Source organism: Ranitomeya variabilis, chromosome 2 (assembly GCF_051348905.1).
Source record: "Ranitomeya variabilis isolate aRanVar5 chromosome 2, aRanVar5.hap1, whole genome shotgun sequence".
Classification (NCBI taxonomy): Eukaryota; Metazoa; Chordata; class Amphibia; order Anura; family Dendrobatidae; genus Ranitomeya; species Ranitomeya variabilis.
In genome coordinates, this window is record NC_135233.1 from 170,966,916 (window position 1) to 171,210,708 (window position 243,793).

General features: G+C 45.4%; 5 protein-coding genes and 1 long non-coding RNA gene across 7 annotated transcripts; 2 read left to right on the forward strand and 4 right to left on the reverse strand.

The window, feature by feature from the left end:
• Positions 1–10,439: 10,439 nt before the first annotated feature.
• TFB2M (transcription factor B2, mitochondrial) lies at positions 10,440–42,047 on the reverse strand. Its single transcript, XM_077283168.1, has 9 exons — positions 41,911–42,047; positions 31,412–31,803; positions 21,893–21,981; positions 20,011–20,164; positions 17,915–18,063; positions 16,541–16,630; positions 15,845–15,907; positions 11,259–11,410; positions 10,440–10,736 (listed from the first exon to the last, which is right to left on the reverse strand). Exons 2-9 carry the CDS (start codon positions 31,755–31,757, stop codon positions 10,550–10,552), a joined length of 1,230 nt encoding a protein of 409 aa, XP_077139283.1. The 5' UTR covers positions 31,758–31,803; positions 41,911–42,047; the 3' UTR covers positions 10,440–10,549.
• A 47,920-nt stretch (positions 42,048–89,967) lies between these two features.
• LOC143804767 (protein Mis18-alpha-like) lies at positions 89,968–173,348 on the reverse strand. 2 transcript variants are annotated; one of them, XM_077283166.1, is made up of 5 exons: positions 173,207–173,348; positions 160,689–160,755; positions 126,070–126,192; positions 119,458–119,548; positions 89,968–91,260 (listed from the first exon to the last, which is right to left on the reverse strand). In XM_077283166.1, exons 1-5 carry the CDS (start codon positions 173,346–173,348, stop codon positions 91,177–91,179), a joined length of 507 nt encoding a protein of 168 aa, XP_077139281.1. In that variant the 3' UTR covers positions 89,968–91,176. The 2 variants fall into 2 exon arrangements, with proteins under 2 accessions (XP_077139281.1, XP_077139279.1); XM_077283164.1 differs by having other exon boundaries at positions 119,324–119,548.
• LOC143804765 (uncharacterized) lies at positions 144,022–147,865 on the reverse strand. Its single transcript, XM_077283162.1, has 2 exons — positions 146,440–147,865; positions 144,022–146,345 (listed from the first exon to the last, which is right to left on the reverse strand). The coding sequence occupies exons 1-2, from the start codon at positions 147,311–147,313 to the stop codon at positions 144,325–144,327; spliced, it is 2,895 nt and encodes a 964-aa protein (XP_077139277.1). The 5' UTR covers positions 147,314–147,865; the 3' UTR covers positions 144,022–144,324.
• Positions 150,461–152,514, reverse strand: LOC143809205 (uncharacterized). The gene is made up of 2 exons (XR_013222145.1): positions 151,548–152,514; positions 150,461–151,413 (listed from the first exon to the last, which is right to left on the reverse strand). It is a non-coding gene; the product is annotated as an uncharacterized LOC143809205 (long non-coding RNA).
• A 148-nt stretch (positions 173,349–173,496) lies between the features above and the next one.
• On the forward strand, positions 173,497–243,000 carry LOC143804768 (protein Mis18-alpha-like). Its single transcript, XM_077283167.1, has 6 exons — positions 173,497–173,735; positions 203,200–203,263; positions 224,240–224,362; positions 224,818–224,914; positions 236,229–236,324; positions 242,161–243,000. The coding sequence occupies exons 1-5, from the start codon at positions 173,531–173,533 to the stop codon at positions 236,316–236,318; spliced, it is 579 nt and encodes a 192-aa protein (XP_077139282.1). The 5' UTR covers positions 173,497–173,530; the 3' UTR covers positions 236,319–236,324; positions 242,161–243,000.
• Positions 204,868–207,876, forward strand: LOC143804766 (uncharacterized). The gene is made up of 2 exons (XM_077283163.1): positions 204,868–205,609; positions 205,696–207,876. The coding sequence occupies exons 1-2, from the start codon at positions 205,487–205,489 to the stop codon at positions 206,923–206,925; spliced, it is 1,353 nt and encodes a 450-aa protein (XP_077139278.1). The 5' UTR covers positions 204,868–205,486; the 3' UTR covers positions 206,926–207,876.
• Positions 243,001–243,793: the final 793 nt, after the last annotated feature.

Sequence of the window (243,793 nt, forward strand, 5' to 3'; positions counted from 1 at the left end):
TTAGTAACCCGATGTTTACCCTGGTTACCAGCGTAAACGTAAAAAAACAAACAGTACATACTTACATTCCGGTGTCTGTCCCCCGGCGTTCTGCTTCTCTCCACTGTGTAAGCGCCATAGCCGGAAAGCACAGCGGTGACGTCAGACGTCACCGCTGTGCTCGCTTTCCGGCTGGCAGGCGCTCACAGTGCAGAGAAGCTGAGACGCCGGAGGACAGACACCGGAATGTAAGTATGTACTGTTTGTTTTTTTTTACGTTTACGCTGGTAACCAGGGTAAACATCGGGTTACTAAGCGCGGCCCTGCGCTTAGTTACCCGATGTTTACCCTGGTTACAAGCGAACACATCGCTGGATCGCTGTCACACACAACGATCCAGCGATGTCAGCGGGTGATCAAGCGACGAAAGAAAGTTCCATACGATCTGCTACGACGTACGATTCTCAGCAGGATCCCTGATCGCTGCTGCGTGTCAGACACTGCGATATTGTAACGATATCGCTAGAACGTCACGAATCGTACCGTCGTAGCGATCAAAATTGCACTGAGTGACAGTACCCTAAGATGTACTTCTGAAAGTCATAGACAGATTGGAGACACAAGATGATATCATAGCCATTAGCAGGTATAGTGGATATACACACAGGTTAATTGGATCAGCTGCAGGGCAATGGGAATAGAAAAAGGGTAAACATAAGGTAATAAATACGTGTATTAAGTGAACAATGACAGTTACTAAGAGGAACATGGAGATTTAGGAGTTCTAATGGAGTTTGGTGTAAAGAACCTCAGTCATTACATTGAATCATAGTTTTGTGCGTGAATGAGAATATGTTTTTCTCTGCAGTATGATGTTATCATGTATGCCGCAATGAGCTTTGCCTGTATCATGTATAAAAAGCCCCTGTTGCTGTTGTTCGGGGCCATTACATCGCCAACCTGCTGCCGTATCACAACATGGCCATTCCATCGCCTTTCTGCCGCTGTGCCACACCATGGCCAGGCTAGGGCCAGACCATTGCCAGATGTCCCAGTGTTATTTTGTCTGTCTCAACTTCTGTTCGTGCTCACATGCTTTATTTTTCTGACTATCCATGTGCTGTACTGCTGTGAAATCTCCGAATAAACCTCAGTCTTGGCTTGATAAAAGGAGTTGTCTACATATTTTTCCCGGCTCTTCCAGCTCTCAGTAAGGACTTTCTTACACTAACACCAGCCACTTTCATAGTTCCTCATAGTAAAATAGTAGCAGCCCCACTTCACATCTTGTATAGAAGGGCAGCAGACAATAAGCCTCGGCCAAATGGTAGGCCACATTTAATAGAAATGGGGATAAATAAAATATTCAGTAGTATGCCAATATACCCCTTCATAACACAAATGTGGGATAAGTTAGGGGAAGCTCCCGACTACCTGGATGATCAAGTTTTCCAGGTACTTGAGGTTGTTAATGAGACTAATACAATACAGAGACAATAAATCAGTTACTAACCAACATACCATAGTACTAGATTACCTGACAGCAAAAGGAGGAATGTGTCAAATAATTGGTCCCACCCGTTTCAATTATATTGCCCCTGCTCAACCTTCCATAGTATATCATAGACCCCAGATAACCACTGATGAAGGGGGAAGTAGGTGTCCACACTGAGGGTGGATGGGAAAAGTAGGTAGGAAGCCCCCTATGGGTACTGGACCCATGAAACAGTAGCTCCTTTGTGGACACCAAATGACCTTGTGGCAAAAGGTTATACCATTTACAAAAGGAGGAAATTGATATAGGAGAGTGAAAGTTTTTTCTCTTTCTTCTAGATTTTTTTTTTCTATTAGCCAGCCTTAAGAGTCTCATATTCAAGGATTTTGTACTTCTCTAATATGCAAATGTTTTTAAGATTCTGTAAAAACATGTTTTTGGTACTTGGTAAATAAAGTCATCATGACCTGGGTAACCGTGGGAGTGGTCGCTACATGAGTTACATTGCTGTACATGGTTTGAGAGACAGCATTATTTTGTGAATAAATAGAAAATTGACTTACTCACAAGTGTGCATTCTTTTCTCCGAGCGCTCGTTATTTGAAGGCCTAATCTCTTAATTCGGCCTCACTGGTGATCCGGCAATCTGACTTTGGGTCAGTACAAGAACAGCTACATCAATGTCAACAGTGGTTGCTGGCGCGCACTGTTATACTTTGCCCGGGCAACGCAGTGTGCTCTCGCTCCGTGGGCTGGAAGACAGCTGTTATGCCAGAGGCGAGATGTCACACTGGGTAAAAGATTGGGCTCCCCTCTTCCCTGGAACTTAATACTAGGGAAGAGGGGAGAGGAGACCCCTAGGCAGATCTAACATGACCCCGTCTGCCCTAAATGTCCCTATATAAGTTCTGCACCTATCGCCGAGCAGGAACTTAATCCCTGCCTGATCCCTAGTAATAGGCCCTACATAAAGAGAGGAGGGGTTAGGAACTAGTCAGCACCCACTGAAAACTAAAGACAGAGAAGGAAGACGGATGGGGGGGATAAAACGGCTTGAGAAGACAACCGAGAAGTCACACCAGCAAACCTCCAAGGTTCCTAAAGAAAAAACACTAGCTGACTGCTAGAACTTTCAACAAGAGTGAGGCAAGTATGCGCCAACACCCACACAATACTGCAGCAATTGAGTGTTTTACCCTTCGCCACGACAGCACCCACTTTGAGAGAGGGACCCGCCCATAGGAACAGGAAACCTACAGAGATAAAAGGGCGGCCCCCCTCTCCTCCTCAGTTGGTTTCCTGTTCCTATCGGAACTCTCTGGATTACCTACAGACGGAGGTGGTTGGAGCGCCTCCACTTTTTCTTACCCGAGCCGGTACATCCGCCTGCGTGGTTCTCTCGGTGACAGCAGGGGCTGCGGCATCGGAAGCAGCGGCGGGGGAGCCACTGCATGCAGCCTCCCCCCTCGTCTGGGCACTATCCGGCAGGTTCCGGGCATGGAAGGCCCGGCCTATGGAGGGAGCCTGTGTGTACGGGGCGCCGATTCCAGAAAGCAGCGGCGCCGGCTCTGGTGCGCGGGTAAGTCTGCGCTGCTTCATTGAACCGGAAGTGTTAGTGCACTTCCGGTTCGCGGGGGGCGCGGCACGCTGCCTGGGACCGCGCGATTCAAAAGCGCCGGGGCACAGGGCTAGTTGCTCAATATGTCGTCCCCGGCAGATACTGAGCTTCCACTTGCTGTGGAACGTGATAGCGCTGACAAAAGTGTTCATTCCATGGATGGATCTGACACTCACAGAAGTAAATCAAGAAGTACGGATGCAGTACTCAGACCCCACACAGTGTCTCCATCTCCTAATCCGGTATAATGATGAATAGAATAGCTTCACTGGGTGAGTGTTATAATCCTCTTCCTATAAGCTGATCCCTTCCTTCTCTGATTTTCCCCTAGGCTAAAAGGACTAGTAAATCCAAGCATAAAGAATGTGCTCTATGCAGGCAGCCCTTACCTGACACATATTCTAAAAGGCTGTGTCAATCCTGTATCAGCCAGACCTTACAGGATGAGGCAGCTGTTACAGCCACAGATATTAGAGCCTTAATACGGCAAGAAATACAGTCTCTGGGGTCAGAATCCTTGAAAAAGCAGGGCACTAAGCACCTATCTCCAATCTCTAGCTCAGAGTCTGAAGAGGGCCTAATTCGATCCTCCAACACCTCAGGATCATCTCCTAGTTCCTCTGAGGATGAAGGTGGAGCGTGTTTTCCAGTTGAGAGCATTGACAACCTTATAAAGTCTGTAAGGAACACTATGGGGTGTCCAGACACTAGGGGAGTTAAAACTGCACAGGACATTATGTTTGCAGGCCTGGGTCATAAAAAGAGGCGAGCTTTTCCTGTAGTTTCTGCCGTTAAAGACCTTGTAAAGAAAGAATGGGACAAACAGGGGAAGGGGTTTCTCCCATCCTCTTCTAAAAGACGCTACCCCTTCAGCGATGAGGAATTGGCAGTGTGGTCTAAAGTCCCGAAGGTGGATGCAGCGGTGGCGTCAACCTCGAAACCGGCATCTCTACCTGTGGAAGATGCAGGGATTCTATTAGATCCCTTAGACCGCAAAACAGAAGCTCTTCTAAAAAGGTCCTGGGAGACAAACACTGGAGCTTTTAAACCGGCCATATCAGGCACGTGTACAGCCAGGTCCCTATTAGTCTGGGTTGACCAGCTTGAACAACAGGTGAAAGGCAAGATCACAAGGGATAAGATTCTTCAATCCTTGCCTCTGATTAAAAGTGCCGCAGCATTTCTAGCTGACGCTTCAGCGGACTCCCTCCGTTTAGCAGCCAGGTCAGCAGGTCTGGTTAATGCAGCTCGTCGTGCCCTTTGGCTCAAAGGATGGAAGGGAGACGCACAATCAAAAACCAGATTATGTTCAATCCCATGCCAGGGTGAGTTCTTGTTTGGGAAGGTTCTGGATGACCTACTTAACAAGGCAGGAGAAAGAAGGAAGGGCTTTCCTAAACAGTTTCTTCCTTCTTATAGGAGAGCGTTTAGAAGACGGCCATTTAACAGGAGGAGGCCGTATGAGGCCCAAAAAGATCGGTGGGAAACAAAAGAAACCAGACCGAAAGGTGCCTTATATAGTAATCCCGAAACATCTAAGCGGGGGAGATACCATCAGTGATGAATACCCAGTAGGTGGCAGACTAAAATTCTTTTATCATCAATGGGAAAATATAACCTCAAATCAATGGATCCTTCAGCTAATAAAATCTGGATTAAGATTAGATTTCTTTAAATTACCACAAGACAACTTTGTAGTAACATCTCTAAAAGCGCCAGAACAGGAAGCGCTTCAGTTAGAAATTCTGAGCCTTTTGGCAAAGAATGTTCTCATCGAAGTACCAATAAACCAGGAAGGGAGGGGGTTTTATTCCTCTTTATTTCTGGTTCCAAAACCTGATGGTACTTTTCGTACTATAATTAATCTAAAAAGACTAAATGCCTTTTTGGTTGAACGCACCTTTAAGATGGAATCTATAAGATCTACTATAAAACTCTTGTTCCCTAGGTGCTTTATGGCAGGTCTGGATTTGAAGGATGCGTACTATCATCTTCCAATTCATATAGAACACCAACAATATCTCAGAGTTGCAGTAGTTCTACAAGGCCGGATCCGTCACTTCCAATTTACGGCCATGCCATTCGGCCTATCTATGGCTCCTCGGATCTTCACGAAACTTATGCTAGAGGTGATGGCCTATCTACGTCATCAAGACACATTAATTGTACCCTATTTAGATGATTTCTTAATAATTGGTAATTCAGCATCTCAATGTGAAAAACGCTTGTCTAATACCGTTTCATCATTGCAGGCCTTAGGTTGGATTATAAACTTCAAAAAATCCAGACTTCTTCCAGAAACTCGTCAGTCCTTCCTAGGACTAGTCTTGGACTCTGTAAGTCAAAAATGTCTTTTACCAGAATCCAAAAAGTTAGTCATAGTTTCAAAGGTCGCTACGGCAAGATCAAATCCTCATATGTCCCTCAGAGAGGCCATGTCTCTCTTGGGCTCTCTCTCCTCCTGCATTCCTGCGGTTCAATGGGCCCAATACCATACCAGAACCCTACAACACCAGGTGCTTCATGCTCAGTCTCATTTCCAGGATCATCTAAATTCAAAAATCACCTTATCTGAAGACGTACTTCATTCACTTCGTTGGTGGTTAAATAAAGTCCATTTGTCCAGAGGAGTCTCATGGGCATTTAGGTCCCCTAAAATACTTACTACTGACGCAAGCCCAGAGGGCTGGGGAGCCCATCTGGATCAAAATATAGCCCAGGGTTGCTGGACTCCTTTAGAGACTCAGCAGTCTTCCAATTGGAAGGAACTAAGTGCAGTATATTATGCTTTAAATTCTTTCCTTCCTCAGCTTCGAGGTTCTCATGTCAAGATCCGGTCGGACAACACAACTGTCGTTGCGTATTTAAATCGGCAAGGCGGAACGCGATCGGGAAGTCTCATGTGTTCAGCGGCAGACATCTTCGATCTAGCAGAACCCAATTTTCTATCTCTCACGGCTGTCCACATCAGAGGTATAGAGAACTCAAGGGCCGACTTTCTAAGTCGCCACACGCTCCGCCAGGGAGAATGGACCCTCAATCCTCGCATATTCAAAAACATAGTGGACATGTGGGGTCTTCCGCAGATAGATTTATTTGCGACCAGGAGCAACAGGCAAGTACCAATGTTTGCATCCCTGAATGTGGCAGATCGTCCAGATCTAGTAGACTCGCTCCAGTATCCATGGAATTACGATCTAGCCTACGCCTTCCCACCAATGATGCTAATTCCTTTGGTGGTCAAGAAAATAAGAGAAGAAAAATCAAAGGTGATTCTGATAGCTCCATTTTGGCCAAAGAGGCCTTGGTTCTCCTGTCTTCGAGCGATGTCAGTTTGCGATCCGTGGATTCTGCCAGTGACTACAGACCTACTCTTTCAGGGTCCATTCTACCATCCACAAGTAAAGGGCCTCCACCTCACGGCGTGGAACTTGAGAGGCAGATACTAACTTTAAGAGGGTTTTCTCAAGAACTAATCAATACATTACTGTTGAGCAGAAAAAAATCTACAACTCTAATCTATAGCAGAGTATGGAGAAAATTCCTCAACTTCTATACAGAACCCTTCTCTAAGGTTCCTATTAAAGCCATCCTTGAATTTTTACAGAAAGGTCGTGAGATGGGGTTATCAGTTAATACTCTGAGAGTTCAAGTGTCTGCCCTGGGAGCCCTCTATAGTGCTAACATTGCTAGTAATAGATGGGTAACTAGATTTATTAGGGCATGCGAAAGGTGTACACCGGTTCATGTTCCACGCCTGCCACCCTGGGACCTGAATCTAGTCCTAGACTCCTTATCTGGTCCTCCCTTTGAACCTTTATATTCTATCCCTCTTAAAAACATCACATACAAGGTAGCTTTACTGATAGCCTTAACTTCTGCCAGAAGAGTGGGTGACATCCAGGCCCTCTCTATAGACCCTCCATTCCTAATAACATATCAGGATAGGATAGTCCTCAAACCTGATCCTTCATACCTCCCTAAGGTAGCTACAAAATACCATAGAGCCCAAGAGATTTTTCTACCTTCCTTTTATGATAATCCAGCAAATTCAGAAGAGGAAAAACTACATATGCTTGATGTTAAAAGAGCAGTCCTGGGCTACATAGACAGAACCCGCTCTTGCAGACAGAGTAGGGCTCTGTTTGTGTCTTTTCAGGGTCATCGAAAAGGCCATGGAGTCACGAAAGCTACCTTGTCCCGGTGGATCAGAGAGGCTATCCATCTTGCATACTTGTCAAAAGGCGAAAGTCCTCCAGAGGGAGTAAAGGCGCATTCAGCTCGAGCCGTATCATCCTCGTGGGCGGAAAATAAAGACATTCCCATCGAGCTCATATGTAAGGCCGCAACCTGGTCGTCGCCTTCAACTTTCTATAGACACTATAGGCTTGATCTGTCTTCCGCTTCTGACTTGGCATTCGGGAGAGCCGTCCTTAGTACGGTAATCCCACCCAGGTGAAGGGTCTCTGAAAGTCTCTCAAAGTGGGTGCTGTCGTGGCGAAGGGTAAAAAGCCGGATTACTCACCGGTAATGCCCTTTTAATGAGCCACGACAGCACCCTGTCACTTCCCACCCTTGTAGATATGTATAGTTATTAATACAAAATATTCTCATGGGTGATTATAGATATAATAAAATGTACTAATAATTAAGAATGTATACTAATTTAACAATGGCGGTTCCTCTTGTACTCTGAAAAACAACTGAGGAGGAGAGGGGGGCCGCCCTTTTATCTCTGTAGGTTTCCTGTTCCTATGGGCGGGTCCCTCTCTCAAAGTGGGTGCTGTCGTGGCTCATTAAAAGGGCATTACCGGTGAGTAATCCGGCTTATTTAAACCTTCAGCACAGGTGTGTGATTAGCATTAGAAGGTGGAGGTAACTATTGGGTCCTAGAGGGAGAATAACAGTCCATAACAGAGATGCAAAAACCAAGAAGGTGCTTCAGCTAAATGCAAAGACCATCTACAGTTACCGTATATACTCGTGTATAAGCAGAGTTTTTCAGCAATTTTTGTGCTGAAAACACCCCCCTCGGGTTATACACGAGTCAATTGTCTCAGAAGCCAGCGGCGGAACGGTGGGTGACAGAGGCAGGGAACCGGCGGCTGAGGCTAAAGCCTGTGCCGCTGCTGTAATAGCGCACAACACCAGCCGCAGGCTTCCAGCACATATCCTACTCACTTACCGGCGCGCCCTTGCTGGCACTGCATCTCCTTCGTCCCGGGTCCAGCAGCTCTTCCTGTGCCGAGCGATCACGTGGCCCCGCTCATTAACCCCTTCAAGACGCAGCCCTTTTTTGTATTTGCGTTTTCGTTTTTCGCTCCCCTCCTTCCTAGAGCCATAACTTTTTGATTTTTCCGTCAATATGGCCATGTGAGAACTTATTTTTTGCAGGACAAGTTGTACTTTTGAACGACACCATTGGTTTTACCATGTCTTGTACTAGAAAACGGGAATAAAATTCAAAGTGTGGTGAAATTACAAAAAAAAAGTGCAATCCCACACTTGCTAGGTTCACTAAATGCTAAAACTGACCTGCCATTATGATTCTCCATGTCATTACGAGTTCATAGACACCAAATATATCTAGGTTATTTTTTATCTAAGTGGTGAAAAAAAAATCCAAACTGCTAAAAAAAAAAAATAAAAAAAAAAAATTGCGCCATTTTCCGAGACCAGTAGCGTTTCCAATTTTCGGGATCTCGGGTCGGGCGAGGGCTTATTTTTTGCGTGCCGAGCTGACGTTTTTAATCACATAACTTTTGTGCAGATACGTTCTTTTGATCGGCCGTTTTTGCATTTTAATGCAATGTCGCGACCAAAAAAAAACGTTATTCTGGCGTTTTGAATTTTTTTTATCGTTACGCCATTTAGCGATCAGGTTAATCCTTTTTTTTGATAGATTGGACGATTATGAACGCGCAGATACCAAATGTGTATGTTTGATTTTTTTTATTGTTTTATTTTGAACGGGGCGAAAGGGGGGGCGATTTAATTTTTTTTGTTTTTTTAATTTTTTTTGTTTTTTTTTTTACTTTTGCCATGCTTCAATAGCCTCCATGGGAGGCTAGAAGCTGGCACAACTGGATCGGCTCAGCTACATAGGAGCAATCATCAGATGGCTCCTATGCAGCTGAGTTGCAGGCTTGCCATGAGCACCGACCACCGGGTGGCGTTCACAGCAAGCCGGCATCAACAACCATAGAGGTCTCAAGGAGACCTCAGGTTGTCATACCGACGCATCGCTGACCCCCGATTACATGACGGGGGTCGTCAATGCGCGCATTTCCGGCCTAATGGCCGGAAGCGGTAGATAAATGCCACTGTCAGCGTTTGACAGCGGCATTTAACTAGTTAATAGCGGCGGGTGGATCGCGATTCCACCTGCCGCTATTGCGCACACATGTCAGCTGTACAAAACAGCTGACATGTCGCGACTTTGATGTGGGCTCAGCGCCAGAGCCCACATAAAAGAGGGAGACACGACATGCGCCGTACTAGTACGGCGCATGTCGTGAAGGGGTTAAGGTAATGCATATGCACTTCACTCCCATAGGCGTGGAAGTGCATATTCATTACCTTAATGGGCAGGGCCACGTGATCGCTCGGCTGGAAGACAGAGCTACTGGCGCCGGAACGAGATGCATCAGGGCATGCAGGAAGGTGAGTAGGTTTGTTTGTTTTGTTTTTTTTTAATATGAAAGGCATACAATGACCGGGATCGGGGAGCCAGGCATACAAGGCCCAGGACCGGGGAGCCATGCATGCAGCGATCGGGACCGAGGAGCCATGCATACAACGATCGGGACCGAGGAGCATACCAGGATGGGGATGAGGACAATGCATATCCGGCTTAAACTCGAGTCAATAAGCTTACCCAGTATTTCGTGGCAAAGTTAGGTGCCTCGGCTTATACGGTAATGTGTTATAGAAGGCACAAGCAATTTCATCTCTCCCACATTTGTATGAACATTTATTGGGACTTTTTTATTTCATATTTGCTCTCTGTTTAGGTAGCATAAACCTGGTGACAGATTCCCTTTAACAGACCTTCTCTTAGAGAAGACTTGTAGAAGAGAGAAAAACCTGAAGTCATTGGCTTGAAAATGAAACCCAAGACTGTTGTAGGGAATATAATGATTTGCTGCGTCTGCTCCATAATACAGATGGTTCCAGGAGACACTCCTTCCTTAACGGTCCAAAAAAGGGCTTGCACCCAAGTAAATCAATAGTTACTATCCGAGCTGTTCACACACAATGCCTTAAACGTTAAAAAAAAAAAATGTAATACAATGGTCAACTCTTTTTCCCCAATTATCTAGAAATAAGCACTGCAAATAAATGCTGCATGTTCAAAATAAACAGATTTTAATGTCCCTACAGCATGTCAATCTATAATCCATTAATGCTTCTGAATTCATATAAAAGACATTGAGAAAGTCTTGATGTGTGACAATTCAGTAGCTTGTAGCTTCTATATCTTCACATATTTCATCTAAGACAAAACTCCGATTGAACTCTTCTGAGCGGGACATGATCTCAAAAAGTAGTTTGTATTCTTCTGGGTAGATGCAGCCGGTAGCAATGTCCAAAGGCAATGCTAAACTTTGTAATAAATCTTTACCGTTACCTGGGGATAGGTTACTGGAAGAAAGCAAACAAACAAAAAAAAAGTTACAAAACTGACAACACCAAAAAGACGGTCAAATTCTAGAGTTTTGATATTTTAAAGTCCTTTGATTAACAAGTGAAGGTTGAGGCTTCAGTCTGGTTCCATGAAAAAAAGGTATTCAATTGTCAGTCCAAAGTAGCCAGAGTGTATGTATGCGTTATACATACTTCCAGGCAGACCCCATCCAGTAGGAGAAGCCGCGCCCTCTATTCACCCACTAGTTAGCGGCATTGCAAGTCGGAATGCAGCAGTGCTCCATACAAGTGTATGGAAGCGAGGACGCGCCCACTAGTCGGGCTCTGGCCGGGAGTATGTATAACAAATACATACCCTCTGCTCCTGGCTCAGTAACCGGCAAGGCTTGCAGCGCGTGCACTGGGGGGATTCATAAGTCTGCAGTCACACAGAGTGACTTCAGACTTATCGATTTGGACTGGACAACCTCTTTAAATATAAACATAAAATAAAAGCTGACTCTTTGTATAAACACTTACTCAAGTTTTTCTATCAGCTTTGACTTGCGTCTTGTCAGAAACTGCTTTATCATGAAAACAAATATACCACCATCTGTAGGTGTAAAATTCTCAGAAAACAGGTTTCTCTTCGGTGTTATTTTAACTAAACATAAATTTTCACCTTTGACATCCTATAAACACAAAGAAGAAAAAAAATGTAATGTGATTCTTCACCGACTACCTCTAAACTCAAGCGCACATGTAGAATTAGGATGAAGAGATTATTCATTTTCAATATGCCTATTTATACTTTTATAATTTATAAAGTACACACAAAAAAAAAATACATTAATGAGCGTTGCCTCACCCCAATTACAAGGAATTGGCCACCAGGTTTTTTCTACCTCACCTGAGAGAAGCATAATGTATACCCAGATTCTAATGATGAGTCACTTAATGGGCTGCTTGTTGTCATTTTGATAAAATCACTGGTTTCCTCTACTACAGATCTAGCAGTTCTCTGAACGCTGAGCTCTGTATATCCCCGCTCACACCATTGATTGGCAGCTTTCTGTATGCACAGTACATGAGCTGCCAATCAGTGGTGGGAGAGGAGTAAAACAGCTACATACTCACATTCCGATGTCTGTCACGTCCCCCGCCGTCAGCTTCCCTGCACTGACTGTCAGCGCCGGCCGTAAAGCAGAGCACAGCGGTGACGTCACCGCTGTGCTCTGCTTTACGGCCGGCGCTGACACAGTCAGTGCGGGAAGCTGACGGCGGGGGACGTGACAGACATCGGAATGTGAGAATGTAGTGTTTTTTTTTTTTTTACTTTTACAATGGTAACCAGGGTAAATATCGGGTTACTAAGCGCGGCCCTGCACTTAGTAACCCGATGTTTTCCCTGGTTACCCGGGTGCTGCAGGGGGACTTCGGCATCGTTGAAGACAGTTTCAACGATGCCGAAGTCGTTCCCCTGATCGTTGGTCGCTGGAGAGAGCTGTCTGTGTGACAGCTCCCCAGCGACCACACAACGACTTACCAACGATCACGGCCAGGTCGTATCACTGGTCGTGATCGTTGATAAGTCGTTTAGTGTAACGGTACCTTAAGTAAGTAGCCCAGTAAGTGACATCACTGCATCGGGATCTCTCCTATATCATTATCTCAGATTAGGGGACAAAAACCTGGCAACAAATTTCCTAACATCCAAATAAGCTAATAACGGTACACAAAGACCTCTTTTTTCAATTGTAAAAGGTTACTCATAGATAAGCCCATTTTTTAAAGTGTTGGGGGCATTGAATCAATTTTCTAAAGTAGGCAAGGCCACAGTCAGCCCAACAAACTCATTTTAAAGACTACGTACTCCATTTTGAAGATTTTTTTTAAATAACTTTCTTCCTAAATGCAAAGCTAAGCAACGTAGTATTAATTAAAACAAAGCGTGACTTGGTGGTATATCTTATACTTAATTTTGATTTAAAAAAAAAAAATATTAACTAAGCAAGCACCCTATATTTTCATGCACTATTGGTATTTATTTACTCCAAGGTATGTGCTTATTATGTTTTTATCTTGGGTTCTCTCTATGGAAAGGTAGAATCGTGATAGGAAACACAACAGTATCTCAAGCCTGGGACCTCCAGGGTGAACATACCCTGAAAGTTTGGGATCTCATAAGCTTATAAAAGACCTAGCACATCCCATGAGCTCACCAAGTGGAGGTAAGTGGGCACAACCTTGATCCAATCAAAAGCAGAGTTTGGGTTTTGATAATTTGTCAGTCGTGGCTTAGTGAGATTCTGTTTGTCTCTTAAAAGGAGTACCACACTCCGCTAAGGTCGGAGCCATTTCCGTGACACAAATTTTGTACTTCTTATAACAAAGAAACTCCTAATCAACATCGTTATGGTTTATGCATATTCTCATTGTTCTCTTCATATTTAAGATTTAGTACTTGTTATCCTTTTTATATTCTGCTATTGTATATACCATATTGGTTTTTTTCCTCCATTTTGTAACATCTTTGCATATTGCACAACACTGCCTACCTTTCCGGATTAAATATATAAAATGGAATAGTTACATTCCTCTTGCTCTGATAACAGCACCCTTGAAGCCATATGCTACTTGTAATGGGTGTCCAATCGGCATGTATAAGTAAAATATATATACCGTATATACTCAAGTATAAGCCGAGATTTTCAGCCCATTTTTTTTAGGCTGAAAGTGCACCTCTCGGCTTATACTCGAGTCATTGTCCCAGGGGTGTCGGTGGGGGAGCGGCGGCTGTGATATACTCACCTGCTCCTGACGTGGTCCCTGCATCCCCGATGGTCTCCGGGCGCTGACAGCTTTTTCCAGCGTTGAGCGGTCACATGGTACCGCTCATTACAGTAATGAATATGGATGCGACTCCACTCCCATAGGGGTGGAGCTACATATTCATTACTGTAATGAGCAGCACCGGTGACCGCTCAACACTGGAAGAAGTTGCCGGCACCAGAGAAGACCATCAGGGAAGCTGTCAGGAACCGCGCCGGGAGCAGGTGAATATAATGGGGAGGGTGAGCAGCATTGCGCGATATTCATCTGTCCTCCTTCCACCGCAGGGCTCCATCTTCCTCGTCCTCTGCTGTGACACTCAAGTCAGAGGGCGCGATGATGTGGTTAGTGCGCGCCCTATGCCTGAACGTCAGTGCAGAGGACGTGGACGAGCCAGCGGCGCCCGGCAGTGGAACGAGGACAGGTGAATATCGCAAGTGCCGGGGGCCTGAGCGAAAAGAGGTGAGAATGTAATTTTTTTTTTTTTTTTTAATCGCAGCAACAGCGTATGGGGCAAATAGCTCTATGGAGCATCCTATGGGGCCATAATCAGCATTTGTGCAGCATTATATGGGGCAAATATCTCTATGGAGCATCTTATGGGGCTATTATTAACCTTTGTGCAGCATTATATGGGGCATATTTTAATATGGAGCCCATCAAACTTTATGGAGTATTATATGGGGTATATTTTGTATGGAGCATCTTATGGGGCCCATCATGAACTGTATGGAGCATTATATGGGGCTCCTGATTCAATATGGATATTCAAAAATATTTAACCTACTGATATCTCAATAAATTTTACTTTTATTGGTATCTATTTTTATTTTTGAAATTTACCAGCAGCTGCTGCATTTTCCACCCTAGGCTTATACTCGAGTCATTAAGTGTCATACACACACACATACATATTTATGTATTTTTTTCTTTTTCTTCATGGTCCATATACCTTACGCTCACCATTGAGTTCCTCAATAACTGGCCTAGTAGTGGAAGCAGCCGCGGCCTCGTCCATCACTCAGTCAATTGAATAATTGTCCTGACGATTGTAGGCAGCGAAGTTGCGTCCCCTGACAAGTTGGTAGCAGTAGTGGGATCTGCGTGATCTCTCTGGTGCATCCCTGACATGGGGTTACCAGTGTGAGACATGTAAAGTCTAACAGTCTGCTCGCCTGGTCTAACGGCAGAGGAAAGTGTGATTATAACTGACACAGCAAAGCTGAACATTATCGCATCACCTCAGAAGCAGATAAGGCGAGCAGACTGTTAGTCATTCCATGTCTCACACTTGTAACAAGCCCTTTCATCTAAAATGAGCTCTGGAGGTAGATTCTCATGCAGATCTGTCTGGAGGTCCATATATCTTGACAACTCATTTACATATTTTTTTAAAAAAATCATCGCAGATATCAAAATATCCTTAACTCAACTTCCTATTACTTGCATGGCCATGATGGCTTAGGAGGGTTGATCCAACAAGAGAAAGATCCAAAACTACATATGAGGGGTCTGAACATGAATAAATGAAAGACTGAATATTATAGATTTAAATGTAGTGCAATTTTACTAACTAAACAAACATTAACAAATATTTTTTCAATGACCAAGCTGTCCATTTAATAGAATGCCAAAAAGGTTGCCCAAGAGTGTAGCAGAAATGTATTCCATCTTATTGCTGGGGTAAATATAAGATCATAGCTCAGTCAGATAGCAAATTTGCTACATTCATTAAAGGGGACTCATCACCAGGTTTTCCCCATGTAAAGTAGGGCCAGCACCTCTAAGCCCTCTGTTACAGTATACTAGAATGTGGTATAAACATATCCAATCTGCTCTGCACAGCACAAAAAATAGCTTTTTTTTATACTTAGATGGTGCGGTTTGGTCTGATGAGCGTCTCTGGTCATGTCTTCTCTTCTTACGATAGCCATCCTCATTTCCTACTTCGTGTGGATGATGTGTCCTACGTCATTCATACAATGTCCCCCATCGTGCTCCTGCGCAGGAGTTCTTCTGCCAAGGGCAGGGCAAAGTACTGTAGTAAGCCGGCACAAGCTGTAACCTATGGGTCATTGGCATTACCCTCCACATGCGCACTACACCGATCATAAGAAAAGTGGAGGCGTCAGAGCAAGACCAGAGACGCCCATTGGACTGAATCCAATCTTTTACTTTTTTTTTTTTTGTTCTTCCATCTAATTTTACATGGAGCATGGGAAACACAAAAAACCACACAATCTTGCACATGAGGCATTAATATGTATAGCATTACTAAGCTTTTTAACACTTACCCCTGACTTGGACATCTGATGACTTCCAAATCTGGAAGGTGTCAAAAATGTGGACGCAGGTTCCTGGTGAGGAATTAGAAAAGGAAAAAAAAAACAACAACATTATCTAGAGACTACGAAACGATACACTTTATTGATCCAGGGGGAAATGACGGTATTACAGCAGCAATACAAACAGCAGTACATAAAATATTAGGACACACATCTTGCACAAGTATACCAACATTGCATAACAAATAAATGTGGGTGGTTCAGGTACATAAGTCACTGTTAATTGACAATAGCACACCAGCAATCAGTCATTATTGTCTACTACCCTTAGGAAATTATTATACATCCCCATAGCAGTAGGTACAAACAATTTCCTGAATTTCTCCTTCTTACACCTTCTTGACTAGTGACACACTTGTATGTAAGACAAACAACAATGGAGCACTTTGTGTAGCTGTTGTCATCTGTGGACAGGAGGAGATAATCTCCCCCTACTCCTGTGTGGAAAGGCTGTGCAATATCCATTGCAATTCTCAGGCCCACTGGTACCCGTGGGCCTGAGAATCAGCAGCTTATCTATAGCAGTTAGTTCACATGAAAGGGGCAATAATTTATATAGTGACAACATACTTGGCCGAACTTTCCAACTGTACCTTTGCATTGTGCACCAGTGTCAGAAAACGGTTGACTAGTTGGGTTACTCACCTTGTGCAGCAGTTCTATATCACAGCCAGCTTGACACAGCACGCTCAATGCATGATATTTCATAAAGTCCCCAGGTCTAGAAACCAGTTTCTAGAAAAGAGAAGAAAACTCTGGAGTAAGGGCCCCTTCACACTGGTCGATTCTGCTACGATTACGACGCATTTGCGTCATATTCGACATCGCAGTACGAGCTCGTAGCCAGCGGTCACACTCTACGATGTTAACGCTTTTTCTGACGTAGTTGCGATGTGAACGTCACGCGTCGCAATCGTACGCTACCCTTCACACCGCCATAGTCCTACGACTCCGAGCGTGACGTATTACCAGCATGGGCGTGCTAAAACGTCACGCCCAATCAGGAGACAGGTATGCGGAAGCCCAACCCACGTAGTCGCATTACGAGCTCGTATGACCGCCGTCACATACTACGATTTCGACCGCCACAGCGGGACATTTACGACGAAAGAAAGTTCTGCTCTTTCTTTCACATCGTACGATGCTGGGCTGCGTCGCAAATCGTAACGCCATGTCACACTTTGCAACCTCGGAACGAGGACGGATAAACGTCACAAATCGAACGCTCGTTCAGACTTTGATTGCACAGTGTGAAGGGGCCCTAACGCATATTCAGAGCTCCTCAAAATATCACTGACTAAAACTAACTTAAAAAGAGGATGACATCTGGTGAGATTTTAGCTTGTGATTATCTTGTACACAAACTTTTTTTGAATCAGATACATTTTTTATTAACAAAATTCTAGTTTAACAGACAAAATCAGTTTTGTCTAAATAGACACGTTTACATATTTCAAAATACCACCTTGCCCCCCCCTTATTATATACATGAACAGAAATGAACAGTAATATACATTAATATAGCATTCTTTTGGGTTCAGCCCCTCTCCATCCAAGGTTTCCACAATGTTTCAGAAGTTTTTTTCCCCCCTTTTCTTTTTTCATAAATAGTCTTCTCCATGTTAACAATATGAACAGACTGTCTATAAAATTCTCGCAACGTCAGCGGTTCTACATTTATCCAATGTCTGGAGATTAGTTTCTGGCTATAGCCAACTTATGGCAATTGGGCACCCGAACCTCCTCCACATATTTGTGCACAAACTTTACCACCCATCTGGTTTGCTGTCTGGACAACTCTTATTGCCCTTTGGTCTAAAAATTTCTGTGTCAAATTATGATTTTTTGGTTTCACAGGTTACATTTTAGTTGCCATTTGCAGTCCTGTAGCATGTATGCATGATGGGTCATGTTTGTAGCACAATTAGCCCATTTATGTATACTACACTGCCCCTGGAAAATCTTCAGTATCCCATAGGAAGAGTCAAAGATACAGCAAATATTCATGTAATGACATACCCAATATTGCTTTTCTGTCATAAATACATTTAATTCTATTCTTCCATATCTGTAAACTGAAAGTCGCTGATAGAGAGAGTAAATTTGCCGCCAAAGTAAGATTCGTTCTTTTTTATGGCCAAGCATCAACAAAACTTTTAAAGGAACATCTGGAGAGAAAAAAAAAACATTAATATGTAATCTCAAGCAGCCTTGCACGATAGACAGATGATTGGTATTGGAGCACTCTTTTTGTGTAAAATAATTGAGATTTCAAAAATACTTTTGCTGGATTTTTTCCATGAAAACAACATGTAGCACAATCCAATATCTTTAATATTATGGAGATTTTCTCCTTAAGCATTTATTTTTAGACCACCATTAATTCCATGGTACTGTACATGTGAAAAAAAGATTACATATAAAATAGATATACAACCCCATGCAAATATTATGGAATCGCCGGCCTTGGCGGATGTTCATTGAGTTGTTTAATTTTGTAGAAAAAAAGCAGATCACAGACATGGCACAAAACTAACGTAATTTCAAATGGCAACTTTCTGGCTTTAAGAAATACTAAAAGAAATCAAAAACAAAAATGTTGTAGTCAGTAATGGTTACTTTTTTAGAACAAGCAGAGGGAAAAAAATTATGGAATCACTCATTTATGTGGGGAAAAAAATTATGGAATCACCTTCTAAATTTTCATTCCCAAAACTAACACCTGCATCAAATTAAATCTGCTCGTTATTCTGCATCTAAAAAGGAGTGATCACACCTTGGAGAGCTGTTGCACCAAGTGGACTGACATGAATCATGGCACCAACACGAGAGATGTCAATTGAAACAAAGGAGAGGATTATCAAACTCTTAAAAGAGGGTAAATCATCACGCAATGTTGCAAAAGATGTTGGTTGTTCACAGTCAGCTGTGTCTAAGATCTGGACCAAATACAAACAACATGGGAAGGTTGTTAAAGACAAACATACTGGTAGACCAAGAAAGACATCAAAGCGTCAAGATCGGAACTTAAAACAATATGTCTCCAAAACAGGAAATGGAAACTGGAGTCAACGTCTGTGACCGAGCTGTAAGAAACCGCCTACAGGAAATGGGATTTACATACAGAAAAGCTAAACGAAAGCCATCATTAACACCAAAACAGACAAAAACAAGGTTACAATGGGCTAAGGAAAAGCAATCGTGGACTGTGGATGAAAGTCATATTCAGTGATGAATCACGAATCTGCATTGGGCAGGGTGATAATGCTGGAACTTTTGTTTGGTGCCGTTCCAATGAGATTTATAAAGATGACTGCCTGAAGAGAACATGCAAATTTCCACAGTCATTGATGACATGGGGCTGCATGTCAGGTAAAGACACTGGGGAGATGGCAGTCATTACATCTTCAAAAAATGCACAAGTTTATGTTGATATTTTGGACACTTATCCCATCAATTGAAAGGATGTTTGGGGATGATGAAATCATTTTTCAAGCTAATAATGCATCCTGCCATAGAGCAAAAACTGTGCAAACATTCCTTGAAAATAGATACATAAGGTCAATGTCATGGCCTGCAAATAGTCCGGATCTCAATCCAATAGAAAATCTTTGGTGGAAGCTGAAGAAAATGGTCCATGACAAGGCTCCAACCTGCAAAGCTGATCTGGCAACACAATAAGAGAAAGTTGGAGCCAGATTGATGAAGAGTACTGTTTGACACTCATGAAGTCCATGCCTCAGAGACTGCAAGCTGTTATAAAAGTCAGAGGTGGTGCAACAACATACTAGTGATGTTTTGGAGTGGTTTTTTTTGTTTGTTTTTCATGATTCCATAATTTTTCCTCAGAATTGAGTGATTCCATAATTTTTCCCCTATGCTTGTTCTAAAAAAGTAACCATTACTGACTACTACATTTTTGTTCTTGATTTCTTTTAGTGTTTCTTAAAACCAGAAAGTTGCCATTTGAAATGACTTTAGTTTTGTGCCATGTCTGTGATCTGCTTTTTTTCTACAAAATTAAACAACTGAATGAACATCCTCCAAGGCTGGTGATTCCACAATTTTTGCCAGGGGTTGTATAAATGATAATAAACTAACAATGGCAGACTGACCTGAAGCCCATGGCACCTCAGTGAAGTTCAAGTTTTTCATGAGAGTACTGGAATACATAGAAGGAGGCTGAACAAGTCCTTCAGACCAGGGGTCGATCCTGAAGAAGTCACAGTGAACCACTTTTAGTTGTCCATTTGCATTCCTCTGTATTCTCTAAACCATACAAGAAAAAAGAGAGACAAATTTATTAACTATCATATAAATATATCATCAAATAAGTTCAGAAATAGTGCAGATGATTCATTTTTCCAATGAATTCCACTTTATATGTGCAGCATATTTTTCCTTTTTTGTTGCATGCTATATATATTATGAAGAATGTGATAAGTCACGTAATAAAAATAACTCACAAATATACTTGTAATATTTTGTAGATTGAAAGGAACCCTGTCATGTCAAAAAATGCTAATCTTGTCATAGAGTTAATCTGCTAATTGTCCGTTGCACTGAAAGAACGGCTGTCGAGAGGAAATTCATTTTACACCTCCCAACAAGCTCTGGCTTTCAGTCACCGCTAAGTACATAGTGAGCATAGGCTGTAACCACACCCTAGCACTGACTGACAGCAGCCTCAGTATGGATGCACTGCTGAGCTGGCTGTCAGTCAGTGCTGGGCGTGGTTACAGCTGCCACTCACTATGTACTGAGTGGTGACTGAAGCTGCTCCTATGACAAAACCAAAGGCTGCTGGGAGGAATAGTTCATTTTCATCCTGTAGTCCTGCTTTCAGTGTGGAGGACACACATCATTAGAACACTAATATAGGAACTTTGTCAGCACAGAATGACTGTACAAACCTAGTCTCGAAAGCTTGCAATTTGTTACTATCTTTTCAGTTAGCCATTAAAAGGTATCAACTAGGGTTGAGCGAAACGGGTCGTTCATTTTCATAAGTCGCCGACTTTTGGCCAAGTCGGCGTCTCATGAAACCCGATCCGATCCCAGTGTGGGTCGGCCACGTGGAACGCGAACTTGGCGCCAAAGTCGCGTTTCGAATGACGCCTTCCCCGCCATTTTTTTGAGCCAATTAATTGTGGGCAGCGTGATGACATAGGTTCGAGAGAGAGAGAGAGAGAGAGAGAGAGAGAGAGAGAGAGAGAGAGAGAGAGAGAGAGAGAGAGAGAGAGAGAGAGAGAGAGAGAGAGAGAGAGAGGGGAGGGGGAGGGGGAGGGGGAGGGGGAGGGGGAGGGGGAGGGGGAGGGGGGGGAGAGAGGGGGAGAGAGGGGGGAGAGGGAGGGAGGGAGGGGGAGAGAGGGGGAGAGAGGGGGAGAGGGGGAGAGAGGGGGGGAGAGGGAGGGAGGGAGAGGGAGGGAGAGAGAGAGGGAGAGAGAGAGAGAGGGAGGGAGAGAGGGAGAGAGGGAGAGAGGGAGAGAGGGAGAGAGGGAGAGAGGGAGAGAGGGAGAGAGGGAGAGAGAGAGAGAGAGAGAGAGAGAGAGAGAGAGAGAGTCCGGAACCCGACTTTACAGTAGAATCGGCCGATTCCACACAATCCGACATCCGAGAAGGTCGGGTTTCACAAAACCCACCTCGATCCTAAAAAAGCTAAGGTCGCTCAACCCTAGTATCAACCACTGAGGACTCTCAATTCTAAATATTTTTCAAACCTAGTACAGGCGTTCGGTGCATCATGGCGAGGCCAATCATTTATTTATACCTTCCCACCTGCTTATTTTACCTTTATCTCCCCCCACACCTTCTTTGAATGACAGCTCTGGCTTCATACAGAGATAGATGCAAAATAAGCAGGTGTGAAGGTCTGAATTTGGTCCGCCACGTCATTTTATGAGGCCCACAAGGTCAGTACACAGAATGACCGGTTCTCCAATCTACATGTACGGTTGCCTTATTTTCTTTTATACAAGATTTTTTTTTTTTTAATACCTCTAAAGATGGGAGAAACTCAGAGCTACTTTCCAAAGCAAACACTTTGTGGCCAGCATCCAACAAGGCCTGAGTGAGAAATCCAGGACCTACAATAAAAAAACACTACATATAATCTGTCTGCAAACTTCTTACACAATATTTCCGGCAACTCCCTTGTCCCCATTTATAGTTAACACTCACAAGGCCACTCTCGACGGCCAATTGGGTCCAAAGAACAGTCCAGCGCCATCATTTGTTTCGGATATTACAATTCACTAGTAAAGAACTCTCAGTCAAAAGTGAACAGTTGTTGCTCTTTCATTCTTGCTGTTACCTGAGAATTCTGCTTCTTTATATTGTCAAATGGCTCCAGAAATCGGAAACCAATATAAAATCTTCATATTCATTGGATTAAGATGCATTTAGACCCAGACAAGGACTAAAGCAATGAGAATGCTCACAAATAATTTGAGAATTATATATACTCACACTATCGTTCAAAAGTTTAGGGTCACTTAGAAATTTCCTTATTTTTGAAAGAAAAGCAGTTTTTTCCAATGAAGCTAACATTATATGATTCAGAAATACACTCTATGAATTGTTAATGTGGTAAATGACTATTCTAGCCTAAAACGTCTGGTTTGTAATGCAATATCTTCATAGGTGTATAGAGGCCCATTTCCAATAACCATCACTCCAGTGTTCTTATGATGCTTTGTGTTTGCTAACTGTGTAAGAAGGCTAATGGATGGTTAGAATACCTTTGAAAACCCTTGTGCAAGTATGTGATCACGCTTCAAAAGTTTGGCAATTTCAAGACTGCTGCATCCCTCTGCAAGACATCCCACAATTTTGGACTTTTCAGAGCCCGTCAAACCTCTCTTCTGACTCATTTTGCCAAAGTAAAGGAAGTTGCCTAATAATTACGCACACCTTATATAGAGTTTTGATGTCATTAGACACCACCCCTCCTCATTACAGAGATGCACATCACCTGAATTACTTAATTGGTAGTTGGCTCTCAAGCCTGAACAGCTTGGAGTAGGACAACATGTATAAAAAGTATCATGTGATCAAAATACAACTTGCCCAATAATTCTGCACACAGTGTATCATCAAAAAGTTCCTTTATTTCAGTTCATCAATACAAAAAGTGAAACTCATTATATAGTCATTACAAACAGAGTGATCTATTTTAAGTGTTTATTTCTGCTAATGTTGATGATTATGGCTTACAGCCAATGAAAACCCAAAAGTCATTATCTCTGTAAATTAGAATAATTAACAAAAACACCTGCTAAGGCGTCCTAAGAATTTAAAAAAGTCCCTTAGTCTGTTTCAGTAGGCTCCACAATCTTGGGGAAGACTGCTGACATTAAGCCACAAAAGGTGATTGCTAAAGAAGCTGACTGTTCACAGAGCGCTGTATCCAAGCATATTAATGGAAAGTTGAGTGGAAGGAAAAAGTGTGGGAGAAAAAGGTGCACAAGCAACAGGGATAACGGCATCCTTGAAAGGTTTGTTAAGAAAAGGCCATTCAAATTTTTTTGGGGAGATTCACAAGGAGTGGACTGCTGCTGGAGTCATTGCTGACTCCACTTATGACCAACTAGATGGTGGCCCGATTCGAACGCATCGGATATTCTAGAATATATATTATATTATATATATATATATATATATATATATATATATATATATATATATATATATATATATATATATATATATATATATATATATATATATATATATATATATATATATATATATATATATATATATATATATATATATACACATACATATATACACACACACACAACGCCAGAAGCGTCTTACCTGGGCCAAGGAGAAAAAGAACTGGACTGTTGCTCAGTGGTCCAAGGTGGAGTTTTCAGATGAAAGTAAATTTTTCACTTAATTTGGAAATCAAGGTCCCAGAGTCGGGAGGAAAATATCGGATTACGTACCGGTAATGCTCTTTTATAGAGCCCACGACAGCACCCACTGAGAGAGGGGATCCGCCCCTGGGAACAGGAAACCTACAGAGAGATAAAAGGGGCGGCCCCCCCTCACTCCTCAGTTGTTTTACAGAGAATAAGGAGGAACCGCCGCCAGGCTTATTAGTTCAACAGGTTCAGTTATATATACATATTTACAACTTCATAGCCTCTTACTCTATTATATACATCTCCCTACAAGACACCACGTGCAACTAAATAAAGAAAAGGGAGGGAATCGAATGGGTGCTGTCGTGGGCTCTATAAAAGAGCATTACCGGTACGTAATCCGATATTTTCTATTCGCCACGACAGCACCCACTGAGAGATTTACAGAGATTATAGATTGGGTGGGTTAACTGAGTCAAGAACCGAAACCCCAAAGGTTAGATCAGAAGCAGCAGATAGGTCTAGTCTATAGTGCTTATAGAAGGTATTAGGCGAAGACCAAGTTGCAGCCTTACATATAAGGTGTATTGGCACGTTCGCTCTTTCTGCCCAGGAAGTCGACACGGCCCTAGTGGAGTGTGCTCCGATATGCAGAGGAGGATCTCTTCCCTTAGATTTGTACGCCAAGATTATAGCATCCCGGATCCAGCGCGACAGTGTGCACTTTGTGACTCTGGATCCTTTGTTTTTCCCCTGGAAAGACACAAAGAGAGACCTACTCTCCCTCCAATCCCTAGTTCTTTCTATATAGGTTAGAATAGCTCTTTTAACGTCTAGGGTATGAAGCCTAGCTTCTTCTGGAGTCGAGTGGTTCTCATAAAAGGTAGGTAACAAGATCTCCTGAGACCTATGAAAACTAGTGGCTACCTTAGGGAGATAACATGGATCTGTTTTTAAAACTATTCTGTCAGAAGTCACTGATAGGAATGGAGGATCTACTGATAAGGCATGGAGATCACTCACCCTTCTGGCAGATACTAATGCCACTAGCAATATCGTTTTTAATGAGATATGCTTCAGAGAGGCTGTCTGAAGAGGCTCAAAAGGGCTTTGTGTCAATGCATCCAGGACTAACGTCAGATCCCACTGAGGAATCTGTGGTACTCTAATAGGTTTTGATCTCTCGCAAGCAGAAATAAACCTAGATATCCATCTATTGCCTGCAATATCAGAATTAAATAGAGCTCCTAGAGCCGAAATTTGGACCTTTAATGTGCTAACCGAGAGTCCCAAGTCCAGACCCTTCTGTAGAAATTCTAATATTGAGAATATAGGAACTTCCGAAGAGAGTTGTGCAGTATGGAATTCAAGAAATTTCTTCCAAATCCTAACATAAATTCTGGTAGTGGAAGGCTTTCTACTCCTCATGAGGGTATTTATTAGCCCCCTAGAGAACCCTCTAAGCTCTAGTAATTGCCTCTCAAATTCCAGACAGTCAAGTTCATTCCTTTCACTTGAGGATGTAGGAACGGCCCCTGAGATAGAAGGTCTTTGGTCTGAGGCAGAATCCAGGGGTCTGAAATTGACATCGCTCTGAGCCACGAAAACCATGGCCTCTTGGGCCAGAATGGGGCTATCAGAAGGACTCTTGCTCCTTCTTCCCTTATCTTTCTTATGACCACTGGCAGTAGATTCCATGGAGGGAATGCATAGGCTAGGTCGAATGCCCATGTTATATGGAGGGCATCGAATATGTCCGGATTGTCCTCTCTGCATAGAGAAGCGAACATCCTCACCTGACGGTTTGCTCGTGTGGAGAACAAGTCTATCTGGGGTACACCCCATTTGGCTGTTATTAACTTGAACACTTTCCTGTTGAGCATCCATTCCCCCTGATGCAGAGTGTGGCGGCTGAGGAAGTCTGCACGAACATTGTCTATGCCTCTGATATGAACTGCCGACAAGGATAGTAGGTGACCTTCGGCTAGCTCCATGATGTCTGAAGCAACTCCCATAAGATTTTCTGACCGAGTACCTCCTTGACGGTTCAGATAGGCCACTGCGGTTGTGTTGTCGGAGAAGACCCTTGTGTGAGAGCCTCTCAGCTGAGGGAGAAAGTGGAGCAGGGAATAAAATATAGCCTTCAACTCTTTTACATTAGAGGAATTCTCAAGCTCTGCATAAGACCAGAGACCCTGGGCTACCTGATCCTGAAAGTGTGCTCCCCAGCCATCGGGACTAGCGTCCGTGGTAACGTTAGTGGATGAAGTGATAACCCATAAAACTCCCTTAGATAGATTGTCCCAATCTAACCACCATGCAAGGGAGTGTATTACATCTGACGTTAGAACGACTGTGTCATCCAGCTTTCCTTCCCTCCTAATGTCCTCTTGTAATACAAATTTCTGTAGCTGTCTAGTGTGGAATTGCGCCCATTGGACAGCGGGAAGACAGGAAGTCAGGGAACCTAATAAAGACATGGCATTCCTCAATGACATACTACGCTTACTGATGGCTATACTCACTTTATGTATTATGGTGGTCTTTTTCTCATCAGGAAGCCTACATATCTGGTCAACTGAGTCCAATAGGAGCCCCAGAAATTTCTGACATGTCACAGGCTGGAGCCTGGATTTTTCCCAGTTTATAATCCAACCCAGTTTTTTCAAAGAAAATACTACTTCCCCCAACCTCCTCTCACACTGTAGGGAATCTCTACCTACAATCAACAGGTCATCTAGATACGGAATTACTAGTGTGTCCCTTACTCGTAGGAAGGACATTACCTCTGATAGTAATTTGGTAAAAACCCTTGGAGCCATGGATAAACCAAATGGCATAGCCCGGTATTGTAGGTGACAGACCTGCCCCTCTATAACCACTGCTACCCGGAGAAATTTTTGGTGTAACTGGTGTATGGGGAGATGGTAGTAAGCATCCTTAAGATCCAATACTACCATGTAACAATTTGGAAACAAATTTTTAATAGCTGAACGAATAGATTCCATTTTAAATGTTCTGGGTTTTATAAAGGAATTTAATTTTCTCAAATTGATTATGGTTCTGAAAGAGCCGTCCGGCTTAGAAATTAGAAATAAGGGGGAGTAGAAGCCCTTCCCTATCTGGGATGGTGGTACTTTTATTAATACGTGTTTGGATATGAGGGATTTAATTTCCGTTTCAAGGGCCTCCTGCTGAGGCCTAGATTTTAAGGATGTAAGAAGGAAGGAATCCGGAGGTGTTTGGATGAAATCTAAAGCGAGGCCTGAAGAAACTAAATTGATGGCCCACGGATTGACCGTTATTTCCTTCCATTGCTCTGCAAAGTGTAGAAGTCTAGCTCCCACTGGCAGAACCGGGTCAACGGAATTTATCCGCTGGCTTAAAGGGACGTTTATTGAATAGATTTCCTTTTTGTTTGAATTCTTTATTATTATTCCATCGGTCTTTAAAGCCTCCCTTCTTGCCGAATGGTGGCTTCCTGAACGCCCTTCTGTAAGAAGGAATAAAGGGATTAGGGAACCCCTTCTTCCTTTCACCCGCCTTAGTGAGTATTTCGTCTAATACTGTTCCGAAGAGGTACTCACCCTGACAGGGTATGGCACACAATTTAGACCTGGACTGGGCATCTCCTTTCCAGTTTTTTAGCCATAAGGCTCTACGAGCCGTGTTAGTAAGACTGGCCGTTCTGGCCGCTAGACGGAGTGAGTCAATAGAGGCATCAGAAATAAATGCCGCAGCCCCCTTAATTAAAGGAATAGCGGAGCGCAATTTTTCCCTGGATACTCCGGTTTTAATGTTTTGGTCCAGCTGGTCAAGCCAAACTAGCATAGACCTGCTAGTAGAAGTGGCTGCAATTGCAGGTTTAAAGGCCGTTACGCAGGCTTCCCATGACTTTTTAAGTATTGTGTCAGATTTCCTGTCCATAGGATCTGATAAGGAACCTGCATCTTCAACTGGCAGGGAAGAACGGCGGGAGGTGGATGCCACCGCCGCATCCACTTTAGGTACTTTGGACCAAGTGGTCAAGTCCTCATCATCAAAGGGGTACCGCCTTTTACACGAGACTGGCACAAACCCCTTTTGTCCTTTACTCCATTCCCGTTTAACCAGGTCCTTGATGGCCTGATTCACTGGAAACACATGGCCTTTTTTCTGTGAAAGACCAGCAAACATAGCGTCCTGAGGTGTCTGAGGTTCCTTAGACTCTGCTACCCCCATAGTACCTCTCACTGACTTAATCAGATTATTTACACTGTCTGTGGGGAAACAGACGTAATCCTCCTCATCCGAGGAGCCTGATTTCTGAGAAACGTCTGAGCTGACCTCCCCACTTTCTGCTGACGTGTCTGCTGCAGGTGAAGGCGCCTTCCTGGTTCTTTTCTCAACATTCACCGCCGGACTACCTCGCAAGGACTGAAGCTCTTCCCTGATCATGAGACGAATCTCCTTCATCCTGACCGAACTCTCCTGCTGCAAGGTGTAATCTATGCAACTCTGACATAATTTTTTAATATAGGAGTCCGGCAGGGGCTCAATACACATCGCACACTGCTTGTGCCTAGATTTCTCCGTCCGCTTACCCTATAAGATAGAAGTAGGAGAACTACCATTAGCCCCCATAAAGCCAGCTACACATTTACCCAGGAGTAAGGTTAAATACCGTCTGCCGGGTTGTACGATCAGCTTTCGGTGCAGAGCGGCCTGACTTTTTCACAGATTTCTCAGCGGAGTCACTTCTCTTTGAGTGTCCACTGCCTTTCTCTTTGGCATCACCACTAGGCAGGATTAAATCCTCCAGTGGGCGCTCGATATCCTCCTGGGACGACATGTTGCGCAACCAGGAGAGCTCTAAACTGCCTTATATAGCACCGCCTGTGCTTCACAGCTGAGAAAGCACTCCCCCTTTTTTTTTTTTTTTTTTTTTGTACCTGACCATAGAGGAGATTAGCGATTAGTCCAGGTGTGTGGCCCACAGTCTCCTTCTCCAGCCGCAGATGCTTGTAGTAATTACCGGCAACCGCAATGGCGCCTATAGCCGAGCCCAGGCTGACCTCGCGACCTCGGAAGTTCCACTAAGCATTTCCGGGACGCCGATGCTACTGCGCATGCGCCGGCGTCCCTGCTACATGCTGGAAGACGCCGCACCTGCAGCCACGTCAGACATTCAGTATCTCCGCTCCGGAGCACCAGGAGGGGAACCAACCACCGGGGAGACGCCAGCACCACCGCAGCTCCATATTTCTTAGGAGTATATCCTCTTACCTGCCCAGGACCCCGGGCCGGACGAGGTAGGTGCCGCTCCGCATCATTGGTGGCCCATACAACAGTGTCCCAGCAGGGAGACTGTTGACAGCATCAGCAGACGAGGGGTCCACAGGATCATCCCCCGTCTCTGTTCTACCCGCTCTGGAGCCCCTGCCGCTCAGCAGAGTCGTACAGGCGGCAGTCCAGGCGGGTTTTTCCTCTTCATACTCCATAGAGTCTTCTCTGTGGGTTCCCGTCTAGGAACAGGAAACCAACTGAGGAGCGAGGGGGGGCCGCCCCTTTTATCTCTCTGTAGGTTTCCTGTTCCCAGGGGCGGATCCCCTCTCTCAGTGGGTGCTGTCGTGGCGAATAGAAAAGTGGGGGGGCCACACAATCCAAGCGACTTGAGGTCATACATACATTTGAGTAGGACAACATTTCGGATTTTAAAATAATTTTTTAAGCTGGTGTTATAAAGTATTCTAATTTACTGAGATAATATCTTTTGGGTTTTCATTAGCAGTAAGCCATAATCATCATCATTAACTGACAAACACGTGAAATACAACACTCTGTATTGACTATATATGAGTTTCACTTTTTGTATTGAAGAACTGAAATAAATGAACTTTTTGATGATATTCTAATTAGTGAGAAGCTCCTGTAAGGCTACGTTCACACTTGCGTTGCGTCGGGCGCAGGTTCGGCGACGCATAGCGGCACATGCGTCATGCGCCCCTATATTTAACATGGGGGCGCATGGACATGCGTTGTCTTGCGTTTTGTGACACGCGTCATTTTTGGCGCAAGCGTCAGGGCTCACGGGATGCTGCATGTTGCATTTTTTTTGCGCCGAAAATCAGGCCAAACTTGGTTGCATGCGTCACAAAAAGCTGCGTTTTGCATGCGTTGTGTCGCCGACGCTGCGCCGCACAACGCAAATGTGAACGTAGCCTTACTTATGAAATCGATGAAAAGCAAAGCAATACAGTGTGGATACAAGATAGAGACAACTATACACCCATGGGAATTGTGAAATATATCTTTTATTTAATGGAATCAATATTATCAAACAAATTTATTAAAATTTACATAGATATTAAAACCGCAGGGTAAAAAACTCAAATCCTAGCTAAGTCCCCATAAAAATGCGAAAAAAATTGCTTGCAAGTTATTGCTGCAGTATGATAATACACGTGGAATAAAAAATATAAATGGTTAAAAAATGTGAATTAATGATATATAAAAGTGGCCAAGTGCATCAAAGTTATAAATTTATAAATGAATCACCCCTGACGAAGGAGAGGAATTTTCCGAAACGTACGTAGGGTGTGCAGGAAGAGCCTATTGTCCCCCCAGGTATTTATGCATGTGACATTGCTGCAGATATATATTTTTTCAAGCACTTTTTTTGCACATTATGGTATCAGGTTGGGCCTTATACTGCTCTTAGCTTAAGCTGATTAAGCAACCAACACCTGAGTGTGAGGCACTGTTTGCACTTTAATATGCTCCTTATAGGTTGTTTGGAGCTGGTCTATTGAGTGATTCATTTATAAATTTATAACTTTGATGCACTTGGCCACTTTTATATATCATTAATTCACATTTTTTAACCATTTATATTTTTTATTCCACGTGTATTATCATACTGCAGCAATAACTTGCAAGCAATTTTTTTCGCATTTTTATGGGGACTTAGCTAGGATTTGAGTTTTTTACCCTGCGGTTTTAATATCTATGTATATTTTAATAAATTTGTTTCATAATATTGATTCCATTAAATAAAAGATATATTTCACAATTCCCATGGGTGTATAGTTGTCTCTATCTTGTATCCACACTGTATTGCTTTGCTTTTCATCTATTGCTGGCAGTGGTTTCCACTGTAATCCTGCACAGTGCACCTGGTGGTCACTTCTTGGTATTTTAAGGATTTCCTCTATGTTATGGTATGTGATAATAAGAAGATAAAAGGGTCACCAGAGTCTACACTGTGTTATCAGTTAATTTACTTATGAAATCGTAGCTCTGTACAGCCTCTCCCAAAATACCTCCAAAAGACCATGTAATATGAGTAAAAACAAAAGAACAGTGTGATATACCGAAGGGCAGACGGCTGGCTTTAGGGGGTGACAGTGAGTAGGATAGGAGATCGATGTTCACTGTTTTCCTAAGCACTTTCCGTTATGGGGTTAGGGTCCCAGACGCTGCATGACAGATTCCACAGTGACACTGTGGTCTCCTTAGTTGCATACAATAAAAATTAAAGCAAAATAACAATGAGTGAATACAGGAAAATGAATGCCCAGAGATATGCACTCATACATCCTGGATGCCATTTACAGAGCACCAATACAAGCCCCTACTATGGAAACCTTAGCGGCAGAGGCGATACCTGGGTTACACTCCATAATGACTGGCGCCGTTCTGCTTGATCCACAAGGTGCAAAGCTTTCCACAATGGAGCGGATAAGACCGGGGTCTGTTATGAATCTTCTGAGGTGTTTACATGACTCTGCGAGCTTCAGTTCAGTGCTGTGCTCAGGGTTTGACCGCTGCAGCTTTTTTGCTTTTGGTGCAGCAGCAGACATCCTGGAGGAAGGACCCTGGTGTAAGCTGCCATTATAACTGGCCTCTGAGTTCGCGTGAGTCCGTCTCGGGCAGACAAGCACAGATGTCCCAGCTTGAGGCGCACAGCGGACGACGCATAACCCAATCCGAGATGCCGACATGGAATACATGATTTCAGCTTGTATGTGGTCTCAAAAGCAAACTGGTGCTCACTGCCTGCAGAGAGAAAGAAGCATTCATCACCATTTTTAGACTTAATAGAATACACTAAATGAATCGAATGATTTTTCTATGTGCCATGGTTGGGATGCAGGGTATTTGGGGCTTCTATACCTTTCTATTCATTTATTCTAGTGCTGTATATGTGGGGTCTCCAAACAAGTGACGGAGGTGGAACAGTGAGAAAAAGCAGCTTTCCCTCCACATACATTTATCACATTGTGACCCGGATATGTGCTCTGGGGTCCGGCTGCTGGGACACTAGCCAGTAGCTGACAGTCTGTCATTTGTAGGGCTCTGTTCACACGTATTTTTACTTACACAAAGATTCAGGCTTGCTTTTTCCAATTCTAGGAAGTTACAAGAGGAATTAATGTGCAAAGCGTGTCCATGCATAACCTACACAAACAGATGATGTGGAACCCCTGCTGATTCTTATGGGGTCGTCTGGGTCATGTTGTGTGCGATGCGCTTTTTATCTCCTTTCTAAAAGCAGACACGTAATGGAGCCCAAACCCCAATAATGGACAACGGAGCCCTTCTATTTGTATCAGTTAGAAAACTGATTCGTTTTCACATTTATAGGAATTATTTATTAACCCTTCAGGTGCTTCACGAGAACTAAAGCATTGCGGAAGGAAAAAATGAACATAGTACTTTTTTCACAAATAATTTACTTTAGACCCAAACTATTTTATTTTTACAAGGGTATCAGGAGAAAATGGACCACAAAATTTGTTATGCAATTTTTCCTTAGTACGCAGATACCCCGCATGTGGGGGAAAGCCACTGTTTGGGTGCATGGCAGGGCTCAGAAGGGAGGGAGCACAGTTTGACTTTAACGCAAAATTGGCTGGAATCATTGGTGGGCGCCATGTCAGCAGGTTTTTGTCACCTAATCTGAGAGCAGCATCATGCCGTGACAGAGACCCTTATTCCAGCATTTTGTGACTTACTGTGCTGCTTGCTGTAGTTGTGATAAAGTCACTGTTTTATCAGCATAAGATTATCACTAGAGGACTAGTAATCCTGCTGCCATGTAGTCCTCCATATTCATGAGCTCTGTATAACTGCACCCCCACCACATATTAGCAGTTTTCTGCCTATGCACAGTGTACCCAAAGCCACCACTCAGTGGTGTGGGCAGGGTTATACAGAGCTCAGCATTTAGAGAGCTGGTACATCTGAAGCAGATTTTTATAAAAACTTCAGCAAGGAGCCAAGTAACCGATACATCGCTGGAATTAGGGTCTCTGAACCTACATTATGCTGTTCTCAGATGGGGTAGAAAAAACCTGGAAATGGATTTCCTTCAAGGCTAGGGATACAAGGTGACAGAAAACGCAGGGACACATTGAAACAGTGGATATAAAGATTTCCTGTGATGTTGCATTGCAATCTGCAACAGTCGCAAATGTTTCCAAATGTGTTGGATTTTTACTCAATACACTTGCCATAAACTGTTCTGCAAGTAACACGCAACATGTGACCTGTCTGCAACTCAATTGTTTTATCTGCAGGGAAATCACAAATCTAAAATAGTCACAAGACAGTAAGTCACAGACAAGTCGCACAGATGTTTTGTAGTGTGACTGAGAAAAGTCACATGTTGCTGTATAAGGCTGCTTTCACACTAGCGTCGGCAAGGGGCCGTCGCTATGCGTCGGTCTGACGCGCGTTGTGAAAGAAATGCCCGACATGGGCAGCGGAAGCAGTCTTACGACACTTCCGCTGCCCCGTTGTAAGGTCCGGGGAGGAGGGGGCAGAGTTTCGTCCAACGGTCCGCCAAAACACGACGCAAACGTCGCACGACGGTTGCGACGTGTGGCCATACGTCGCAATGCGTCGCTAATGTTAGTCTATGGGGAAAAAACGCATCCTGCAGACAACTTTGCAGGATGCGTTTTTTTCTCCTAAACGACGCATTACGACGTACAGCCAACAACGCTAGTGTGAAAGTAGCCTAACACACAACGGGGTTGTCAACTGCTTTGACAGGTGTGTGTGTGTGTGTGTGTGTGTGTGTGTGTGTGTGTGTGTGTGTGTGTGTGTGTATATATATACAGAATAGACCAAAAGTCTGGACACACCTCATGAATTAGCACATGTGGAATTATATACTTAACAAAAAAGTGTGAAACAACTGAAACTATGTCTTATATTCTAGGTTCTTCAAAGTAGCCACCTTTTGCTTTGATGACTGCTGTGCACACTCTTGGCATTCTCTTGATGAGCTTCAAGAGGTAGTCACCGAGAATGGTTTTCACTTCACAGGTGCGCCCTGTCAGGTTTAATAAGTGAGATTTATTGCCTTATAAATGGGGTTGGGACCATCAGTTGTGTTGAGCAGAAGTCTGGTGGATACACAGCTGACAGTCCTACTGAATAGACTGTTATAATTTGTATTACGGCAAGAAAAAAGCAGCTAAGTAAAGAAAAACAAGTGGCTATCATTACTTTAAGAAATGAAGGTCAGTCAGTCCAAAAAAATTGGGAAAACTTTGAAAGAGTCCCCAAGTGCAGTGGCGAAAACCATCAAGCGCTACAAAGAAACTGGCTCACATGAGGACTGCCCCAGGAAAGGAAGACCAAGAGTCACCTCTGCTTCTGAGGATAAGTTTATCCGAGTCACCAGCAGCTCAGATTAGAGACCAGGTCAATGCCACACAGAGTTCTAGCAGCAGACACATCTCTACAACAACTGTTAAGAGGAGACTTTGTGCAGCAGGCCTTCATGGTAAAATAGCTGCTAGGAAACCACTGCTAAGGACAGGCAACAAGCAGAAGAGACTTGTTTGGGCTAAAGAACACAAGGAATGACCAGTGGAAATCTGTGCTTTGGTCTGATGAGTTCAAATTTGAGATCTTTGGTTCCAACCACCGTGTCATTGTGCGACGCAGAAAAGGTGAACGGATGGACTCTACATGCCTGGTTCCCACCGTGAAGCATGGAGGAGGAGGTGTGATGGTGTGGCGGTGCTTTGCTGGTGACACTGTTGGGGATTTATTCAAAATTGAAGGCGTACTGAACCAGCATGGCTACCACAGCATCTTGCAGCGGCATGCTATTCCATCCGGTTTGCATTTAGTTGGACCATCATTTATTTTTCAACAGGACAATGACCCCAAGCACACCTCCAGGCTGTGTAATGGCTATTTGACCAAGAAGGAGAGTGATGGGGTGGTACGCCAGATGACCTGGCCTCCACAGTCACCAGACCTGAACCCAATCGAGATGGTTTGGGGTGAGCTAGACCGCAGAGTGAAGGCAAAAGGGCCAACAAGTGCTAAGCATCTCTGGGAACTCCTTCAAGATTGTTGGAAGACCATTCCCGGTCACTACCTCTTGAAGCTCATCAAGAGAATGCCAAGAGTGTGCAAAACCGTCATCAAAGCAAAAAGTATGTATATATATATATTGTGATATGTGATGCAGTAACCCCTGTAACAGGTAGGGGGCGCTGCATGGTCTCCCCGGGATCTGCACGGAGTTGTATTGAGGCCGTGAGAATTGACCTGCAGTGATGTCAGGATCACGTGACCAGTCCATGTGATCCATTACTGTGGGTGTGGTTACAGGTACATAACGTGACCAGAGTGTGGGTCACATGTTCCTGTGTGGTTCCAGTGTTTGGACCTGAAGGGTCCAAGTGCAAAATCCCTGAGGGAGTTCCTGAGGGCTCGGTGTGTTCCTGTGTTGGAAGCCTGAGAGGAGGCTTCCTGGAAAGCACCTGCTGGCGTGGGAGGTCCTAGTAGGAGGACCGGATCCCGGAGCAGTGCACAGTGGAACTGAGGAAGCTGGAGTCCTTCGGTGAGGTCTGGACTGACTACTGTATGCCGGGCAGGCAAGTTGGGGATCCCTGTTAGGCAGCTTACCCAGAAGAGTGTTAACGGAGTGTGGGGAAGCTGGAGTCCTTCGGTGAGGTCTGGACTAACTAGTGTGTGCCGGCCAGGCAAGTTGGTGATCCCTGTAAGGCAGCTTACCCGGAGGTGTGGACTGGCGAGGAGTCAGCAGGTGGAGCCGGAGCTCCCGTCAGGTATCGTACAGGCCGGTAGTGCTTGTGAAGTTCTATGAACTGTGTGGTCTCCCTTGGGAACTGGTTAAGGGAGGACCAGCGTGTTAGTGTCCGTGAGGCAAAGCCGTACACTGAAGTGTTAGAAGCTGCAAGTAAATATCACCAGTTGGTGCCTGTTGTGTTTCATGTTATGAACTGTGCGTAACCCGGTTTATGAGGCTTAATAAACCGCATGGACTGCTTTGTTTTATAAACCCGTGCCCGTGTGCTTGAATATCGCGGCCAAGTGAGTGTCCCCCAACACTCTCAGTAAGAGAAACCTTACAATTGGTGGAGAATTTTGGCAACAATCCCGCTAGCACACGTGGAGTTAATTGCTGTGGCAGAGCCACGAAGGTGACAAGCGTCTAGCGGTAACTCGGCGGGGTTACGAAGGTGACAAGCGTCTGCTGTGACTCGGCGGGGTCACGAAGGTGACAAGCGGCAGCGGTGGAGCCGTGCAGAGCCGTGTGGAGAGTAGCCGTGGTTGCAGCGAGAGGTTCCACAGCAGGCGGAGCTGTAGTGGCTTGTGGTTGGCAGCACCTGGAGGTGTCGGTTGTGTGTGACTGCAGCGGGAGCTGTGGCGGTACCAGCAGGAGCTGGTGAAAGTGACAGAGAAAAAAAAAAAAAAAAAAATTTCTCTTTTTGTGCAGACTCTTAAAGGGCCAGTACAAGCCCAGAGACATTGGGGTGTACTGTGTGAACTGGGGCCTGAGTGCCGTGGGGGAGTCCACGGGGTGTATCCCAGGGAGGGGATTATCCCTAATAGTGAGCGGTGGCTCAAACGGGGATGGTTGCCCAAAAGGGGGCGGAGACCCAAAAAGGGACGGTAACCCGAATAGGGGTAATGGCCCAAAAAGTGGTGGAATCCCGAAGGGGGGCTGAATCTCGAACCGGGGTGGTATCAAAAAGCAGAGCACTTGCCCAGAAAGGGGGCGGAGCCAAAAAAGGGGCGGCAATCAGTGAGGTGTCACGACTGTGTCCTTTTTGGCTGGATGGAAAGTGTGTGCAAGGGTTGATAGACCCGGGGAGAGAAGCGTCTGCTGAGAACCCGTCCAGGAGATTCTGTGTCACCTGGCGACACTGGATATCTCCAGGTAGCCACTATCTACATTGTCGCAGCGGAGGTTTCCACATACCATGAGGTGGTTGTAGACCCGATCTTGCCGTATCCTATGGTAATAGGACAAGATTTGGTAGCACTGTGGGAAAAGGCTGAAGTGTTTGTGGATATAATGTGGATGTCAGTTAGTAATGTTGAGAAGGCAGGCCTGACCAGAGGGAAAGGTGCGACTGTCCAACTAACTGACCTGACGTCACCTGAAGTGTGCCACAATACGACTGATAGTGGTCTGCTGGATAAAACACGTGGAGCTGACACCCAGACAGAGAGTGACTTGCAGGGTCATCAGACTGTGGGGTGTGACACAGATTCTGGGGGTGACTGTGACAAGTCATGGCCAGTAACAGACGCATATGCCCTGGTGACAGGTGGAGGACGGGGTCCAGGACCTGTGGTAACGGGTGGAGGACGGGGTCCAGGACCTGTGGTAACGGGTGGAGGACGGGGTCCAGGACCTGTGGTAACGGGTGGAGGACGGGGTCCAGGACCTGTGGTAACGGGTGGAGGACGGGGTCCAGGACCTGTGGTAACGGGTGGAGGACGGGGTCCAGGACCTGTGGTAACGGGTGGAGGACGGGGTCCAGGACCTGTGGTAACGGGTGGAGGACGGGGTCCAGGACCTGTGGTAACGGGTGGAGGACGGGGTCCAGGACCTGTGGTAACGGGTGGAGGACGGGGTCCAGGACCTGTGGTAACGGGTGGAGGACGGGGTCCAGGACCTGTGGTAACGGGTGGAGGACGGGGTCCAGGACCTGTGGTAACGGGTGGAGGACGGGGTCCAGGACCTGTGGTAACGGGTGGAGGACGGGGTCCAGGACCTGTGGTAATGGGTGGAGGACGGGGTCCAGGACCTGTGCTGACGGGTGGAGGACGGGGTCCAGGACCTGTGCTGACGATCGGTGGCAAAACAGAGGCCACCAAGGAGATGGTGCCGGAAGTGAATACCTCCTCAAGTGATGGGTGTTTCACCAATCCGGAGGATGGGAGAAGCGAGATGGAATTGGTTATAGAGACGGTGAACGACCATGTCGAACAAGAAAGGGTCCTGAAACAAGCGGCTGAGCGCAGAGTGGATGAGCTGGAGAAGGAAGTCTCGGAGCTCAGAGGCCACCTGTTCAGGTGGCAAAGTGTGTATCAGACCCTAAAGGAAGACATTGTAGTGCTTAGAGAAGCACTAAAAGGCCCTCTACAAGGAAAAGAGGTGGTGGTCGCAGACTTCTCGTGCCAGTACCAGAGTGGTAATGAGAGTAAAGCTGAAGAGGAGTTGGCGCTAAAAGCAGAACAAGATGGTCACCCGGTTGTGACAGGTGTCTTGATGGAAAGGTCCATGGCAAGGCAGGAGCCATCTGTTCTTGAAGGAAGTGAGACTCCGCTCTTCAAGTGCGTGATAGATGTACCCATAGAGGCGCAAGATGCATGTACCCGCGAGGGTGTGCATGAGGCCTTTAAAAAGGCAGTGGAAGCGTGTAGTGTGCACTGGGCACTGGAGACGAAACAGTTGGTGGTACTGTCTACTAAGGAAGTCACAGTGAAGAGGGTGGCTGTCCTGAGGGACATGCACCTACGGTGCCTCTGCACGAAACAGAGGGTCCTGTTGGGGAATCGTGAGGCCACTCGTTGTTTGGAGCAAGCCAGGAAAGCTCAAAGTCGTCTGGGTTTGGTGGAGGACACAGTCCAAGTGCCCAGAGCTCTGGTAGCGAAGCTCACTGGCCGATTTGGAAAAGCGATGCAGGAGATGGTGGATGTGTCAGGTGTGAAGAGACTGAGGATTCTGGCTGAAGACAAGGCCCAGGTGGGTGAAGATGGAATGGTGTCATTCCTGGTTGTCGGGTCCAAGGAGAGTCTAGCGAATATCCGGATGCTCCTGAGGTATCGCGTGGCCTACCTGAGAGAAATTGAGCAGCTGAGACTGTACAGACGGCAGGTCAATAAACAGCTGCAGAACACAAGGTGGCAGCCGCCTTCTTCCCAACGAAAAGGAAACAAAAAGGACATGTACAGTAGTAGACGTAGTGATGGAGGGTCAGACTCTGATCAGTTGCTAGTCTCGACTGTAAGTGGGACTAATGTCCGTACCAACCGTGGGTGGCGACCCTGGAGAGAAAGGTCGAGTAAAAAGACAAACTTGACTAAAGGTTTGGGGTCACGGACAGACTGTAACTTAAGGGCCAAACCTCAAGGCCTACATGTTGACCGCTGGGGGCGGGGTAAACTCAACAACTGGATGGGTCTGTGTGATGCTCAAAACCGACTGAGACGGTTCTCTCGACAGGAAGGGCAAGGCAACGTGCATGACATATCCCGTGATCCCACGTGTATGACAGGTGTTCAACCCTACAGGTGTGAACAGAGGGGGAGGATATGTGATATATGTGATGCAGTAACCCCTGTAACAGGTAGGGGGCGCTGCATGGTCTCCCCGGGATCTGCACGGAGTTGTATTGAGGCCGTGAGAATTGACCTGCAGTGATGTCAGGATCACGTGACCAGTCCATGTGATCCATTACTGTGGGTGTGGTTACAGGTACATAACGTGACCAGAGTGTGGGTCACATGTTCCTGTGTGGTTCCAGTGTTTGGACCTGAAGGGTCCAAGTGCAAAATCCCTGAGGGAGTTCCTGAGGGCTCGGTGTGTTCCTGTGTTGGAAGCCTGAGAGGAGGCTTCCTGGAAAGCACCTGTTGGCGTGGGAGGTCCTAGTAGGAGGACCGGATCCCGGAGCAGTGCACAGTGGAACTGAGGAAGCTGGAGTCCTTCGGTGAGGTCTGGACTGACTACTGTATGCCGGGCAGGCAAGTTGGGGATCCCTGTTAGGCAGCTTACCCAGAAGAGTGTTAACGGAGTGTGGGGAAGCTGGAGTCCTTCGGTGAGGTCTGGACTAACTAGTGTGTGCCGGCCAGGCAAGTTGGTGATCCCTGTAAGGCAGCTTACCCGGAGGTGTGGACTGGCGAGGAGTCAGCAGGTGGAGCCGGAGCTCCCGTCAGGTATCGTACAGGCCGGTAGTGCTTGTGAAGTTCTATGAACTGTGTGGTCTCCCTTGGGAACTGGTTAAGGGAGGACCAGCGTGTTAGTGTCCATGAGGCAAAGCCGTACACTGAAGTGTTAGAAGCTGCAAGTAAATATCACCAGTTGGTGCCTGTTGTGTTTCATGTTATGAACTGTGCGTAACCCGGTTTATGAGGCTTAATAAACCGCATGGACTGCTTTGTTTTATAAACCCGTGCCCGTGTGCTTGAATATCGCGGCCAAGTGAGTGTCCCCCAACACTCTCAGTAAGAGAAACTATATATATATATATATATATATATATATATATATATATATATATATATATATATAATCAAAAAAAGGGAAACAGCACAAAAAATAACTGAAGAAAAAGCGGACTTTAATGTCTGAACGGCCTGTTTGGATTTTATATACTGTATATACATACACAGTATATAAAATCCATCCCATACCTTTACAGTGATGTTTGCCAACATTGTTATGTCATAAGTGCGCTTCAGCCAATCAGGACAGCTGAGGGAAGTGTGAGCGCTGCTTCCCATTAACAGCTGCCAATTGCCTGCAGTGCACCCGATTGCCTGCAGTGCACCCGATTGCCTGCAGTGCTCCCGATTGCCTGCAGTGCTCCCGATTGCCTGCAGTGCTCCCGATTGCCTGCAGTGCTCCCGATTGCCTGCAGTGCTCCCGATGCATAATGTAACGCAAGCACTGAGACCAAGTACTGTATCAACATTGCTGGTGGCAAGTGTTAGTTCGATTTAATTTGTTTGTTTTTTTTATTTTAACAAGTGACTATACCATAGTATCCAAAGGGTGGTCCGAGTAGTTGTCAACACAGGGGTAAATGCCCAAACACGTGTGAATATAGTAGTGGGATTCTGGACAGAGACCCCCATCAAACACTGGAGTACAAGGCAAAATATTTAGGCGGAGCTGGGGGTCCAATTGGCTCCTCAGTGGATTTTATAATAGTACAACAATAGGTAAAGTGCCCTGTATTTCAGCAGCAGCCCATATGAAAACACACAGAAGTAATTTGCGGTTTATTGGGGGCAGTAACTTCTGTGTTCTCCCCCTTTCTAGGATACGTGTTTGGTGCAGTTTTGAAGCGGTGGGTTTCTTCTGTGGGAGACCTTCTGATGCTGCGGATTTCTACACTGATCATGTAGATTAGGCTGCTTGAGTGTTTTGGGTTTGATTTTACATGTGTTTTTCATTGTAGCTTTTGGAATGTCATCTTTGTGCTCGCCGCCTCACGTTTCTTAATTTTGGCACTTGCTTTAATAGAGTCATGTGCAGATTACACATTTTTAGTGTGTTTCAACTGCAGATTTTAATCATCTCATTCATGTCTGGAAAAAAATCCAGAAATAAAACAAGTTTACCGCCAGAGGAACTGACACAGCGGATTTCAATAACGCATTGCAGACACATAGTGTGCACGGGATTCCTACAACTCCCATCCACTGTGCTAGAACTGCAAGGTTGCGCTTGTTTTATGTTAAATAACAAAACTATGCAATGTTACTACACATCCTGTGTGAACTCAGCCTAAAGCACAGCACACATGCGTTTTCTTCACGGCCCCTTTGCTCGAACTGTTCGGCCGTGGTGAGCCTGGATTTCTGCACCGTGTCATTATAGTGTATGGCCCACATAGGACAGAAGCCCAGTGTGAACGCAGCCTGAAATCCAGCTCATTTTCTGCACACAACATTAAAATGGAGAAAGCCATGATGGCTGTCCGCAGTGATCGTCAGCTGATGGCTAGGTCTCCTCACAGGGCACGTACTCCGCCATGGCGCCCCACAGCTCTGCTATATCTACACACACGTGTCCCGGAGAGGTGCCGGCACATGGTGGTCCGGTCACCCAGCAGGACACCACCCAGCAGGACACCACCCCGCAGCCCCTCTTACCTGGCTGCCATGGGAGCGCGCAGTGTCCGGGGGCCGCTCAGCGCCCACATGCGGGTGACCTTGTCCCGGGAGCGGCGGACACCAGCATGGCCCGAGCGCAGACAGGCCGGGGCCGCCCCTTCCGGGGAAGATGCTGCTGTAAACAGCGCGCTGCACACGGCCGGGAAGTCTCGTCACTAGAGCAGTCTGCAAAATGGCGGCCATGCGTATTGGTTGCCCTTGGAGACGTATAAATCTTTATCCCAGTAGGGCAATGGCTGACTGAGTCCGCTCCTGATTCTGTGTTTCACCACAGTCTCGGCTCTCCATCAGTAGGACAGAGGCGCCTCCATACCAGAAACAGCGGGCAACACTTTACAAAAAGTGTAGGAAATTGGAATAATCTGTGAAAATAAAGGTCACATTCACACACTCCGTTATTACAGACACAGAGGATTCACGTCCAAAAGGTCACATAGGTGATCCAAGTGGGCATCATTGATTATTCTGGGATCCGGTATGTGTCTGGTATTAGGATAGAAGAAAAAGCGTCACAAACGGACCCCAGAATAATCAATGGGACCTCAGCTTTTCACCAGTTACCCAGAGGATCCATTCCATGATGTCCCTAAAAATGGAATACCTGAACACAAGCGAGAAAGTAACCGAACCATAGAAGTCGGTGGCGTACCGCAAATGGTGGCAGGCCACGCGACTGCTATGGGGCCCGGTGGGCAGAGGGGGCCCTCATCCGGCCCTGTCTCTACTGCTCACCGGGCCCCAGCGGCAGGCTTCTGCCAGTGCAGTAACTGAACCTGTGTTCTAGACGCAGGTTCAGTTAAACTCTATTGCCATGTGGGCCCGCACAGCAATAGTTAAAAGCCACCAGCCAATCAGAGGCTGGCATCTGACGTCAGCGTGCACGTCGCCGGCGTATGACGTCATTGTCATTCACCGGTGAGTGCGCGCTCGAACTGCATGGAGAGATCATCGCCGCAGGAGCGCAGCCAGGTAAGAAAGTTTTATTTTTATTATACAGGATTGGAGACACAGGGGAAGAATGGATACACGGGGGAAGAATGGAGACACGGGGGAAGAATGGAGACACGGGGGAAGAATGGGGGAAGAATGGAGAAACGGGGGAAGAATGGAGACACGGTGTCAGGATGGGAGACAGGGCAGGATTGGAGACACGGGGAAAGAAATGGAGAATCGGGGGAAGGAATGGAAAAACGGGGGAAGGAATGGAGAAACGGAAGGAATGGAGACACGGGGGAAGAATGGAGAAACGGGGAAGAATGGGAAAAGGGGCAGGATTGGAGACACGAGGGAAGAATGGAGACACGAGGGAAGAATGGAGACACGGGAGAAGAATGGAGACACGGGGGAAGAATGGAGACACGGGGGAAGAATGGGGGAAGAATGGAGAAACGGGGGAAGAATGGAGAAACGGGGGAAGAATGGAGACACGGGGGAAGAATGGAGACACGGGGGAAGAATGGAGACACGGGGGAAGAATGGAGACACGGGGGAAGAATGGAGACACGGGGGAAGAATGGAGACACGGTGTCAGGATGGGAGACGGGGCAGGATTGGAGAAACGGGGGAAGGATTGGAGAAACGGGGGAAGGAATGGAGAAACGGGGGAAGGAATGGAGAAACGGGGGAAGGAATGGAGAAACGGGAAGAATGGAGACACGGGGGAAGAATGGAGACACGGGGAAGAATGGGAGACGGGGCAGGATTGGAGACACGGGGGAAGAATGGAGACACGGGGGAAGAATGGAGACACGGGGAAGAATGGAGACACGGGGAAGGATGGGAGACGGGGCAGGATTGGAGAAACGGGGGAAGAATGGAGAAACGGGGGAAGAATGGAGACACGGGGAAGAATGGAGACACGGGGAAGAATGGAGACACAGGTGGCAGGATGGGAGACGGGGCAGGATTGGAGACACGGGGGAAGAATGGAGACACGGGGCAGGATGGGAGACACGGGGCAGGATGGGAGACACGGGGCAGGATGGGAGACACGGGGCAGGATGGGAGACACGGGGCAGGATGGGAGACACAGGTGGCAGGATGGGAGACAGGTGGCAGGATGGGAGACACACAGGGGCTGGCGGGCACTTTTCAGCCTGGGGGGCAATCAAAAGGCAGTGGCCCTCGACTTGCGGTGGTCCTCCTCCCTGCTTATCTCTGACCATTGCATTAAATCAGCAGAGATAACAGGCTTTAAAAACAGGCTGGTACATAGATATGAGAACAGAACAGAGCTTGCTGCATAGATATGGGAGCAGAACCAAGCTAACGCCAGAGATATGTGAGCAGAACAGAGCTTACTCTGGAGATATGGGAACAGAATGGAGCTTACTACAGAGATATAGGAAAAGAACCGAGCTTACTAAAGAGCTATGAGAGCAGAATCGAGCTTACTACAGAGATATGGGAGCAGAACAGAGCTTACTCTGCAGATATAGGCGTAGAACCAAGCTTAATAATGAGCTATGAGAGCAGAACTGAGCTTACTGCAGAGATATAGGAGCAGAACTGAGCTTACTGCAGAGATATAGGAGCAGAACCAAGCTTACTACAGAGATATGGGAGCAGAGCTTACTGCAGAGATATGGGAGCAGAACCGAGCTTACAACAGAGATATAGGAGCAGAACCGAGCTTACAACAGAGATATAGGAGCAGAACCGAGCTTACTACAGAGATAAGGGAGCAGAACTGAGCTTAATGGGAACCTGCCACCCCCAAAATGGAAGTTGAGCTAAGCCCACCGGCATCAGGGGTTTATCTACAGCATTCTGGAATACTGTAGATAAGCCCCCGATGTATCCTAAAAGATGAGAAAAAGAGGTTAGATTATACTCACCCAGGGGCAGTCCCGCTGCGGTCCGGTCTGAAGTGCGTCGCTGTCTGGTACGGGGCCTCCCATCTTCATAGAATGACGTCCTCTTCTTGTCTTCACGCCGCAGCTCCGGCGCAGGCGTACTTTATCTGTCTTGTTGAGGGCAGAGCAAAGTACTGCAGTGTGCAGGCGCCGGGAAAGGTCAGAGAGGCCTGGCACGTGCGCACTGCAGTACTTTGATCTGCCCTCAATAAGGCAGACAAAGTACGCCTGCGCCGGAGCTGTGGCGTGAAGACAAGAAGAGGACGTGAACATAAGAAGATAGGAGACCTCGGACCGGACCGCGACGCTCACCGCAGCGGGACCACCCCTGGGTGAGTATAATCTAACCTCTTTTTCTCATCTTTCAGGTTACGACGGGGGCTTATCTACAGCATTACAGAATGCTGTAGATAAGCCCCTGATGCTGGTGGGCTTAGCTCAACTTCCATTTTGGGGGTGACAGGTACCCTTTAATAGGTCTATTACATGTAACCAAGTCTGCTACATAGAAACTGGAGCAGAACTGAGATTATGGCATATATACCGTACCATATTCTAGATTACTACATTGATACAGTACCAAAACCAAGCTTACTGCTTAAATATGGTGCCATAATGAAGCTTACTTACAAACATACATACAATACGGCTACGCAGTGCCTACTACTATCACCACTACACAGCAAATACACAATATTATAATATCACCAATAACTCTAGATGAAACTACATTCTATACAAAGACCAATGATACCACCATACACCTTTAACTATAATGACTGAATTACAATAAGCTGCTATTAAATAAAAAAAAAAATGCTACCTAAAAAGAGCAATATTACAACCTTACAGTAACCGAATATTGGTAGATACCAGTTCCGCACAACAAGTGATTACAGTACAGCTATATATAGTAACTTACACATGAAATTCTTTCTGATTCGGGTCATTCACTTTTCTATCAGGTCCAGACCGACATGACAACTTCTCCAGCCAGGACTCATCTGCACAGATTACAACAAAGGTGCATTTGACTTCTCACATTTCCAGCGCCGTCGCCATCTATTCCCAACCTACAAAAACTCCCCACTCTGTGTGCACCTGCAGTGTCGACCACTGACCCCAATATTTAATCAACTGTATAATTATTAGTATGACTCCAACCCCCAAAAAATTAAATTGTCCCACAGAAAGTAGTAATGCCCTTACTGTGAAAAGACCTGTATGGTCCTTTGAAGGATATAATGTCCCAAGTGTCCCCTTCCAGCAACAAATACCCTTGAGTGCTCACTTAAAGTAAAAATGTCCTCTGAGCACCCAAACAGCTCTGTATATACAGAATGATGGTCCTACAGCCCCCAATACCCCTTTATTATACAATGAGGTCCCCAACACTCCCCATATATAGTAAAATGGCTACATAGCCCCCTATATACAATATGATGTCCCCACTGCCTCCTATATCTATAATATAACGCTGGGAGCGTCACTCTGTCCGAAGCCTCTATAGACTGCGCAAGCGCAAGCGCCGGCGCAGTCTGGACCGCACAGAGCGACGCTCCCAGGAGATCGCGGTATGTGTAAGCGCTGAACGCACACCGCGATCTCCACCGGACAAGCAGGGACGAGCCAGGAGGCGGAGGGTGAGTATACTTACCTGACCCGTTCCACCGACGCGCTTCCGGGCCGTGACTGTCCCCCTGCTCCCGGAATCGGCGCCTGCGCAGTCCGCGCTTTCCGGCGCCATTTTCTTGAAGACACATTGCAGTGTCTTCAAGAAAATGGCGCCGGAAAGCGCGGACTGCGCAGGCGCCGACTCCGGGAGCAGGACCAAGAAAATGGCCGCACCCAGCACAGCCGCCGCGCCCAGCACAGCCACGCACAGCCGCCCACAGCCACGCACAGGCGCCCACAGCCACGCACAGCCGCCGCACCCAGCACAGCTGCCCACAGCCACGCACAGCCACCCATAGCCACGCACAGCCGCCGCACCCAGCACAGCCGACCACAGCCACGCACAGCCGCCGCACCCAGCACAGCCACGCACAGCCGCCGCACCCAGCACAGCCGACCACAGCCGCCGCACCCAGCACAGCCGCCCACAGCCACGCACAGCCGCCCACAGCCACGCACAGCCGCACCCAGCACAGCCGACCACAGCCACGCACAGCCGCCCACAGCCACGTACAGCCACCCATAGCCACACACAGCCGCCGCACCCAGCACAGCCGCCGCACCCAGCACAGCCGCCGCACCCAGCACAGCCGCCCACAGCCACGCACAGCCACCCACAGCCGCCGCACCCAGCACAGCCGCCGCACCCAGCACAGCCGCCCACAGCCACGCACAGCCCACAGCCACGCACAGCCACCCACAGCCGCCGCACCCAGCACAGCCGCCGCACCCAGCACATCCGCCGCACCCAGCACAGCCATGCACAGCCGCCACAGCCGCCTACAGCCACGCACAGCCTCCCACAGCCACGCACAGCCGCCCACAGCCACGGACAGCCGCCGCACCCAGCACAGCCGCCGCACCCAGCACAGCCGCCCACAGCCACGCACAGCCGCCGCACCCAGCACAGCCGACCACAGCCACGCACAGCCGCCGCACCCAGCACAGCCGCCCACAGCCACGCACAGCCGCCGCACCCAGCACAGCCGCCCACAGCCACGCACAGCCGCCGCACCCAGCACAGCCGCCGCACCCAGCACAGCCACCCACAGCCGCCGCACCCAGCACAGCCGCCGCACCCAGCACATCCGCCGCACCCAGCACAGCCATGCACAGCCGCCTACAGCCACGCACAGCCGCCTACAGCCACGCACAGCCGCCTACAGCCACGCACAGCCTCGCACAGCCGCCCACAGCCACGGACAGCCGCCGCACCCAGCACAGCCGCCCACAGCCACGCACAGCCACCCATAGCCACGCACAGCCGCCGCACCCAGCACAGCCGACCACAGCCGCCGCACCCAGCACAGCCGCCCACAGCCACGCACAGCCCACAGCCATGCACAGCCGCCGCACCCAGCACAGCCACCCACAGCCGCCGCACCCAGCACAGCCGCCGCACCCAGCACAGCCATGCACAGCCGCCTACAGCCACGCACAGCCGCCTACAGCCACGCACAGCCGCCTACAGCCACGCACAGCCTCGCACAGCCGCCCACAGCCACGGACAGCCGCCGCACCCAGCACAGCCGCCCACAGCCACGCACAGCCACCCATAGCCACGCACAGCCGCCGCACCCAGCACAGCCGACCACAGCCGCCGCACCCAGCACAGCCGCCGCACCCAGCACAGCCGACCACAGCCGCCGCACCCAGCACAGCCGCCCACAGCCACGCACAGCCGCCCACAGCCACGCACAGCCGCACCCAGCACAGCCGACCACAGCCACGCACAGCCGCCGCACCCAGCACAGCCGCCCACAGCCACGTACAGCCACCCATAGCCACGCACAGCCGCCGCACCCAGCACAGCCGCCCACAGCCACGCACAGCCCACAGCCACGCACAGCCGCCGCACCCAGCACAGCCACCCACAGCCGCCGCACCCAGCACAGCCGCCGCACCCAGCACATCCGCCGCACCCAGCACAGCCATGCACAGCCGCCACAGCCACGCACAGCCGCCTACAGCCACGCACAGCCTCCCACAGCCACGCACAGCCGCCCACAGCCACGGACAGCCGCCGCACCCAGCACAGCCGCCGCACCCAGCACAGCCGCCCACAGCCACGCACAGCCGCCGCACCCAGCACAGCCACGCACAGCCGCCCACAGCCGCCGCACCCAGCACAGCCGCCCACAGCCACGCACAACCGCTGCACCCAGCACAGCCACCCACAGCCGCCGCACCCAGCACAGCCGCCGCACCCAGCACATCCGCCGCACCCAGCACAGCCGCCGCACCCAGCACAGCCACGCACAGCCGCCACAGCCATGCACAGCCTCCGCACCCAGCACAGCCACGCACAGCCGCCTACAGCCACGGACAGCCGCCGCACCCAGCACAGCCACCGCACCCAGCACAGCCGCCGCACCCAGCACAGCCGCCCACAGCCACGCACAGCCGCCGCACCCAGCACAGCCTCCCACAGCCACGCACAGCCGCCTACAGCCACGCACAGCCGCTGCACCCAGCACAGCCGCTGCACCCAGCACAGCCACCGCACCCAGCACAGCCGTCCACAGCTGCCGCACCCAGCACAGCCGCCCGCACCCAGCACAGCCACGTCACATACAGCCGCCCGCACTCAGCACAGCCACATACAGCCGCCCGCACTCAGCACAGCCGCCCGCACTCAGCACAGCCGCCCGCACTGATGGGGGCGCAGGATGGAGCAGCACGTGATAGGATGGGGGCGCAGGATGGGAGCACATGACAGGATGGGGATGAGGATGGAGCAGCACATGACACGGTGGAGCAGCACATGACAGGATGGGGGCGCAGGATGGAGCAGCACATGACACGGTGGAGCAGCACATGACAGGATGGGGATGCAGGATGGAGCAGCACATGACACGGTGGAGCAGCACATGACAGGATGGGGGCGCAGGATGGAGCAGCACATGACACGGTGGAGCAGCACATGACAGGATGGGGGCGCAGGATGGAGCAGCATATGACAGGATAGGAGCAGCACATACCAGGATGGAGACCATATTCCAATATAAATGCTCGCCACCCGGGCGTAGAACGGGTTCAATAGCTAGTTTAATATAATCAGCTATTATTTTAAAAACACACAAATGAACCTATTTCTAATAGCAGCAGCTATATAGCCACCTTCTGGCTGAAATGCCATGTGCATAGCAAATTCATACTTTTCAAAGAAATGCTAAAAATGGACACACAGGGCATTATCCAGATAAAGGAGCCATATTTTGACACCTGATTTAGTTGTGAGAAGCACATTTCGTACAAACACTTAGTAAGGTGTCTAGCTGCTGGTGCTCTGTTGGTTGGAAAATCTAACGTAGTTATCAGGGAAAAGACATGAAGGTATCTAGTACTATATATGAGGCTTTACAGTTTTCTATATATACTATAGCTCCCCACAAATAGCATGTCTCCAAAACCCCTTACAGTATATATAGTATGATGGTCCCCTACAGCTCTCTAATTGCGATATTATGTACCTCACAGCTTCCTATATATAGTATGATGATCCCGCATTCCCTCTATATATAGTATCATGTCCCTACAGCCCCCTATATAGAATATGGTGGCGCCACAGCCCTCATATGATGGTCCTCAGTTTCTTTTATTTATATATATATATATATATGAATTACCATATATACTCGAGTATAAGCCGAGATTTTCAGCCCAAATTTTTGGGCTGAAAGTGCCCCTCTCGGCTTATACTCGAGTCACGGTCGGCGGTGGGGTCGGCGGGTGAGGGGGAGAGAGGTCTGTCGCATACTCACCTAGTCCCGGCGCTCCTGGCGCTCCCCCTGCCTGTCCCACGGTCTTCGGTGCCGCAGCTCGTCCCCTGTTCAGCGGTCACATGGTACTGCTCATTAGAGAAATGAATATGGACCCCACTCCCATACCCCAGTGTGTATATATATATATATATATATATATATATATATATATATATATATATATATATATATACACTCACCGGCCACTTTATTAGGTACACCATGCTAGTAACGGGTTGGACCCCCTTTTGCCTTCAGAACTGCCTCAATTCTTCGTGGCATAGATTCAACAAGGTGCTGGAAGCATTCCTCAGAGATTTTGGTCCATATTGACATGATGGCATCACACAGTTGCCGCAGATTTGTCGGCTGCACATCCCAAAGATGCTCCATACAAGGCAGGATGGATCCATGCTTTCATGTTGTTTACGCCAAATTCTGACCCTACCATCCGAATGTCGCAGCAGAAATCGAGACTCATCAGACCAAGCAACGTTTTTCCAATCTTCTACTGTCCAATTTCGATGAGCTTGTACAAATTGTAGCCTCAGTTTCCTGTTCTTAGCTGAAAGGAGTGGTACCCGGTGTGGTCTTCTGCTGCTGTAGCCCATCTGCCTCAAAGTTCGACGCACTGTGCGTTCAGAGATGCTCTTAGGCCTACCTTGGTTGTAACGGGTGTCGATTTGAGTCACTGTTGCCTTTCTATCAGCTCGAACCAGTCTGCCCATTCTCCTCTGACCTCTGGCATCAACAAGGCATTTCCGCCCACAGAACTGCCGCTCACTGGATTTTTTTTCTTTTTCGGACCATTCTCTGTAAACCCTAGAGATGGTTGTGCGTGAAAATCCCAGTAGATCAGCAGTTTCTGAAATACTCAGACCAGCCCTTCTGGCACCAACAACCATGCCACGTTCAAAAGCACTCAAATCACCTTTCTTCCCCATACTGATGCTCGGTTTGAACTGCAGGAGATTGTCTTGACCATGTCTACATGCCTAAATGCACTGAGTTGCCGCCATGTGATTGGCTGATTAGAAATTAAGTGTTAACAAGAAGTTGGACAGGTGTACCTAATAAAGTGGCCAGTGAGTGTATATACACTGTATATATGTTTTTACAAACATTTGAGCACATAAATCCATTAGATGTCGGTTTTGCAAGCCTGCGAGAAAATATCGCAGTACGGATGCCATACGGAGGATGCCATGCGCAAAATACGCTGCCACACCCTGCCTACGGATGACATACGGATCACTATTTTGGGAACATTTCTGCGTATTACGGCCGTAGAAAACGGACCGTATTTACATACGCTGAGTGTGACGCCGACCTAACACTTGTCATTTCGACCTCACATCTGTCATTTTCCAATCAATCCACTATTTTCCCTCACTCCTCTCATTTTGCACTCACACCTTTTCATTTTCACCTCACACCTAATTTTCCCCCAGTATATACATGTTTGTCATCTCCCTTATATGTAGTATACACCTGTATGTCATCTCCCCTGTAAATAGTATATACCTGCTGTGTCATCTCCTCCTGTATATTGTATATACCTATGTGTCATCTCCTCCTTTATATAGTATAAATCTGTATGTCATCTCTTCTGTATATACTATATAGCTGAATCTCATCTCCTATATATAGTATATACCTATATGTCATCTCCTGTATATAGTATATACCTGCAGTATGTCATCTCCTCCTCTATATACCTATGTGTCATCTTCTCCTATATATTGTAAATACCTGTATGTCATCTCCTGTATATAGTATATACCTGTATGTCATCTCCCCTGTATATAGTATATACCTGCTGTATGTCATCTCCTCCTCTAGATACCTATGTGTCATCTCCTCTTTTATATAGTATATACCTGTATGTCATCTCCTCCTGTATATAGTATATACGTGTGTCATCTCCTCCTGTATATAGTATATACCTGTAAGTCATCTCCTCCTGTATATACACTGTGTTCCAAGTTATTATGCAAATTGGATTTAAGTGTCAAAACGATTTAATTGTTTTGTTTTTCAAATAAACTCATGGATGGCATTGTGTCTCAGGGGTCAAGGGATCACTGAAATCAATCTTAAACACATGTGATAATTAGTTTTCCAGGTGATTCTAATTAAAGGAAAACTACTTAAAAATGATTTTCCACATTATTAAGCAGGGAAAGAAAAAGGATCTCTCTGCTACCGAAAAGCATCAAACAGTGCAATGCCTTGGTCAAGGGATGAAAACATTAGATATTTCTTGAAAATTTAAGAGTGATCATCTTACTGTTAAGAGATTTGTGGCTGAATCTGAGCACAGTCGTGTTCGTGCTGATAAAGGCAGAATGAGGAAGGTTTCTGCCAGGCAAGTTCATCGGAAAAGAGAGCAGCTGCTCAAAAGCCATTACAAATTAGCAAACAGATATTTGAAGCCGCTGATGCCTCAGGAGTCCCTCAGAACCTCAAGGTGTAGGATACTTCAAAGGCTTGCTTTGGTTCATAAACCTACTATTCTGCCACCCCTAAACAGTGTTCACAAGCAGAAATGGTTGTATTGGGCCCAGACATACATGAAGACTAATTTTCAAACAGTCTTGTTTACTGATGAGTCTCGAGCAACCCTGGATGGTCCAGATGGATGGAGTAGTGGATGATTGGTGGATGGCCACCATGTCCCAACAAGGCTGCAACGTCAGCAAGGATGTGGAGGAGTCATGTTTTGGGACAGAATCATGGGGAAACAGCTGGTAGGGCCCTTTACAGTTCCTGAAGATGTGAAAATGATCTCTGCAAAGTATATAGAGTTTCTGACTAACAACTTTCTTCCATGGTATAAAAAGCAGAAACATGCCTTGAGGAGCAAAATCGTCTTCATGCATGACAATGCACCATCTCATGCTGCAAAGAATACCTCTGAGTCATTGGCTGCTATGGGTATAAAAGGAGATAAACTCATGGTGTGGCCACCATCTTCCCGTGTCCTCAACCCTATAGAGAACCTTTGGAGTATCATCAAGCAAAAGATCTATGAGGGTGGGAGGCTGTTCACATCAACACAGCAGCTCTGGGAGGCTGTTCTGACTTCATGCAAAGAAATACAAGCAGAAACTATCCAAAAACTCACAAGTTCAATGGATGCAAGAATTGTGAAGGTGATATCAAAGAAAGGTTCCTATGTTAACATGTAACTTGGCCTGTTAGGATGTTTTGGAGTTAAATAGCTTTTTTGTTCAGTGAATGTGACCTCTTAATGCTGCAAATTCCACAAATGAGCATTTTCAGTTCTTTAAAACATATCAAATGTATAGAAATTCTACTGTGCCTAATAATTTGGAACAGTGCATTTTGAGGTTTTATTCATTTTGGAGATTATACTGTTATCATTGGGAGGTTTCTTCAATAAAATTCGATGTATACTCTAAAGAGTGATGACTTTTATTAGACTGACTGTCATTTCGACTGACCATTGAGGAAAATCTGAGAAAAATATCATTTGCATAATAATTTGGAACATAGTGTAGTATATACCTGTGTGTCATCTGCTCCTGTATATAGTATATACCTGTGTCATCTCCTCCTGTATATAGTATGTACCTGTTTGTCATCTCCTCCTGTATATAGTATATACCTGTATGTCATCTCCTCCTGTATATAGTATATACCTGTGTCATCTCCCCTGTATATAGTATATATGTGTGTCATCTCCTCCTGTATATAGTATATACCTGTGTGTCATCTCCTCCTGTATATAGTATATACCTGTGTCATCTCTCCCGTGTATAATATATATCTGTGTTTCATCTCCCCTGTATATAGTATATATCTGTATGTCATCTCCTCCTGTATATAGTATATACCTGTGTGTCATCTCTCCTGTATATAATATATATCTGTGTGTCATCTCCCCTGTATATAGTATATATCTGTATGCCATCTCCTCCTGTATTAGACCGCGTTCACACGTTATTTGGTCAATATTTTTACCTCAGTATTTGTAAGCTAAATTGGCAGCCTGATAAATCCCCAGCCAACAGGAAGCTCTCCCCCCTGGCAGTATATATTAGCTCACACATACACATAATAGACAGGTCATGTGACTGACAGCTGCCGTATTTCCTATATGGTACATTTGTTGCTCTTGTAGTTTGTCTGCTTATTAATCAGATTTTTTATTTTTGAAGGATAATACCAGACTTGTGTGTGTTTTAGGGCGAGTTTCATGTGTCAAGTTGTGTGTGTTGAGTTGCGTGTGGCGACATGCATGTAGGGACTTTTGTGAGATGAGTTTTGTGTGGCGACTTGCGTGTAGCAACTTTTTGTATGTCGAGTTGCATGTGACAGGTTAGTGTAGCAAGTTTTGCGCATGGCGAGTTTTGTGTGGTGCGTTTTGAGTATGTTCAAGTTTTGTGTGAGGCAACTTTTGCATGTGTTGCAACTTTTGTGCATGTGGCAATTTTTCCGCGTGTGCAAGTTTTGCATGTGGTGAGTTTTGCGTGAGCCTAGTTTTGCATGTGGCGAGTTTTGCACGTGTGGTTAGTTTTGCACGTGTGGCGAGTTTTGCATGTGGCGAGGTTTGCATGTGACGAGTTTTGAGCGGCGACTTTTGTGTTTCGACTTTTATGTGCTGAGGTTGGTTTATGTGTGGTGAAATGTGTGCTGAGGGTGATATATATGTTCGAGCATGTGGTAGTGTGTGGCGCATTTTGTGTGTGTGTTCATATCCTCGTGTGTGGTGAGCATCCCATGTCGGGGCCCCACCTTAGCAACTGTACGGTATATACTCTTTGGCGCCATCGCTCTCATTCTTTGTCCCCCTTGTTCACATCTGGCAGCTGTCAATTTGCCTCCAACACTTTTCCTTTCACTTTTTCCCCATTAAGTAGATAGGGGCAAAATTGTTTGGTGAATTAGAACACGCGGGGTTAAAATTTCGCCTCACAACATAGCCTATGATGCTCTCGGGGTCAAGACGTGTGACTGTGCAAAATTTTGTGGCTGTAGCTGCGACGGTGCAGATGCCAATCCCGGACACACACACACACACACACACACACACACACACACACACACACACACACACACACACACACACACACACACACACACACACACTCACTCAGCTTTATATATTAGATATAGTGCGATGGCACCAGTTCCCACCATATATAATATAATAGCCCCAGTTTATATATATATATATATATATATATATATATATATATATATATATATTTTTTTTTTAGGATGACCCCCAGTTCTCCACATGTATGTAGTAAGATGGCCCCAGTTCCCCTATATATATATACTAGCTGTACTACCCGGCTTCGCCCGGGTTAATGACTGCTGTTAGCAAAATAGAATGTGTTAACAAAAATTTATTCTGCACACAAAAACCACAAAACAAATAGATAGAAATGTAATTATTAAAAGGCAAAAACTAAGCAAATAGAAGCATTTCACAACATATATTAGCTTTGTTATACTGAGAATGTCTTTGTTGCCTATATTAACCAATCAGAGCTCAGGTTAATTAACTGTAGCAAAATAGAAGCTGAGCTGTGATTGGTTGCTATTGGCAGCCTGATAAATCCCCAGCCAACAGGAAGCCCTCCCCCCTGGCAGTATATATTAGCTCACACATACACATAATAGACAGGTCATGTGACTGACAGCTGCCGTATTTCCTATATGGTACATTTGTTGCTCTTGTAGTTTGCTTATTAATCAGATTTTTATTTTTGAAGGACAATACCAGACTTGTGTGTGTTTTAGGGCGAGTTTTATGTGTCAAGTTGTGTGTGTTGAGTTGCGTGTGGCGACATGCATGTAGCGACTTTTGTGAGATGAGTTTTGTGTGGCGACATGCGTGTAGCAACATTTTGTGTGTTGAGTTGCATGTGACAGGTTAGTGTAGCAAGTTGTGTGCAGCAAGATTTGTGCATGGCGAGTTTTGCGCGTGGCGAGTTTTATGTGTGGTGCATTTTGAGTATGTGCAAGTTTTGTGTGAGGCAACTTTTGCATGTGGTGCAACTTTTGTACATGTGGCAATTTTTCTGTGTGTGCAAGTTTTGCATGAGGTGAGTTTTCCATGAGGTGAGTTTTGCACATGTGGCGAGTTTTGCGTGAGCCTAGTTTTGCATATGGCGAGTTTTGCATGTAGCGAGTTTTGAGTGGTGACTTTTGTGTTTCGACTTTTATGTGGCGAGGTTGGTGTGTGTGTGTGGTGAAATGTGTGCTGAGGGTGGTATATGTGTTCAAGCACGTGGTAGTGTGTGGCGCATTTTGTGTTTGTGTTCATATCCCCGTGTGTGGTGAGTATCCCATGTCGGGGCCCCACCTTAGCAACTGTACGGTATATACTCTTTGTCGCCATCGCTCTCATTCTTTAAGTCCTCATTGTTCACATCTGGCAGCTGTCAATTTTCCTCCAACACTTTTCCCTTCACTTTTTCCCCATTATGTAGATAGGAGCAAAATTGTTTGGTGAATTGGAACGCGCGGGGTTAAAATTTCACCTCACAACATAGCCTATGACGCTCTCGGGGTCCAGACGTGTGACTGTGCAAAATTTTGTGGCTGTAGCTGCGACGGTACAGATGCCAATCCCGGACATACACACATACATACATACACACATTCAGCTTTATATATTAGATATACCTGTATGTAATCTCCTGTATATAGTATATACCTGTGTGTCATCTCACCTATATATAGTATATATCTGTGTGTCATCTCCTGTATATAGTATATACCTGTATGTCATCTCCTCCTATACATAGCATATACCTGTGTCATCTCCTCCTGTATATACTATATACCTGTAGGTAATCTGCTCCTGTATATAGTATATACCTGTGTGTCATCTCCTCCTGTATATAGTATATACCTGTATGTCATCTCCTCCTGTATGTAGTATGTACCTGTATGTCATCTCCTCCTCTATATAGTATATACCTGTGTGTCATCTCTCCTGTATATAGTATATATCTGTGTGTCATCTCCTCCTGTATATAGTATATACCTGTGTGTCATCTCCCCTGTAAATAGTATATACCTGTGTGTCATCCCCTGTATATAGTATATAGCTGTATGCCATCTCCTCCTGTATTAGCCCTCGTTCACACGTTATTTGGTCAGTATTTTTACCTCAGTATTTGTAAGCTAAAATGGCAGCCTGATAAATCCCCAGCCAACAGTAAGCCCACCCCCTGGCAGTATATATTAGCTCACACATACACATAATAGACTGGTCATGTGACTGACAGCTGCCGGATTCCTATATGGTACATTTGTTGCTCTTGTAGTTTGTCTGCTTATTAATCAGATTTTTATTTTTGAAGGATACCAGACTTGTGTGTGTTTTAGGGCGAGTTTCGTGTGTCAAGTTGTGTGTGTTGAGTTGCGTGTGGCGACATGCATGTAGGGACTTTTGTGAGATGAGTTTTGTGTGGCGACATGCGTGTAGCAACTTTTTGTGTGTCGAGTTGCATGTGACAGGTTAGTGTAGCAAGTTGTGTGCAGCAAGTTTTGCGCATGGCGAGTTTTGCGCGTGGCGAGTTTTATGTGTGGTGCCTTTTGAGTATGTGCAAGTTTTGTGTGAGGCAACTTTTGCATGTGTTGCAACTTTTGTGCATGTGGCAATTTTTCTGCGTGTGGCAATTTTTCTGCGTGTGCAAGTTTTGCGTGTGGCGAGTTTTGCACGTGTGGCGAGTTTTGCATGTGGAGAGTTTTGCGCGTGGCGAGTTTTGAGCGGCGACTTTTGTGTTTCTACTTTTATGTGGCGAGGTTGGTGTATGTGTGGTGAAATGTGCACTGAGGGTGGTATATGTGTTCGAGCACGTGGTAGTGTGTGGCGCATTTTGTGTGTGTGTTCATATCCCCGTGGTGGTGTGATTATCCCATGTTGGGGCCCCACCTTAGCAACTGTACAGTATATACTCTTTGGTGCCATCGCTGTCATTCTTTAAGTCCCCCTTGTTCACATCTGGCAGCTGTTAATTTGCCTCCAACACTTTTCCTTTCATTTTTTCCCCATTATGTAGATAGGGGCAAAATTGTTTGGTGACTTGGAAAGCGCGGGGTTAAAATTTCACCTCACAATATAGCTTTGACGCTCTCAGGGTCCAGACGTGTGACTGTGCAAAATTTTGTGCCTGTAGCTGCGACGCCTCCAACACTTTTCCTTTCACTTTTTCCCCATTATGTAGATAGGGGCAAAATTGTTTGGTGAATTGGAAAGCGCGGGGTTAAAATTTCACCTCACAACATAGCCTATGACGCTCTCGGGGTCCAGACGTGTGACTGTGCAAAATTTTGTGGCTGTAGCTGCTACGGTTCAGATGCCAATCCCGGACATACATACATACATACATACATACACACACACACACATTCAGCTTTATATATTAGATATAGAGAGAGAGAGAGACGAAAAAAAAGGAAAGCAGCACAAAAACTGAAGAAAAAAAAAAAAAAGGACTTCATTGCCTGAACGGCGTGGCAACATTTCGGATGTAATATCCTTTCTCAAGCAGTGAACATATAAGTGAAGCAAACTTTTATAGGAAACACATACATTTCTCATTAAAAAATTCATTAAAAATAGTAATGAAAACTTCGAGTTGTACATTAGTGATCAGCAAAGTGCATAAGTGCATATTAAGTTAATCTGTTCAAATACAGTATTCATGTATAAAAAACATTATGTGCAACATGATTATAGATAAAAGTTTACCAAACAATCAATTAGACAAATTCAGGTGTCCCTCTCTTATGAAACATGATCAGAGCACGCTCACAATTGTATTTCTCAATGTGCGCCTAGTCCTCGGCGTCCTCATACATCTACTGCGCATGTCAGTCACGTCTATTCACAGGACCCACAGTTCTGCGGTCCGCGTCTGCGCAGAGTTGTTATGAGGACAGCAGCGCCATATTTGTTAAGGTGTTCTCCCATATTATTTATAGTACGGAGTATATATAAAATTGAATACAGAACATGTATGAGGACGCCGAGGACTAGGCGCACATTGAGAAATACAATTGTGAGTGTGCTCTAATCATGTTTAATAAGAGAGGGACACCTGAATTTGTCTAATTGATTGTTTGGTAAAATTTTATCTATAATCATGTTATATTAATGTTTATGCATGAATACTGTATTTGAACAGATTAACTTAATATGCACTTAGGCACTTTGCTGATCACTAATGTACAACTCTTGAAATTTTCATTACTATTTTTAATGAATTTATTAATGAGAAATGTATGTGTTTCCTATAAAAGTTTGCTTCACTTATATGTTCACTGCTTGAGAAAGGATATCACATCCGAAACGTTGCCACGCCATTCAGGCAATAAAGTCCTTTTTTTTTTCTTTTTTTTTTTTTCCATTTTTTGTGCTGTTTTCCTTTTTTTCTTCTCTACCACTGGAGACCATTGGACTACTGGTTGGGAAAGCGTTGCATGATACCTGCGGTAATGTTAGATGCTGTTCCAAATTTTTTCATTATATCTATTTTCTGTGGAAATTTGCATCGGATATATTTTTCTATTTTTTTCTATTTTTGCAGTTCTTTGCATTTTTCTGTGTGGACTATGGAAAATAATGTGTTTGAACCTGGCGTTTTTGCATATACTAGTGAAGATGGAGAAAGAATACTTGGGGGAGTGGAAGTGGATGCCACTTTCCTTAGTACACCATCACTGTATGATCTTAAAGTGAAATATGAAAATGTTTTAAGAAAGTCTACATCACAGTTACATTTGGTTACTCTTAGTGAGTATTATAAAGCCAAAAAAATTCCAAGGGGTCTCCGCTCTAATATCCGCCCAAATCTAATGATTCGTTTTTTTGTGCAAGATCTATATACCGTATATACTAGAGTATAAGCCGAGATTTTCAGCTCACTTTTTTTGGGCTGAAAGTGACCCTCTCGGCTTATACTCGAGTCATTGTCAGTGGAGGTGGTTGGGAGCGGCGCGGTGACATACTCACCTGCTCCCGGCGAGGTCCCTGGCAGCGTCTCACTGTCAGATGATTTCCGGGAGCCGGCAGCATCTACCTGTGTTCAGCGGTGACATACCGCTCATTAAAGTAATGAATATGTGTGCATATATATGGGGCCACAATATATGGAGCATTGTATGGGGCCACAATATATGGAGCATTGTATGGTGCCACAGTGTATGGAGCATCATATGGGGCCACAGTATATGGAGCATTGTATGGTGCCACAATATATGGAGCATTGTATGGTGCCACAATGTAAGGAGCATCGTATGGAGCCATAATGTATGGAGAATCTTATGGGACCATCAATCTTTATGCAGCATTATATGGGGCATATTTTAATATGGAGCATTATATGGGGCGTATTTTAATATGGAGCATTATATGGGGCGTATTTTGTATGGAGCATCTTATGAGGCCCATCATGAACTGTATGATGCATTATATGGAGCTCCTAATTCAATATGAATATTCAAAAACACTTAACCTACTGATGTCTCAATTAATTTTACTTTTATTGGTATCTATTTTTATTTTTGACATTTACCGGTAGCTGCTGCATTTTCCACCCTAGGCTTATACTCGAGTCAATAAGTTTTCCCAGTTGTTTGTGGCAAAATTGGGGGGGTCGGCTTATACTCGGGTCGGCATATACTCGAGTATATACGGTATATACACTGTGTTCCAAATTATTATGCAAATTGGATTTAAGTGTCGTACAGATTTAATTGTTTTGTTTTTCAAATAAACTCGTGGATGGTATTGTGTCTCAGGGCTCAATGGATCACTGAAATCAATCTGAAACACATGTGATAATTAGTTTTCCAGGTGATTCTAATTAAAGGAAAACTATTTAAAAATGATGTTCCACATTATTAAGCAGGTCACAGGTTTCAAGCAATATGGGAAATAAAAAGGATTTCTCTGTTGCTGAAAAGCATCAAATAGTGGAATGCCTTGGTCAAGGGATGAAAACATTAGATATTTCCCGAAAACTTAAGCGTGATCATCATACTGTTAAGAGATTTGTGGCTGAATCTGAGCACAGACGTGTTCGTGCTGATAAAGGCAGAATGAGGAAGGTTTCTGCCAGGCAAGTTCATCGGATTAAGAGAGCAGCTGTTAAAAAGCCATTACAAACCAGCAAACAGATATTTGAAGCTGCTGGTGCCTCTGGAGTCCCTCGAACTTCAAGGTGTAGGATCCTTCAAAGGCTTGCTGTGGTGCATAAACCTACTATTCGGCCATCCCTAAACCCTAAACAGTGTTCACAAGCAGAAACAGTTGCAGCGGGCCCAGACATACATGAAGACTAATTTTTAAACAGTCTTGTTTACTGATGAGTGTCGAGCAACTGTGGATGGTCCAGATGGATGGAGTAGTGGATGGTTGGTGGATGGCCACCATGTCCCAACAAGGCTGCAACGTCAGCAAGGAGTGGAGGAGTCATGTTTTTGGGCCGGAATCATGGGGAAACAGCTGGTAGGGCCCTTTAAGGTTCCTGAAGGTGTGAAAATGACCTCTGCAAAGTATATAAAGTTTCTGACAACTTTCTTCCATGGTATAAAAAGGAGAATTGTGCCTTCAGAAGCAAAATCATCTTCATGCATGACAATGCACCATCTCATGCTGCAAAGAATACCTCTGAGTCATTGGCTGCTATGGGCATAAAAGGAGATAAACTCATGGTGTGGCCACCATCTTCCCCTGACCTCAACCTTATAGAGAACCTTTGGAGTATCATCAAGCAAAAGATCTATGAGGGTGGGAGGCAGTTCACATCAAAACAGCAGCTCTGGGAGACTATTCTGACTTCATGCAAAGAAATACAAGCAGAAACTCTCCAAAAACTCACAAGTTCAATGGATGCAAGAACTGTGAAGGTGATATCAAAGAAGGGTTCCCATGTTACCATGTAACTTGGCCTGTTAGGATGTTTTGGAGTTAAATAGCTTTTTTGTTCAGTGAATGTGACCTCCTAATGCCGCAAATTCCACAAATGAGCATTTTCAGTTCTTTAAAACATATCAAATGTATAGAAATTCTACTGTGCGTAATAATTTGGAACAGTGCATTTTGAGTTTTTATTCATTTTGGAGATTATACTGTTATCATTGGGAGGTTTCTCCAATAAAATTCGATGTATATTCTAACGGGTGATGACTTTTATTAGACTGACTGTCATTTGCCCCGACCTTTTAGGAAAATCAGAGAAAAATGTAATTTGCATAACAATTTGGAACATAGTGTAATTGTCTAAGGGTCACTTCCGACTTTCTGTCTGTCCTTCTGTCTGTCTGTCGGCAACTTCCGTCACGGTTATTCATTCGCTGATTGGTCTCGCCAGCTGCCTGTCATGGCTGCCGCGACCAATCAGCGACGGCCACAGTCTGATTAGTCCCTCCCTACTCCCCTGCAGTCACTGCCCGGCGCCCGCTCCATACTCCCCGCAGTCACGGCTCACACAGGGTTAATGCCAGCGGTAACGGACCGCGTTATGCCGTGGGTAACTCACTCCGTTACTGCCGCTATTAACCCTGTGTGACCAAGTTTTACTATTGAGGCTGCCTATGCAGCCTCATTAGTAAAAACATCTAATGTGAAAAATAATTAAAAAAAATAACAAATCATTATATACTCACCTTCCGCCGCCTTTCCGACGCTCCGGTGACCGGTCCATGCAAGCGGCAGGTTCCGGTGCTACGTTTGGTGTGCGACAAGGACCTGCCATGACGTCACAGTCATGTGACCGCGACGTCATCACAGGCCCTGCGCGAGCAGGATCTGCCATGACGTCACGGTCATGTGACCGCGACGTCACCACAGGCCCTGCGCGAAGAAGCTGCGGTACCATGAGACATGCAGGGACAGCATCAGGAGCGCCAGGAGCAGGTGAGTATTTCATATTCACCTGTCCACGTTCCATCCGCCGGGCGCCGCTCCGTCTTCCCGTCCTCTTGCACTGACTGTGCAGGTCAGAGGGCGTGATGACGTATTAGTGTGCGCGCCGCCCTCTGCCTGAACAGTCAGTGTGGAGAGACGGGACGCTAAAGAGCAGCGGGCAGCGACGAGAGGTGAGTATGTGATTTTTTTTTTATTTTTTTTTTAGTGCAGCAGCAGCATTACATGTGGCACAATGCTGTATAGAGCGTCTATGGGTCAATAAAGAACTGCATGGAGCATTATATGGGGCATCTATGGGGCCATAACTGCATGGAGCATTATATGGGGCCATAACTGCATGGAGCATTATATGGGGCATCTATGGGGCCATAACTGCATGGAGCATTATATGGGGCATCTATGGGGCCATAACTGCATGGAGCATTATATGGAGCATCTATGGGGCCATAACTGTATGGAGCATTATATGGAGCATCTATGGGGCCATAATTGCATGGAGCATTATATGGAGCATCTATGGGGCCATAACTGCATGGAGCATTATATGGGGCATCTATGGGGCCATAACTGCATGGAGCATTATATGGAGCATCTATGGGGCCATAATTGCATGGAGCATTATATGGAGCATCTATGGGGCCATAACTGCATGGAGCATTATATGGGGCACCTATGGGGCCATAACTGCATGGAGCATTATATGGGGCATCTATGGGGCCATAATTGTATGGAGCATTATATGGGGCCATAACTGCATGGAGCATTATATGGGGCATCTATGGGGCCATAACTGCATGGAGCATTATATGGGGCCATAACTGCATGGAGCATTATATGGGGCATCTATGGGGCTATAACTGCATGGAGCATTATATGGGGCATCTATGGGGCCATAACTGCATGGAGCATTATATAGGGCATCTATGGGGCCATTGTTGTGAGTTCTGTTCTTGGGCTCCATCCTGTGGTTGCAAATGGTATTTTTGGGAGTTCTGCTCTTGGGCTCCCTCTTGAGGCCCTGTATAGATTATCGCCTTCTCAATAAGATCACGGTCAAATTCCAGTACCCTTTGCCTTTGCTCTCTGATTTGTTTGCTCGGATTAAAGGGGCTAGCTGGTTTACCAAGATTGACCTTCGAGGGGCGTATAATCTGGTCCGCATCAAACAGGGTGATGAATGGAAAACAGCATTTTATACACCCGAAGGCCATTTTGAATATCTTGTGATGCCTTTCGGGCTCTCTAATGCTCCATCTGTGTTTCAGTCCTTTATGCATGATATTTTTCGGGAGTATCTGGATAAATTTATGATTGTATATTTGGACGATATTTTGTTTTTTTCCGATTGGGAGTCTCATGTGAAGCAGGTCAGGATGGTATTTCAGATTCTTCGTGCTAATACACTGTTTGTGAAGGGGTCTAAGTGCCTTTTTGGAGTTCAGAAGATTTCTTTTCTGGGGATCATTTTTTCTCCCTCGGCTATTGAAATGGACCCTGTTAAGGTCCAGGCTATTTATGATTGGACGCAGCCCACATCTGTGAAGAGCCTTCAGAAGTTTTTGGGCTTTGCTAATTTTTATCGCCGCTTCATTGCTAATTTTTCTACTGTGATTAAACCTCTGACCGATTTGACCAAGAAAGGTGCAGATGTGGTGAATTGATCCTCTGCGGCTGTGGAGGCCTTTCAGGAGCTTAAGCGTCGTTTTACTTCTGCCCCTGTGTTGCGTCAGCCAGATGTCTCTCTCCCTTTTCAGGTTGAGGTTGACGCTTCTGAGATTGGGGCAGGAGCTGTTCTGTCTCAGAGAAGTTCTGATGGCTGTGTTGAAACCGTGTGCTTTCTTCTCCAGAAAGTTTTCGCCTGCTGAGCGTAATTATGATGTCGGCAATCAGGAGTTGTTGGCTATGAAGTGGGCATTCGAGGAGTGGCGACATTGGCTTGAGGGAGCCAAGCATCGGGTTGTGGTCTTGACCGATCATAAGAATCTGATTTACCTTGAATCGGCCAAGCGGTTGAATCCTAGACAGGCTCGGTGGTCTTTGTTTTTCTCCCGTTTTGATTTTGTGGTCTCGTATCTTCCGGGATCTAAGAATGTGAAGGCTGATGCCCTGTCTAGGAGTTTTTTGCCTGATTCTCCTGGAGTCCGTGAGCCGGCTGGTATTCTCAAGGAGGGGGTGATTCTTTCTGCTATCTCCCCTGATTTACAGCGGGTGCTTCAGGAGTTTCAGGCTGATAGACCCGACCGCTGTCCTGTGGGGAAATTGTTTGTTCCTGATAGATGGACTAGTAAGGTGATTTCTGAGATTCATTGTTCAGTGTTGGCTGGTCATCCTGGGATCTATGGTACCAGAGATTTGGTTGCCAGGTCCTTTTGGTGGCCTTCTTTGTCACGGGATGTGCGTTCCTTCGTGCAGTCCTGTGGGATCTGTGCCCGGGCTAAGCCCTGCTGTTCTCGTGCTAGTGGGTTGCTTTTGCCTTTGCCTATCCCTGAGAGGCCCTGGACGCATATTTCCATGGATTTTATTTCTGATCTTCCTGTTTCTCAGAAGATGTCTGTCATCTGGGTGGTTTGTGACCGGTTTTCTAAAATGGTCCATTTGGTACCTTTGCCTAAGTTGCCTTCCTCCTCTGATTTGGTTCCTTTGTTTTTCCAGCATGTGGTTCGTTTGCATGGTATTCCGGAGAATATTGTGTCTGACAGAGGTACCCAGTTTGTTTCTAGGTTTTGGCGGTCCTTTTGTGGTAGAATGGGCATTAATTTGTCTTTTTCTTCGGCGTTTCACCCTCAGACAAATGGACAGACGGAGCGAACCAATCAGACCTTGGAAACCTATTTGAGATGCTTTGTGTCGGCTGATCAGGATGATTGGGTTACCTTCTTGCCGTTGGCCGAGTTTGCCCTTAATAATCAGGCTAGTTCTGCTACCTTGGTTTTGCCTTTTTTTTGTAATTTTGGTTTTCATCCTCGCTTTTCTTCAGGGCAGGTTGAGCCTTCGGACTGTCCTGGGGTAGATTCTGTGGTGGACAGGTTGCAGCGGATTTGGACTCATGTGGTGGACAATTTGACATTGTCTCAGGAAAAGGCTCAACGTTTTGCTAACCGCCGTCGGTGCGTTGGTCCCCGGCTTCGGGTTGGGGATTTGGTCTGGTTGTCTTCTCGTCATGTTCCTATGAAGGTCTCTTCCCCTAAGTTCAAACCTCGTTTTATTGGTCCTTATAGGATTTCGGAAATTATCAATCCGGTGTCTTTTCGTTTGGCCCTTCCAGCTTCGTTTTCTGTTGTGAAATTGGATTTTGGGCTCCCCCGGTGGCCACTGGTGGAATTGAACTGGTGTGCATCATCCTCTCTGTTCACCTGTTTCCATCAGGATGTGGGAGTCGCTATTTAGCCTTGCTCCTCTGTCACTTCCATGCCGGTCAACATTGTAATCAGAAGCCTTTCTGTGCATGTTCCTGCTGCTAGACAACTCCCAGCTAAGTTGGACTTTAGTCCTTGTTTGTTTTTGCATTTTGTTCCAGTTCACAGCTGTAGTTTCGTTTCTGTGTCTGGAAAGCTCTTGTGATCTGAAATTGCCACTCTGATGTTATGAGTTAATACTAGAGTCTTAAAGTAATTTCAGGATGGTGTTTTGATAGGGTTTTCAGCTGACCATGAAAGTGCCCTTTCTGTCTTCCTGCTATCTAGTAAGCGGACCTCAATTTTGCTAAACCTATTTTCATACTACGTTTGTCATTTCATCTAAAATCACCGCCAATATTTGTGGGGGCCTCTGTCTGCCTTTCGGGGAAATTTCTCTAGAGGTGAGCCAGGACTATATTTTCCTCTGCCAGGATTAGTTAGTCCTCCGGCCGGCGCTGGGCGTCTAGGGATAAAACGCAGGCTACGCTACCCGGCTACTGTTAGTTGTGCGGCAGGTTTAGTTCATGGTCAGTTTAGTTTCCATCCTTCCAAGAGCTAGTTCTTATGTTTGCTGGGCTATGTTCTCTTGCCATTGAGAACCATAACAGTTTTCCATTCATAATGTGTTCCATAGGTCTTTGTTGAGGAGATATGTGGTGCCCGTGGTTCCCTCCGTTGACCCTCCTGCTCCGGTGTTGGTTGGGGGGGGGAGCTGGAGTATGTGGTGGAGAAGATTTTGGATTCTCGTCTTTCAAGGCGGAAACTTCAGTATCTGGTCAAGTGGAAGGGTTATGGCCAGGAGGATAACTCTTGGGTTTTTGCCTCCGATGTTCATGCTGCCGATTTGGTACGTTCTTTTCATTTGGCTTGTCCCGATCGGCCTGGGGGCTCTGGTGAGGGTTCGGTGACCCCTCCTCAAGGGGGGGGTACTGTTGTGAGTTCCGTTCTTGGGCTCCATCCTGTGGTTGTAAATGGTATGTTTGGAAGTTCTGCTCTTGGGCTCCCTCTGGTGGTTTCAAGTGGAACTTAGCAGCTGCTTTCACTAATCGGTTCCATGGCCTTGTTATTTAACTGGGCTTTGGGCTGTAGTGGATGCCAGCTGTCAATGTTCCTTCCTGTGGATTCAGTCCTTTCCTGGAAGTTCTCTGTTGGCCAGTCCATTTCAGCTTAAGATAAGTTCTGCTAGTTTTTGGGTGTTTCCCTGCCTATGACCTTTTGTTCAGTTTAAGTTATGTCTCTTTTGTCCAGCTTGTCATCATGAAATATTCCGGCTAGTTGGAAGCTCTGGGGTTGCAGATTTCCCCTCCACACCGTGAGTCGGTGTGGAGGTTATTTTTGTAAACTCTGCGTGGACATTTAGTTTTTATACTGACCGCACCGTAGCCTTTTCTTTCTCTGTCTATTTAGATAGTAGTGGCCTCCTTTGCTAAAATCTAGTTTCATTTCTGAGTTTGTCATTTCCCTCTTCACTCACCTTCAATATTTGTGGGGGGCTTTCTTTCCTTTGGGGGTTTCTCTGAGGCGAGATAGTTTTCCGTTTCCATCTTCAAGGGTAGCTAGTTCTTAGGCTGTGAAGAGGCGTCTAGGCAGAGATAGGAACGCTCCACAGCTATTTCTAGTGTTGGTGTTAGGAGTAGGGATTGCGGTCAGTAAAGTTACCACCTCCTCAGAGCTAGTACATTATTTGTTTTACCCACTAGGTCATTTCAGTGCTGCTCTGTAATCACTAGGTCATCATATAGGTGATTACTGTCTGTAGAGCTGCTAACTCCTCTGAGCTTGTCCATGATTGGTTTTACCCACCAGGTCATCTCAGTACCACTCCGTAACCACCAGGTCATAACAGGCCATAACTGCATGGAGCATTATATGGGGCATCTATGGGGCCATAACTGCATGGAGCATTATATGGGGCATCTATGGGGCCATAACTGCATGGAGCATTATATGAGGCATCTATGGGGCCATAACTGCATGGAGCATTATATGGAGCCAAAACTGCATGGAGCATTATATGGAGCATCTATGGGGCCATAACTGCATGGAGCATTATATGGGGCATCTATGGGGCCATAACTGCATGGAGCATTATATGGAGCATTATATGGGGCCATAACTGCATGGAGCATTATATGGGGCATCTATGGGGCCATAACTGCATGGAGCATTATATGGGGCATCTATGGGGCCATAACTTCATGGAGCATTATATGGGGCATCTATGGGGCCATAGCTGCATGGAGCATTATATGGGGCATCTCTGGGGCCATAACTGGATGGAGCATTATACTACGTGACTGGGCAATATACTACGTGACTGGGCAACATAGTACGTGGACATGCATATTCTAGAATACCCGATGCGATAGAATCAGGCCACCATCTAGTTTAGTATGATCTCTAATAAATATGAATTGGACATTATCCTTTCAAATATCGAATATCTACAGCAAGCAGGGGTGGATTAAGGGTAGCCAGGGCCCCGGGCTGTTCAGACACTGTGGGCCCCCCTGGTCATGTGACGGGGGTCATGATATACCTGAACCAGATTGTTCCAGAAAAATGGCCGGGCCCTACTCTACTGTAACCTATTAAATATTTGTTAAAATATGCAATACAATTTAGGTATATTTTGATTTATTTTTCAATTTTTAAAATGACCAATATCACATACAAGGAACAAATACCACCGCACCATGACCAGACAAAAAATTACAACCACAGTGATCGAATAATATCACATACAAGGAACAAATACCGCTACACCATGTCAAGACCACATATTACCACTACTTGGTGACCAAATAGAACATGCAAGGGACAAATACCACAACACCATTTCCAGACCACATATTACCACCACATAGTGACTGAATACTACAATACTGATCAGTAATAAAAAAAACAAAAACACAATACTATCACCATAAGTGCCAGTATTCACAGGAGATTTGTACTTAATATGCAGTGTCTGTGTAGAGGTAATACAGAGATCACTGGTGGTATTATACACAGGACCTCTGTATATAGTATACAGTGTATAGTGTCAGTGTATAAGTAACACTGACTCACCAGTGACGTCTCTAGGTGAAGTCCTTCATCTTTCATTCAGCACAGACCGCCATCATTTCTTCCAGCCAGGACTCGTTTCTGCAGGAAATAACACAGTTATCTCAAGCTCCGCTTGCAGAACACATTACGTAATTTTTCACAACTTCTACATTACACCACAGGAAGAAAAAAAGGCGATATAGTGTCACTCTGCACAGTAACAGGACCGCCCCCCCATTTAAAACAGTATACTCAAAAAATAAAATAAATACATCACTGCAGTAATAATATCCCTTAATTAGCCCCTATGGTAATAATATTCCCCATCCTGGCCCCGTTTATCTCATTCCTGGCTCCAGCCATATGTTCTCGCATCCTGCCCTCATGAGTATCCATTCTACCCCATATGATCTCCCCATCCTGCCCCATCTGTCTCCATCGTATCCATCCTGCCCCATGATCCAATCCTGCTCCATGTCTTTCATTCTGCCCCGTGTCTCCAATCATGCCCCGTATCTACATTCTGCCCATGCCTCCAGTCCTGCCCCCAGTGTGTCCAGCAATCTCCCCCAGTGTGTCCAGCATATTACCCCCAGTGTGTCCAGCAATCTGCCCCAGTATGTCCAGCATATTGCTCCAGTGTCCAGCAATCTGCCCCAGTGTGTCCAGCATTGCCCCCCAGTGTGTCTAGCCATCTTCCCCCAGTGTGCCAGCAATCTGCCCCAGTGTGTCCAGTATATTGCCCACAGACAGTGTCCAGCATTCTGGCCCACCCGGGCCCCCCGGATTGCCGTTAGCAAAAAAAAAAAGACGAGTTCTCCTCACCTGACCTGTGCGCTCCAGCGGCGAGCCCCCTCCAGCAGCGCGCACTCGCCAGTGACTGACAATGACGTCAGACGCCGGCGACGTGTGCGCTGCGCCTGCGGCCGACTTCAGCTGCCAGCCTCCAATGGGCTGGCGGCTGTTGTTAACTATTGACGTGCGAGTGCGCGCCCGCACGTCAATAGGTGAAACTGCCGCAGCGCCGGTAGGGGCCCGGTGAGCAGACGAGACGGGGCCCGATGCGGGCCCCCTCTCTGCCCACCGGGCCCATACACCAGTCAGGGCAGTAATGCCCAGATGGTGGCGGGCAATCTGAGCGGTAACCCAGGGCCCCCCCACACCACTGGGCCCTGGGCTACCACCCAGATTGACCCTATTATAATCCGCCCCTGACAGCAAGAGACCAAGAAATTGAACTCTGAGATATCTGTATTAGAATCTGAGATTAAGTGCCTTTTTGAAAGAAGATGAGTGGAATACATTTGGAATTAGAGGATGTGAAACGCAGGAAATGGAACCGTGATATGGATGACTATAGAGATGGAAATATTTATAACTGGCAGAAGGAAAATTCAGGAAACTGGAGGAAAAAAGGTCACTGGACAAGGAGAGACTGTCTTTGTATATGTAATGATAATTTTGTGTTACCTAATTGTGATTTCCCTAGGTCCAGACTCCTCAAAGGAAAAACTGAAAACAGCAGGAAAAGGGGATGAAAAAGACACCGGAGACAACAAAAAAGAGAAAAAAGGGAAAAACAAATCATCAGTGGAAAAACAAATGGCGACGAGAAGCAAGGAACAAGTCTAATAGTAAATATCTCCAAAAAACCTCTTAATGTAATCAAATGTTTCTTTTGAATAAGGGATTGTCTTTTGGGTTGAGTACACATGTGAATAGGTTTCAATTGAACATTGATCTACAACGCTTCTTTAGATCTATTAGACTAAAGGAGTAGTTTTGTCATAAACCAAGAGTAGAAAAAAATCCTAGTAGTGATTTGAATTTAAAACAATTAGCTCTAAAGAAAAAAAGGAATTTTATCCCACCTGAAAATCCTTCCGTGATAGAAGCATTTATTTCTGCTGTGAGTAATGATATGGAAAAATTGAAAAATGATTGTTCAAAAAAATTCTCACACCCCAATATGACAGTGGGTGAAATGGAGGCTCTATATGACTTGGCACATGATGATGACATATTTATAAAAAATGCTGACAAAGGTGGTGCAGTTGTCATTATGGACAAGAAAAATTATCTTGAAGAAATTCAGACAGTTGGCCAACCCGGAGGTGTACGAGAGGCTCTCTTATATCCCTAGCAATATCAAGCTTCGGATCATAAAATATATCTTGGACAATGCGATTGAAATGCAAATTATTGATCATGATCTATATGATTTTCTAACTGTTAAATTTCCAATCACTCCGATGATATATATTTTACCAAAAATACATAAATCTCTCGTACATACTCCGGGTAGACCAATTGTCTAAAGGTTATTTTCCCTCCCCTTTCTTTTTTTTGTTATGTCTACTTACAAGCTTTTCTTGGATTTTTCTATTTATTTGGTTGTTTTGTATTTAATTTTATATATACTACGTACTATAAATAATATGGGAGAACACCTTAACAAATATGGCGCTGCTGTCCTCATAACAACTCTGCGCAGACGCGGACCGCAGCACTGTGGGTCCTGTGAATAGACGTGACTGACATGCGCAGTAGATGTATGAGGACGCCGAGGACTAGGCGCACATTGAGAAATACAATTGTGAGCGTGCTCTGATCATGTTTCATAAGAGAGGGACACCTGAATTTGTCTAATTGATTGTTTGGTAAAATTTTATCTATAATCATGTTGCACATAATGTTTTTTATACATGAATACTGTATTTGAACAGATTAACTTAATATGCACTTATGCACTTTGCTGATCACTAATGCACAACTCAAAGTTTTCATTACTATTTTTAATGAATTTATTAATGAGAAATGTATGTGTTTCCTATAAAAGTTTGCTTCACTTATATGTTCACTGCTTGAGAAAGGATATCACATCCGAAACGTTGCCACGCCGTTCAGGGTATGTGCACACGTCAGGATTTCTTGCAGAAATTCTCCTGACAAAATCCGGACATTTCTGCCAGAAATCCGCATGCGTTTTTTTTGCGCGTTTTTAGTGCGTTTTTTTTTTTTGCGTATTTTATTTGGATTTTTTGCGTTTTTTTCCTGACACTCCAATTTCATGGGAAATCCGCAAAAAATCCGGAAAAATAATGAACATGTTGCTTCTTTTTCCAGAATGCGTTTTTTCTGCGGAAAAACATTTGCACAAAAAGTGCGGAATGCATTCTAAATGATAGGATGCATAATGTATGCGTTTTTTATGCGGTATTATAGCGTTTTAATTGGGGAAGTCCGCAAAAAAACCCGCAAAAAATTCTGAAGAAATCTTGACGTGAGGCAATAAAGTCCTTTTTTTTCATTTTTTGTGCTGTTTTTCTTTTTTCTTCTCTATCACTGGAGACCATTGGACTACTGGTTTGGAAAGCGTTGCATGATACCTGCGGGAATGTTAGATTTTTTCTATATATATATATATATATATATATATATATATATATATATATATATATATATATATATATATATATATACACATACACACACACACACACACACACACACACACACACACACACACACACACACACACACACACACACACACACATACATACATATATACATACAATGCCTACAAGTAGTATTCAACCCCCTGCAGATTTAGCAGGTTTAATAAGATGCAAATAAGTTAGAGCCTTCAAACTTCAAACAAGAGCAGGATTTATTAACAGATGCATAAATCTTACAAACCAAAAAGTTTTGTTGCTCAGTTAAATTTTTATAAATTTTAAACATAAAAGTGTGGGTCAATTATTATTCAACCCCTAGGTTTAATATTTTGTGGAATAACCTTTGTTTGCAATTACAGCTAATAATCGTCTTTTATAAGACCTGATCAGCCCGGCACAGGTCTCTGGAGTTATCTTGGCCCACTCCTCCATGCAGATCTTCTCCAAGTTATCTAGGTTCTTTGGGTGTCTCATGTGGACTTTAATCTTGAGCTCCTTCCACAAGTTTTCAATTGGGTTAAGGTCAGGAGACTGACTAGGCCTTGCAACACCTTGATTTTTTGCCTCTTGAACCAGGCCTTGGTTTTCTTGGCTGTGTGCTTTGGGTCGTTGTCTTGTTGGAAGATGAAATGACGACCCATCTTAAAGATCCTTGATGGAGGAGCGGAGGTTCTTGGCCAAAATCTCCAAGTAGGCCGTGCTATCCATCTTCCCATGGATGCGGACCAGATGGCCAGGCCCCTTGGCGGAGAAACAGCCCCACAGCATGATGCTGCCACCACCATGCTTGACTGTAGGGATGGTATTCTTGGGGTCGTATGCAGTGCCATCAAGTCTCCAAACGTCACGTGTGTGGTTGGCACCAAAGATCTCGATCTTGGTCTCATCAGACCAGAGAACCTTGAACCAGTCAGTCTCAGAGTCCTCCAAGTGATCATGAGCAAACTGTAGACGAGCCTTGACATGACGCTTTGAAAGTAAAGGTACCTTACGGGCTCGTCTGGAACGGAGACCATTGCGGTGGAGTACGTTACTTATGGTATTGACTGAAACCAATGTCCCCACTGCCATGAGATCTTCCCGGAGCTCCTTCCTTGTTGTCCTTGGGTTAGCCTTGACTCTTCGGACAAGCCTGGCCTCGGCACGGGAGGAAACTTTCAAAGGCTGTCCAGGCCGTGGAAGGCTAACAGTAGTTTCATAAGCCTTCCACTTCCAGATGATGCTCCCAACAGTGGAGACAGGTAGGCCCAACTGCTTGGAAAGGGTTTTGTACCCCTTGCCAGCCTTGTGACCCTCCACGATCTTGTCTCTGATGGCCTTGGAATGCTCCTTTGTCTTTCCCATGTTGACCATGTATGAGTGCTGTTCACAAGTTTGGGGAGGGTGTTGTGAAATTGGATTCTGGGCTCCCCCGGTGGCCACTTGTGGAATTTAACTTGTGTGCATCATCCCCTCTGTTCACCTGCTCCTATCAGGATGTGGGAGTCGCTATATAACCTTGCTCCTCTGTCAGTTTCATGCCGGTCAACAATGTAATCAGTAGCCTTTCTGTGCTTGTTCCTGCTACTAGACAACTCCCAGCTAAGTTGGACTTTTGTCCTTGTGTGTTTTTGCATTTTGTTCCTGTTCACAGCTGCTGTTTCGTTACTGTGTCTGGAAAGCTCTTGTGAGCGGAAATTGCCACTCTGGTGTTATGAGTTAATGCTAGAGTCTTAAAGTAATTTCTGGATGGTGTTTTGATAGGGTTTTCTGCTGACCATGAAAGTGCCCTTTCTGTCTTCATGCTATGTAGTAAGCGGACCTCGATTTTGCTAAACCTATTTTCATACTACGTTTGTCATTTCATCTTAAATCACCGCCAATATATGTGGGGGCCTCTGTCTGCCTTTTGGGAAAATTTCTCTAGAGGTGAGCCAGGACTGTCTTTTCCTCTGCTAGGATTAGGTAGTTCTCCGGCTGGCGCTGGGCATCTAGGGATAAAAAAACGTAGGCATGCTACCCGGCCACTTCTAGTTGTGCGGCAGGTTTAGTTCATGGTCAGTATAGTTTCCATCTTCCAAGAGCTAGTTCTCATATATGCTGGGCTATGTTCTCTCGCCATTGAGAATCATGACAGTTTGACCGGCCCAAAAAAGGGTTAAATTACTGGCTGAGAAAGGAGAGAAAAAAGAAGTCTGCTACAATTTTTTTTTCCCTCTAGTTCTGAGTGTGCTCTTAATTGAATCACTTGCTAGTCTGCCTATACTGCAGCCTTCCTCTCTTCCTCTCCTTCTAATCCTTGAATGGCTCTGTGTTCACCTGTTTCAAATGGATCTTCAGAGTGTAGCTACAGGTTTGAATAATCTCGCCACAAAGGTACAAAATTTGCAAGATTTTGTTGTTCATGCACCTATGTCTGAGCCTAGAATTCCTTTGCCTGAATTCTTCTCGGGGAATAGATCTCACTTTCAAAATTTTAAAAATAATTGCAAATTGTTTTTGTCCCTGAAGTCTCGCTCTGCCGGAGACCCTGCACAGCAGGTCAGGATTGTAATTTCCTTGCTCCGGGGCGACCCTCAAGACTGGGCTTTTGCATTGGCACCAGGGGATCCTGCGTTGCTCAATGTGGATGCGTTTTTTCTGGCCTTGGGGTTGCTTTATGAGGAACCTCATTTAGAGCTTCAGGCGGAAAAGGCCTTGATGTCCTTGTCTCAGGGGCAAGATGAAGCTGAAATATACTGCCAAAAATTCCGCAAATGGTCTGTGCTTACTCAGTGGAATGAGTGCGCCCTGGCGGCGATTTTCAGAGAAGGTCTCTCTGATGCCATTAAGGATGTTATGGTGGGGTTCCCTGTGCCTGCGAGTCTGAATGAGTCCATGACGATGGCTATTCAGATCGATAGGCGTCTGCGGGAGCGCAAACCTGTGCACCATTTGGCGGTGTCTACTGAGAAAACGCCAGAAAATATGCAATGTGATAGAATTCTGTCCAGAAGCGAGCGGCAGAATTTTAGACGAAAAAATGGGTTGTGCTTCTATTGTGGTGATTCAACTCATGTTATATCAGCATGCTTTAAGCGTACTAAGAAGCCTGACAAGTCTGTTTCAATTAGCACTTTACAGTCTAAGTTTATTCTATCTGTGACCCTGATTTGTTCTTTGTCATCTATTACCGCGGACGCCTATGTCGACTCTGGCGCTGCTTTGAGTCTTATGGATTGGTCCTTTGCCAAACGCTGTGGGTATGATTTGGAGCCATTGGAGGCTCCGATACCTCTGAAAGGGATTGACTCCACCCCATTGGCTAGTAATAAACCACAATACTGGACACAAGTGACTATGCGTGTTAATCCGGATCACCAGGAGGTTATTCGCTTTCTGGTGCTGTATAATCTACATGATGTTTTGGTGCTGGGATTGCCATGGCTGCAATCTCATAACCCAGTCCTCGACTGGAGAGCTATGTCTGTGTTAAGCTGGGGATGTAAAGGAACTCATGGGGACGTACCTTTGGTTTCCATTTCATCATCTATTCCCTCTGAGATTCCTGAATTCTTGTCTGACTTTCGTGACGTTTTTGAAGAACCCAAGGTTGGTTCACTACCTCCGCACCGGGAGTGCGATTGTGCCATAGACTTGATCCCGGGTAGTAAATACCCTAAGGGTCGTTTATTTAATCTGTCTGTGCCTGAACACGCTGCTATGCGAGAATATATAAAGGAGTCCTTGGAAAAGGGACATATTCGTCCTTCGTCATCTCCCTTAGGAGCCGGTTCTTTCTTTGTGTCTAAGAAAGACGGCTCTTTGAGGCCGTGTATTGATTATCGACTTTTGAATAAAATCACGGTTAAATATCAATATCCGTTACCACTGCTTACTGATTTGTTTGCTCGTATAAAGGGGGCCAAGTGGTTCTCTAAGATTGATCTCCGTGGGGCGTATAATTTGGTGCGAATCAAGCAGGGGGATGAGTGGAAAACCGCATTTAATACGCCCGAGGGCCATTTTGAGTATTTGGTGATGCCTTTTGGTCTTTCAAATGCCCCTTCAGTCTTCCAGTCCTTTATGCATGACATTTTCCGCGATTATTTGGATAAATTTATGATTGTGTATCTGGATGATATTCTGATTTTTTCGGATGACTGGGACTCTCATGTCCAGCAGGTCAGGAGGGTTTTTCAGGTTTTGCGGTCTAATTCCTTGTGTGTGAAGGGTTCTAAGTGTGTTTTTGGGGTTCAGAAGATTTCCTTCTTGGGATACATTTTTTCCCCCTCTTCCATCGAGATGGATCCTGTCAAGGTTCAGGCTATTGGTGATTGGACGCAACCCTCTTCTCTTAAGAGTCTTCAGAAATTTTTGGGCTTTGCTAACTTTTATCGTCGATTTATTGCTGGTTTTTCTGATGTTGTAAAACCATTGACTGATTTGACTAAGAAGGGTGCTGATGTTGCTGATTGGTCCCCTGATGCTGTGGAGGCCTTTCGGGAGCTCAAGCGCCGCTTTTCTTCCGCCCCAGTGTTGCGTCAGCCTGATGTTGCTCTTCCTTTTCAGGTTGAGGTCGACGCTTCTGAAATCGGAGCTGGGGCGGTGTTGTCGCAGAGAAGTTCCGACTGCTCCGTGATGAGACCTTGTGCTTTTTTTTCCCGTAAATTTTCGCCCGCCGAGCGGAATTATGATATTGGGAATCGGGAGCTTTTGGCCATGAAGTGGGCTTTTGAGGAGTGGCGTCACTGGCTTGAGGGGGCCAGACATCAGGTGGTGGTATTGACTGACCACAAAAATTTAATTTACCTTGAGTCTGCCAGGCGCCTGAATCCTAGACAAGCGCGCTGGTCGTTGTTTTTCTCTCGGTTTAATTTTGTGGTGTCTTACCTACCGGGTTCTAAGAATGTTAAGGCGGATGCCCTTTCTAGGAGTTTTGAGCCTGACTCCCCTGGTAATTCTGAGCCCACAGGTATCCTTAAAGATGGAGTGATATTGTCTGCCGTTTCTCCAGACCTGCGGCGGGCCTTGCAGGAGTTTCAGGCGGATAGACCTGATCGTTGCCCACCTGGTAGACTGTTTGTTCCTGATGATTGGACCAGTAGAGTCATCTCTGAGGTTCATTCTTCTGCGTTGGCAGGTCATCCTGGAATCTTTGGTACCAGGGATTTGGTGGCAAGGTCCTTCTGGTGGCCTTCCCTGTCACGAGATGTGCGAGGCTTTGTGCAGTCTTGTGACGTTTGTGCTCGGGCCAAGCCTTGTTGTTCTCGGGCTAGTGGATTGTTGTTACCCTTGCCTATCCCGAAGAGGCCTTGGACGCACATCTCGATGGATTTTATTTCGGATCTGCCTGTTTCTCAGAAGATGTCTGTCATCTGGGTGGTGTGTGACCGTTTCTCTAAGATGGTCCATCTGGTTCCCTTGCCTAAGTTGCCTTCTTCTTCCGAGTTGGTTCCTCTGTTTTTTCAAAATGTTGTTCGTTTGCATGGTATTCCGGAGAATATCGTTTCTGACAGAGGGACCCAATTCGTGTCTAGATTTTGGCGGGCATTCTGTGCTAGGATGGGCATAGATTTGTCTTTTTCGTCTGCTTTCCATCCTCAGACTAATGGCCAGACCGAGCGGACTAATCAGACCTTGGAGACATATTTGAGGTGTTTTGTGTCTGCGGATCAGGATGATTGGGTTGCTTTTTTGCCTTTGGCGGAGTTCGCCCTCAATAATCGGGCCAGCTCTGCCACCTTGGTGTCCCCGTTTTTCTGTAATTCGGGGTTTCATCCTCGATTTTCCTCCGGTCAAGTGGAATCTTCGGATTGTCCTGGAGTGGATGCTGTGGTGGAGAGGTTACATCAGATTTGGGGGCAGGTGGTGGACAATTTGAAGTTGTCCCAGGAGAAGACTCAGCTTTTTGCCAACCGCCGTCGTCGTGTTGGTCCTCGGCTTTGTGTTGGGGACTTGGTGTGGTTGTCTTCTCGTTTTGTCCCTACGAGGGTTTCTTCTCCTAAGTTTAAGCCTCGGTTCATCGGCCCGTACAAGATATTGGAGATTATTAACCCTGTGTCCTTCCGTTTGGACCTCCCTGCATCCTTTTCGATTCATAATGTTTTTCATCGGTCATTGTTGCGCAGGTATGAGGTACCAGCTGTGCCTTCCGTTGAGCCTCCTGCTCCGGTGTTGGTTGAGGGTGAGTTGGAGTACGTTGTGGAAAAGATCTTGGACTCTCGTGTTTCCAGACGGAAACTCCAGTATCTGGTCAAATGGAAGGGATACGGTCAGGAGGATAATTCTTGGGTCACTGCCTCTGATGTTCATGCCTCCGATCTTGTCCGTGCCTTTCATAGGGCTCATCCTGATCGCCCTGGTGGTTCTGGTGAGGGTTCGGTGCCCCCTCCTTGAGGGGGGGGTACTGTTGTGAAATTGGATTCTGGGCTCCCCCGGTGGCCACTTGTGGAATTTAACTTGTGTGCATCATCCCCTCTGTTCACCTGCTCCTATCAGGATGTGGGAGTCGCTATATAACCTTGCTCCTCTGTCAGTTTCATGCCGGTCAACAATGTAATCAGTAGCCTTTCTGTGCTTGTTCCTGCTACTAGACAACTCCCAGCTAAGTTGGACTTTTGTCCTTGTGTGTTTTTGCATTTTGTTCCTGTTCACAGCTGCTGTTTCGTTACTGTGTCTGGAAAGCTCTTGTGAGCGGAAATTGCCACTCTGGTGTTATGAGTTAATGCTAGAGTCTTAAAGTAATTTCTGGATGGTGTTTTGATAGGGTTTTCTGCTGACCATGAAAGTGCCCTTTCTGTCTTCATGCTATGTAGTAAGCGGACCTCGATTTTGCTAAACCTATTTTCATACTACGTTTGTCATTTCATCTTAAATCACCGCCAATATATGTGGGGGCCTCTGTCTGCCTTTTGGGAAAATTTCTCTAGAGGTGAGCCAGGACTGTCTTTTCCTCTGCTAGGATTAGGTAGTTCTCCGGCTGGCGCTGGGCATCTAGGGATAAAAAAACGTAGGCATGCTACCCGGCCACTTCTAGTTGTGCGGCAGGTTTAGTTCATGGTCAGTATAGTTTCCATCTTCCAAGAGCTAGTTCTCATATATGCTGGGCTATGTTCTCTCGCCATTGAGAATCATGACAGGAGGGTCTTAAATAGTCAGAAAAGGCTGGAAAAATAGTTAATTAATCGAAACATGTGAAGCTCATTGTTCTTTGTGCCTGAACTACTTCTTAATACTTTAGGGGAACCAAACAGAATTCTGGTGGGTTGAGGGGTTGAATAATAAATGACCCTCTGAAAAGACTTTTCACAATCTAAAAAAAAAATAAACACAGAAATAACATTCTTTTTTGCTGCAGTGCATTTCACACTTCCAGGCTGATCTACAGTCCAAATATCACAATGCCAAGTTAATTCCAAATGTGTAAACCTGCTAAATCTGCAGGGGGTTGAATACTACTTGTAGGCACTGTACATATACATACACATACACATGTGAAGGAAGAAATTAAGAAAGATTCTCCATTTTGTGCTTTTCGACTCCATTTTCTTGTTGCTTAAAGATAAATTCTGTTATTTAATTAGGTAAAAGGTTATAGCTGCCATGAAGTAACTTTATCTTGTTGTTCACAAGCCTGTTATTCAACTAGGCTATGGTTCATAACTGGTATAAAGACCTTGAGTCTTCTGACTCGAGCCAGATAATAGATTCGGAGGTGTATTGCTATACAAGACTGAGGCACCTGTTAGTATTTGTTTTTCTATGCCAAGAAGATATGACCATATATGTAGTTTCCGGTTTTTCTGTATTTTCATGGGTTAAGTTTTTCCTGCATTCTTATAGGTTAAGAACTGTGAGCGTGTTCTTATGCTGATTGGTTGAAGTGTAATTTCTATGATTATGAAAAGCGATACACAATAAAACGGGGGCCAGAGATCTGCTCGATCCCCCATACAGAGACATATGTCTCCGTCTGGTCATTTTCAGTTGCCGGCAACGCCCTGTAGATTAATTTGGAAATCACTGAGTTAACCGTGAAGGATCACTTTAGATCCTCCCTCAACACACATACATATATATATATTATATATATATATATATATATATATATATATATATATATATATATATATATATATATATATATATATATATATATATATATATATATATATATATACACATATACATATATACATATACATACATACACATATATATATATATACATACACATACAGTACCTTGCGAAAGTATTCCGCCCCCTGGAACTTTTCAACCTTTACCCACATATCATGCTTCAAACATAAAGATACCAAATGTAAATTTTTGGTGAATAATCAACAACAAGTGGAACACAATTGTGAAGTTGAACGAAATTTATTGGTTATTTTACATTTTTGTGGAAATTCATAAACTGAAAAGTGGGGCGTGTCTTCTGTCAAGTGAATATCGCATGGCTCACCCTCCCCCGTCATACTCACCCTCCTGGCGTGGTCCCTGCTTCTCCGATGTTCTCCGATGCACGCAGCTTGTTCCTGTGTTCAGTGTTATGAACTGGTGGTTTAGGAGCAACATGGGACGTGCTCTGGAGGAGGTGGTATCTGTACTGACCGCAGTTCCTGAGCTTAACACAACACTAGAAGTAGCCGTGGGATGTTCCTGTCACTCCCTAGACACCTCGCCACAGCCGGAGGACTAACTACCCCTAGAGATAGAAACAGGAAAGCTATCTTGCCTCAGAGAAAATTCCCAAAGGATAGGCAGCCCCCCACAAATATTGACTGAGTGGAGAGGGAAATGACATACGCAGAATGAAACCAGGATGTAGCAAAGGAGGCCAGTCTAGCTAGATAGATAGAACAGGACGTAATACTGTGCGGTCAGTATTAAAAACTAGAAAAATCCACCACAGAGTTTACAAAAATCTCCACACCTGACTAAAGGTGTGGAGGGTAAATCTGCTTCCCAGAGCTTCCAGCTTAACTGAATAAATCCATACTGACAAGCTGGACAAGAAAAAACATAGAAAGTGCAGAACAATTAAGTCCACAACAAGTGAACTGCAAAAGAACAAAGCAAGGACTTATCTTTGCTGAACAGGTCAGAATATCAGGGAAATCCAAGCAGAGATGTGAATCCAAGCAGGAACCATTGACAACTGGCACAGGCTGAAGGATAGAACCAGGTTAAATAGCCGAGCCAGAAAGACAATCAGTGGAAGCAGCTGCTGACTGCTAAATCCAAGGAGCAGCAGTACCACTTCAAACCACCGGAGGGAGCCCAAGAGCAGAATTCACAAAAGTGCCACTTACAACCACAGGAGGAAGCCCAAGAGCGGAATTCACAACAGTTCAGCAGTCACATGGTACCGCTTATTAAAGTAAAGAATATGCGCTCCACATCTATAGGAGTGGAGGCACGTCCATATTCATTACTTTAATGAGCGGTACCACGTGACCGTTGAACACAGGAAGAGCTGCTGGTGCCAGAGACTATCTGAGAAGCAGGGACATGCAGAAGCTGTGTCAGGAGGGGGTGAATATGATGTGATAGCCTCCACTCCTTGCGCTCCCCCTCCGACCCCTGGGACAATGACTCAAGTATAAGCCGAGAGGGCCACTTTCAGCCTTAAAAAATGGGCTAAAAATCTCGGCTTATACTAGAATATATACGAGATTATATATATGTATATATATATATATATATATATATATATATATATATATATATATATATATATATATATATACACTCACCGGCCACTTTATTAGGTACACCATGCTAGTAACGGGTTGGACCCCCTTTTGCCTTCAGAACTGCCTCAATTCTTCGTGGCATAGATTCAACAAGGTGCTGGAAGCATTCCTCAGAGATTTTGGTCCATATTGACATGATGGCATCACACAGTTGCCGCAGATTTGTCGGCTGCACATCCCAAAGATGCTCCATACAAGGCAGGATGGATCCATGCTTTCATGTTGTTTACGCCAAATTCTGACCCTACCATCCGAATGTCGCAGCAGAAATCGAGACTCATCAGACCAAGCAACGTTTTTCCAATCTTCTACTGTCCAATTTCGATGAGCTTGTACAAATTGTAGCCTCAGTTTCCTGTTCTTAGCTGAAAGGAGTGGTACCCGGTGTGGTCTTCTGCTGCTGTAGCCCATCTGCCTCAAAGTTCGACGCACTGTGCGTTCAGAGATGCTCTTAGGCCTACCTTGGTTGTAACGGGTGGCGATTTGAGTCACTGTTGCCTTTCTATCAGCTCGAACCAGTCTGCCCATTCTCCTCTGACCTCTGGCATCAACAAGGCATTTCCGCCCACAGAACTGCCGCTCACTGGATTTTTTTTCTTTTTCGGACCATTCTCTGTAAACCCTAGAGATGGTTGTGCGTGAAAATCCCAGTAGATCAGCAGTTTCTGAAATACTCAGACCAGCCCTTCTGGCACCAACAACCATGCCACGTTCAAAGGCACTCAAATCACCTTTCTTCCCCATACTGATGCTCGGTTTGAACTGCAGGAGATTGTCTTGACCATGTCTACATGCCTAAATGCACTGAGTTGCCGCCATGTGATTGGCTGATTAGAAATTAAGTGTTAACAAGAAGTTGGACAGGTGTACCTAATAAAGTGGCCGGTGAGTATATATATATATATATATATATATATATATATATATATATATATATATATATATATATATATATATATATATATATATATATATATATATATATATATATATATCTATCTAATATATAAAGCTGAATGTGTGTGTGTGTGTATGTATGTATGTATGTCCGGGATTGGCATCTGAACCGTAGCAGCTACAGCCACAAAATTTTGCACAGTCACACGTCTGGACCCCGAGAGCGTCATAGGCTATGTTGTGAGGTGAAATTTTAACCCCGCGCTTTCCAATTCACCAAACAATTTTGCCCCTATCTACATAATGGGGAAAAAGTGAAAGGAAAAGTGTTGGAGGCGTCGCAGCTACAGGCACAAAATTTTGCACAGTCACACGTCTGGACCCTGAGAGCGTCAAAGCTATATTGTGAGGTGAAATTTTAACCCCGCGCTTTCCAAGTCACCAAACAATTTTGCCCCTATCTACATAATGGGGAAAAAATGAAAGGAAAAGTGTTGGAGGCAAATTAACAGCTGCCAGATGTGAACAAGGGGGACTTAAAGAATGACAGCGATGGCACCAAAGAGTATATACTGTACAGTTGCTAAGGTGGGGCCCCAACATGGGATAATCACACCACCACGGGGATATGAACACACACACAAAATGCGCCACACACTACCACGTGCTCGAACACATATACCACCCTCAGTGCACATTTCACCACACATACACCAACCTCGCCACATAAAAGTAGAAACACAAAAGTCGCCGCTCAAAACTCGCCACGCGCAAAACTCTCCACATGCAAAACTCGCCACACGTGCAAAACTCGCCACACGCAAAACTTGCACACGCAGAAAAATTGCCACACGCAGAAAAATTGCCACATGCACAAAAGTTGCAACACATGCAAAAGTTGCCTCACACAAAACTTGCACATACTCAAAAGGCACCACACATAAAACTCGCCACGCGCAAAACTCGCCATGCGCAAAACTTGCTGCACACAACTTGCTACACTAACCTGTCACATGCAACTCGACACACAAAAAGTTGCTACACGCATGTCGCCACACAAAACTCATCTCACAAAAGTCCCTACATGCATGTCGCCACACGCAACTCAACACACACAACTTGACACACGAAACTCGCCCTAAAACACACACAAGTCTGGTATCCTTCAAAAATAAAAATCTGATTAATAAGCAGACAAACTACAAGAGCAACAAATGTACCATATAGGAATCCGGCAGCTGTCAGTCACATGACCAGTCTATTATGTGTATGTGTGAGCTAATATATACTGCCAGGGGGTGGGCTTACTGTTGGCTGGGGATTTATCAGGCTGCCATTTTAGCTTACAAATACTGAGGTAAAAATACTGACCAAATAACGTGTGAACGAGGGCTAATACAGGAGGAGATGGCATACAGCTATATACTATATACAGGGGATGACACACAGGTATATACTATTTACAGGGGAGATGACACACAGGTATATACTATATACAGGAGGAGATGACACACAGATATATACTATATACAGGAGAGATGACACACAGGTATATACTATATAGAGGAGGAGATGACATACAGGTACATACTACATACAGGAGGAGATGACATACAGGTATATACTATATACAGGAGGAGATGACACACAGGTATATACTATATACAGGAGCAGATTACCTACAGGTATATAGTATATACAGGAGGAGATGACACAGGTATATGCTATGTATAGGAGGAGATGACATACAGGTATATACTATATACAGGAGATGACACACAGATATATACTATATATAGGTGAGATGACACACAGGTATATACTATATACAGGAGATTACATACAGGTATATCTAATATATAAAGCTGAATGTGTGTATGTATGTATGTGTGTATGTCCGGGATTGGCATCTGTACCGTCGCAGCTACAGCCACAAAATTTTGCACAGTCACACGTCTGGACCCCGAGAGCGTCATAGGCTATGTTGTGAGGTGAAATTTTAACCCCGCGCGTTCCAATTCACCAAACAATTTTGCTCCTATCTACATAATGGGGAAAAAGTGAAGGGAAAAGTGTTGGAGGAAAATTGACAGCTGCCAGATGTGAACAATGAGGACTTAAAGAATGAGAGCGATGGCGACAAAGAGTATATACCGTACAGTTGCTAAGGTGGGGCCCCGACATGGGATACTCACCACACACGGGGATATGAACACAAACACAAAATGCGCCACACACTACCACGTGCTTGAACACATATACCACCCTCAGCACACATTTCACCACACACACACACCAACCTCGCCACATAAAAGTCGAAACACAAAAGTCACCACTCAAAACTCGCTACATGCAAAACTCGCCATATGCAAAACTAGGCTCACGCAAAACTCGCCACATGTGCAAAACTCACCTCATGGAAAACTCACCTCATGCAAAACTTGCACACACAGAAAAATTGCCACATGTACAAAAGTTGCACCACATGCAAAAGTTGCCTCACACAAAACTTGCACATACTCAAAATGCACCACACATAAAACTCGCCACGCGCAAAACTCGCCATGCACAAATCTTGCTGCACACAACTTGCTACACTAACCTGTCACATGCAACTCAACACACAAAATGTTGCTACACGCATGTCGCCACACAAAACTCATCTCACAAAAGTCGCTACATGCATGTCGCCACACGCAACTCAACACACACAACTTGACACATAAAACTCGCCCTAAAACACACACAAGTCTGGTATTGTCCTTCAAAAATAAAAATCTGATTAATAAGCAAACTACAAGAGCAACAAATGTACCATATAGGAAATACGGCAGCTGTCAGTCACATGACCTGTCTATTATGTGTATGTGTGAGCTAATATATACTGCCAGGGGGGAGGGCTTCCTGTTGGCTGGGGATTTATCAGGCTGCCAATAGCAACCAATCACAGCTCAGCTTCTATTTTGCTACAGTTAATTAACCTGAGCTCTGATTGGTTAATATAGGCAACAAAGACATTCTCAGTATAACAAAGCTAATATATGTTGTGAAATGCTTCTATTTGCTTAGTTTTTGCCTTTTAATAATTACATTTCTATCTATTTGTTTTGTGGTTTTTGTGTGCAGAATAAATTTTTGTTAACACATTCTATTTTGCTAACAGCAGTCATTAACCCGGGCGAAGCCGGGTAGTACAGCTAGTATATATATAAATATATATACACACATACATAGTGCCTTGCGAAAGTTTTCGGCCCCCTGGAACTTTGCAACCTTTTCCCACATATCATGCTTCGAACATAGAGATGCCAAATGTAAATTTTTGGAGAAGAATCAACAACAAGTGGAACACGATTGTGAAGTTGAACGAAATTTATTGGTTAATTAAAATTTTTGTGGAAATTCAAAAACTGAAAAGTGGGGTGTACAATATTATTCGGCCCCTTTAACTTAATACTTTGCTGCGCCACCTCGCTTGGGGAATGTCCCTATCAGTTTTGTACATTGAGAGACAAACTCTTTCCCATTCTTCCTTGGCACACAGCTCAAGCTCAGTGAGGTTTGATGGAGATTGTGAACAGCAGTTTTCAGCTCTTTCCACAGATTCTTGATTGGATTGAGGTCTGGACTTTGACTTGGCCATTCTAACACCTGGATATGTTTATTTGTGAACCATTCCATTGTAGATTTTGCTTTGTTTGGGATCATTGTCTTGTTGGAAGACAAATCTCCGTCCCAGTCTCGGATCTCTTCAAGAATGGTCCTGTATTTGGCTCCATCCATCTTCCCATCAATTTTAACCATCTTCCCTGTTTCCGCTGAAGAAAAGCAGGCCCAAACCATGATGTTGCCACCACCATGTTTGACAGTGGGGATGGTGTGTTCAGGGTGATGAGCGGTGTTGCCTTCACGCCAAACATATAATTAGGCATTGTTTCCAAAAAGTTTGATTTTGGTTTCATCTGACCATAGCACCTTCTTTATCGACCCCGGCGCCTGCGTTGTAAGTACAAAGGGCAGCGCAACTGCGCATGCCTGAAAAAAAGCTTAATGCGCAGGCGCCTGGGACGATAATGAAGCAAGAGGAGTCGGCGCTCGGCGCGCACAGGCCCAGAGTGACGGCTGGGAGGCGTCTGGCTTAGGAAGGAAAGACCTGCCTCCCTGGCGATTTCAGGGTATGAGGGGGCACATTTTATAAACGTTTATTTCAGCGTGTGCAGGGAGCATAACTAAAAGAGCCACCTTGTCAGAATGCAGCATTTGTGCTGACAAGGTGGCTCTTTTAGTTACAAACGCCTGAGGGGGGTGACAGGTTCCCTTTAAGTGGTTTTAGTCTCCATGTTGTTGAAGTTTACTATACTTTAAAATGTATTTTATAGTTGCATTGAGTGTGCAAATGCTTTTCTGCCATGCTTACTTTCTTATTTCTATTTGCGGGACTCATATTTTTGCTGATTGTAGCTCCTCTGTAGTGTAAGTCGCTGGGCCCACTATCTTCGTTTTTTGGTGCATGATATGTATGTACAGTGGGGCAAAAAAGTATTTAGTCAGTCAGCAATAGTGCAAGTTCCACCACTTAAAAAGATGAGAGGCGTCTGTAATTTACATCATAGGTAGACCTCAACTATGGGAAACAAACTGAGAAAAAAAAATCCAGAAAATCACATTGTCTGTTTTTTTATCATTTTATTTGCATTTTATGGTGGAAAATAAGTATTTGGTCAGAAACAAACAATCAAGATTTCTGGCTCTGACAGACCTGTAACTTCTTCTTTAAGAGTCTCCTCTTTCCTCCACTCATTACCTGTAGTAATGGCACCTGTTTAAACTTGTTATCAGTATAAAAAGACACCTATGCACACCCTCAAACAGTCTGACTCCAAACTCCACTATGGTGAAGACCAAAGAGCTGTCAAAGGACACCAGAAACAAAATTGTAGCCCTGCACCAGGCTGGGAAGACTGAATCTGCAATAGCCAACCAGCTGGGAGTGAAGAAATCAACAGTGGGAGCAATAATTAGAAAATGCAAGACATACAAGACCACTGATAATCTCCCTCGATCTGGGGCTCCATGCAAAATCCCACCCCGTGGGGTCAGAATGATCACAAGAACGGTGAGCAAAAATCCCAGAACCACGCGGGGGGACCTAGTGAATGAACTGCAGAGAGCTGGGACCAATGTAACAAGGCCTACCATAAGTAACACACTACGCCACCATGGACTCAGATCCTGCAGTGCCAGACGTGTCCCACTGCTTAAGCCAGTACATGTCCGGGCCCGTCTGAAGTTTGCTAGAGAGCATTTGGATGATCCAGAGGAGTTTTGGGAGAATGTCCTATGGTCTGATGAAACCAAACTGGAACTGTTTGGTAGAAACACAACTTGTCGTGTTTGGAGGAAAAAGAATACTGAGTTGCATCCATCAAGCACCATACCTACTGTAAAGCATGGTGGTGGAAACATCATGCTTTGGGGCTGTTTCTCTGCAAAGGGGCCAGGACGACTGATCCGGGTACATGAAAGAATGAATGGGGCCATGTATCGTGAGATTTTGAGTGCAAACCTCCTTCCATCAGCAAGGGCATTGAAGATGAAACGTGGCTGGGTCTTTCAACATGACAATGATCCAAAGCACACCGCCAGGGCAACGAAGGAGTGGCTTCGTAAGAAGCATTTCAAGGTCCTGGAGTGGCCTAGCCAGTCTCCAGATCTCAACCCTATAGAAAACCTTTGGAGGGAGTTGAAAGTCCGTGTTGCCAAGCGAAAAGCCAAAAACATCACTGCTCTAGAGGAGATCTGCATGGAGGAATGGGCCAACATACCAACAACAGTGTGTGGCAACCTTGTGAAGACTTACAGAAAACGTTTGACCTCTGTCATTGCCAACAAAGGATGTATTACAAAGTATTGAGATGAAATTTTGTTTCTGACCAAATACTTATTTTCCACCATAAAATGCAAATAAAATGATTAAAAAAACAGACAATGTGATTTTCTGGATTTTTTTTCTCAGTTTGTCTCCAATAGTTGAGGTCTACCTATGATGTAAATTACAGACGCCTCTCATCTTTTTAAGTGGTGGAACTTGCACTATTGCTGACTGACTAAATACTTTTTTGCCCCACTGTAATGCATACATGAAATGTCAAAAGTTTTCCTCAGTTGTATCTTTTCTGTATTCTAACATTTGAAAAATTTCAATAAAAAAGATTTTGAAAACAAAAAAAGCCAGAAAGTTTTTCATCAACTCTCAGAAAAAGAATAAATCATTTTTCAACATTTTTTTTTTATTTATAACAGTTAAAAAATAAATATTTACACTCAAAACCCATCATAACTTTAAAATATGTCTGCACCTAAATGTCTATCACTGTAATACAATGTAATGCAGTACAACATAAAAGCTTTAAGTAAACAGTTGTCACCACTTTTTAACTCTCCAAATAAACTAAGAGGAAGTTGCATGTCATTGAATATCAACACCATGGCCAAAGGTCATCCCTTGTTTATGTTATAAACTTAATGAAATGGGAAGATGCACCAAAATCTGTGTCTGCCAATGCAAATACCAGCCATTTTGTGGATTTTGCGCAGCACTAAAATGAGTGGGTGGGAATTTCCAGTAAAAACGTGACAAAAAAAAGCTCCTTTTTTGTGCAAAAAAAAAAAGCTACAAAAACGAAATGTTACCATACTGTAAGATTGCTAGACACTAGATAAAGTAAGATTTTCATAGGGCACAGAAAATATTTGCCCCTTATTGCAGAGATTGCAGAGAAAACCCCAAATATTAAGAGCTGTACAACTTGAAAGAGATGAGGATTACTGACCAAAAATATGCCAGTAAATAAAAAACCTTTTGTTCATGCCATGTGCAAAATGTATTCATGTTTAAGACACTGTGGGCTCGGCTTCATCAAGGTCGGTGGTTTTTATGTCGGTCTTGACAAAAAACACGCATGAGTCACACGTTTCAAATTCGTTAAGAGGAGCACAACTTTTAAGGAATCAGGCTTGTCTGAAAAAGTTTTGTGCTTTTCCACAAATCTTACTCTAGTCACGGATTGGAGTAAGATTTGTGGGTAAGGAACGCCACTGCTCATCAGTAATTTGATGAGCATGGGTTGCTTGAGACTACTTTAAGTCACAACATTTTAGTAGAGTCTCGAGTTGCACAAAATATTTTTGACTTTTTGACTGCTCAAAATGTTTTACATTAGAATTCTGAATTAAAAACTTTGATGGATGGGGGCTTATGAGTTTCACTTGCTTTTTCAGGGATAAGAAAAGTTGTAAAGCAGGACAGAAGTTATGGTATGTGACATTTTGCAGAACAATGTAAATGTTAAAATAATTACAAGGTGGCAAAAAAAAAGAACATACTGTAAATCTATATAACCAAATGTATCATATATAATGTAACACTGAAGAATATGGAAAAGGTTCTGGAACGTCTTCAATGTCCAATGTTTTCAAGAAATACTGGAAAAAAAACAAAAAACTTAATGGCTGTTCACAGAAAGTTCATTCACATGGTGCTCCAATTTTGATAACGATCTTGTACAGTCACCAAGCACCGTTCTGCACTAAAAGTGGGAAATGAGAAAAATATAGTCAGGTATCTGAATACAAAAGAAGCTCAGTATTTCAGCGAATCGGTCAACAGGTTTTATCCTCCCAAAGGACTTATGTGTATGTAACCTTTTCAAAGACAAGTCCAGCAATACCTTTACATGGCAGGTCCACTCCTCCGTTACAGAGAAATCAACATTTGAATCGATATGAAAAGGAAGCAGTAGATCGGAAGCCACTGTCACTTCTGCTCTATTTCCACCTCCTCCTGCTTGACTAAAAAAGTCCTTTACCCAAAGACACACAGAATAGAGGCTGTCAGTCAAGTATGACGAGGCAGTGTTGGGCAGGGAACAGAGCTGGAGTGCCAGATGCTTGAGATCTTTAGCATCATTTTCATATCAATTCAAATGCCGATTTCTCAGCATCAGAGAAGAGATTACGGTAGCTATGTAATGTTATTTTGGGACTTCTCTGTAAAAGAGCTGCACATAAATACATTGGGGGCAAAATCCTGTTTACAGGTTCCCTTTAAAAGGATTATCCTAGAATTAAAGGTAATATCTGGCCTTAGGGTTCCAAGTCTGCATTTACTTTATGTGACTGCTGTCACGATAATGGGAATATGCCATGTTTGAGTATCTATCTAACTTTACAAGACACAAGCTGCGGGCCATTTCGACCCCCCTCTTCTCACTCTGCCTGTTGTCTGTGTGTGTGTAATCCAAAACCCCTCATTTCCCCCTTCCAGAAGAATTTTTATTGTTTTTAGCCCAGAAGAATTTTTATTGTTTTTAGCTGCAGCAGACATCTCCCTAAAACTACTCATTCCCCCCTCCCAACCAATACCAGCCCGAACTGGCATAGCCACTTTCAAACTGCAGGCATTTCTTTGTTCTATTAATGGGATATATAGGGGCACCGATCCAGGCTAGAGTTATAAGAATTATATATTCCAGATGTCCATCGATAGATCTATCACTCACTGAAAGCGCTAGCAGCTAAACGCAACGAGGGCAAAGTGCAGATTTCTCAGTTAGTGGTTCAGGTAATCACTCCATATTTACACTTAAAAGAATTCCCATGATGTGGGGCACATTCTCATAATCGTGTATTTCATATACGAGATTCATACAGCGAGTTAGGTATAAAAATAGTTTTCATAATTCTGAGAAAAGAGGAGTGCATTTCATAACTCCACCCACTCAGTGATGTCACGACGAGAGGGCATATCTTAACCCTGGCGAGTTGTGAATCAGTCTTGGCCCAGGAAGGGAGCAAACACCAGCTCTGCAAGCTGTTCTGATGCACATTGATGTGTCTCCTGAGCACACGGCCACTATGAAGATGCAGTGATATAACTACCTGTAAGTGTTCTTTTCAATTTTAATCCTATTTTATTTGTAATGTACACATGATTTGTCTTCTTTATAATATTTTTTTATACCTTGTAAACACTGCCTACCTTTTTATGGAGTAAAATATAAAAATTACTAGCTTGTCTTTCCATGCTCTAAACCAGTGTTTCCAAAACTCCAGTCCTCACGGACCCTACGGGTCATGTTTTCAGGATTTCCTTAGTATTGCACTAGTAGTGGAAGTATCATCAAGGCATCAGGAATTGTATCACCTGTGCAACACTATGGAAATCCTGAAAACATGACCCGTGGGGTCCGTGAGGAGTGGAGTTTGGGAAATACTGCTCTAAACGAACTGTCGTGTCCTCTGAAGTGAATCTCGGCTTATGCACAGGCGAAATTCTCTGCCCTGTTGAGGGCAGATCGACGTACTGCAGTGCGCAGGCACCAGGAAAGCTCAGTGAGGCCCAGCACCTGCGCACTGCAGTACTTTACTTTGCCCTCAACAGGGCAAATCAGTATGCCTGCGCAGGAGCCGCGACATGAAGCAAGAAGGATGACAACATCGTATGAAGATGGGAGGTGCCGGACCCGGACCGCCCCTGGGTGAGTATAATCTAACTTGTTTTTCTTACCTTTTAGGCTACATCGGGGGCTTATCTACAGCATTACAGAATGCTGTACATAAGCCCCTATTGGAGGTGGCCGCAGCTTATATGCAAAAAATGAGGTGACAGATTCCCTTTAAGGTTAGTGTTCATAACACCATAAGAAAGAGACTGGGCAAAAAATGGCCTGCTTGGCAGAGTTCCAAGACTAAAACCACTGCTGAGCACTAAGAACATAAAGACTTGTCTCAGTTTTGCCAGAAAACATCTCGGTGATCCCCAAGACTTTTTGGAGAATACTATGTGGACTGATGAGACAAAAAGATGAACTTTCTGGAACGTCTATGTCCCATTACTAGAGTTTTGCGACTTTGATTGGGTTCCTGCTTATTTGTCAAACTATAGCGCTTGCCGAATAAGCAGCAGAGGGAACCCAGATACATGGAGCGCGCCGGCTGATCAGTTGTCATGTGCCACAGCTGCATGTGTCGAGGCTGTGTTACTGTCACAGCGCATGCTTGGACAGCCTGTGTGTTTTGTTCTCCATGCATGTGCTGTGACAGTGACACAGCCGCGACACATGCAGCTGCGGCGCCAGACAGCTGATTAGCCGGCGCGCTCCAGGTATCCGGGTTCCCTCTGCAGCTTATTCGGCAAGCGCTATAGCTTGCCAAATAAGCAGGGACCCAATCAAAATTGCTCAACTATACCCATTACATCTGGCATAGAAGTAACACAGCATTTCAGAAAAGGAACATTATACCAACAATAAAATATAGAGTTGGTAGTGTGATGGTCTGAGACAGCTGTGGTAAGTGGATCCATAAATTCTTCGGTCTACTAAAATATCCTGAAGGAGAATGTCCGGCCATCTGTTCGTGACCTCAAGCTGAAGAGCACTTGGGTTATGCAGCAGGACAATAATCCAAAACACGCAAAACCGCAAGTCCACCTCTGAGTGGCTTAAGAAAAGCAAAATTAAGACCTTGGAGTGGAGCACTGATGCTTGTGGTATGACCTTCAAAAGGCGGTTCATGCTCAGAAACCCAACAATACTGCAAAGATAAGTAGGCCAAAATTCCTCCAGAATGTCGTAAAAAGACTGTCAGCTCTATCAATTGCTTGGCTGCAGTTGTTGTTGCCAACGGTGGCTCAACCAGTAAAGGTTTAGGGGGCCATCACTTTCACACAGGGTTCTGTAGGTTTGGATTTCTTTTTCCCTTAATAATAAAGACCTTCATTTAAAAACGGCATTTTGTGTTTACCTGTGTTATCTTTGTTTAATATTTAAATTTGTTTGGTGATCTCAAACATTTAAGTATGACAAACATGCAAAAGAATAGGAAATCAGGAAGGAGGAAAACACTTTTACACAACGGTAAATATGTTTATGCCAATTTTTTTTTATTATTATTATTTTTAAACGGTAAGTACACATTTTGTACAGTCAACCTTATAAAAATGTCAGTAGTTGACCCCTTCAGGAAACAATTTAAAGAAAAAAAAAAAAAAAGCAAAAATAGATGCTTTATCATACTGCACAACAAAAACTGGAATACAATACTTTCAATTTAGAAGGTTTGAATTTTAAAAGTTGACCAGCAAATTCTCATTTTTCCAACAAAATTTACAAATGCATTATTTAATTTAATATTTATTTTTGGGATAAGGGGGCCATATCACATTTTAAGTGACATTGTGAGCTCTATATATGACAGAAAATACCCAAAAGTGACACCATTCTAAAAACTGCACCCCTGAAAGGGCTTAAAGCTGCATTTACAAAAGTTTATTAACCCTTCAGGTACTTCTTGAGAACTGAAACAATGTGGAATGAAAAATGTAACATTTAACCCCTTCACCCCCAAGGGTGGTTTGCACGTTATGGACCGGGCCAATTTTTACAATTCTGACCACTGTCCCTTTATGAGGTTATAACTCTGGAACGCTTCAACGGATCCTGGTGATTCTGACATTGTTTTCTCGTGACATATTGTACTTCATGACAGTGGTAAAATTTCTTTGATATTACCTGCGTTTATTTGTGAAAAAAATGGAAATTTGGTGAAAATTTTGAAAATTTTGCAATTTTCCAAATTTGAATTTTTATGCAATTAAATCACAGTGATATGTCACACAAAATACTTAATAAGTAACATTTCCCACATGTCTACTTTACATCAGCATCATTTTGGAACCAAAATTTTTTTTTGTTAGGGAGTTATAAGGGTTAAAAGTTGACCAGCAATTTCTCATTTTTACAACACCATTTTTTTTTAGGGACCACATCTCATTTGAAGTCATTTTGAGGGGTCTATATGATAGAAAATACCCAAGTGTGACACCATTCTAAAAACTGCACCCCTCAAGGTGCTCAAAACCACATTCAAAAAGTTTATTAACCCTTCAGGTGTTTCACAGGAATTTTTGGAATGTTTAAATAAAAATGAACATTTAACTTTTTTTCACACAAAATTTAATTCAGCTCCAATTTGTTTTATTTTACCAAGGGTAACAGGAGAAAATGGACCCCAAAAGATGTTATACAATTTGTCCTGAGTACGCTGATACCCCATATGTGGGGGTAAACCACTTTTTGGGCGCATGGGAGAGCTCGGAAGGGAAGGAGCGCCGTTTGACTTTTCACTGCAAAATTGACAGGAATTGAGATGGGACGCCATGTTGCGTTTGGAGAGCCACTGATGTGCCTAAACATTGAAACCCCCCACAAGTGACACCATTTTGGAAAGTAGACCCCCTAAGGAACTTATCTAGATGTGTGGTGAGCACTTTGACCCACCAAGTGCTTCACAGAAGTTTATAATGCAGGACCGTAAAAATAAAAAATCATATTTTTTCACAAAAATGATCTTTTCGCCCCCAATTTTTTATTTTCCCAAGGGTAAGAGAAGAAATTGGACCACAAAAGTTGTTGTGCAATTTGTCCTGAGTACGCTGATACCCCATATGTGGGGGTAAACCACTGTTTGGGCGCATGGGAGAGCTCGGAAGGGAAGGAGCGCCGTTTGACTTTTCACTGCAAAATTGACAGGAATTGAGATGGGACGCCATGTTGCGTTTGGAGAGCCACTGATGTGCCTAAACATTGAAACCCCCCCACAAGTGACACCATTTTGGAAAGTAGACCCCCTAAGGAACTTATCTAGATGTGTGGTGAGCACTTTGACCCACCAAGTGCTTCACAGAAGTTTATAATGCAGAGCCGTAAAAATAAAACACAAATTTTTTCCCACAAAAATTATATTTTAGCCCCCAGTTTTGTATTTTCCCGAGGGTAACAGGAGAAATTGGACCCAAAAAGTTGTTGTCCAATTTGTCCTGAGTACGCTGATACCCCATATGTGGGGGGGGAACCACCGTTTAAGCGCATGGGAGGGCTCGGAAGGGATGGAGCGCCATTTTGAATGCAGACTTAGATGGAATGGTCTGCAGGCGTCACATTGCGTTTGCAGAGCCCCTAATGTTCCTAAACAGTAGAAACCCCCCACAAGTGACCCAATATTGGAAACTAGACCCCCCAAGGAACTTATCTAGTTGTGTTGTGAGAACTTTGAACCCCCAAGTGTTTCACTACAGTTTATAACGCAAAGCCGTAAAAATAAAAAAATAAAAAATTTCCCCCCAAAATTATTTTTTAGCCCCCAGTTTTGTATTTTCCCAATGGTAACAGGAGAAATTGGACCCCAAAAGTTGTTGTCCAATTTGTCTTGAGTACGCTGATACCCCATATGTGGGGGGGAACCACCGTTTGGGCGCATGGGAGGGCTCGGAAGGGAAGGAGCGCCATTTGGAATGCAGACTTAGATGGAATGGTCTGCAGGCGTCACATTGCGTTTCCTGAGCCCCTAATGTACCTAAACAGTAGAAACCCCCCACAAGTGACACCATTTTGGAAAGTAGACCCCCTAAGGAACTCATCTAGATGTGTTGTGAGAGCTTTGAACCCCCTAGTGTTTCACTACAGTTTATAACGCAGAGCCATGCAAATAAAAAATATTTTTTTTCCACAAAAATTATTTTTTAGCCCCAGTTTTGTATTTTCCCAAGGGTAACAGGAGAAATTGGACCCCAAAAGTTGTTCTCCAATGTGTTCCGAGTACGCTGATACCCCATATGTTGGGGTAAACCCCTGTTTGGGCGCACGGGAGAGCTTGGAAGGGAAGGAGCACTGTTTTACTTTTTCAACGCAGAATTGGCTGGAATTGAAATGGGACGCCATGTCACGTTTGGAGAGCCCCTGATGTGCCTAAACAGTGGAAACCCCCCAATTATAACTGAAACCCTAATCCACACACACCCCTAATCCTAATCCCAACGGTAACCCTTAACCACACCTCTAACCCAGACACACCCCTAACCCTAATCCCAACCCTATTCCCAACCGTAAATGTAATCCAAACCCTAACCCTAACTTTAGCCCCAACCCTAACCCTAAATGTAGCCCTAGCCCTAACCATAGCCCTAACCCTAGCTCTAACCCTAACCCTAACCCTAACCCTAGCCCTAACCCTAACCCTAGCCCTAACCCTAACGGGAAAATGGAAATAAATACATTTTTTAAATTTTTTTAATTTTTCCCTAACTAAGGCTACGTTCACATTAGCGTTCTGCGCCGCAGCGTCGCCGCATGCGTCATGCGCCCCTATATTTAACATGGGGGCGCATGGACATGCGTTGCACTTGCGTTTTGCGACGCATGCGTCACTGCGGCGCACGCGTCATGGCGCAGAGGACGCAGCAAGTTGCATTTTTTGTGCGTACAAAATCAAGCAAAAAAAGGACGCATGCGTCGCAAAACGCAGCGTTGTGCATGCGTTGTGCATGCGGTGTTCCTGCGTTGTGTGTTGCGTCGCTGACGCTGCGGCGCACAACGCAAATGTGAACGTAGCCTAAGCGGGTGATGAAGGGGGGTTTGATTTACTTTTATAGCGGGTTATTTAGCGGATTTTTATGATTGGCAGCCGTCACACACTGAAAGACGCTTTTTATTGCAAAAAATATTTTTTGCGTTACCACATTTTGAGAGCTATAATTTTTCCATATTTGAGTCCACAGAGTCATGTGAGGTCTTGTTTTTTGCGGGACGAGTTGACGTTTTTATTGGTAACATGTTCGGGCACGGGAGATTTTATTATCGCTTTTTATTCCAATTTTTGTGAGGCAGAATGACCAAAAACCAGCTATTCATTAATTTCTTTTGGGGGAGGCGTTTATACCGTTCCGCGTTTGGTGAAATTGATAAAGCAGTTTTATTCTTCGGGTCAGTACGATTACAGCGATATCTCATTTGCATCATTTTTTTATGTTTTGGCGCTTTTATACGATAGAAAAAATAATTATTTTGGCATCGCTTTATTCTGAGGACTATAACTTTTTTATTTTTTCGCTGATGATGGTGTATGGTGCCTCGTTTTTTGCGGGACAAGATGACGTTTTCAGCGGTACCATGGTTATTTTTATCTGTCTTTTTGATCGCGTGTTATTCCACTTTTTGATTGGCGGTATGAGAATAAAGCGTTGTTTTTTGCCTCGGTTTTTTTTTTTTTTTTTTACGGTGTTCACTGAAGGGGTTAACTAGTTATGTAGTTTTATAGGTGGGGTCGTTACGGACGCGGCGATACTAAATATGTGTACTTTTATTGTTTGATGTTTTTTTTTTATTTAGATAGAGAAATGTATTTATGGGAATAATTTTTTTTATTTATTTATTTAGGAATTTTTTTTTTATTTTTTTTTTTACACATGTGGACATTTTTTTTTTACTTTGTCCCAGGGGGGACATCACAGATCATTGATCTGGCAGTGTGCACAGCACTCTGCCAGATCTGCTATCTGCTGTGCAGGGCTGCAGGCTTACCAAGTGTCTGCACTGAGCAGACACTCGGTAAGCCACCTCCTTCCCTGCAGGACCCGGATGCCGCGGCCATCTTGGATCCGGGACCTGCAGCGAGGAAGGAGGTAGGAGACCCTCGGAGCAACGCGATCACATCGCGTTGCTCCGGGGGTCTCAGGGAAGCACGCAGGGAGCCCCCTCCCTGCGCAATGCTTCCCTATACCGCCGGTACACCGCGATCATGTTTGATCGCGGTGTGCCGGGGGTTAATGTGCCGGGGGCGGTCCGTGACCGCTCCTGGCACATAGTGCCGGATGTCAGCTGCGATAGTCAGCTGACACCCGGCCGCGATCGGCCGCGCTCCCCCCGTGAGCGCGGCCGATCGTGCTGGACGTACTATTCCGTCCTTGGGAAGTAGGGCCCACCCCACATGGACGGAATAGTACGTCCAATGACAGAAAGGGGTTAATTTTTCACACAAACATTTTACTTTAGACCCAATTTTTTTTATTTTCACAAGGGTAACAGGAGAAAATGGACCTCAAATATTGTTGTGCAATTTCTCCTGAATGCGCAGATATTCCATTTCATGGTGAAAACCACTGTTTGGTTGCACGAAAGGACTTGGAAAGAAAGGAGTGACTGTTTGGAGCAGACTTTGATGGGATGATCTGCATGCACCATGCCGCGTATGGAGTGCCCCTGATGTACCTAAACAGTGACATATGACCACATTTTGGAAACTGTATCCTGTCAAGGAATTTATCTACAGCAGAGGTGGGCAATTAAAGGGAACCTGTCACCCCCAAAATCGAAGGTGAGCTAAGCCCACCGGCATCAGGGGCTTATCTTCAGCATTCTGGAATGCTGTAGATAAGCCCCCGATGTATCCTAAAAGATGAGAAAGAGAGGTTAGATTATACTCACCCAGGGCCAGCCCCGGTCCGGTTCTGGTCCGATGGGCGTCGCGGTCCGCTCCGGGGCCTCCCATCTTCTTACGATGACGTTCTCTTCTTGTCTTCACGCTGCGGCTCCGGCGCAGGCGTACTTTATCTGCCCTGTTGAGAGCAGAGCAAAGTACTGCAGTGCGCAGGCGCCGGGCCTCTCTGACCTTTCCCGATGCCTGCGCACTGCAGTACTTTGCTCTGCCCTCAACAGGACAGACAAAGTACGCCTGCGCCGGAGCGTGAAGACAAGAAGAGGACGTCATCCTAAGAAGATGGGAGGCCCCGGACAGCGAAGCCCATTGGATCGGACAGCAGCGGGACCCCCCCAGGTGAGTATAATCTAACCTCTTTTTCTCGTCTTTCAGGTTACATCGGGGGCTTATCTACAGCATTCCAGAATGGAGGGGTGACAGGTTCCCTTTAATTTTCCTGAGGGGCCACATAAAAAACCGTGACTGTTGTGGAGGGGCGAACCAATAGGCTGAAATGAATTTCACTCAATATTAATATTGATATCACTTAATATTGAGCAGAATTAAGTATGCCGACACCACCTATATATCATATGAACCCGAGTATAGCCCCTTCTGTGTATCGTAAGAGCCCCACACAGCCTCCCCCTATATGTGGCATGAGACCCACACAGCTTCCTCCTATATGCAGCATGAGCCCCACACAGCCTTCCCCTATATCCGGCATGAGCCCCACACAGCCTCCCTATATACTGGATGAGCCCCACACAGCTTCCCCCATATGCGGCATGAGCCCCACACAGCCTCCCTATATACTGCATGAGCCCCACACAGCCTCCCCCATATGCGGCATGAGCCCCACACAGCCTCCCACTATATGCAGCATGAGCCCCACACAGCCTCTCCCTATATGCGGCATTAGCCACACACAGCCTCCCCTATATGCGGCATGAGCCTCACAGAGCCTCCCCATATACTTCATGAGCCCCACACAGTCTCCTTATATACTGTATGAGGCCCCCATAGCCTCCCCATGTGCAGCATGACATCCCCATAGCCTCCTTATGTGATGCATGTCACCTCCATAGCATCGCCATGTGCAGCATGACACCCCCATAGCCTCCCCATGCCCACCCAAGCATCCCATAAATATGAAGGAAAAAAAAATTAGAAGAACACCACACTTACCTCGGACCCGTTCCCCAGTGCTCTGCTTCTGTTCCTTTCTCCGGTGTGCTGACTCTCCGCAGTTTCACATGCTGATTGGTGGAGAAAGTGGCCAGGGGCCCCTACTCCACCAATGCAGTCAGCGTAGATGGAGATAACGAGCGGCCACTGTTTTCAGCCCCTTGGCTGTCTCGGGCCGCACTTTGCCCAGGTTAGATCTAGAGGCATAGTTATAGTAATAATTAGAATGCTTTTGGCTTTCCAGATGTATGAATTTATAAATTGTATGAATTTATAATGTGGTGGTATATGCAAGTTGTGCGGAGTACATCAGATTATAAAAGTATTGTGTCATCAGGGTAAAAAGACATTTTATGAATTTTCATTAAGAATTGCTTCAAAGCATACCACATGTCCACAAAGGCCAGGTTTCTCAGGGCAGGTTTCACAATGGTAAATGTAGTCTTTTCGGAATCCCCTCTTCGAGCTTACACCACAGATCGCAATAAGGCTTGACTCACATTTATCCTGCACTCAGCGCTTGCACCAGGGTTTTAGTGTAAATCTCTGAAATGTGTGATACAGACAGAACCCCCAGCAGAATATTCCCTATAATGAGGCAGATGGAGATAGATACTGGACACCACCTGAATTATGAACCAGCGGTGTCAGTCTTTTTAGGTGTGCACAAAAGAGTGGTCCACCACAGTTGTGTGCACCTCTGAGGAGGACATCGCTGAACAGAAGGAGACGGAGTCCAGAGTAACTCTGTTGCCTCATTATTGTGAGTTGATCTGTTGGGGGTTTCATCTGAATAACTTCTTCAGAGATTTAGATGGAAACCCAAAACAAGTGCTCAGTGTAGATCGCAGGATCAATGTGATCCAAAACGTTGTGTAAAATGTTTCCAACAAAACCTTCAAATTAATGAACAAAAAAAAGCAAGTCTCCACTCAAGTCAGTCATCCTTCAGTGGAACTATAGGGGGCTTACACGTTACTTATAGTACAAAGGCATTGGAAAAGGGCTATGGATCCTAGTGCACGCCCCCCTCCCCCCCAAAAATGCAGCAAATTCTGCAAATGGAAAATACCCTCTCCCTTCTGAGCCCCAGTGTGCCCAAGCCACATTTAGCATCCACGTTTGCCATTTCTGTAGCTATGAGAGGCCGCTTAATTTACAGGAGAGTGTCTCCAGAAGCATAAGTATGGGTACTACATACTGGGCATTACAATGGCAGATTTACAATTTTCACTGCTGCTTGTTTCTGGCAAACATCTATGGAGTCAAAATAGTCACTGCTACTATACATAAATTCCCAAAGGAATATAATTTCCAAAATGGGGTCACTTGTGTGGGGTATACTGCTCTCCAGCACTTAGACGCCGGTGTTACGATTTACAAAATCATAAAATAGTTTGCGGACCTATCTACTATATAATTGTCTAAGGGTCACTTCCGTCTGTCTGTCCTTCTGTCTTTCTGTCACGGATATTCATTGGTCGCGGCCTCTGTCTGTCATGGAATCCAAGTCGCTGATTGGTCTCGGCAGCTGCCTGTCATGGCTGCCGCGACCAATCAGCGACGGGCACAGTCCGATTAGTCACTCCCCTACTCCCCTGCAGTCACTGCCCGGCGCCCGCTCCATAATCCCCTTCCCCTCCAGTCACCGCTCACACAGGGTTAATGGCAGCGGTAACGGGCCGCGGTGTAACGCACTCCATTACCGCTGCTATTAACCCTGTGTGTCCACAACTATTTACTATTGACGCTGCCTATGCCTATAGTAAAAATATGTCATGTTAAAAATAATAATAATAATAATTAAAAAAAACTGCTATACTCACCATTTCGCCGCCTTTCACGCTCCTAGCGACGCTACGGTGACCGCTGCATACAAGCGGCAGGTTCCGGTCCCAGGATGGTATGCCAGAAGGACCTTCCATGACGTCACGGTCATGTGACCGCGACGTGATCACAGGCCCTGCCAGAAGGACCTTCCATGACATCGCTGTCACAAGACCGTGACGTCATGGAAGGTCCTTCTGGCATACCATCCTGGGACCGGAAGCTGCCGCCTGCGGTCGTCACGGTCATGTGACCGCGACGTCATCACAGGTCCTGCGCGAGAAGGACCTGCCATGACGTCACGGTCATGTGACCGCGACGTCATCACACCCTGGGACTGGAAGCTGACGCCTGCACCGCGCACAGGGCCAGGACTTCAACGGGCCTTCAGAGGGTGAGTGTATGTTTATTTATTATTTTAACTCTGTATACTACGTGGCTCTGTGCTGTATACCCCTTCGCTGTGCAATATACTACGTGGCTAGGCAATACACTACATGGCTGGGCAATATACTACGTGGCTGGGCAATATACTACGTGGCTCTGTGCTGTATACTCCTTCGCTGTGCAATATACTACGTGGTGGGCAATATACTACGTGGCTGGGCAATATACTACGTGGCTGGGCAATATACTATGCGGCTGGCCAATATACTACGTGGCTCTGTGCTGTATACTACGTGGCTCTGTGCTGTATACTACGTCACTGGGCAACATACTACGTCACTGTGCAATATACTACGTCACTGGGCAATATACTACGTCACTGGGCAATATACTACGTGGCTGGGCAATATACTACGTCACTGGGCAATATACTACGTCACTGGGCAATATACTACGTGTTGTGAATTAGACTTTTTTGGCTCCCTCTTGTGGTCACTAGTGATATGACTCTGGGATTGTCTTTCCTCAGTTTGGCACCCATCTGGGTCGTTAGTCCAGGGGTGTTGCTATATAAACTCCCTGGATTCTCAGTCCAGTGCCTGGCATTGTTGTAATCAGTTTCTTTCTGTTTGCTCCTGTCTGCTGGTCCTGGATCTTGCAAAATTAAGCTAAGTCTTGCTTCCTTGTTTTTTGGTTATTTGCATTGCTATTATTTTTTGTCCAGCTTGTACTATAAATGTGATTCCTGATTCTGCTGGAAGCTCTAGGGGGCTGGTGTTCTCCCCCCGGGCCGTTAGACGGTTCGGGGGTTCTTGAATATCCAGAGTGGAAATTTTGATAGGGTTTTTGCTGACCGTATAAGTCATCTTACTATATTCTGCTATTAGTCAGTGGGCCTCTCTTTGCTAAATATCTAGTTCATTCTTACGTTTGTCTTTTCTCCTTACCTCACCGTTATTATTTGTTGGGGGCTTGTATCCAACTTTTGGGGTCTTTTCTCTGGAGGCAAGAAAGGTCTATCTTTTCCCTTCTAGGGTTAGTTAGTTCACCGGCTGGCGCGAGACGTCTAGAACCAACGTAGGCACGTTCCCCGGCTGCTGCTATTTGTGGTGCTAAGATTAGATATATGGTCAGCCCAGTTACCATTGCCCTATGAGCTGTTTTTTTGTGTTTGCAGACTTGGTATGTATTTTTGAGACCCTCTGCCATTGGGGTCATAACAACTACGTAACTGGGCAATATACTACGTCGCTGGGCAATATACTACGTGGGCTGTGCAATATACTACATGGGCTGTGCAATATACTACGTGAACATGCATATTCTAGAACACCCGTGATGCGTTAAAATTGGGCCACTATATATATATATATATATATATACACATTTATTGTACAGAGCAAAAGGTTGGATGCACCTTCTCATTTAAAGATTGTTCTGCATTTTCATGACTATGAAAATTGTAAATTCACACTGAAGGCATCAAAACTTAGAATTAACACATGTGGAATTATATACTTAACAAAAAGTGTGAAACAACTGAAAATATCTATCTATATAATCGTCTTAGGGGTACTTCCGTCTGTCTGTCTGTTACGGAAATCCCGCGTCGCTGATCCGCGACAGGCTTAGTCCGGCCGCGAATTGGCCCCTCCCTACTCTCCTCCAGTCAGTGCCCCCATCCCTACTCCCCTCCAGTGAGTGGCAGTGTGTCACCCCATCCAGGACCAACTTTTTACTATTGATGCTGCCTATGCAGCATCAATAGTAAAAAGATATAATGTTAAAAATAAATAAATATAATGTGCTATTCTCACCTTCCGCCGTCCACCGATGCTGCCAACAGCTTCCGTTCCCAGTGATGCATTGCGAAATTACCCAGATGACTTTGCGGTCTCGAAACGGAAGCTGGCGGCAGCATCGCACGCATCGGGACAGCTTCAGTGGACGCCGGAGGGTGAGTATATAACTATTTTTTATTTTATTTTTTTTAACAGGGATATGGTGCCCACACTGCTATATACTACGTGGGCTGTGTTATATATTAAGTGGGCCGTGTTATATACTGTGTGGGCTGTGTTATATACTACGTGGGCGGTGTTATATACTACGTGGGCTGTGCTATATACTGCCTGGCTGCTATATACTACGTGGGCAGTATTATATACTGCATGGGCTGTGTTATATACTACGTGGCCTGTTTTATATACTGCGTGGGCTGTGCTATATATTACGTGGGCTGTGTTATATACTACGTCGCTGCTATATACTATGTGCCTGCTATATACTACGTGGCTGTGCTATATACTACGTGGCTGTGCTATATACTACGTGGCTGTGCTATATACTACGTGGCTGTGCTATATACTACGTGGCTGTGCTATATACTACGTGGCTGTGCTATATACTACGTGGCTGTGCTATATACTACGTGGCTGTGCTATATACTACGTGGCTGTGCTATATACTACGTGGCTGTGCTATATACTACGTGGCTGTCTGTGTTATATACTACGTGCCTGTGCTAAGCGCGATGTACATACATATATATTCTAGAATGCCCGATGCGTTAGAATAGGGCCACCATCTAGTGTCTTATATTCTAAGTTCTTCAAAGTAGCCACCTTTTGCTTTGATGACTGCTTTGCACAAGGAAAAAAATGGCGTGGGCTCTGGCGCAATTTTTTTGCGTCAGAGGGGGAAAGCCGACGGTCAGGCGCCTTAAATTTGAAGCATGGGAAGGGTGTAATACCCATGGATCTACCCAGTCTATGAATATCAGCCCGCAGCTGTCTACGCAGCCTTTACTGGCTATTAAAATAAGGGGACCCCTCCAAAAAAAATGACGTGGGGTTCCCCTATATTTTATAGCTTGAAAGGCTACGCAGACAGCTGCTGGCTGATATTCATAGCCTAGAGAGGGGCCATGGATATTTGCCAACCCCCCCCTCCAGCTACAAATACCAGCCCCAGCCACCCCAGAAATGGTGCATCTGTGACATTAAGCCCGGTTAATAATGGAGTGGCGTCACTAAGACGCCTATCGATTACTAATCCTATAGTAATGAAATAGTTTAAAAAAAGAGACACAACCAGAAAAAAAGTGTTTTAATATTCTTAAATTCACCATACTTACAAACACGCCTAATTCCTGAGACTCCCTTGATCGCCTGCAAAAAATTAAAAATAATAAACCATATACTCCCTTTCCGCTGTAGTCCAATTAATAACGAATGTCCAACGATGATTTTCCCTATAGAACAGTGACATCGGGTGATGTGACTGCTCTATAGTGCCTCCAGTGACGCACTGACAAGAGACAATGGCTCCTGCAGTGCATCACTGAAGAGGTTACCTGAGTTCAGGCTCTCACTTTATGGCAAAACGGCGTGGGAATTTTCCCACACAGCAGTGCCGCAAGTGAGAGTATGAACTATACGCACAGCGGCGGAGGGATACAGTGCGGAAGGATACCTTCTGTCATTGTATCACCGGAGCCACTGGAGAGCGGTCGCATCAGCTGATGTGGCAGCTCTCCATGGGAGATCGTCGTGGGACACTCGTATTAATTGGATTACGGAGGATCAAGGAGTATATTGTTGGTTTATTATTTTAATATTTTTTACAGGTGATGAATGGCTTCGGGATCAAGGTGATTGGTGAGTATGTAATCTATGTTGTATGTACTGTATGTTGTATGTACTGTGTGTTGTTTGTACTGTAAGTACTGTATGTTGTATGTACTGTATGGTGTATGTACTGTAAGTTGTATGTACTATGTACTTACTGTATGTTGTATGTATGCACTGTATATGTGGGTTTTTTTTCGTTTTTTTTTTTTACATTCAACACATTAGCCGGATGATGGGACTACTAATGTCCCATCATTGGCTAATGTGTCAATCACTGTCACGGTAGCAGGCATAGAAGGATAGGACTTGTAGTCCCATCGGATGATGCCTGCACACATACACACACAGCACCGCAGACCCCAGGACAACCACGGACACCCCCGGCAGACACCCGCATACCAACGGGATTTGTATCCCCCGCCAAACCTCAGCCGGTGGGCGGCTCAGCATCAAGTCATGGCACTGCCGCCAACACTTGGGACCGAAGTTTGCGGCTGCATGTATTTTTATGCAGTCGCACGCTCCGGTTCCGAGTGCCGGGACTTGATGCACGAATTTCTTGCAGTGAACTCGCAAGTGTGACCCCAGCCTAAGAGTTCAAATCCCTACAAATAGTGTTCAAATGTAGGCTAGAAGTCCCAAAGAACACGGGTGACTACCGTTTATAATTTGAATGTCCTGGGTAAAAGGTAGTGACAGCATTGAAAACACTGTCAGAAAACATGGAGGAGCTTGTTAAGCATTTGATTCAAGTGCAGAGCAGATGGCTCTCATGATAGCAGCTGTCCTGGCCAAAAAAACAGCAGTTTCCGGCTGCCACAATTAAGTTATCCATGCAAGAAGAGTAGTACAGGAAGCCTTGCAGAAAATGTTTCTAGAGGACAACAAAGAGGCTTTCCTGACTGCCTTTGTGAGAGGGGCAGACAGGGAGAGCCTGCCCCCAGGGCATTAAGCATAGGTCTTAGCTCCATACATTACTGGTGAACCACAGAAAGCTTACTACAAGATGCCAAGGAGTATAGAAAGCTGAATGCGTAGAGCATGGCATGTATGGGCATATCCCAGTCAGGGCGCAGCCTCTGGCACTACCAAATGGACAATCTGCTCTGGTCCCAGATGTTTGACCTGTTACACATGGTGGAAAAATGGATACATCCTGAGACCCAATCTCGTCTCACTACCTTAATCAGAGCAAAGCCGAGTTGCGCTGGGAGATCCCCATAATGCAGATGAATTCATGAACCTCTAGGAAAGATAGATGGTTGTTGAGACTCCTTGAGCTATCAAGCCAACCAATAACAAGTTTTCCAAAAATGGCTAAACCTAATGATCTGTTGTGTCGTGAGACCAAAGTGAAGGCAAAAAAGCACCTCCACAACACCCAAGAGGGTATGCCTAGTGATGAGAGAGTATACTCGTTGCTCTGGTTTTCCCGAGCACGCTCGGGTGGTCTCCACATGCTTGGAGATTTCGTTTTTGCTGACGCAGCTGCATGATTTGCGGCTGCTAGACAGCTTGAATACATGTGGGAATTCCCTAGCAACCAGGCAACCCCCACATGTACTCAGACTGTCTAGCAGCCGTAAATCATGCAGCTGCGTGGACAAAAACTGAACCTCCGAGCACTAACAAATACTCGGAGACCACCCAAGCATGCTCGGGAAAACCCAAGCAACCAGTATACTCGCTCATCACTAGGTATAATCTGTCAGTTAGATGGACAATTTAACTCTGAGGATCAGGTACTTGTGTTAGTGCCCACAGTGGAGTGCAGGTTCCTTACCCAATGGCAGGTACCCTATAGGGTAGTGGAAAAGGTGTGAGAGGTTAACTATAAAGTACACTAACCAGGGAAAAGGAAGCCTTTTCCAATATATTATGGTACCCTGCTAACCCTGGAAGGATAGAGACCCGCCTGAAACCCTTTGCTTGTTGATGTGTTCAGAAGCCAACATTGTAGGTGGCAAAGTGGCAGAAACTTTTCTGCCTTCTTAAAAATCAGCAAGGCTGAAACTACATACCCAAAAATAGGGTCAGGGTCTTGAAGTTACTAGGAGACTCTCGTGTCATGAAGCATGAGCCTCACCTTTCGGTTAGCAGGAATTTGCTTGGTAAAGTACACATGACCGTATAGATTGTAAGCTAGCGAGCAGGCCTCCCTCCCCCACTCCTTCAACTGTTGAAGTGTTACATTGTTTGTACATGTGCCTGCTTAATTGTAAAAGATATTCATCATCCTGATTAAAACAATACCTGTGGTGAAGAAATCAGTTTTGCAGATTTTGTGTGATTAGGGTGGGACTGTGGGTGAGGGTACTGTCACACAGTGCAATTTTGATCGCTACAACGGCACGATTCGTGACGTTCCAGCGATGCATTTACGATATCGCTGTGTCTGACACGCTACTGCGATCCGGATCCCCGCTGAGAATCGTACGTCGTAGCAGATCGTTTGAAACTTTCTTTCGTCGTCTAGTGTCCCGCTGTGGCGGCATGATTGCATTGTGTGACACAGGTTGTATACGATGTGCGCACAGTAACCAACGGCTTCTACATCGCAAATACGTCATGAAATTATCGCTCCAGCGCCGTGTATTGCAACGTGTGACCGCAGTATACGACGCTGGAGCGATACTTATACGACGCTGCAACGTCACGAATCGTGCCGTCGTAGCGATGAAAATGGCACTGTGTGACGGTACCCTAAGTCTTCGGCTCTGCCACGGCCCCTCAGCTGCTCTTGTTGTCTTTATCGTTCTCCTGGTTTAAACTTCGCAGACCTAGCAGGGGGCGGAGTTTGTGCATATTGATATCCCGGCAGTTTTAAGGAAAATGACAACATGTGCACAGATTGAGATCTTGGCTCCTCATTGAGCCAAGATCTAAATCTGCACATGCGTCTCCACCAGCAACCAAATGTTACTGTAGGATCAAAATTCTCATTATACCCCTGGTTGGAATCCTCAAGAGTGTAGTTTCCAAAATGTGGTCACTTGTTGGGGCTTCTGCTATTTAGGCACCTTAGGGGCCCTGAAAATCCAACATGGTGTCCGCAATCTCTTGGCCAATTTTTGTTGCTGCTAAAGCATTAACCCCTCTAACATTTTAACAAAATGAAATGAAATAATGAAAAATTATGCAGACATAAATTAGACTTATGGGAAATGTTATTTATTAAGTATTTTGCACAGCATGACTAACTGGTTTAACCCCTTTACCCCCAAGGTGTTTTGCACGTTAATGACCAGGCCACTTTTTACAATATTGACCACTGTCACTTTGAGGCAATAACTCTGGAACGCTTCAACGGATAAAAAACAATTTTTCACAAGGGTAACAGGAAAAAAATGGACCTCAAAATGTGTTGTGCAATTTCTCCCAAGCATGCAGATATCCCCATATGTGGGAAAAGCCACTGTTTGGGCGCATATCAGAGCTCGGAAGGCTAGGAGCGCCATTTGACTTTTTGAATGCAAAATTTGCTGAAACAAATAGTGGAAGCCATTTTGCGTTTGGAGAGCCCCTGATGAAACTAAACAGTGGAAATCGCCTGCAAGTGACATTTTGGAAACTAGACTACCTCAGGAAACTTATCTAGAATTGTGGTGAGCATCTTGAACCCCCAGGTGCTTCACAGAAGTTTCTAACATTGAGCCGTGAAAAGAATAAAAAAAAATATACATATATTTTCCCCACAAAAACATTATTTTATCTCAATTTTTTTTTATTTTCACAAGGGTAACAGGAGAAATTGCACCATACAATTTGTTGTGCAATTTTTCCTGAGTACGCCGATAACCCATATGTGGGGGAATACTACCTTTGAGGCACAGTGCAAAGCTCAGAATGGAAGACACGCCATATTGGAGTTCAGCTTTTGCTGTAATGGTTTGAGGGTGCCATGTCACATTGGAAGATCCCCTGAGGTGCCAAAACACAAATACCCCATATGTGAACTTATTTTACAATGAATTCATCTAGGGGTGCACTGATCACATTGACATAACATTTTTTCCTGAGTGTGCCAATACCCTACATGTAAATTGGGAAATATTTTTCAAGCACGGTGGAAAGCTCAGAAGGGAAGGAGTGTGATACTATAGTGCAGATTTTACTGTTACGGTTTGCGGGTACCATGACCCACTGGGAGAGCTCATGAGTTGCCAGAACAGCAGAAATCCCCATAAGTGACCCCATTTTACAAACTACGCCTCTCAATGAATTCATCTATGGGTGCAGTGATCATACTAACATCACAGGTGGGTCACAGAATTGTATACCTTTGAGCAGTAAAGAAAAAATAACTACATTTTTAATCACCAAAATGTTGTTTTAGCCCCAGATTTTACATTTTCAAACAAGAAGTGGGTAAAAATGGCACCATAATTTGTCCCACAATTTCTACTGAACGTGGCAATACCCCATATGTGGCTGTACAGTAGTGCTTAGCCATAAGGAGAGACTTGGGAGGGAAAGAGCGCCATTTGATCCTTGAGCGCATATTTTCCTAGAATAGTTTGCAGACTCCATATTCCTAGCCTCTAAGTGCTAGAAGAGCACAATCCCTGCTTCAAGTGACCTCATTTTGGAAATGATGCCCTTTTGGGAATTTATCTACAGATGTAGTGACGACTTTGACCAATGGGTGTTTTCCAGAAACAAGCAGCAATGAATGTTGCCAAGTCAAAATTGCAAACTGCTGTTGTAGTCACCAGTATGTTATGTCCAACTCATGCTTATGGAGACACGCATCTTTAAGTCAAGCAAGCTCTCATTGCTTCAGAAATACCAAATGTGACGCTATATGTGGTTTAAGTACACTGTGGGGCTAGGAAGGGAGGGGGCATTTGGAGTTCGGAGAGCAGAATTTACTGAATTTCTTTTGACGGGTTATTGAGCCATTTCGCTTTTCCAGAGCCTTTGTGTTACTAGTAACATAGGCCCCTATAATTCCGTTAACAGGTAACATACCTGAGTGAGGACTTGCTTTTTGTGTGATTTGAGTTGGAGCTTTTATTGGTGTTAGCAGCTGGTTAATCAGCGTGATGTCCACAACGAGCAACAGAGAATGTTCATTTATTAAGAACTAAGAACATTCAGCATACAACATGAGAACAGGATCAATCTGGTTTCTGAGAGAGACATCTGCAGTGACTTTCAGTTTCAGTTCCACACACAAGAATGTGCTCACAGGGAAGGGGGAGGAGGAACATCCTGTCTGTAAATGAGGACTCCTTTTTTTTTTTTTTTAACTTTGTTGACATGTGAAAAATATGCATGCAGATATATAAATCACATCATATTAAACAAACAATAGTTGTTGCAATACATACAGATCAATATGCATTAGGCCAACACCCCCACTCAACAACTACTTATTCTGTCAGTCCCATAGTGGTTCTCAATTCTTGGAACCTAGGTCGTGGCAATGGCTTGGTCAAAATATCAGCTAACATTTTATCAGTTTCACAATAAACAAACTGAATTACGCCACGATCTATCAAATCACGTAGATGATGACATCTGACGTCGATGTGCTTAGTTCTAGCACTGATCTTTTCACTGCATGCAAGTTTAATGCATCCTTGATTGTCCTCATATATCACCGTTGGCTGAGTTAACGGTTTACCAAGATCTTCCATCAGTTGTCTTAGCCAAATGATCTCCTGACTTGCATAGGCTGCGGATACATACTCAGCTTCTGTAGATGACAAAGCAACAGACACTTGCTTTCTACTAGACCAGGAGATTGAACTTTCTCCAAGTTTAAATACGTATCCGCTTGTGGATTTACGATCTTGCGAATCACCAGCCCAATCTGAGTCAACATAGCCGGTGAGTTTTAGATCTCCTGCTGCAGATATTTTTAAATTTACACCTTGTGTTCCTTTTAAATATTGGAGAACTCTTAACCGCATTCCAGTCCTTTTGGCGCGGTTCCTCCACATATCTGCACAATATTCCAACTGCTGTTGTAATATCCGGTCGAGTCATAGTTGATATATATAGAAGTGCCCCCACTGCCTGTCGATATTTCTCATTGTTAGGCAACAGGTCACTTTCTTCCAGTTTCAGGTAGGATGATTCCATTGGCGTTGATACACCTTTGGCCTCTGTCATTCCGAACTGATCCAGAATTGAATTAATCTTTGCACTTTGATTTAAAAGAAAACTTCCATCTTCCTCTCTCTGGATGTGGATTCCTAGATAATATGTCACATTTCCTAGGTCTTTCGTTTCAAAATGCTGGTTCAAAATTTTAGTAATTTTCTCAATTTCAGCTTCTTCTTGATGAACTACAATTACATCGTCCACATATAAGAGAATATACATCCATTTTCCATCTGTATATCTTGTGTACAGGCATGGATCCGCTTGACCTCTTTTAAATCCTTCTTCTAACAAGACTTTGTTCATTTTAGTATTCCATGCTCTCGCCGATTGCTTAAGACCATAAAGAGATTTTTGTAGTTTGCAAACAAGATTCTGTTCACCTTCCTTTATATAGCCTTCAGGTTGAGTCATGTATAAGTCCTCCTCAATGTCACCATTTAAAAATGCAGTTTTGATATCCAAATGTCTGACAAACATCCTTTGTACTGCAGCTACCGCCAACAATGCTCTAAATGTTGTCTGCTTAGCGACCGGGGAAAACGTAGCATCATAGTCTTCGCCATATTTTTGAGAATATCCTTTTGCGACCAACCTCACTTTAAATCTGTGGACTTTACCTTCACAATCATATTTGGTTTTAAATACCCACTTGCACTTAATTGCCTTTTTACCTTGTGGTAACTCAGTGAGTTTCCAAGTTTGAAGTTGATGAAGCGAGTTAATTTCTTCATTCGCGGCATTGATCCACTTTGTTCTTTCATGGGCGGGTAGTTTCTGCATTTCATCCCATGACTGTGGCTCTGACTCAGGCAGTGTCTTCACAACGTAGGATAAACGTTTAGCTGGAATTCCTTTGTTTGATCTTGACGACTGTCTGATTTCAGGTTCACTTAGGCCTTTTGTTGTTCCTTCAGTGGTTGAAGAGTCCAGCCAGACTTCTACATTCTTTTCTTCATTGTCTTTTAATTGTGACTGAGATTGTTCTTGTTGCTTCATCTGGACTACTGGCATAATGTCATAAAACTTGGGGGACACGAAGTTTTCATCAAACACTACATCTTTACTTATTGTGACCTTGTTTGTCTCTGGGTGTAAAATTCTATAACCTTTCTGGGTTTCACTGTAGCCTACCAGGATGCCTTCCTTGGCATGAGATTCCCACTTAGTTCGTTTTTCTTTGGGAACATGTGCAATTGCTTTACTTCCGAAAATCCTTATGTGTTGTAGTTTTGGTTTTGTACCATTCCATTGCTCAAATGGAGTTTTCTCTGTCGCTTTACTTGGTAGTCTGTTCTGAAGATAACAAGCCGTCATAATAGCTTCGCCCCAATACTGTAGGCAAATTTGCATCAAATAACATACTCCTTGCGCTTTCACAGAGTGTCCGGTTTCTTCTTTCTGCTACACCATTTTGCTCATTGTTGTATGGTACAGTAGTTTGAAATATGATTCCATTTTTCTTTAAAATGCTCTGTGTTTCATTACTTGTATACTCAGTTCCATTATCTGCACGTAAAATTTTTGGCATTCTTCCAAACTTGTTATGTACTTCAGCTAGATATATTCCAAGTTTCTCTGGAACTTCATTTTTGCTGTGAAGTAAATAGACAACTGTACATCTTGAATTGTCATCAATAAATGTAAGAAAATATCTCTTCTTTCTAGGTGTCTGAGTACGCATTGGACCACAGATATCCGTGTGTACTAAATCTAGGGGTTGTTCTGTTCTTGTAGTACTTTTCTTAGGAAAGGCCTTTCTGGACATTTTCCCTTTGATACAGCTGGAACACCTCATTGTCTGATTACATGAATCAATTGTAATATTGTCAGCTAATTGTTCTTGAAATAACTTTCTTATTGCTTCTGGGTCTCTATGCGCAAGCCGCCTGTGCCATACATGAATACAGTTCTTGTGCAGTTCTTGCTTAGCTGTGCATGCACACTCTTTACATTTCAACTGATACAGTTCATCTCTGATTTTTCCTTTTGCTAATGTGTGACCCTCTTTTGAGATGATGCAGCTATCTTCCTTAAATGTAACTTCATTACCCTGTTTTGTGAGCTTTTTCACAGATAACAGATTACTTTCAAGACTAGGCACATATAGTACATCTTTTACATGAATCCTTCTACTTTGTGTTGCAGAGATGTTACAATCAATATAACCGTCTCCTATGCCTTCTGAGTTCATGCACTGTTGTGTATCCGCTTTTTGGGCTCCCCTGGTGGTTGCTGGTGGTACTGGTGACTTGTTTGCACTTTGCTGCTTCTGTTCACCTGCTTCCATCAGTGTTTGGGAGTTTCCTATTTAGCCTTGCTCTCCAGTCATTTCCTTGCCGGTCATCATTGTAACCAGAGCCTTCGGTTGCATGTTCCTGCTACTAGTCTGCTGATCAGCTAAGTGGACTTTGTCCTTTTGTTTTGTACCTTTTGTCCAGTTTGCAGTTTTTGTAATTCTCTGTAGCTGGAAGCTCTTGCGGGCTGAAATTGCCACTCCTGTGTCATGAGTTGACACAGGAGTCTTAAAGTAATTTCAGGATGGTTTTTGAAAGGGTTTTCAGTTGACCGTGAAGTCCTCTTTTGTATCCTTCTGCTATCTAGAAAGTGGACCTCTCTTTGCTAAATCTACTTTCATACTGTGTATGTCTTTTCCTCTTAATTCACCGTTATTACATGTGGGGGGCTGCTATCATCTTTTGGGGTATTTCCCTAGAGGTAAGCCAGGTCTGTTTCTTCCTCTACCAGGCGTAGTTAGTCCTCCGGCTGGCGCGTGGCATATAGGAAGCCGTAGGTATGCTCCCTGGCTACTGTTAGTTGTGTGGTAGATTTAGCTCACGGTCAACTCGAGTTTCCATCACCCGAGAGCTCGTTCGTTACTTATATGTTTCTTACGTTCCCTTGCCATTGGGAACCATGACAATGCACTGACCATTCGCCATTATCACTTTCTCTGACTTACTTTGGTTAAGTTTAGTAAAGAAGTCTCTGTCATTGGTCATGTGACTGGTTGCACCAGAATCTATACACCACGCATGCTTTGACTTAAATGCATTGACTGATGTGAATGCAGCTTCAGTATTCACTGAATCATTGCTTTCAGATACAGCACTCTTAACTCTCTGTTGACTGTTTTGCTTTTTCAGCTGATTCATTTTAGCTTTCCAGACTCTGCATTCAGCCTTTAAATGACCTGGCTTCTTGCATACAAAACATTCACGTGTCTCTTTAGGGTGGATTCTGCTGGTGGGCACATCATGTGTTTGTAAAGCAGTTTCCTTGTTACATGTTTTGCTGCTCACATTTTCAGCTTTTCTCTTATATTCATCTACAAGCTTTCCTCTGACGTACTCCAATGTAAGCTCATCATCTGGGCGTGCATCTAATGCTGTTACAAGCGTATCATAGCTTTCTGGGAGACCACTAAGTAATAGTGCTGCTACATGGAAGTCCTTCATATCTTCCCCAATGCCCCGCAGGCGCTCTACAGTCTCTAGAGTATTTCTAATGTAGTCCTGCATGTCCTGGTCATTGTGCAGCTTAGACTGGTACAGCCTTCTCATTAGATAGAGTTTATTACTTACATTTATTCTCTCATGTACTTTCTGCAGCTGCTCCCACATTTCCTTTGCAGATTCACACTTGCACACATGCACAATCTGATCATCCTCTATACTGAGTGATATGGTTCTCTGTGCTTTCTGATCCATTTCTAGCCATTCCTGTGGTACTGGGTCAGGCTTAGGGTCCTGAGTGTATTTCCACATACCTTCTCTTATCAGCAGCATCTTCACCTTGAATTTCCAGGATTGGTAGTTCTGGTTATTCGGGCTTGGCACTGTAAACTTTGTTGAGTTGCTGCTGGCGGCCATTTTACTTCTTCTCAGTTTGCTGTTGTCTTTCTATCTCTGTGCTCTGCAGGTTTGGGATTGCCTTGACTTCTGGGCCCATAACCTGTTAGCAGCGGGTTAATCAGCGTGATGTCCACAACGAGCAACAGAGAATGTTCATTTATTAAGAACTAAGAACATTCAGCATACAACATGAGAACAGGATCAATCTGGTTTCTGAGAGAGAGATCTGCAGTGACTTTCAGTTTCAGTTCCACACATAAGAATGTGCTCACAGGGAAGGGGAAGGAGGAACATCCTGTCTGTAAATGAGGACTCCTTTTTTTTTTTTTTTTTTTTAACTTTGTTGACATGTGAACAATATGCATGCAGATATATAAATCACATCATATTAAACAAACAATAGTTGTTGCAATACATACAGATCAATATGCATTAGGCCAACAATTGGGAACATTTTACATAATGTTTGGGATCACGTTTATCTGGCGCTCTACACTGAACACTTTGGGGTTTCCATCTAAATCTCTGAGTGACGTGACAGCTGAAATCCTGAGAGATCAATTCACTATAATGAGGCAGCAGAGTTACTCTGGATTCCGTCTGGCCTCTGTTCAGCGGTGTCTTTTTCAGAAGTGCACAAAACTGTGGCTGACAGCACTTTTATGCAATCCTAAAAAGATGGACACTGCCAGATCACAGGTGCTATGGCTTCCACAGTTCCTCCATCTGCCTCATTATAGGGAATCCTCAGATGGGGTTCCATCTTAATCACATATTTCAGGGATTAAAACGGAAACCCTGGTGTAAGCCCTCAATGCAGAGCACAGAATTGGGAGGCAGAATTAAGAAATCAACAGCAGGTGAAGAATTGTGTTTTTTTTTTTTTTTTTTTATTTAAACATTGTTCCTTGTGTGGTCTAAGTGATATGGTGACTTTATTCTTCGGGAAAGTGCAATTACAGCAATAAATTTTTTTTTATGTTTGGCTGCTGTCACACGCTAAAAAAAAATCACTTTGTTGCCACATTTTGAGAGCTATACTTTTACCATATTTCGGCCCACAGAGTCATTTGAGGGCTTGTTTTTGGCGGGATGAGTAGACGTTTTTATTGGTACCATCTTCAGACACATGACTTATCTTTTTTAATCGCTTTCTATTCCGATTTTTGGGAGGCAGAATGAACAAAAACCAGCAATTCGTTAATTGTTTTTTTGGAGTTCCTTTTATGTCGTCTCTCGTGTGGTAAAATTGATAAGGCAGCTTTATTCTTCAAGCCAGTACAATTACATTGATACCCCAAGTACCGTAATTTTCGGACCATGAGACGCAGCTATGTTTTATCGGAGAAAATAAAAAAAAAAAATTGAATCAAAAAGTGTGGTCAATTCTGTATTTCATATCTCCTACCCTGATATATATGGACCCCTCATCCCCATCCTGGTATGCATGGACCCCTCATCCCTATCCTGGCATGCGTTGCTCCCTCATCCTTATCCTGGTATGCATGGCCCCTCTCATCCCAATACTAGTGTGCATGGCCCCGAACTTCCCTATCCTGGTATGCAGGACCCCCCACCCCGTACAAGTATGCATGGCCCCTTCAGAAAAACATTTAAAAAAAATAAAAATTTATACTTGCCTTCCTTCCCTCCCTCGAAGCGTCTTGTTCCAGTGCCAGCATCCCTATGATAATGCAAACTGTCAGTGCTGCACTGACAAAGTTGCTGATCATGCTCTGAGCATGATCAAGCAACTTTGCTAGCTCTGGTGACCCGGGTTCACCATGGCAACGATCGGGACCCAGCGATGACTGATCCAAGGCAGAAGGGCTTTATTCCCTCTGCCTGCTCCTGAAATGCTGCAATTGAGTTCCATCGCAGCATTTAAGGTGTTTAAGTGCCCGGAGTCAGTTGTCAGAATCAGCTGAAACCCAGTGGCGATGGCGTGTGCACAAAATCACCGGGACGTTTCCATACGTCCCAGGGAAGTATGGATACATTTCGGGTGGTAAAGTGGTTAAAGATTGAACGTTTGAAAAGTGCGATTTTTCTTCATATTTGTTGCCAAAAATTGCAATATATTTTCACAAATAAACACAAGTCATATCGAACAAATTTAGTATCCAATCCCAGAATCACTCAGATATATTAAGGCACTCCAGTGTTATTACTCCATAAAGTGACACAGTTCAGATTTCTAAAATTTGGCCTGGTCATTAAAGTCAAAATAGCTTGGTTACTAAAAGGTTAAAATGGGGTCATGTCAGGTTTCTGTTGGAGTTTTCATTACAGAAGCTGCGAAGCTCCTAACATTACGCCAGCCTAAAGTCATAAAATACCTATTGCCATGAAGAAGGGTTCCCCATTTGAAGTGAAATTCCCTGCAGGTCTCCACGATTATTATAGCATCACTCATAGTTCCATTAATCGTATAATTGCTAGCTGCGCTACATTGTGAAGTTTCCACTTGTACCTTTTTCAGTTGTGTGTCCATATAGGATACAGTTGGATGGTTAGCTTGCTCTTGAGGCACTCTTTGTTTCGTTGTGTTATTAAAACTGTAACTGGAAGACAGACAATTGTTATTTTCGTAATTACCAATTAGTGCAATCAGATGATTTGATAACTGCCATAGAATGATTATTCTACAGTACATCGTTGGATGTCCCTTGAGTCAGCACGGTTAACCCATCCTTATACTTCTAGTGGTCTATGGGCAACAGGTACTCTTCCAATACAAATTTTAAAGAACTCTCATTTTACCTTTCAATTCAAACTCTAAGTCACTCTCACCCATGCCGAGTCCATTTCACGTTTAGAGCATAGATCATTTCAATGATGGAAAGACAACTACTTAGTCTACATAATTTCTGCTCAAACGCCTTTGTTTTACCACTGGAAACCCTTAAAGACAAATGTTCTCTCCCACTTCAAGAAACTTTTCATATACTCCAAAATTCATCACTTTAATGGAACCCTTCCCAGACCACTTCAAAATCCTAGCCCATCTTAATGTTAATTGATGTGTAAAAATGAATTCTCAATCAGTCATTTCATTACTTTGCTCAATATTTAACTCTCAGTACTCTCAAATAAAAATAGCGATATCAGAGAAATGGGAGAGTGATACGGCTCATGCAGTGTCAGAACAATTCCATTATTTCTTTGTCATTATTCATAGGCAGTCACTAGAGATGAGAATATCGATTTGCGGTACTCTCGTCCAGTGTCCAAGTTAGTAGTACCTGGCAGCTAGATGGGAAGCAGTTAAATCTATTATCTTCCAGTGTCCCTGGCATGGCCTTTGATTTGTCACGGCTGGCGCGATGTTATCTGTTTGTCAGTCACGTCATACAAATGAGGTTGTGCCAGTCCAAGCTAATCAAAAGCTGCACCAGGGATGTCAAAAGGTAAGAGGTTCATGGGCCTCTCGTCTATTCGCCAGGTACCAATGACTTGGCCAGAGTCCCGCAATTTGATCCGCTCAACGCTAGCACTCAAATGTCCCTGATATAAACTCTAGTTACAATGAATTTACTATGTTCCTAAGCTACTTTACAGAATATACTGAAACGTTTCAGAAATTGCAACTCTGTGGGTGACACTTGGCATATATGGTGAACTTGTCAGTTCGAAAAACAAACTAAGCTTTGGAGTTGAGTCCTTGACATGATTAATAATATGCTCAATATACCGCTCCAACTACTGTCAATTGTCATGCTTCTGAGTGACAAAGCCAAAGGAATTAATGAAACCCACTGATTTGATAAATTGTGCACTATGACAGTATAGATTCAGGTGCAAATCAGCTTCTCTCCTTTTTGACCATTAAAATAATAATTACCGTAACTTTATTATCTATGAATGGACTTAAGCAATTAAAACAGGACAGCAGAAAAAAAAACCCATAACCAGCTCATTCAATATGGTTCTGATAATCCAGGAGCATGGAAATAACTAAGCTTGTATGTCCATAGGAACAGAGAAAAGGAGGATTCCAGTTCCCAGTAAAAACCTGACTATTAGGGTAGGTGCACACCGTCAGTAAAAGCTGCAGGTTGGACGCTCACTATGCATATACAGACGCCCGTAGATCGCCCACGGAGACAGACATGCGTCGTGTCTTTCTGGACAGCAGCGTGTCTATTTATCTTGCGGAGCCAGATACCCTCATTAGTATTATGCACACACTCACACACCCCACCCTATGTAGGAGAATTAACTTAATTAACCTACGTATGCTGTAACAAAAGCCTTAAGTTCCTTACCGGTAACGGCATTTTTCGGAGGCCCATGACAGCACCACGAGAGAGGGGATCCGCCCTTCAGGAACAGGAAACCTGCAGATACAAAAGGGCGGCACCTCTCCCACGTATCAGTTGTATTTCAGAGCCTGAGAGGACTACCGCCGTTAATGGCACATATATATAAACTTTATATACAATATTCTATTTTAACTGTAAACCAGATATCACACGTGAAATTTTTTTTTTTTTATTTATCCTAGGAAGTGCAACCCCCACATCAATATGGAGGGAACTAAGGGTGCTGTCATGGGCCTCCGAAAAATGGTAAGTAACTTAAGTGTTTATTCGGACTCCCATGACAGCACCACAATAGGTTTACGGAGATGTAAGCTACCCTAGGAATGGACTATAGCCTGCAGCACCCTTAACCCAAAGGTGAGATCTGATACGTGGGAGAGGTGCTGCCCTTTTGTATCTGTAGGTTTCCTGTTCCTGAAGGGCAGATCCCCTCTCTCGTGGTGCGGTCATGGGAGTCCGAATAAAAAGCAACTGTCAGAAATCTGAGTGAAATGTATTAGGTTTATTTTTCAAAAAATAAATAATTGCGTGGGCTCCGACATAATTTTCATAACCAGCAGAGGAGAAAGCCAACGGCTGAGGGCAGATGTTAATATTCTGTGAAGGAGTCAATAGCCAAAGATTCCCAGGCTATTAATGTCAGCTCACAGCTGTTTGCTTAGCTTTTACTGGCTAGTTTACAGGGGAACCCCAGAAAAAAAATTGACATGAGGTCCCCCTATAAAGTCGAATCAGCAAAGGCTAGGTAGACAGCTGCGGGCTGATATTAATAGCCTGGGAAGGGGCCATGGATATTGGCATCCTCCCAGACTGAAAACATCAGCTCTCAGCCGCCCCAGAAATGGCGCATCTTATAGATGCGCCAATTCTGGCACTTAGCCTTGACCTTCACACTTGCCCTGTAGCGGTGGCAAGTAGGGTTCATATTTGTGGGGTTGATGTCACCTTTGCATCGTCAGGTGACATCAAGCCCACAGGTTAGTAATGGAGAGGCGTCTATAAGACACCTATCATTACTAATCCTATAGTTACATGGTAAATAAACACACAGCCAGAATAAAGTCCTTTATTTGACATAATCACAGACTCCTTTATTGAATCTAAATTTACCATAATTACTGAACGCCTAATCCCCGACGCCCTTGTCTCCTGCAAACAATCAAAAAATAATAAACCAACATATACTATCCAGTCTGACGTAGTCCATTTAATACCGAGTGTCCCACAGCAATCTCAAGTGTAGAACAGTCACATCGGGAGATGTGACTGCTCTGCCCGGCCTTTGGCGATACGCTGCGGGAGCGGTTAAATCCTGTCAGTGTATCACTGAGCTGCCACGAGAGTTCACTGGAGTTCATTAGCTCCAGTGCCCTCACTTAGAGCACTACCGCTGTGTGAGAACTTTTCAACACAGCGGTGCCGTACGTGAGAGCACAAGAGCTGATCAACTGATGAACTCCGGTGAACTCTCACGGAGTCTCAGTGATACACTGCGGGAGCGATTACCTCCTCTCAGAGTATCGCTGGCGGCCGGGTGAGACACTCAATATTAAATGGACTATGGCAGACAGGGAGTATATGTTGTTTATTATTTTTGATTGTTTGCAGGAGACGCAGGCATTCGGGATTAGGTGTTCGGTGAGTATGTTAATATGTATGTAATTAAGTAAATGTTTTCATTACAATTGAACACAGGCTGATGAGACTATTCTCCCATCATCGGCTCATGCGGTTTCTGTTATATGTGACAAAAGACGTAGCCTGATGGGAGTAGTAGTCCCATCCGACCACGCCTGGGGAAACACACACTCACACATTTTCCGCCCACACACACATCCTCCTTCTGACATCATTTCCCTTTGACGATTCGCAGCGTTTTTGGCTACAAATCTGCAGCAAATACGCAAACATTTTTACACCTGCATTTTTGCAGCGGATTTGACTGACTCAATGTAAGTCAATGGGTGCAGAATTGCTGCAGATCCGCAAAAAGAATGGACATGCTGCCGAAAATAAAACGCTGCCAATAAGGATAGAAATTTCCGGATCATGTGCACAATGCTTCAGGAATGTCATTAATTAACACTGCTCAAGTAATCCATTGCAGCAAGTTGCGGAGGCTGGATGATGGTATGAGGTTTGTTGGTGGTACAAGACACTGATTAGCAGGTCAGCACAAGTCCCTATAAACAAAGCAGTCATGCGTTCACATGGATGGGATTTTATGGCCACTGGTAGATTGCTCCCTCAAGAAGTAGAACAGCCATCAAGTCAGCATATAAATACAGCAAAAGTTTAAAATAGTTAAATTTAGTAAGTGTACTATTTGTTTTAGATGCATCAATCCTCATTAATATTTCAAGTAACCAACTATTTCCCAACTTGCCAAGCTGTATCTAGTCTGTTTTATATCATGGAATGTCAGCAAGGATAGAAGTTAATCCAAGTTTACAAAGTTTGTTCCAACTGACAAACTTAGCTCTCCTGCACCTGTCCATTAAAGGGGTTGTCCAATACCTATAATGCTCTTTACAAATGCATATCTTTACACCCCAACTATTTATTATTTTTTTTTAACTAACTTTACTATAAAATTTATGACTATTCTCCCTATTCGTGATGAGCGAATATACTCGTTACTCGAGATTTCTCGAGCACGCTCGGGTGTCCTCCGAGTATTTTTTTGTGCTCGGAGATTTAGTTTTCATCACCGCAGCTGAATGATTTACAGCTACTAGCCAGGCTGAGTACATGTGGGGGTTGCCTGGTTGCTAGGGAATCCCCACATGTAATCAAGCTAGCTAAGAGATGTAAATCATTCAGCTGAGGTGAGGAAAACTAAATCGCACTAAAACTAAAAGCATATAAAAAATACTCGGAGGTCACCCGAGCGTGCTCGAGAAATCTCGAGTAACGAGTATATTCGCTCATCACTACTCCCTATATGTGTCTTCCCCCACCCTCTCCTCTTTACTTCCTGTGATGTTTCATTTGAGGGGAGTCTCAAACGTCACATCACCGGAGGATGGCCTTGCATTCACTTTCCCATAGCCATTACCAAACCTGACACGGGACATGATCAGAAGGAGGTGATACGGTCACTTAACACAGCTACTGTCACAGTCATCCCCTGATGACACCCTGTTTCATAGGGGGTGTTAGAGAAGACACTGCAGCTTCGGTCCCTGCATCTTCAATGGCTGCTGTCAGAATGGCTGCTGTCAGAATGGCTGCTGTCAGAGTACCTGCTTCTGACAACGCTGTCTTTCCTCTAAATCAAATTGTCAATAGGGAGCAGTGATAGAATCAGGGTGAGTGACAGTAGTGCAGCACCACCACAGCATCTATCCCCCTGAAACAAATTATAAGAGGGTGGTGCTGGTGTCACTGCCTCCTGATATCAATTTGTTTCAGGAAAAGAGGCGGCGGTGTCAGAAGCAGGGACTAAGATGACAGCCACTTAAGATGCGGGTGGCAGAGGCAGAAGCTGCAGTCACTGCTCTATCATGAAGCAGGACGTCATCATGGGATGGTGGTGACAGGAGGAGTGGTAAGGGACCGCAACACAGCACGTGATGACATCCTGTGTTGGGGTTGGGTCAAGAGAGAAAAGCTTTGGGAGGACTGACTGGAGGCCATTGATATGTCTTGAGATGTCCTGTTTGAGACTACCCTTGAAAAAAAAAAAAGTCACAGGAATAATGGAAAAAACAAACACACGCAGGGATTAGCAGTATAGAGAGAATAGTAAAATTTTACAATAAAGCGAATTGCAAAGATGGTTAGGGCTTAACATTGGATATGAATAAAAGGATATTATAGGTATTGGACAATCCCTTTAGACATCCTAATTCAGCACCAAAACATATCGAGCATTTTCTTAAGATTTTTAGTCATGGCTGCTTAAGTAATATTCATGCAGAGGGCGCTAGTTAATTTACCTGTCCAATTTCTTAAACTTCCAGGAAAGCTGCAATTTGTGAGAAATTTCTCCCCATTTTCTGCTTGTCTCAACCTGGTTGGAGGGGGGGGGGGGGGGTATTACAGTCTGAAAAATGCAGTAATTTACCAACATCTGCCGATGACTGATAAATCATGGTGCGTTAATGGAAACAAAAAACACAAACCATGACACTGAAGACTCGTATAGCACGGGATGGGCCCAGGTAACGATGCAGAGGCTTCATAAAAGCAGTGGTCTTTTGTTATACTGTGAGGAATGCATTAAAAGAAGCTTGCTTGTAATTAATGGCTTTGTGATTTCTCCAGCTAATAAGCAAGAAATTGACTGAGCCCCCTGTAAACACAGGCACACAACAACGTAATGTGCATCACATGATGGGAAGGGGATTTTCTTATTATTTTCTCTGATAAGTGTTACATACATACAGCTCAAATTGGGTCCTAAATCTTTGCGGCTGTGGCTGCATATGCTGCAGAAACAATCCATTCAGATTAAACTGATTTTTAGTAACAGAAACTTTTACAAGCAGATCATTCTATATGTGATTTAAGTCCTCATCCACAATTCTGCTCAATTATGTCAAGGAAGAAAACCTAACTCTCGCAAAACATGGGGGTACAGAAAATCATCAACACTTCTGATGTGCTTATAGAATAGATCTGAAGGTAATAAACAGGGCATGTTGTGTGGGCCATTTCACAATGTCTCCACAATACCAGGTGTAAGGTACCCTCTGGAATTTTAGGAGGATCGACCCAATGCAATGCTCAAGTTATGGAAAAATAGGATACCTTACCAAGTCATCGCACGTTTATTCAAGCTGAACAATCCACGCTTGTAGTCCAGCTGTCTCGGCGTCGCTGCATATAGAACTCCAATACCTGCAGAACAGCCTTTACAGAACAGAGAGTGCACAGCACTGTGGAAGAAGAAAGACAAAAATCTATGATAAACTTTGCACTCCAATTAAATTAGATATATGATGTTATAGAAAGAAGAACTGGATCTTTTACGCCCTTTAACAAACAGCCATTCCTCACATGTATTCAGCCTGTCTAGCAGTTGTAAATCATGCAGCTGCGGCAACGAAAACTAAATCTCCGAGCACTCACAAATACTCTGAGACCACCCGAGCAACGAGCATACTCGCTCATCACTATTACCTTTTTTCCCCCCCTCTTTCTCACTATGGGACTATCATTTTTGCAGGCTGATCATTGTATAGCATGGAGATGCAGTAGCATCCCTATGCTATGCAAACTCTCAGCTCTGCACTGACAGAAAGTTGCTGATCATGCTCGGAGCATGATTAAGCAACTTTACTAGCTCTGGTGACCCCGATGTCATCATGACGACATCGGGTCACCATGGCAATGATCGGGACACCGCATCACGCCACGGGGTCTCCGATTCAAAGGCAGAGGGGCTGTCATCCCTCTGCCTGCTCCTGGAATGCTGTGATCGCCTTCAATTGTAGCATTTAATAATAATAATCTTTCTTTTTCTATAGCGCTAACATATTCCTCAGCGCTTTACAGTTTTCACACATTATCCTCACTGTCCCCGATGGGGCTCACAATCTAGATTCCCTATCAGTATGTCTTTGGAATATGGGAGGAAACCGGAGAACCTGGAGGAAACCCACGCAAACACGGGGAGAACATACAATTAAGTGGTTAAAGTGTCAGGAACTGTGCGGGACCGCTCCTGGCACTTAGTGCTGGGTGTCAGCTGTCAGAATCAGCTGACACCCAGCGGCAATCGAGCGCACAAGATCGCAATGCAGTAATAATACGTCCTGTGTCAATAAAGTCCAGAGTGCGTAGATGTAGCATTACTGCAAATGTTGGAAAGGGGTTAAGAACTTCCTTTGGGTAATTATAGGCAGCATAAACCAATGTTTAGTAGAACAAATAGCCCTCAATGCAAAACAGAAAAACAAAACAAGATGGTAGCACAAAGCACAGTCCTTTTTGAGAGGGGGGTGTGTTCCTCCTGCTATCCATTAGCAAAAGACACATGATTTAGTTTGATTCCAACACAACCACTTCTTGTGCGTTTCCTCTTCAGACACTGAACTCTTACTGCCTCTAGAGGCCAGCTACTTAAGCTCCAGACCACACCTTGGAGAGGAGATAAGGTGGACATCCTCCCACCCACTTTATAGATATCCACATAAAACCTAGCCCATTATACAAATTAGCTGTTAACCTCTGACAGCATCTAGTGTGATGGATGAAAATCTTTGTTTTTTATATCACTGACGCCACTAAGCGCAGTGAAATATAGCTTCCCTCCAGCACTTTACCAGTGACTGTCACAATACACACACACCACTACATGTGTTACTTTATGCCACAAAAAAAATTGAACTCAAGCCAAAATGACCCATTAAATGAGAACCAGGCTGAAAAACAAGCCAATTTTTCGGATAGCAAATAAATGTACCTAAAAAATTCGAGAAAAGTTTGAAGGGAAGACTAGACCTCCTTACATGTTTGAAAAAAAGAAGTCCGATGACGCAAAGCTGAGAAAAAAGACAGGGCAACTACTTCAGATACCATCAAAATGGTGTAGCGGCGAACTACCTTCCAAGGTAAAATGCAGAGTTAGATCTTCTGCAATGGTGAGCACACTACATGGTCGACACACGAAAGCTCTGATGAGGACCAAGAACAAAAACAAGGCTGAAGACAGACCCTTGAAGGCAAATATCTATGCCTTCTTGGCAGAAGAATAAAAAACTTTGCATAAGAGGCATAATGGGTGAAAGCTTATGACTTCATAACACTGGAAGCAAGAATGCTGGTAAATTTGATGCTGTAGCCAGTGCAGACTACCTCCCTAAAAAGATGCTTTTTCCTTTTCCCAGTAGACTCAAGTAAGGGCTGCCCATCAGAGAGACAAGGTCCTGCCAGTATCTTGTCTTGATGACTGAGGGTGCCAGAAGAATGGAGTTTGAAGGAAGGCTTGCTCTGTATCTCCTGCTTGTAACAGGAGCAGGGTCTCATGACTGACAAAAGACCAAACAATCCTTTTCCCTGGAACCAATAGAGCTAAGGGTCCTTTTCTATGGTAAAACCATGTTGTTCAAATTGAAGATTTGACTCTAACATAACAAAAAACAAAATGAGCAAATATATTCTAGCAAGTAAATAAGTAAAAAGTAATAATACATATAAATAACATAGGGTAGTATTTACTCATTCTGCAGGGTCACTATGAATATCTAGTGATGCTTTTCGGACTGTGGAATGCACAAGCTGTGTTCTAACACTTTGTGAATGACATCTTTTGTGATGTTCTGTTTCAGTATATCTTAGTCTATCTGAACAATATCCTAATCCTTTTCAGAGACTTGGACTCAAATTGCCTTCATATCCTTTCCATTCTAACGAGACCTTGATTAAAACCACCTATATGCCAGGGTGGAGAACTATCTATTTGAGTGGCAAGAATTGCCATTTCTCGGCTACATCATCTCTTCTGGACGTCTTCGTATGGACACAGAGAAAGCTTCCACCATATTGGATTGGCCACAGCCAATCAGTTTCAAGGCTCTCCAAAGATTCCTTGGCTTTGCCAATTATAACTGATAAAACTTTTTTTTTCTTTTAATAAACTAAGTGGTTGCTCCACTGACAGCCCTAACTCAGTAGGGCACCAATTCCTGAAATTGGTCAGTCAGCAGTTCAAGCATGCCAAGAAACTCAAGTTTTGTTTTTCCACTGCTCCAGCCCAGCACCTTTCTGATGTGGACAGACAGTTCTTTGTTGAAGTGGATGACTTTATAACTTGTGTATGAGCAGTTCTCTTGCAAAATTCTTTTAGAACAAGAAATCATCCCTCTGGATTCTACTCCAGCAGAGCTAAATTATGCCAATGGTGACTGGACACTTAGCCATAAAAATGGGGCCTTGTGGAATGACAATATCTTCTTGAAGGAGCCAAGTTCCCAATGAAGAGAAGAGACCAGAGAGGAGAGTGCAAAAGAAGCCAACCAGAAGAGGAAGGCTAAGTAGTGATAGTGAGACCTAAAGGAGAATGCTAGTGCTAGGAGACAGGTTGGGGGCCGGAGAGCCTAGACAAATGGGAAGGAAGTGGGTCTACAATACTCAAATTAAGGGGTTATACAAGGAAATAATATGAAGACTGCATAAAGGAGGGGGGGAGCTGAACCCTCCTGAAAACAGCAGTCGTTTCTGCCTTGAATGGACAGTAAATGTTCCCATATACATTGGACACAAAAAGCATCTGCATTCACCGATTTCCAGAATACTATGTGATGGGTATGGGGTCTCCAGACACCAGGTGATGTTGGTGAGGGAAGGATCAATCTTTTAACATTTAAACCACCTTATCTTTTTGTTTTCAAGGGATTCTGAATACTCATTTTTCATGTGCACCTTAAAGCAAACCGGTCATCATGATTTTGCCAAGTAAACTACATGCACTGTCAGGTTGGCGCCATTATACTGATTACAATAATACCTGGGTTGATGAGAAACATCTTGTGGTTGATTAATCTGTATTTGCAGTTTTCAGTTAAGATTCTCACGCTCCGGGGCAGTACTGTGGGTGGGGTTTTATGTGGTGCTCTGCTTAGGGTTTTCATCTGTATGGGCTTATGACAGGTCACTGAGTCTTCCGTGACCCGCACCCTATTTTACATACTGTATACATTATTGTTGGAATGCAGACCTACATCACGTCCTCCCGGGTTGCCGCGTGCCATTGAGACTGGTTCCCTGGGTCAGGACAGGATGTGGGACAATATCATGAATGGTCACACTCAAGCACCGAGGATCAGCTGCTACAACTTAATAAAATCCTTCTCACCTGATTGGTTGTCTCCTGTTTAAATATCTTACTTCCCCGTATCTTACAGTTCCCTGGTAAAAGCTGTGACGAAACGCGCGCTGGGCACCGTGCTTTGAGTGGGTATGTTTATCATTGACAGCATTTCTTCTTTGTACAGGCATTTTATTCTTATTTCCACTACCTCAGAGCATTTGTCACTTTATATTACACTATTTGGTGTTTATTATATTTCATTGACCTGTTTGTTATATGTATAATTTTTATTGTTTTTTCTTTTCTAAACAGCTATTTACAAGTTGTCTGATTCATTAACACATGTTCTTTAGGAGTATATATTTAATCATTCCTGTACTTCATTTACCATGTGTCTTATCATTTGATTTTCTATTATATGCTATTGTTTAATTGTTGTGAACGCTATCAAGGCAAATTTCAATATAGTATATCTGGACTTTATGCATTTCCTGAATGGTCTCCATATTTTCAAATCATTGTTATACAAACCATATAGAATTTCATTAATATATGCGTACAGACTATTCAGAAACATCCTGCTAATCACTAATTAAATACACTACCGTTCAAAAGTTTAGGGTCACTTAGAAATTTCCTTATTTTTGAAAGAAAAGCACAGTTTTTTCCAATGAAGCCAACATTAAGGCTATGTGCACACGTAGGAAGGGTCCTCTGCGGGTTCTCCCGCAGCAGATTTGATAAATCTGCGGGGCAAAACCGCTGCGGTTATCCCTGCAGATTTATCGCGGTTTGTCTTGCGGTTTCCGCTGCGGGTTTACTCCTGCACTTGTTTTACTATTGATGCTGCATATGCAGCATCAATAGTAATGTTAAAAATAACAAAAATGGTTATACTCACCCTCCGACGTCCCGATCTCCTCGGTGCTGCACGCGGAGGTCCGGTTCCAAAGATGCTATGCGAGAAGGACCTTTGTGACGTCACGGTCAGGTGACCGCGACGTCATCGCAGGTCCTGCTCGCATAGCAACCCTGCGACCGGACGGCCACGTGCAGCGCTGAGAGGTGAGTATATCATCATTTTTTATTTTAATTCTTTTTTTTTTTTACACAAATATGGTCCCCAGGGCCTGGAGGAAAGTCTCTCCTCCACCCCGGGTACCATCCGCACATGATCCGCTTACTTCCCGCATGGTGGGCATAGCCCCATGCGGGAAGTAAGCGGATCAATGCATTCCTATGTGTGCAGAATCGCCGCGATTCCGCACAAAGAAGTGACATGCTACGGATTGTAAACCGCTGCTTTCCCGCGCGGTTTTTTCCGCAGCATGTGCACAGCATTTTCGGTTTCCCATAGGTTTACATTGAACTGTAAACTCATGGGAAACTGCTGCAGACCCACAGCTGCAGAAACGCTGCGGATCTGCAACAAAATCCGCAACGTGTGCACATACCCTAAATGATTCAGAAATACACTCAAAAAAAACTCTGGCCAGAAAAAAAGAACTTTCATGTGAAACTCGACAGTCTATTCTTGTTCTTAGAAATGAAGGCTATTCCATGCGAGAAGTTGCCAAGAAACTGAAGATTTCCTACAGCAGTGTGTACTACTCCCTTCAGAGGAGAGCACAAACAGGCTCTAACCAGAGTAGAAAGAGAAGTGGGAGGCCCCGCTGCACAACTGAGCAACAAGACAAGTACATTAGAGTCTGTAGTTTGAGAAATCGACGCATCACAGGTCCTCAACTGGCAGCTTCATTAAATAGTACACGCAAAACGCCAGTGTCAACGTCTACAGTGAAGAGGCGACTCCGGGATGCTGGCCTTCAGGGCAGAGTGGCAAAGAAAAAGCCATATATATGAGACTGGCTAATAAAAGGAAAAGATTAATATGGGCAAAAGAACAGAGACATTGGACAGATGAAGATTGAAAAAAGTGTTATAGATAGACGAATCCAAGTCTGTGGAGTTTGGATCACACAGAACATTGGTGAGATGCAGAACAACTGAAAAGATGCTGGAATAGTGCCTAACGCCATCTGTCAAGCATGGTGGAGGTAATGTGATGGTTTGGGTTTGCTTTGGTGCTGGTAAAGTGGGAGATTTGTACAAGGTAAAAGGGATTTTGAATAAGGAAGACTATCACTCCATTTTGCAAAGCCATGCCATACCCTGTGGACAGCACTTGAGTGGGGCCAATTTCATCCAACAGGACAATGACCCAAAGCACAACTCCAAATTATGCAAGAACTATTTAGGGAAGAAGCAGGCAGCTGGTATTCTATCTGTAATGGAGTGGCCAGCGCAGTCACCAGATCTCAACCCCATTGAGCTGTTGTGGGAGCAGCGTGACCGTATGGTACGCAAAAAGTGCCCATCAAGCCAAACCAACTTGTGGGAGAGGCTTCTGGAAGCATGGGGTGAAATTTCTCCAGATTACCTCAGCAAATTAACTGCTAGAATGCCAAAGGTCTGCAATGCTGTAATTGCTGCAAAGGGAGCATTCTTTGACTAAAGCAAAGTTTGAAGGAGAAAATTATTATTTCAAATAAAAATCTTTTTTTCGAACCTTGTCAATCTCTGGACTAGATTTTCAATTCATTTGGCAACTCATTTGATTAATAAAAGTATGAGTTTTCATGGAAAAACACAATTGTCTGGGTGACCCTTTTGAAAGGTAGTGTATATGAGCAATTTTTGTCAAGATTGAATATATCGTATATACTCGAGTATAAGCCGAGATTTTCAGCCAATTTTTTGGGGCTGTAAGTCCCCCTCTCGGCTTATACTCGAGTCATACCCAGGGGTCGGCAGGCGAGGGGGAACGGGGGCTGTCTAATTATACTCACCTGCTCCTGGCGCGGTCCCTGCACGTACCTGGTTCTCCCGGTGCCTCAGCTTCTTCCTTTACTGAGCGGTCACATGGTACAGCTCATTACAGTAATGAATATGCAGCTTCACCTCCCATAGTCAAAAACACTTAACCTACTGATGTCTCAATTAATTTTACTTTTATTGGTATCTATTTTTACTTTTGAAATTTACCGGTAGCTGCTGCATTTCCCACCCTAGGCTTATAATCGAGTCATTAAGTTTTCCCAGTTTTTTGTGGCAAAATTAGGGGGGTCGGCTTATACTCGAGTATATACGGTAATTGTTATATTAAGTACATATGCATATAATTTGTAGTCTGAGAAAAAAAAAATTTTACATCCAGCAAAATGGCAGCAGTACTTGGGGTCACTTATGGGGGGGTTCTGCTGTTCTGGCACCTCATGGGCTCTACCAGTGAGTCATGGCACCTACAAACCATAACAGTAAAATCCGGCGCTCCTTGCCTTCTGAGCTTTGCACTGTGCCTGAAAAATATTTCCCAAATTACATTCAGGATATTGGAGAATCCAGGAAAAAAAAAAAATAGACCTCAGTTTGTTGTTAAAAAAAAAAAAAAATTATTAGTAGCCCTTAGAAAAATTAAAAGCTTGGGGCTAAAAACTTTTTTTTGTGAGGAAAATGTGATTTTATATTTTCACGGCTCAACATTATTGGGGGGGTTCAAGGTGCTCACCATGCATCTAAATACATTCCTTGGGGGGAGGTCTAGTTTCCACTGTTTAGGCACATCAGGGGTTCTCCAAACAGGACATGACATCCGCTAATAATAACAGGAAACTTTACACTCAAAAAGTCAAATGGCGCTCCTTCCCTTCCGAGCCCTGCCTTGCGCACAAACAGTTTTCTCCCTCATATTGGCTATTGGCGTACTCAGGAGAAATTGCACAAGAATTTGTATGGTGCAATTTCTCCTGTTGCCCTTATGAAAATGCAATATTTTGGGCTAAAACATTTGTGGAGAAAATTTGATTTCTTCTTTATGGCTCAACATTATAAACTTCTGTGAAGCACCTGGGGGTTCAATGTGCTCACCACACATCTAGATCAGATTTTGAGTTTCCAAAATGGAGTCACTTGTGGGGGATTTCCACTGTTTAGGCACATCAGAGGCTCTCCAAATGCGACATGGCGTCCACCAATTGTTCCAGGAAATTTTGCATTCAAATAGTCAAATGGTGCTCCTTCCCTTCTGAGCTCTGCTGGGCACACAACAATGGTTTTCTCCCTCATATGGGGTATTGGCATGCTGCAAAGAAATTACACAACATATTTTGGGGTCCAATTTCTTCCTATTACCCTTGTCAAAATAAACAAATTGAATCTAAAAAAAAAGTTTGTGTGAAAAAAAAGTTGAATGTTCATTTTTTCCACATTACAAAAACTCCTGTGAAGCACCTTAAAGGTTAATAAACTTCTTGATTGTGGTTTTGATAACCATGAGGGATGCAGTTTTTAGAATGGTGTCACTTTTGGGTGTTTTCTATCATATAGACACCTCAAAGCGACTTCAAATGTGATGTGGTCCCTAAAAAAAAATAAAAAAATGATTTTGTAAACTTTGTCAGTGGAAAAAATAAAAAACCCAGCAGGTCAACTTTTAACCCTTATATATTCCTAACAAAAAAAAAATTGGTTCCAAAATTGTGCTGATATAAAGTAGACACGTGGGGAGTGTTATTTATTAACTATTTTGTGCAATATGACTGTGATTTAAGGGCATGAAAATTCAAAGTTGGAAAATTGCAACATTTTCACCAAATTTCCTTTTTTTTCCCACAAATAAACACAAGATATACCAAAGACTATCATGAAGTACAATATTTCATGAAAAACGAATCTGAGAATCACGGTGATCCGTTGAAGCGTTCCAGAGTTACTACCTCATAAAGTGACAGTGGTCAGAATGGTAAAAATTCGCCTGGTCATTAAAGGGAACCTGTTAGCAGAATTGTGAACAGTAAGGCTACTTTCACACTAGCGTTAACTGCATTCCGTCACAATGCGTCGTTTTGCCGAAAAAACGCATCCTGCAAAAGTGTTTGCAGGATGCGTTTTTTCACCATTAACATGAAGCGACGCATTGTGACGGATTGCCACACGTCGCACCCGTCGTGCGACGGATGCGTCGTGCAGTGGCGGACCGTCGGGAGCAAAAAACGCTACATGTAACGTTTTTTTGCTCACAACGGTCCGCTTTTTCCGACCGCGCATGCGCGGCCGGAACTCCGCCCCCACCTCCCCGCACCTCACAATGGGGCAGCGGATGCGCTGGAAAAATGCATCCGCTGCCCCCGTTGTGCGGCGGAGACAACGCTAGCGTCGGGAACGTCGGCCCGACGCACAGCGACGGGCCGAGCCCGACGCTAGTGTGAAAGAAGCCTTACCTACACACAGTGTCAAGTCGACGCGGTTAAGGCTGCCGTCACACTAGCAGTATTTGGTCAGTATTTTCCATCAGTATTTGTAAGTTAAAACCAGGAGTGGGTGATAAATGCAGAAGTGGTGCATATGTTTCTATTATACTTTTCCTCTAATTGTTCCACTCATGGTTTTGGCTTACAAATACTGATGTAAAATACTGACCAAGTACTGCTAAGTGTGACGGCAGCCTAAAATTGATTAAAATGATACCTTGGTTGATGAAATCTGTCTTGTGGCTGTTGTTTAATCTTTATTTTCAGTTTTTAGTTAATGAAATGCTCGTGCCCTGGGGCGGGGCTTTGTGGGTGTCTTTATTAGTAATGAGCAAGTGTGCTCGTTACTCAAGATTTCCGAGCATGCTCGGGTGTTTGAGTGTTTTGAGAGTGCTCGTAGAATATGTTTGAGTCCCCGCAGCTGCATGATTTGCGACTGATAGGAAATCCCCACATGTATTCAGGAAGCCTAAGGGTATGTGTCCACGTTCAGGATTGCATCAGGATTTGGTCAGGATTTTCCATCAGTATTTGTAAGCCAAAACCAGGAGTGGGTGATAAATGCAAAAGTGGAGCATATGTTTCTGTTATACTTTTCCTCTAATTGTTCCACTCCTGGTTTTGGCTTACAAATACTGATGGAAAATCCTGACCAAATCCTGATGCAATCCTGAACGTGGACACATACCTTAACAAGCAGGCAATCCCTGCTTGTGCTCAGGTTGTCTAAGGCTGGTTTCACATTTCGGCGGCATACATCCGCATGCGTCGTGTTTTCCTGTCTTTAACATTGTGGATTAAGGTACATGCGTTTGTATGCTTTCAGCAACGTTTGACTATGCATGCATCGTTTCGGCTTGTGAGGCTGGGCGCGGCTAATGCAACATGTTGCAATTTTGGAGGCGGCAATCTGCAGCTGCCAAACGCATGCAGACATTTGCAGAAGGAATGCATCGAATCATTGCATTACAGTCTATGGGAACGCAGGCGTACGTAAGCACACGCGTTTGCTAGCGTTTTCGTACGCATGTGTTTTTCAAGAGTAATCATGTCTAGACACTGATTAGCCACCCCACACACAAAGATAGATAAAAAGATGTGGACACTGGCAGTCCACTACTCTACAGACTTGGAACCAGACAAGAACCTCTCCATCTGTGAAGAATCACAACTTTGGCTAATGTGAGTATAAAAGTGAATGCCCGTCTGTCCTTTTTTCTATATTTAGTATGTACTAATTTCTGTTTTTTTTCTTGCAGCATTCATAATTTCTTCTTCCTCGTCTTCTGAGGAGAGCCCTGGCCCTGAACGTGCTGGACAGGAAAGTGAAGTGAGTACATTCCCTACTAATTGGTAAGTATTCTCTGTCACATATACACGTGGTCATTTTATTTTTCTTTATCAGAACAGTTCTTCCACTGCAGCGGAGGCAGGTCAGGAGCAGTCAGCACAAGTTCGGGTGGCAAGATGGCATGTAAGTATACTTGACTGATTGTACAGTTTTTTTTTTCCTGACTGTACTATTCTTGCCTGTTTTTTTTATTTCTTCACTTTGCTTCTATCTTCCCTTTGTTGTCTTGACTACTATTTTTTTCCTTGACTTTACTTATTATTTCCTGTATCTCTTGTTTTCTTTCTTTTTCTTATCTTTGCATAATTAATATCTTTCTTTCTTTCTTTTCTAGGTTCCAGAATGGGATGAAGACTTCTTCGATAATGACCTCCTAATTTCCATGGTCGAGGAGCGAGTCCCGTTGTGGTGATCCGGCAGCTGTGGAGTGAGGAGGCCCGAGCGATGATGGATGGCTGGGACAAAGCCACTGGTCCACAAGGAATTTTGTAAGTATTTAAATGTTGTTTGATGCGGCATTGACCTTGGCCGGGATCACACAACTGTGTGGATGCGATAAACTCCTCTGAGTTTCTCGCATCACACACAGTTATGTGATCCCAGCCAAAAGTGCATTGTCTAACAATTTTTTCTTTTTTTCCACAGTGAACAAAGTCAGAACCGTTGGCGTTGGATGAAGGATCGCTTCAACAAGGACCTTCGTCAGGAGAGCCAGATTCGCAGTGGTGCTGCAGTAAGATTCAGAAAATATAAATATCAAAGCATGCTTGCATTTTTGAGACCGGTCCTTGCCCAGACAACGTAAGTATCTTTGTGGTGTATTGTATTGTGTTGTGTTGCATTCCCTAATCTGTATTTTTCTAGTCCACAGGAGTTGGTGCTTTTACTATTGTAAATCTATGGTACAAATATTTTTCTTTTCACAGAACCTGGAGCAGCACCCACGAACCTGGATCTGGAGCGGTCCTTCCTCGAACACCCACGGACCCGTCCCAGCCATCCACCAGAGAAGCAGCAAGTGGGCCGGCAACACAGACTGGAGACCAGGAAGCTGGTCCATCAAGTGCTCCCGTCCCAGGCCTCTGCCACTGGTTTTTCATGGTATTCTCGCCAGCGGCAGAAGGCCTTGGAAAGGACACTCATGCCCGAGTTCATTCACTTGAGCTTGGTCTTCCAGAATGGCCTCAAGGCGCTGGGAGACAGACTGGAAAGTGAATTCAACCATATTACTACTCTTTTCCAACATCTGAAAGCCAACCTCCAGAGACCAGCACATCATTTTTTTAATCAAATAGAACTGGGCATGTCAGAACACCTTACTCCTGAGCTCCAGCTCAGTGTCATGCAGGCCTGCAATGCTGCTTACATGCAGGCTATGCAGCAGACTCGGTACTTGCAGCAGTCAGTGGGGGCATTTCCACCTCTGCCTACAATGACACGCTTGACCTCAATACAGAGTTCTGCTGCATACCACTGCATGGCCACCACCATTCCAAGCTCTGCCGGACACCACTACAGCGCACCCACCATGCCGAGTGCTGCTGCACAGTCCACCTCCACGCCAAGTGCTGCTCCTGCTTGGACCTCCTCCACCACCACCGACATGCCCCAGCAACCGGACCCTGGCAGGCCATCCACCAGCACCATGCCGCCGCAGCAGCACCAGGATCCTGCTAAGCCGTCCACCAGCATCAGGCCGCAGCAGCACCAGGATTCTGCAACGCCGTCCACTCGCACCATGCTGCCAGAAGACACCACGCCAATGCTCCCCAGAAGACAGCAGCAAAGAACACAGGAAAAGAAGAGGAAAGAAACCCACAATGGACTCTCGCACTCCCTCCCCCTTCACCTCTCAATGTGTCTGTGATGTCCGGTTTGTCTCTCCCTTCCAGTGTGTCTGTCCCGTCCCATGCCTTCACTCCTATCCCTTACCCCACTACTTTCGTCGCCCTTTGTCATCTTTACCCAGTCAAACGTCATCTCTGCTCAACACACCCCAGTTCCGTCACGTTTCCCCAAGTCGCCGTAGTTAATGTAATTTTTTTTTTTAAAATAAATGTGATTGTTTTTGCCCTACTACTGTTTGGTTCTTTGTATTGCGCCACCAGTAACACACACCGTGCACTGACTAAACACACTCCGCCGTACACTTTGTGTTTTTGCCGCCTCATATCTCCAGGACTGACACAACTTGAACACTGCAGCTTTGCTTCTTGTGTCTGTCATGGAGCTAGGAGTTGTCAAAAACAAATATGACATGTTTTTTCTCTAGCATCTCTTTAGTCTGCGTAATCTATTGGACGCAGAATGAAGAGACGATGGAGGTAATACAAGGCATATCTATACTCACCTGGCCAGGTGTCAGAAATAATAATAATCTTTATTTATATAGCGCCAACATATTCCGCAGCGCTTTACAGTTTCAAACACAACAGTCATAAGTAACAACGTTAACAATACAATAATTAAAGCACAATAAGACGACCCTGCTCGTGAGAGCTTATATAATCTACCATGAGGTGGGGGAGACACAAAGTACAGATGTGTATTTACAATGATGTATTTACAAAGATGGTTCAGCCATCTTCAGGGGGATGGGGATAGTGAATATGGGTTACACACACACAAACATAAAATGACTTTGATTAGTGAAAGTGGTAGGCCGCTCGGAACAAATGTGTTTTGAGCGAGCGCCTAAAACTATGCAAATTGTGGATGGTCCTAATATCTTGGGGTAGAGCATTCAAGAGGATTGGCGCAGCACGGGAGAAGTCTTGGAGTCGGGAGTGGGACGTGCGGATTAGTGCAGAGGTTAGTCGAAAGTCATTTGCAGAGCGCAGCGGTTGGTTAGGCCGATAGACAGAAATGAGGGAGGAGATGTAAGGGGGTGCCGCACTGTGGAGAGCTTTGTGGGTGAGAACAAGTACTTTGAATTGTATCCTGTAATGCTAGCCCTCCCCCGCCGAAAAACAGGGAATAAAGGGGGGGTCTCATGGCAACACAGAGCTTGAATTAAATATCATTGAGATGTCTGGTATAATTCTGTGGGGCTTTAATTGCAAGTTCATATAAAGGTCAAGTCAAATGTCCATTTGGTCAGTATTTCTGGTTTAAGCTGGTTTTGGTCAGTGCCTTTTTAAACGGATCTCATTGGTTGAATTCTTGTTGCTGGGCTGTTTTGAATCTATAAAAAGCCCGTTTTCTGGCTGGTTACCTCAGTCGGAGGTTTTTAAGGAGAAAAGAAGATCGCACCCACCCTTCCACTTTTTATTTACCGTATATACTCGAGTATAAGCCAAGATTTTCAGCCCAAATTTTTGGGCTGAAAGTGCCCCTCTCGGCTTATACTCGAGTCACGGTCGGCGGCAGGGTCGGCGGGTGAGGGGGAGAGTGCGCTGAGGCATACTCACCTGCTTCCGGCGCTCCTGGCGCTGTCCCACGGTCTCCGGGTGCCGCAGCTCTTCCCCTGTTCAGCGGTCACGTGGGACCGCTCATTAAAGTAATGAATATGGACTCCACTCCCATAGGGGTGGAGCCGCATATTCATTTCTCTAATGAGCGGTAACGGTGACCGCTGATAGAGGAAGAGGCTGCGGCACCGAAGACCAGCTGTCAGGAGGAAGGAGCGGGACGCCGGGAGCAGGTAAGTATTACATATTCACCTGTCCGCGTTCCACACGCCGGGCGCCGCTCCGTCTTCCCGGCGTCTCTCCGCACTGACTGTGCAGGTCAGAGGGCGCGATGACGCATATAGTGTGCGCGCCGCCCTCTGCCTGATCAGTCAGTGCAGAGAGACGCCGGGACGGGACGCTGAGGAGCTGCAAGCAAGAGAGGTGAGTATGCCATTTTTTTTTTATTGCAGCAGCAGCAATGGCACAGCTTTCTATGGTACATCTATGGGGCAATAATGAATGGTGCAGAGCACTATATGGCACAGCTATGGGGCAATAATGAACGGTGCAGAGCACTATATGGCACAGCTATGGGGCAATAATGAACGGTGCAGAGCACTATATGGCACAGCTATGGGGCAATAATGAACGGTGCAGAGCACTATATGGCACAGCTATGGGGCAATAATGAACGGTGCAGAGCACTATATGGCACAGCTATGGGGCAATAATGAACGGTGCAGAGCACTATATGGCACAGCTTTCTATGGTACAGCTATGGGGCAATAATGAACGGTGCAGAGCACTATATGGCACAGCTTTCTATGGCACAGCTATGGGGCAATAATGAACGGTGCAGAGCACTATATGGCACAGCTTTCTATGGCACAGCTATGGGGCAATAATGAACGGTGCAGAGCACTATATGGCACAGCTTTCTATGGTACAGCTATGGGGCAATAATGAACGGTGCAGGGCACTATATGGCACAGCTATGGGGCCATAATGAATGGTATGGAGCATCTATTTTTATTTTTGAAATTCACCGGTAGCTGCTGCATTTTCCACCCTAGGCTTATACTCGAGTCAATAAGTTTTCCCAGTTTTTTGTGGCAAAATTAGGGGGGTCGGCTTATACTCAGGTCAGCTTATACTCGAGTATATACGGTATGTCCCATCGTGATGTTTTATTTGTGGGAAAATCGCCCATTTTATGGGCGGATTGGTTATTTGGTGTTTTTGGATATATGGACATTTATGAGTATATTATTTAAAGTGTTGTATGAACTGGATTAACCCTAAATAAACATCATGGCCATTTTTCTCCATTACAATTGTGTCGTGTTTTTATTTTAAATTTATGAACAGGTCTTGTGTTGCCATGCATGGGCAGCCAGTGTAACATCTGGCGTAGAGCGGACGCGTCCGAGTAATGATTACCCAGACGGACGACCCTGGCTGCTGCATTAAGGATGGACTGGAGAGAGGAAAGTCGAGTGAGGGGGAGGCCAATTAATAGAGCGTTACAGTAGTCCAGGCGGGAGTGGATCAGGGCGACAGTGAGAGTTTTTGTTGTTTCCATGGTGAGAAAAGGGCGGATTCTAGAGATGTTCTTTAGGTGTAAGCGGCAAGAGCCTAGCAAGAAATTGTATATGGGATGTGAAGGAGAGATCGAAGTGAAAAATAACACCCAGACAGCGCGCCTGCTGCTGGGGTGTTATTATGGTGCCACCCACGGAGAGGGAATTGTCAGATTTAGGGAGGTTAGTAGATGGAGGGAGCAGAAGAAGTTCAGTTTTGGAGAGGTTGAGTTTCAGATAGAGAGCAGACATGATGTTGGAGACTGCAGACAGACAAGTCAGTGGCGTTCTGTAGTACAGCGGGGGGTAAGGTCAGGGGATGATGTATATAGTTGTGTGTCATCAGCATAAAGATGGTACTGAAAACCAAAACTGCTGATGGTCTGTCCAATTGGGGCCGTGTAGAGAGAGAAGATAAGGGGACCAAGGACTGGGCCCTGAGGTACCTGACAGTGAGAGGAAGAGGAGACGAAGTGGAGCCAGAGAACAGAACACTGAAACAGCGGTCAGAAAGATAGGAGGAGAACCAGGAGAGAGCAGTATCCTTAATGCCTAGAGACTGGAGCCTAGAGAGTAGGAGAGGGTGGTCAACAGTGTCGAAAGCTGCAGAAAGGTCGAGAAGAACGAGCAGAGTGGTCACCGTTACATTTTGCTGTCAAAAGGTCATTGGTCACTTTGATGAGTGCAGTTTCTGTCGAATATAGGGGGCGGAAACCGGACTGTGAAGGGTCTAGGTGGGAGTGAGTGGAGAGGTAACGGGTAAGGCGGGAGTATATCAGGCGCTCCAAGAGTTTAGAGATGAAGGGGAAATTGGAGACTGGTCTGTAGTTGTTTGTGCAGGATGGGTCGAGGGTGGGTTTCTTTAGTAATAGAGTGTTTGAAGGATGAGGGGAAAAATGCCAGAGGGGAGGGAGAGATTAAAGATTGTAGTTAGGTGAGTTGTGACGACTGGAGAGAGAGAGACTGGAGGAGGTGTGAGGGAATTGGGTCGGTAGTGCATGAAGTCGGACGAGAAGAGGAGAGGAGCATGGAGACGACTTCTTCTGTGATGGAATCTAATGTGGAAAGTGAGCCAGGGAAAATGCAGGGAGGGATGGGAGTCACCGAACTTGGTGAATGTGAGTGGACTTAATGACAGATGTTATCTATTTTCTCTATAAAGTGGGAGGCCAGGTCATCAGCACAAATGTCTGTGATAGAGGCTTGTGCTTTTGGCCTGAGGAGGGAGTGAAAGGTGTCAAAAAGCCGGATTACTCACCGGTAATGCTCTTTTAATGAGTCCACGACAGCACCCCACATGAGAGAGAGGGATCCGCCCATAGGAACAGGAAACCTACAGAATAAAAGGAGGCGGTCCCCTCTCCTCCTCAGTTTAGTTTACAGAGTATAAAAAGGGAACCGCAAGAGCTTTAGTATTAATTCTTATTCAGCAAAATATCTTAAAAACTCTATACAACCATTATTTGTGAATTAAAGAAAGGGCTGTGCATAATCAGGGAGGGTTGTAAATGGGTGCTGTCGTGGACTCATTAAAAGAGCATTACCGGTGAGTAATCCGGCTTTTTACCCTTCGCCACGACAGCACCCCACATGAGAGACTTTCAGAGAGTCATTACTCGGGTGGGATAACTGTACTAAGCACAGCTCTACCAAATGTCAAATCAGACGATGAAGATAGATCAAGTCTATAATGGTTGTAAAAGGTAGAAGGTGTAGACCAAGTTGCGGCCTTACATATTAGATGGATCGGGACATCCGCTTGTTCCGCCCAGGAGGAAGCCATGGCTCGTGTTGAGTGCGCTTTAATACCCACTGGAGGAATCTCGCCTTTCGATGTATAGGCCAAGCAGATAGCATCTCTGATCCACCGAGATATGGTAGCTCTCGTGACCCCATGTCCTTTCTTGTGGCCCTGAAAGGAGATAAACAGAGCCCTACTCTCCCTCCATGTTTGACACCTTTCTATATAAGTCAGGATGGCTCTTCTGACATCTAAGGTGTGGAACTTATGTTGTTCAGGGGTTACAGGAGAATCAAAAAAGGAAGGGAGAAATATTTCCTGTGACCTGTGGTAGGTGGATGCTACCTTAGGGAGGTATGAGGGGTCTGGTTTTAGGACTATTCGGTCATGGAATGTCAGTAAGAATGGTGGGTCTACCGATAGTGCCTGGATGTCACTAACACGTCTGGCTGAGGTCAGGGCTACCAAGAGGGCTACCTTATATGTGAGGACATTTAGAGGTATAGAATCTAGAGGCTCAAATGGGGAGCTGGTTAAGGCTTCTAGCACTAGATTTAAATCCCACGGAGGTAGACGGGGAATATGTACTGGGTTACTCCGTTCACAAGACTTAATGAATCTGGAGACCCATCTATCAGCGGCTATATTATATCCATATAAGGCTCCTAACGCTGATATCTGGACTCTTAAGGTGTTCACTGATAGTCCTAATTCTCTACCTTTTTGTAGGAACTCTAGAATAGGTGTTATCGGAACCTGCTTAGTGAATGGTACTGTATGAAAGTCTAAGAATTTTTTCCATACCCTGCTATATATCAGGGTGGTAGATCTTTTCCTACTTAGTAGCAGGGTGTTTACTAGTTGTTCTGAGAAACCCCTTGAAGTTAATAATTGCCGCTCAAGTTCCACGCCGTCAAGTGAAGCCCTTTCACTTGCGGGTGGAAAAACGGCCCCTGGAACAGTAGTTCCTTGTCCAATGGAAGAATCCATGGATCGGATAGACACATGCTCTGGAGGCAGGAGAACCACGGTCTTTTTGGCCAGAAGGGTGCAATGAGGATTATCCTTGCTTGCTCCCTCCTGATCTTCCTGATCACTAGCGGAATCAGAGACATTGGAGGAAAGGCGTACGCCAGTTTGAAGTTCCAAGGATGGTGTAGAGAGTCCAGCATGTCTGGGTGATCCATGGAGTTCAGGGAAGCGAATCTTTCTACCTGTCTGTTGCCTCTTGTGGCAAATAGATCTATCTGAGGCACTCCCCATGCTTTTGTTATTAGTCTGAACACGGCTCTGTTTAAGGACCATTCTCCCTGGCGCAGCCTGTTTCGGCTGAGGTAGTCCGCTTTGGTATTCTCTATGCCTCTGATGTGTAGGGCTGTTAGGGACGCAAGATGAGCCTCTGCGAACTGGAAGATCTCTCCTGCGATGGTCATCAGACTTCCTGACCGTGTACCGCCCTGGCGGTTTACATAGGCCACTGTGGTGGAGTTGTCTGAGAAAACTCTTACATCTGCTCCTTGGATCTGTGGAAGAAAATAATTTAAGGCTTTCCCTACTGCTGTTAACTCTTTCCAATTTGATGAACATGATGATTCTGACTGATTCCAGGTATCCTGGACTATATCATCCTCCATATGTGCACCCCATCCCGTAGGGCTGGCGTCTGTAGTAATTATTCTGGATGGATCTATTATCCATGGTACACCCCCTGAAAGGTGTCCCATATCTAGCCACCAGGATAGAGATTCTATGACATCTCTAGAGAGAGTTAGTTTACTCTCTAGGTGTCCTACCCGTCCCTGGGCTGACAGTACTTTGAACTGTAATTGGCGGGTATGAAATTGAGCCCATGGTACAGCCGGGATACATGAGGACAATGATCCCAGTAAGGACATAGCCTTCCTTAGTGTCATGTAGGGGTTCTTTATCGCTTCTGACACCTTTGACTGTATAGTCCTTTTCTTTGAATGCGGGAGGAAGCTTTTTTGACTTACTGAGTCTAGCTGGATCCCTAGAAACATTTGAGTAGTGTCTGGATTCAGCCTGGACTTTTCGAAGTTGATAATCCAACCCAACTCCTGCAGGGATGAGATTGTGTTAGATAACCGCAATTTACATTGAGCTACAGAATTCCCTACTACTAGAAAGTCATCTAGGTAGGGTATTATTAAAGTGTCCCGTTGGCGTAGATGAGCCATTACCTCTAACATCACTTTTGTAAAAATGCGGGGGGCCATAGAAAGCCCAAATGGCATTGCCACATATTGGAAGTGACGAACCTGTCCCTCCAGGATGACCGCTACTCTTAGATACTGCTGGTGTTCGGCATGTATTGGAAGATGATAGTATGCATCTTTTAGGTCTATCCCGGCCATGACACACCTAGGGAACAAAAGCTTGATGGTAGAACTAATGGATTCCATTTTGAAAGTGTGGTTACGTAAAAAGGAATTTAGTTTTTTGAGGTTTATGATGGTTCTGAATGAACCATCCGGTTTATTGATCAAGAATAAAGGGGAATAGAACCCCCTCCCTTCTTGATCCCGGGGAACTTCTATCAATACTTTTTTAGATAGAAGCGATAGGATCTCTGATTCCAGAGCTTCTTGTTGTTGTTGACCTCTCGGAGATGTTACAATAAAAGAATCCCAAGGGATTCTATCAAATTCTAACTTTAATCCATTCCCAATAATGTCCAGAATCCAAGGACTAGATGTTATTAATTTCCATTTAGAAGAGAAATACTTCAATCTACCGCCCACTTCATAATTAACGGTACTTGTTGCGTTTTTGGTTATAGGATCCGGAAAACAGAGCACCTTTTTGTTTTGGATCCTTTGCCTCCCAGCGCTCCCTTTGCTCAGTAGGTTTATTCCTGGTGAAGGGGCGTCTCCTGAAAGCTCTCCTGTAAGAGGGAAGGTACTGGTTAGGGAAGCCTTTCTTCCGCTCTCCTGCTTTATTTAAGAGCTCGTCCAGAGCTTTCCCAAATAGGAACTCACCCTGGCAGGGGATCGCGCAAAGTTTTGCTTTGGCCTGTGCGTCCCCTTTCCAATTCTTCAACCAGAGTGCTCGCCGTGCTGTGTTTACTAGGCCGGCTGACCTGGCTGTTAGGCGTAGTGAATCTACCGACGCATCTGCTAGAAATGCTACTGCGTCTTTCATTAGAGGGATTTTCGACAGAATTGTATTCCTCGAAGCTCCACCTCTAATTTGTTCCTCCAGCTGCTCTGTCCATACTAGCAGTGACCTTGCAGTGCAGGTGCTAGCAATGGCTGGCCTGAATGCCCCCGTATTTGCCTCCCATGACCTCTTAAGTAAGGCTTCTGCCTTTCGGTCTAACGGATCCGTTAGAGTCCCTGAGTCCTCCACAGGCAAGACCGACTGTTTAGAAGTTGAAGCCACTGCCGCATCAACTTTTGGAATTTTTTGCCAGGAACTAAGTTCTTCGTCACTGAAGGGGTAGCGTCTTTTAGCAGAGGATGGCAAGAATCCTCTTGTATGTTGTTTTTCCCACTCTTTCTTAACCAGCTCCTTAATTGTGGGTATGGTGGGGAAGGACCTTCGTTTTCTTTGTCCTAATCCCGCGAACATGATGTCCTGCGCTGACTTCTTTCCCTTCTCATCTGGGCACCCCATCGTGCTCCTGACGGCTTTAATTAAACTGTCTACGCTACTATTTGGTAGACAAAGCCCTCCTTCATATTCTGATGAACTTTGCTGGGACTCCTCTTCATCAGAGGATTTTTGCACTACCTCTGACTCCGAGCTTACTGGAGATCGGGACCTGCTGGGCTGGCGGGTACTGGTGCTACTTGTATGGGCCAGACCTTGCATCTCTTCACGAATTATGGCTCTAACGTCAGACGGGGTCATTACGTTTTCTTGCCGTAATGTCAGTACGATGCACTCTGCACATAACCTCTTAGTATATGAGTCCGGGAGGGGTTGCAAGCATAAGGCACATTCTTTGTGTTTGGTTTTATGTGTCCTTTTCTTAGTCTAGAGGAAGGGGATATAGGAGGAACATATATCAGCATATGGGAAGAGACTCTTTTAAAACTCACCCAGTGAAGCTGACAGGTACCGGTTCTGGAGGCGGATTCTTGGCTGAAAGACCTTTCTGTCTGGTGGCAGATCGTTTTTCCTGGGATCGATCTCCACTTTTGGTGCTGCTCCTGGCGCTTGTCTCCTTACTGGGAGACTGCTCTGTTGCAGACAAGTGCGCTACATCGGCCGGTGAAGCCATACTTACACACACCGGCCGACGCTAGTGCTGCACTTTTAAATCTGGCGCCGAATCTCCTGCCTCCCCGGACCCAACCCGGAAGTGCTCCAGCGACTTCCGGGTTAGACGCGCCGCTCCTCCTTACCATGCGGCGGCTGCTGGATAAGAAGCCGGCCGCTGAGCGCGCGCGTCCTCATGGATCCGGGCGCCCAGCGGTACCGAACCCGGACCATGGCGATGATCAGACGAGGGGGGAGGCTGCAAACAGTGGCTCCCCCGCCGCTGCTTCTGGCACCGCAGCCCCTGCCGTTCCACCAGAGACTGACGCAGGCGGGTGCATGGCCCAGGAATCCTTTTTTGGACTGCAGGTACTTCGGGGTTCCCATAGAAACAGGAAACCTAAACTGAGGAGGAGAGGGGACCGCCTCCTTTTATTCTGTAGGTTTCCTGTTCCTATGGGCGGATCCCTCTCTCTCATGTGGGGTGCTGTCGTGGCGAAGGGTAAAAAGTTTCTTGGGGTTGTTGGATAGTGAGGAGATCAGGGTGGTGAAGTAGGTGTGTTTGGCAAGGTGAAGGGCAGAGTTATAGGTCCTTAACATAAATTTGAAGTGTATGAAGTCTTCTGGTGTGCATGTTTTCCTCCATAAGCGTTCAGCACACCTAGAGAATCGCTGGAGAAATCGGGTTTGCTATGTGAGCCAGGGCTGTTTCACTCTGTGTTTGGAGGTTCTGAGGGTCAGGGGAGCTACTTGGTCAAGGGTGCTTCTACGAGTGTCATTGAAGTGATGTATAGCCAGATCAGGACAGGAAAAAGAAGAGATTGGGGACAATGATGAGTGTAGGGAGTCTGAAAGTGTATGAGGGTTAATGGCTTGTAGATTTCTGACTGAATGGTAGGTAGGAGGGTGCTGGGGTGAGCAAGGATTTGTGAGTGTGAAGGAGAGAATGTCGTGGTCAGAGAGGGGAAGCCATGAGTTATCTAGGTAGGAGATTGAGCAGAGCCGGGCGAAAACCAGGTCCAGGGTGTTACCGTGTTTGTGTGTTTCAGAGATTGAGAGCTGTGAGAGGCCTAGAGAAGTGGTTAGTGATAGAAGCTGGGATGCAGATGTGGACGTGGGGCTGTTTATGGGGATGTTGAAGTCTCCCAGGATAAGGGTTGGTAGTTCTGAGGACATGAAGTGCGGCAGCCAGGCAGAGAAATGGTCCAGGAAGTGGGTGGGTGAGCCTGGGGGCCGGTATATGACTGCTACTCTGAGGGAGAGGGGACGAAAAAGCCTGATGGTGTGGACTTCAAAAGAAGGGAATGAGAGTGATGGAACTGGGGGGGGGGATGACCTGGAAAGTGCATTGTGGGGACAGAAGTATGCCGACTCCACCACCAGGTCTGTTTGTGGGTCTCGGGGAATGGGAGAATTGTAAGCCACCATGAGAAATGGCAGCAGGAGAGACAGTCTCAGAATCCTGAATCCAAGTTTCCGTGAGGGCCAACAGATTCAGAGAGTTTTTCAGAAAGTAATTGTGTAGGAAAGGAAGCTTGTTGCATGCAGACCGTGGATTCCAAAGGGCACAATTAAAAGAAGGAGATGAAGGAGTGCAACTAATATTAATAAGGTTAGTAAGGTTTCGATGTGAGGTAGAGTAGGGGTTGAGGTTGGTGGATGGTGGACCGGGGTTGGAGGAGATGTCCCCTGAAATCAGTAGGAGTAGGAAGATAAAGAGCAAGTAGTTTTTGGAATTGTATGAAGTCTTTTTGTGCAGTGTGTTTGGGCAAGATGGACTGAGGTTTTTCAGGAAGGTGAGAAGCGTATGGAAGCTGTACATGAGAGAGGGAAGGAGAGAGGAGCTGATGTGTATGAGTCGTGATGGAGGGGGGATTGGGCGGTGGATGTGGACTGCAAGGGAACATAGGAGGATAGGAATTAAGCACATGGATAGAAGGGAGAGCAGAGTGTGGGTAAGGCTACAATTTTTCTGCAAAACCTTCCGTTTTGCAGAAAAAACGCATCCTGCAAAAGTGCTTGCAGGATGCGTTTTTTCTCCATAGACTTTTATTACCAACGCATTGTGACGCATTGCCACACGTCGCAACCGTCGTGCGACGGTTGCGTCGGACCGTCCACCAAAAAACGTTGCATGTATTGTTTTTTGGTCCGTCGTCTGAAGCATTTCCGACCGCGCATGCGCGGCCGTAACTCCGCCCCCGCCTCCTCGCACCTCACAATGGGGCAGCGGATGCGTTGAAAAACAGCATCCGCTGCCCCCGTTGTGCGGCGCTTTCACTGCTGCAGTGCACGACGCTAGTGTGAAAGTAGCCTTACCTGACTCCTGCCCTGACTAACTGCCATGGAATAACTGCTGTATCATGACGCTTATCTTCGTGACGATTTGCTTCTGGGACGCTTGCGTGCACCCCTAAGGATGTTTCTAAATTTATAGTCCAGACTGCTGGGTCAGAAGAGATGGATTGTGGGAACTGGTTGAGGATAATTTGGCAGCTGGGGCCAGGACACCAGTTTTTTTTTTTGTTTTTTTCTTAGATGATCAAAGACATTCAGCCTGGCAACATCTAGTTAACACCTTCCACCAGATAAGATAACCCAGCATCCTGAATTAACTATTTCTGATACCGGGCCTGGTGAGTATAGATATGCCTTGTATTACCTCCACCGTCTCTTCATTCTGCGTCCAATAGATACTGCAGACATAAGACACGCTGGATCGAATCAGAAGTCACCTACCATAGCACTGACATCATAAGTGGATTTGAGTGGATTAAAGACAGAGGGCACTCGGTACAGGTATCAATACAGGTTTTTTAGTTACACCAACCATTACAGGAACATTTTAACATTACAGGTACATACACAAACACAACAGAACATTTTATTAAACCCTTTCATCTTGCCATGCCACACGTCCGATATCAGAAACAAAAGTAGGCAGCAAATTGATCCCTCATTTGGGCAACTTCTACTGTTGACTGCAGCGGGTGATGATGGTAATCTGGCAATGGGTTTGAAACAGGTTCATCAAGTTCAATGTTGGGTCGCTCTTTAGCCATTATGTAGAACCACACAGGCTTTGACAATCTCATCGACTGTCTCTATTTTTAGATTAATGGCTGTTCCAAGAATGCGCCATTTGGAGACAAGAATCCCAAAGGTACACTCAACAGTTCTTCGTGCCCTGGTCAGTCTGTAATTAAAAATTTTTTCGGTGTGGTTCAAGTTCCGACTGGAGTATGGTTTCACACATCTGAAAGGCCTCATCCCCAACCATAACAAATGGCCTTGGCGGGCCTTCAGTGTTGGAAAGAGGTCGTGGCAGGGGGAAATTAAAGTGTTTTCCATACAAGCGTTGGCCCATGTCCGAGTTTTTATAAGTCTGGGAGTCAGTGCCACGGCCAAAAGCTCCAATGTCCACGGCGACAAAACGACAGTCAGCATCTGCAATCGCCATGAGCACTACAGAAAAATATTTTTTGTAGTTGTAGTACTCAGATCCAGTTCTGGCTGGTTTGGTAATCCGAATGTGTTTTCCATCCACTGCTCCCAAACAGTTGGGGAAACACTCGCCAGAATTTTCTGGAAATTTCTAGCCACATTTCCATAGTGGGTGGGGGATAAATTCATCCCGGAGAACATTCCACAAACAACGGCAGGTGTGCGCAACTATTCCAGACAAGGTGGAAATTCCTAGCCGGTACTGAAAATGGAGCGATGATAGCGTCTCTCCGGTAGCCAGGAATCTGCCAAACAGAGAAAGAAAAAAATTACTAACAATAATATTTATGATGGGGTTTTGCAAAACACAAAGGCAAAAACAATTAATACATGGCAGAACAATAATTATGACAGGCATTTGTTTTGAAATATTACATACCTTAATGTGACAAGGAGGCGTTCCCTCAGCAGGAATCGCTGTACGGAGCTGGGTGTCCTGTCTCCTGATGGCTCCTTTGACACGACCAAGCAATTCCCTGAAAGAGTCTTGAGACATCCTGGTATATTCTACAAATTTCTGTGGGCGGGCATGGAGCTCGCTATATAGGGTGTGGTAGGCTCCACGGCTCTCCCAGACTTAGATAATGGCGTGTCTCCAAAAACGCAGACGCCATGTTCTTTGTCTTTCTCTGTTTCTTTGTTGCTCACAAGCAAACGCAAAGGCAAGAAACAGATTTATATCCAAATCCAGGTTGAAAACGGTCATTAGACCTACCGGTAATTGTATTTCCAGGAATCCATGACAGCACCATGGAGGAAGTCCTTCTTATCCATAGTGGGACAGGAAACCACGAGAGTTTAAAAGGACCGTCCCCTTACCACCCTTTAGTGATTTTCCAAAGTAACACATCTGGATGGATGCAAAAAAAAGAATTATATTTGAACACTAACAACTGTTATACAAATGTTACATCACATAAGTATGAAGTGCTCTTGCAACAGGGAGGGAACTAACAGTGCTGTCAGGATGGATTCCTGGAAATACAATTACTAGTAGGTCTAATTACCGTTTTCCAGGTCAGCACCATGGAGAAGTACCAAAGGGGATTTGGTCCTAGGGTGGGACTACTGCCTGAAGCACCTTCCTGCCAAATGCTAATTGAGAGGACACTACATCTAGTTTGTAATGTTTAGAGAAGGTACAGAGACTAGACCAGGATGCAGCCCTACAGATCTGTTCTGCCGAATCCCCCCCTTTCTCTGCCCATGAAGCAGCTATAGCTCTGGATGAATGAGCTTTAAGACTGTCATGTGGACTCTTTCCCTGTGCCTCATAGGCTAGGCTAATTGTGGATTTGATCCATCTCACAATGGTTGATTTTGATGCCTTTCTTCCCTTATTTGGACCCCTATAAAGGACAAACAGATTATCATCTTGTCTCCAGGCCCTAGTTGCCTCCAAGTATCTGAGTACTGTCTCCCTAACATCCAAGTTATGGTAGAAACTCTATTTCTGGTGTTTAGGGAGCTGACAAAATGAGGGAAGCACCATTTCCTGATTCATATTTGAATCTGAGACTTTAGGGAGAAAAGCTGGATCAAGCCTCAAGACCAGCCTATCATCGAACACCTGTAAATAGGGGTTTTGAATGGATAGGGCCTGAAGCTCCCCCAGCCTCTTGGCTGACGTGATAGCTACTAGGAAAGCAGTTTTAAATGAAAGATTACCAATTTCTATATCTTCCGCTAGATCATATAGTCGTCTACACAACTCGTTAAGGACCAAATTAAGATCCCAAGGTGGGACCGATTTTCTTACTAAGGGTCTTAACCTCTGAACTGCTCTGGAGAATCAGCCTATCCAAGGGTGGAAGGCCAGGGAGGAATCGTAGAATACACTGAGGGCTGCCACTTGGACCTTCAGAGTACTGAGTCTAAAACCTTTCCTGAATCCAGCCTGTAAAAAGTCAAGTATCTTGGGAATATCAGGTTGGTCAGTATAAACGGTCATGTCTTCAGAAACTGCAGAATTTTTTCCATATTTTCAAATAAATTGCGGAGGTCACCGGCTTCCTACTTGCTGGTAGGATAGAAATAACTCCCTCTGATAGACCCTTAGCTTTCAGGATCTGGCGCTCAGGATCCAGGCTGATAATTGGAAGATCTCTGGGTTTTAATGTAGAACCGGACCTTGAAGGAGTAAGGGTATGTGCACACGTCGATGGAACCTCTGCTGATTTTTCTGCACCTTATTTGTTTTAGAAATCCACAAGTAAAAAGCACTGCGTTTTACCTGCGGATTTTATGCGGTTTTTATGCGGATTCCACCTGCGGATTCCTATTTTGGAGCAGGTGTAAACCGCTGCGGAATCCGCACAAAGAATGAACATGCTGCGGAATAAACGCAGTGTTTCCATGCGTTTTTTTCCGGAGCATATGCCCTGCGGATTTTGTTTTCCATAGGTTTACATGGTACTGTAAACTCATGGAAAACAGCTGCAAATCCGCTGCGTCAAAACCGCTGCGGTTCCGCAGCAAAATCCACGAGTGCACATACCCTAGGAAACCCCGGCCCGAAGATTTCTGGGGATGGTCCACCAATTCAGGAATCTCCTGACTTGATGGGATAGTCGAAACTCTTTGTCCAGTGAGCTCTGCCTTCTGTCCCAGGAAGCGAGAATTGCCTGCTGTAATTGCCGAGAATGAAATTGGCTCCAGTTCATGCAGGAGATGCAGGCAGTCATTAACCCGAGGATCTTCACTGCATCCCTGATGAAGACCCGGCTTCTTGAGAACTGGCTAATCCTTTTTATTACATTGGTCAGTTTTTCTTCTGGTAAAAAAGACTATCACCCTCGAGTCTAGGATGACTCCCCGAAATTTTATTCTTGTCTTGGGCACTAGGTCTGACTTTGACCAGTTCACGACCCATCCCAGTTTCTGCAGCGTGGAGACCACTGATTGACAGTCGATTCTGAGCTGACTTACAGAATCTGCCAGACCGGTGGAAATCAGACAACTTTAGGAAGAAAGGACAGATCAAGACAGAGGACTCTAGAGTCATTGCTAATTATTAAATAAGGTTCTCTTATTGATAAAGCTTGTAATTCTCCAACACGCCTTGCTGTGGTTATAGCGACAAGGAAGGCTACTTTGTATGAGAGGAGTTGAGGAGTACAGGAAGACAGGGGTTCGAACACTGGGCGTGTGAGCCCCTTGAGAACTAGGTTTAGGTCCCAAGAAGTGACAACGGTCTGTTTTCTGGGATGCAATCTGAGAGCGGATATCATAAATCTCTTAATCCAAGGGTGGTTGGCTAAGTCCTGGTCGAATACGAAGTTTAGGCCGGAGACCTGAACCTTCAGAGTACTGGGTTTAAAGGGAACCTGTCACCCCAAAATGGAAGTTGAGCTAAGCCCACCGCCATAAGGGGCTTATCTACAGCATTCGTGGAAGGTGACAAGAGAAAAAACCTTCCGTAGGCAGGTGCAGCATAATCGCATGTTTACTGTGCCAATAATACATGTTCTTCATGTTATTAAGTTAGAAAAAAAAATCTACTTGAAAATGGTGCCTGCCGCACCTGTGCAGTGGCAGCTATCGGTGTATACAGCTGTGATCCGGTAGCTGCTACTGCACATGCACCGGCGGCTGCCATCTTGCTAGGGAAGAAAAAAAAATCCTCCTCCAATAAGGCACCGCCAGGTCAGCGAGGGATCAGTGACCTGTCAGCAGTCTATTATGAATACCTAATCACAGCACCACATAAAGACCCCCCACACACACACACACTGGATGCTCTCTGTCACGAGCATTTCATTAACTTAACTCCTTAAGCCCCGAGGGTGGTTTCCACGTTAATGACCGGGCCAATTTTTACAATTCTGACCACTGTCCCTTTATGAGATTATAACTCTGGAATCTGGAATCTTAGCGATTCTGACATTGTTTTCTCGTGACATATTTTACTTCATGATAGTGGTAAAATTTCTTCTATATATAACTTGCGTTTATTTGTGAAAAAAAACGGAAATTTGGCAAAAATTTTGAAAATTTCGCAATTTTCCAACTTTGAATTTTTATACCCTTAAATCACAGAGCTATGTCACGCAAAATACTTAATAAGGCTACGTTCACATTTGCGTTGTGCGCCGCAGCGTCGGCGCCGCAACGCACAACGCAAACAAAAACACAGCAAAACGCATGCACAACGCTGCGTTTTGCGCCGCATGCGTCCTTTTTTTAATTGATTTTGGACGCAGCAAAAATGCAACTTGCTGCGTCCAATGCGCCCGGACGCGTGCGCCGCAGGGACGCATGCGGCGCAAAACGCAAGTGCGATGCATGTCCATGCGCCCCCATGTTAAATATAGGGGCGCATGACGCATGCGGCGACGCTGCGGCGCCCGACGCTGCGGCGCCGACCGCAAATGTGAACGTAGAGTAAGTAACATTTCCCACATGTCTACTTTACATCAGCACAATTTTGGAACCAAAATTTTTTTTTGTTAGGGAGTTATAAGGGTTAAAGGTTGACCAGAAATTTCTCATTTTTACAACACCATTTTTTTTTTTTAGGGACCACATCTCATTTGAAGTCATTTTGAGGGGTCTATATGATAGAAAATACCCAAGTGTGAGACCATTCTAAAAACTGCACCTCTCAAGGTGCTCAAAACCACATTCAAGAAGTTTATTAACCCTTCAAGTGTTTTACAGGAATTTTTGGAATGTTTAAATAAAAATGAACATTTAACTTTTTTTCACACAAAATTTATTTCAGCTCCAATTTGTTTGTTTTTTTTACCAAGGGTAACAGGAGAAAATGAACCCCAAAAGTTGTTGTACAATCTGTCCTGAGTACGCTGATACCCCATATGTGGGGGTAAACCACTGTTTGGGCGCATGGCAGAGCTCGGAAGGAAAGGAGCGCCATTTTACTTTTCAATGCAAAATTTACTGGAATTGAGATGGGACGCCATGTTGCGTTTGGAGAGCCCTTGATGTGCCTAAACATTGAACCCCCCACAAGTGACACCATTTTGGAAAGTAGACCCCCTAAGGAACTTATCTAGATGTGTGGTGAGCACTTTGACCCACCAAGTGCTTCACAGAAGTTTATAATGCAGAGCCGTAAAAATAAAAAAAATCACATTTTTTCACAAAAATTATCTTTTCGCCCCCAATTTTTTATTTTCCCAAGGGTAAGAGAAGAAATTGGACCCCAAAAATTGTTGTGCAATTTGTCCTGAGTACACTGATACCCCATATGTGGGTGTAAAGCACTGTTTGGGCGCATGGCAGAGCTCGGAAGGGAAGGAGTGCCGTTTTACTTTTCAATGCAAAATTGACTGGAATTGAGATGGTACACCATGTCGCGTTTGGAGAGCCCCTGATGTGCCTAAACATTAAAACCCCCCCACAAGTACAAGTGACACCATTTTGGAAAGTAGACCCCCTAAGGAACTTATCTAGATGTGTTTTGAGAGCTTTGAACCCCCAAGTGCTTCACTACAGTTTATAACGCAGAGCCGTGAAAATATATATTTTTTTTTCACAAAAATGATTTTTTAGCCCCCAGTTTAGTATTTTTCCAAGGGTAACAGGAGAAATTGGATCCCAAAAGTTGTTGTCCAATTTGTCCTGAGTACGCTGATACCCCGTATGTGGGGGGAACCACTGTTTGGGCACATGTCAGAGCTCAGAAGGGAAGTAGCGCCATTTGGAATGCAGACTTAGATGGATTGGTCTGCAGGCGTCACGTTGCATTTGCAGAGCCCCTGATGTACCCAAACAGTAGAAAACCCCCACAAGTGACCCCATTTTGGAAACTAGACCCCCCAAGGAACTTATCTAGATGGGTTGTGAGAACTTTGAACCCCCAAGTGTTTCACTACAGTTTACAACGCAGAGCCGTGAAAATAAAAAATCTTTTTTTCCCACAAAAATGATTTTTAGCCCCCTAAATTTTTATTTTCCCAAGGATAACAAGAGAACTTGGACCCCAAAAGTTGTTGTCCAATTTGTCACGAGTATGCTTGTGAAGAAACCAGATTGTATCTTAATTTCCCAGACAACCATGTTTTTGCAAAAATCCAAAAGAACTGGCTTTTTATCTGTATATTGGCTTGTGAGTTTACCGTATATACTCGAGTATAAGCCGACCCGAGTATAAGCCGACCCGAGAATAAGCCGACCCGAGAATAAGCCGACCCGAGAATAAGCCGACCCGAGAATAAGCCGACCCGAGTATAAGCCGACCCGAGTATAAGCCGACCCGAGTATAAGCCGACCCCCCTAATTTTGCCACAAAAAAACTGGGAAAACTTAATGACTCGAGTATAAGCCTAGGGTGGAAAATGCAGCAGCTACCGGTAAATTTCAAAAGTAAAAATAGATACCAATAAAAGTAAAATTAATTGAGACATCAGTAGGTTAAGTGTTTTTGAATATCCATATTGAATCAGGAGCCCCATATAATGCTCCATAAAGTTTGATGGGCCCCACTAGATGCTCCATATTAAAATATGCCCCATATAATCCTGCATAAAGGGTAATAAGGGCCCCATAAGATGCTCCATAGAGATATTTGCCCATTATAATGATGCACAATCGTTATGGCCCCATAAGATGCTCCGTACAGTCACTGCCCCTTATAATGCTGCACAAGCGTTATGGCCCCATAAGATGCTCCGTACAGTCACTGCCCCTTATAGTGCTGCACAATCGTTATGGCCCATACAGATGCTCCGTACAGTCACTGCCCCTTATAGTGCTGCACAATCGTTATGGCCCCATACAGATGATCCGTACAGTCACTGCCCCATATGCTTTTGCTGCGATAAAAAAAAAAAAAAATCACATACTCACCTCTCTTCGCTCAGGACCCCCGGCACTTTCAATATTTACCTGCTCCTCGTACGGCTCCGTCTTCAGCACTGACGTTCAGCAGAGGGCACGCACTGACTACGTCACCGCGCCCTCTGACCTGAGTGTCACAGCCAGAGGACGCTGATGACGGAGCCGCACCGGAACGAGGAGCGGTAAATATCGTGCAGCGCTGTATACTCACCTACTGCTGGCGCGGTCCCTGCGCGTCCCTGCTTCTTCCAGCGCTGCATCTTCTTCCTGTATTGAGCAGTCACAGTTACCGCTCATTACCGAAATGAATATGCGGCTCCACGTCTATGGGAGGTGGAGCCGCATATTCATTACTGTAATGAGCGGGACCATGTGACCGCTCAGTACAGGAAGAATATGCAGCGCTGGAAAAAGCAGGGACGAGCAGGAACCGCGCCAGCAGTAGGTGAGTATAACTAGATAGCCCCCGCCCCCCCTCCCCTGCCGACCCCCCGGGTATGACTCGAGTATAAGCCGAGAGGGGGACTTTCAGCCCCAAAAAATGGGCTGAAAATCTCGGCTTATACTCGAGTATATACGGTAAGTGTTTATGTCTGGTGGGTCAAGAAGGCAGACTTGCCCACTGATATACTATCTAACATACTGTGTAAGTCTGTAATAGTGACTGTACATTGAGTGGGTTATTGATGTGTGCTTATATGCTAATAGTGCTACTTAATCCCATCACCATTGTTTACCTTATCTGGGTGTTGGACTGAAAGACTCTGGGTAATTCTAAAAATAGCTTACATGCCTTGGGTATAAATTAACTCAGAGATCACATCCTGAGAGTCTAAAGTAAGACAGAGCTACCAGCCAGAGATTCTGAAAACCACCCAACAGACAAGAGAAAGGACTGCAGCCAATTCATCATGGCACCCTCACGAGGGACACTGATCTAGGATTCTATAGGATTCAACCTAGGGGTTTTCGGCTCCGGTTGGAAGGACACAGATCCGATCCAGTGACCATCTCTGCACCATGGATATGTTTGGAGAAAGCCAGGGTTGGGACCCGCTGGTCGCCTGGTTCCATGGAGATGGTCAGATAAGCCAGTTTTTGCGTCTCCACATTTTGAGACCTATAATTTTTCCATATTTTGGTCCAGAGTCATGTGAGGTATTTGTTTTTTGCGGGACGAGTTGACGTTTTTATTGGTAACATTTTCGGACACGTGACAGTTTTTGATCGCTTTTTATTCTGATTTTTGTTAGGCAGAATGACCAAAAACCAGCTATTCATGAATTTCATTTGGGGGAGGCGTTTATACCGTTCCATGTTTGGTAAAATTGATAAAGCAGTTTTATTTTTCGGGTCAGTGCGATTACAGCGATATCTCATTTATATCTTTTTTTATGTTTTGGCGCTTTTATACGATAAAAGCTATTTTATAGAAAAAATAATTATTTTTGCATCGCTTTATTCTGAGGACTATAACTTTTTTATTTTTTTTGCTTATGATGCTGTATGGTGGCTCGTTTTTTGCGGGACAAGATGACGTTTTCAGCGGTACCATGGTTATTTATATCCGTCTTTTTGATCGCGTGTTATTCCACTTTTTGTTCGGCGGTATGATAATTAAGCGTTGTTTTTTGCCTCTTTTTTTTCTTCACTGAAGGGGTTAACTAGTGTGACAGTGTTATAGGTTGGGTCGTTACGGACACGGCGATACTAAATATGTGTACTTTTATTGTTTTTTTTATTATTTAGATAAAGAAATGTATTTATGGGAATAATTTTTTTTTTTTCCCCTTTATTTAGGATTTTTTTTTTTTTTTTTTTTTACACATGTGGATTTTTTTTTTTTTTTTTACTTTGTCCCAGGGGGGGGGGGGGAACATCACAGATCGCTGATCTGACAGTTTGCACAGCACTCTGTCAGATCAGCGATCTGACTAACAGCACTGCAGGCTTACCAGCGCCTGCTGTGGACCCGGAAGTAGTCCCCTGCAGGACCTGGATGCAGCCCCGTGGCCATTTTGGATCCGGGGCCTGCAGGGATAGGAGGTAAGAGACGCTCGGAGCAACGCAATCACATCGTGTTGCTCCGAGGGTCTCAGGGAAGCCCGCAGGGAGCCCCCTCCCTGCGCGATGTTTCCCTATACCGCCGGAACACTGCGATCATGTTTGATCGCAGTGTTCTGGGGGTTAATGTGCCGGGGGCGGTCCGTGACCGCTCCTGGCACATAGTGCCAGATGTCAGCTGCGATAGTCAGATGACACCCGGACGCAATCAGCCGAGCTCCCCCCGTGAGCGCGGCCGACCGCATATGACGTACTATCCCGTCGGTGGGAATTAAGGCCCACCCCACCTCGACGGGATAGTACATCATATGGGATTAAGGGGTTAAAAAAAAAAAAAAAAAGATTAAAGCAACAACAAGACGGATTTCATCAAGGTATCACTGTAATCAGTATAACGGCGCTGACCTGACACTGTAGGTTACTGTGCACAATCCTGCTGACAGGTTCCCTTTAATGTCCAAAACCACCTTTGGGGGTAAAGGGGTTAAAATTATTTCCACTTCTCGGTCACAATGGACAACCCCTTTAGGTTTTTTTTTCATTAACTAGGACAGCCCTTAAAACGTCCATTCAGGATATAATTTATTACAAGACAACCTTTTACAACTCTGCAGCCAGGAACAGATGGCAAAAGATCAGCACAAGGAATACATGCCTGTAAGAGTCCAGTTCGTACGGGGAAACTTCTCTGACTGTGTTAATTTCCACATTATTTGTAACACCTGCAAAAAAGGATTAAAAAAAAAAGAAAATGTAACTTTTACTGAAGGTATTTTTGCGTTATTTACAAAATCCTCAAACGAAAAAAAAATCCAGGCATCACCATAGCTCTTTACAACAGAGGCACTCTACCAACATTTCTGCTTCTTTAACCCCTTTCTGATATTAGACGTACTATCCCGTTGAGGTGGGGTGGGCCTGTATGTGTATGACCACCGACGGGATAGTACTTCATGCCCTTTAATGCGACACCGCGAATTAAGTCGTGGTGATCACATTAACCCCTTTCTGCCAGCTGACGGAATAGTACGTCAGCTGGCAGATCCCCTGCTTTGAGGTGGGCTCCGGCGGTGAACCCATCTCAAAGCCGCGACATGTCAGCTGTTTTGTACAGCTGACATGTGCGCGCAATGAGCGCAAGCGGAATCGCGATCCGCCCGCGCCCATTAACTAGTTAAATGCCGCCGTCAAGCGCTGACAGCGGCATTTAACTAGCGCGCGCGGCCGGAAGTGTTCGCACCGCTGACCCCGTCACATGATCGGGGGGTCAGCGGTGCATTGCCATAACAACCAGAGGTCTCCTTGAGACCTCTATGGATGTTGATGGCCGATTGCTTTGAGCGCCACCCTGTGGTCGGCGCTCAAAGTACACCACCATTTCTACTACATAGAGGTGATCTGTACTTCACCTCTATGTAGCAGAGGCGATCGTGTAGTGCATGCTTCTAGCCTCCTATGGAGGCTATTGAAGCATGCCAAAATTAAAAAAAAAAGTGTTTAAAAATATAAAAAAAGAAAAAAATATATAAAAGTTCAAATCACCCCCCTTTCGCCCCAATCAAAATAAAACAATAAAAAAAAAAAAAATCAAACCTACACATATTTGGTATTGCCGTGTTCAGAATCGCCCGATCTATCAATAAAAACAAAGGATTAACCTGATTGCTAAATGGCGTAGCGAGAAAAAAATCAAAACGCCAAAATTACGTTTTTTGGGTCGCCGCGACATTGTATTAAAATGTAATAACGGGCGATCAAAAAAACGTATCTGCACCAAAATGGTATCAATAAAAACGCCAGCTTGGCACGCAAAAAATAAGCCCTCACCCGACCCCAGATCACGAAAATTGGAGACGCTACGGGTATCGGAAAATCGCGCAATTTTTTTTTTTTTTTTAGCAAAGTTTGGAATTTTTTTTCACCACTTAGACAAAAAATTACCTAGACATGTTAGGTGTCTATGAACTTGTAATGACCTGGAGAATCATAATGGCAGGTCAGTTTTAGCATTTAGTGAACCTAGCAAAAAAGGCAAACAAAAAACAAGTGTGAGATTGCACTTTTTTTGCAATTTCATCACACTTGGAATTTTTTTCCCGTTTTTTGTTACACGGCATGGTAAACCCAATGGTATCGTTCAAAAGTACAACTTGTCCCGCAAAAAATAAGCCCTCACATGGCCATATTGACGGAAAAATAAAAAAAGTTATGGCTCTGGAAAGGAGGGGAGCAAAAACCGAAAAAGAAAAAAGCTCCGGGAGCAACGCCAGGCATCGGCCAAAACCCCCCGGATTGGCACTTTCGACGATCACATCGATCGCGCCAATCGCAGGGCACAGCGGCGGTATTACCGAGCTGTGCCCTGCCTGTAACTTCATGCCTGTAACTTCCTTCCCTGCCTGTAACTTCAGCAACCCTACCCCACAGCCTGCAGCTACTGATTGGCGCGATCAATGTGATCGTCGATCGCGCCAATCGCAGGGCACAGCGGCGGTGTTACCGCGCTGTGCCCTGCCTGTAACTTCAGCAACCCTACCCCACAGCCTGCAGCTACAGATTGGCGCGATCAATGTGATCGTCGATGGTGCCAATCACAGGGCACAGCAGCGGTGTGACCTCGCTGTGCCCTGATGGTGACCTGCCGGAGACCTGCCTATGATCGGAGCTGTGAGCTCCGTTCATAGGCTGTTGTCCAGCAACCTCGGCGTCACCAGGCCCTCCTCTGATTGGTGGGATCGATGTGATCATTCGATCCCACCAATGACAGGCCACAGCAGCGGAATGACCGCTCTGTGACCTGTCTCACTGCTCTGCAGGAATCCTCACACTTCTTGAGGATTCCTGCAGAAGAGTCACGCTGACAGATTCCCTCCTGTGCTGAGACTTGTAGTGTCACAGTAGCCTGTGACACCACAATTCTTGCTAAAGAAAAAAGAATGAAGACAGAAGAAAGAAGAAAGAAGAGAGACTACAAACGTAAGTGTTCATCCCCGATTCCGGCCCGATCTTTCTTCACCCCCCCATCCCTTTCCCCCTCCACCCCCACTTTGCGCCGCATCCGTCCGTGCCCAAAATTAGCAGCCGCTGAGCGTTAATTGGTGACGCAGTTCAACAATCACTCGCTCACTTTCCTTTTCCACATCCCCGTTCGCGCACCCAGCCGCCGGGTCTAAACCCGTGCCTTTCGTTTCTTATTTTTTTCCCCACATCCCCGTGGGCGCACCCAGCCGCTGCGTCTAAACCCGTGCCTTTCGTTTCCACATCCCCGTGCGCGCACCCAGCCGCTGCGTCTAAACCCGTGCCTTTCATTTTTTTTTCTACATCCCGTCCGCGCACCCAGCCGCTGCGTCTAAACCCTTGCCTTTGGTTCCTTTTTTTTTTTCCACATCCCCATGCACGCACCCAGCCGCTGCATCTAATCCCGTGCCTTTCGTTTCTTTTTTTATTTCCTCCACATCCCCATGCGCACACCCAGCCGCTGCCGAACTTTGATAAGTGACGCGGTTCACTTATCAGAGCTAGGGCCTGCTGTTTTAGACTTTTACTTTCACAGGTATTTTTTTCTCCCTATTTGCTTTTTTTTCCTTTAGCTTTTTCTTTTCAGAATAGTTTGCACCAAACACTATCCCCCCCCACACATACAGTTACCAATAAAGTACACCCAAGCACCATACTAAAAAAAAAATATATAATGTCCCGCTCGTCCCAGCAGCGCTATTCAGCGGAGGAGGCATATTCTTTCCTTGCCTCGGACACTGATAGCGAGCGAGAGGATCCCACATTCCTTTACTCTTCAGATTCTTCATCCTCTTCCTCCTCCTTGGGTCCTGCGGAACCGCCATGCAGACGCCCCAGGACAGAAGATGAGGCAGCGCCCACCATTCCTGAACCAGTATGCCCCTCTTCGGACCCCATATAGACCTCGCCCCCTGAAAATTACAAGCCACTGATTCCTGATTTTGTGGCAGAATCACGAATCAAGTTTGACACCACCGGCCTCACAGAAATAGACTTTTTTAAAGTCTTTTTCTCTGAGGATTTTGTTATCCTCATGCTGGAGCAAACTAATTTGTATGCTCGGCAATTTTTGGAGCAAAACCCTGGTTCATCATTTTCTAACTGGTCTCCTGTAGACCCAGTTGAAATGATGCAGTTTTGAGGCCTGGTCCTTCATATGGGGATCCTGAAGAAGCCATAAATTCTGCAATATTGGAGTGTTGATATTTTATATAACACTCCAGTGTTCCGAATGGTCATGGTCCGGACGCGTTTTGAGGCCATCCATAAGCTCCTGCATTACAACGATAATGCACAGTGTCCCGCACGAGATGACCCCAATTTTGACCATCTGTTCAAAGTTCGGCCAGTCATCGAACACTTCAGCAAAAAGTTTGCTGAAGTGTACGTGCCCCAAAGGTACGTCTGCGTGGATGAGTCCTTGGTTCATTTTAAGGGCAGCTCAGATTCCATCATTACCTGCCCAACAAGAGGGCCAGGTAAGGAATCAAACTCTACAAGCTGTGTGACAGTACCTCAGGGTACACCTACAGCTTTAGAGTGTACGAAGGGAAGGACAGCAGGATTGAACCGCCTGAGTGTCCTTCTATCCTGGGAGTGAGTGGGAAAATTGTGTGGGATTTGGTGCACCCACTGCTGGATAAAGGTTATCACCTCTACACCGATAACTATTCCAGCATCCCACTCTACAAATCCCTCTCTGCGCGAGGTACCGCAGTCTGCGGTACTGTCCGCAAAAATCAGAGAGGCCTCCCGAAGACGCTACTTGGGCAGATGCTCAGAAAAGGTGAGAGCAAAGCCCAATGTAGCGACCACCTGCTGGTGGTCAAGGACAAGAGGGATGTCCTTCTCTTGACCACCGTACACGGTGATGGCAGTGCCCTCAGCACTGTACGAGGTACCTCTACACAGGTCAGCAAACCGGACTGTGTACTGGGGTACAACAAAATCATGGGGGGCGTTGATCTCTCCGATCAACTCCTCCAACCGTACAGTGCTTTGAGAAAGGCCAAGGTGTGGTACAAAAAGCTGTCCGTGTACATCGTACAAATGGCAATGCACGATGTGCACGACACACTGATACGTCATACCTTCAAGTTCCAGGAGGTAGTGGTTAAGGCCCTGATGTTTGGCACGAGGGAAGGAGCGGGCCCCAGTACTTCCGGAACTGAGAGTGCTCGTATCGTAACAGGTCAGCATTTTCCGGGGGGTGATCCCGCCAACTGGAAGAAAAGGTAAGCCACAAAAAAGGTGCCGAGTGTGCTACAAAAGAGGAATACGCAAGGACACCATCTATCAATGCGACACCTGCCCCGACAAACCTGGCCTGTGTATGAAAGATTGCTTCAAATTGTACCACACCTCTATGAACTACTAATTTACTTTACAGGAACCAGTAGATTAGTTCCAAAGAGGGGGCACATCTAGGTAAGTTCCTTGGGGGTCTAGGTTCCAAAATGATGTCACTTGTGGGGTTTTTTTTTTTTTTTACTGTTTAGGCACATCAGGGGCTTTGCAAACGGAACATGACGCCCTCAGAACCAGTCCATCAAAGTCTGCATTCCAAATAGTCACTGCTTCCCTTCTGAGTCCCGACGTGCCCAAATGTTTTTTTCCCCACATATGGGGTACCAGCATACTCAGGACAAATTGGACAACAACTTTTGGGGTCCAATTTCCACTGTTACCCTTGGAAAAATAAAAAATTGGGGACTGAAAGATAATTTTTTGTGGGAAAAAAAAAAGATTTTTTTTTTTTCACGCCGGGCTTCATTAACTTTAGTGAAGCACTTGGGGGTTCAAAATTCTCACCACACACCTAGATAAGTTCATTAGGAGGTCAAGTTTGCAAAAATGGTGTTGTAAAATTGAGAAATTGCTGGTCAACTTTTAACCCTTATAACTCCATAACAAAAAAAAAATTGTTTCCAAAATTGTGATGATGTAAAGTAGACATGTGTGAAATGTTATTTATTAACTATTTTGTGTCACATAACACTCTGATTTAACCCCTTTACCCCCAAGGGTGGTTTGCACGTTAATGACCAGGCCAATTTTTACAATTCTGACCACTGTTCCTTTATGAGGTTATAACTCTGGAACGCTTCAACGGATCCCGGTGATTCTAACATTGTTTTCTCGTGACATATTGTACTTCATGATAGTGGTAAAACTTATTTGATATTACCTGCGTACATTTGTGAAGAAAATGGAAATTTGGCGAAAATTTTGAAAATTTTGCAATTTTCCAACTTTTAATTTTTATGCCCTTAAATCACAGAGATATGTTACACAAAACACTTAATAAGTAACATTTCCCACATGTCTACTTTACATCAGCACAATTTTGGAACCAAAATTTTTTTTTTGTTAGGGAGTTATAAGGTTTAAAAGTTGACCAGAAATTTCTCATTTTTACAACATTTTTTTTTTTTTTTTTTTTAGGGACCACATCACATTTGAAGTCATTTTGAGGAGTCTATATGATAGAATGGTGTCACACTTGGTTATTTTCTAAAAACTGCACCCCTCAAGGTGCTCAAAACCACATTCAAGAAGTTGGATATCGCTGGAACATCACGGATCGTGCCGTCGTAGCGACAAAAGTGCCACTGTGAGACGGTACCCTTAGAATGTTTAAAAAAAAAACAAAAAAACGAACATTTACCTTTTTTTTTCTTCACAAAAAATTTACTTCAGCTCCAATTTGTTTTATTTTACCAAGGGTAACAGGAGACATTGGACCCCAAAAGTTGTTGTACAATTTGTCATGAGTACGCTGATACCCCATATGTGGGGGTAAACCACTGTTTGGGCGCATGGCAGAGCTCGGAAGGGAAGGAGCGCCTTTTGACTTTTCAATGCAAAATTGACTGGAATTGAGATGCCATGTCACGTTTGGAGAGCCCTGATGTGCCTAAACAGTGGAAACCCCCAATTCTAAGTGAAACCCTAACCCAAACACACCCCTATCCCTAATCCCAACCACACCCCTAACCCCAACCTCAACACACCCCTAGCCCTAATCCCAACCGTAAATGTAATCCAAACCCTAGCCCCAACCCTAGCCCTAATGGGAAAATGGAAATAAATAAAAATGTTTATTTTTTTTATTTTTCCCTAACTAGGGGGTAATGATTTACTATTTATAGTGGATTATTATGATTGGCAGCCATCACACACTAAAAGACGCTTTTTATTGCAAAAAATATTTTTTGCGTAACCACATTTTGAGAGCTATAATTGTTCCATATTTTGGTCCACAGAGTCATGTGAGGTCTTGTTTTTTGCGGGACGAGTTGCCGTTTTTATTGGTAACATTTTCAGGCACGTGACATTTTTTGATCGCTTTTTATTCCGATTTTTGTGAAGCAGACTGACCAAAAACCAGCTATTCATGAATTACTTTTGGGGGGGGGGGGGGGGGGGGGGCGTTATACCGTTCCGCGTTTGGTAAAATGGATAAAGCAGTTTTATTCTTCGGGTCAGTACGATTACAGCGATACCTCATTTATATCATTTTTTTTATGTTTTGGCTCTTTCATACGATAAAAAATATTTTATAGAAAAAATAATTATTTTTGCATCGCTTTATTCTGAGGACTATAACTTTTGTATTTTTTCGCTGATGATGCTGTATGGAGGCTCGTTTTTTGTGGCACAAGATGACGTTTTCAGCGGTACCATGGTTATTTATATCCGTCCTTTTGATCGCGTGTTATTCCACTTTTTGTTTGGCGGTATGATAATAAAGCGTTGTTTTTTGCCTCTTTTTTTTTTTTACGGTATTCACTGAAGCGGTTAACTAGTGGGACAGTTTTATAGGTCGGGTCGTTACGGATGCAGCGATACTAAATATGTGTACTTTTATTGTTTGTTTGTTTTTTATTTAAAGAAATGTATTTAAGGGAACTTTATATATTTTTTTAAATTTTTTTTTACATATCTGAATATTTTTTTTTTTACACTATAACATTGCCCCCGGGGGGTGGTGGTGAGGGCATCGTGTTACACTTACATGTTACATGTCAGCGATCTGACATGCAGGGCTTCAGGCTTACCAGCGCTTGCTCTGAGCAGGCGCTGGTAAGCCACCTCCCTGCAGGACCCGGATGCAGCCCCCCGGCCATTTCGGATCCGGGGCCTGTAGGGAGGAGACGCTCGGTACAACGCGAGCACATTGCGTTGTATCGAGGGTCTCAGGGAAACCCGCAGGGAGCCCCCTCCCTGCGCGATGCTTCCCTATGCCCCCGGAACACTGCGATCATGTTTGAACTCAGTGTTTCGGGGGTTAATGTGCCGGGGCGGTCCGTGACTGCTCCTGGCACATAGTTCCGGATGTCAGCTGCGATAGTCAGCTGACACCCGGCCGCAATCAGCCGAGCTCCCCCCGTGACTTACTATCCCGTCAGTGGGCATACGGGCCCACCCCACCTCGACGGGATAGTATGTCACATGTCAGAATGTCAGAAAGGGGTTAACAGAATAAAAATTCAAAATTTGAAAATTGTGACATTTTCTAAATTTTCGCCAAATTTCTATTTTTTTTCACAAATAAACGCAAGTTGTATCGAAGAAATTTTACCACTAATATGAAGTACAATATGTCACAAGAATACAATGTCAGAATCGCCAAGATCCGTTCCAGAGTTATAACCTCATAAAGAGACAGTGGTCAGAATTGTAAAAACTGGCCCGGTCATTAACGTGCAAACCACCGTTGGGGGTAAAGGGGTTAAGGGTATGTTTCCACGGTCAGGAACAGGCAGCGCTTTGGACGCAGCACATGTCCACTACTTCCAAAGCACTGCTGGCTTTTGAGCGCAGGTGATTCCGCATGTGTTCACTGAACCGCGCGGAATCATCACGCCAAATACATTGGAAGGGAAATTTAGCTTGTGGAGACGCTCCGTCTCGAAAGACGCGCCGTATGTACACAGGAGGCATCCTTGCACACATAAGCCTATAGGTGTGAGTGAGACAACGCACATCACTGAGATATCATCCGAGTGATGTGCATTATACGCTGACCCCGGCAATGGAGGAAGTGGAGAAATTCATTTCTCCACCTCCTCCGCAGCTGTGCTCCGATCCTCTTTGTGCGAGAGGCTCGGAGCATAGACGCATGACACTCGGCTCCCACTCGCGGCAGAGCAGGAGCAGAGGGTCATTAGCATAAAGCATCCAATGCCATATGCTCATCTGACCTCGGCCTAAATGTGTGATTGGGAGAGTTAGGCTTCTTTCACACTAGCGTCGGCCCGACGTGCCGATGCGCGTTGTGAAAGTAATGGCCGACGTGGGCAGCGGAAGCAGTCTTACGATGCTTTCGCTGCCCCATTGTAATGTCCGGGGAGGAGGGGGCGGAGTTTCAGCTGCACGTGGGCGGTCGAAAATGGCGGACACGACGCGCAAAAAAAGTTACATGTAATGTTGTTTGTGCCGACGGTCGGCCAAAACACGACGCAACCGTCGCACGACGGATGCGACGTGTGGCCATACATCGCAATGCGTCGCTAATGTAAGTCTATGGGGAAAAAACACATCCTGCAGACAACTTTGCAGGATACGTTTTTTCTCCTAAACGACGCATTGCGACGTATTACAAACAACGCTAGTGTGAAAGTAGCCTTAAATGTCCAGCTACTGTTTTTTTTTTCTCTGCTGTGTGTTTTGTGGAAGGCAATTCCCCTTCTTAAGCTCTGGCGGGAGCTGAAGTGTGTTGTGTCCGAGAAGGCTGGAGATATGCTGGGGGGGACCTTTGTGTAGACTTCTTATTTTCATTTATGCCAGAAAGGCTGTTTTGTGTTACTATTTTGATTAGTGGTTTATGAAGCAATTAACCACCCAGAGTCTTTACTACCAAGTGTTCATGTGTCTACCTCGGGGAGCAGCTGAATGAGCCGACCTACCATAATATTATAATAAAATAAATAATATATACCGGTAATTAAGCAGACAACATAACTGTCAAGGTTGTACCCATCTATGACAACTGAGTTCTGCAGCACTCAGTAGATCTGCCTACAATCCAGAAATCGTTGAGGTAAGGCATCATCAATGATTCTTCCTTCAATGAGAGAGTTTTCATAACTATTATAATCTCACTAAAGCCTTAAGGGCCCATTGACAACTAAAAGGAAAGACCCAAACAAAGCTTGATTACTCATTTTATGCTGAGAACTCAGGAAATTTCATGTACATTAGAACATGATCATACCCATCTTTTAACTCCTAAACTACTATATAGCAATCTAGAACCAGTTTAATAGCCAATCTTATAGACTGCATTTAAATTACCTAACTCAGGAATCTGTACAGCCCCTTCAGGTTAGGTTGTAGCAAACCCAGTTCTTGATTAGGGCACTTGGAGAACTCTGCACATGAGCAGGCTAGGTGTTCACCTTAGACTGCTGGAAAGCAGAGCAGACCGGATGTGTCTTGGAGCTCAACAGAGACATTAGAGAGACTCCACCTGAGCTGAGCCTGCACAGGGCGGTATGCAGAGAACCGTACGCATCAGCATTTGCCCTGGATAAATGTTGTCCATGCATGTGTCGTGACTGTCACACAGCTGCGACATGTAGCTGCGGAGCCGAACAGCTGATTAACCAGCGCGATTCAGGAAGGCAGGTTCCCTCTGCAGCTTACTCGACAAGTGCTATAGCTTGCTGAATAAGCCCTGACCCGATTAAATTCGCTCATCTCTACTCACGACTCTCTCTGCTCCACTGGCTGGCCTTACTATTACTTCTTCTGCTACTCGTGTAACTGACTGTTGTTGTTCTTCCATCATATATGGGAAGGAGAGCCGGAGCCAAAGTGCTCTTTCTGCAGTCAGACCCCATTTAAAATGGGGAACCAGCTACAGCTCGTGGACGCCTCCTCCAAACCCCCAGCGTGCTCGTCATCAGGGGGCACGCCCTGCATATGCACAGCCAGGTACAACAAAGTAGGTGTAGACATGCTAGAAAACATGGGTCTCTGCTACCACTTTTTTTCCTTTTTCACTGGTGTGCGTCATCAGGGTGTAACTTCCTGATTGCGAAAACGTTATACAGGACATGCGGCCACCAGGCAACCATTAAGTAACAGTGGTGCTGCCACTTGCGCATGTCTGATGGAACAGGTTCCTTTGGACCCACCAGAGAGCTTCCAGGTCCCTGGCTGCAGAAGAATGTGCCCTGCCAGAAACCGACCGGCCCAGTTCTGGGAATAATCTCTTTCTTCTGTTTCTGTTTTAACAGGGTTCACTCCTCAAGGACAGGAAACCAACTGAAGTGGTGAAGAGGTGCCACTCTTGCATTTTGGGATAAAGGGGATAGTGGGCAATGTGGATGTATGAGCTATTGTCATATTGGCACAACAGATGGGACGAGGAGAGGGGGGGGCACTGGCACAACGGACGAGGAGAGGGGGCAATGCAGGATACGGGGGACACTGGCACAACAGACGGGGTGAGGAGAGGGGGCAATGCAGGGTACAGGGGACACTGGCACAACAGACAAGGGTGAGGAGAGGGGGCAGTGCAGGGTACGGGGGACACTGGCACAACAGACGGGGTGAGGAGAGGGGGCAATGCAGGGTACGGGGGACACTGGCACAACAGACAAGGGTGAGGAGAGGGGGCAGTGCAGGGTACGGGGGACACTGGCACAACAGACGGGTGAGGAGAGGGGGCAGTGCAGGGTACGGGGGACACTGGCACAACAGACGGGGCGAGGAGAGGGGGCAGTGCAGGGTACGGGGGACACTGGCACAACAGACGAGGAGAGGGGACAATGCAGGGTACGTGGGACACTGGCACAACAGACGGGGCGAGGAGAGGGGGCAATGCAGGGTACGGGGGACACTGGCACAACAGACGGGGCGAGGAGAGGGGGCAATGCAGGGTACGTGAGACACTGGCACAACAGACAGGGTGAGGACAGGGGGCAGTGCAGGGTACGGGGCACACTGGCACAACAGACGGGGCGAGAAGAGGGGACAGTGCAGGGTACGGGGGACACTGGCACAACAGACGGGGCGAGGAGAGGGGGCAATGCAGGGTACGGGGGACACTGGCACAACAGACAGGGTGAGGAGAGGGGGCAATGCAGGGTACGGGGGACACTGGCACAACAGACGGGGCGAGGAGAGGGGACAGTGCAGGGTACGGGGCACACTGGCACAACAGACGGGGCGAGGAGAGGGGACAGTGCAGGGTACGGGGGACACTGGCACAACAGACAGGGTGAGGAGAGGGGGCAATGCAGGGTACGGGGGACACTGGCACAACAGACGAGGAGAGGGGACAATGCAGGGTACGGGGGACACTGGCACAACAGACAGGGTGAGGAGAGGGGGCAGTGCAGGGTACGGGGGACACTGGCACAACAGACGAGGAGAGGGGACAATGCAGGGTACGTGGGACACTGGCACAACAGACGGGGTGAGGAGAGGGGGCAATGCAGGGTACGGGGGACACTGGCACAACAGACGAGGAGAGGGGACAATGCAGGGTACGGGGGACACTGGCACAACAGACGGGGCGAGGAGAGGGGACAGTGCAGGGTACGGGGGACACTGGCACAACAGACGAGGAGAGGGGACAATGCAGGGTACGGGGGACACTGGCACAACAGACGGGGCGAGGAGAGGGGACAGTGCAGGGTACGGGGGACACTGGCACAACAGACGGGGTGAGGAGAGGGGGCAATGCAGGGTACGTGGGACACTGGCACAACAGACGAGGAGAGGGGACAATGCAGGGTACGGGGGACACTGGCACAACAGACGGGGTGAGGAGAGGGGGCAATGCAGGGTACGTGGGACACTGGCACAACAGACGGGTGAGGAGAGGGGGCAATGCAGGGTACGGGGTACACTGGCACAACAGACGGGGTGAGGAGAGGGGGCAATGCAGGGTACGGGGGACACTGGCACAACAGACGGGGTGAGGAGAGGGAGCAGTGCAGGGTACGGGGGACACTGGCACAACAGACGGGGTGAGGAGAGGGAGCAGTGCAGGGTACGGGGGACACTGGCACAACAGACGGGGTGAGGAGAGGGAGCAGTGCAGGGTTATGAACACTGCCGGAGGGCTAAGCGCACTTGTACTTATGGCTACAGAGCCGCCTGTCAGTCAGGGCGCCGCCCGGTCACACACTCCATTACCGCTCAGCAGAATGAGGTTTTCTTCCTTGTTATCGTCCTGCTGGTCTCCCGAGTCACCAATAGGCGCTTTACAGCTCTGGCACATGAACAGCACATGGTCCTCCGCCTCGGCGCCGCTGGCTTGGCTCGGTGACTCTGCCATGTCTGCTGGTGCCGGATCTGCAGGACGCAAATTCAGAGACCGCGGACAATCTGCAGTTGGTTCAGTGAGAGATGACGTCACAGGAAGGGGCGGGGCCTATACCTCCGTGCGCTGCACAGCTGGTGTAGGAAGCAGAGCGGGGCTGGCTGCCGCCTCAGCCGTTGGGACGGAACGTTGCAGCCATGGCGCAGAGTTGGACGAGCGGCTGGGAAGTGGCCGGGACAAGCAGCTACCAAGTGGCCGGGACAAGCAGCTACCAAGTGGCCATGTTTCAGCCTGATAACAGCCTTAAGACATTGTACTTCTGTAAGCAGTGCCGCCTGCCGATAGGAGACTCGGGCGACTGTATGGATGTGTTTTGTGGCGGAAACTTCGTCTATCTGAAAGGTAGGAGCCTCCGCGCTGGGAGCAGCCGCTGAGCTCTCCGCGAGAACTGCCGTGGACACAATGGAAGACATTTTTTAGGCTACGTTCACATTAGCGGCGCCCGCCGCAGCGGCGGGCGCCGCAGCGGCGCCGCATGCATCATGTGCCCCTATATTTAACATGGGGGCGCATGGACATGCGGTGCACTTGCTTTTTGCGCCGCATGCGTCCCTGCGGCGCCCGCGTCGGGTCGCGGAGGACGCAGCAAGTTGCATTTTTGCTGCGTCCAAAATCAATGAAAAAAAGGACGCATGCGGCGCAAAAAGCTGCGTTGTGCATGTGTTCACATTTGCGCTGTGCGTTGCGGCGGCGACGCTGCGGCGCACACCGCAAATGTGAACGTAGCCTTACATTAGTTCTCATGGGTAGTAAGTTGCGTTCTCGCCAGAGGCGTAGCTAGGGTTTTGGTCCAGGGGGGGCGAAGCTTCTGAGTGGGCCCCTAACCAGGTAACCTTCATTACAATTCAGTGATGCGCCCTAATAGTGGAGGAGAACCTCAGCAGATGACCGCGCTGTTACTGAAGATAATCTCTATATAAAGACCAACATTGATATTACCGCCATATGGTCAGTGGTAAATACCAGTCTTACAGAACATATAAGAGATCACTGCACAGTTACAGATAATGACTTACCTCTGACGTTCTTTCTGATAGAATTGTTCATTTTTCCCGTCTTTTCCATCTGGCCCAGACCGACATGGCAACTTCTTCCAGCTACAACTCATCTGCAGAGAATACAACAAAGACACATTTCACTTCTCACATTCCAGCACCATCACCATCTATTCCCAACCTGCACAAACCCCTCATCCTGCTGATACCCCAATACAGAGCCGCTACTGCCGTATGTGTCCTTATTACTGCCCCTGATACCCCAATACTGAGCCGCTGCTGCCGTATGTGTCCCTATTACTGCACTGATACCCCAATACTGAGCCGCTGCTGCCATGTGTCCCTATTACTGCCCCTGATACCCCAATACTGAGCCGCTGCTGCCGTATGTGTCCCTATTACTGCCCCTGATACCCCAATACTGAGCTACTGCTGCCGTATGTGTCCCTATTACTGCACCTGATACCCGAATACTGAGCCGCTGCTGCTGTACGTGTCCCTATTACTGACCCTGATACCCCAATACTGAGCCACTGCTGCCATATGTGTCCCTATTACTGCACCTGCTGTGTGGTTCTCTGTGCCCTCTAAATTCTAAAGCACCCCTCTATAATATAGTAATGCCAGGTGCAAGTGCCCTAGAAAACAGAGCCCACATTTTGTCCCCTAGAAAGTAATAATGCCCTCTGTGTGACCCTTTGATAGTCACAGTAACCTGAGTTCCCCTGTAACAATAAGTGCCCACTTTACATTTAATAAAGTCCCGAGTCTTCCCCACTGTACAGCTCCCCTATACACAGTATGATGCCCCCTCACTGTATATACTGACCCGTTAATATCCCCCAAACTGGCTCCAACACTGTATGATGGCCCCGTCGCTGTAATCTCCACACTGAATGATGGCCCTCTAGATAGCCTCCATATAGCATAATACACCAGATAGTCCTCAATATGGTATAATACATTCCCCATAGGCCTCCATATAGTATCATGCACTCCCCATAGGCAGACCCTATAGTATAATGCCCTTCACATAGGAAGACTTTATAGTATAATGCAGCTCCCATAGGCAGCCTCTATAAGGAAGGCTGTAAATGTGTCCCCAATCCCCTCCGCAAGGCATAAAAATGACCTCTCATACTCACCAATGGCTCTCACCAAGGCATAGCTGGTCTTGACTTAAGATCGCCATCCTCCATTACTGCTTCATCTGGATGACACATTCTACGTCATCCACACAGTGTCACCCATTACGCTCCTGTGCAGGCACACTTCTCTGTGGGCTGCTGAAAGCAGAGCCAAGTACTGTAGTGCATGTGCGCCAGGAAAGGCCAAAGGGCGCTGATTACCTGGAAATAAAGCCGGCGCATGCGCACTACAATACTGTGCTCTGACTTCAGCAGGGCAAAGAGAAGTGCGCCTGCATGAGAGTGCGATAGAGGACACTGAATGCATGATGTAGGACGCATCTTCCACACGAAGAGGGACAGCGATCACAGGAAGAGGGTCGGATCAAGACTGTGACGCCCAGACTGCGCCATCCGTGAGTATAATAACAGCTCTTTTTTGTGCCTTGCATAGAGGATTGGGGACATAGTGTCCTAGAATGCTCTCTATGTGAGGGCGCACAGATGCTGGCCGGACCTTATATGGTGACAGGATCCCACATGTAAAAGCTGTCCTGCAAGATTCCAGCCGCTCGCAAACTTAAGAAAATAACCATTCTCCTTCTCATAAGCTAATCAGCAGTAAATAAATTATGTGCGAAGACACTTATCGATCACATGTCAGTGTTCAGTGTCTGTCCAGATTGCAGGATAAACAAGACATACAAGTTTAAAGGGAACCTGTCACCCCGTTTTTTAAAGATGAGATAAAAATAGCGTTAAATAGGGGCAGAGCTGTGCTTTACATTAGTGTCTTTTTTGTGCCTTTATTCCCCAGCTATGCTGCCGAAATACCTTTGTAAAGTCGCCATTTTGGGCTGTCACTCACGCTGGTCTGGTCAAATGGGCGTGGTGACAGCGCTGTTTCTTCCCCCAGACCTTGCTTATCTGTCCGTTGGTGGCGTAGTGGTGTGCGCATGTCCAGCTGACGAATCCACTGCACAGGTGAAGGAAAGGAGCGCGATCTGCGCTGTTCCCCTGGTGATCGGTGGGGGCGGCCATCTTCCTGAGGCCACGCGTGCGCAGATGGAGTGCTCGGCTTCCTGGGGCTTCAGGAAAATGGCCGCTGCGATCTCCATCTGCGCACGCGCGGCATCCCGCGGCCATTTTCCTGAAGCCCCGTGCAGCAGAGCACTCCCATCTGCGCACGCGCGGCCTCAGGAAGATGGCCGCCCCCACCGATCACCAGGGGAACAGCGCAGATCGCGCTCTTTTCCTTCACCTGCGCAGTGGATTCGGCAGCTGGACATGCGCAAACCACTACGCCACCAACGGACAGATAAGCAAGGTCTGGGGGAAGAAACAGCGCTGTCACCACGCCCATTTGACCAGACCAGCGTGAGTGACAGCCCAAAACGGCGACTTTACAAAGGTATTTCGGCAGCATAGCTGGGGAATAAAGGCACAAAAAAGACACTAATGTAACGCCCAGCTCTGCCCCTATTTAACGCTATTTTTATCTCATCTTTAAAAAACGGGGTGACAGGTTCCTTTTAAGAACCTTCATTGCTTTATATACTGTGCCTGTATGTATGTATTCAAGGCAACAGATCAGACATATCAAAAAGCAAATGACATGTGCCAAGATACTCATCATGCTGTGTGGAGAGTGTCCTCTGGTCCTGGGGGCTGCTCCTCAGGCTCCTCCAAGTCAGATGCTGCATGTGCATGATGTGTAGGCAGTGAGCTCAGCTCACAGTCAGAGGCAGAGTCCCCCTGCGTCCCCGGCGGCTGCTGGAGCTGGAGCTGATCACTTCTCTGCAGCACAGGAGCTTTGAGCAGAGCGCGCTCAGCCGGGATTGGGTGAGCGGTGAGTGACCTCCCTTCCCCCTCTCCTCCACAGACTGCAGAAGAGCGATCACATGACTCACTCCCTGCACTCTGATTGGAGGCCTTCTCTTCTCTCTGCTGACCCCTGTGAGTGTTTGTACCGTGCATGTTACTTTAGCTACATACACAGTACAAACGCAGGGGAAATGAAAGATAATCATTGACCGGACTAGGCAGGGGCCCCTAACGCCGGCCCTGACAGTAGCGTAGCTCCGGGTGGGCCCCCTCAGAGCACAGGGCCCGGGGCGACCGCCCCCTCTGCCCCCCTGGTAGCTACGCTACTGGTTCTCGCACTTGATATGCATGTGACTAGAAAGAGAATTCGGTGTTACCGCATCTAATGATAGTGAATGGGTAATTTACGCAGCGGAGACCGAGCTTCTCCACTACATAAATTGACATGCTGCAGTCTGGAAAGAGGCGCCGCATGTCCGTCTCCACAGGGAAGTCGGAGGCGTCTCCGTACGCATAGTGGAGATGGGATCATCCACTGTGCTGTAACATCTGGCCACTGAGGGTGAACGCGGGGTCCAAAACGCTGCGTTTACTGACCGTGGGAACATACCCTTATCCTGAAGCCTGCTTTCACCTTCATGACTGGGCCAAATTCTACAATTCTGACTATGTTGTAATAACTCGGGAACTCTTCAATGGATCCCACTATTTGTGAGATTTCTTTTTGTCATGACATATTATACTTCATCATAGTGGAACTTTTTCTTTGATATGACTTGTTTATTTCTGAAAACAACAAAAACAGAAATTAGTCAATATATCGATTTTCAAACTTCTATTTTTTTTGCCTTTAAATCAAAGTTCTATCACACAAAATAGTTAATAAATAACATTTCCCACATGTCTGCTTTACATCAGCACTTTTTTTTTGTTAGGAAGTTAGAAGTTGATCAGCGGTTTCTCATTTTTCCAACAAAATCGTTTTTTGTTTTGTTTATGGACCACGTCACATTTATAGTCACTTTGAGGGGCCTATATGACAAATATCAAACTGTGACACCATTCTAAAAACTGCACCCTTCAAGGTGCTCAAAACCACATTCAAGAAATTTCTTAACCATTCAGGTGCTTCACAGGAATTAATGAAATGTAGAAGGAAAAAATGAACATTTACCTTTTTTCACAGAAATTATACTTTAGAACTACTTCTTTTGCAAGTGTAACCAGAAAAAATTGACCCTAAAATTTGTTGTGCGATTTCTCTTGAGCATGCCAATACCCCATATGTGTGGAAACCACTGTTTGGGCAGACGGCAGAGCTCGGAAGGGAAGGAGTTCCGTCTGGCATTTAGAATGTAAAATTTGCTGGAATAATTATCAGACACCGTGTAACGTTTGCAAAACTCCTGATGTGCTGAAGCAGTGGAGACCGCCTGCAAGTGACCCCATTTTGGAAACTACCGTATTTTCCGGCGTATAAGACGACTTTTTAACCCCTGAAAATCTTCTTAAAAGTCGGGGGTCGTCTTATACGCCGGGTATCGCCTTGTACGCCGGGTGTATATGGTGGGTGGGGGGGGGGGGAGTGGTCCTGATGACGACGAGGGGGCGTCTCACAGGAAAGTGAGTATCCCCCATTACCTCATCATAGCGCTGCAGCGTGGGGTCTCTGTGCTGGGAGCGGCGGCTGCTGTGCTGTGGGGCGGCGGCTCCTCTTCTGCAGTGTGGGGCCTCTGGTGCTGTGGGGCGGCGGCGTATCTTCATGCAGTCGGGGCTCCTCCGGCATCTCCTTAAAGCTCGGAGGCCCCGCTGGCAGCTCCATCGGTACAATGCGGTGGCCTCCGGGAAAATGGCCGCTACTCAGATTCAGATCTCGTGTCCCGAGATCTCGGGACGAGATCTGAATCTGAGCATGCGCCTCCCCCAGCGGCCATTTTCCCGGAGGCCACCGCATCGCACCTATTGAGCTGCCTCCGGGAAAATGGCCGCTGCTCAGATTCAGATCTCGTCTCCTGAGATCTCGGGACGAGATCTGAATCTGAGCAGCGGCCATTTTCCCTGAGGCCACCGCATTGTACCGATGGAGCTGCCAGCGGGGCCTCCGGGCTTTAAGGAGATGCCGGAAGAGCCCCGACTGCATGAAGATACGCCGCCGCCCCACAGCACCAGAGGCCCCACACTGCAGGAGAGGAGCCGCCGCCCCACAGCACAGCAGCCGCCGCTCCCAGCACAGAGACCCCACGCTGCAGCGCTACGATGAGGTAATGGGGGATACTCACTTTCCTGTGAGACGCCCCCTCGTCGTCATCAAGACCACCCCCCCCCCCCCCCAAAAAAAAAAAGGCACATATTCACCGGCCCTATAAGACGACATAGGGTGTATAAGAAGACCCCCGACTTTTAAGAAGATTTTATATTTTAACTGGTAAAGTTGGGGGGTCGTCTTATACGCCCAGTCGTCTTATACGCCGGAAAATATGGTAGATCCCTTAGCAAACTTATCTAGATGTGTAGTGAGTAGAGTTGAGCAAATATGTTTGGAATCAGTCTCCAAATTTGAATTTGTCATATTTGTGCCATATTGGTACCCTATTTGTGCCGAATTTATGTTTGACAATCGATTCCGAACATATTCGGTCATTTCTACTCCCATTGACTCCAATGACGTTCGGCTGTGTTATGTGAATATTGCAAATTCAATGGGCGCCGCCAATCATAATCCTAAATAAAGAAAATAAATATTATTCCAATAAATTTTCTTTATGTAAATAAAAAAAATAAATAAAAGTACACATATTTGGTATACCCCGCGTCAGTAACGACCCGACCTATAAAACTGTCCCACTAGTTAATGTCTTCAGTGAACAGTGTAAAAAATTTTTTAAAAAAAGCAAAAAACAATGCTTTATCATCATACAGCTGAACAAAAAGTGGAATAACACGCAATCAAAAAGAATGAAATAAATATGGTACCGCTAAAACATCATCTTGTCCCGCAAAAAACGAGCTGCCATTAGCGAAAAGATAAGTTATAGCTCTCAGAATAAAGCGATGCAAAATAATTACCGTATTTTTTATGAAATATTTTTTATTGTATAAAAGCGCCAAAACATTAAAAAAAGATATAAATGAGGTATCGCCATAATCGTACTAATCCGAAGAATAAAACTGCTCTACTATTTTTACCACACGCGTAACGGTATAAACTCCCCACCCAAAAGAAATTCATGAATTGCTGGTTTTTGTTCATTCTGCCTCCCAAAAATCATAATAAAAAGCGATCAAAAATGTCATGGGCCGTGGGATACGGAGACCTGGGATTTTCCTCCGAGAGACGCTTTTTTTTGGCACGGAAGGTATTGGCGTTGAGGTGGATGGGTGGTTCCCCCTGACTCTCAGAGTTTGGATTGACCTGGTGAATTCGATTATCCCGTATGAAAGAACAATGTACCAAAATAGAGGATGTCCAGGTAAATTTGAGAAGATATGAGCTAGATGGAATTCCTCTTATCATACTCTATAGTCTACACTGACTAGACACTTACACAGGAAGGTGGGCTAGTGGTTTTTGGGGGCATCGCTTACAGAGCAGGTTTTCAGTCTGTTTTTCCTTTCGGCGACTTACTACTGATGGTTAAAGTTGTATAATACGTATAATTTAATGATTTAACATGCACAGTTTATTACCCCTGTAAACTTTGGATATGACGATATTCTGCAATCATTTGTATTAATAATAACTGCAAATGTGTGCAATGTCTGTTTTATTCTGGAACTAATAATCGTACCCACGTCCTCGTTGATACTAAAAGTAACAAAGCTCCTGGATTTGATGGGATTCATCCTGAATTTCTCAAAAATTGTGGACCTTTTGCGAAAAAATGGTTGCCAAAGTTCTTCTCAGATATCATGGAGAATGCTCAAGTCCCCAGTAAATTAAAACACGCCAAGATCATTGCATCGTTAAAACCTGGGAAGCCTGAAGATAATCCGTCAAGCTATAGACCCATTGCTTTATTGAGCTGCCTTTACAAGCTGTTAAAACGCTTAATCTATAACAAGATCAATTTTAAAGATTTTTGACTCCATACCTATAGAGCAAGCCGGCTTTAGACCTGCTCGAAACTGCAGTGACCAAGTTTTAGCCTTGACAACTTTAATTGAAGCTGAATTTCAAAAGAACAAGAAGGTTTCAGTGGCGTTCATCGATCTTTCTGCCGCATATGACACTGTGTGGAGGGAAGGACTTCTATATAAGTTTCTGAAGGTGATTCCATGTAAGAAAATTATGTACCTCTTGAATAATATGATTGCAAATCGAACCTTTCAACTTATCATGGGTGATTCAACCAGTTGTAAGAAAACCTTAAACAATGGTTTGGCCTAGGGATCAGTGCTGGCACCTCTCCTGTTTGCTTTGTACCTAGCTGACATTCCTGACACAATATCACGGAAATTTGGATACGCCGATGACTGGGCACTTGCTACAGTGAGCAAAACAATGGAGGAAGCGGAGGAGGCCCTAACAGAAGATCTTAGTGTAATGGGAACGTATTTTCGACAATGGAGGCTAAAGCCCAATCCATAAAAAACGGAAGTATGTTGCTTTCATTTACATAACGCAAGTGCTAAGACTGAACTCAAAGTATGTTTTGAAGGTCAACTTGTCAAACACAACTTCAATCCCAAGTATTTAGGCATAATCCTTGATAGAAGCCTAACCTTCAAATCTCACTTGGAAAAGACGGCACAGAAACTGAAAGCACGCAACAATATTATTCAGAAACTCTGCGGATCCTCCTGGGGTTCCTCCACACCTGTCTTTGAACGTCTACCCTTGCCTTGGTGTACTCTACCGCAGAATATTGTGCTCCAGTATGGCTGAATAGTTGTCATGTGAATGCAATCGACAATCAGTTGAACAACTCTATGCGCATAATTTCTGGTGCTATCAGACCTACGCCCATCCACTGGTTACCTGTCTTGACCCATATCGCACCTGCAAATCTGAGAAGACAAAAGCTCCTACTTAAAGAATACACCAAAGTATTGAATAATGAAAATCTCCCAATACATCAAAATATCCAAGATGTTCAAATACAGCGACTGAAATCAAGACATCCACCCATCCGAACCGCAATTACCCTGTATGATCATGATTTCAATTTAGAAGAGAAATGGCGTGAACTTTGGGTCAGTGCAGTAGACAGTGAGCCTCAAGCGTTTCCTCACTTTCAAAATCCACCACCAGGCTTCAATCTGCCAAGGAAAACCTGGGTCACTTTGAATCGTATCAGAACAAACTTTGGTGTCTGTGCAGATCTTATGCATAAGTGGGGAAAATCTGACTCTCCTGCCTGTGACTGTGGAGCTGACCATCAAACAATTCAGCACATTGTCCAGGAATGTCCCCTCAGAGCTTATACTGGTGACAAGAATGATTTCTATACTGGAAATTACAATGTTATTGCATACATAGAAAATCTCGATATCCGACTCTGATTTCTGCTCCTTTGTTCTTTTCAATCACTGTTTATCATTTATGTATTCTTATATGATGTTTAAATATATGTTCATACGATTAATAATAATACTAATAAACGAATTTAAAAAAAAAAATGTCATGTGCCCGAAAATTGTACCAATAAAAACAGCAACTCGTCCCGCAAAAAACAAGACCTCACATGACACTGTGGGCCAAAATATGGAAAAATTATAGTTCTCAAAATGTGGTGTGGCAAAAAACTATTTTTTGCAATAAAAAGCGTTTTTTTAGTGTGTGACAGCTGCCAAACATAAAAACCCACTATAAATAGTAAATCAAACCCCCCTTTATCACCCCCTTAGTTAGGTAAAAATAATAAAGTTAAAAAATGTATTTATTTCCATTTTCCTGTTGGGGTTAGGGTTTGGATTACATGTACGGTTGGGGTGGGTTAGGGGTGTGTTGGGGTTAAGATTAGGGTTAGGGGTGTGTTGGGGATTGGGGTTAGGGATGGGATTAGGGTTGTGGTCAGGGGTGTATTCAGGTTAAGGGTGTGGTTATGGATAGGGTTGGGGTTAGGGGTGTGTTGGGGTTAGGGTTGGAGTTAGAATTGGGGTGTTTCCACTGTTTAGGCACATCAGGGGCTCTCCAAACGCAATGTGGTGTCCGATCTCAATTCCAGCCAATTCTGAGTTGAAAAAGTAAAACGGTGCTCCTACCCTTCTGAGCTCTGCCGTGCGCCCAAACAGTGGTTTACCCTCACACATGAGGTATAAACGTACTCAGGACAAATTGCACAACAACTTTTGGGGTCCAATTTCTCTTGTTACCCTTAGGGTACCGTTACACGAAACGATTTACCAACGATCACGACCAGCGATATGACCTGGCTGTGCTCGTTGGTAAGTTGTGTGGTCGCTGGGGAGCTGTCACACAGACAGCTCTCCAGCGACCAACGATGCCGAAGTCCCCGGGTAACCAGGGTAAACATCGGGTTACTAAGCGCAGGGCCGCGCTTAGTAACCCGATGTTTACCCTGGTTACCATCGTAAATGTAAAAAAAAAAAAAATAGTACATACTTACATTCCGGTGTCCGTCAGGTCCCTCGCCGTCCGCTTCCCGCACTGACTGTGTAAGCGCCGGCCGGCCGTAAAGTAAAAGCAGAGCACAGCGGTGACGTCACCGCTGTGCCCTGCTTTCCGGCTGGCGCTCACAGTCAGTGCGGGAAGCTGACGGCGAGGGACCTGATGGACACCGGAATGTAAGTATGTACTGTTTGTTTGTTTTTTACATTTAGGATGGTAACCAGGGTAAACATCGGGTTACTAAGCGCGGCCCTGCGCTTAGTAACCCGATGTTTACCCTGGTTACAAGCGAACCCATCGCTGGATCGGTGTCACACACACCGATCCAGTGATGACAGCGGGAGATCCAGCGACGTTCCAAACGATCTGCTACGACGTACGATTCTCAGCAGGGTCCCTGATCGCTGCTGCGTGTCAGACACAGCGATATCGTATGGATATCGCTGGAACGTCACGGATCGTACCGTCGTAGCCACCAAAGTGCCACTGTGAGACGGTACCCATAGGAAAATAAGTTGGGGGCTGTGATGGTGGGATATGTTATGTGCTTATCATTTTGTGTATATTTATATTTTACTGATTATCATGGTGTTCTCTTGTAGGATGAGTTATTTGCCAATTGATGAATTGCTGTTTGCCATCTGATATCAGCCCCCACATTCCTGCACTGTTATCTCTCCACAGGGTCAGTGAATAAACCTGTTTGCTAATATGCTAATAACAAATTGAACTAGCTTGTTGAAACCATGACCCCCTGTAGTGCCTTAATCCACCAGGCACCTTTGTCAGGTGTGGGAGGCCTGAAAACCACCCCAACCTGTCTGACTACTCCTGGACATGAGAGGACAGGAGCTGGGGGGAATTCAGATCCTGTGTGGAACCATGATGTGAAGACAGCACGTCAGAGAAAGAATGAAGGGAATATGGACTCTTATCCTCTGTGCTGGATTGTTGGACTTTTATTCTGTAACTGAACTGCATTCGTGTTCTGGACTATTTTATCCTTTGTGTGGTGGATTATATGGACCTTTAGTATTTTTGCCTAAATAAAGGTCTTGGAATTGTTCACTATACTCTTGCTCTGTTGATTGTGTGGTATCGGTGTATGACCCTGTGACAACTGGTGGCAAGCAGCGGGATCAACAGAGCATCTTGTGCACTCCATCCCGCCTGAGGAAGAGCTACCACCACCCCCACCAGAGTGGACCACCGACCACGACACCAGAGATACCCCTCCTGGAGTGTACGGACTCCGGCCTCTGTCCATCAGAAATACAAAGCAATGGCATTGCCACCTGCAGGATGTCTTAATTGATGCATACAAAGTGTCGGGATTTAGAGACACAGGGGCATTCCTGACTATCGCTGACCCCCGTGTGGTTCGACCCGAGGCAATTCACCAGGGCCTGGGAATTCCCATTGTCCTGGTGGGGGGTGTCCGCAAATATATACTGCGAGCTTTGGTACGTTTGGATTATGGTTTTGGAGAAAAACTTTGTTGGATTGGAATTATGGGAGGGCTTCCTGCAGATATCCTCCTTGGAAATGACATTGGGGAGTTACAAAGTCATTTTGTGGGAGCAGAAGGTCCGTGGGCCTCTCACTCTTCTGAAAGAACAATTGGAGGGAGATATTGCAGATACCGGAACGCCCATCATTCCCTACGTTCTAGAGTTCAGAGACTCTCGCCCAGCTAGCTACCTTGGCTAATGAACATCAGCGAACGACCCAGTCCAGTCAAAAAACATGGTATGACCATAAATCCAGGACCCGGGAATTTATGGACAACAAGTGATCATGATTATTGCAACCCCTGCCACTGTACAAGGAACTATAAACACTGGAGCAAAGTGGACTAAAGCGAGCAGGCCAGTGGTCTGTGTAGACCTAATGGCGTGCTCACTTATTATGAGGGGGGAGAGGTTGTGATGGTGGGATATGTTATGTGGATATCATTTTGTGTATATTTATATTTTACTGATTATCATGGTGTTCTCTTGTAGGATTAGTTATTTGCCAATTGATGAATTGCTGTAAAGGCCCCGTCTCACATAGCGAGATCGCTAGCGAGATCGCTGCTGAGTCACTAGTTTTGTGACGCAACAGCGACCTCAGTAGCGATCTCGCTATGTGTGACACGTACCAGCGATCAGGCCCCTGCTGTGAGATCGCTGGTCGTGTCGGAATGGCCTGGACCTTTTTTTGGTCGTTGAGGTCCCGCTGACATCGCTGAATCGGTGTGTGTGACACCGATCCAGCGATGTCTTCACTGGTAACCAGGGTAAACATCGGGTTACTAAGCGCAGGGCCGCGCTTAGTAACCCGATGTTTACACCCTGGTTACCAGCGTAAATGTAAAAAAAAACAAACAGTACATGCTCACCATCTGATGTCCGTCAGGTCCCTTGCCGTCTGCTTCCTGCTCTGACGGACTGCCGGCCGGAAAGTGAGAGCAGATCACAGCAGTGACGTCACCGCTGTGCTCTGCTCTCACTGTACGGCGGCTCAGTCAGAGCAGGAAGCAGACGGCAAGGGACACCGAAAGGCGAGTATGTACTGTTTGGTTTTTTTTGGTAACCAGGGTAAACATTGGGTTACTAAGCGCGGCCCTGCGCTTAGTAACCCGAGGTTTACCCTGGTTACCCGGGTGCTGCAGGGGGACTTCGGCATCGTTGAAGACAGTTTCAACGATGCCGAAGTCGTTCCCCTGATCGTTGGTCGCTGGAGAGAGCTGTCTGTGTGACACCTCCCCAGCGACCACACAACGACTTACCAACGATCACGGCCAGGTCGTATCGCTGGTCGTGATCGTTGGTAAATCGCTATGTGAGACGGGGCCTTTATTTGCCATCTGATATCAGCCCCCACATTCCTGTACTGTTATCTCGCCACAGGGTCAGTGAATAAACCTGTTTGCTAATATGCTAATGACATATTGAACTAGCTTGTTGAAACCATGACCCCCTGTAGTGCCTTAATCCACCATGCACCTTTGTCAGGTGTGGGAGGCCTGAAAACCACCCCAACCTGTCTGACTACTCCTGGACATAAGGAGAGGACAGGAGCTGGGGGCAATTCAGATCCTGTGTGGAACCATGATGTGAAGACAGCACGTCAGAGAGAGAAAGAAGGAAATATGGACTGTTATCCTCTGTGCTGGATTGTTGGACTTTTATTCTGTAACTGAACTGCATTCGTGTTCTGGAATATTTTATCCTTTGTGTGGTGGATCGTATTTGGACCTTTCGTACTTTTGCCTAAAGGTCTTGGGATTGTTCACTCTTCGCTGGCTCTGTTGATTGTGTGGTACAGGAGAAGGACCCCGTGACAGGGGCTAAAAATCATTTTTGTGGGAAAATTTTTATTTTTTATTTTCACGGCTCTGCGTTCTAAACTTTAGTGAAACACTTGGGGGTTCAAAGTTCTCACAACACATCTATATAAGTTCCTTGAGCGGGGGTGTAGTTTCCAAAATAATGTCACTTGTGTTTGTTTGTTTGTTTGTTTGTTTTTTTACTTTTTAGGCACATCAGGGCCTCTGCAAACGGAACATGACACCCGCAGACCATTCCATCAAAGTCTGCATTCCAAAATGTCACTACTTCCCTTCCGAGCTCCAACGTGTGCCCAAACAGTAGTTTTCTCCCACATATGGGGTATCGGCGTACTCAGGACAAATTGCACAAGAACTTTTGGGGTCCAATTTCTCCTGTTGCCCTTGGGAAAATAAAAAATTGGGGGTGAAAAGATCACTTTTCAGAAAAAAAAAAGATTTTTTTATTTTTACGGCTCTACTTTGTAAGCTTCTGTGAAGCACTTGGGGGTTCAAAGAGCTCACCACACACCTAGATAAGTTCCTTAGGGGGTCTACATTCCAAAATATTGTCACTTGTGGGGGGTTTCCACTGTTTAGGCACATCAGGGGCTCTCGAAACGCGACATGGCGTCTGATGTCAATTCCAGCCCATTTTGCACTGAAAAGTCAAACTACGCTCCTTCCCTTCCAAGCTCTGCCATGCGCCCAAACAATGGTTTACCCCTACATATGGGGTATTGGCGTACTCAGGACAAATTGTACAGCAACTTTTGGGGTTCAATTTCTCCTGTTACTCTTGGTGAAATAAAACAAATTGGGTCTGAAGTACATTTTTTGTGAAAAAAGCTAAATGTTCATTTTTATTTTTTTTTAAACATTCCAAAAATTCCTGTGAAGTACCTGAAGGGTTAATAAACTTCTTGAATGTGGTTTTGAGCACTTGAGGGGTGCAGTTTTTAGAATGGTGTCACTTTTGGGTATTTCTATCATAGAGACCCCTCAAAGTGACTTCAAATGTGATAAATAATAATTTTATTTATATAGCGCCAACATATTCCGCAGAACTTTACATTATAGAGGGGACTTTTACAGACCCCTCTCTCTGCTCACCGAGATGCGGGCCCCCTCTCTCTGCTCACCGGGTCCGGGCCCATAAATGATACATACGCCAGTCAATCAGGGGGGCACGTGCAATAATGCCCTGATGGCGGCGGCCGGCGGGCAATCTGTGCAGTGGCCCAGGGCCCCCCCCACACACACCACTGGGCCCTGGGCTACCGCCCACATTGACCCTCTTATAATCCGCCCCTGTAAGAGGCATCGTGACTAAAGAAACCCAAGAAGGCAGGCACCGCACACAATATGTACTAAAGGGATCAACCACGTGCATATATAAAGTACCAAAAAAACACACAAGAAAAAAGGAATATGCACACAGTGGGATCGACCTAATAAATTTTATTTAATTACAACAGTTCACCATACACAAGGGCAAAGAAAGGGAGAAACAGACATTTAAAAACATTTAAAAACCAAGTGAACCTGCCGGCATCCCCCCCAAATACAATAACCAGGATCCACATGACAATGTATAACAAATGTACAGATAATGCAAGGAACACTTAAGCAAGTTGGTAAATTAGTACAATAACAAGCACATTTATTCAATACCCTGTACCGCCAACTGAAAGAGCCCTCATAGTATCAAAAGTCAGATCCAAAGTATAGCCACTACCCCCCGAGTCACACAGCAGGCCTGTAATCAATCAAATTGCTGTCAAAAAAGATCGGGTGTTAAACCAGCCAAATGGTTGGTGCAGCTAACTTACAGCCTTCCCTAATGCTACCACCCCATATCAAACTTTAGCAAATACGGTGCAGAGCTTCCAGCCACCAAGGAGTCAATACCCCATTGGTGTCCGTGAATAAGTGTGCCCTCAAAGCAAATGTGAGGGCAGCGAGCATACAGAAATGCATGCACCTAAGTGAAATTGGGGCGAGCAGGGAATAAAGCCAAGACCGGGGAGATCCAAAAAAGGGGGGGATGGAGGCCCCACGTGTATCGACGCTGCTTAGAGCGTCTTCGTCAGGGGAAGGTAGTGAGTGACCTCCCAAACATGCCCTATATACATGAAACCTAATAAATAAGAATAAATTTCACCTGTGAGGCTGCCGACGGCGTCCCAATAACCATAGATGTACGGTGCTAGAGAAACTATTCCGGACATGCGCACAACGATGCCGTGGGTATCCGCCAATATGCCGACCTATCAGCTCCCATGTCATGTGCACAGGCCAAGTCAATTTGAGAAACTAACGCCGATTAGTCCAGAGTAGCAATATAGTTAGTACAGGCGCACACCCGTCCAGCAAATGGACACCAATGCGGCATTCGATGAGATCTATGCGCACGCGCCCGGGTTACCATGGAGAGGGCGCCCAGGCATGCGCAGTGGAGGTAGAAGATGGTTTCGTCTGTGACCATCATAAGCCTTGTGCGCACGCGCACCAGCTGCCCTGGGAAAACCCCCAGGCATAAAAGATGACATTTTTTGAGAAGCCAATCAAAGCACAAACAGTCTGGTACCACATCCACATCACATACACTGTCAAAGATTTTGTTGGTGCGCCGAATTGCGTACATGCCCCATCCAAGTCAATAAGATTATTGCGCACACGGTATGGTCAGAGACCATCTTGCCGCCTACGCCTATCTAAGAATGATAGTAAGAAAGGTTTTGACATAATCAATAGAAGCGTGAGGAATCCCACACAATTAGCCTAATCGGTTTCGAAGTGACCATACTGGATACCAGATATGACAAAAGGAAAACTACCAATAACAAAACCATACCATACCATAAAACTCCAACCCCCCCATTTGTCCACCCCACCACCAGATATACATTTATTGGTGGGGCTATAATGCCTTACAAAACAAAATCCCAGCCCCCAGGGGAGTTGGTACCCCGCTGATGATAATGAATAAATAAGCGTACCCTCAGAGCCGGGTAAATATGGTAGGGAAGGGGGGGGGGGGGATGGCCCAAGACCCCAATAACGCCAAACAGGCAGAAAAGGTGTATATATGGGAAGGGAAGGGGGAGAGGGAGGGGGGAAAGGGCCATATATAATCAAAATCACGAAAGAAAAAAAAATATATATATATAATTTTTTCTTTTCCTCATGGATGATACACTAGATGACTTTGAAACAGCCCGCATCGAATTTAAGGTATATATTTTTAAAATTAAACCTGTTTATAAAAACCGGTAAAAAGAAGTTCTTCGTTAATTCCTACCGGAGCCCGGCTATTCAGATTGTAAATCCACTTGGACTCCCTCCTAAGCAGGTCCAACATAATGTTGCCACCCCTTATATCAAGCTTGACCCCTTCCAACCCCATAACGTTCAAATCCCCAACAGAGCCCCCATGCTCCTGCAAAAAATGTCCTGCCACCGATGAAAGTTTTTTTCCTTTCTCCCAATCCCTCTTAGCCGTGTTAATACTGGACAGGTGTTGCTGCACCCGGCGCCTTAACTCCTGTGTCGTGTACCCCACATAAATTTTGGGGCACCCACACACCAGGGCATACACCAAATTCTTGGTGCGGCAGTTGAAATACGCTGGTGGTTCAATCCTTTTTGGGATATGTGGGAGTGCTAGACCCGTATCAGATGTCATAAAGCTACACACGTTACAACCCCCACATGGATAGGAGCCAAAAATGCGGCCACTACTGCTGCTCTTAACGGATGCCCGTTTAAAGTGGCTAGACACCAACTCGTCCTTAAGATTTCGCGATCTTCTGGCCACCATTCTGGGGGTAGGTGCCAGCCAGGGATGGAGTTTGGGTTCTGTAAGCAAAATGTTTCCAATTTTTGCTAAGGATCTCATGCACATCCCCCCCCATTGGTTATGGTATACAGTGATTAAATCAATTGTCCGTGCATTCTTCTTCTGTCTTGGTTTGAGTATATCCTCACGCTCACACCGCTGGGAATATTGGAACGCTCGTGAAATCACTCTACGTGGGTACCCCCTGGCTTGGAACCTATCGGTAAGTTTCTTCGATTCTGCCCGGAAATCATCCTCAGCCGAACAGTTCCTCTTAACCCTCAGGAACTGTCCTTTGGGTATACTATTACGAAGATGAGTCGGATGTGCACTACCGTAGTGAAGTAAGCTGTTGGTAGCGGTCTTCTTCCTGTGTAAATTCGTAGTGATGCGATTGTCCTTCATGATGATGTTTAAATCCAGGAAGTCCACCCTGGTAGGAGATACCTTGGACGTAAGTCTGATATTCCATGGGTTCCTGTTGAGCAAATCGATAAAGTTATTGCACGCATCCAGGGTCCCAACCCAAAGAAAGAGGACGTCGTCAATAAATCTGTGCCATTCTAGCACATGCTCACGGAACTGTTGGAGCTCATATACATGGATTTCCTCCCACCACCCCATGTAAAGATTTGCATACGATGGTGCGCACCTGGCACCCATGGCGGTGCCAGACGCCTGCCTTTAGAAGGTACGATCGAACGTAAAGTAGTTCTTTTCCAGGACCACTTTAAGCAAATCCAATATGAAGCAGTCGTGGTCCCTGTCTCTACTTGATTTTTTGTCCAGGAAGTACGTAACTGCCCCCAATCCAAGCTTGTGATCAATGCTGGTGTAAAGGGACTCAACGTCAAGTGTGACAATCAGAGTGTCCCTTGGTGTTTCCAATTTCCCAATCCTTTCTATCAAGTGCATTGAGTCCCGAATGTACGACCCCAAGGAAAGGACCAGTGGCTGCAGGAAGTGGTCCAGATATATGCACGGCCTCTCGGACCATACCGTGTGCGCAATAATCTTATTGACTTGGATGGGGCATGTACGCAATTTGGCGCACCAACAAAATCTTTGACAGTGTATGTGATGTGGATGTGGTACCAGACTGTTTGTGGTTTGATTGGCTTCTCAAAAAATTTCATCTCTTATGCCTGGGGGTTTTCCCAGGGCAGCTGGTGCGCGTGCGCACAAGGCTTATGATGGTCACAGACGAAACCATCTTCTACCTGCACTGCGCGTGCCTGGGCGCCCTCTCCATGGTAACCCGGGCGCGTGCGCATAGATCTCATCGAATGCCGCATTGGTGTCTGTTGTGAATTGGGTTTCTGGGCTCCCCCGGTGGTCACTGGTGGTACTGAACTTGTGTGCTTCATTTCCTCTGTTCACCTGTTTCCATCAGGATGTGGGAGTTTTCTATTTAACCTTGCTCCTCAGTCATTTCTATGCCGGCCAACAATGTTACCAGAAGCCTTTCTGTTGCATGTTCCTGCTCCTAGACTACTATCAGCTAAGTTGGACTTGTAGTCCTAAGTTTGTTTTGCATTTTTGTTCCAGTTCTCTGTGTTTGAATATTTCTGAGGCTGGAAGCTCTTGTGAGCTGAAATTGCCACTCTAGTGTCATGAGTTGATATTAGAGTCTTAAAGTAATTTCAGGATGGTGTTTTGAAAAGGGTTTTCAGCTGACTGTGAAGTTCCCTTTTCTGTCTTCCTACTATCTAGTAAGCGGACCTCAATTTGCTAAACCTATCTTCATACTTCGTATGTCAATTTCCTCTAAAATCACCGACAATATATGTGGGGGCTACTGTCTGCCTTTTGGGGAAAATTTCTCTAGAGGTAAGCCAGGTCTGTATTTTCCTCTGCTAGGGTCAGGCAGTCCTCCGGCTGGCGCTGGGCGTCTAGGGATAAAACGTAGGCACGCTACCCGGCCACTGTTAGTTGTGCGGTAGGTTTAGCTCACAGTCAGCTCGAGTTCCCATCTTCCAAGAGCTAGTCCTTTTGTATGCTTTACTACGGTCTCTTGCCATTGAGAACCATGACAGGTGTCCATTTGCTGGACGGGTGCGCGCCTGTACTAACTATATTGCTACTCTGGACTAATCGGCGTTGGTTTCTCAAATTGACTTGGCCTGTGCACATGACATGGGAGCTGATAGGTCGGCATATTGGCGGATACCCACGGCATCGTTGTGCGCATGTCTGGAATCGTTTCTCTAGCACCGTACATCTATGGGTTATTGGGACGCCGTCGGCAGCCTCACAGGTGAAATGTATTCTTATTTATTAGGTTTCATGTATATAGGGCATGTTTGGAAGGTCACTCTCACTACCTTCCTCTGACGAAGACGCTCTAAGCAGCGTCGATACACGTGGGGCCTCCATCCCCCCCTTTTTTGGATCTCCCCGGTCTTGGCTTTATTCCCTGCTCGCCCCAATTTCACTTAGGTGCATGCATTTCTGTATGCTCGCTGCCCTCACATTTGCTTTGAGGGCACACTTATTCACGGACACCAATGGGGTATTGACTCCTTGGTGGCTGGAAGCTCTGCACCGTATTTGGTAAAGTATGATATGGGGTGGTAGCATTAGGGAAGGCTGTAAGTTAGCTGCACCAACTATTTGGCTGGTTTAACACCCGATCTTTTTTGACAGCAATTTGATTGATTACAGGCCTGCTGTGTGACTCGGGGGGTAGTGGCTATACTTTGGATCTGACTTTTGATACTATGAGGGCTCTTTCAGTTGCGGTACAGGGTATTGAATAAATGTGCTTGTTATTGTACTAATTTACCAACTTGCTTAAGTGTTCCTTGCATTATCTGTACATTTGTTATACATTGTCATGTGGATCCTTGTTATTGTATTTGGGGGGATGCGGGCAGGTTCACTTGGTTTTTAAATGTCTGTTTCTCCCTTTTTTTGCCCTTGTGTATGGTGAACTGTTGTAATTAAATAAAATTTATTAGGTCAGTCCCACTGTGTGCATATTCCTTTTTTCTTGTGTGTTTTTTTAGGCATCGTGATTACTCGCTAATCCCGCCCCCTGCACAGTAGCTCTGCCCCGAACCGCATCACCACACATAATCCTGCCACCCACCACCCTTTTACCATACACAATCCCGCCCCCACCACGTTATCACACACAATCCGCACCACATAACCACAAACAATCCCGCCCCCCACCACATCACCACACGCAACCCCGCCCCCACCACATCACCACACACAATCCCTCCCCCCACCACATCACCACACACAATCCTTCCCCATCACCACACATAATCCCGCCCCCCACCACATTACCACACAGAATCCCACCCCCACCCTATCACCACGCATAATCCCCCCACCACATTACCACACACAATCCCGCCCCCCACCACATCACCACACATAATCCCGCCCCCCACATCACCACACACAATCCCGCCCCCACAACATCACCACACATAATCCCGCCCCCCACCCCATCACCACACATAATCCCGCCCCCCACCCCATCACCACACATAATCCCGCCCCCCACCACATCACCACACATAATCCCGCCCCCCACCCCATCACCACACATAATCCCGCCCCATCACATTACCACACATAATCCCGCCCCCCACCACATCACCACACATAATCCCGCCCCCCACCACATCACCACACATAATCCCACCCCCACCACATTATCACACATAATCCCGCCCCCCACCACATTACCACACATAATCCCGCCCTCCCACCACATTACCACATAATCCCGCCCTCCCACCACATTACCACACATAATCCCGCCCCCCACCACATTACCACATAATCCCGCCCCCCACCCCATCACCACACACAATCCCGCCCCCCCAACACATCACCACACAGAATCCAGGCCCCCCACCACATCACCACACATAATCCCGCCCCCCACCCCAACACCACACATAATCCAGCCCTCCCCCCACACCCCATCACAACACAGAATCCCGCCCCACCACATTACCACAGATAATCCCGCCCCCACACCACATTACCACAGATAATCCCGCCCCCACACCACATTACCACACATAATCCCGCCCCCACACCACATTACCACACATAATCCCGCCCCCACACCACATTACCACACATAATCCCGCCCCCACACCACATTACCACACCTAATCCCGCCCCCCACCACATTACCACACATAATCCTGCCCTCCCACCACATAACCACACAATCCCGCCCCCCACCACATTATCACACACAATCCCACCCCAACACCACACACAATCCCGACCCCCCACCACATCACCATGCATAATCCCGCCCCCACCACATTACCACACATAATCCCGCCCCCCCACCACATCCCCACACATAATCCCGCCCCAACACATCACCACACTATTGTTGTTAACTTCATTTTAAGTTAATTTACCACCTGCGTAAGTGCTCTTGAATGTTGTCATTATTTACTTTAGTTTAATCACCAGCAGCGTTAATTAGATAGCAATGAGCGTGCCAAGCGTTAGCTGGCTGGAAACATCTAGTCATAACAATAAACACAGATCAAAACAGATACCAAGATGAATGAGGACCCTGCTCGCAAGCTTACAATCTATGAGGAAAAGGGGAGACACAAAAGGTGGATGAAAACAATTGCTTTCGTTATTCAGACGAGCCATAGTGTAAGGGTACTGTCACACTCTGCAACTTTCCAACGATCACGACCAGCGATACGACCTGGCCGTGATCGTTGGAAAGTCGTGTGGTCGCTGTCACACAGACCGCTCTCCAGCGACCAACAATGCCGAGGGCCCCGGGTAACCAGGGTAAACATCGGGTTACTAAGCGCAGGGCCGCGCTTAGTAACCCGATGTTTACCCTGGTTACCATCGTAAAAGTGAAAAAAACAAACTGTACATACTCACATTCCGGTGTCCGTCAGGTCCCTCGCAGTCTGCTTCCCGCTCTGACTGAGTGCCGCCGTAAAGTGAAAGCAGATCACAGCGGTGACGTCACCGCTGTGCTCTACTTACTTTCCGGCTGGCAGTCAGCGGGAAGCAGACTGCGAGGGACCCTGACGGACACCGGAATGTGAGTATGTACTGTTTGTTTTTTTTACTTTTACGATGGTAACCAGGGTAAACATCGGGTTACTAAGCGCGGCCCTGCGCTTAGTAACCCGATGTTTACCCTGGTTACAAGCGAACGCATCGTTGGATCGGTGTCACACACACCTATCCAACGATGACAGCGGGAGATCCAGCGACGAAAGAAAGTTCCAAACGATCTGCTACGACGTACGATTCTCAGCAGGGTCCCTGATCGCTGCTGCGTGTCAGATACAGCGATATCGTATGGATATCGCTGGAACGTCACGGATCGTACCGTCGTAGCGACAAAAGTGCCACTGTGAGACAGTACCCTAAGAATCGGGTGTTCATGTAAAGCTGCATGAACCAGTTAACAGCGGAGAGGGCTATTAAATGCATAAAGCATATGAGAACATGATGCGAGGAACCTGATTATGGTTTAAGTTTTTTTGTTTGTTTGTTTTTTCTTTTTGTGAATGGGCCACACAGGAATAGTTAGGTTAATGCGTTGAGGCGGTAGGCCAGTCTGAATAAATACGTTTTTAGGGCACCCTTAAAACTGGGGGGTTGGAGATTAATTGTATTACCCTGGATAGTGCATTCCGCAGCACGTGAAAAGTCTTGGAGACGGGAGTGGGAGGTTCTGATTATTGAGGATGTTAACTTTGGGTCATTAGCAGAACGGAGAGCATGGGTTGGGTAGTAGTCTGAGATGAGGGAGGAGATGTAGGGTGGTGCTGAGCCATGGAATGCTTTGTGGACGAGGGTAAGAAGTTTGTACTGGATTCTGGAGTGGATTGGTAACCAGTGTAATGACTGGCACAAGGTAGAGGCATCGGTATAACGATTGGTGAGGAATATGATCCTGGCTGCAGCATTCAGGACAGATTGGAGAGGGGAAAGTTTGGTAAGAGGGAGGCCGATTAGTAGAGAATTACAATAGTCCAGACGAGAATGAATAAGAGAAACAGTAAGTTTTTGCAGAGTTGAAAGTAAGAAAAGGTCGAATTCTAGACATGTTTTTGAGGTGCAGATAACAAGAGCGAGCCAGTGATCGGATGTGGGGGGTGAATGAAAGATCAGAATCAAGTATGACCCCCCAAGGCAGTGAGCATGTTGCTTGGGAGTAATGGTGGAACCACACATGGAGATGGCAATGTCAGTCATACATTAGTAGAGGGAGGAAACACAAGGATGTCAGTTTTTGACAGGTTCAGTTTCAGATCGAGGGAGGACATGATGTTAGAGACAGCAGTAAGACAATCACTGGTGTTTTCTAAAAAGGCAGGCATGATATCAGGAGAAGTGTATAATTGGGTGTCATCTCAGAGATGGTACTGGAACCCAAATCTACTGTTTGTCCAATAGGGGCGGTATACAAAGAAAAGAGGAGGGGCCTGTATACGAGGGTCATGATGCTGTTCGGACGATACTTTGTCCTGTCCCGAATCCAAGCTTAAAAAAATTTGGGCATCGGTGCAGATTTCTCCTTTTGACACTGTGAAGCTTATTATGAGTACACTTCTGATGACAATGGCATAGAATGTGTGAACAGCTCTTCAGTCTTGCCCATCTGTGGTTCCGCACATTCAGCTGTACAGTTGGAGAGTTGGGACGCAGGGGGAAGCAAAGTAAATTTGGGCGCCACCTCTGTGGACTGTACTGGGTGTGATGTTGAGGTGGAGGAGGAGACCAATTAAAGCTGCGCTTGCTATCAACTTAAGTACATGCTCTTTCTGGGCATCATCGACAAGGCATACCGCTGTGCATCTGCCAAAGAAAGGTAGAGGAGTAGCCTGTCCAGTAACAGAAGTTGTCAGATGTCTTTGCATAGGACGTTATGTTGCTTCATTAGTGCTTTCACAAACATTACGACCTACCCCACGTACACCTTGAACACCAAGCCTAATTCCCCTTCCACCACGACTTTGCTTTTTCCCAGTCATGTTGCTCAGTTAGTGTGGTAGGAGCACAGTATTAGCAAAAAAAAAAAAAAAAAAAAGATTTTAAACTCTGTACCACCTCTGCAAACAGCTGAATTTCAGCGACTGTAAATTCCAAGTTGAAATATGACAGGCTGTATCATGTTGGTCACAGAAAAAAAGAATTGTTTGAGTGTGGATGATGCCTGTATGACAGAGATGCTACAAACAATTTGAAAGTCATGTCCCCTACTGTATGACACTAGGAACAGAAGGTTTTTTTTGGTAGCTTCTCTATCAGGCCTCTATAACACACTAGATGTTACAGATTTTTTTGTAGCCTCTGGATCAGGCCTCTGCAGCTTAATTTCAATCCAACAAAATGACAGTGTGGAACGGTGGGTTGTCTAACTTCTTGCAACTGAAAAATATTTTTTTTTATGTGCCTTAGGTCTGCAGACAGGTTCAAATCACTGCCACAAAATGACAACATGGGATGCAGCAGGCTGTTTCACATTTAGCTAGTGAAAAAATATTAGATTGCTATACTCGCATATGGCGCACAATAGAAGCAGTGCACAACACACTTGTAGGACATTTAGGGTATGTGTCCACGTTCAGGATTGCATCAGGATTTGGTCAGGATTTTTCATCAGTATTTGTAAGCCAAAACCAGGAGTGGGTGATAAATGCAGAAGTGGTGCATATATATTTCTGTTATACTTTTCCTCTAATTGTTCCACTCCTGGTTTTGGCTTGCAAAAACTGATGAAAAATCCTGACCAAATCCTGATGCAATCCTGAACGTGGACACATACCCTTATCCTGCTGGCTTTGTGGACCTCAGTAATTGATAAAAAAAATGTTGTTAGATAAACTTAACAGCCGCGCTGGACACTAGCTAGCTATAAATCTGACTAATAAACAAACTCCTATAACTAGCTAAAATCCTGGTGCTAACAGTGCCAGTGTCAGGAGCCGCCTCTCTGTGCTGTTAGTGTCAAAATGGCACTTAAACAAGATGTCCCCTATTTATATGGAGAGGGACATGTGATTTCAGCAGCCAATGACACAAGCTGTTGTCAGGAGATTGTGTGTGTTTCCTACACCCTGATTGGCTAGCCGTAATGTGCACACACAAAGTTAGGAGAGAAAAAAGACTGTTTACAAGAAAGCCGCACCTCTACAAACTCCCTCCCTTTATCAAACACGTGTCAAATGCTCATGATACACCACCATTTATCGTTGCTAAAGTGCTGAAAATACTTTTGTGGCAACACAAATATTTTCTTGCACTTTTACAGAATGTTATTTTTTTCTGATTTTATAAAATTTTGCTTGTGTTTCCGATCACGAATCTGAATGTGCTATATTCGTGCCAAATTTGTTTGGCGATTGTTTTCCAAACAAATTCGCTCATCACTAGTCCTATTCACCTTGAATAAGGATACATTGTGTACGTTGGGTGAAGACTTTTTTTTAATTATAATTAAAAAAAATTAAATACCGTAAATGTTTAAGTGAATATATGTTTACAAATGTTAATTTACTCCTCTCGTTTAACATTTCACACAAGAAAACCACTGTATATACTGATAGTTTTAATGTAATACTTCAGTAACGCATCCCATAATCAGATGCGTATTGAGTTTCCTGTACTTGTTGGGTAGAGAAGTAACATGCTAAATGTGCAGTTTATAGTTAAATGAGCATTTTACACTAATCAATAATTGTTCTGATATCTTAAATATTAGTGGATTGCAGCAATAACTGGCCATTATAAGTACTTCTACAATATCTAACTATTGCCCGATCTGACATCAGATGTGGACAGATTATAGACAGGACAGTGAGACCATTGTTTAATGTAGCCAGTTAATAGGCCATGTGCATGATTACTGCAGGCTGTTGGATGGCTGTGTACAGCAGCACTTATAGAAATCTGATGTAAAAAAACAAACAAACTGTTTTTAAAAGGGTGGTTTGGCATTACTCTACCGTTGGAACTATTGTACACGTGTCCTGTTTTAAAAAAAAAAAATAATAAGTTATTCACCACATAACAAGCACAAGAAATTCAATACATATACATATATATGGATACAGGTTTTATACAATCCCTTTCCATTCAGAAGCCATAGGCCCCACTTTTCTACTCCTGAGTGATCAGCTGTTATCGAGAGGAGAAGCCACAGAAATAGCAGAGAAAATATTTGACCTGCCAACTATTCAGATTAACGGTCATTTATATACTATAAATTCACACACCTGCAAAGTCCCTGTTTCTGTATCCCACACAAGTTTTGTGAACATGTTCAATGCATATGCAAATCAACCTCCCTGCACATACCTTGAATATAGGCCTATTACCTTATTTGTCCTATGCAGCGTCATACAAAAGAGATAAACATTCAGAAATCCTGCCGTGTAATACCACTAGAATAAATCTCTAGATCTGCACCACAATGATGGCAGAACCATGCCGAAAGTCACAAAAATGTGATCATTAGGGATATTTTGCCCTTCTGGTAGTCGTCCCAGCGATGCTGATTAAGGCTACTTTCAGACATAGCGCATTTTTGAGCGCTATTTTGTGGGCGCTTTTCAAAAATGCGCAATGTCATTTTCGTCTGCCGGCAAAGTGAATGAGAAATTCACTTTGCCGTTCAGACACACCGCAAAAAAACGCGGCGCTTTTGTCTGCAAACACGCCGGCGTAAAAAGAATTGACATGTCAATTCTTTACGCAGCGGCGTGTCTGCGTATCCCCCTAGGGCCCCATATTACCTTCCACACACAGCGCCTTTGTCCTGGGTGTCGGCGTCTTTGTACGGAGGGGTTGACACCCAGGACCGGACGTGACGTCGGACAGGAAGAGGGAAGCCCCCGCCCCCCAGTGAAGCAGCATGGAGTCCTTAAACGTGGGGCTGCTGATCGAATTGGTGTGTGTGTGTGTGTGTGTGTCCCCATGCGACGCTAGTGCCACCATTGTGCTAAGTCGCCGTATGGGACTACTACTCCCATCCGGTATTAGGATGGGAGAGTTGTCCCTGTGTCCGGCGACTTAGCACAATTGTAAAGTTACACAAAACACCTACACACAATACACATACATGACACACAGTACATACAACACATAACATAGAGTATATACTCACCAACAGCACACTTGTAGGCGAAGCCCTCGATCCTCCAGGAAAAAATCCAAAAATAATAAACCAAATCCATACTCCCTGTCCGCAGAATCCATAAAACGAGTGTCCCACGCCGATCGGCTGCTCTCCGGCGATACACTGCCAGGAGCGAAGCTCCTAGCAGTGTATCGCGTACTGTCCCGGAGTTCAATGGCTCCGGCGTCTCGGTTAACAGCAGTACAGCTGCGTTGAACTTTCCCACGCAGCACTGCCGTTAAGCGAGAGTGCCGGGGTCAATGACCGCCGGTAAACTCGCTCGCGCATGCGCAGTGACACACCGACAGGAACTATGGCTCCTGTCAGTGTGTTGCTGCAGCCGTGGAGAGCAGACATATCTCTGGATGTGTCTGTTCTCCATGGAAAATCTTGATACGTGGCACTTAAATATGTGGCAATTAAATACGTGACACGTGGCACTTATACGTGATACGTGTCACTTAAATACGTGGCACTGAACTACGTGATATGTGGCACGTGTCACTTAGATACGTGGCACGTGGCACTGAAATATGTGGCACGTGGCACTTTGATACGTGGCACGTGGCACTTTGATACGTGGCACTTTGATACGTGGCACGTGGCACTTTGATACGTGGCACTTTGATACGTGGCACGTGGCACTTTGATACGTGGCACGTGGCACTTTGATACGTGGCACGTGGCACTTTGATACGTGGCACTGAAATACGTGGCACGTGGCACTGAAATACGTGATACGTGGCACTGAAATACGTGGCACTGAAATATGTGGCACGTGGCACTGAAATACGTGGCACTGAAATGTTAGGCTATGTTCACATTTGCGTTGTGCGCCACATGCGTCCTTTTTTTGATTGATTTTGGACGCAGCAAAAATGCAACTTGCTGCGTCCTCTGCGGCCGGATGCGTGCGCTGCAGTGACGCATGCGGCGCAAAACGCAAGTGCGACGCATGTCCATGCGCCCCCATGTTAAATATAGGGGCGCATGACGCATGCGGCGCCCGACGCTGCGGCGCAGACCGCAAATGTGAACGTAGACTTAAATAGCTGGATAGAGCTGGATCCGCGGGCTGTGATCTGGCCTACGCTCAGCACTCTGCGGAGCGCTGTCATTCAAAACACGTCCACTCATTTTGGTGTTTAGTCCCAAAATGGAGGATGGAAGAAGAAAAGGGTTGGACAAGGAAATGACATCATTTCTTTTTTTTTTTCCCCCACTGCAGTTAAAGCTTTATTTGTGTCAAACACAGACAATCTGCAGAGAAAACTGCATAAAAAAACGCACTAAAAACCGCATCAAAAACGCACCTGCGTTTTCTGCCAAGAGCTGCGGTTTTTGTCCTGAAAAAAAAGGATTGAAATCAGGATCGTGTGAACATACCCTTACCGTACAGGGTTACGAGGGGGGGCGTCTGACTGACGCCTGCCCTAGTAACCTGGGGTTAGTGACAGTGGGGTTAGTAAACCCCAGCTGATGTCTGTTCCGCTTGCTGAGGCGTCTTTGGCTCAAGGCCATTGCAGCTGGCAGAATCGACATGATGTTAACTCCAGTGTGTATTGTATTCCGAGTCATAAAGACAGGAAATGACCTCAATGACTCTTTTTTTTTTTTCCCCCTTTTTTTTTTTTCAAACAAACTTTATTTTCAGTACACAATGCGGCAAAAAACGCAGCAAAAAACGCAGTGTGTGAAAGCAGCTGCGTTTTTTGCCTGCGTAAAAAAACGCAGGTAAAGCAGCAGCAAAATACGCGCGCGTAAAAATACGCAGCAAATATGCTGTGTGTGAAAGTAGCCTGACACAATAAAGGCATACCTTTGTGATCAGCATATTAATCTTGGAAATATATAGACATGGAAATAGCGTAAAAGCAGATGACTGATTTACTATCTTGAATGACTTCACCAGTCTCCTTGTGAATTGTTTGGAATGACCCTCTGCCATAGCTCCTAGGTTTTCATGTCTTATTTCTTTACAGCTGTAACAGAGTTTGTGAAAAGGGGAGAGTGGATTACATCTGAAGATCGCCATGATGCCGGCAGGTATGTCCGTCTGCTTTTACAGATCTTTATTTTTCTCAGCTTAGACTATTTTGTTGCAGAAGGTACTTTAGACACGTTTTAAAATTATTGATCTTGTATTGACTTGTGGGATATATTGTAGCTGGAGCCATGTTCACAATTCTGCACAATATTGTATATAATTGTTAGGTTTGCTATCAAGTTTAGTAGCTACGCTTGTATAGTTCTCATTATTAGGGGCAGCACGGTGGCTCAGTGGGTAGCACTGCAGCCTTGCAGCGCTGGAGTCCTGGGTTCAAGTCCCACCAAGGACAACATCTGTTTGTATGTTCTTTTTCTGTTTATTGCAGTTCTTGCACTTATGTGTTTTGGAAGTGAGTGGTGCTGGCTGTATTGATAGCTATCTTTTCAGGGTTTTCCTTAATGTTCTTCTCCTTGTCTCTTTGTGCTTCACTCGGGGTTCTTGGAGAGGTTCCCACCTGGTTCTTGACTAGGCATCGGCCGCCTCACCAGACGCCAGCTGCCAGGTAACAGTGGGCCTGTGAAGGGCTCTGCAAAAGTCCCCCTTCCATTTCTAGGAGCTGGGTGAAGAGTATTCCTGGCCCTCAAGGGCCTGCCTATCTGGGCAGCTTGTGCCAAGTGCATCTATAACCCGCACCTTTGGTTTGATGCAAGTCTTGCTTGGTCTCTCTTCGTAGCGCATAACACTACTCCTATCCATTTAGCAAGAACCTATGTAAGGCCAATGTGTAAGGCCATGTGCACACGCTGCGGATTCCATTGCGGAATTTTCCGCAGCGGATTTGATAAATCCTCAGTGCAAACCCTCGGGGGTTTTTACGGCGGATTTAACACGGTTTCTATTGCGGTTTCCGCTGCGGGTTTTCACCTGCAGATTTCTATTGGAGCAGGTGTAAACCCGCAGCGGAATCCACACAAGGAATTGACATGCTGCGGAATATAAACCGCTGCGTTTCCGCAGCATGTGCACTGCGGATTTCGTTTCCCATAGGTTTACATTGTACTGTAAACTCATGGGAAACCGCTGCAGAAACACTGCGGTTCCGCAGCTTGTGCACATACCCTAAGGGGCACTTCCAAAAGACCATTATTTAAAAAAAAAAAAAAAAAAAAAGCGGGCAAAGCCCAGATGATAAAATGATCAAACTTTTATTGACAAAATGTATTAAAGCAAAGAAATAAAATCGTAGAAAAAGGCAGATGTTATCCTCTGCATACCAACACAGTCGGTATCACAATGAATACATAAATAGCAACCTCGGAATGAATGAAGTATTGGGGAGTCAAACCAAGACTTCTGCAGATAAAGTGAGAAAAGGGGTGCAAAACTTCTCCGTAAATTACAAAAGTGAAAAAATGGCAGTCTGAATCAGTCCTTAATATTAAGCGTACCACATAATGATGAGCTAGGTGGTGCATGTAAATGTGTTGAAGACTAAATGTGTTCAATATTGAAAAAAGAAATGGCACTCACTGTTGCTTCTTAAAAAAGGTTAATGTCCTTTATTCCATGTGGCGGGACAATGCTATAACATGCAGGAGGAGCGGAGAAGTGAACGAGGACAACAGCTATTTTACCCTTCGCCATGACAGCACCCACTGGAGAGATGGGGATCCGCCCCAAGGAACAGGAAACCTACAGAGACATAAAAGGGGGCGGTCCCCCTCTCCTCCTCAGTTTAGGTTTCCTGTTCCCAGGGGACAGGATCTCTGAAGACTACAGAAGATCTTACCTGGGCTAGGAGCATCCGCCTGTGCGGTTTCTGCGGGAACGGCAGGGGATGCAGTCCAGATGCAGCGTCGGGGGAGATTCCGTTAGACGGCTCCCCCCTCGTCTGGCCGGCATGTGGGATGGCTGAGTCCGGGAGAGACGACGCCGATTCCACAAGAGCAACGCTGCAGAGGTGCGGCCTTGAAGAGGCTCCAGACGCGGACCACCAGGTAAAGGGTCCGGGATCTGCGGCACAGCTGCAGCGGCAGCCGGTACACCGCTCCATAGCGCAGGCCGGGATAATGGTGGCCGCACATGCGTGGAGCGGTGTAAGAATCCCCAGAATGACCCGGAGGTAGAGGAGCACTTCCGGGTCACTCACACAGCGGTGGGGGAAAGCGCGGTTTCGCGCATGCGCAGTGCACCGCTGTGAAAAAAAAAAAAAAAAAAGTTTACTGACCGGATCCTGGCCTATAAAAAGGGGGAAGTTGCAAACGCACAGGCGATGCAACATGTCGTCCCCAGGCAAGACTGTGGACCCAGCAGGTGAGCCAGCCAGCAGAAGGTCCTCAGATGCCAGCCACAGGAGTGAGACCAAGGATTCAAGATCCAGAAAGTCGCAGCCTCCTATTTCGGTACCGTACAGCTTCACTGGGTGAGTGTGATTTCCCCTCTGCCTATAAAGCTGACACCCTTTTCCACAAATGTCTTCTTCTCCCAGGCCAAAAAGAGACAGAAATCTAAGCACAAGCAATGTGCGTTATGTGACGAGCCTCTCCCAGATTCCCACCCCAAAAAACTCTGCAATCAGTGTATGGCGGAAACAATGCAGAGTCCATCTATGTCGGTCACAGATATACGGGCCATAATTAGAGAGGAATTACAGGCCATCTCACAAGCCAGTACCCCCCCTAAAAAATCCGGGAAAGAAAAGGCTATATCCAGCTCTGAGTCCGAGGAGGAAGGCGTTATCCACTCAGACTCCTCGCAGGCGTCATCCTCTTCCTCAACACATTCCGACATTGAGGGTCGAGCTTGTTTTCCCCTTGATGGGGTGGACAACCTAGTAAAGTCCATCAGGAATACTATAGGTTGTGAGGATACAAAAGACGACCAAACTGCACAAGACATCATGTTTGCAGGGTTGGCGGAGAGGAAGAGAAGAGCATTCCCAGTAATTCCTGCGGTTAAGGCACTGATAAAGAGGGAGTGGGAGAAACAGGACCAGAGAGGTTTTCTCCCGTCAGCCTCCAAAAGGAAGTACCCCTTTAATGATGAGGAGTTAATTTCATGGACTAAAATCCCTAAGGTGGACGCTGCAGTCGCCTCCACCTCAAAACAGTCAGCTCTACCAGTCGAGGATGCGGGCCTACTTTCTGATCCTCTAGATCGGAAGGCAGAATCGTCACTGAAACGATCATGGGAGGCTTCCACGGGCATATTTAAGCCATCAATTGCCAGCACGTGCACAGCTAGATCCATGCTTGTTTGGATTGATCAGCTGGATCAACAGATCGAACAGGGGGTCTCCAGACAAAAATTGCGGGATGCGATACCACTAATTAGAGGTGCAGCAGCATTCATGGCCGATGCTTCAGCTGACTCTCTTCGCCTTGCAGCAAGATCAGCCGGTCTAATTAATAATGCCAGACGTGCGTTATGGATGAAGAGCTGGAAGGGGGATACGCAGTCAAAGGCTAAGATCTGCGCTATTCCGTGTGAGGGTGAGTTTTTGTTTGGGAAAGCATTAGACGAGATCCTCAAAAAAGCAAAAGAGAGGAAAAAAGCCTTCCCTGACCCCTCAATTCCTTTCTATAGGAAGACCTTTAGGAAGATGCCGTTCGGGAAAAGAACACAAAATGAAAGATCGTCACGATGGGCCACAAGAGAGGGAAAACAGGGTGGCACTATGTTCAAAGGCCCCCCCTTCCGTAGAGACAACAAATTCTGAAACACCAGACACCCCAGTAGGGGGCAGGTTAAAATTTTTCTTTCCCCAATGGCGAAAAATCACGTCAAGTTCCTGGGTGTAAATATTATTAAGGAAGGAATGAAAATAGAATTCCTCCAAATTCCCCATGATTCCTTTATTTTAACAGCCCTTTCCTCACCAGTGCAACAGAAGGCCCTTGAACTGGAAATTAGAAGTCTTATAGTTAAAAATGTTTTAGTTAGGGTGCCAAAGGGACAAGAGGGTAAAGGGTTCTACTCTCCGTTATTTTTAATCCCTAAACCCGATGGTTCATTTCGAACAATTATAAATCTTAAAAAACTCAATACGTTTATTAAAAATTATACGTTTTAAATGGAGTCTATTAGATCGGCCATTAAGCTCCTTTTTCCAAATTGTAGAATGGGCGGCATTGATTTAAAAGATGCCTACTACCATCTCCCTATCCATAGTAGGTATCAAAAATACTTAAGAGTGGCAGTAACTCTTGAGGGGGAGATTCATCATTTCCAGTATACAGCCATGCCCTTCGGTCTCTCCACTGCACCCAGGATCTTCACGAAGGTAATGTTAGAAGTAATGGCCTACCTTCGCCAGAGAGACACATTAATCATTCCCTACTTAGATGATTTTTTAGTTGTAGGAAATTCATCCCTTCAGTGTGCGGAACGATTAGCTGACACTGTCTCGTCCTTAGAAAGCCTGGGCTGGATCGTCAACTATAAAAAATCCAGACTCATCCCACTTTCTCTTCAGACATTTTTGGGATTTAATCTAGATTCCATAAAGCAAAAATGTCTACTTCCCCAAGAAAAAATATCTCTTATAGAGGGTAAAGTTGTGGCGGCCATTCACAAACCTCAAATGTCCCTGAGAGCAGGAATGTCCTTGCTAGGATCCCTCTCCTCCTGTACTCCAGCCGTTCAGTGGGCACAACTTCATACCCGAACATTACAACATCAGATACTTCGGGAACAGAGAAAATTTCTGGGGCACCTTGAATCGAAAATAACTTTATCCAAGAAAGTCTTATCCTCCTTAGAATGGTGGCAAAATAAAGACAACCTAGCGGGGGGTGTCCCTTGGGTAATATCACCATCCCACACGATAACTACGGACGCTAGTCCCCACGGGTGGGGCGCACACATGGGAGATAGATTCTGCCAGGGAACCTGGGATAAGAATGAGGATTTATATTCATCAAACCTGAAAGAATTGAATGCGGTAAACTATGCACTGCGTCAATTTCTCCCACAGCTACGAGGAAGCCACGTCAGAATCTGTTCAGACAACACTACGACAGTGGCGTATTTAAACAAACAAGGCGGCACAAGATCAGACGCTCTAATGTCTTCCGCAAACAGTACCTTAATCCTGGCCGAAAAGCATCTGTTGTCCCTCTCGGCAGTCCACATCAAAGGAGAGGACAATCAACAAGCGGACTTTCTAAGTCGACACACTCTTCGACAAGGAGAATGGTGTCTCAATCCTCACATTTTCCACAAGATAACATTGTTATGGGGCAAACCCCAAATAGACCTGTTCGCTACAAAACAAAACAAACAAGTCCACAAATTCGCATCTCGGTCCCGTGCAGATCACCCGGACATTCTAGATGCTCTTCAAACACCATGGCAATTCAAGCTGGCGTATGCTTTCCCTCCGATAATTCTGCTTCCACAAGTAATACGGAAAATCAGGGAAGAGCAGGCCAGGATAATACTGATAGCGCCATTCTGGCCCAAGAGACCATGGTTCTCGTGCCTGCGGTCAATGTCGGTGACGGATCCTTGGGTCCTTCCCTCAATCCCAAACCTTCTCTCTCAGGGACCTTTCTTCCACCCTCAGGTGGACAGCCTCCACCTGACGGCCTGGAATTTGAAAGGCAGATATTAAATTCCAGGGGGTTTTCAAAAGGCCTAATTGATACACTCCTGCTTAGCAGGAAACCATCTACGACAAAAATTTACACCAAAGTATGGAAGAAATTTCTACAGTTCCATACTAGTTCAAACCCCTCTGAAGTCCCAATAAAATCTATATTAGAATTTCTACAGAAAGGGAAAGAGTTAGGTCTGTCAGTTAACACATTAAAGGTCCAGGTGTCTGCTCTGGGTGCCCTCTATGGCCATAATATTGCTGGTAATAAATGGGTATCCCGCTTCATCACGGCCTGTGAACGAGTTACTCCTGTCCACATACCTAGGGTAGCTCCTTGGGATCTAAATCTAGTCTTAGACTCTCTAACAGAATCTCCGTTTGAGCCTATAGACACAGCATCTTTAAAACACTTGTCGTTAAAAACAGCCTTCTTAGTAGCCTTAACATCGGCTAGAAGAGTCAGCGACATTCAGGCCTTGTCGATAGATCAACCTTACCTTCTCACATTTCATGACAGACTAATCTTAAAACCGGACCCCCTATACCTTCCTAAGGTAGCAGGGAAGTTCCACAGGTCACAGGAGATACATCTTCCTACTTTCTTTAAAGACCCCTCTACTCCTGAAGAACAAAAATTCCATACTCTAGACGTCAGGAGAGTAGTTTTGCAATATATTGAGAAAACTAGTAGTTGGAGGCAGAGTAGGGCTCTGTTCATATCCTTCCAGGGCAAAAAGAAAGGATATGGAGTCACAAGAGCAACATTATCCAGGTGGATAAGAGACGCTATCCGGTTGGCCTATTTCATGAAAAATGAAGAACCTCCGGAGGGCATCAAAGCACATTCCACCAGAGCCATGGCTTCTTCCTGGGCCGAAAAAGGGAACGTGCCAATCGAAGATATATGTAAGGCTGCAACTTGGTTGGCTCCTTCCACTTTCTATAATCACTACAGGCTCGACCTGTCTTCCGACTCTGACCTACACTTTGGCAGGACTATCCGCAGCACGGTGGTCCCCCCCTAGGTGTTGGTCTCTGGAAATCTCTCCAGTGGGTGCTGTCATGGCGAAGGGTAAATAGCCGGATTACTTACGGTAATGCTCTTTTAATGAGTCCATGACAGCACCCAGTCACATTCCTCCCTAATAAAAGCCAATGTAATTACTTCTATGAAGTTTATATTCTGATGATACATTGTGATGATTGACTAACACTGGCGGTCCTCCGGGTACTCTGAAATTAAACTGAGGAGGAGAGGGGGACCGCCCCCTTTTATGTCTCTGTAGGTTTCCTGTTCCTTGGGGCGGATCCCTATCTCTCCAGTGGGTGCTGTCATGGACTCATTAAAAGAGCATTACCGTAAGTAATCCGGCTATTCGCGCCTATCCCAGCGCTTCTGTGGGTCCAAACCCGGACCCGCAGACGTGCTGAGATAGGCACATAACGGCTTTAAGGTAAATGCTATATTGAGCAAAATGTATATCTATTATTAGTAAAAGGGTTCAAATATACACAGAGTTGTGCAGTAACAAAAAAAGGAGGGCTGTTGAAAATCTCAATGGCTCTTATAGTCAGCATGGACACAATGGCAAAAAGGTAAGAACAAACGCAACCTGTATACAGACTTGGGATGCTGAGAATAGGGGCCCCAACATGTGTTTTGTGTTAGCTTCTTCCTGGGGTATGTACATCGAGGGAGCAGTAGTAGGGCCCTTATATGGAAGGTGTCACTGGTGGTAGCGGTGGATAATGGCGTTTGTGGCAGTCAGACAAGGTACCAGGAGCGGTGGATCTGACGTTACCAGTCATCGCCCACCTCCAACATGTCAGAAGGTGGGAGGGGAGGGTGACGCCACATGGACACGTGGTCACTGGGTGACAGAGGGGAGTGGCCTCAGTTAGCAGGATTCCCTGACAAGGGAGCACATAAGGTATATGCAACTAAAATGACAGTGCAACGTGTGCTCATAAGGATGTGTGGGTAGTGAGTGTGAACGGGAGCAGTGTGAAATGAAAGGAAGTCGCAAGAAACGGAATGAAGAATACAGATAAAATGTAATGTGATGAAGAAACCAGTAGTGAATGCAGAAATTAAAATGTGTATCAAGGTAAGGTGAATATGGTATTGATATGCAAACTTAAGGCATACAAATGGTAAAGTATTCAAAATCACTACAAAACCTAATGTGTGTGTGTGTGTATATAGGACTAAGATAACAATGCGAAGAGGGTCAGTGGACATAATTGAATGGTGAACAATGGCAGTGTATGAAATGAAGTGACAGAACACATAGTATATATTAACCCTTTCTTGACAAGGCCAATTTTTTTTCAATCTGACTATTGTCACTTTATGTGATAACTCTGGAACACTTCAACATATCCATTAATTTTTAGGTTTTTTTCATGACATATTGTGCTTTTTGATAATGCTAAATTTATGTAGCTGACTTCTGCATTAATTTATTAAAATATCCGAAATTTAAAAAATGTAGCAATTTTCTAAATTTCAGTGATTATCCCTTTAACACAGATAGTTATACCACACAAAACATTAACTCCTTCCTGACATGCACCATACATATACTGCTTTGCAAGAGGTGTTCCCGCAAAGAGAAGTATATGTATGGCGCGTCCTCACGCTGAGTGCTGCGACAATCGGGTGCGGGTGTCAGCTGTATGTGACAGCTGACACCCTGCAGCAACAACCACAATCGGTGCTAGCACCGCTCACGAGCATTTAACCCCTCTGATGCCGCTGTCAGTTGCGGTCGCGTTGTCCTGATGGTCTCCATGGAGACCCCCAGCACCAAGATGGCCACGGGTCGATCTGGGTCCTGCAAGGAATGTGGCTTGTGAGCTCCTGCTGAGAGTAGGCGCTGGTATGCCTACTTCCCTGCCTGTCAGATCCTCATCTCCTACTCTGATAGATGTATATATATCTCAGATATATCCCGCACAGGAAACCATGGAACTGCAGGGGGCTCTGGCCTTTCACAAAATGTCGGCGGAGACCCCCGCACAGCACCACCGGGCATCCCCTCCTCCAAGCATGCGGCTTGCAGCAATGGTACCAGTAAGGTATATACGCATTATAAGACGCACCCCATTTTCCCCCAAAATCTGGGGGGAAGAGTGCATCTTATAGTCTGAAAAATACGATATATATATATATATATATATATATATTGGAGCAGCACTGCCAAATACCTCAATAAATGTGCAAAGATTTTCCTACCAGCGGTCCAATGGTTCCTTATAATAGAATAAAAAAGAAAAACCGCACAAAAAAATGAACTTTATTGCCCAATGGCGTTGCGACGTTTCGGATGTGATATCCTTTCTTGAGAAGGGATGTCACATCCGAAAACGTTGCCACGCCATTGGGCAATAAAGTCAATTTTTTCCCTTCCCCCATGACCGCACACCTGAGAGAGGTTATCCGCCCAGTCAGGGCAGGAACCCTACTGAAAATAAAAGGGGACCCTTGTGCTGGAAGATGGCATTCAAGATTTTTCTTTTCTCACCCACGCCTGTCCCGGCACTGGAAGAACAGGCAGGACGCCTGTATTCCAGCCTTCAGGTTGTGGAAGCGCTGCCCGTGCGCCCTGTGGGCCTTGTCGTACGTGCGGGCATGAGACAGCGCAGTCAGGGGTCCAGCGACTCCTCTGTCTGCTGTCCATCACTCCGGGGTGAGTCCCGCTGCCGGCGTTGCGCGTGAGGCACACCGGGAATGTGCGTGCCCGCGTGACATCAGTATGACTCATCGGATCCAAGATGGCGGTGCCCATGGTTGACACACCGTCCGGTGGTGCAGAGATTTTTCAAGCGTGTCGGCAGGGTGGCGGAGGTGGGAGGGGCACCAGAGGATGCGGAGAACGCAGTGGATCCCTCTAAAAAGGAGGGATGACCACAGAAGAGGCACTCATGTCCAGTATTCACCATGGAAGGGTATGGAGCTGGAGCTCTTACCAAGTTCTAAGCCTGGTCACCAGAGAGGATCAGGCACTGGGAGAAGTAGCCGCTCGAGTGGCAGTTGTCCCGACCAGAGGTCACAGGGCTCCTCAGTATCCAGGAGAGGCATGGTTCGTACTCCTGATCAGCCTCCGAATCCGGTACCCCTGGTTGACAGCGGTGGTGAGTGATCTACGAGAATGTCAACCTGGTGTTAATGGGGGTCATTTTTCTCTGCTTAATTACCAGGGGCCGAGGAAGGCTAGTGCCAAAACAAGAAATAAGGAGTGTGCCCTTTGCAAAACCCCGCTGGCAGTTCAGTGGCAGAAGGATCTCTGTGCTGACTGTATTCATAAAACAATAAGGGATGAAGCCCCCGACTTCACCACAAGCCTTAGGGCCATAATCAGGGCAGAGGTAAAAGGTTCCCTAAAGTCAGCCCTAAAAAAAAAAAGGGAGCAAGAAGACCAATAAAGTGCTCAGCCTCTGAAGCGTCTCCTTCTGGTGGGGATTATGTTGAGAAATTCCTGCTTCCCTCCTCCTCCTCTTCCCAATCCTCGGACTCCTCCCCAGACAGTGATATAGGGGGCCGACCTTGCTTTCTAACCGAGGATGTGGAAAGACTGGTTAAAGTGGTCAGATCCACAATGGGCCTGAAAGAGGACAGAACACCTAGATCCTTGGCAGATGTTATGTTCGGGGGCCTGGAGGAAAAGAGGAAGTGCCCCTTCCCCGTTAATACCAAGGTGAAGGCGCTGATAAAGAATGGAAGAGGCCAGAGATGTCGGGTAGCTTACCATCCTCTTCCAAAAGAAGGTACCCCTTCGAGGAAAAAGACTCAGAGAGCTGGGAAAAAATCCCTTAAATTGATGAGGCCGTGGCTAGATCCTCGAAAAATTGTCTTTACCCTTAGAGGACAAAAAGGCAGATGGGTTCTTGAGGCACACCTGGGAGGCAGTGCTAGGGGGCTTGAATCCATAAATAGCTGGGACGTGTACTGCTCTCTCTCTCTCTCTCTCTCTCATGATCTGGCTGCAACTGATTAACGAACAACTGAGAAATAGTTCCAAGGGAGGAGATCTTGGCCAATATGACTCTGATGCAAGGGGCAGCAGTCTTCTTAGCGGACTCCTCAGCGGACTCCGCAAGAGTGGCAGCCAGGGCGGCAGGCCCTTTTAAATTTTTTTGTTTTTTTAAACAGGGATATGGTGCCCACACTGCTGTATACTGCGTGGGCTGTGTTGTATACTGCGTGGGCTGTGTTGTATACTGCGTGGGCTGTGTTGTATACTGCGTGGGCTGTGTTGTATACTGCGTGGGCTGTGTTGTATACTGCGTGGGCTGTGTTGTATACTGCGTGGGCTGTGTTGTATACTGCGTGGGCTGTGTTGTATACTGCGTGGGCTGTGTTGTATACTGCGTGGGCTGTGTTGTATATTGCGTGGCTGTGCTATATACTATGTGGCTGCTATACTACGTGGCTGTCCTATATACTACGTGGCTGTGCTAAGCGCTACATACATACATACATACATACATACATACATACATACATACATACATACATACATACTTATTCTAGAATACCCGATGCGTTAGAATCGGGCCTCCATCTAGTTTATCATAAAGCCAGATAAGCTAACAAAATTGAATATGAAGATGGTGACATTCAAATATTTCAAGACCTTTCAAAACTAACTTGATCTTGAGAGATGGAAACATAGCCTACAAATGGATGTTTCCGTTCAGACTTGCTCTCTCCTTTGAAAATTAAACCTTAATTATCAAAACTCCAGAAGACTTACCCTTCGTTCTAAATAATTTAGACCTTCCTCAACTCCAAATACATTGCTGGACATCAGCGGAAGATTTTATCAGTCTCCCACAGCTACCAAAGCACGAAGAATTATACATCCCTCAAAAAATATTGCCCTTTTTTTTCTACAGTACACAAAGAAAGTCTAGAATTGATTATTTATACCACATCATTTAATGAGTCTAGTGAACAATACTGCTTATGAAACTATTGGATGCTTAATAACCACTTAATTTATAATATTGAATCTCAGAAATACAAAAAAGAGAAAATATTAAACAATTTTTCCTGGAAAACTGCTCATACGATATATGTAACTCCAACATATGGGAGGCACACAAAGCAGTGCTTAGAGGCCTTATAGAATTAGGCTGTAGGGAAAAAAAAGAAAGAGAAGCACGCCACTACCTTATTAGCTCAAATTAAAGACTTAGAAGGAAGGCACAAAGTAACTCAAACACTTACATTAGAAAAAGACCTTTTCAGACTGTGATCAGAACTCAGAGTTTCTGAGACAAGACTCCGAAAAATACTTATAATATTCTAGATTTAAATCTTACATGCAAGCAAATAAATGCAGCAAAAATTTGGCTAATCTGATTAAAAAACAAACTTGGCTTTTATACAAATAAATCAAAGACAAACGAGACCAGCTATATCATCAAACTGGAATGCTGTAGATAAGCCCCCGATGTATCCTAAAAGATCAGAAAAAGAGGTTATATTATACTCACCCAGGGGCGGTCCCGCTGCTGGTCCGGCTCCTCCTATCTTCATAGGATGACGTCCTCTTCTGGTCTTCAGGCTGCGGCTCCGGCGCAGGCGTACTTTGTCTGCCCTGTTGAGGGCAGAGCAAAGTACTGCAGTGCGCAGGCGCTGGGCCTCTCTGACCTTTCCCGGCGCCTACGCACTGCAGTACTTTGCTCTGCCCTCAACAGGGCAGACAAAGTGCGCCGGAGCCGCAGCCTGAAGACCAGAAGAGGACGTCATTGTAAGAAGATGGGAGGCCCCGGACCGCGACGCCCATCGGATCGGACATCCCGCCCAGGTGAGTATTTTTTAACCTTTAACCTTTTTTTATCATCTTTTAGGATACATCGGGGGCTTATCTACAGCATTACAGAATGCTGTAGATAAGCCCCTAATGCCGGTGGGCTTGGCTTACCTTTGATTTTGGGGGTGACAGATTCCCTTTAATACATTGTTCCCTCTAACTTCCCAATTAGGCTTCTCAACGTTCATCCTCAATACCAGCATATGAGTGTTCACATTATAATATCCCATCATCTTAATGCAGCTAAAATCTTTATTCCAAGACAGGAAGGATACAGAACCCCCTTCTCTCTCAGAATGGATTAATGAATCCAATAGCATTTACTCATTTGAAAAAATTCGCTTAATCCATCCCAATCAACATAAACTTCGAAAAAGCTGGCAACAGTGGTATGAATACCAAAACAAGATATTATTTATTTATATAGCACCATTAATTCCATGGTGCTGTACATGAGAAAAGGGGTTACGTACAGGGTTATAGATATCGTTTACAGTAAACAAATTTACAGTCACGGACTGGTACACTGGAGAGGTCCCTGTCCTTGCGGACTTACATTCTTCGGGGTTAAGCTTTAAATCATAGTATTGTATTATTTAGTATCTATATGCTATACTCATGTTTAATTTCTGTATTATAGAAAAAGAAAGAGGTTCTATCTCAACAGGACTACCACCCCAGTCACACCCTCACTCCCTTTGCCCCAAGTTCGTTACCCCTCCCATCTTCCCCTATATCTTCCTTTCTTCCCCACTTCCAACTCCCTTAAACGGTATATACCGTAAAGAAAATAAATGTTGATTTTCTTGGTACAAATAAGAGTAGTTACAGAGATACAAACATTCTTAAATAAAGAATTTATATTAAAAAAAACCAAAAACTTCAACTCGATCCACAAAAAAAAGCAAGTCCCCACTCAGATCGGTCATCTGCTAATCGAAATATAAGGGGCCTCCACGTTACTGGTAGTACAAAGGCTCAGGAAAAGCGAAATGGCTCATCGCCCCAACCCCGCCCCCCCCTCCCCCCCCCCAAAAAAAAACAAAAAACTGCAAATTCTCTGCTCTCAAATCCAAATGCACCTACCCTTATGAGCCCAAGTGTGGCTAAACCACATTTAGCTCCCACGTGTTTGGGATTTCTGTAGTGATGAGAGCCCACCTAATTTACAGGCGCGGCTCCGGAAGCATGAGCTGGGCATAATGTACTGGTCACTACAACGGCGGTTTGCAGTTTTCAACTGGCAACATTCACTGCTGCTTGTTTCTGGACAACAGCCATGGAGTCAAAATAGTCACTACATCTGTAGATAAATTCCCAAAGGGGTTATAATTTCCAAAATGGGGTCACTTGAGGGGGGATTCTGCTTTTCTATCACTTAGGGGCTCTTTATATGGAATCTGCAAACTATTCAGGGAAAATATGCGTTCCGGGAGGCAAATAGCCCTCCGTATGGCAAAGTCGTACTGTACAGCCACATATGGGGTATTTCTACATTCAGCAGAAATTGTGTGACAAATTTTGGTGCCATTTTTACCCATTTCCCAGTGTGAAAATGTAAAACTTGGGGCTAACACACAATCTTGGTGGTAAAACTGTAAATTATTTTTTCTTCACTGCCCAATAGTATTAAAGTCTGTGACACACCTGTGGTGTCAATATAATCACTCCACCCCTAGATGATTTCATTGAGAAGTTTAATAGCCTTAGGGTATGTTTCCACGGTCAGGAAACGCTGCTTGTTTGACGCTGCGCAGAGCTGCAGCGTCAAAACACGCAGCGTCCAGATGTTCCAGCATAGTGGAGGGGATTTTATGAAATCCCGTCTCCACTATGCGTGGAAACCCGTACGCGGCGGCCCTGCGACTCCGGACATGCTGCGCGTCTTTTCAGAACGCAGCATGTCCGTACACCTTGCGGGGACGCAGCGTCCCCGCAAGGCATATCACAGGGCCCTATGGGACAGAGCGATCATCCCGGATGTGAAGAGTTAACACATCCGGCATGATCGCGTCCCAGAAAGGGGGCGGGGCTTAGCGCCGAGCGGCTTCGCCGCTGCGGCGATACCGCCGGCCATCCTGAACGTGGAGACATAGCCTTAGAGACACAATTTTACCTATGTGCACATGCTGCTTATTACTCTGCAGATTTTTCCTGACTGATTTTGGTAAATCCGCAGGTAAACCGCACTGCGGATTTCCTACGGAATTACTGCGTTTTTTTTTTTTTTTTTGCGGATTCCACCTGCGTGTTTACACCTGCGGATTCCTATTATGGAGCAGGTGTAAACCGCTGCGGAATCCGCACAAAGAATTGATATGTTGCGGAATAAACAACGCTACTTTTCCACGCGTTTTTGTCCACAGCATGTGCACTGCGGATTTTGTTTTCCATAGGTTTACATGGTACTGTAAACTCAGGGAAAACTGCTGCGGATCCGCAGCAAAATCCGCAACGTGTGCACATAGCCTTATGGGGGTTCTGTTGTTCTGGCTCCTCAGGGGCTCTGTCAATGCAACATGGCACCCTCAAACAAGTACAGCAAAATCTGCTCTGTAATATGGCACTACTTCCCTTCTGAGCTTTGCACTGTGCGTCAAAAGTAGTTTTCGACCACATATGGGGCATCTGTAAACTCAGGAGAAATTGCACAACAAACTTTGGGGTCCATTTTCTTCTCTTGCCCTTGTGAAAATACAAAATTTGTAGCTAAAATAAAAAAAAAAAGATTTTTGTGGGAAAAATGTGATTTTTTTTATTTTTATTTTTTAAAGTTTATTTTTCTTTTTTTCTATTTTCACGGTTTAATGTTATAAACGTCTGAGAAGCACCTGGTGGGGGTTCAAGGTGCTCAGTACACATCTAGATAAAGGGAATCTGTCACCCCCAAAATCACAGGTGAGGTAAGCCCACCGGCATCAGGGGCTTATCTACAGCATTCTGTAATGCTGTAGAGAAGCCCCCGATGTATCCTAAAAGATGAGAAAAAGACGTTAGATTATACTCACCCAGGGGCGGTCACGCTGCTGGTCCGGGTCCGGCGCCTCCCATCTTCATCAGATGACGTCCTCTTCTGGTCTTCACGCTGCAGCTCCTGCGCAGGCGTACTTTGTTTGTCCTGTTGAGGGCAGAGCAAAGTACTGCAGTGCGAGAGGCGTGGGGCTCTCTGACCTTTCCCGGCACCTGCGCACTGCAGTACTTTGCTCTGCCCTCAACAGGGCAGACAAAGTACGCCTGCGCAGGAGCCGCAGCGTGAAGACCAGAAGAGGACGTCATCTGATGAAGATGGGAAGCGTCAGACCCGGACCAGCAGCGTGAACGCCTCCTGGGTGAGTATAATCTAACGTCTTTTCTCATCTTTTAGGATACATCTATGCTGTAGATAAGCCCCTGATGCCAGTGGGCTTACCTCACCCGCGATTTTGGGGGTGACAAGTTCCCTATAAGGTCCCAAAGAAGAGCCTGTTTGTTGGGCTCTCCGTGCATGTGTCGTGACTGTCACACAGCCGTGACACATGCAGCTGCGGAGTCGATCAGCTGGAGTGATCCAGGAAGCCGTAGCTTGCCGAATAAGCCCTGACCCGATCAAATTTCTTCAGCTTTAATCAGGACCACACTATCAAGATCTCAGAATGCTGATGAGTTAGGGAGTAAGCCCCCCCACACTCTGTTAACCATCTAGATGCTGTAGTCATTATTGACAGCAGCATTTAAGGGGTTAAACAACTAGTCAGTACCAACACTGGTAGTGGCTGATGCAGCAAGTTTTCACCTTTAGTGTACAGCTGACAGGTGCTGGATTGTTACCCGCATGGGGATGCTGTTCTCTTACATCTCAGGTCAGTAAAAAAAGACGTATTGGTGGTCATTAAGATTAATGTACAAAATCGCTTAGGACGTACATGTGCTAAAATATGCAGAACCACTTTAAAACCTAAATGGAGGCGAGTATGCAAGATGAAAAATGAATGAATAATTAAGTGACACGTGGCTGGCTGAATAAAAGAGAAACATGCCTAATAGTAAGAGACAATATGCAGAATCTCAGTCTATTTCAGATTGTAGAGAGAGGGATCCGCTGCCTTGGGGTTTTAACACTAACCTACATAAAAGGTGAGAAAACGGAGAGCGCAGAGAATTATAATCAATAAAACACAACATGGACAAAATACAACAGTGGTTCTATCCAGATCAACAAAGACTATGTAAATCTAATTAAAACAGTTATAAAAAGGAGCAAAACTAAGTACCTCATTTAGACCGCCTGTTTGAATGAAGTAAATTTTTGTCATCCACTTGGTCTCAATCTGAGCCAGTTTAGCTTTAACACTTCCTTCACTAGGCAGCGATGCCAATAACTTGCAGAAGACCGGCATCACAGTTTTTTTTTAGTTGATTTGAAATGTTGAGGTATTGGTTTCAGTAGAGACATCCGTTACATTCTGTTGCATTGTTCATATATTGCACATGTTCCCTTGTACGGATTCTAAGGGTACCGTCACACATTGAAATTTTCATCGCTGCGACGGCACGATTCGTGACGTCGCAGCGTCGTATAATCATCGCTCCAGCGTCGTAGACTGCGGTCACACGTTGCAATCACGGCGCTGGAGCGATGCCGAAGTCCCCGGGTAACCAGGGTAAACATCGGGTAACTAAGCGCTTAGTAACCCGATGTTTACCCTGGTTACCAGCGTAAACGTAAAAAAACAAACAGTACATACTCACCCGTCGGTGTCCTTCAGGTCCCTTGCCGTCTGCTTCCTGCTCTGAGTGCAGCCGTACAGTGAGAGCAGAGCGCAGCACCGCTGTGATCTGCTCTCACTTTCCGGCCGGCACTCAGAGCAGGAAGCAGACGGCAAGGGACCTGAAGGACACCGACGGGTGAGTATGTACGGTTTGTTTTTTTACGTTTACGCTTGTAACCAGGGTAAACATCGGGTTACTAAGCGCGGCCCTGCGCTTAGTTACCCGATGTTTACCCTGGTTACAAGCGAAGACATCGCTGGATCGCTGTCACACACAACGATCCAGCGATGTCAGCGGGTGATCAAGCGACAAAAGAAAGTTCCAAACGATCTGCTACGACGTACGATTCTCAGCAGGGTGTCTGATCGCAGTAGCGTGTCAGACACAGCGATATCGTAACGATATCGCTAGAACGTCACGAATCGTAACGTCGTAGCGATGGAAATTTCAATGTGTGACGGTACCCTAAGTTGTCTCGAGATCATGCCCACATAAATGAGTTGACAAAGACAAAAGGCAAAGTAGATTACATATTCTGTACTACATGTGAAAAGAAATTCCTTTAGTCCATTGCTGGATTTAAAGGTGGATGCTTTGATCATATTGGCTCAAGTGGCACAATTCTTACAAGGGGGACAAAGCCCCATTTAGGGACCTTGAATTCAAAATCTTGTTCTATAGGTGGTCCTTTATGATGACTGTGGACTAGAACATCTTTTAAAATCGGCTATCTTCTGTAGGTGATAGAGGGTTTTGATGTAATCTTCACTATCACAGGCTCACATTTAAAAAGTCGCCAGTACTTTGACAGAGCATTTTTCATGTAACTCCATTTTTCATTGTATGTTGAGATAAACCTCACATCAGATGTTGATGGTGGTTTTATTTTAGGTTTAAGAAAATGCCGTTCTGCTGATTTTTATGAGCTCTTGTCCAGCTTTTACTAATGACATGATTTGCGTATCATCTTTAGGAGAACCATTGTTCCAATTATTGTGCTTGTTCCTAAAAGGAGAGCTCATTGAAATATATCATTTTAAATAAATAATTTTTGTCCGTAAGAATTTCCCATAGGGGATGCTATTTTTGAGAGGCCTTGGATGCGAAGATGTAACATGCAACAGATAGTTGACCGCCATGCTTTTTCTCAATACCTCTGTGTGAAGAAATCCATTCTCATCTTTGTAGATTGTGGTGTCAAGGAATTTGATATTAGACTGACTGTAGTTGCAGTTAAGTTCAACATTGATGTAATTTCGATTGAGATACTGTGTGAAAAAGTAAATCTTCTTCAGTTCCCTGCAAAATAATAATGACGTCACTGTATTGAATCCATGTAGAGACCTTCTCACTGAGGGGTACAGTGTTAGTCTGAAACAGAGATCGTTCCTATAGTCCAAGAAATACAGTTGCATATTAGGGCACAAATGCTGTCCCCATAGCGCTACTTTTGAGTTGGAGAATACATGGTGTCCTTAAAGGGAACCTGTCACCCCCCACCCCCTCCCCCAGGCATTTGTAACTAAAAGAGCCACTTTGTGTAGCACTAATGCTGCATTCTGACAAGGTGGCTTTTAGTTCGGGTCCCTGGCACTGCTGAAATAATAGTTTTTGAAATTTGTCCCTCATACCTCGAAATCGCCACGGGGCAGGTCTTTCCCCCCTAATCCAGACTCCTCCCAGCCGTCACTTAGGGCCTCCGCACGCTGGGCGCCGCCTCTTCCTTCATCAGCGTTCCCGGCGTCTGCGCTGTTATTTTTTTTTCAGGGCCTTCGAACTTTTCCGGGCGCTTGGAACGCAAATAAAGGAAGAGGAGGCGGCACCCGGCGTGCAGAGGCCCTGTGTGGCGTCTGGATTAGGGGGGAAAGACCTGCCTCCCTGGTGATTTCGAGGTATGAGGGACAAATTTCAAAAATGATTATTTCAGCAGTGCCAGGGAGCAGAACTAAAAGAGCCACCTTGTCAGAATGCAGCATCGGTGCTGCACAGAGTGGCTCTTTTAGTTACAAACGCCTGGGGGGGTGACAGTATCCCTTTAAGGAGAGAGAAGTTATGCGTGCGGGCATATTCTAACAGTCAAAAGAAATTCAGTGAGGCCATGATTTAATATGGTCATATGAAGAAATGTTCTAGATTATTCAATACCATTGCTATGTCTGGATATGTACAGTGACTCCACATCTAGAGTCACCAGCCACATATCACCTTTCAAGGGATTGCCTTCCATTTTTCTAAGAATATCACCTGTGTCTTTAATATCAGAAGGAAGGGAATCTACCAAAGGTTTGAGATGGAAGTCTATGTACTTGCCTATATGCTCACAGAGGCCTCCTTTTCTGGAGACAATCGGGTAGCCAGGTGGGATACTAGAGGATTTGTGTACCTTTGAAAGGAGATACAGGCATATGGAGTATGTGGAAATTCAGGAATCAAGCCAATCATTATTTCTTTTATGATAATGACATTATAGAAGGACTGTTCGATGTCCTGAAGTTCATTTTGAAAACTGTTGAACCACCGTCTTTTATAGAAATTATGATCTAAGATCATTGGGACAGGCTTTCTATAATGGCATTATCTCCAAAAAAATAATGGCCTGATTGCAGAATTTCCGCAAAATCAATGCCTGTATCTACGTCCAAAGGTGCACAAATCCTATACTACCCTACCTGGCTGCCCGATTGTCTCCGGGAATGGAGGCCTCCATGAGCATATATAGGCAAGTACTTGGACTTCCATCTCAAAGCTTGGTAAGAGTCCCTTCCTTCCTATATTACACGTGGGTGATGTTCTTAGGAAAATGGAAGGCATTCCCTTGGAGAGTGAAATGTGGCTGCGGACTCTAGATGCTGAGTCACTGTAAACATCCATCAGACATAACAACTGTATTGAATCAACTAGAACATTTCTTCATATGACCACACTAGATCGTAGCCTCTTTGAATTTCTTTAGAATCTGCCATCACACATTTTTCTCTTTAAGGAGACCCGGTATCTCCAACTCCAAGGTACCGCCATGGGGGCATTATTCACACCCTCAAGTAAATTTATTTCTTGGACTATGGGAAAGATCTATCTTTCTGACTAACCCTACACACCTCATTGAGAATGTTTCTACTTGAATTCCATAAATTGACGACATTCTCATTATTTGGCAGGGATCTGAACAAATTTGCTTTTTCATGCAACACCGCAATCTAAATTACATCCATTTTAAACTTGTCTACAATTACAGCCCATCTAGTATCGAATTCCTTGACACAAGAATGTTCAAATATGAGGATGGATTTCTTCACTCAGAGGTATTCTGAAAAAGGACGGCAGTCAACTTTGTTGCATACTGCATCTTCACATCCAAGGCCTCTCAAGAACAGCATCGCCTATGGGAAATTCTTAATAACAAAAATAATTTGTTCCAATGTGCTCTCCTTTCAGGAAGAAGCACAATAATTAGCACAATAGTTCTCCCAAAGAAGATTTTCCAATCATGTAATTAGTAAAGGCTTAACAAGAGCGCATAACAGCGGATCTTAGCTTGGGTATCCATGGTAATGACCACTAACAACTGTCAATATATGAGTGGTCGTAACCATGGATGTCAAAGCTAATGCCATGCCCTGCACATGATGTAAGCGACATAGCTTATCAGAAGAAATATACTACATTTCTAATTGTAGGTACTTGCCAATATTATTACACCTATTACATATTGGTATAGGATCATAGAGATAAGAGTACCCCTTTTCAGTTTTGGGGTTTTTTTTGTTTTTTTTGTGAACTGTTGAAAGTTGAATGATAACATTAGTGATGAGGTGTGGTTTTTTTTTTTGTTTTGATTTTTTTATTTATTTCCATTGCAGTCGGTACCAGACACTGTCCTGCACCAAATGCTGCACTATCCTTGGCAGGTTTTATCATTCTACACCCAAAGATCTGAAGCACAAGGCAAGTCAGTTCACCATTGACAGAAAAGTTATTAGTGCGTAAGTAATAAGATGCATTGAATCGTGACACATTGTGTTTTTGCTGTATTCTTATTTTCTTGTGCATGTTGATAAAGTTTACTGCCCCCCCCCCCCCCAAAAAAAAAAAAAAAAAGTGATGCGACTTCCTTAGGTTTTTGCACCAAAAACGTAGCAAAACCTGATGCCTGCATGTTTTGCTGCGTTTTTCCACTTACCCATTGCTTTCTATGGGTGAAAAAATGCTGAAAGTGACATGCTGCTTTTTTCAAAGATGTAGAAATTTCCTCTTCAGTTAGGAACAAAAACTGTGTGTGCATGACATTTATGAAATCTCAGCTTTTGCTGGTACGGTAAAACACAGCTTAAAATTTTGCATAAGAAAACGCAAAAAAAGCAACGTGTGCACATAGACTTAGAGCTCACTAGATAATCCTTGTTATATGTTCAAGACATAAAGTTGAAATTTATTCTAGATACCATTTTGGAGAAAATCTTCAAAAATCAATACCCGACTCTGAAGCCCCAATCACTCTGGAGACAAGTCAGATTTATCTGGATCAAATTGAAAAGGTAACTAGAAACCTAAAAAAAAATGTGATGTTTTAATGATCATATTAAAGCTTTGGGTAAGTTTGTGTTATGTCTCCACAAATGCTTGTACACTGGTCAACTGTCTTTATTAGGTTACTGACTACTTTAGAATGTGGAGACACCTGGGACATAATTTCATTAATATTTACATAAGCTGAACTTCTTGGCTTGCTGTGAATTTTGGACAAGGAGTAGTTAATTAATCTATTTGACTATATGGACATCGTAAAGTTTATTTAAAGTGAACATGTCACTTGATTCATGCTACCCATACTACGATTATAGCCAAGAATGTTTTACTTGGCATTGCAGAGAAAATATAGCTTGAAGAGCTGTCTGAGGGCCATAGAATTGACTAGTTCGGTGTCGTCACCAGCTGGCTCTTTTCAGCGCCCTTCTAGGAGATTTACAATTCTCTTCTGTATGTGACACGCCCACCAGGGCCGTGGGGTACTCGGAACCGGGTCGGACAGTTCTTTGGGGAAGTCGCGGGGGAGTGGCCCGATTCCGTGCACCTGGTTGTGCCGTAAAATGGGGAATATGTATATGAGATTTAACGTGATGCCACCTGTGGTGCTCGGCAACGGATGGCCGACTGTTGTGAATCTGCTTTTTGGGCTCCCCTGGTGGTTGCTGGTGGTACTGGTGACTTGTGTGTGCTTTGCTGTCTCAGTTCACCTGCTCCCATCAGTGTTTGGGAGTTTCCTATTTAGCCTTGCTCTCCAGTCATTTCCTTGCCGGTCATCATTGTAACCAGAGCCTTCGGTTGCATGTTCCTGCTACTAGTCTGCTGATCAGCTAAGTGGACTTTGTCCTTTTGTTTTGTATCTTTTGTCCAGTTTGCAGTTTTTGTTATTCTCTGTAGCTGGAAGCTCTTGCGGGCTGAAATTGCCACTCCTGTGTCATGAGTTGACACAGGAGTCTTAAAGTAATTTCAGGATGGTTTTTTGAAAGGGTTTTCAGTTGACCGTGAAGTCCTCTTTTGTATCCTTCTGCTATCTAGTAAGTGGACCTCTCCTTGCTAAATCTACTTTCATACTGTGTATGTCTTTTCCTCTTAACTCACCGTTATTACATGTGGGGGGCTGCTATCATCTTTTGGGGTATTTCCCTAGAGGTAAGCCAGGTCTGTTCCTTCCTCTACCAGGCGTAGTTAGTCCTCCGGCTGGCGCGTGGCATTTAGGAAGTCGTAGGTATGCTCCCTGGCTACTATTAGTTGTGTGGTAGATTTAGCTCACGGTCAGCTCGAGATTCCATCACCCAGAGCTCGTCCGTTATTTTTGTGTTCTGATGTTTCCCTGCCATTGGGAATCATGACAGTATGACCGGCCCATGTTAAAGTTATTGGCAGAAGAAAGGAGAGAAAAAAGAAGTCTGTAGATTTTTTTTTTTTTTTTTTCCCCTATGCTTGCTCCATAGTTGGATCAGTTGTATTTCAGCTCTAATTACAGCCTTTGCCTTTCTCTCCTTCTAATCCTTGAATGGCTCTGATCTCACCTGTTTAAAGATGGACCCTCAGAGTTTGGCTGTAGGTTTAAATAATCTTGTTACCAAGGTTCAAAATTTACAAGATTTTGTTATACATACTCCGATGTCTGAACCTAAAATTCCTACACCAGAGGTGTTTTCCGGAGATAGATCTCGGTTCCTGAATTTCAAATATAATTGTAAATTGTTCCTTTCTCTCAGACCTCACTCCTCTGGAGATCCTGTCCAGCAGGTTAAGATTGTTATCTCTTTGCTGCGAGGTGACCCTCAAAATTGGGCATTTTCATTGACACCAGGGGATCCTGCGTTGCTCAATGTGGATGCGTTTTTTCTGGCTTTAGGGTTGCTTTATGAGGAACCTAATTTGGAGATTCAAGCTGAAAAAGCTTTGATAGCCCTATCTCAAGGGCAAGATGAAGCTGAGATATACTGCCAAAAATTTCGTAGATGGTCTGTGCTTACTCAGTGGAATGAGTGCGCCCTAGCGGCAAATTTCAGAGAGGGCCTTTCTGATGCCGTTAAAGATGTTATGGTCGGGTTCCCTGCGCCCACAGGTCTGAATGAGTCCATGACAATGGCTATTCAGATTGATCGGCGTTTGCGGGAGCGCAAACCCGTGCACCATTTGGCGGTATCTTCTGAAGAGACGCCAGAGAAAATGCAATGTGACAGAATTCTGTCCAGAAGCGAGCGGCAGAATTATAGGCGTAAAAATGGGTTATGCTTCTATTGTGGTGATTCTGCTCATGTTATATCAGCATGCTCTAAACGTACAAGGAAGGTTGACAAGTCTATTTCAATTGGCACTTTACAGTCTAAATTTTCGGCCGCCGAGCGAAACTATGATGTTGGTAATCGGGAGCTTTTGGCCATGAAGTGGGCATTTGAGGAGTGGCGTCATTGGCTTGAGGGTGCCAGACATCAGGTGGTAGTTTTGACGGATCACAAGAATCTGATTTATCTAGAGTCTGCCAGGCGCCTGAATCCTAGACAGGCACGATGGTCGTTGTTTTTTTCTCGGTTTAATTTTGTGGTTTCATACTTACCGGGTTCTAAAAATGTTAAGGCAGATGCTCTTTCTAGGAGTTTTGAGCCTGACTCTCCTGGGGATTCTGAACCTGCTGGTATCCTTAAGGATGGGGTGGTTTTGTCTGCTGTCTCCCCAGATCTGCGACGTGCTTTGCAAGAATTTCAGGCGGATAGACCTGATCGTTGTCCGCCTGGTAGACTGTTTGTTCCTGATGATTGGACCAGTAGAGTCATCTCGGAAGTTCATTCTTCTTCGCTGGCAGGTCATCCTGGAATTTTTGGTACCAGAGATTTGGTGGCTAGATCCTTCTGGTGGCCTTCCCTGTCTCGGGATGTGCGTGTTTTTGTGCAGTCTTGTGATGTGTGTGCTCGGGCCAAGCCTTGTTGTTCTAGGGCTAGTGGGTTATTGTTGCCCTTGCCTGTTCCGAAGAGGCCTTGGACGCACATCTCTATGGACTTTATTTCTGATCTCCCTGTTTCTCAGAAGATGTCTGTCATCTGGGTGGTGTGTGACCGTTTTTCTAAAATGGTTCATTTGGTACCATTGCCTAAGTTGCCTTCCTCATCTGAGTTGGTCCCTCTATTTTTTCAAAATGTGGTTCACTTGCATGGTATTCCGGAAAACATCGTTTCTGACAGGGGAACTCAGTTCGTGTCTAGATTTTGGCGGGCATTCTGTGCCAGGTTGGGCATTGATTTGTCTTTTTCGTCTGCATTCCATCCTCAGACTAATGGCCAGACGGAGCGAACTAATCAAACCTTGGAGACTTATTTGAGGTGTTTTGTGTCTGCTGATCAGGATGACTGGGTTGCCTTTTTGCCGTTGGCAGAATTTGCTCTTAATAATCGGGCTAGTTCTGCCACTTTGGTTTCTCCTTTCTTTTGCAATTCAGGGTTTCATCCTCGTTTTTCATCTGGTCAGGTGGAATCTTCGGATTGTCCTGGAGTGGATGCGGTGGTGGATCGGTTGCATCGGATTTGGGGACAAGTGGTGGACAATTTGAAGTTGTCCCAGGAGAGGACTCAGCAGTTTGCTAACCGCCGTCGTCGTGTTGGTCCTCGCCTTCGTGTTGGGGACTTGGTGTGGTTGTCTTCCCGTTTTGTCCCTATGAGGGTTTCTTCTCCTAAGTTTAAGCCTCGGTTCATCGGTCCTTATAGGATTTTGGAGATACTTAACCCTGTGTCCTTTCGTTTGGACCTCCCGGCATCTTTCGCTATCCATAATGTATTCCATCAGTCGTTGTTGCGGAGATATGAGGTGCCGGTGGTTCCTTCTACTGAACCTCCTGCTCCTGTGCTGGTGGAGGGTGAATTGGAGTACGTTGTAGAGAAGATCTTGGATTCCCGTATTTCCAGACGGAGACTTCAATATCTGGTTAAATGGAAGGGCTATGGTCAGGAAGATAATTCTTGGGTAACTGCCTCTGATGTTCATGCCTCGGATTTGGTTCGTGCCTTTCATAGGGCTCATCCAGATCGCCCTGGCGGTTCTCGTGAGGGTTCGGTGCCCCCTCCTTAAGGGGGGGGGGTACTGTTGTGAATCTGCTTTTTGGGCTCCCCTGGTGGTTGCTGGTGGTACTGGTGACTTGTGTGTGCTTTGCTGTCTCAGTTCACCTGCTCCCATCAGTGTTTGGGAGTTTCCTATTTAGCCTTGCTCTCCAGTCATTTCCTTGCCGGTCATCATTGTAACCAGAGCCTTCGGTTGCATGTTCCTGCTACTAGTCTGCTGATCAGCTAAGTGGACTTTGTCCTTTTGTTTTGTATCTTTTGTCCAGTTTGCAGTTTTTGTTATTCTCTGTAGCTGGAAGCTCTTGCGGGCTGAAATTGCCACTCCTGTGTCATGAGTTGACACAGGAGTCTTAAAGTAATTTCAGGATGGTTTTTTGAAACGGTTTTCAGTTGACCGTGAAGTCCTCTTTTGTATCCTTCTGCTATCTAGTAAGTGGACCTTTCTTTGCTAAATCTACTTTCATACTGTGTATGTCTTTTCCTCTTAACTCACCGTTATTACATGTGGGGGGCTGCTATCATCTTTTGGGGTATTTCCCTAGAGGTAAGCCAGGTCTGTTCCTTCCTCTACCAGGCGTAGTTAGTCCTCCGGCTGGCGCGTGGCATTTAGGAAGTCGTAGGTATGCTCCCTGGCTACTATTAGTTGTGTGGTAGATTTAGCTCACGGTCAGCTCGAGATTCCATCACCCAGAGCTCGTCCGTTATTTTTGTGTTCTGATGTTTCCCTGCCATTGGGAATCATGACAGCCGACGCTCCTAAAGGAGACCGTTGGGGCTGATGGTGATGCAGCTGGGATGGTTCTGCTCCCCACAGGTGGAGCTGGGCCCCAGGGCTACCGGTCCCATTTATGTCCGGCTTCGTGTACCATGTGGTGCAGGACTCAGGGCGCAAGAGATCACTTAATGACACAAGGGCTGTATTTTTCTTTTCCTTTACTTGATGGTTGATAGTATGAAACTGGGGTACTGGTAACAGATCATAATGGAGAGCCGGGCAGCCTGGAAGCAATTTTTAGATACGCCTGGCCTGGTAGGTACGGAGGCCTTCCTTCTGCCCAGTCCTCCTTTTTTCCTTGCTGCCTAACAGCTCACCCTCTAGCTGCTTACTTTCTCTCTGTTTTTAAAAACTAACTGTTGCCAGCATTGCAGGCAGCTCGAGCCTATCACAGGTGCCACTCCTTTGTGATGGCTCCAGGCTCTGGTATGCTGCTGTACCGCTGGGTATTAGATCGGGCCAGGAGACCTGCAGTCCCCTTCCCTCCGGATTTAGCTGACGGGACTTCAGTACCCATGCATTGTTTTTTCGTGACATATTGGGCTTCATGTTAGTGGTAAATTTAGGTCGATAATTTCTGAGTTTATTTGTGAAAAAAAAACACGGAAATTTGGCGAAAATTTTGAAAATTTCACAATTTTCACATTTTGAATTTTTATTCTGTTAAACCAGAGAGTTATGTGACAGAAAATAGTTAATAAATAACATTTCCCACATGTCTACTTTACATCAGCACAATTTTGGAAACAACATTTTTTTTTGCTAGGAAGTTACAAGGGTTAAAATTTGACCAGTGATTTCTCATTTTTACAACAAAATTTACAAAACCATTTTTTTTAAGGACCACCCCACATTTGAAGTCATTTTGAAGGGTCTATATGGCTGAAAATACCCAAAAGTGACACCATTCTAAAAACTGCACCCCTCAAGGTGCTCAAAACCACATTCAAGAAGTTTATTAACCCTTCAGGTGTTTCACAGCAGCAGAAGCAATATGGAAGGAAAAAATGAACATTTTTAACTTTTTAGTCACAAAAATGATCTTTTAGCAACAATTTTTTTACTTTCCCAAGGGTAAAAGGAGAAGCTGGACCACGTACGTTGTTGTCCAATTTGTCCTGAGTACGCGGATACCTCATATATGGGGGTAAACTACTGTTTGGACGCACGGCAGGGCTCGGAAGGGGAGGAGCGCCATTTGACTTTTTGAATGAAAAATTGGCTCCAATCTTTAGCGGACACCATGTCGCGTTTGGAGAGCCCCCATGTGCCTAAACATAGGAGCTCCCCCACAAGTGACCCCATTTTGGAAACTAGACCCCCCCCCCAAGGAACTTATCTAGAAGCATAGTGAGCACTTTAAACCCTCAGGTGCTTCACAAATTGATCCGTAAAAATGAAAAAAGTACTTTTTTTTTCTCACACAATTTCTTTTAGCCTCAATTTTTTCATTTTCACATGGGCAACAGGATAAAATGGATCCTAAAATTTGTTGACCAATTTCTCCTGAGTACACCGATACCTCACATGTGGAGATAAACCACTGTTTGGGCACATGGTAAGGCTCGGAAGGGAAGGAGCGCCATTTGACTTTTTGAATGGAAAATTAGCTCCAATCGTTAGCGGACACCATGTCGCGTTTGGAGAGCCCCTGTGTGCCTAAGCATTGGAGCTCCCCTACAAGTGACCCCATTTTGGAAACTAGACCCCCCAAGGAACTTATCTAGATGCATAGTGATAACTTTAAACCCCCAGGTGCTTCACAGAAGTTTATAACGCAGAGCCGTGAAAATAAAAAAATAATTTTTCTTTCCTCAAAAATGATTTTTAGCCCGGAATGTTTTATTTTCCCAAGGGTAACAGGAGAAATTGGACCCCAAATGTTGTTGTCCAGTTTGTCCTGAGTACGATGATACCCCATATGTGGGGGTAAACCACTGTTTGGGCGCACGGCAGGGCTCGGAAGGGAAGGCACGCCATTTGGCTTTTTGAATGGAAAATTCGCTCCAATCATTAGCGGACACCATGTCACGTTTGGAGAGCCCCTGTGTGCCTAAACATTGGAGCTCCCCCACAAGTTTTGGAAACTAGACCTCCCAAGGAACTAATCTAGATGTGTGGTGAGCACTTTGAACCCCAAAGTGCTTCACAGAAGTTTATAACGCAGAGCCGTGAAAATAATAAATGTGTTTTCTTTCCTCAAAAATATTTTTTTAGCCCAGAATTTTTTAATTTTCCCAAGGGTAACAGGAGAAATTTGACCCCAAAGTTGTTGTCCAGTTTCTCCTGAGTACGCTGATACCCCATATGTGTGGGTAAACCACTGTTTGGGCACATGCCGGCGCTCGGAAGGGAAGTAGTGACGTTTGGAATGCAGACTTTGATGGAATGGTCTGCGGGCATCATGTTGCGTTTGCAGAGCCCCTGATGTGCCTAAACAGCAGAAACCCCCCACAAGTGAAACCATTTTGGAAACTAGACCCCCTAAGGAACTTATCTAGATGTGTAGTGAGCACTTTGAACCCCCAAGTGCTTCACAGAAGTTTACAACGCAGAGGCGTTTTTATTTCCTCAAAAATTATGTATTAGCAAACAATTTTTTATTTTCGCAAGGGTAACAGGAGAAATTGGACCCCAATAGTTGTTGCCCAGTTTGTCCTGAGTATGCTGGTACCCCATATGTGGGGGTAAACCACTGTTTGGGCGCACGTCAGGGCTCGGAAGGGAGGGAGCACCATTTGACTTTTTGAACGCAAGATTGGCTGGAATCAATGGTGGCGCCATGTTGCGTTTGGAGACCCCTGATGTGCCTAAACAGTGGAAATCCCTCAATTCTAACTCCAACACTCACCCCAACACACCCCTAACCCTAATCCCAACTCTAGCCATAACCCTAGTCACAACCCTAACCCCAACACACTCCTAACCACAACCCTAATCCCAACCCTAACCCCAACACACCCCTAACCCTAACGACAAGCCTATTCTTAACCCTATTTCCAACCCTAGCCCTAATTCCAACCCTAACTCTAATTCCAACCCTAAGACTATGTGCCCACGTTGCGGATTTATGTGAGATTTTTCCGCACTATTTTTGAAAAATCCGCAGGTAAAAGGCACTGCGTTTTACCTGCGGATTTACCGCGGATTTCCAGTGTTTTTTATGCGGATTTCACCTGCGGATTCCTATTGAGGAACAGGTGTTAAACGCTGCGGAATCCGCACAAACAATTAACATGCTGCGGAAAATACAACGCAGCATTTCCGCGTGGTATTTTCCGCACCGTGGGCACAGCGGATGGTACTGTAAACCTGATGGAACACTGCTACGAATCCGCAGCGGCCAATCCGCTGCGGATCCGCAGCCAAATCCGCACGATGTGCACATAGCCTAATTCTAACGCTAACCCTACCCCTAACCCTAATTCTAACCCTAGTTCTAACCCTAGTGGAAAAAAAAAATTCTTTATTTTATTATTGTCCCTACGTATGGGGGTGATAAAGGGGGGGTCATTTACTATTTTTTTTTTTTTATTTTGATCACTGTGATAGGTTTTATCACAGTGATCAAAGTGTAGCTGGAACGAATCTGCCGGTCGATGGCGGCGCCCGTGGAGAAGATGGACGGACACCGGGAAGCTCGGTAAGTATGAGGGGGGGGTCGGAGCGGGGGGGGGGGTTGGAGCATGGGGGGAGCGAACAGGAGGACGGGGAGCGGACAGGACGACGGAGGGGAGCGGAGCACAGGATGGGAGGACTGGGGAGGAGATCGGTGGCGGTGGGGGGGTGCAAACCAGTGTTTCCAGCCATGGCCGATGATATTGCAGCATCGGCCATGGCTGGATTGTACTATTTCACCAGTTTTCATAGTGAAATATTACAAATCGCTCTGATTGGCTGTTTCACTTTCAACAGCCAATCAGAGCGATCGTAGCAACGGGGGGGGGTGAAGCCACCCCCCCTGGGCTGAAGTACCTCTCACCCTGTCCCTGCAGATCGGGTGAAATTGGAGATAACCCTTTCACCCGATCTGTAGGGACACGATCATTCCATGGCGCCACATAGGCGTGTCAGGTCGGATCGGCACCGACTTTCATGACGCCTATGTGGCGTCAAAGGTCGGGAAGGGGTTAATCACAGCTCCACTCCCCAGGTTCTGCTCTACTTCTCTCCTACTGACACCTGGTGAGGGGACCCCTCCTTGCTTCCAGGCATGACATTACTGCCTGTGAGGGAGGCAATGCCCCTTTGGCAACCGGACTCCTGGGGTGCCACATTTGTACAGAGCAAGAGACTTGTCAATGACCTAGAGCGGCGCTGGTCCCAAGCTAGCTATTCAACTACATCATGTTAGAAAGGCTGGCATGTTGCAAAGAAAAATGTACCTGAGTGCAATTGTCAAAGTCCTATAAACAGGTAGGAACACGAGCCATAAGGAGAAAAAAAACTTAAGATCTCTGGAGATGAGATATCGTCTCTTGAGATCTCAATCTGTAAATGTGCCACCTCCCGAAGCAACGACCCTGTCTGCTGTGACTCTAGCTCCACCACCTCCACCCTATAAGCTATCATTAAAAAAAACACCATTTTATTAAAAAAAAATAAATAAATTTTAACCCCAAAATTTGCTATGTGTCTTACAGTCTGAAAAATAAGGTATATCTTTTAATGGGTGGGGCGATTTGAATTTCTGTGTTTTTTAATCTCTTAGTAAGGCTACTTTCACACTAGCGTCGTAGGACGCACGACGAATTGCGTCGTTGTGACGTACCGACGCAAGCAGTGAAAGCGCCGCACAACGGGGGCAGCGGATGCTGTTTTTCAACGCATCCGCTGCCCCATTGTGAGGTTCGGGGAGGAGGGGGGCGGAGTTCCGGCCACACATGTGCGGTCGGAAATGGCGGACATGACGCACCAAAAAACGTTACATGCAACGTTTTTGATGGCGACGGTCTGATGCAAGTTTCAAACTTTGAATGATTATCCCTTTAATCCAGATATACCACAAAAAAAATTAATAAACAACATTTTCATCATGCCGGCTTTACATCAGCACCATTTGTAAAATGTTATTTTATTTCGTTAGCCTTTTAGGAGGTTTGAAAATGTAGCAGTAATTTTTCATTTTTACAAAACTTATTTTTTTTAAGGACCTATTCAGGTTTGAAGTGACTTTTGGGGTCCTAGATATTGGAAAACCTCCAAAAGTGATAATATTTTAAAAACCGCACAGCCCGACATATTGAAAACTCCTGTCAGGTAGTTTATTAACCTTTCAGGTGATGTTAAGGAATGAATGCAAAGTGGCATGACAAAAATGAAAAAATGTATTTTCACCACTTTAATGTCGCTGACTTCTGAACAGGCCACTGCAGCCAGCAGACACTAAGGCTGCTATTTGGCTGTGAATTGCCATGGGAAACATCAGGAGCACAGATTCATGATCTCAGGGTGCCGAAGGGGTTAATGAGGGAGCCCCCACACTCTTAGCTATTTATATATGACTATTGACAGCAGCATCTAAGGGGTTAAACAGATATGATCGATGCCAACACAGACCGTTGGTGATACAGCAAGTTGTCAGCTATAGTGTACAGCCGACAGCTGCTGGATTGTCACCTGTATGGGGATGCTATTCTCTTATATCTCAGGTCTGTAAAAAGATGTATTGGCTGTCATTAAGGGGTTAATTTCCTTCAATTCCTTTTGGGAAATCTGAATCAGCGATTTGTTTAATCGCCTATACTATATACTGCAAACAGTATAACTGCACGCTGGTTGTCATAGGAGCACCGTCAAGGTAGGAATGAGGACCTTTCAATAGGCCCCATCTGCCGTGAATTTATAATGCTATGAAACCACCCCTTGAATAGTAGGCATATGAGTGGTTGTTGTATCAGTAATTTACACCTCTTGCTCATATCATTGGGGTTTTCTGCATTCTCCAGTACATTAGTGTTCTGACCTGGCATTGGTAAGTATGGCCGCATTTTTGTTTTATATCATTATTGACATCACCTTATGAGGAGTTACACTTCTAGGATCGGCAAATATCCCGGGACTAGCCATTCTGTAGAAGGAGCTAGTGCATCGGTACAGAAGCGGACAAATAGATCTGTCAAGGAGTATTAATTGACATATGCTCATGAGCAATATGTCACATAGTTCTAAAGGGTTAAGTATAGGATTCTCCTTTTAAAAGGGTTGCCATTTTTTTTATATGTATGGGCTCAACATGTTCCTTTTACCCCTGTTGTTCCTCTGTTAGCTGTATGGGCCCGTACTCAATTTCCTGTCTGCGTCTTCCTGCTCATATGGCATGTAACGTCTGCAGCTGATTATTGACCACAGCGATGATCAATGATTGGCTGTGGTCGCATGTGTTGTACACCCAATGCAGAATGTACAGAGCTCATTATTGCAGCACCCTAATGTTTCTACTGTGCCTAGTTGTGTATGGTTCTGATTTATTTTTCTTTTCTCTTAATTTAGCAAAAGGCACTTTTAGAAGTGCTTCAGAGGAGACTATCAACACTGAAGGAAAAAGTGTCTTCTGAGCAGAAATCAGATAACAGCCGATAGAATTTGGTGAGTGCTTGAGGGGTATTTCACAACTATGCTCGGGCTAAGGCCTCTTTCACACTTCTGTCTTTCAGCTCCCGTCACAATCCGTTGATTTTTGAGAATGCAGGCTCCTGCAAAAAAATGTGCAGGATCCTGCATTTTCCCATAGACTAGTATTAGCTGCGGATGGCCACACGTCGCATCCGTCGTGCGACGGATCCGTTGTCTTTTGGCGGACTGTCGTTTGGAAAATACGTTGAATGTAACGTTTTTTGTCTGCGTCGGGAAAACATCTCGCGACGGATCCTGCGGCATGCGTCGTTGACTAGAATGGAAGCCTATGGACGCAGGATCAGTTGCACACTGGAATCCAGCGACTTATCCAGTGTTTCCCCTCCGAGCATGCCCGGAAGGATTTTCAAGACCGGGGAAAAGGTCTCTCTCTCTCATTTATGGACGACGCATCCGTCATTGCACTGGATGCGTCACACACGTTTTTCACTTTTTTTTCATGACGTCCGTCGATCCGTCATTTTGCTGCACTTACGACGGACACAAAAAACGGAAGTGTGAAAGTAGCCTAAGCGGTGACCTATTCTGGAGGTGTATTCTCAGACTTAGGCCCCTTTCACACATCAGTTTTTTGCCATCAGTCGCAATTTATCAAGTTTTGAAAAAAAATGGATCAGTCACAGATTGTGCAAAAATTGATGCGACAGATCCGTTTTTTCGCTGGATCCGACTAACTGATCCGGCTAATTGGATCCTAAAAAAATTGGAGCATGCTCAGTTTAGAAAAACGGAATATGTCGCCGTATTCCATCATTTGACGGATCCGGCGCCATAGGCTTCCATTCTAGCAAACAATGGACGGTGACGGATCCGTCGCTGTCTGTTTTTTCGATGGACACAAAAAACGTTACTTTGTCCGTTGTCTCCGGCCACCGGACAGACAATTTTCAACAGATCAACAGATTTCGACTGATGAAACCTGAGGCATCCATCGCTAATACAAGTCTATGAGAAAAAAACGGATCTGGCGGCATCAGTCACTGGATAAGTTTTTTCAAAATTCGATGGATTGCGACTGATGGCAAAAAACTGATGTGTGAAAGGGGCCTTATCCACATTATTGTTTTGTTTACCCAGATGATCTGTTCTCAGCACACCATACTCTGCAGATCAGAGATAATATTCAGAACTGTGGGTAGGCTCTCATTGTTATTCCTCATAAGTATTAAAGTGAACCTGTCACTTGAAGAAATGCTATTTACCAGCAGATATAGGCTAATAAAGATAGACTTCCAATAAGCTGGTTTGTAGCCAGCTTACTAGAACAGTGGTGACAAGGAGAAAGTAAAGTTATGTCATCCCTTCCACCTCTCGCTGTCAGTCATAATTGTGCTGCAGGGAGCGATTACAGTCAGCACCCACTATACTGTGTGCATGGGTATAATCCCCCTCACTTTGATTTACAGCCTTATCTGTACACATACACTGCAGAGCAAGCAGTAAAGTGCAGGGGAGCGATTACACAGTATATTGACTGAAAGTGCTCCCTGGAAACAAATGGCAGCATGAAAAATCTAACTTCATATTCTCCCTGTTGCAGTTCTTCCAGTAAACCAGCTTCACGGGACTTAAAGGTTATCTGTCTGCAGATTAGCCCTATATCTGCAGGTAAATAGCATTTCTCAAGGAAACAGGTTCCCTTTAAACTTCTAATTGTTCATTGATGGGTTTGTATCTTGCTCAGAATGTACCTGTATGTTATAATTTTATCTATATATGTGAGGCATCGTGATTACTCACTAATCCCGCCCCCTACACAGTAGCTCTGCCCCCACCACATCACCACACAATCCCGCCCCCCCACCACATTACCACACACAATCCCGCCCCCTACCCCATTACTACACACAATCCCACCCCCCACATCACCACACACAATCCCGCCCCCCACCACATTACCACACATAATCCTGCCCCCCACCCCATTACCACACAATCCCACCCCCATCACATTACCACACACAATCCCACCCCCCACCACATTACCACACACAATCCCGCCCCCCCACCACATCACCACACACAATCCCGCCCCCCCACATCACTACACATAATCCCGCCCCCCACCACATTACCACACATAATCCCACCCCCACCACATCACTACACATAATCCCGCCCCAAACCCCATTACCACACACAATCCCGCCCCAACCACATCACTACATATAATCCCGCCCCCCACCACATTACCACACATAATCCCGCCCCCCCACATTACCACAGATAATCCCGCCCCCCCACCACATTACCACAGATAATCCCGCCCCCCCACCACATTACCACAGATAATCCCGCCCCCCCACCACATTACCACAGATAATCCCGTGCCCCCATATAATCCCCCCACCACATCACCACACATAATCCCGCCTCCCCACCACATCACCACACAATTATTACCACACAATCCAGCCCCCCCACCACATCACCACACACAATCCCGCCCCCCACCACACATAATCCGGCCCCTCAACACATCACCACACAATCCCCCCACCACATCACCACACATAATCCCGCCCCCCACCACATCACCACACACAATCCCGCCCCCCCACCACATCACCACACATAATCCCGCCCAACCACCACATCACCACACATAATCCCGCCCCACCACACAATCCTGCCCCCACCACACACAATCCCGCCCCCACCACACATAATCCCGCCCCACCACACACAATCACGCCCCCCACCACACACAATCACGCCCCCACCACACATAATCCCGCCCCACCACACATAATCCCGCCCCCCATCACACACAATCCCGCCCCCATCACACACAATCCCGCCCCACCACCACACACAATCCCGCCCCACCACATCACCACACACAATCCCGCCCCAACCACATCACCACACACAATCTCGCCCCCCCACCTCATTACCACACATAATCCCGCCCTCCACCACATTACCACACATAATCCCTCCCCCACCACACATAATCCTGCCCTCCACATCACCACACATAATCCTGCCTCCCTACCACATCACCACACATAATCCCGCCTCCCCACCACATCACCACACAATCCCGCCCCCCCACCTCATTACCACATAATCCCGCCCCCCACCTCATTACCACACATAATCCCGCCCCCCACCTCATTACCACACATAATCCCGCCCCCCACCTCATTACCACACATAATCCCGCCCCCCACCACATCACTACACGTAATCCCGCCCCCCACCACATTACCACAGGTAATCCCGCCCCCCCACCACATCACCACACATAATCCCGGCCCCCACCACATTACCACAGATAATCCCGCTCCCCCACCACATTACCACACATAATCCCGCCCCCCCACCACATTACCACACATAATCCCGCCCCCCCACCACATCACTACACACAATCCTGCCCCCACCACATCACCACACACAATCCCGCCCCCCCACATTACCACACATAATCCCGCCCCCCCACCACATCACTACACGTAATCCCGCCCCCCACCACATTACCACAGGTAATCCCGCCCCACCACCACATCACCACAGATAATCCCGCTCCCCCGCCACATTACCACAGATAGTCCCGCTCCCCCGCCACATTACCACACATAATCCCGCCCCCCCACCACATCACCACACATAATCCCGCCCCCCCACATTACCACACATAATCCCGCCCCCCCACCACATCACCACACAATCCCGCCCCCAACCCCATTACCACATAATCCCGCCCCCAACACATCACTACACATAATCCCGCCCCCCCACCACATTACCACAGGTAATCCTGCCCCCCCCACATTACCACAGGTAATCCTGCCCCCAAACCACATCACCACACGTAATCCCGGCCCCCACCACATTACCACAGATAATCCCACCACATCACCACACATAATCCTGCCCCTCCACCACACATAATCCCGCCCCCCACCACATAACCACAGATAATCTTGCCCCCACCACATTACCACACACAATCCCGCCCCCAACACATCACTACACACAATCCCGCCCCCCCACCACATTACCACAGGTAATCCCGCCCCCCCACCACATCACCACACATAATCCCGGCCCCCACCACATCACCACAGATAATCCTGCTCCCCCACCACATTACCACACATAATCCCGCCCCCACCACATCACCACACACAATCCCGCCCTCCCACCACATCACCACACATAATCCCTCCCGCCCTCCCACCACATCACCACACAATCCCGCCCTCCCACCACATCACCACACAATCCCGCCCCAACCCCATTACCACACATAATCCCGCCCCAACTCATCACTACACATAATCCCGCCCCCCACCACATTACCACAGATAATCCCGCCCCCCCACCACATTACCACAGATAATCCCGCCCCCCACCACATCACCACACATAATCCTGCCCCAACACATCACCACACATAATCCCGCCCCCCGACCACATCACCACACACAACTCCCCCCACCACACAGTCCCGCCCCCCCACCACATCACCACACACAAACCCGCCCCCCACCACATCACCACACACAATCCCACCCCCCACCACATCACCACACATAATCCTGCCCCTCCACCACACATAATCCCGCCCCCCACCACATAACCACAGATAATCTTGCCCCCCACCACATTACCACACATAATCCCGCCCCCACCACATTACCACGCATAATCCCGCCCCCAACACATCACCACACACAATCCCGCCCCCAACACATCACCACACATAATTCCGCCCCCAACACATCACCACACATAATCCCGCCCCCCCACCACATCACCACACATAACGCCCCCACCACACACAATCCCGCCCATCACCACACACAATCCTGCCCCCCACCACATCACCACACACAATCCTGCCCCTCCACCACACATAATCCCGCCCCCAACACATAACCACAGATAATCTTGCCCCCCACCACATTACCACACATAATCCCGCCCCCCACCACATTACCACACATAATCTCGCCCCCCCACCACATCACACATAATCTCGCCCCCCACCACATCACCACACATAATCCCGCCCCCATCACATTACCACACATAATTCTGCCCCCCCACATTACCACATGAGGCTCCGTCCCCACACATTACCACACAAGGCTCCGTCCCCACACATTACCACACGAGGCTCCGTCCCCACACATTACCACACGAGGCTCAGTCCCCACACATTACCACACGAGGCTCCGTCCACACACATTACCACACGAGGCTCCGTTCCCCACATTACCACACGAGGCTCTGTTCCACCACATTACCACACGAGGCTCCGTCCACACACATTACCACACGAGGCTCCGTTCCCCACATTACCACACGAGGCTCAGTCCCCACACATTACCACACGAGGCTCCGTCCACACACATTACCACACGAGGCTCCGTCCACACACATTACCACACGAGGCTCCGTCCTCACACATTACCACACGAGGCTCCGTCCCCACACATTACCACACGAGGCTCCGTCCCCACACATTACCACACGAGGCTCAGTCCCCACACATTACCACACGAGGCTCCGTCCCTCCACATTAACACACGAGGCTCCGTTCCCCACATTACCACACGAGGCTCTGTTCCACCACATTACCACACGAAGCTCCGTCCCCGCACATTACCACACGAGGCTCCGTCCCCGCACATTACCACACGAGGCTCCTGAGCATGCCGAGCGTTAGCTGGCTGGAAACAGCTAGTGTGATTATGTTTGTTAAACTCCTAAAAGATGGTTTCAATTAAAGTTTATTATTTGTTAGCAGAAAGAATAAAACATTGTTTTACAGGAAAGGCCAAGCACCCTGGATTTCTGGCATTGTCGTGGAAGACCATGTTACGTGTAAGAGCAGCAGCCACATGACTTCAATAACTGCTATCAAATCAAAGGAGCTATGATTCTGCTCAGACCTGCTTTTGAAAGTTTTATGAAAGCCTTTAATTTTTGCAGGAAAAAATGATACAGAATGTTGTAGTTGTTCAGGCAAATTGCTGGTGTTGGCAGTCCCGCACTGTTAATTTAAAATCTGATACTGTAACAGAACTAAAATACAGAATTACTAGCACAGATGTGGACTGAGCTGTAATGAGGAACCATGTAATATGAAAAAGTTAAAAAAACAAAACACAGTTAAGCAGTTTTACTATGCCTTTTTAGCTGACTTCTTGTAGAGTTATAGAACAAGCTTGGCTATGTATCATAACAGCATTGGGCACAAATATATAATATAATGGGCATATTCATAATTCACCCATTAGTGTCACCAGCCTGATGCAGCAGTTGGAAGGTGAAGTGTATGCCATATGTTTAGTAATACTATATGTCATTCACAACTTTCTTGCAAATTGAAACTCTTAAGGGATCATCGCTTTCTCCAAACTGGTCCAAAAAACATAATTTTAAGCAGGTTTGTCTTGGTACTCAAATAGCAGCCGAAAGACTCCCCTGACTGAAGTTGCTGTGTCAGATCCTAAGTATACGTGTGGCTTGGACAGTCACGAGGGGTGTATGATCGACCCACTTCAAGGGTTCCTATTGTGTGTTCTGGTTGATCAGAACCTCTACACTGTGTTTGAAGGGTTCTTTGTTTGGCTTGCTTAAATAAATTTTTTATTTTCTTTTGGTTATTTTCCATTGTACCACATTTATTGTACATACATTTTCAATTATTTAACTTTGTCCACTTATTTTACTCATTGACTCAAATGCACCTCATCATAGTATATCATCAGTTCAGGAACGTTACCGGCATTGGGTGTCGGCTGTAACAAACTAAATGGTTTTACATAGAAAGTGGGCAATGCAGCTGGGTTGCAATGGCAGCAGAAGGCTTAAAATGTCCACCAGGTCTGCCATAAACAGAGGTCTTTTAAGACTTGTATTTATTACATTTTTTTTTTTGGGGAAGAAAACATCAAAATAAACTTGCCCCAACTCCTCCCCCTTATTACCTAGTTTTCTTACAAGATAAATCAACAACAAATTGTGCATTATAATGTATAAGTATTGCCAGTCATCGAGATAAGAGACAATGGTCATATCAGAGGCCCCCCCCCCCCCGCACTTTAATTTTTTTTTTTTTTTTTTTTTTTAATATTACTTTCCTTACTAAATACTGCACAGTTGGTTTAAAACCACTCGACCAAGGAATTCAGAGCTCTCTCAAGGCCATGTCCGACTCATCAATCCAGGGGGCCCATAATTTCTTGAACTTGATAAAATAATTAGCTATTACTAACAATTTCTGAAATCGGTGCTACATAGTCTCATAGCCAGTGCTATGCAATTTGTTTTCTTGCCATATATAACATAGGCCACAGCTGTTTCATCATGTTCATCTGTCCCTAATCCTTTGCATGTACCAGGACACATACCTTATCAAAAAGAAAACATCTTACTGTTTTCAGCACTCCCTTCCCAAA

Excerpts from the sequence above, each read along its gene's own strand:
- TFB2M (XM_077283168.1), bottom strand. The coding sequence starts at position 31,757 with ATGTATTCCATGTCGGCATCTCGGATTGGGTTATGCGTCGTCCGCTGT. Across the intron at positions 18,064-20,010 it reads TGAGGTGCCATGGGCTTCAG|ATGTTCCTTTAAAAGTTTTG; the intron begins GTCAGTCTGCCA and ends TTTTCTCTCCAG. Across the intron at positions 11,411-15,844 it reads ATCAGATGTCCAAGTCAGGG|GATGTCAAAGGTGAAAATTT; the intron begins GTAAGTGTTAAA and ends TTGTGTTTATAG.
- LOC143804765 (XM_077283162.1), bottom strand. The coding sequence starts at position 147,313 with ATGACCCCGTCTGACGTTAGAGCCATAATTCGTGAAGAGATGCAAGGT. Across the intron at positions 146,346-146,439 it reads TTGCGCGATCCCCTGCCAGG|GAGAGCTTTCAGGAGACGCC; the intron begins GTGAGTTCCTAT and ends TCCCTCTTACAG.
- LOC143804767 (XM_077283164.1), bottom strand. The coding sequence starts at position 173,348 with ATGGCAGAGTCACCGAGCCAAGCCAGCGGCGCCGAGGCGGAGGACCAT. Across the intron at positions 119,549-126,069 it reads AATAAACGTGCGATGACTTG|TTACAGTTTTAATAACACAA; the intron begins GTAAGGTATCCT and ends TCTGTCTTCCAG. Across the intron at positions 91,261-119,323 it reads ACCCTTCTTCATGGCAATAG|TGCAGAACGGTGCTTGGTGA; the intron begins GTATTTTATGAC and ends TCCCACTTTTAG.
- LOC143804768 (XM_077283167.1), top strand. The coding sequence starts at position 173,531 with ATGGCGCAGAGTTGGACGAGCGGCTGGGAAGTGGCCGGGACAAGCAGC. Across the intron at positions 203,264-224,239 it reads GATCGCCATGATGCCGGCAG|TCGGTACCAGACACTGTCCT; the intron begins GTATGTCCGTCT and ends TTTCCATTGCAG. Across the intron at positions 224,363-224,817 it reads GACAGAAAAGTTATTAGTGC|ATACCATTTTGGAGAAAATC; the intron begins GTAAGTAATAAG and ends AATTTATTCTAG.
- LOC143804766 (XM_077283163.1), top strand. The coding sequence starts at position 205,487 with ATGTCGTCCCCAGGCAAGACTGTGGACCCAGCAGGTGAGCCAGCCAGC. Across the intron at positions 205,610-205,695 it reads AGTCGCAGCCTCCTATTTCG|GCCAAAAAGAGACAGAAATC; the intron begins GTACCGTACAGC and ends TTCTTCTCCCAG.